At 36.7% G+C, this 288,358-nt stretch overlaps 1 pseudogene; it reads left to right on the forward strand.

The window, feature by feature from the left end:
* Nucleotides 1–156,567: 156,567 nt before the first annotated feature.
* Nucleotides 156,568–157,244, forward strand: LOC150001595 (peptidyl-prolyl cis-trans isomerase A pseudogene; annotated as a pseudogene).
* The last annotated feature ends 131,114 nt before the right edge of the window (nt 157,245–288,358 follow it).

The raw sequence follows: 288,358 nt of genomic DNA on the forward strand, positions 1-288,358 counted from the left end.
ACTATCAGCTGATTTCTCAGAGAAGACTTTTCATGCAGGAAGGCACTGGCAAGCAGTATTTAATGTGATGAAAGGTAACCTGCAACCAAGATTACTCTATCCAGCAAAGCTATCATTTGGAATGGAAGGGCAGATGAAGTGCTTCCCAGACAAGGTGAAGCTAAAGGAGCTCACAATCACCAAGCCATTATTCTATGAAATGTCAAAGGTACTTACTTAAGAAGCAGAAGATCAAAACTATGAACACTAAAATGACAACAAACTCACAACTGTCAACAACTAAATCTAAAAAATGAAAACAAAATGTAACTCAGCAAACCAGAATAGAAAGAGAATCATATGTATGGGGATCATTTGGAGGGTTATCAGCTGGGAGGGGGGAGGGGAGAAATGGAAAAATGGTGCAGGGGCTAAGAAGCATAATCGGTTGGTGCAAAATAGATACGGGGATGTTAAGAATAATGTAGAAAAGGGTGAAGCCAAAGAACTTACATGCACAACCCATGGACATGAACAAAGGGGGGTGGGATTGATGGAGGGAAGTGTGTTACTGGGCAAAGGGGAGCAAAGGGGAAAAAAATGGAACTACAGTAACAACATAGTCAATAAAATATACTTAAAGAAAAAAAAAAAAAAAAAGAAAGAGCTTTTCCCCAGTAGTATGGACAACTTCTGGGTTATGATTGATATAGGTTGATGGGAATTAAGAGGGATAAAAGAAAGAAAGAAAAGTTTAAGAGATGTCCAAAGGAAAGGGAAGTGAATTGAAATGATAGAGGGGGTAGGTGTACTAAGAATGAGCAGTGAAAAACAGTCTAAGAGAGGGAAAAAATTTTCAAATTTAAGCTGAAAGAATAGATACTAGTTATAGTAGGAGAGAAGATAGAATTTAAGACCAAAGTAAAAAGAGATTGGATATTAAGGTGGGGTAATACAAGGAAGGAGCAATGTATAATATTTGGAATAAAGTATAATATAACAACTAGTGGCTTAAAATGCATAAACTGGGAGGACAAGAAAATAATTCATGAAGAATTCCGCGGTGGAATTTGTCCTAGTAATATCTGTTTTTTTACCACTTTCTTCTCTTTCTGGATCTACACCTGGTCAAAGTTCCATGGGTTTCATTCAGATCCTCCTTTCTGCCTGGCTGTCTGTGAAGAGATCTAGTGCAGCTCTCTGCTGTGAGCTGCACTGAGTTGCGTCCCCTGGACTGGTCCTGTGGTACCCTCTAGCCCTCTTCGTTTTTGTTTAGCAGTGCTAGTATGCCAGCAAGTTGGTGTGCATACCCATAGTCCTTGCCAAGTTTCGGGTCTTGTTTCAGCTCTTCTTCCAAAAAAATCTCTGCATGTCTTCCAAACTGCAGAACCAGTTTACATTTTGTTTGGCAGCTCCCTTATGCATGCACACTGGGTTGCCAGCCTGGGGGACCCTACCAATTTCTGGGTCCAGACTCAGCTTTCCTGTGTGGGCCTCTAGAGCCCTCATGCACGTGCATGCAGGCTTGCTGGCCTGGGGGCCCTACCAAATCCAGGGTCCAGACTCACTTTCCCGTGTGGGCCTCTAGAGCCCTCATGCACGTGCATGCAGGCTTGCTGGCCTGGGGGCCCTACCAAATCCAGGGTCCAGACTCACTTTCCCGTGTGGGCCTCTAGAGCCCTTGTGCATGCATGCGCAGGCTTGCCAGCCCAGGGGTCTAAAGCAATTTAAATTGCTCAATACCAGAAACAATTTTGGAAACCGATATATGTACAAATTAAATTTTATGTGGCCACTTAAAATTAAGATTTCTAATCAATTTTTTATCTTATGTTCTTTACTAAACATTAATTTCTGTCATTTATGTGAGAAATATTTGATTAGATTTAAAGTTGGTAACTAAATAATGACATTTGGTGAATTTTTGCCTCTAAATTGCTTTGTCATGGTGCCAGTTTATCTTTATTTTTTGAGATTTGGGTTAAATGGATTGGATGGGAAGCTCAGAAATAAGTTAAACTTATTGTAATTGAAATAATGTTTAATCACTAATGTCTACCACAGCAAGAAGTGTACATCTAATGGAACCAAACGATTTAAGCAAGTAATTTACAGTACACAGCAAAAACATTTTACCCTAAAACACTGACTTGCTTACATACAGCAGGTATAGACCAGTTTGAACATAGCTTTTTATTCAGGGTCAAGGGCTATATACATCCTGCTAGTAAAATGGCTTTCTTGCTAATTGAGCTTCTTAAAAGCATCCTCATGAGATAGTAAATGAGTGCATACTTTGTTTTGATTAAGGACTTTTGCATATGGGTAACATTTTGTGAGACTGGTTTAATGTAGCAAAGATCTGAGTTGATATTTTAGATTATAGCAAAGAGAGAGTATGCCAAAGTAACTTACATGAATACTTTCATATTTTAAAGTCACTAAAATGCATCATACACTTTTGATCTAAATACTTCAGAGCAACTATTTTGTTTTAATACTTCTGATATCCAAAAACCTCCTTAGAAGGCAGTCAAAAATTAATACTGGTATTCATGAAAATTTTGTACTGGAATAGAGCCCAATGTGAGTTTTTGATAGGGTCATGCCAGATTTGAATATCTTTTTCTTTGGTTTTAAAGGGTGGTGTATAATGATGAATTTTGAAGGAAAATTCAGAGCACAGAGATTTTAAATAAGGATTTGGCACTGAAGATTCAGTAGTAGAATCTGGCACATAGTGTTTGATCAACAAATTTACTTACTTATAGTTTCTGGTTGAGGCATTGGAAGTTCTGCAGTGAACAATTTCCTGACTTCTTGAAACTTGCATTGTGGTGGGAAGAAACAGATGATACACCACAAAGCAAAGCATGTCCTATGCTAAATGATACTGGAAAGATTTGATCATGGATTGCATGTGAGATGTGAATGAAAGAGTCAAGCATGAATTACATGACTTGAGTCATTGAATGGTTGAAGGTACCACTTATTGAGATAGAAAAATTATAGTAGAAGATTTAGAGGGAAGTATAATACGTGAGAAAGCCTTGATGGGCATAGTGGAATTCACTAGGAGACAACAAGGGTGTGGAAGGAAAGATGTTCTAGCAAAGGGATTATTATATGCAATGGCATTGAACCTTGAAAATAATTATTTGGGAAGTGGTAGGATATTCAGTGTGGTGTAAGCAGAGTACACTAGAGGATGACAGAATACTGCCTATTTTTGTATGGCCTATGAGCTGTACAAAATTGTTGGAAGAAATCAAAAGAAGAATAATGTTTTGTGACATGTGAAAAACTAGATGAAATTCACATTTCAGTGCCACAAAGATTGATTGGAACATGGTCATACTCACTTATTTACTAATGCCTATGGCTGCTTTTGCACTAAAATCACAGATTTAAGTAGTTGGGATGGAGACTATATGGGTTGAAAAGGTGAAAATATTTACTATCTGGGCCTTTATGGAAAAAAATTCTGGAGTCAGAATAGAACATTTTTTTGGAAGCAAATTGTAATTGTGAAGTATCTTGTATGCCAGACTAAGGAGTTTGGACTTGATTTTGCAGGCAACAGAAAGCTATCAAGGGTGAGTATCTTCCTAAAGTATCATAAACAATACAGGAAAAAATCCCAGTTCCCAGATGGAGAAACAAAGAGACTATAAGTGATTTGCTCAAAACTCCCCAGCACTTTAGTGCAAAGACTAGACCAGTGTCTCAATTCCCAGCATTGTAGTTTTGCTCTTGTTCCTCATTATCTACTATGGAACTTTGTCATACAAGAAACTTTCTTCAAAAACCTCATAAAATTCTCATGTCAGCTGTAGAATGTCAGGATAAATAATTATATAGGATTTAATGTTTTATCCTAACCTACCTACATATTTATTTGTAATCAATAATTATTTAATTGAGGAAAGAACCTTCATAAACTTTTAATGAAATTAAAGTAAAAATTGTCATTATTTTAATAGAGTTTGAGCTTGTGCAAAGCTGAAGTAGGCTGAAATTTGGCACTTTATTCTATTCCTGCTGGAATATTTTCATTTGACTCATTATCCCCTTATCCTATCCTGTTTCTCTTAAACTATGAAAAGTAAAGTGTTAGTAAGAGATCTGTAATAGAGTCTCTCATTTATTGTCATGGAGTCTTAAAATTAATAATTGGGAGCATATCACTAATTCTGAATATTGTTGCATGGAGGAAATTTTATGGGTTGACAAGTTATTCCAGGGAGCAAGCCAAGAAGAAGCATTAGAAAAATTCTGTTACTACCTGTATACCTGAATTGGAAAACCCAACCATGAGGGAAAGGATGAGAGATGTTAATAGGTAGTAAATAGATACAAAGCAGATGTCTTGGCAAATAGAGGAGAGATGTGATCACAGGAAGAACTGCAGGAAGAGCAGGCCAGTGCATGCTGAAAGAAATTTCTTAAACTCATTTTTTCTTTTCTTTTTGTTTGTTTGTTTGTTTTTGCTACTTAATTTTTAATTAACATTATTTATGCTGTTACAATTGTCCCAATTTTTCCTCCTTCCCCCAACTCTGCCCAACCCACCCCCACTTCCATAGTCAATCCCTGCACTATTGTCCATACCCATGTGTCCTTCATATATGTTCTTTGACTAATCCCTTCATCCTGTTTCAAACTCCCTACCCCCATCCATCCCTTTAACTGTTGTCAGTCTGTTCCATGATTCTATGCCATTGGTTCTATTTTTCTCATTAGATTATTTTGTTCCTTAGATTCCTCGTATAAGTGAGATCGTATGGTATTTTTCTTTCACTGAGTGGCTTATTTCACTAAGCCTAAGAGTCTCCAGTTCCATCTGTACTGTTGTAAAAGGTAGGAATTCGTGCTTTTTTTCTGTTGTGTAGTATTCCATTGTGTAAATGTACCACAGTTTTTTATCCACTCATCTACTGCTGGGCACTTAGGCTGTTTCCAGCACTTGGTTATTATTAATAGTGCTGCTATGAACATAGGGATGCATAGGTTCTTTTGAATTGGTGTTTTGGGATTCTGAGAGTATATTCTGAGCACTGGCATTACTGGGTCAAAAGGTAGTTGCATTGTTAAAAACAGTATGGGGAAATCCCATACTTTTTTCCATAGTGGCTGCACCAGTCTGCATTCCCACCAACAGTGCATTAGGGTTCCATATTTCCCACATTTTTGCCAGCACTTGTTGTTTGTTGATTTATTAATGATAGACATTTTGACAAGTGTAAAGTGATATATCATTGTCATTTTAACTTGCATCTCTTTGATAGCTAGTGATGTTGAGCATCTTTTCATATGTCTATGGGCCATCTATATGTCCTCCTTGGAGGAAATCATTTGCCCATTTTTAATTGGATTGTTTGTCTTCCTGGTGTTGATTCGAATGAGTTCTTTATATATCTTGGAAATTAAATCCCTGTCCTATATATCATTGGCAAATATGTCCTCCCATATCATTGGTACCTTTTTCATTTTGATGGTTTCTTTAGCTGTGCAGTTTTTAAATTTGAGTTAGTCCACTTTTAAATATTTTTCTTTATTTCCCTTGTCCTAGAAGATATATTGGCAGAAATATTGCTACATGAGATATCAGAAATTTTACTGCCTATGTTTTCTGCTATGATTTATATATAAGTCTTTTATATATTTTGAGCTTATTTTGATGCATAGTGTGAAGTTGGTTGTCTAATTACATTTTTTTGCATGTACTAGTCTAGGTCTCCCAACATCATTTATTGAAGAGGCTATCTTTACTCCATTGTATGTTCTGTTCCTTTTGTCAAATATTAATTGACCATAAAGACATGGATTTGTTTCTGGGCTCTCTATTCTGTTCCATTCATCTATTTGTCTGTTCTTATGCCAGTATCAGATTGTATTGAGTACAGTGGCCTTGTGGTATAGTTTGATATCAGGTATAGTGATCCCTCCAACTTTGTTCCTCTTTCTCAGGATTGCTGAGGCTATTTGGGGTCTTCTGTTGTTGTTGTTGTTCCATTTAAATTGTTGGAGTATTTGTTCTAGATCTGTGAAATATGCAATTGCTATTTTAATACAAATTATGTTGAGTCTATAGATTGCTTTGGGTAGTATGAACATTTTAATTTTAATTCTTTCAATCCATGAACATGGTATATGCTTCCATTTATTTGTTATCTTCCTTAATTTCTTTCTTCAGTGCTCTATAGTTTTCCAAGCACTGGTCTTTTACCTCCTTGATTATATTTATTCCTAGGTACTTTATTTTTTGTTCCTATATAAATGGGATTTTTCCCCTTAGTTTCTCTTTGTGATCCTCAGTGTGAAAATAATGCCATCAGTTTCTGAATGCTGACTTTGTATCCTGCTACTTTGCTAAATTCACTCATTAGGTCAAGTTGCTTTTTGGTGGAATCTGAAAGTTTTTTTATATACACTATCATGTCATCTGCAAATAATGACAAGTTTACTTCTTTCCTTTCCTATTTCAATGCCTTTTATTTCTTCTTGTTTGATTGCTACTGTTAGAATTTCTTGTACTATGTTGGTTAAGAGTGGTGAAAGCAAACATCCTTGTCTTGTTCCTGACCTTAAGAAAAATGCTTTTTGTTTCTGCCCATTGAGTATAATGTTGGCTGTAGGTTTTTTTATATATAGCCTTTATTATGTTGAGGTATGTTTCCCTATTCCCACTTTGCTGAGTGTTTTTATCATAAATGGGTGCTGGATTTTATCAAATGCTTTTTCAACATCTGTTGATATAATCAGGTGATTTTTGTTTTTCATTTTGTTTATGTGATATATAGTAAATTTATTGATTTTTGAATATCATACCATCCTTGAATCCTAGAATAAATCCCACTTGACATGGTGTATGATATTTTTAATGTATTGCTGGATCCAGCTTGCTAATATTTTGTTGGAGATTTTAGCATCTATGTTCATCAGAGATATTGACCTGTAATTTTCTTTCTTTGTTGTGTCTTTTCCTGGTTTTGAATTAGGATAATACTGGCCTCATACAAAGAGTTTGGGAGCCTTCCCTCTTCTTGGGTTTTTTGGAATAGTTTGAGAAGGATAGGAGTTAGTTCTTTCCTAAATGTTTTGTAAAATTCACCTGTGAAGCCATCTGGTCCAGGGCTTCTGTGTGCTGGTAATTTTTTGATTACTGCTTCAATTTCACTAGTTGTTATCAGTGTATTCAGGTTTTATGCTTCTTCCTTATTCAGTTTTGGAAGATTATATATTTAAAGAAATGTATCCATTTTTCCCCAGGTTGTCCAATTTCTTGGCATATAGTTGTTCATAGTAATTTCTTACAATCCTTTGTATTTATGTGATAACAGTTGTCACTTCTCCTCTTTCATTTTTGATTTATTTGGGTACTCTCTCTTTTTTTCTTGAAGAGGCTGATTACAGTTTTGCCAAATTTGTTTATGTTTTCAAAGAACTAGCTCCTGGATTCATTAATCCTTTGAAATTTTTTATTTTTTTATTTTCATTTTTTAGTATCTATGACATTTAATTCTGCTCTGATCTTGATCATTTCCTTCCTTTTACTCGCTCTGAGCTTTGTTTATTGTTGTTCCTCTAGTTCTTATAGCACTAGGTTGCTTTTCTGAGATTTTTCTATCTTTTTTAAGGTAGGCCTGTATTATTATGAAATTCTCTCTCAGGACTACCTTCACTGTGTCCCATAGTTGTTGGGTTGTTGTGTGTTCATTTTCATTTATTTCCAAATACTTTTTGATTTCTTCTTTGATCTCAATGTTAATCCATTCATTATTTAATAACATTTTCTTCAGCCTCCATATATTTGAATGTTTTTCAGTTTTTTCTTGAGGTTGGTTTCTAGTTTCAAGCCATTGTGATCCAAATAGATGCTTGATATGACTACAATTTTCTTGAATTTGTTAAGGCTTTTTTTGTATCCTACCATGTGACCTATCTTTGAAAATGACCCATATGCATTTGAGAAAAGTGTGTATTTTGCTTCTTTGGGGTGATATATTTTGTAAATATCAATTAACTCCATTTGATCTAGAGTGTTGTTCAATGTTGCAGTATCCTTGCTGATTAGGAAGATCTATCCATGTTAACAGTGGGGTGTCAAAACCCCCTACAATGACTGCATTGCTGTCGCTCCATTCTAGGTGACTCTTTGTGTTTGTTTCTACATATTATATTGATCTGCTTTGACTCCCTGTCTTCATGTGTGGCCTTCTGTGTGGTAGGAAGCATGTGGGACTCAGTGGTGCAGTACCTTGATCTCCTGAGCTGGATGCTCCTTTATGCCCTTTATGTGAGCTCTTCTGTTTTACTTAGATTTTGATTGTTGTTGGCTCGTTTGTTGTGGGTTTTCCTCTCTGTCTGTCTTTCTGAGAGTCTCAACCCTCACTTTTCTTGTATGCTGCTTATAGGTCCTGAAAGAACAAAACAAAACAAACAAACAAAAAAAAACACAGAAAACAAATCCCACACCAGCAATAGTAGCCCCAACACAGCTGCGATATTAATTATAAATGAGCAAAGATTAATAAAGGTAGAAGGAGAATAAGAATGTTATAAGAAAGGAAAAAAGATTATGAGATGACTAAAAGAAAGAAGAATGATTTTGAGAGTTTAGAGGGAGGAGAAATAAGAACAGGGAATAGAATCAAGGTGAAGAAAGGGAAAACTTTAAAAATGAAAATAAGGGGAGGGAAGAATGCAAAATAGAGTAAAAAAGGGAGAGTAAAATATGAGATTTGAAATAAAAATAGTGGAAATAGAAACAAAATTGAAGAAAAAGAAAAAATGTTAAGAAGCTAAGCAAAAGGAAGAAGAATGCAAATAATAAAAAAGAACAAGGTGAGTTTGTCTCAGGAGTTTAGTGCTTGCCTGCTAGCTTCTTCTTCTGGACAGGTCTCTGGTAACGTCCGATGCTGTTCCTGTCTAGCCCTAGCCAGCCTATTCGAGGCTACAAGCATTCCATAGTCTGCAGCTGTCTCCTTCAGGCTTGGCTGTGTCCAGAGAGACTTTGCTGGTCTGCACTGATGGCTTTTTAGCAGCATAAGGCCCAGCGGTAGGTAGCTCATCTAATGTCCAAAAGCATCATGGGTACCACCTCCACCTGCCTTCGGATAGATGTGGTCTTGCTGTTAGTCTTATCCTCTCCACTGACTCGCCTGTTTTTGAGAGGGCTTTGGTGTGATCAGGAGGAGGGGCCCCTGGATCTCCTCTGGGAGGCGCTGTTCAGACTTCAGGGAAGATGGTGGATGTGTTCCCCTACACCTGTGCCACACATTTTGATCTGTCCCAGGTTATTTCCAGTAATGTATAGTTTCTGATGAGTTAGGTGTCCTTTTCATGTGAGGGACCAATCTGTGTAAAAGGGTCAGCTCTTTCCTGCTTGATGCTGATGGTAGCTCTGGATACGAGCCACCGCTTAGAAGGGCTCTAAATACCCCTGTTGCACCAGTCTCTGCTCTCTCTGCTCAACTGGTTTCAGTGGAATAGGACCTGGGGAACCAGCATGGCTTGTCAGGCTGAGAAAGGTTCAAAAAGGCCCGTTTTGGAGTTTTTCTTTCCCCTGTGGAAATGTACCTAGCAGGGGGATCCTGAGCCTGGCAGGACTGTTATGCAGAGTTTCCCCATTGGATGTGGTGTTTGCAGTTCTGAAGGAGGAGGATGGGCACACTTTTTCCTTCTCAGAGGTTTGTATTCTGCAGGAGGAGGGGTCTGCAAAGAATCTCAGGCACTCAACTCTTGCCAGTCTAATCCCAGCCCACTGCCTTTGTGGGAGACACAGTCCTGACTGCTCTGTTCTGCACAGCCCCTGGGTTGCCTGCTAGCTGAGCTGGGTGGGCCCAGCAAACCCCTTTTTGTGTAACTCTCTGATCTTGCCCAGCAGGATTCAGTGGGAATGGACTCAGAGGTCTAGTTGGGTTGGTGCAGCTGAGAAAATTTCAGAACAGGTGAAAAGCAATTTTCCCTTTCTGCACAGTTCCTCTCCCCTGCAGCATTAGCAGCAGCTGATTAGCTCATGCTGGGGGCAGAGGGCAGGGCGCCTCTTGCAGACTTGAGACTGGGGAAACCTGTTTTCTTCCCAAATCCACGCAACAAGGTAGATCTCCGTTTTGGCCTCCCCTCTGTGCTGTGCCAGTCTCTGGTCTCTTTGCCCAGCTGATCTCAGTGGGAAAGAACCCATAGATCCAGTGTGTCTTGGTGTGTCTGAGAGAGGTTCAAAATGGGCCCAAGAGAAGCACTTTTCCTGTTCTGCTACATTTCTCTTTGTAACTGCGCTTCCAATCTGGTCTCTCTGCTGGCAGAGCAGCTGTGTGCGGGGTCTTTGCCCAGCCACACTTCAGCTCCTCTTTAAAAAGTCTCCATGCGGTGCCTACACTGCAGCACTGAGTCACCGTCTGGTTTTCCGCACATACCACCTCCCCACAAAGCAACATGTCTCTCAGGGTCATGGCTGGCTGCAGCCTGCAGGTGCCTCTGGCAGACCCAGGTGTGGCAACCTGCTTATTTCAGGAGATTGAGTCCCTATCTGGAACCCTCCAGGAGGGCGCTGCAGCTGTGGTTGCGCTGCTTGCTGTCTGTGTGTAGCCTGGGTCTCTCAGACTCTGTGTATGTCCTCCCAAGTCACTCCTGACTGGGGCCCCTGCTCCGAGAGGGGAGGAAGCTCCAAAGCTGTGATTTCTGTCTGGTGCCTCTGCTGCTGTTGGCGCCTCATACACAGGGTATTTCCTCTTTAACTTATAAAATCTCCTGACTGAATGGTGCGAAGCAATTTCTATACTCCTTGGCTTCAAAACTTCCTATCAGCTAAGATTCCATTGATTGTTCAGGTTAATGGTCAGAAGAGCAGCTGAAAATCCGAGTTGGGGGCAAGAGCAAGTGGACTCAGCTTCCACCTACGTGGCCGTCATCTTCTCCACCCCCTTACCCCCCACCAAGCTCTTTTTTCTAAGGAAGGGGAATCGGACTCCACCTGGACAATTTGAGAGGTGATGCAGTATCCTCTCATGAATCAGCTTACTGTGCCCAACGACAGCTGTCATTCAGTTTATTGTTTACAAGCTGTAGTCTTTACCATTATTTGTCATTTGACTTGCGAGAAACACTGCCAATGAATCTTATTGGGTAGAGATGCCAAACAGCAGAGCTTCAGCATTCTGTGTGGGCATGAGTTATGGTGATGCATTGCTGCAGCAGCTGCCTGGATATGATGGAGTGCTTGGTTTGTCCCTTTGAGTATATCAAATGTAAATATGCATGGAATGCATTTAAAGAAAGCTGAAATGGAACCTGGTGACCCCCAAATTGCCAGTAAGTCTCTTCTGGAGGTGCACGAGGGAGGTTTATAAGAAGCATTATGGTGTACCCAGAACTAGCTTTACTTGAGGGTAAAATGAATCTTATTGACAGACTCATGTAGGACACAGTATTTTTTGAAAAATCATTTTAAATAGATTTTATTTATTTTTTAGGGAGAGGGGAAGGGAGGGAGAAAGATAGGGAGAGAAACATCAGTGGGTTGCCTCTCACATGCCTCAAATTGGGGACCTTGCCTGCAACCCAGGCATGTGCCCTGACTGAGACTCAAACCAGTGACCTTTTGGTTTGTGGGATAATGTTCAACCCAAGAGCCATACCAGTCAGAGTGAACCACAGTAATTTTCTTTGTAGATTGTATTTCCAAATTGCACAAATCCCATACATATTAAATGGCATTAATATAAGCAATGGCCTTGGCACTCCATATGTCCTGTGGAGACTTTAGGAGATGCCTTTAGGTATTGAGTCAAGTTTGAAATAATGTTCCTGTGTGATGGTGATTGTGAATGAGAAAGACTTGTTAACCCAAACAGTGACACTAGAGGGAGCTCTCTTTCAGAAATCCCTGAAGTGAGGCTAATCAAGCTCTCTATGTAAATAAACTATTCAATAATTAATAAATATTGTACTGGAGCACCATAATCACTGACAACACTAGGAGGAGTTTTCTGTCCTCACCAAAGAAGGACTATTAGATATTCTAGTCACGACTGAGTCTAATGCTTTTAAAAGCCAGTGTCCAGGAGTGTTGAAAGACTAGGCTGACAGGGTAAACTTATGGGAACAAAATGCTAATCCTGTATTATGGCAGGCTGTCACTGGAGAGTGAGACTTCTATTATTGTTTTCTAATGACTCAGGTATCATGGGTACAAAATGAATTTGTCTTCCCTTTGTGACTTGTTTGGGTAAGACCGATGATGAACAACAGCATGTTGTACCTGTGGGAACCAGAGGGGTGATGGCAGAACTTAATACATGGAAACCTGTGTCTGTAAATACCTGTACACTGATATCTGGAATATGGTTATATCAAAAAACACATGGAATCTAGAATGTCCCAAACAACACCTTCTAAGTCGTCATCCTAGTCATTGGGATATTGTGATACATGGGAACATGTCATTTCTGTTTGGAAAGAATGGAGAATGATACTATAATTAGAACTAGTTTATCCCATGTGTTAAATGTTACTTTAATCTTTCTTCCAAAGCTATATATTATAACAAATAGCTTGTTAATTGATAAGATTATACAATGATTAGAAAATATTTTGGGGGGTTGATTTGAAGCCCACAGATGATATGTATGAATACCAATTGGCCAGAAATATGTGTATGTAGTCATTTCTAAAATAATACCCAAATAATTTCATCAAAAGATATAAATGGTTCAAATAACTATAGGTGATAGAGGAGAAAAGAGTAATCTAACTTGTAAGAGAATATGATGACTCCTGAAAGAATATGGTCACAATTAACATGCTTTGTAGAAGATATTCCTATTTTCCATTGGATGTGCTCAGATCATGGTAGTTGTCAGGATGTTAGGTTTATTCTTCTGTATAAAATATTGAAAGACAAATAATAAAAAGATACCCCAGAAATATATGTCAAGGAGGTACATTACCTAATGTCAGAGTGTGGACTGGAAAGGAAAATGTTCATTATAGACCTGCAAGTCATTTTCTCCTTTTGCTGTGGGATGCACCTGGCAGGAAAGATACATACAAACCTCTTGTAAACTTTCTAAAGATAGAGTTCCTGGCAAACATAGTAGTGGTATTTACTAGAGGGAAAATTCGTATACTTGGAAAAATTTTAGCACATGTATCTGGTTTGTCTAGGATTGCTTGTATTAAACTTGGAAAAATATGAATTTATGGGCATAGCTACCTGGAAAATATCACATAAGTTACATAACCATCTGTGTAGAAAATGGAGATGTTTCACAACAGAACTACCTTTTTTTATGTAAGTAATGTTTCTGCAGGCAACCTGTAAAGCTCATACATCACAGCCAGGCCAGAGCCCTGCAAAGGCTGCACAGAAGGGCCTGGGGAGCACACTGGCTCTCCCAGATTCCTGCATTCTTCTCTTTCCTTAGGATTTCCTGTCTCCTTGAAATTGTTAGTATGGTTTAATTCTGGATAACATTTCTGGTCTTTGTGAATCTGATTTTACTATTCAACCTTTTCCATCATTTCAAGCTCTGTTTCTCAGTGCTCAGTATTTACCACAATAACCCTTTAAACTGGCCTACATTTTTTAAGATCCAAACTTTTCATCTCTACTTTAGAGCCATATTAAAACTTGCTGCCTGAAACTAATGTAACATTAAATGTCAACTGTAAATGAAGAAAAAGCTTTCTTGTTTCATGATCAACATTCTCTAGATCTTGCTCTCAAATCATAAATTAATTATTAAAAATTAATAGACCCTTTTTATTGTTGTTATTATTTTTGTTAGTGTTCCCTGGTTAAAGAAACCAATCTTAAGTCATGTCTTAACACAGAACTATAGTGACAGGATATGTTATTTTCTGGTTCTCTTGAAATGGAGGTGGCATTTTGCTTTTTGAATTGTCCTTGTGATTTTTTAATGCCTCTCTTACCACATTCAGACTTGAAATACATTTTGTTTGGTAAACATGGCTTAATTTCTACTATTAAAACAGAAATATATGATGCTATTTTCTATATTTCCCACAGTGTTTAGGAGAATATATTTTATCTAATGGCATTTCATGAATATTTGACAAATTAAATTGAGTGGACAGATGAGCTTTATATTTTCCTCAAAACAAGGAAAGTGTAATGATAACATTATTAACATAAATAAATAAATTCTACTCCAGTTTATTTTCTAAGTTCCCACCATTACAAGAAATGATGAACCATCTTTTTCTCCTTTACATTTTCTTCAGTGTGAAGAAAAAGGCAAAGGTTGGTTTTTCTTTTTATTGGGGGTGGGGAGAAACTTCAAGGAATTTTAGTCAGTATATCCAGCATGTTTCAGAAAATCCTCAAATTTGCCAAGAATCAAATATATGGGAGAAAGGAACTGGAGGTTTAGAGAAATTAGGAAGCCTATTATGCATTATTGATTTGATGATTTAGTATTGGAGGTTTAATGAAAAGTCATTGAAAAGGCAACAATGAGGAAAATTGGCATTTAGAGAAACTTGTAATTTGTTTATTCCTGAGAAACATTCACACTGAGGTCCAATTAAGATCAAAACAGTTTCTGACTTCCAGCCAAGATGGAGGCTTAGACGGACATGCTCGGCCTCCCTCTACAACTAGAGAGGAATACAACTACTTCAAAACAAAAGATAACTAGAAATTCCAGAAAATAAAACTACACAGAAGCCCAACGTACAAAGTTATAGACCAGCGGGGCTCTTTGGGCAGGTAAGAGCGAAAGGGGGCAGTGCTGTTTGAGGTCGCACCTGGGACAGCGGCAGGGAGAACAATCCCAGCGGCAGGGAGGACAATCCCAGCTGCAGTGAAACCCCCGCGGCTCACGACCCCAACGCTGGGAGAAGCAGCCACCACATCGCCTCGAACAGTGAGGCCCAGGGGGCAGGAGGATGGATCCCGGTCTCCTAGCGGAATAACTGCGTGAATCCATCTTGGACACCCACCCCCACACAAACCGCCACAGGGCTGTGAAATAGGTTGCGGATCACCACTGGTCACTGGGTTGTGACGAGTGCACAGCCACTGCCCCCTATAGCCGGCACAAGAAAACAAAATGCATCTGTCAAAATGAGGCAGACAACTATAGAAATCCCGGTGGCACAGCTCACCAGGCAACAGATGAAGAACCTGACAGATGAACAAATAAGAAACCTGTCAGAGGCTCAGTTCAGGGCCATTGTTATCAGGTGGCTTGCAGAATTAACAAAAGATCTGGAAAAAGATGAGAAAGAATCGAAAAACACTCATAATGAAAGGAACAAAACCACATACGAGACAGATTGTGAGGGAAAAAAATCCAGAGTTCAAATCAACAAACCAGAACACAGAGAAGGAACAAACAGTCAACCAGTGCAGAGAGAAAAAACGGGAAGCAAGGAAAATGATGAGAGGATCAGAAACCTCTGGGACAGCTATAAAAGGCCCAAAATAAGAATCATTGGTTTGCCAGAGGGCGAAGAAGATGAACTAGAAATTGAAAAATTAAGTGAAAATATAATAAAGCAGAACTTCCCAAACTTGGGGAAGGAAATAGACTTACAGGTCCAGGAAGCACAGAGAGTTCCAAAAAAACTGGACCCAGGGAGAACCACTCCAAGACACATTATAATCAAAATGTCAAAAGTTAAAGATAAAGAGAGAATCTTAAAAGCAGCAAGAGAGAAGAAAAGAATCATGTACAAAGGGGTCCCAATTAGACTATCAGCTGACTTCTCAAGGGAGACCCTGCAGGCAAGAAGGGACTGGCAAGAAATATTCAAAGTAATGAAAATCCAAAACCTACAACCACGAATACTCTATCCAGCGAAATTATCATTCAGAATAGAAGGGCAGAGAAAGTGCTTCCAGGACAAAATAAAACTGAAAGAGTTCATTAGATTCAAACCACTGTTATATGAGATGTTAAAGGGACTGGTTTAGAAAAAGGAGGATCAAAACTATGAACACTAAAATGAAAACTGCATCACAAGAAACAACAGCAGAAGCTAGGGAATTGAAACAAAGGCAAACTAAACAGGTAACGAGAGTGGAAAAAGAACTATAGGTATGGGGAGCATATTGGGGGGAGGTCAGCAGGGAGCGGGAACGGGGAGAGGGAGGGAGATGGTATAGGAATTAAGAAACATCGTAGGAGGGATGGAATAGACAGAGAGGTTGAGAAGAACTATATGCACAACTAATGGACATGGTCTAAAAGGGGGGGACAACTGGAGGGAGGGGGGGCCACCGGGTGGATGGGAGAAGAGGGAAGGGAAATTGGGACAAATGTAACATTATAATCAATAAAACACATTAAAAAAAAAGATCAAAACAGTTTCTATTGGTAGTTCATTAAAGCCAACAGATGGTCAGTGGCTTCTGTTGAGGGGGTTATACCTTACAAATAAAGATTTTAAAAAGAGTATTTAGGTACTTGAGTGCTTTGAGGGCATCTCCTTTTAATAGCTCTCCCTACTTCCCCCACATTGATGTGCAGAAAGGCCAATCTATTACCTGGACTTTGAGAAACAATGGATGTGGGAAGTTTGCAGGTTAGAACCTTTGCTGGTTAGGGCCGTCACATGAAGTGCTGAGAGAAAAGTCAATCTTCAGTACTTTGTTGCTTCAGTCACGTTTTCTTTGGCAATTAGGCCTAGGATGGGGAATCTTTTGGTAATTTATCTATTTATGCAAGCATATAGCCAACTAGGAGGAAAAAGGAAACGATTGTGTTAACAGAGTTTTATGCTCTTTCTCTTGAAACTTAATATAACTCTACAAGTGTAAAACCAACTTCACTAGAGAAATAATTTATTATATGTAGCCTTATGCATTTGAAATAAAAGAAACTTCTTCCTTTCCCCCCCTAAGAACTTAACAATATCTTTGTGAAATAGCTACATCTCAAATATTACACATTAAACAGGGGCATTGGTGTGGGCTGCTGTTTGAACAAGTCATCTTTATACCAACTATTTTACTGGCCACAGACAAAGGAAGTTGTCAGTATGCTTGTGTTTTCTCCATGTGATACAATATTGTTACTATTTAAAAAAATGTTTTTTGATTTATTTATTGTTTTTCTATTACAGTTGTCCCCCCTTTTCCCCCATTGCTCCCCCTCACCCCACCCACCCCTTCTCCCACAGTCAATCCCCACCCCATTGTCCATGTCCATGGGTCATTTATACATGTTCTTTGACTAGACCCTTCCCCTTCTTACCCCCTTCTCTCCCTCCGCCCCCCACCCCCGGGTAACTGTTAGTCTGTTCCTTGTTTACATGCCTCTGGTTCAATTTTGCTCATTTGTTTGTGTTGTTCATTAGTTTCCTGTATTAGGTGATATTATTACTATTTATGAAATGTTGTTTTCTTGATTTCCAGGAAAACATTTTAATATGAAGACTTCCTTTGTTAACATATCTGAGATCAGGATACATTCCTTCCTTTAAGGAATTATTTTCTATTAGAAGGAGGCTAATTAAAGTTTAATGTGATATGCTGGTTTTATTCTGGAAGTTGGTATTTTAATACTGTTTTGTAATACTCAAAAAAGCTCAGCATTTTGTCTCAGAGTCATGTGGTGATTAAAAAAAACTAAAGCCAAATAATAATTGCATAGGAATTCAAGTTTTTTCCTCATATTTCTCAAATGCCATGAAGGGCACTGCTTTTGTTCATGCTACTAATAACCCTTAAACACTTTTTCTTTCAGGTTTCTCTTACAGAGCACTTTGCTTCTGACCAGGCCAGCCCTTACTGACTCCCTCAGCTTGACCAGACTTTAGACAGGCCTCTTCCTGCCTCTGGGTCCCCAAGTCCTCTTTTCTCAGAGCATTTAGTTTAGAAACGTATACATTCTTTCTCTGCCCCTTTGAGATGTAAACCGGTTTTACAGTGACAGCCCAGGACTTTTTCTCAGGAACCAAGGAGCCATCTTTCTGAAGTGGAATCCTCGAGAATGATACCATCACTCCCTCCCATTCTCTGTGGGAGGGCCTTGGATTCTTTGCCTGTTTAGCTTTGTACAGTGTAATTTTTGCTTTTCCATTCTCATGCCTTATTCTCTAAATTCCCCTGAATTCCCACAAAGACCTCTTCCCTAGCTGCAGACTTTGCCTCTTCCTATTTTGTTTCAGTCGAAAAGCCCCTGAACAACCCTTCGGGACCCCACACCTACAACAGGGTAAGAGAGACATGGAGGGAGCTAAGCTAGAATTTTCTTTAGTGGGCACAGGAAGTGAAGGGCTGGGAATGATGCTACATCAGTAATTAAACCTTGTTCATTTATATACATTTTAATACTGTCTAGAGGATAAAACCCTTTCATAGGATTGCTTCATGTATTGGTGCACCTGAAGGAAGGAAGGGAGAAAATGAAAGAAAAAAGGAAGTAAGGAGGGAAGGAAAGAAGGAAGAAAGGAAGGATCATTTTTAGTTGTTTCAGAATTTTTAACTGGTTTTCTGATCTCCCGTCTTACTAATACAGTATCTTCTTAAAAACAGATGATGAAACAAATAAGCAGACAACACAAATAACAACAGCTTCGCTTAAATAATGCTTTTTATCAGATTGCTTCCAGCTCAGAAGCTTTCAGTTACTCTATTTCATGTTCTGTTAGAACCAAATTTCTCTTCATGGCTTTTAAGTTTCTTTCTATGTTCTGGCTACATTGTTAGATATTGTGGACAAAAAAGAGGCCACATACTAAGGCTGACAAGCTCAGCAGAGGCCTGCATGGGAGGCTCTGCAAACTCAGAGATTGACAGTAACCACATGGGATGGTCTGAACATAAAGACTCCTCACTAAGAGCAGGTAGAGGCAGGTGGTCCCGTGCTAGGCCTGTAGCTTTCTTGACAAAGGTCAAGAACTTATATGCACGACCCATGGACATGAAGTAAGGTGTGTGTGGGGGGGCACTGCTGGAGGGAATGGGGGGTACCATCTGGAAGGGGGCAAAGGGGAAGATTGGGACAACTGTAATAGCATAATCAATAAAATATATTTAAAAAACAAAACAAAACAAAAAAACCCCAGAAAAAACCCAAAGGTCAATCTTTACCTTAAGTGAGCCTGTCTGTTGTCTTTTTGCATCTAAGATAACACACCTTTGGAATGTGAGAGCAATCCCTTCCCAGGCCCCTCAGGACACCCCTACCACACCACAGCAGGAGACCACAGAGCCCCTCATTTTTATTTTGTCCCCACTCCATACCATCTCTGAGTGCTGTAAATGTTAACTATTAACTGTCCTGTACCCACTGATGTAAAAGAAGTCTGTGTTGCTTCATTTTATTTTTTATCCAAACCCAGATATTTTTCTGCTTTGCTTTCTCCTTCTCCCTTAAATCTGTCACCAGTGGATTTGATGTAATCCTCCTCTGTGTCCTCCTTTGATTCTAATGTATAAATAAGATACAAAACCGCTATTCTCTGGAGCATTTTCTCTTTTGAGATTGTGCTTCCTGGAAATTGTCAGTTTGGCTAAAAAAATTCATAAAAATTCCACATTTGGATGTTTCTTACCTTGACAGTATCAGAGTTATTTTCTCTAAGCTGGTCTCTTTATGGCTCAAGAACATACTATATATGTTCATTCCCCCACTTTTTAACAATGTTGTTCCTTTGTCCTGCAATTCCATCTCCTCTTCCTCTTATTCCCAATGAGTCCAACTAGAAAGCAGTCACTACCAGCTTCTTGAAATCTTCACTGACAACTCAGGAACTTTTTGAATGCTTTCTTTAAAATCCTAGTACACTTACATTGAATTAAATGAAATGTTATACTTAATTAATGCAATGTTTCATTTATCTGTTGTTATTGCAAATTCTATCATTTTTACAACAGTTTTCTAGATCAGGAAATTGCTGAAACATCATTTATATATAGTTTTGTATGAAATATTTCTGTCAAGTATTATAAGCATCTCTGGCTAATTAAACACTACAGAGAATACTTAAAGTTATTATGATCATTATTATGAATGCCATTTACGATATTATGCTATATAATACAGTACATACCAAAGTATATAAGATACTTGCTCTATGTAAACATTTTTCTGTCTCAGTTTACATTTTCTTCAGTTTCTTTTCTTGATAATAGACTTTCAAGTGTCATGTTTTTTTCTGTGATATTTCTGCCTTTATAATAAAACTACATTTTCTCCATCTATCTATTCTAATGATTTTCAATACAATGGACCCTCCTTGTTGGGTCGATTGCAGTACAGAACAATCAAGGCAGCATACCATCTTAATTTCTAAGGGTTTGAGATGCTTTATCTGAGCCTCTACATCAGAAGAATGATTTTTAATATCTCCCAACCCTAGGGTATTTTTCTGTGCCATTTTGCCATCCAGATAGAATGGGTAAATGGTGCAGTAACATTTAGTTTATTGACATCAACCAGCTATGCACCTTTTAGGTCTTTGTCCTTTTTGCCTGGTCTCTAATTGGATCTGGACTGACTACAGAGTTACTCTTGTTTTATAATATTTCATGTCTTCTTTTCTTCAATGTGATAAGAATAGAAAATATTATTTGAACATTTGCATTAAATAGGTACATTTTAAATGAAAAATAGTGATATATATATATTTCTTTATGCTTTGCTCGTAGAAGGGTTCTCATGCATTATCAATGTAAGCCTCATAATCATACTACATGATAATTTCTGATATATGCATTTTAGAGATGAATAAAGGGAAATTAGAGAGAGAAAGAGGTTAAGCAGGTAGTAAGTGGGTTTCAAATTCAAGTCTCCTAACTTGTATTCCAGTGCATTCTTAACTACTACTTTCCTCTCTGAGTGAGGCACTGTGCTAGCCTTCAAGAAGCTTCTTACCTACTCAGAACGGATAACATGAACCTGTAATAGCTACATAATTACAACACAAGTGCTCTGTAGAGGTGTGGCAGTGCAGAGGACATATAAAGAATGTAGCATCATGTCTGTGTCTGTGTCTGAGTGCTTGTGCAAAGCAAAACATGTAAGAAGGTTATTGACACGAGAAAAAAATGTATCTGAAGAAATAGGCCTTAGTATGTGTAGGATTTGAAAAAATAAATATCAAGTGGAATAAGATGACAGATAAAGCTATGGATTGGGAGAACAAAGATTTGTTCAGTTTGGCCGATACAAAGTACACATAAGGGAACTGTGGGGGATAAGTAGAGATTTATGGTGTAAATCCAGGAGGGCTGTGATTACCATGCTGAGGATTGTGTTGTGTCCTTAACTGTTCTCCTGTTTATGGGGACTTGGTTTAATTGTGAGGGATGTGATTAGATATGACCTTAAAATGCGTTTACTTTCTTTCTTGGTTGAAGAAAAGGTGGGATCTGTGTGTAAGCTTTCTGAATGAGTCAGATATTGATTAAGTTGCTCTGGATTATGATGTTCTAGGCAGCATTTGTTTATATGCTTGTGCATGGAGAGCTTAGGAATTCCTTGATATTTGTGTGATTCAGTGCTCTTGTTTTCACTTCAGATATAGATTCCTTAAAAGAGTCACTGAAGAAGAGAGCAGTGCTGACCCCTTACTGGGATTTTAATTAAAGATAATGTATGTATGCACGAAGGAAAGGTTATTAGAAATTATTAATAATACAATTTTAAACGTCGTCGTCGTCGTCGTCATCGTCTGTCCGTCGGCAGCCGTCCGTCTCGAGAGACGATGGTGTAGCTTCTTAAGAGTCTATCTGCACCGCCGAGAATGGCTGTGCAGTCCGACTCAGGAGTGACAATCCCTGCCGCACTTGGTACAGGTGAAGGCAGATGGCCGTTGTTGCTGCTGCTGACGCTGCTTCCGCCTCGATCTTTTCTGGACCGCCTCCTCGTTGCACGCAGCCTCTGCGCGTGACGTACCTTGCCTGACCGCGAGCCTCCAGGCTAGGCGGTCGTCTGCTTGAACTTCCCATGTGTTGAGATTGATGGAGCATTGTGTCATGTCCTTTTTGCAGATGTCTTTGAACCACAGTTTTGGGCGCCCTGTCATCCTCTTGCCTTCTGCTAGCTCGCCGTAGAGGAGGTCTTTGGGAATACGGCCTGCATCCATTCTTTTGACATGGCCGAGCCACCTGAGGCGTCTCTCACTAAGAACTGCATGCAAACTGCTCATGTTGGCTCGCTTCAGCACCTCGGTGTTGGGGACCTTATCCTGCCAGGCGACATGCAGGACGCGTCGCAGGCACCTCATGTGGAAGCTGTTGAGTTTCCTTTCGTGCCTTGCGTAGGTGGTCCACGTCTCGCTGCCATAGAGGAGAGTGCTGAGTACGCAGGCTTGGTAGATGCGCAGTCTGGTTTTCTCAGTGAGGCTGGAATTGTTCCACGCTCGCCGGTTCAGTCTGGCCATAACTGTGGCTGCCCTGGCGATTCTCCGGTTGACCTCCAAGTCGACTGACAGAGAGCTCGAGATGGTGGACCCGAGGTAAGTGAAGTCGTTGGCAACCTCCAGGGTGTACCCGTCGATGGTGATGCATGGGGGAGTCCCCGTGCCTTGAGCCATAACATTCGTCTTCGTCAGGCTGATGGCTAGTCCGAACTCCTTGCATGCGTGGGAAAGGCAAGTGACTAGCTGCTGGAGTCCCTCTTCGGAGTGTGATGTCAAAGCTGCGTCGTCAGCGAAGAGCATCTCACGGATGAGCACCTCTTTGACTTTGGTCTTGGCTCGTAGACGGGCCAGGTTGTAGAGCTTGCCATCGGATCTGGTGTGAATGAAGACACCCTCGCTGCAGTCCTTAAAGGCGTATTGGAGGAGCATGGAGAAGAAGATTCCAAACAGCGTAGGCGCGAGGACGCAGCCCTGCTTTACTCCGCTGCTGACTGGGAAGGCCTCAGAGGTTGCGCCGTTGTAGGACACCGTGCTGTGCATGTTGTCGTGAAAGGACATGACCACAGCAAGCAGATGTGGTGGACAGCCAATCTTCTGTAGCAAGCTGAAGAGACCGCTTCGACTGACCAGATCAAACGCCTTCGTGAGGTCGATAAAGGCGAGGTAGAGTGGTTTATGCTGCTCGTGACACTTCTCCTGCAGCTGGCGTAGGGAGAAGATCATGTCCACTGTTGATCGGCCAGCTCTGAAGCCACACTGGGACTCTGGGTAGACGCGGGAAGCAAGGGTCTGCAGGCGGGCAAGAGCGACCCGGGCGAATACTTTGCCGACGACGCTGAGGAGAGAGATGCCCCGGTAGTTGTTGCAGTCGCTGCGGTCTCCTTTGTTCTTGTACATGGTGATAATGTTGGCATCTCTCATATCCTGGGGGATGTAACCCTCCTTCCAGCAGCGACAGAGTAGATGGTGGAGCGGCTGTAGCAGGACTGGTTTCCCACTCTTTAGGATTTCTGGAGGGATTCCGTCGCTTCCTGGTGCTTTCCCGCAAGCGAGGCGGTCGATGGCTTTGCTGAGCTCTGCCGCAGTAGGTGGGGTGTCTAGCTCCTCCATGACTGGTAGGTCTGGGATGGCGTTAAGAGCAGTGTCTGTTACGGTGTTCTTCGTTGCGTACAGCTCGAGGTAGTGCTCGGTCCACCGCCGCATTTGCTGTTCCTGGTCAGTGATGACCTCACCTGTCTTGGACTTAAGGGGGGCGATCTTGGAGGGGATTGGGCCTGTTGCCTTCTTGATACCCTCATACATTCCTCGTGCGTTGCCTATATCGGTGGCTTCCTGAATGCTTCTGCACAGGTTTAGCCAATAGGTGTTGGCACAGTGGCGGGCGGTCTTCTGGACTTTGTTCCTGGCAGCCCGTAGAGCTTGAAGTGTACTGGGAGTGGGCGTGACCTTGTAAGCCAGTAGGGCCTTCCTCTTAGCCTCGATCACGGGTTCCATTTCTTCCCAGTGAGCCTCGTACCAGTCAGCGTTCTTCCGCTCTTTCTTCCCGTAAGCAATAATGGCGGAGTTGTATATGGCGTCGCGGAGACGTGGCCAATTGGATTCGATAATGTCATCTGCCGCCACTCCCTCGCCGAGTGCATCTTCCATCTTGTTGATGAATTTCTGGGTCTTAACTGGGTTGCTGGCACAACTGGTGTTGATGCGTGGGCGACCCTTCATCTTGGAGTGGTGCAACCTCTTCGGCATTATGCGCACCTTGTTTACCACGAGGGTATGGTCCGTGTCGCAGTCTGCACTGTGGTAGCTGCGGGTGAGGAGGGTGCTGCCAATATCCGTTCTTCTGGTGATGACGAGGTCAAGCTGGTGCCAATGGCGGGAGCGGGGGTGCCTCCATGACACCTGGTGGATCTCTTTGCACTTGAAGAATGTGTTTGTCACGCACAGGCCGTGGTGACACGAAAGCTCAAGCAGTCGCCGACCATTCTCATTGATCTTTCCTCTCCCAAAGTTTCCAAGGCAGGTGGGCCAGGCCATGTGGTCGGCTCCTACTCTTGCGTTGAAGTCTCCAAGGAGATAGAGAGCGTTACTTCTGGGGATCTTGGATAACGCTTCGTCCAGTGCATGGTAGAACTGTTCTTTCTCTTCGATGGTGGCGCAGAGGGTTGGGGCGTACGCGCTAAGAATGCTGACTGGGCCGAAAGTTGTTGACAATCGTAGGGTAAGTAATCTCTCTGTGCCTCCTGTGGGTGGCTCTATGGAGTTAACAAGCGTGTTCTTCACAGCGAACCCAACACCGTGCTGTCTTGGTTGGTCTGGAGACTTCCCTTGCCAGTAGAAGGTGTAGTTGGTTTCTCTGATAGTTCCGTTGTCGGCCAACCGGGTCTCCTGTAGAGCCGCAATGTCGATGTTTAGTCGTGCCAGTTCCCTATCGATGACAGCGGTTTTCCTGGCACCCTTGATCCACGGAAGGTCTGCAGTAAGTCCGGGGCACATGGTCCTGATGTTCCAGCTAGCGAGGCGAAGAGCCGGAGGCTTCTTTCTTGTTGTTTTCTTGGAATTAACTGGTGCGGATGTTTTGTGGCCCACTTTTCGAGAGGCGCCTCTCTGATCCCCACACACCCAGTGGGGCAGGCGAGCCATGGCGAGACGGCACCTAATTGGCTGGGGCTGCCCACCTTGAGGCGGGCGGTAGCTGTCCAGTGAGGTGCAATGACCTCTCCCACCGTCAGAGGAGACCCCTGGCGCTTGTTTCCTTCGCCAATCGGATGAGCTTATAACCGGTATCTGTCTCCTCCCGTGTTGAGTCGACATCTTGCGATGACGCTGGAGTGTCCTCTCCAGTGAAACTGAAGCTACAGAGCCTGGGCAGGATGATAATGGAGGGTCTGCTGTTGCCCATGCAGCAGACCCCCCCTCTCTTCGCAGCTGAAGGGTCCAAGGGAAAGAGAAAGTCAATACAGCTTGGCTTCAGGTGCGCCGCAGGAGTTGCCGGTGTTGATACAACGTCAAACCGCCTTAGGGACTCCGGCTCCGGATTTTCTGTCGGGGTTTACTCCCTTAGCCTTTCTCCTGAAGAGGTATGCCGCAAGGCAGCGGAGGTTTTTTGGAGTCAGAGTTTTCCTTCTCTGATTTTAGAGATGGTAAGGATGGTCAATGCACATTTCTTCTGCGCACTAAGAGTAAAAAAATTTTAAACAACATAAGAATAATTATATATTTTTCAATAACTCGTCTTTAATATGGGTAAAGTTTACACTATTTTCACTTTCTTTTTTTACGTAAAGCTTTGGTAATGTTCTTTTCTTTTTTTAAACAGTGATTGTATTGACCAACTACTGACTTTAAAAATTTGTTTCTTTAATAAAAATCATTAAAATCCGTTTCCTGAGTGGCTATTTGGTTGATCAGTTGACACAGGTAAAATGGGCTTGCTAGTCGCTTATCGAAAACAAAATCTACGGCATCTATAATAAAACTAAGCCTTCTTTTTCTTCCTTTCCATTTTAGTAGTTGCACTTGGTTTTTGCCTTTACCTTCTATTCACATAAGACTTGCAGGGTTAAGCAATTCCTAGCAAAGAAACGAAAGCAAAATCCCCCCATTCCTCAAAGAATACAAGTGAAAACTGGTAATAAGATGATGTATAACCCCAGGACCCTGGGGGAGAACCTAGCTGGGATTGAAAAAAACCACCCACATGACGGTGAACACTTTTGTGCTAGTGTTGAGTTCAAGCTAAAAAGATACTCTTAAAATATTTTGATGCAGCCTTTTTTTTTTTTTTTTAATAAAGAAGAATGTCAGATACTGAAGCTTTTAAACTCTTATTTGTGCATTGGGTAAAATAATTAGAAATATATATGGTGGCCATTTTTGAACTAAAAATAAAACCTGAAACATTTTATTGAATAGAGCACTTTTATAATGTAATCATTACATTGATGATCAAATAATTTTTTTGGCTGTGGTTGGGTCTAGTTCTATTACTATCTAACATATTTAGGCTTTAGTAGATAATATCAAGGATCTTGATTTTCAGCCATGGCTTTCAGTGTTTCTAAGAGCTAAGATCAGAAAATACATAATTTGCCTGTATAGTGCCATATATCTCTATATAATAAGATTTATAGAAAAGCTATTTTATGTTATTATTACAGCCAGAAGCACCATGTTTGTATTGTTTGCAAACAAGAAATTATATCCATATCCTGATGTAAATTCATAGTATGATTTATTAATTTATTCTTCTCCCAAACATAGTTTTGCTAGAAAGTGGAGAAATTTATTTACACTTTTATATTTTAAAATATTCACTAAAAGATATATCTGTGTTGTTTCCCTAGTTTCATACAAGTATTGCAAAATGACATTTCTTTGTAGTTCCTTACAAGTATTAAAACATAACATTTCTGAATTTTGCATTTTGTCTTTTCACTGGTGATCTCAAGTTTGTATCTCCAAACTGAGTTATTCTCCTGAGCTCCACATTCACATGTGCAACTTCTTATTTGATATATTCATTTGGAATGAATTCTAATAGTTATTTCAATCTTACTGTTTCCAAATAGAAGTATAGACTCCAATCTCTCCCTCATCAGTCCCAAATTTAATTTCCTTCAAGCCATTATCTTTCAATAAATTATGCCAATTTCCCAATCAAAAGGGTGAAAGAAGATGAAGGGATCAGACAAAGAACACATATGCATGACCCATGGACATGGACAAAGATATGGGGATTGACTGTGTGAATAGGGGGCAGACTATTGACTGGAGGAGAGCAAAGGGAGAAAAATTGGGACAACTGTAATAGATAAATAATAAAAAAAAGAAAAAAGAAGAAAAAAATTAATAATTCATTTCTGACTCTTCTTTCTTTCATACTTATATCCATCATGTAAATAAGCTCTACCCCCTCCGTCTAAAATAACTATATTCCAAACCTGATCACTTCTCTTTATTTACCTTGCCACAACCAGTTCAGACACCATAAATTCTTTTCCTGATTTGTATAATAGCCTCCTTTTGCTCTTCTAATTAAGATATTGGAAAGGTTTCACATTGTATATGGAAGTCCATTTTTTAAACTATGCGTGCAAAGCCAGTGCCAAAGAATGCTAGCACCCACCAATATTCTGGTTTCTTCTTTTCTTCTTGGAAACACAGCTAAGCTCTATTCCCCACCTCACTGGTGGAGATGGACTGAGTTTGGACAATTGAGTGTAGGCAGAGTTAGTGGATGTGACTCCTAGGCCTGGCCTGTGAAAGTTTTCTGTGTGGGATCCTCCACTCTCTTCCTATCATGTGGCAAAGCCCAGGCCCTGTGTTAAAGATGGCATTCCCATAAGCTGAAAGGAGGATGAGATCTTCAGTGTCTCCATGGTGCAAACCACCCACCCCAGCTGACTGTTACTGGAATGTGACATGTGTAAGAAATAAAGCTTCACTTTGTTAAGCCACAGTATTAGTCCCCATGTGGTTCAGCTCCTGTCCATCTCTTCAACCTCCTTTTTATTTATATTCTTTCCTTTCTCAATAGTTCCCAGTTACTCTGGATTTCTTTCTAACTCATGAATTCATACAATTCAGAACTTTTGCACTTGCTATCCTTCTACCTGGATTGAGCTTCCCTTCAGATAGAAGTATGATTAATTCCTTCTCTTTAATTAGATTATTAATTCAAATACCATTCCTTTAAAGAGGCATTTACTGATCACCTTATCCCAAACAGCCTTCCATACTGGTCATTTTCTATCATGTTACATTAACACATCTTCTCCATAATTATCAGTATCTTAAATTAACATATTGTGTTTATTTTTTGTTCCTCTCTTCCTAGAATGTCAGCTCATTAAGAGGAAGGATTCTTAATGTTCACCGTTACAGTCTAAAATAGTTCTTGGCATGCAGAAGGCACCTAGTAAATATGTGTTAGTTGATTGACTACTGTACATAGGTATGTTATTTAAAGATAGGAATTTTATTTTATAGCTCAAATGTATATAAAGAATATTTCATATAAACAAGAATATTTCATATAAACCATAGTATTTCTAGTAGTGTGTCTAATTTAATTGCACGCAAATAGGGTAATAATAGAATGGCAGGGGATTTGAAGGCAGAAATACCCAACTCAAGTTATGAACTTACTCTGTGATCCTAAAAACTCATTCTTTCTCAATTTCTATTTTCACTATTTAAACAAAGGAAATATTAGTACACACCTTATTCTGATGGCAGCTTCATGAGATATAGTATTTGTGCAGAAATTGTATAAACTATATAGAATTTATATAATGTAACAGTTAAGTCCACAAGACTATTTGTAAACATGCAAAAAATACTCTGTGGGTAGACAGTGTTGATAATTGATATGTATGTTAATTAGAATTATTATTACATATTATTAAAATACAAGGTTCTCTGCAGTGTCTAATTCTCTCCTATTCATGAAGTTTCTTGGGATTCCAAGACAAAGACATTGCTTTCCACTCATCATGTAGTTTAATAACTCAAATATTTCTTTAACCTGCTGTTATTTCTGTCTGGTGAGGTGAATTAAGAGTCAATATATAGGTGAAAACTTGAATTTTTGGTAGAAATGTGAGATTTTTCTCCAGTGGTTCTTTTTAGCATAGTTATGAGAGGCACATGTTCAAATATTTTTTATTGGTCTAAAATCTCCCTAAATGCACTAACCTGAGAACAAGCAGTGTTGTGGGAGCAAGTATTTATTGTTCAAAAACAAGTCTTACAATCAAGCTATTACTTGTATGTACTTTTCCTGGAAAACAATGTATATTATAACATATAGAACATGTAATACCTGTAAAAATCCTATGAGAAATGCTCTTTGGGAAATTAGCCTTGGTCACTGTTTAGTATTGCCTTTGGAAGAGAGGGAGACATGTCCCCTGAACCTGCCTCAGTGAGGAAGTGAGTTATGATTGGTTATGACCACTGTTCTCAGTTCTGCTCAAGAGCATACAATAAAGAGATCAGATATCTCTTGCATTCGAAGAAGTCCCCTGTTTGACCCTCAAATGAAGTTGAAGGTTGCACAGTCCTCTCTTGTCTGCCTCCCAGGACCAAGGGGCCAGCTCAGAGTTGGGACTGCAGAAGGCCCTAGATTGCTTAGAATTTTCCTTCTTCATGAGAGGGCTGAAATGTAATTCAAGATGCATCATAATTGTTTTTTTTAAAGCATTGCCCTAAGGGAAGTAATAAAGTTAAGAGTAGACTAATCCTCTGGCTGGTTTCAGCCTCCTGGTGTGCTAAAAGTCCTATCTTACTGCTTATTAAAAGAGAAAATAAGCCTAGTTCTGAGAAGAGATCATTTCTGATTTCAACAAGTCTGCCTCACAAAGATGTTTTTAATGCCATTATGCAAGTTTGCACAAAGCATGTGTTAAAAACTTTTTCCCACTCTGTAATACTGGCAAAAGAAAAATTTCTTGATTTTGTTAATGAAATCTGCAAATCAAGAAACATTTGAATAGAGACCCAGAAGAGCACTTTTATTAATGTTTTATGGTACTTATTTAAAAAATAAAAAACCATAAAGGAACCTGAGAGATTTCATGTAAGGATGGAAATGCATTATTGCTTACCAATGAGAATATACAGGAGGTTTTTAATAAATTGGATTCTAGCTAACCTAATACCTATCTATAAAAGGGCTTTTACCTTATGGGTGTATATTATTAGCAAAGTTATGGTGCTAAGTATATTGCATTTATATGCCTAGTGGGGCCTGATCCAGCTTTTGAAAATTGTGCTTAATTAAACACTCGTGCCTCATCGAACATGCTTATTCTGGAGTGAAGAAGAGAATGTGATCACATGAACCAGTATTAGGAATATGATCAGGGTTAGGTAGAAGTATTTGTTTATGTTTCATTTTGAGCAAAGAACCCTACCATGGCTAATGTGATGCTTTTCTTCCATACTTGAAAGTTCTTGCTGCCTTAAAAAATTACTTTTATGAGTAATAAACAAAAAAAATTCAAAGTGGTCTTCAATCCCAGTGGTTATGATAAATCCCATAGACATTTGGGAAATGTAAATGCACATGATCAGAAAATTTTGATGGCAGCGTAAATGTACAATGAAAACTAAAAAACATACTCCCATTCCCATTCAGGTCCTAAATGTAAAATTTGCCACTTTTCAAACTTTCTTGGTGCATATGTCTACAAAAACATTTTTGTGCCTGAATATATGTATAGATGAATCCATCCTTATATATCAATCAGAAAATATGCTTTAGAAATTATTTATGAAAGAAGATACTAGCACAGTATGCTAAACATGACTTTTAAAATTTAGTTCATCCTGGAGAGCTTTTCTTAGCAATGAATATAGATTGACTTCAGTCTTTTCAATCAGTGTATATTAATTTTAATATATACAGACAATTTATTTAACCACTCTCTTAGCTTTGTTTTTCTTTTACTTATTTTTTTTTTTTGCTAGTACAAATAATGCTTCCCCAAATACCAAAGGACATAAGTTTTAAGCAAGTATGACACAGAATAAGTCCCCAGACATTGAATTACTGGGTCAAAGGGCAGATACATTTTAAATTTTGGTGACTTTGCCAAATTGCACTATAAAAGGTTATAGATAGTTCACAGTTCTACAGTCATGTCAGAGAGTAACTTTTTCCCCACACTTTTACCAGAACTGACTTTTATTAGAATTAGTTTCTGGTGATGTATGATGGCAAACTTAGGGGTTTGTGCAAGTGTTACATGCGTGGTGAAATTTTTGCAAAGAAAATTAATAAAAAGTAAAGCAATATTCTTTCTTTTGCAAAACCATGGAAGATGTTGGAGGGTCTAGAGAATTTGAAAGCTGAATTACAGAATTTATCTCTGGAGTCATTCAAAACTAGTAAATGCATGCATATCTAAGCTACCTGTCATGATGTGTTCTTGGGAACATCAAGACAGACTTAAATGTGTCTTTAGTTAGTTTTAAGGGAAATTTTTCTGGATGTCTCTATGATTTTTGAAATATTTTCCAGCCAATTTATTTTTTAATTATTATTTTTAAACTTTTGCTACAATGGGAATTGCTTATTATAGTTAACAATGATTGATATACTTTCTATTCTTTTCTTGATAAAATAAGAATAACTCTCATTATACTTACAGCTATGAAATAAAGGAGAGATTTACAAAAATTTATTTTACAGCATGGTTTTTATTTATTTTATTATTTCAAATTAGCCATAAAAACTTTCCTTCAAAATTTGGTGGTCTTTGAATTGCTTTGTTATCTACACTTAGCTTAAGTGGAGAATCTGGTTCTCGATGATTGGGTAGTCATAATGTAGTTCTTCATTCCAGAGAGGTTTTCTTTGTTTTTATTATTATTATTTTTGTTTTTACTTACTGGAAAAAGAGGAGCAACTACCATTATGACTTCTTCTTTTCAAAGGTTTTCACTAAAACCAGAGATCTACTAGACAATCTCTCCTTAAGATAAAATAAGTTTCAGGGTCACTTTTTTTTCCCTCTAAAAATGGTGATATTATGAAAAGTTTCATTTTAGATTTTTTCTCTACTTGGAGAGGACTGCTTTTCTCTAAAACATTTGCATTTTAATCACTTGGAGGGTTGGCCTTGGAGAACAACCTTTTGTTCATAGTTAATTTTAGTAGGTTCTTTCATTTGCTGTTAACTAGACAGCCATTTTTACTTGGATGGTGCCTCTCTTTTCTCTCATCTAGTCTTTCATTAGGTCTCGTTGACTTGAATTGGCTCTGTTCTCTGTGTTTTATTTCACACATGCTCCTGTGACTCCCTCTGTCAGATGGTTTTGGCATGAGGAGTTGTGGTGCAGTGCTCCTATCTTCTGATGACAGTGCTTAATCTCTTTTATCTGTTCAGATCCCTTTCAGCCAGTCTTCACTTCAGTTCAACAAACCTTCTATTTGGTGGTGACTGGGTCGTTTTATAGCAGAAGGTGCTTTAAAAAAATGTAGTTCTGAAACTCACCTAGTGTTAAAATAATTAAAACAAGATAAAGCCTCAATTAGTTAAACTTTTATATTTTCTGACATCTTTTGCATGCATAAAATTTAGTACTAGACATAGTCTCTGACAAAATAAAATTAAGCTAGAAAATAACTCTATCCTCTTCTGGGGATAATATTTCTTTTAAATATCCAATTTTTTCTCTGTTTTATTGAGGTAAGATTGTCAAATAAGAATTGTATATGTTCAAAATGTAGAACTTGATGTTTTGATACATTATGAAATGACCACGACAACCAAGCTAATGAACATATCCTGCAACTTCATTGAATTATTTTATTAGTTCTAACAGTTTTTTGTTGAGTCTTTAGGACTGTCTACAAATATAATTCTGTCATCTGACTAGAGGTAATTTTACTTCTTCTTTTCTTATTTGAATGCCTTTTATTTTATTTTCTTGTCTAAATGCTCTGACTAGGATTTCCAATACTATACTGAATGGAAGTGATAAGAGTGACATCCTTACCTTGTACCACATCACAGAGAAAAAAAAAAAGCTTTGCTTTCTCATTGATTATGCTGTTAGTTGTAAACTTTTTATATATAGCCTTTATTGTGTTCAGATATGTTCCTTCTATAACCATTTTGTCAAGAGTTTTTAGATGAATAGATGTCAAATGCTTTTCTGCATGTATTGAGATGATCATGTAGTTGTATCTTTTATTCTATTATAGTGGTATATCATATGATTTTATTTGCATATGTTGAATCATCCTTTCATTGCAAGGATGAATCTCAGTCAGGGTGTATAATCATTTTAAAATGCTATTGATCAGAGTTCTGTTTTTAAACATTTACTTTAATTCTGCACTGGAGTCTCCTTATAAACTTTATCTATGTATTCATCTACTTAATCTATCATAATTCAACATATGATGACTCTTACTTTAATCCTTTTCCAAAGAATTTATTGAAACTTCCAAAAGATACTTGAAATCACTCTTTTATAAAGTGATTTAGTTTTACTTGAATGTGAGTACCAGTCATGTCATTTACTGAATCATTGGTTTTCATTAAGCCACTAAACCACGGGTTTTTCATTTTCTCACCCATAAAATGGGGATAATTCTTATCTCAAGTGCTTGTGAAACTGACAAATGAAGGAATACATGTGGAAGTGCTTTATAAATAGAAGTGCTATATAATGGTAAGTATTATTACTATTTTGTATTTTGGGGAAGATTATAGGCTTTAGAGCTTTATTCCTTTAAATATTTTCTAAAAATCCCTTGCAAAGTTGTTACAGGAAAAGCATTCACCTGTATAAATTCTTTAGGTTTTCTTAAAGCTCTTCTATTGTTTTAGGCTTTATTCAGGGAAAAACAATTAGATGTTGAGAGATTTTAAACAAGAGGGTGACACCGTTAGACCCACACTTTTGAGAAGCCCCTCAAGCTACAGTGTGAGAATAAAATGGGTGGTAATGGGGCATGGTGGCAGACCAAGTGAGGAGGTCCTGTAGGAGGCTGTGAGAGTGCCCACTCATACAACGGATAATGGCACTATGAAGTTAGCAGCAAAGACAAGTGGAAATGTCAGTTTTACAAAAGTTTGAGGAAGTAAGTCAACAGATAAGGAAGAAGAAAATTATTTAAAAACATAGATTTTTTTTTTTTTTGGCTTGATTAGCTAGTGGGAATTTTTTAGCTTTTTCCTGGGATGGAAATATAGGAAGGTTTTAGTTAGCAGGGTCATGCTTTTCACTGGGATAGGAAACACAGGAAAGAGAATATGTTTGTGGGATAAGTTATTGATTCATTTTTATACAGGTGGAGCTTGAGACATTTAAACAGATAAATGTGCTTGCAATTGCATAACATTTCTGGAGCTAAGGAGGATACTGAACTAGTGATGATAATTATGCTCATGAAAATGAATGAGGTAATTTAGGGAGAAAGTTTGTAGACTACTATCAACATTTAATTAATGACCAGGAAAGGCCCATCCTCTGCCTATTTCATCTGAAAAAATGTAGCTAATATTATTAGTAAATTGTGAAACCACCTATATCAAGGTAAGTTTCATGTAAAAGAATGCTCAACATATTACACACTGCGGATACATCAAATAAGAACTGCACAGTGTCTATTGGATTTACCAAAATACAGGTCATTGATCACAGTAGTTAGAGCTGTTAGTGAATGATGGTAGAAACCTGATATAAATGATCTGAGAAGTAAATAAGAGGTGATGAGGCAGAGACCATAAAAGGGGACAATTGAAAGAACTGTGTTTGCCCTGTAGTATGTGTCTATTTGTTGAATAAATGAAGGTAAATGTGAGAGAAGGAAGTTGTTCAGGGAGACATAGAATCTTTTCTTAAGGTAGCAGAAATATAAGCATGCTTACATTTTCTTTGGATGAATGACAGAACAAGAGAAAAAATATCACAGAAAAAGAAAGAGGCTCCCAAGGAGGCACCTGTGGATGGATCCAGAGCACTGGGAGGAGGCATTATACCTAAGAAGCTGACACCTCTTGTCTCTGAGCAGAAGAAAGGAAAAACAGCAGGCGTAGCTGCCAAGTACTGAGGTAGTTTCTCTCCACTGGATGAAAGGGCATTTATTGAATGATGAAGGATTCATTGGAGTTTGAAGGTAATGGAGAGATTTGAACTACATGCTTTGCAGAATAAATAATAAAGTAAAGAAAGAAAACATCAAAAAGTTTGACAAACAGCAAGTAGCACTATGTAAATATTAGAGATCTAAAATATGCTGTGATACCAATGTGGCTATTGGTATGATTTTGCTTGAAAGGGTTATCACTCTGGGTGTAGGCACAGAGAAGGTGAGAAGCTGGACTGATCATGTATTGGCATTTAGTTAGGAATGACTGATGAAAGAAAAACAGGAAATAAGTATTATAGATAATGGCAAGAGGTTGTTGATGTGATAAGCTGTGAAGTCTAGGGAAAATAAGGAAGTAAAGACTGAAGATAGGCCCCTATTGAAGGGATCAAGGACTAGTGATCTCAATAAGCCAAGAAAACAGATGCTGTGGAAATAATTGGGTGAAAGATCCTGAAGGAAAGAAGGTTGTGGTCAGAGAGGTTAATGCTTTAGTTTAGGTACCTACTTATTAAACCTGGACCAAGAAAAAGTCCAGTATATGGCTGTTGCAGTCGAGGTGAGGTAGATGTCACTGAAACTGGGATGTTAGGAAATGATGGGATTAAAGTGATGAATATGAAATTTATTCCTTATTGAAGCAACAAGAATGGCCATACTTGGGATATAAAGGAAGATTGTGATCTAAACTATGAACTTCTATTGTATAAGAGAGAATTACCAGGCAGTTAAAAGGTGCAAAGAATTGGGAAAGAAATGATCATATAATCCGAAGTGGGGAAACTAGCACTCTGTGGTCGAGTGGAGACTATAAATAGGTTTTATTTTATTACATTTTAAAAATCTGATTAAATTGTTATAATTTAAATACTTTTCATACACAGGCACACACATGTACACATAGGCACACGTGTACATACACAATGAATTTCTAGTTTTGCTTACAAATTAGAACAATCTGGAAAGAAGAGCACAAATATTCCGAGACGAGAATCATATGAGGCAGATGTTTGGTAAACATTTGAATAAATTAAAGAGCAATTTAGCATTTAAAGACTTTTTCCTTTTGTTTATTCTTTGTCAATAGGAATATACATTAAACTTAATATTTACACGGATGATCTAATTACAGAGATTTGCAAAAGATATGTCTGCTAAAACATAGTAAAAATTTTACAATATGTAATATTTTATTTTAATATTATAGTATATATTCCATATATTATATTGTTTAATGATTTCTTTTTTAAAATCCTCGCTTGAGGGTATGCTTATTGATTTTTTAGAGAGAGAAAGAAAGAGAGAAAGAGAGAGAAAAACATTGATGTGAGAGAAACATTGATTGGTTGCCTCCTGTATATGCCCAACTGAGGATCAAACCTACAATCTAGGTGTGTACCCTGACCAGGGATGGAACCCACAACCTTTTGGTGCATGGATTACATTCCAACCAACCAAACCACTCAGCCAGGGCTCATGACTTCTTAACAGATCATTATGGGGCTTAAATGAAAGGACTCTTCCTTCTATGCCTTTGATAATATTGTTCCAAATGTGATTTTGTGCTCTTAGCTAGATTATTTACTGTTCTATTTTTGAAAGGTCATAGATTTCTTAGCTGTTTCTGGCCTTGATGCTATGGACAAAGAATTGCAAGAAGTTGTTTTTTTTGCTTTTTTAACATAGGTCCTCTTCAATCAAGAAATTTACTATAAAAATAAATTTGGTAGATGACATTTGATGTAAGTTTTAAAGAGTCTTGTAGAATCTTTAGAATATGATTTAACTCATATGTGGAATATAATGAACAAACTGAACTAATGAGGAAAATGGGGACAGGCTCATAGATTGAGAGCAGGATGCCAGCTAGCATGGGGGGAGTGGAGAGGGTGGAGGAATTGAGCAAAAAGGAAAAGGACTCGTGGACGTGGACAGCAGTGTGGTGATTGCTGGGGGGAGGTGGGTGTAAGGGGACTAACTGGTAATGGAAAAATACAATAAAAATTAAATAAAAAATAAAAACAACATCTTAAAAATAAAATAAAACATGTGAGGATTTCTAAAAATATAAAGATTGTACTTTTGTTCTGAATTTTTTCAGAAACACATATTTCTGTACTCTTCCTCTGAATTTCAAAGGTAATAATTTTCTCTGCCTTTCTATTTTAACACCAGAAAAAGCGTTAATATTTAATACCACAACTGAAACATTAATTTATTCATGAAAATTAAAAAGTCATATGTATTTATTTTAAAAGATTCTGTTATGGTTAATTTTATGTGTCAACTTGACTGGGGTGCTCAGATATTTATTTGGTCAAATATTTCAAGTGTGTCTGCAGGGGTGTTTCTGGCAGAAATTAACATTTAATTGGAATAACCGTAATAGCATAAACATTAAAATATTCAAGTTAAAAAATACCAAGCTATAAAAAAAATGAAAAGTGATGCAGGTTGCTTTGTCTAGTGTGGGTTGATCTCATCCAATCAGTTGAATGCTTGAACTGAACAAAAAGGCTGACCCTTCTCTGAGTAAAGGAGAATGCCTGCTTGATTGCTTAAGCAGCCACACTGGTCTCTTCCTGCTTTCAGACTCCAGCTGAAAAATCGGTTTTGTATGGTCTGCAGCCTGCTGCATTTTACACTAGTACGTCCAACACTGGCTTTCCTGGTTCTCAGTCTTCACACCTGGACTGAAACTCCACCATTGATTCTCCTGAGACTCCAGCTTGCTGACTGCACATCTTGGGACTTCTCAGATTCCATATTATATAGAGCCTATCCTTGTAATAAATCTCTCTGTATAGATATATTGGCTTTGTTACTCTGAAGAACCCTGATTAATAAAGATGCCAAATGAATATAAGGTGCTTTAAAAAAATTTTTTAATGGAGGGCGAGGAAGGCAGCTATCTATGACAATAGAGCCTGAACATAGATGCTATTTTATGTTTTACGGAACCAGAGTTCAGCAGATGTCTTGAGTGGTCCACATTAAATGGAACTATATACTAGATACATTTTAAATTTGGCCTTTGACTTATTTATTTGATAGGGTAGAGATAACTCTCTTTTATGTTCTAATTCAGTGTGCTTTATTATAAATGATTGCTTCAAATAAATGAATAGAAAATTATTTTGATAAAAAATGTAATTTGTCTTTTCAAATCTATCAACTATTTATATTTCTTCTAAGAATCATGACAAACATGGAATTCAATATTCAGATTAAAGTGTTTTTTTCTTTTGAGATCAGATATCCCTGAGGCTATCGTGTCCTCCTTAAAGATTTTTTATCTTTTATGATCTCATATTATTTTCAATACGTTCAATAATGGCTTTGCAATATAACTTGTTGAGTAATGCAGGTATTCATTTAGTAAGTAAGTAGTCTGACAGGTCAGAAGTCTGATCTTAGAGATCTTAAGGTCGATCCTAAATATAAGCTTTTTCTCAGACTGATAATGCTCTCATTCAACTCTTCAACCAAAATCTTCTAGTTCTTGAACGACTCTGCAAATTTTCAAGTTGTCTGAATTTTTCAGGCCAAGGGGCTGTGTGAGTACACAAGGGGCTAAGTGAACTAATGATATCTCTTGCACTGGTTTAAGAAGTATCATGGGGCTTTTGAGAGCTTAGTTTTGTTTTATTTTTGTTTTTGGTCCTGCAGAAAGATATATACATCTGTTACTTGCTGAAAAGCATAATAAAGGGATACAGAAAATACATGTTCAAAGAATTTTAAACAAATTAATGACTAAAGATTTCTCGTTGGTTCTGCTGCTTTTTTCTATAACGTTTATTTTATTTAAAAAATTTTAGCTCCAATCATGAGAATTGCGTTGTGCATTTGATCCTATAGTTTCACTTCAGCATACGTTTGTGTTGAGTGTTTGCTCACACTTCAGAGTGCTAGTTGCTGAATTGTGGGTGGAGACAATTTTTAGCTTGCTGTTCAGATGGTCTTTTAACTTAGAAAATCTGTTTCTCTTTAAAATTTCTAGAAACATCCTAGAAATATCTCTACACCTGCAAAATTATTAGGTAATGGTGAGGTGATTTTATTTGATATGAAAGGAATGTTTTTAGCAAGGCTGTCCCTCGGCTATGCAGGGTCCTAGGTGTTATAGACTGAATTATATTCCCCAAAATTCATGGTTGAAAAACTAATCTCCACTGTGTCTGTTTTTGGAGATAGGGATTTTAAAGATGTAATTAAGGTTAAATGAAGTAATAAATGAAATAAGAAGAAAAATAGACATCAGGGGTGCATGCTCAAAAAGGAAAGGTCATCTACAGGCCAAGGAGGGAGGCCTCACCATAAACTGACACTGTTGGGAACTTGATCTTGGACTTGTAGCCTCCAGAACTCTGAAAAAAAAATTTTGTTGTTGTTTAAGCTGCCAGTCTGTGGTATTTTGTTAGGGCAGCCCCAGCAAACCCATGCACTAGGTAAGTATTTTTCATGGATCATCTCTTAGGTAAAATAGTCTTCCTGGCTAATTCCTTATCTTACTAGGAGAGAGAGGTAGTGAAGCTGTTGTTAAAATGTCATGGCTCTCTTAACAATACAGTTCTTGTTTCTGCAGTTTCCTGATGCCACTTATTTATTTAATGCTTCCTGGGGAAGTTAATTGGAAATGTAGCCAAAGCATGTGGGAGTCTTTAGCTAAGAAATGAAAAATATCTTTCAGTGTCTTGAAACTACAAAGAGAATCATATCATCAATATTGGTACCATAATGTGACATGATTAATAAAATGCCCTCAGCACTAGACAAGAAGTCAAGAGGTTTTGTCTTGATTCTATCACTAACATGTAAATAAAGAGTGTTATGAGCCTCCATTTGTTTTCTCCTATGTGTAAATGACACACTTGAGATAAGGTCTCATTCAGTTATTAAAATTGGTAATTCCCTACTTAAAAAAATTAATTGACTTGAACTATGCTTTACAATGATTACCATTTTAAAAGAATTAGTCCCAACTCAAAATTCACGTTCTTGTGTGTTACCACATCTACTTGCATATATATTTAGAACAACATTTGTATTGTGTAGCAATCGTACTTATGGGTATCACTTTCCCCTACTCCAGGCCCTCTTTCTCTGGGAAGGTACACTACTCATTATTCATCATGTCCCTGGAATTCAGAACAAGGGTTGTAACGTGGCAGGTCATTATTAAATACTTTTTGAATAAATGCATTAATTAACTAGTTCTCAAAATATGTTGTGTACGTAATACAGATTTACCTCATTTTATTGCATTTGCTTTATTACACTTTGCAGATATTGCACCCCTCCCCACTCTTTCTCCAAATAGATGGTTTGTGGCAAACTGGTAGCAAATCTATCAATGCCATGATTTTTCAACAGCATTTACTCAATTCATGTCTCCGTATCACATTTTGGCAATTCTCACAATACTTCAAAGTTTTTCTTATTACTTTATTTGTTATGGCTATCTGTGATCTTTGATGATACTGTAATTATTTTGGGGTTCTATGAACTACACCCATATAAGACAGTATACTTGATAGATGAATGTTACTTTATTTTATTTTCCCACATTTATTGAGGTATAGTTGACAAATAAAATTGTCAGATATTTAAAGTGTACATTGTGAGAGGATTCCTCCCATTGAGGTTATTGGCATATTCATCACCTCATCTTTTTTTTTTGTTTTTGTTTTTGTTTTTGTTTTTGGTGAGAGCATTTAAGTTCTAGTCTTTTAGCAAATTTCATTCTACAATACAGTGTTATCACCATGGTGCTATGCATTAGGTCCTCAGACCCCATGAGCCTCATAACAGAAAGTTTGTATCCTTTTACCAACCTCTCCTTACTTACCCCAATCCTTACCTCATGGTAACCATTTTTCTACTGTTTTTACAAGTTTGGATTTTTAAAATATTTTGTTTATTTATTTTTAAAGGTTCCACATATAAGTGATACCATGTGGTATTTTTCTTTGTCTGGCTTATTGTACTCAGCATAATGTCTTCCAGGTTCATCCATGTTGTTGCAAATGACAGATTTTCTTTTTTCTAAGGCTGATACTATTCTATTGTTTTATATGGACCATATTTTCTTTATCCTTTCATTTGTTGATAGACACTTAGGTTGCCTCTACCTTGACTGTTGTGAATAATGCTGCCATGAACGTGGGAGTACAGATACCTCTCTGAGATAATAGTTTTGCTTTCTTTTATATACCCAGAGTGGAATTGCTGGATCATGTGTAAGTTCTATTTTAAATTTCTAAAGGAACCTTCACACTGTTTTCCATAGTGGCTGTAGCAGTTCATATTGCAACCAACAGTGCACAAGAGTCCCCTTTTCTCTTCCTCCTAATCAATGTTTGTTATCTCTACCTGTGAATTTTAAATGATGAACTTTGATTATTTTTAACCAAAAGTGATGAAAGTTTGGTTATTTTTTTATCTGTAAATTATTTATGTATTAGGACATTCTAACTGATAGAATACTAGAATATAAGATTTTTAGGGAGTATGAGAGAAAAGAAAAATGAATAAAAACAAATTGGTTTATAGCTTTGTAGAATAACATTTTATCACTAAAACAGAATGTAAATGGAAATCCAAATTTTAGAAGCCTCTTCTAATACTATTTTCATGATCAGAAATTTCTATGTGAAGAATCTGCAAGAAGTAGAAAAGAATTCAGAACTGTGATAGTTATATTATTAAATCAAATATTTATTGAGATTAACAGGAATTTTACAGTATTTAGGTAGACTGGTTATTATATTAGTATGGGAATCAGAACTACAAAGCATCACTGTTTTTTCATTATTAACAGTGATAACAATAAAAACACTGAAGTATCAAGAGACTAACAAGTTTTTCATATGTATGCTTCAGAAATTTCACTGTCTCTGAGGCAACTGGGATGAAAATGAGTTATCTCCTTTAAGGAAGATGGAAAGCTTGGGCCCGGTGGAATTGTGACTTAGTTCTTAACAGCAGTGCTTCGTTCAACTGGAAATGGTTTTGCATTTGCTAATCTGTTCTTTTTCTGGCGTACTAATGAATTTCAATCTCTCCCCCTCCCCCACACCTCCACCAGCTTGGTACTACAGAAAATATTTTAGCCTAATTAAGCTCTTATTTCAAAATGTATTTCTTGGGGAAATATAAATGAAATCAGGGTGTTATATGTCTCTAGGAAAGTCCTGCTGAGGCAGCTGAGAGTTGGGGGTTAGGGCAGTGTCATGCAAAGTGCTTTAATGCAATCATTCCAAATCAATCCACTTTCATAATCATATGTTAAGTGGTTTCTAATATCAAAAGTGAGTGAATTACAAAGAATATACAAGGACAAGCAAAAGCAGGTTTGCAGTTGTGTGTATGCAAAGAGTTTGTTCTTGTATTATTATTTATTATTGTATTATTTATTATTATTGACCTACTTTTCCCAACCCTATGTGTAATATGTGAATATATGTATATGCAAGAAAGAGGTTAAAACCAATCTATTCCCTATTCCATGTATATATATGAGGTCTTTCCAGAAGGTATCCCGCCATGTAATATGAAAAATAGAGACATTTATTGAAGAAGATGCAAGATACAAGAAACATTGTACATAGGACAATGGCACCTTAGTCCCCTTCAAAGTAGGCACCTTGGGACCTCACACAATTGTCTCAATTACTATCAGTTGCCCTGCTGTATTTTCCTGAATCTCATCAACAGTCTAAAATCTCTTCCCTTTCAAAAGAGGCTGAGTCATCTGGGTGATTTGATGTTTTACAAAAAAACTCTGCATGAGACATGATGCATGATTGGGTGTGTTGTCACGATGAAGCTGCCGTCACTAGTTACCCATAGCTGCAGTCTTCAAATCATCCAAATAGTTTCCATGGAAGAATGTTTAAGCTTAATGCAAAGTTTGATGCAGATTTGTTGCTGTACTCACTTAGTCATTTTGAATGTGATGACCACATAGTACACATGCTCACTCAACAGTGTCTACTGACCCCACTGACAAAATACAGTGAAGTCATCATTGTTCATGCATGTGCATTCCAGTCCATTCTCCTTGGCTGCCAGGTTAATCAATGTTATGCAAATCATTCTCATTATATTAATAATGGTTGGACTTTTTCCAGAGTGACTATATTTATATATGTAAAGTTTCTGGAGGCTTTTAGATGCCTGGCAATTCTGAAAGCTCTAAATGCTTCTTTTTCTTTTTTCTTTTTTTCAGAGTGCCCCCAAAGTATCTTTTTTTGTTATGTTTTATTGATTATGCTATTACCATTATCCCAATTTTCCTTCCCTTTGCTCCCCTCCACCCAGCAAACACCCTCCCTCCAGCAGTCAACCCCCCCCACTTAGTCCATGTCCATGGGTTGTGTATAAAGCTCTTCTCAGCATCCCCCTGTCCATTCTGCACCCTCCTACTATGCTGCTTAATTCCTTCACCATTTCCCTCCTTCTCCCCCATCCTTCTTCCCCCTCCCAGTTGACCTCCCCCAACATGCTCCTCATACCTATGATTCTGTTCCTGCTCTGGTTGTTTGCTTAGTTTGCCTTTGTTTCTATTCCCTAGTTTCTGTTGTTGATAGTTGTGATATTGTTTTCACTTTAATGTTCATAGTTTTGATCTTTTTCTTAAATAAGTCCATTTAACATTTCATATAATAATGGCTTGGTGACGATGAACTCCTTCAGCTTTACCTTGTTTGAGAAGTACTTTCTCTGCCCTCCCATTCTGAATGATAGCTTTGTTCGATAGAGTAATCTTGGTTGTAGGTCCTTGCTTTTCATCACTTTGAATATTTCCCGCCAGTCCCTTCTTGCCTGCAAAGTGTCTTTTGAGAAATCAGCTGACAGTCTTATATGTACCCCTTTGTAGGTAATTCTCCCCTTCTCTCTTGCTGCTTTTAAGGTTCTCACTTTATCTGTAGCCTTTGGCATTTTGATGATGATGTATCTTGGTGTGGTCCTCCCTGGGTCTAGTTTGTTTGGGATTCTCTGTGTTCCCTAGACCCATATGGCCATTTTCTTCCTCAAATTAAGAAAGTTTTTCTTGATTATTTTTTCACATAATTTTTCAATTTCTTGCTCTCCCTCTTCACCTTCTGGAAATCCTATGATTCAGATGTTGGCATGTTTAAAGCTATCCCAGAGGTTTCTAAGCCTCTCCTCATTTTTTTCAATTCTTGTTTTCTCCTTCTGTACTGGTTGACTGTTTCTTCCTTGTGTTCCAATTTGTTTATTTGAACCCTGGTTTCCTTTCCTTCACCACTTGCTTTGTGTGGATTTTCCTTCATTTCAGCCAGGATAGCCTTCATTCTTTCCCCATCCTGTTTAACTTTTTCTGTCAGGTCTGTGAATATCTTTATCACCAATGCCTTAAACTGTGCATCAATTAAGTTCTGTCTCCTCATCTGTTAGGTGCACTATCTGCTCATTGCTTAGTTGTGTCACTGAGACCTTCATTTGTCCCCGCTTCTGGGCTGTACTTCTCTGTCTCCTCATCTTGACAGCTTTCTGCATTTGTCTCTGTGATTTGGGTAGGGCTGTCACACCTGTTGTGTTATAGGGGTCAGAGCCTTAGGTATTCATTAGTGCTGGTGACCTATTTCACTTCGTCGTGGTGCTGTATGTGGGGGAGGGGTCTGAGAGGGAATAGTGCCAACTGCTGCCACTTTTCCAGGCACTTCTCCCTCTTCCTGTACTAAGCAAGCTGCCTCCTTTTTGAGACTGATAGCTTCTTTCTCCACCCTAATCCCCACTGGCTTTCATACTCAGAAGGGATGTGGCTCTGTTTTCCTCAGCACTGGAACTGCAAGCTATGAAGTCTGGTCTGGGGCTGGGATCCATCTGGTTTGGGGCTAAGATCGCTTCTTGGGTTTAAACTGTATGACTGTGTTTTTTGCCACGGCTACTGCTAGCTATGCTCACTGCGCTCCTGCCAGTCATGCCATCTCTAGCCATGCTGCCTGCCAAGCATTGCCCCCCACAGCCACTGCTCTGTTCCTCTTTCTCTCCATCCTGGCTCCACCCCTCCTACCTTTCTGGCTGATTATTGCTTCTTTATTTATTTCCTGAACTTCCTTGTAGTTTTGATTTCCTGTTTTTGTTTTTGTTTTTTTAGTTTTGAAGTGGTTGTACATTCCTTCTTAGTTGTGAGGAGACACAGTGTATGTATTTATGCCAGAAGTCCCCTAAATGCTTCTTGAAAGAAGATACGACTTTTCTCTAGTGATTTCCTTTGTCTGAAGCATAAGCTGCAGAAAGGATATCACTATTTTGCTATAAATTGTGCCTTCTTATCTGGGTTACTTTCATTTAACTAATTTTCACATAGAATTTACTTAATGCTTATAGTCACAACTGATGTTCCATTATTGGCTGTTAGATGTGGACTCAAGACTCTTTAGCAGGATTTTCATTACTTGTAATATTCATTTATTAAATAAACATTTCTTCATTTTTGGCTATGTGATTGGTACTCCCTGTTCCATGAGTTGAGGCACTGCACTGAACATATAGTCAGAAAGCCCTGTCTTTGTGAAGCAAAATAAAGAAAGTATATTGAAAGTATATGTTGGCTAGCAATTATTGCTGAGAACGTCAATCAGGGAAGGGAGGCATAAAATGTCAGGATGACTAGTGAAGGGTCCCTGAGAAGTATACTTTTATGTAAAGACCTAATACAGTGAAGGGTTAGAAAAACAAGAAGTAAGAGCTTGTCTGTTATTTTCAAGGAACAGTGTGTCTGGGATGGTGTGAGTGAGGACATGTAGTAAGAAATGAAATCAGGGAGGTAATGTAGGCCTCACATGAGGCCTTAAGGGCATCATAAGTCTGTATATTACAATCACCTGGGGAGCTCAGGCCATACACCAGACCAATTAAATTAGAATCTCTGGGCAACGAATGCAAGCATTGGTAGTTTTCAAGTCACTCAATGTGCAAACAAAGACTAAGAAACATCACTATTAGGGGTGGAATGTATACTCTGAGAGACATGTTGAAATGTCCATTAAAAAATATTCACTTGAGCTATACTAGTTCAAGAATATTCTGAAGGGGAAAGAAGAGAGCAGATATTACCAGTTGCCAGGTTATTGTAAAATTGCAGGCATGAAGCAGTAGCAATGTGGGGTGGCAAGATGGGGTGGAGGTCTGGATATATTTTGAACTCAGTGATGTATAATTTATTTTCCTTAGGTTTGCCTGCTGGTCTGCAAGAAATAGTTTACATAATTCAAGTATATGAAATATTCTAGTCTGCAATAGTTTATGTAAATTAAGTATGTGAAATAGTTTGCCAGTGGCTAGTCTGCAATAAATAGTTTATATAACTCAAATCTGTGAAATATTCTGGCACTGGCTCCTTGGCAGTCAGCATAGCCCTGATGGTTCAAAATAAGGGGAAACTGGCATCGAAGGTTCTGGTAATGCTCTGTTTCTTGGTCTGGATAATGATCACAAGTATATTAGGACTTTGAGAATTCATCGTTGCATTTCTGTATGTATTTTATACTTCTATATATAACAAGGTGCACTTTTCTGTATGTATTTTATACTTCTATATACAACAAGGTGGAGAAACCTATTCTAGAACAAAAGAGACTTGAAAATTAAGTGCATTGGCAATACCTCTCTGGTTCAATACCTGCAGGATGGTGCTGGTGGTTATGAACATTTGGACATTTTTGCTTTCCAACCTTCTTGAACTATACCTTTCTGTATGACAAAGACCTTTGTTGACCTTTGCCATAATAATGAACCAGCAGATGTCTGTTCTGTTGTGATGAGGTTACTTAGATGAAAGTCTTTATCTTCTCATTAGTATTGGACCTGGTGGGGTTGAGGCTTTTATGGAAGTGAGATGGGTTTTTGATTTGGTGGGAGGGGAAAAGGGGTATATGTAAGGTCACCCAAAGAGCAGACAAATCAGTTAATTCAGGAATGTTGCACTTTTTAATATTGACTTTGCAATGTGATCTTGCACTTTACTAATCCTGCAGTCTTAAAATGTGACTCTACTTTGAGGGAATTCAATGAAAGTTATTTCTTGAAAAAGCTGAAAGGTCCCAAAAGACTAAATTAGTATAACTGGAATACACTGTGGAATGTACTAATGTCCCCCTTTTATTTTAAATAGACTCAAGCAAAGTTTGCATTTATAGCAAAAATGAATGGAGTAAAAGATTCCTGTTTTGTAGAAAAGAATTGACATAGCAGACATAATTCACTGGGACATTTGCTTGTTGCTGAATACAGTGCATTAAAAGAGCATTTACAAGGAGCCAAGTCACAGTGAATACACTGGCACTAGTTCATGGATCTGTACCTAGAAAGAGTGAGCTTAGAGGGACCTGCCAGCATTTGCTTGGCACTCGAGTAGGACACTTGACAGGATGACTTGGATGCTAGTGCCTTGTGTACCATTAGGGAGAGCATCATTCAGATAACCACACTCCTCTCTGTTCTCTATTGCGTACTTTAAGAGTTGGTTTTGAAGGTAGAGTTTTTCAGGACCTGAAAGGAATGCCTATATGTGCCTAATCACCTTTTAGTGCTATATCTGATAAAGATTACTTGTCAGCTAATCAGATTAAAAGCAATCTCGTAAGAGGATTTTTCTGCTGTGTGTGTTTAAAACTTTGCCTCTCAAAGCTGAAGAAGAAGAGGAAATCTTTTCTGTACTGATAGAGATGCAAAGATACCAACCATTGGCTTTTGCTGGCCGACTGTGCACTTAACTTCTGCTGCAAACGCATTTTATTGTAATAGGTGCATGTGAAAAAGGAAGTTTTGTCACACATACAGGCAAATACTACACCACAGGGCTGGTATTAATTGCCATCTAGACCATATGCTCTGCTTAATCAAATGCATTGCCTTGTGAAATTTGCTTTCCCTGATAAACCTAGTGTACCCATTTTTCATTTATTTTCTCTTTAGTATTTGGTCTAGGCTCTCAGGCTAATCAGTAAAACTAACATTTAATATATTGAAAACTGTCATTTTCTAGTTCTTTCTAAACTTGAAACATATAATAAAAAAACTTTGGAGCTTTTGAACATTGTTTATATTTTTGTTTAATTGAAAAGAATTATTGGCTTTAAGAATGTGTTCAACATCTATACTTTGTAGTTTAAATTAATTCTGTTTTTCAATCCTTTATCTGCTGAGTAAAATGGATTATTCTGAACAACATGTTAAATAGAAGCAGGATTTTCCCCTTTAATTCTCATTCAGTGGTGCCAAATGTGGCCTGTGTTTTGAGTTTCCATTTGGAACAGAACCTTGAGAATGGGGGTCTCTGTATTGGTTCTAGATTAGCTAAAAGTATTTTTCTGATTTGATAAAATTTAGCAGCATTAGGGACACTGTGGCCAATGATAAAGGAGATGTTGCTAGTCCATGACACCTTATAGCAAAATGCTGATGCTCAGTGCTGGAAAAGGCAGTTTGGTGCATGCAGTGCTATGACCCCCTACCACCCAGCCTTGTAGAAATGGACCTTGGTCCTGGGGCACTTTCTTTCCAGGAGACAAAGCACTCACACAGCCTGTGCCAGGCTTATCATCTTGTGTGGGAATATCTTTCATTATTATAAGCCCAATGTATGCACTTTTGTTCTGTTTAAAAGCAAAACACTTATGGAACCTGGCCAACTCCACTACTATATCTGTCTTTTGAGAGGAACAAATGGGACCCTTCCACTAAAGCATAAGAGGTGTCTGTGTGAGTGAATTGCCCTGTGTTGCCTTCCAGGAGAGACCCGCTGGTCATGGGGGACCAACGCTGACTATTGGAGCTGATCTTGCTCTGTCTCCTCTCTATGTGAGTAAAGCATTGTTCTATCTAGTAGCATGACTATGTTGTGTTTTCCATGGCTACTGCAATACCAAGATGCAATAATCAGAAGTGTTTGGAGTCCCCTAGATATTGGGCTATTTCTAAGTGTATGGGGTTACTGGAAGAAAGATTCAGGGAATGCACTAGAATGCATTGATGATAGCCCTAAAATAAACTTTTATTTACTAGAAGCACAGGGCTGAGGTTTCTGAAAACCAAACCTAAAGTCTAGTCCTGAAGTTGCCTGAATTTCAGTGCAAATGAATTTACAACTTTGCAAGATTTTTTTTTTTTTTTATGTTGATTACATTGATTTGGAAGAAGTGGAAACCAAAAAATTGGTGTGGGGGTCATATGGACAGATCTTGAGAAAGCTGAAGCTGTCGGACTCCTAAATTCTGCTGAACCTCTTTTGCTGGGAGAGAGGTGGCTCTTAATTCATTGTCTGTGGAGGATAGTCTCCACTTCTTTGAAGAACATAAAGCCTTCTTTGAGGTAAAAGCCTTGCAAAGCATTGCTGATCCCTCTCAGGACCTACCTCCACCCAATATCTTCTAGATCTATAACCAGACTAAAACCCTGGGGCCAACCCTGGGGATTAGGTACAAAATGTGACACAGGACATCATGCCATACATAGCAAGATAATTGGAAGATTTTACAAGCTTGTATTAACAGAACCCTGGGACACATGTATGGGAATAACTCTGAAGGTAGTTGGAAGGATGGAGGAGAAATATAATCTTGGAATGAAGTGAATTTGTTGATATGGGTGAAGTAGCAAAGAGTCTGTATTTGATGTTTTAGCTTAAGCAGCTAGGATGGTTCTAAGAATTTATTGTGTTAATTTACTGAATCATGGGTCCAAAGTTGACCCTAATTGAAGTTGAAATTTCAGAATTTCCTTGATGTTCTGTAGGGGAATATATCAAAGGCTTAGGGAGATGTAATGCAAGAGTGGATTTGTAATGTGAGACCTATACACTCAACCCTGAACTATATCCCACAAGAAGGTTCAGAGAACACTCCCTAAGAAATATATATTTAAAGGAGCCAGGTGTCCTTGGGAAGCTCTGTGGTGTCTATTCTCTATAGGTCAAGACTGACAGTGGGAACAGTGTCATCAAATTTGACTCCTTGAATTCAAAGGGGATGATGAGATTCCTGGGCAGCAGGGATGAAAAGGTGGCACTTAATTGCCAGAAGCAAGGTTGGTGTAGTTACTGTATTGGACAACAGAGCTAAAACAGTAATCAGAATTTGACCTTCAGAGAGACAGAAAGATCTTTGATGATCTTGGTGTTTGTAAAACTGATATATTTTTACAGCCTCCTATAGTCTAACTTGAGTTGTTTTAAGTGGCAAGCTGTAGGCCTGGGAGCAAATGTCTGACTTGGATAACAATAGAGTCACATTCTCTCCATCAATTCCCAAATATGTGCCAGTTTTTAGACCCAGAGTCCCTTGAATGAAGAGAGGCCTGTTCTCCCTGGAGAAGGATCCTTTGACATAGCCAACACTTTATGCTTAAAATCTCAACATTCTCAAAGGACCTATTACAACTGACCAGGGTGGCAAATTGAATAAGGGGAATAACCAGTGTTTATGGCAATTACTGGATACTGGTCTCATAACTGACACATTCCAAGGAACCCTGAATGCCATTGTGGCCCAGTCAGAAAAGGGGCTCATGAATATAGGGTACTCAATGGAATTTTGATTTGATTATGAATGGGCCAATGGGTCTTTGAATCCATCTTATATTATTTCCCAGTTTGGGAATGCATAGTTAGAATAGGCATACTCAGCAACCAGCAGTCTCCAAATTAGTTTGCTGAGTGATGCAATAGTGACTATTTTGATAAGAAAGGCCAAGTGGTAACCCCTAGAACTTTCATCTACCAAAATAGTAAATTAAAGACAATAGTACACATTTGAAGTGATTGTAGAGAATATGGCCACTATTATGCACTTGAAAAATGGTGACACACACCCTTGCAGAACTTGCATATTGGCTTGTGCAACAGAGAAATGGGTCTTGGAGAATGTCAGTGGGTTAATATACTCTTGATCAGCTGTTAACTACAGGTCTAGCTGCTGTGCCAGATGAGGTTTTGTTTTTGGAGCAAACTGACAGTCTCATAACTGTTATGTAGCTCTTTACCTGGAACATGCTTTCTTCTTTCTTTTTTTAACCCTTTATTATAACTAGTAGAGACAAGATAGAGTGGGGAAATGGTGTTTTCAAGACTTTATCATGGCACTAGCACATACTATAGAGTTGAGGCAGTATCCCCCAGGATATAATTTATGCTCTACATCAGTGTCCAATACACAGACTTATTTCTCCCAAAGCCAGGATTCATGGGTCCTGGAATCAAGGAGCAAAAAGGGGAGCGAGTGGGTCTTCTCACAGTTCTTTTAGTGATCCAATAGCAAAATGTTGGCTCCCTGACCCAGTGATTTTAGGCTCTCTTGGTTTAGAGGTCTCCATTTCCAAAGAATAATGTTTCCATCAGTGGACACAGTACTGGTTTCCTTAATCTGGAAATTGAGAATGTCACTTTAAGTTTCTCATACCAGTGAATCAACGGGCAAAGAAGGGGGTGCTTATACTGGCTGTGGCTGCTTATCTTGATTATCAAGAGAATAATTGAATTGATGCTATGCTGTTGGGGGTTGGAAGAGGTATGTCTGGAATGCAGGCATTCTTGGGTATCTATTAGTACTTCCATCACCTGTGATGAGGGTTAATGAAAAAAAGCTACAATAATCTAATACAAGTGGCCCAAACAATTCAAGAATGAAGGTTTGGTTACCTCACCAAGTATAGCAAAGGGAAGGTGTAGGGGAAAGTGGAAGATGGAAGGTATAAATACCAGCTAGAACTACACAGTCAGTTAGAAATGAGAACTGTAATAGTTATGCTAACTTTTTACTTATTTTGATATAAATTTATTTGTATATATATTATAAATTATAATATATATTTTAATCAAATCTTTCCCACGTCCTCCTCTTCATTCATTTCTAACATTAGATGTATTTGTACATGATTAATCTATACTACAGAACAACAAATAAGGAGTAGGATACTGATTTGCTAGCTCATCTTGTTGGTCAGGCATCATCTGTGCTGGCCATTTCTCCAGACTGCCTCTTTAAGCTTCTCTGCGTCCAAGTTCAGGCATCTGTAATGAATGGTACCAGCTTATCTGTAGGTCACCAGTATAATCAGGGTTAGATGTGTTGAGAGACAGATACACATTCCAGTGGCTTCATTGATTTAACTTTGTCTTTGCGAACTTCAGTCTATCTTGTACTACTCCCTCTCACATCCAGCTTTCCTTCCTCATTGTGGGCCCTGCTGACCTACAGGAACTTTGGGTTCACCAAGAAATGCAGAGTCAACAGTCATAAACATCCTCCTCAGGTCAACTACTGGTTCAATGGAACTGATCCACCCATCTTTGCCTTCTGGACTTATACTTCCCTATCTCCTACCACAGTTGGATAAAGTCTAATATCTATTATAAATACCTTAATTCATAATGCTCAGGTTGCTGGAACCCTAATACAGCAATCATTCTAATCATTAATGTTAATATTAACTATTTTGCCACTGTTGTTACAGTTTAATTTTTTTCTAGCTCTATATTTAAACTATAAAAATGGATGTTTTGAGTATTATATTAGAATTTTGGTTCAGCTGAATAAAATTTTATTGGCTTTAAGAAAATGTTCAACATTCTTAACTGTGAGGTTTTTACTGTTCTTTCATTCCTTACCTGCTGAACCAAAACAGACAATTCTAAACAAAATTCAAATAGGAACAGGATTTTTGTCTTTAATTCTCACTCCCTGGAACCTACTATGGATTGTCATTTACTTTTTTAGTTATATTGTTGACTTTTAGGTCACCCTATAACTCCTGTGATATATTTTTTGAGGGTTGACATTGAGTCCAATATTATAGGTTCATGGGGAGCAAGTGTCAGCTTTACCTGCAGTGGCTTTTTGTGCCTGAATTGTCATACATATTTAATGTTAGTAGCACTCCTAAGCATGTGCACTTCATTGTTCCTGGAGCCCAGTAATTTTGCTAGGCCATGGATCACATGTTAGTAAAAGAAATGAAGAATTTCTCCATGCTTTTATCTGCTCTAGATTTGATATGTTACATTACATGCTTCTGAAGTTTAACAGAGAGTAATGTCTCCTTCACTATATCTTTCACTGAGGAAGAAATCTAATAGATAGAACTATTTGGGTCCTGGAGAGAGAATCTAGGCAGATTTATTACAATAAAATCTGCTTTTGACTTAAGACTAGTATACCCACATTACTTGACAATAAAAAAATTAGGCTACATAGACGCTGTTGTTAAATGAATGTTATAATTCAGGGGTCCTATTGGTGACCAACGTTATATCAAGCTTATCATAATGATATATTTACATAACACCTCAATGCTTTGTGTTCTCTGAATATCATTATGAGTCATACCTGTTCATTTTAAATTGAATTACATTGCATGAAGCTTTATATAATATTTCTTTTCTGAAGAAAAAAATAAAAGGTTTCATATTTCTTAAAAGGTAAAAATGAAGACAATCTGAAGAGGCCATGGAATGCCTTATTCTTGCCACACTTACAGGAAAGAAAAATGTTTTCTTTTCACATTTGGAATGGAAGTCACTCAGAAGTCAGAAGTAAAGAGGAAAAGCGTTTCTTGAGCTTTGGCCTGATCACATGTAACCATCATTTTGTGTAGCACTCAACCATTCACCGTGTGAACCCAGCTGGGCTGTAACTCAACTAAAAAACAATAACAGCAAACCAAAACACAGTAATGGTTGTCTGTAATGTTTATTAACTTGGTCCAGGACTTAAAGGTAATATCTTTGATAGGTCAGGTTATAAATTTTCTAAATTTGACAGTTCACTCAAAAGGAAAATGCAGGCTTTCAGACAGTGGAGAATTTTTATCACTGACTAATCTTACCTTGTGATTTAGGAGATGCCAGGGATTACATGAGGATTAAGTCGGGCCAGGTTCCATTACTTTATCTCCTGCATCCTCTTTAGGATTTTGCTGCTGTCAAGACATTACATAAATATTCTCAGGGTGTAATCAGTCAGGCAGCCCGTCTTGTACTTCCAGCAAGCTGTCAGGTCATTCTGGGGAAAATTACGGCTTTAGAGGACAACATAAGGCTATGCATTGCAGGAAACATAAAAAGGTATCTCTTCATGTAATAAAATATACATTATAGAAATGATAGAAATCATTGTTCAAATTGCAAATGTTGGACTTTATCCTATCTGGACTTAATGCAAAAACCTGGTTGCATCCCTGGACAGATTCTTGCTTCCTGATTATCTTTTCATGCTCCAAAAATAATGAGAGGAAAATGAAAATCTTGTTCCATTTTCTTTCCATGTCAACCTTAATAGTATATGAATTAGTTTCCTGTAGCTGTATTTATATTCAAGCATTCTCTTTTTTCTATTTTAACAGGCCAACTGATTTTTGTACCATTTAACACCTAGATTCTTTTTATTTCACTCCTACACACACACACACACACACACACACACACACACACACACACTGTCTTCTTAAAAGCAAGCATTAAGAAATATTCATATGAGCTCTCTTTTTGAATATAGAATTAAATGTGCATGGAATAAAAGATAATGCTGCTGTTTGTTGCATCCTCTAAAAGATATGGATCACTACATAGTTGGAAGTATTAACCCAAGTAATGAGAATTTGTCCTATTTTCTGAAAAATGGGAAAAGAAAACATAGGACAGAAAGTGTTTTGTGGAAGGAAATGTAGAATTTCAGAGTTGGAAAGCCCCTTGCATGATAAGAATCACTGAAGTAAATACAATTGGGTGTTAGTGCACAATTTTTGCCATTTTTTGTACTAATACATTATGTTAAATATTGTTTTTCAATAACACTGTAGCTAGAATTGGATATTTTTTATATGCTTACAATAATGCCCCTTAACATTTGAAATCTAACATAGTGTTTGCTAAGAATTTAGACAACACTATAAACAGACATATCATCTACTATCCAGGCAGATGATATCCTGATGGACCCATGAAGATAGGACCTGTGTTTATTATGGTCTTAGTGCCTACACAAAGTACTCATTGAATGTGTGAATCCTTTTAGTTCAGGGGCCCTTATTTATACTCAGGGTCACTGTCATCTGCTGGCACGGGAGAGAGCTGAGGCCCACAGAAGTGACCTACTCAGAGTGACCCAGAAGAGTCAGGATTAGAATCTAGGTCTCCCGAAATAAATTTCTGAATACTCACTTAAGTTTCCTTTCTACTATAATCCTTGCCTTGCAAAAGCAAAATCACGACTAAAAAGTACATTAGACTATCAGTGGATTGAGCATCGACCAGCGAGCCAAGTGTCGCTGGTTCAATTCCCAGTCAGGGCACATGACTAGGTTGCACATCAGGTCCCCAGTTGGGGGCGCGAGTGAGAGGCAACCACACAGTGATGTTAACTCTCCCTCTCTTTCTCCTTTTCCCTCTCTAAAAATAAAGTAAATAAACAAACAAACAAATAAATTATTTTAAAAAGTACATTAGACTTTGTTACAAAGCTACAATTAAATTTCTTTAATTTATAACATTTTTTATTTTTTTAAATTTATTTTTATAACTTATTTATTTGTTTGTTTATTTATTTATTTTTAGAGAGAGGGGAAAGGAGAAAGAGAGGGAGAGAAGCATCACTGTGTGGTTGCCTCTCACTTACGCCCCCCAACTGGGGGCCTGATGTGCAACCTAGTAATGTGCCCTGACTGGGAATCGAACCAGCAACACTTGGCTCGGAGGCCAACGCTCAATCCACTGAGCCACAGCAGCCAGGGCTTAATTTATAACATAATATAAGGAGTAAATACCATGACACTTGTTATGGCCATCAGGAGGAAAAAAATGTAATGGTATTAGTCCATATGCTGTATATTTTTGTATGTCATAGTTATGTTAAACAGATGCTGTGCTCTATTTTGCAAGTTCTATTTTTCTTAGTCCTAAAAACTCCCTTGGATTTTATTGTAGTGACTGTATTGTTACCAGACAGGGGTCTGGGTCTGAGTGGGTCTGCCCAAGGCCAGCTGTAGTGTGTGGGCTCTTGACTTCATGTAGGAAAGATTTCACAACATGAGTCCAGGTGACTGTGAGGATACATTTATTAAGGCTGGGAACAATCAAACAAGGAAGGGCTTAGCATAAAAGAAGCAACAGGAGAACCTAGGCTGGGCTACCTTAGCTCACCGGGAAGTCAGAAAAAGGGAACTTTGGGGACAGATTCAGGGGATTAGCCTAGGATAAACTGCCAACTCTCATTGCCTTAGAGTTTAGGAGATGCCTGCCTGCGGGAAAAGAAGTGGGGAAGAAGGGAAAGGGAATGGCAGTGGCTACTCCCCAGGAGGAGAGTGAGGCTTATTCCTTTGTCTTGAGGCTTTTATCTCTTTTCTGCAGGCAGGAGTCATACAGGAGGTCTCAGGGGAGGGTTTCAGTTGAACATTCATCGGTTCTCTTTTGACACCATGGTCTCCAGTGACAGGTCAGTGTTAGGGCAGAAGGTCTTTTGTCACTGCAGTTGGTTCTGGCCCTGACCACCTGCTTTTGCTGCTTTTCTGGCCCTAGAGCTGAAGTACAACTGAGACCTAGATGTTATCTCCAGGATAGAAAAGATTACCCTGGGGGAGAGGTTCTTGTTTTCCCAGTTTTGCCCCCTACCAGGCACTGGGGGACCTTCTGCCCTGGTGACCATCTCCACCTGGCTGTAAATTGCTATACCATTGTGTTCAGCTGTCTCAGTTTCCCTGTTCAACTTGCCAAAAATTTTCCTAGCTTCTCACTCTCCATTCTTAGTATCACCAAGTAGTTTTCTTGGATTCAAAATTGTGATTTACCTTCCATTGCAAATAAGCCAAAATAAAAACTGGTAGTCTGAACCCTTATAGAAAGTATTGTTAAAAGAAATCTTTGTTTGTAATTGTCGAGACCTATAATTTTGGCAAAAATTGTATCGGGTGATAGTAAAAGTGTAGCCTAAAGTGGCTGTCTGTTTCCTATTTTCTGCATGCTTAAGCTAGGACTTTGTCATGGCCAGAGTACAAGGAGCACATTTGCTTTACATACCCCATAAGGAAACCAATCACTAATCCATAGATGTGTATGCAATTTTGAATTTATTTATGTTTCATCTTTTCAAAAGTGGCAATAATGTACATAGTGAAATGAGATAAATTAACAAGAGTAAGAAAAATGATACATCATAAAAATAAAGGAAGGGAAGTCAGGTGCCCACGGGTAGGTTAGTTCATGAAGGGAGCCCTCTGACATCCTGCACTCAGTATTTCTAACACTGAGCTAGACTCATCTTTAAGATTTCTAGCAGTGGGTGAAAAAAATATGGCAATAGTTCCAACCTTAGTTTCTGTGTCATAAACATTGACAAGAGGGACACAACTGTATATTGTACTGAGAAAAGAGACACGGTTGCACCAGAGTGAACAATGCCCTTGACAAAAACAATGAGCTTCATTGAGCTCTTTCTTATAACCTTTCTTAATAGAGGTCTTTAATATCAATTCGGTCACATCAATTTGTAGAGGCCACAGTGGTGTTGTGCAGGTAGGCTGCTCTCTTCAATGGTCTAAATTAACCTAGGGATAAATCTTAAGGAACCCAGAGGAGAGGTTAACTCATGCTTCACACAATCCTCCATAAATATTGTTTTCCATTCAAGCTTTTGATAGGCTTTGGGCGGCCATGAATTTAGGGGTATGCTCCTGACAGGTACTGGAATGATGTTATTTTTGGCATTGCCCCTCATGTGTATGAACACATCATCTACCACTCAGCCACACTCAGGGCAAGATTGAGATCTTATTGTAAAAAGTGACATGCTTACCTAGGGCATATTTCTGAATAGAAGGCCACACACTGTTTTGGGAATGTTGGCTAAGATAGAATTATGCCAGCCAAGGTTTTCCTCCATAGGAGTGCCTTGGGGAGTCTTCTAACTCACAAATAGTTGGGCAGTAGAAACTCTACATCTATAAAAAATGGCCAACAGAAGTTAACCATTTTATATATCTATATCTATATCTATATAAATTAAAATAGTTTTTTATCTTTATTTGTTTTTACTTTTTAAATATTTAGGTATAATTGACATACATTAGTTTCAGGTAGACAGTATGATTCAATATTTGTATACACTGTGAAGTGATCACCACAGTAAGTCTAGTTAACATCTATCACCTTACATAGTTAATAAATTTTTTTCTTGTGATGAGAACTTTGAATATTTACTCTTTTGGCTACTTCCAAATATCAGTACAATATTATTAACAACTGTCACCATGCTGTACATTATAATCCTGTCATTTTTTTTCTTTTATACCTGCAAGTTTGTACTATTTCACCCCTTTTACCCATTTTACCCCCTCTCCCCTCCTCCCGGCAACTGCCAATCTGTTTTCTGTATCTAGGCATGTTATGTTATGTGCTGTTGAGTCAGCTCAGACTCCTGGAGACCCTGTGACGGAGTGATGTCCACCATGTCCTATGCTCAGCAGCTCCTGCAGACTCAGGCCTAGGGCTTCTCTTATGCAGTCAATTCACTTCATATTTTGTCTTCCTCTTCCCTGCTGCCTTCTATTTTCCCAGCATTATTATCTTTTCCAAAGAACCCTGCATTCATATCATGTGCTCAAAGTAGGACAGCTTCAGTTTCATCATTGTCTCCAGCAATGTTTCAGGCTTAATTGCTTATTTAATAATGGTTTTACCATTGCCCTCTGCTGTGCAGTGTGTGGCTCCAAACCACATGGGTTTGGAGCCGTGGTGACACAATTAGAGAATCTGTATCTGTGAGCTTGGTTTTGTTTTGTTTTGTTTGTTTGTTCCACATATAAGTGAAATTATATGGTATTTGTCTTTCTCTGTCTTCTGACTTATCTCACTTAGCATAATGCTCTCCATGTTGTTGCAAATGGCAATGTATCATTTTTTAATCCTCACCTGAGGGCATTTTTCATTGCTTTCAGAGAGAGAGAGAGAGAGATGTGAAAGAGAAATATCTATTGGTTGTCTCCAGTGCATGCCCCAATGCCCCAACCGGGGATTAAATTCACAATTTAGATATAAGCCCTGGCCAGTAATCAAACCTACAGTCTTTTGGTGTATGGAATGTCACTACAACAACAAAGCCACATCGGCCAGGGCAATACACATTAGTTTTTATGACTGAGTAGTATTTTACTGTATTTGTGTGTGTGTGTTTATGACTTTTTTTAAAATCCATTCATCCATAAACATTTTTTTTCCTTATCTTGGTTACTGTGAATAATGTTGTAATGAACATGGGAGTCAAGATATCTTTTCCAGCACTAATTCCTGGTAGTTGAGCCCTGGCCCACTGTGCCCAGTTCTGGAGCTCTGTACCCAACAGAACAGCCTGATCTACTCTCTGCATGGAGAAGAGAGAGAGGCAAAAGGAGAGGGAAAGAACATTTATCTAGCTTCTTCTCTGTACAGGGTATTATGCCAGGTACTCTTCGTTCACCATCTCATTGAATTCTTAAAACCTCCCTTGTATGTGGATAATATCCCATTTTCTTAAGGTTTAGAGAAAGAAAGCAGTATGTAGACTATCACACAGCTAGTGAGTGGCCTGGCCTGGATCTGAACCACCCTGTCTGCTTTCAAAGCCCATCTGGAGTATAGAGTACTATGTGTTATGCCCTTTCTTTTCCAAATTGTTTCTTCTTGAACATCCCTGGTAATTGTTTACATCTCTGTGTCCTTAACAGGCTTTGAAGAATGCTTTCATTTATTTCTTATCTTAGGCACCTGCAATGATTAGGTCTAGGTCAATATCTGTGAACAAATTAGCTCAGATTACAGAAGAATCAGACCTGTGCTTAGAATTTCAAATTTAAAGCCTCAGGACCTGCTGAAAATAACACTACTGATTTCTCATAATGGGGTTACTCACAGAACATTCAAGTCAACTTGAAATCTTGAAATAAAAAAAAAAATATCAATGTAACAAGGGGTAGAGCAAATCTCTTAAATTTCAACTTCAGTTATTTCTGGTTTAGTTTTTTGAGTCCTAGGGGATGGTGTTTATTAATTCTTTGATATAACCTAAACCAGACATTCCATTTTGGGGAACAATTAATTAGTGTTTAACTTGCAAGCACAGAAATTCTTTGCTACTGTTAGCTTCACCTTCAATACTTTTTGGTCAGATTATGGCAACAGGTTGTGCTTACCATGGAAAACTGCTCAGAATTAGACACAACTAATCTACATTTGTTCTAGTTAGCTGTTCTTTCCACTGTAACTCAGTGTTCTAGAGTCTGAAGTAATTGCTTTGCCTTTCTGGAGAAGCTCAGAGTGTGACTGTAATCCACGGAGTCTCGTGTGACTGGGACTCTAAATACGTTGGAATGTTCACAAACACCTGTCTCAGCTTTATTATGCCAGCAGGGAGCTCAGCCAAGGAGCTTCTGCTTACAGCTGTAAAGTGGAAACTGCATTACTTTGGAAAAGAAGGAGAAATGAATTTTCTTAAAATGTCCAGTTGAGCCAAATGTTTTGACATTTCGTATAAAAGCATAGCTGTGGTGGACACTTTTTGTTTCCTACCAACAATCTCTCTTTGTTAATAATACCCTGATTCCATTCAGGCCACACAATTAACCAGCCCCAGGTGAAGCTGGTTTGTCTAATCCAGTGTGGCAGTTCCACTCTCTGGGCCATGGATTGGCCTAAGTGTGAGCATGTGGTTTACTTCTAACCAATGAGAAGTGATGGGAAATCTGCCGCAGAGGGTTTAAGGAAGACATTTTTCCCCTTTATAAGAAGGAGTGTTGCATGGGAAAGAGATCGTTTATGTTCTTCTCGCTTTTTGCTTTGGGCACCACAACCTGAAGCATGTTCTCTGCCCTTGTGCTCCCTTAGGGAGCCCATGTACTCACACCTCAGCTCTCTTGGGGATGGCAGCCAGCACCTTGAGGCTCGAAGAAGAAGGGTAAGCAAATCAACGTCGCAGAACCAGTGGCCCGGCACTGTTGAACCAATCCTAGGATTGCTACTTCAAACTTCTTGTCACATGAGGAAGTGAGATAACTTTGTTTTAAGCTTCAAGTGAACAAGTATTTTGCTACTTGCTGTGGAAAGCATTCTTACCACTGATTCATTGGTTAATACAGATCATTGGCTTCCTTCTCTCTTCCTCTAAAACAGAGTGCCAGTGTACAGCTGAGTTCAGTGAGTAGCTAAAGTGGCTGCATCTTTGCTCTTTGAAGGTTTTTAATAGTGTCCAGAGTCTAAAGAAGATGGAGTCAATACAAAGTAGTTATTTAATTATGGATTTCTTGGGTGTCTGTTATCACTCAGTAAAGATATATCAAAATGAATAGGACTTAAGCCATTGTCTACTTTCAGTGTTTACATTTTAACGTTGCTATTCATGTTCTTAGAGTCTAAAGTAACAAGGAAGAGCTAGAGAAGTGGGTAATTAGAATCTGGTGTTTCATTTGGTGTTGGCAAGAGTGCACCTGGGGGGGGGTGTTTTCCAATTCAGACAACCTTTACTATTCAGAATATACATTTACTTAGCCCCTATTTCATATAATACATGTTCAGGATTTCTTTATTTTATTTTTGAGGAAATACACTATTTTTCCAGAGCTTTGGAGACCACTGTAAATAATTTATACCCCCAAATTACCTGCCCAATGTACAGAGGCCAGAGAATGTGTAGGGTCCACCACCCATTCTCTGATTTGCTGGCAGCCCAGCGACACCCAGAGGTCCAGGTGAAAAGTTCCTCTTTCCTATTTTGTATGCCTAATATAGGGCATGTACCTTTTGAATATTCTGAAGACTTATTTATTTTGCTAGGTATAGATGACTCCCATTGACATTTTAAACCCTGATCTGAAAGATACTAGGCCCTTAGTATTTTATTAAGGTAAAGTTATTTATATTGAAATGCATTTTTTTTCTCTTTGGTATACATACCTTTACTTCAGGTAGCTGGAGTATTTCTGCAATATGCAATGTGTCTGTAAGTACTTCATTACTGCAAACAAAATATCCAGAGCTCTTTTTGTGGGTCAGAGAACCCATGCCTTTGTATGGATCCCCAAACCTCTCGATGACAGTTGGTGTATTAGGCGGTCAAAATAGAATTCACAGTGACATTGTTTTGCTGCTGCTTTGCTCAGGTTTTGTTTGAGGAGAGCACTCCCAGAATCATTAATGTGTATTTTAGTTCCAGTCCCTGAATACATGGAATTCTATACTCATTGTGATGTGGAGGCATGTGTTTATAGGTTGTACACAGATTAAAAATGCACAATATATTTTCCTGAGACAATTCTTTTTTACTCATTACACAGTACAGAGTGATTGATATTCCAGATAAACTTTAGATTACATTTTACTTTTAGTCCCTTATTACTAGAGAGTAACTTTATTATATTGGTTTTTAATTTGAACATCATATTAATATTTTAAAGCTTTCATGGACTTTACACCTGAATATTACTCCTTCGGGGTAAAATAGACTGATAGTCTTTATTTCTTATGTTTAAAAAATTCTAATAGTTTTTTTTTTTCTCTTGTAAAAGGGCCATCAATTTCCAGCTGATGTGGTAGTAGAGACTGAAATGAGGGGCAAGGATCTCTAGTAACCTAAACATGATAAATAATGTTGTTTGTAATGAAGTTGGAGAGGCTGTGCCAGTGGTTTTGGAAGGAAAATGGGGAGCTGGCGTTTATCAGAAAGGGCTAAAGAATATAGTAATATCAGAGAAGTTCAAAGGGAGGAGATGATAATGATTTAAGAATTTGTACATTTATCCTCATTCTTTTATATAAAAATACTTTAAACAACACCTTGTGGTGGACTTGGGATAGAAGCTATTTACTGAGTAGTATGAAGTATTTCAATATTTCAAAAGCAGGGAGGGTCACTACATGAATACCAACTAAATAGTTGCCCTGCCTTCTTGTAGTAGGTATCTACCTTCAGTGCTGAGAGCTCAGAACCTGGCGCATGACAGAATGCAGGGTGTTATGCCTCTGTTCTGCCTTTGTTTCTTTTGTTTCCTGAGCCAATATATGCATTGTTTTAGTTTCCATTATTGTTGTATGTTTCTGTTGGCTTTCTGGTCTACACAAAAGTTCATCTAGTTTTTTGTTATGGCTATAATTATTTTTGAATTATATGGCAGAATTGTGAAGATACTTAAAGTATAAATTAAATACTAAACTAAATGGAAATCTCCTTGATTATATTTTTTTATTGCAAAGTTAATGTGTTTCTTTCTTCTATCGGTGCTATGTGTTTTGGCAAAAAGGTTCCCCAACCCAGAGTCATCTTAACCTAAAGTCTCAGGCTCTCCTCAGACCACTCCGATTTTGCTTCCATTCTCAGCACTCCATTAAATGGCAAATCACTAAAGACTCCCTGTCTCCAAAGCCAACAATCACTTTTAAAATCCTCTTCCTTGCACTCCTGGCAGCATTCGACCAGCTGACCTTTCCTTTATCCTCAGAATGCTCTTTCCTGTTAGCTTATGAACCCCATGTTCACATTTTCTTTCTATTTCTCTTGTCATTTTTTCTTACTACTCATTGTCAGTTTTTCTGTTTTTTAATTTTAATTTTACTTCCTATTGTTTTTCTATTACAGTTGTCCCATTCTCCCCCCTTGCTCTCCCCTGTCCTGCCCACCTGCCCCCTCTCCCTCAGGCAATCCCCACCCTGTTGTCCGTGTCCATGGGTCATTTATACTTGTTCCCTGATTAGACCCTTCCCGTCTTTCTTCCCCTTTCCCCCTTCCTTCTGTTCTTGATCTTTACATTTTAGGAAGCCTCGTGACTACTCTTTTGCACTTTTTCCTACATGATTCTAATTACTTCCTTAACTTTCAACACTGTATTCTGATATCTCCTAAATTCATATAGAAGCCTTCTGAGCTTCATACTTTTATGCCTAACTCCCCTTTTGATATCTCTGTGTAAATGACACCAAATAATTTTGATCTTAACATATCTAAAACTAAATGTTTAATCTTTTAGTTTTGGATTAACTTTTCCTCCAGTCTTTTGCAGCTCAATGAATTCCATCAATATCCTTGCATTTACTTTGCTGGAAATCAAGGAATCAACCTTGATGTCAGTTTCTCCCATATCCTCACATAAATCCATCACTAAGTCTTACAATTTTTGCTGCCAAAGTATGTTTCGAATCTGACCACTGTATTCACTGCCACCACCATTGTACTGCAAGCCACAGTCTGTCTCCTTTAGCCACTACATTAGCTTCCTCCTTGGATTTTATATTCCAATTTTGCCAAATTTGAATCTATTCTCCAGAAACCAGGTAAAGAAATCAATTTGAAATGGAAATCAGATTTTGTAATTCCCTTCTAAATTATTCTGGTTCTCCAAGGGGTAGATACTAAGATACAATTAGTTGTATGCAGGTTTTATCAAGAAAACACTTATAAGAAAAAAAGTGGGAAGGGAGTTGGGGAAGATTCACGGACCACCAGACTATGATGGCTGATTTCATATAAGGCTGATTCCAAAAAGAAGAAAGAGAAAGAAGGTTGAGTGTCAGGGTGCCAGACTGTGGTTTGTTCAAGTACAGTATGACAAGGCTGTGGAAGAGTCTTTGAGTCAAAGACATTGGTTTACTTTGTATGTTTGCTGAGCTCAGTCACTGACTGGAGCACCCTGTTGAGAGTGTGGCCTTGCAGTAAATTCCACTATGAATATCAGAACACAGCAACTGGGATCTCTGGTCAGTTACGCTGCCTGTAGTTGGAGAACTGTAAGGCACATTCTCATGGCTACTTGTGTTTCCTAGGACTGCAGTAACAAATTACCACACACTAGGTGGCTTAAAACAACAGACATTTATTCTCTCATAGTTCAGGAGACTAGAAGTTCAAGCTCAAGAGGTTGACAAGGTTGGTTCCTTCTAGAAGCTCTGAAGGAAAAACCATGCCTCTCTCCTTGCTTTTGATGATTGCCGGCAACTTTTGCCTTTCTTGGCTTATAGATGTATACTACTAAATCTGGCCCTATCTTCACACTGACTTCCTCTTCGTGTTTGTCTCTGTGTGTCCTCTCATGCTCTTAGGAGGACCAAAATAATTTGATTTAGGACCCAACCTAATCCAATTTGACTTCATATTAACTAATAACATCTGCAAAGACCCTATTTCCAGCTAGGTCACAATTTGAGGTTTGGGGTGGTTGTGAATTTCTGGAGGAATCTATTTAATCCACTATACTGCCACACCTTAAATTTTAAATAAGCAGAATACAAATAGATTAAAATGAGTAAAGTTTAATGAAGAAGAGTATATAGAAGGTGCAATTGGGATGGTGTAGGAAGGAAAGGGAACACCAGAGTGCTTGATCCAATTGATAGACAACAGTGAAAGAGGAAATGATACAGAGGAAAAAAGCTGTTTTTACCAAATAAATGAGTTAAATTTTGGCCATTATGAATTTGTGAAGGTAAAATGATACTTAGGGGGAAATACCTAAAGGCAGATTCGTAACACAGATTAAGGTAAAGATAGTTAACTCATAATGAAGTGGCTCCCAAGTAAGGAAGGGCGGAGGACTACCATACAGTATCAGTCTTACAGAGTCCCTCTTCTTTAGACTTATGGACACATTTTTGAATGGTGAAAAGTCATCTTTGCCCTCTGTTTATAGCACATCTGTGAAACAAGGCAAAGCAGAAAACATGAACCAGTCACTAAATTGGGGATGAGGGTGCAGGGTTTCTATAAAAGATTGAAACGGTGTTTCCTCATTTGAAGAAAAAATTATCCTGGACACGGATCAGAGAAAGTAGAAACACAGGCACTTTAATTCCTTATATTTTGTGTTACAGAATAATTCAGATGCTGATGGGCAGTAGAAGGTCTTAAAATAGGCCTGCTCAGTAGATTTCAAGCAGTGCAAAGACCTGCTTCCTTTGATCTGTGTATTTTGCATAGATGAGCTGTTTTGCAGCATTTTCTTCCACGGTGCTTCTTATTCTTAACTAGGGCAAGGTCTAAATCAGAGCTTGTGAACACTATTGATATTTTGTTGTAGGGGCTGTCCTGTGCCTTGTAGGATGGATAGCAGCATGCCTGGACTCTGCCCACCAGGTGCTATCAGCACCCCCTCCACCCCCGAGTTGTGACAGCCAGCATTATCCTCAGGCATTGCCAAATGTCCCACGAGGACAGAATCAGCCCCAGTTGAGAACCACTGCTTTAAATCATGACTGTCACATGCAAGATATACTTGGTCTGCAGAGTAAGGACTCTTAACATGGTAACATAGTGAAGGACATGTGCTAAGTAAATTATATACCAGGTAAAGAGGGTTTGATTTGAAAGCTGCGAATATTGCCGGCTTTGCTGATTGTAGCTATATCACAGCCAGGCTGCTGCAGTTAAATACTTGACAAGTCTTTCAGTCCCAGCAAAAACTGGGAAGAAAGATAAAACAACAAATGGCCAATTCTTTCTCAACTCCAAGAATTTTTATCCCATTGAAAATCTTTCCATAGGAAGATCACGTGAGTACTCCTAACCATGGGTACTAATGAATGCCAAAGAATTGCCAAATTCAACTCTTTCATGTATCATCTTTGTTTGGAGTTTTGCTAAATGCCTTCAATAAAATCTTTGAAGGTTGGAAAAGCATAGGAAGGCTTTTTAATTTACTGGACTCTCTTAATGTTCAATCTCATTAATGTAAAATGTAATTGATGTTTTGACTTGTTACCAGTACAGAATGTCAGGTTTAGAGAGCTTTTCTGAGTTGCAGTTAGGACTTTTGGGGAGAGATTTGTTGTTTCTTTTCTCTGCGAGTCTCACGGCAGCAGGTCTTCTCTTCCTCCGCAATGAGTTCTGTGGAGTTAGCACCCTGGCAAAGCATGCTCTCCCCTTCCTAATTCTCTTCAGCTTTTATTTGTAGCTTGCTGCTGTGGGGATCCTAACCCTGCAGCTAATAAAGTGTGGCAGATATCAAAACTGCTGACACTTTTTCAAGGCAGATTGAGAGAGCAGCCAAATTTCAGGGTTGTGCTTAATTTGAAAAATTGGTTAGGAAGTCTCACATGCAGGGAAGCATCTGGGATGTTTGAAAAATGGCCTTGGCATTGCTGGCTGGAGAGAAGACAGTGCTCACCAGTGCAGAATGAAGCAGGCAAGCTGCTCAGTACTCAAGTCCCCCCCCCCCCACCATTTTACCCCTTTACAAAAATCTACATTTTCCCTTTTATCATTGAGGGGCTTTAAAACATCATCATGCACCTTCCCATCTGTCTGGACTTGATGGGAGGAGAGTAAGCAGAGTGGTCTGATGCTTGGGTACCTGGCCCAAGGTGCCTGTCGTACATCACACGTACCCCCTATGGCCATTACAAATGCTAAATGGCAGCCTCAGAAGAATTCTCCCTGTGATGTCTCCAGCCGGAGTTTCCTTGACTGTATAATAATCAGATCTGACCAGATGGTGATGAGTCCGGGAATGCTTTCTGAATGAATGCTTTTTAATCATTCCTGCTAGGCATCCTTATTCCATCAGCTTTAGACTGTGCAACTTATGAGAAATTTGACAATTTGGACTAAATGACTGTTACCAATTGTGTTTTCCCATAGTTCAATGGGAGGCCAATTTTTCCTGTCTGCAGTAATTTTATTTTAAGTGACTGAAGTGACAGATTGTGACAGATTGACAGCCACGGTCAAGAGACCTGATTACATGGGTTTGGACCCAGTCGATGCCTTTGTATATATTTAGCCTCTATTAGAAAGATCACCGCTAGGGTCCCAGGTCTGTATATTATTCTCATATGTGCTGAGGTGTGAACTTCTGAGTGTGTGTCTGAACTTCATAATCTTGGCTGCTGTGGAGCATCACCCAGATCCTTCCTTGAATGAGTCTGGTCATTCTCAGAGCTGTTGGCCATTCGGGGTTCACAGCTGGGTTCCTTTCCAGAAGGGAATGGCTTCCCCCGAGATCACTCCACTCCTTTTCTTTCCCTAAGGCAGCCCTTTTCCAGTGATTGGGCTGAGAGGGGGTATGAGGGTCCCTAGACAACTCTAAAGGACCATCCCTGCTCCAGAGTTCCTGTGGGGACCAGCTGAGGCCTCTGCGGCAGCAGCAATGCTGCTCAACCCCCTTCTGTGCAATCTGGCTGCCCTTACTCCGTCACGCTGGTTCTCTTAGAACACTCCCAAGCTGACTTCCTACATACAAGTATCCTTCTCAGGATCTGATTTTGGAACCCAAACTAAGGCAGCCACTTTAGAAAAAGAACAGCAGAGAATGTTGTGTCCTCTTAATTTCAAGGATCATTCTCAGTTGTAGCCAAATAATGGTTTATCAGAACATAATCATATCTTTCATGCTGGAGGCAATATGCTTTTTCTCCCCCATCAAGTAAAAGGTTGTATGAATCATGTAACAGGCATTGGTTGAGTATCTTACTCATGCTAGACACCAGATGTAAGTGACATAAAGGTGATCGAGTCTCTACTTCTGAGGAGCTCACAGTGTAGGGAGAAGACAGTACAACCCCTTCTTCCCAAAACCAATAATGGACTGTGCCAAGAGGCAATGGTGAGACAGGGAAGACAGTGGAGGAATACACACTTAGCTCAATGACTCTCCCTTGAAGTTTTCCCCCTTCCTTCCCTTCTCCTCCCCTCTCTTTCTTCTCTCTCTCTCCTCTCTCAAATTTTTCAGGGAAGTGGTGCTTTTCATATTCTTTTAATTATTTTGTTACTTAGAAATAGACTAACGTCATGTTTGTTGAGCCAAATTCTCCACTTTAGATTACAAAAATGCCATTATGTTCTACAACTGTTAAGAGATTCTGCTCTATACTGGAATGAGCATTGCATTTCATTTCAATGTAAGTGTTCCCTTTGTGTAGTTGGTAGAACAAAAGTTCTTATGCCTTCTTGATTATGCACCATGCTCAAGTTGTTATGAAAATAACTGTCTAAATCTGTGTTGAAGTTTTAAACTGAAGTTTGGACATTAGGAAGATAGAGTGTTTTGCAGAATTCTAGTTCTATTTACATGTGTTTATTATATTTTATATCATTAATTTGGGGATGTTTTCAGTGGAAGTGAAACTTAAAAATACTAGGGCCTATTTAGAATAAAAACTGTTGAGTTTAAGAAATTAACTCCCCTCAGATCCTACATAAGTCTTGTCCTAAGCTAGGAAATAGTATACATAGGTATACATTTGCAAGGAAATTGTGTGTATTTAGGATATTTAATGTAGGTGACACATATGGTCTAATGGATTTAGCAATAAATAAAATATTTTGTCAGAGATTAATGAGAAAAATACAAATGAAGTCCTTTAGATTAGCTAAACTTATTTATTTATTTATTTTATCTAGTGTTACTTGTCAACCACACATTACAAACAAGAATTGTTTTTGACCCCATATTAAAAGCAGTCAGGTGTGCAGAACTGTTGGGGTGGAAGATGATCAATCACTTTTTGGAACAGTAGAGGAAGCTAACATTTTATGCAAATGCATACTCATAGCAGAGTCTGCATAGTGATTTAAGGCTCTCAGCTTTTATGTGAAGTAAGCAGAATGGTGTGGAGTCATAGTTAAATTAAAGCCTCTGTATTTTTATTTTATTTTATTTTATTATCTCCTCCATGATTTTTCACTCCACTGTAATGTTTTATGCTGCCGGCCTTGCTTCTGGCTTCTAATGACTGGGAGCTGGCCTGGGCATGCAGCCCTTCTTGCAGGAGACACTTCTGTTGGTTGAAAAAATTTGGTCACTTGCAAATAGTCCCTGCAGGTAAGGGATCTTACACTGCACATGCACGGTGCATTCTTTACTGCAGCATTAGGCTCAGCAAGAAGATGGTGGGCTTGACACAGGGTATAGGGAAGATGGACCAGATATTGGAGGAGGAAATGCCTGGTCTGTGTTCACATTAGCTGCCTTATAGGCAGCCACAACTAGGGATCTTTTAGCTTCACTGAACTCCTTTAGCTATAGCTAGGGAGCAAATGACTCTGCTTCTTCCTTTAATTATAATCTGGACTCTTCAGAACCATTCTCAATGTGCCTCTGTAAAACCCAGAATTAACTTTTCTGTACTATTTGACACTATTCTGGATAATTTGACACTGTCTACTCTGTGGCCACTGATTCAGTTCTTTTCCTTTCCTACAGGTCACCTTGGAACATCCATTTGGCACCACTTTTTAGGTCTCTCTTGTAAAACAGAATTTTCCCAAATTGTGGGCCATGTTCTAAAGGTAGCATAAGAGATGACATCAGGTGTCTCATACACTGTGAATTAAATAATATCCCATCACATGATGATAATACAGTTGTATCTTTTAAATAATTTTAATTGTATTTTTGATAATGGCAAGTTTGTCTTCATAATGTTGCTAAGAAAGAACCACTCAGGAGTTGAAGCATATGCTGAAGTATTGCAGGTAATAGTATTGGAAAATAAATATAAACATTTAAAATTGTATTCATTTTATTTTATTTAAAGGCTATTTTCAGAGCAGTTTTAGGTTCTTAGCAAAATCAAGTGGCAAGTACAGAGATTTCCCATCTACCTCTTGCCTACCACATACATGCACAGCCTCCCCCATGAGAGTGGTACATTTGTTATAGTCTATGAACCTTCATAGACACATCATTAAATTTTATATTTATGGTCATTGTTTATATTTAGTATGCCAAATAATACTAGTTTTCTTATTATGGTAGTGATATAAAGTTCTGTTTTAAAAGAAGTAAAAGCTATTAAACAATAGTACATGTGATACCCTAATGTGATAAAAGCCCCGAAGGTTATACTTGAATAAGTTTGCAAAACACTGAACTTTTGTGGGTTTTTTTGTTTGTTTGTTTGTTTTTATTACTCTGTGTAGGAGTCTTGAGTGAATCTCATTTGTTTCTATGGCTTTGAGTACTCTTAGTATATTGAAGATTCCCAAATACATGTCTATTTTCTGAGATTCAGAGTCATTACATGAACATTATTGTGCACAGGCATGTCTGGTCCAACGTGAACTCATTTTCTTCATCACAAAGTCCTCCCTCCTCCGGTGTCCGAATCTCCATTATTGGCCTCCCTTACCAGCCCCCAAGTCAGCAACCTGAGAGACATTATTTTCTCTCCCTTCCCATCCCACTGCTTCCCATCTGGAATTGTTCTCCAAATTCCATGGCTTCGTCCTCTTGAATTTCTTTTGAATCTGTTCTTGTATTTATTTCTGTCAATAGTGCCCTAACGTTGGCCCTTGCAATCTAGCTTTTGAGCCAATACATTTGCTTTATAGCTGAATTCTTGGCCTCTGTTATTGATTCCCCTCCTGTCCATTCTGCTCTCCACAGCTAAGTTATTTTTATACTGTATCAATCAATACATGCCACTCCACTGTTTAAAACCCTTTGTTGGCTTGCTCTTTCTTACTTGAAAATGGCATAAACTCCCTCACTTGATATGTGAAGCCCTTCATGGTCTGTCTTTTAACTACCCATCCATCTTCTTTCATTTCCTGACATACCCTCCTGATTTTTTCCACCTCACTCCATATATTATAGCAACATTTATAGTTTCCTAGTGTACTGTTACATGTTATGCCTTTTTTGCCTCTGTACAGGTAAGTCTCCTGTACAGAAGAGGAAGTCTGTGTCACTTTTAAGTTTGTGATATTGGTCAGATTACTTAACCTTTTATGGCCCAATTACCTTATCTGTATAATGGGAATATGTCCTAAATTTAATACCTATCTCACAGGTTTGTTTTGAGGATGTAAGCTTTTAAATATGTGTAGTGCCTAGAACAGTGCTTAAAATATAGAAAGTACTATATAAACATGATTTATTATAGTCACTCCGGGTGCCTTTTCTTCCAGGTCAACTGAGTGAACTCCTGTAAATTCTTTAAGACAGATCTAGTATCATCTTTTCTGTGAAATCTTGACTCACCTCTCCAGGGACATGTCTTTTTCCTTTCAGCAATCCTCGCTGTAACTGTAATGTGCTTATTTAAGCAACTATCAGACTTCATTGCACTTTAGTTCCTATTTCTCACACTACTGGATTATGAGCTTCTTGGGAAAAAGGATTGTATTTTACTTATTTTGGTCTGCAAAGACTATGTGTTCGATTTATCAAGTAAATGAATAAATGCAGAAAGTTACATGATCTTAAAAAAACTTACTGTGGAGAATTTCAAACACACAAAAGTAGAGATGCTCATACAGTGATTCATATTACCAAAACCTAGCTTCAGTCAGCAATGTACTGCTATTTTGTTTCATCTATTCTCTGCTCCTTTTTTTTTTTGATAGAGTATTTTAAAGCAAATCCCTGACATTGTATTTTTATTCATAACTAAATTGGGTATCATTAAAAGATAAGGAATTAATTTAAACATAACTACAATGAAAAAATTGACAGTAGTTCCTTTATATCATGTAATCCCCATTCCATATTTTATTTTCCCAATTGTTTCCAAAATATCTTTGAATTATTGGCTAGGTTGAATTAGGATCCTTTCCACAAAAGTCTCTGTATTCCATTTAGGTAATGTGTTCCTAATCTCTTCATTTCAAAGAGCATTCCTTCTTACACCATTTAATTTTTATAGAAACTGCGTGATTTGTCCTTGAGCATTTCCCCCACTTTACATTTGGCTGATTGTGTCTTTATGCTGTTACTTAACATGTTCCCCTATTCCTAATTCTGTAAAGTTATGTCTAGAGGGTTGCATATATTCAGGTTCAATTTTTTAAATGGAAAGAATACTTCATAGATTCTAGTGTGAAGTTTTTATTAAAATATATAGGTAATAACATGATGTCTTACTGTTCAATTTTAGTGATGTTAAGCTTTGTCAGTGGGGTTTAGGTGGCGTTAGCCTCATTCATCTGTTTGAAAATCTCATCATCCTTTAACTTGATGTTTTAGCAGTCCATGAATAACCATTACCTTAAGCTATTATTTCATTAGGAGTTGCAAATTGGTGACTGTATAATTCTAGCATGTCTTTTTCCATTTATTACCTGGGATTTTTGTATAAAGAGAATCTTTCCCTCATTAATTATTTGGGTATCTTAAAATATAGTTCATAAAGAAAAAGATGAATATGAGTATTAACCATCCTTTTGTAAATTTTCACGATGATGGCATGGTGCCCTAACAATGTCTAAAGGTGATCAGTACAATTACTTTGACCTCATGGGATTTTATGTATTTAATGTGTTTTGTTCAATTGCAATCATTATTCTTTATGATATTCTAATTATTTTGGCTTTGGTCTGTGGGAGCTATTCAAGGTGCTCCTGAATCCTTTTGATGTGTTTTCAGAAGTCTTACTTACTTACTTACATCCTTACTTACATGTGTAGCAAAATAACTTCCCCCAAACCTGAAATCACTCATTTTTCCAAGGATCTATATTTTCCTTAAGTATAAGGTGTTATTAGAAATGATAATCTGGGTTCTAGGGTAGGATAGCATTGCTTCTAGATCCTTTAAGTGGACAGAACTAGGAAATACATTTCACTTTAAGATAACAAATTGTGAAATCATATTTATATTTCAAAATCAAATGAATTACGGCATTTTTATTTAACTGTTTTGATTTCTAATAAATCTTCTATTCTGAAAATCATGGTTCCTAACTACATTAATACAAGTTTGCATGTGCTTTAATATTTTATAGTGGTTTCACAATAAATTGTCCAGAAACTACCAATAATAAAATTAATACATTTTATTAACATTTCTGTCTGTGTGCATGAGTATATTTGGTCTGTAGGTTGTTCAATCAAAATTGTGTGTCTTAAAGTCATTTGCAATTATTCATATACTTGTGATTATGCCCTTAATATCATAAAGAACTAGATTAATAGATTTTTTAATCATATTATTTCCCCCCATTTTTGGTAACCATTGTTTTAATAAGTGTACTTAAAAAATCATGTAAATTATTTTCATGGTTTGAAATTTAATTCTGTAAAACAGGGAACATTTAGAGATACCTGATTTCTATCCTTGCCCTTCCTCCATTCTCTATCTCCCTCTAGTTGTAGTATGATTGAAAACATAGGCAAATCTGTTTGTGTATCCATGTCCCTTTTTACAAAATTGTATACTGTACTTTAAAAAAATTAAACCTCTTATTTTGAGATCATTGTTGATTATTTTTATTTGTAATAAAGCATGCAGAGGGATCCCATGTATCCTTTATTCAGTTTTCTCCCAGTGAAAACATTCAGTAAAACTGTGGGATGATATGACAACCAGAATAGTGACATTGATACCGAGTGTTACCATTAACACAAGAATTCTTCAAGTTGCACTTTTATAGCCACACTGACTTCCCTGCTGCCTCTAACTTCTCCTTAACCCCCTGCTACCAATCACTAATCTGTTCTCTATTTCTATAATTTTGTCAGTTTAAAATGTTATGTAAATGAAATCATATGGTATGTAATCTTTTGGGATTGGCTGTTTTCCCCACTCAGTATAATTCTCAGAGGTTGATCTAGATGGAGGGTATCAGTTGTTCATTCCTTTTTTATTGCTGAGTGATATTCCATGATATGGATATACCACATTCAATGGTTTAACCACTCATCCATTGGACATACTTGGGTTGTTTCTAATTTTGGCCATTGTAAATAAAGCTTCTAAAAAAACATTCCTGTTTTTCTGTGAAGATGATTTTTTATTTCTCTGGGATAAATTTGCAGGAGTATAATTGCTGGGTCATATTGTAATTGCATGTTTAGTTTTTAAAGAAATAAACTGTTTTCTGGAATGGTTGTACCTTTTGTATGTTTCCACCAGCAATATATGAGTGATCCAGTTTATCACCATCTTCGTTAGCATTTAAAATAGTCACTCTGTTTTTTTTGTTTGTTTTAGCCATTTTGATAGTTAAATAGTAATATTTTATTGTGGTGTCAATATGCATTTCCTTAATGGCCAATGATGTTCAACATTTTTTATGTGTTTACTTGCTGTCTTAGTCCATTCAGGCTGCTCTCATAAAATACCATGACTGGGCAGTGTATAAACAAAGAAATTTATTTCTCACAGGAGACTGGGAGTCCAAGATCAAGGTGCCAGCATGGTCACATTCTGGTAAGAGCCCTCTTCCTGGTTCGTAGATGGTAGCTTATTACATAGTAAAAGGGCTAGAGAGCTCTTCGAGATCTCTTTTATAACACTAATCCTATTCATGAGCATTCCAGCTCCCAAAGTCCTCATCTTCTAATGCACCACATTGGACATTAGGATTTCAACATATGAATTTTGGGGGACCAAACATTCAGACCATAGCACTTACCATCTGTATATACAACTATCTGTTTATGTGTTTTTAAAAATAGTGGTAAAATGTTTGTTTACATAGATACCATGTACTCATTAAATTTTGATCTTAGCCTCTTGTTTAATTGAATATGTTTTCTATAAAATACCTCTTGTCATTTAATAGAAATCAGTCAAAGAAATCTCATTGGGAAGTTTAAGCTCTAATCATTCAGGAAGTTTTACTGTTATTGCCAACTCTGTTTATGTCTTTTGCCCATTTTCTAATTGATTTTTTTTTTACTGTTAATTTTAAGTATTCTTTGTATATTGTAACCACTGTTTTTTTATGAGATGTGTATTTTGCAAATATTTTCTCACTCTGTAGTTTGTCTTTTCATTATCTTAACAGAGTATTTTGCAGAGTGAAAGTTAATTTTGATGAAGGAAAGTTTTCCTTTTATGGATTGTACTTTCACTGTCACATCTAAAAAAACAACTGTACCTAGCACTAGATCCCCCAATTGCTCTTCTATAGTTTTGCAAACATTTTTATGTTTATACATTTTAGATTTAAGCTTGTGATTCACTTTGAGTTAACTTTTTCATAAGATCTGAGACTTACGTTTTTTTCTTTTTCCCCTGTAGATGCCCACTTGCTCCAGAACCATTTGTTGAAAGGCTGTCTTTCCTCTACTGAATGACTGTTGCACTTTTATCAAAAGTCAGCTGTGCATATTTGTATGCATCTATTTCTGTGTTCTTTATTCTGTTCCATTGGTCTATGTATCTATTCTTTGCTCAATACCACATCATGTTTGTTTCTGTAGCTATATAATAAGTCTGGAAGTCAGTAGACTGGCTCCTATTACTTAATTCTTTTTTGAAATTGTTCTAGCTATTCTAATGCTTTTTTCTTTCCATATAAAATTCAAACTAATCTTGTATATATTTACAAAAATTCTTGCAGAGGTTTTGATAAAATTGCATTATACCTGCATATAAATTTGGGGGAGAATTTACATCTATGCTGTGTTCAGTCTTCTAATCCATGAACTCATATTCTTCTCCATTAATTTAGCTCTTCTTTGAATTCTTTTATCTAGTGTTTTGTAGTTTTCAGCATTCAAGTCCCACATATGTTTTCTCTTTAAATCTACTTTATTTGGGGAGGCAATTATAAATGCTGTTGTATTTTCATTTCAGTATTCAACATGTTCGTTGTTAGTTTATATAATTGATTTTTGTATATTTATCTTGTATTCTGTGACCTTACTGAATTCACCTATTAGCTCTAGGAGATTTTTTCCTGTTGATCTCTTGGGATTTTCTACATAGACATCCATGCCATTTGCAGAGAGACAGGCTTTTTTTCCTTTATCACTTACCTACTTTTTTTCCCTTGATTATTTGCACTGGCTAGAATTTCCAGTACTATGTTAAATAAGAGTGGTGAGAGTACACATCCTTGCCTTGTTTCCAGGGAAAACAAGGGAAAAAATAATCAGTCTATCACTATTTAGTAAATGTTCACAGTAGAATTTTGCATATATTCTTTTATCAAATTGTGGAAGCTGTCTTCTGTTTGTACTTTTCAGAGTTTTTAAATTTTTTTTATCATGAATAGAAGTTAAAATTTTCAAATGCTTTTTCTGCATTGATTGATATGATCACATGTGTTTTACTCTGTCCTGTGATTTGGTGAATTACATCAACTTTTCAAATATTGAACTTGCATACCTGGAAGAAATTCCAGTTGGTTATGGTGAATAATAATAATTTTCATATTTTGCTAAATCCCACACATTAATATCTTAAGGATTTATGCACATATATTCGAGTGATATTGGTCTACAGTTTTCTTTTTTAGTACTACTGTCTTTCTAGTTTTAGTTTCTGAGTCATGTTAACTCATAAAATTAATTGAAGAAGTGTCCCTTCTATTTTCTAAAAGAGATTGTATAAAATTGTGCTAATTCTTGAAATATTTGTTAGAATTCTAGGACAAAACACAAACAAATGTGGGCCTGAATATTTAGTTGGGGGTAGTATTTAAATTACAAATTCAACTTCCTTCAGCAATTTTTAGGGTAGTTATACTGGCCACAAACTCTTACTTTTCTTTCATACGAGAATGTTTTGATTTTTCCCTTAATTGCTAACTGCTCTTTTTATTGAATGTAGAATTCTGGGTTGACAATCTATTTCTTTCAAAATTTAAAAAATGTTGTGCCACTTCTTTCTGGACTCCAACTTTTCTTATAAAAAATACACAGTCATTTCAATATTTTTCTCCTCTGTCATTTCTCTCATGTAGCTTCTAAGATTTCCTCTTTGTTCTTATTTTTCAAAAGTTTCACCATGATGTTTCTTGGTGTGGTTTTCCTTGGGTTTCTTCTATTTTTAGACCACTTAACTTCTGGAATATGTAGATTTATGTGTTTTACTACTTTTGGAGAGTTTTAAGCCATTATTTTTTTGTAATTTAAAAGCCTTATTCTCTTTCTCCTCTATTTCTGGAACTATGATTTTTTGAAGGTTATTTTACTATAGTCTCACAGACCCCTGAATATAACCCCCCTTACCCCTTTCCTTTGTTTCTCTACTGGTCACTGTTAATAGTTGTAGACCCCAGAGTCTATTCCCATTTCTGAAAGGGAATTTTTCCCTTCTTTTTTCTTCTCTCACAGATTTATTGGGAGGAATAAGGATTAGACCTCTAGCTTAAGCTCCTAGAACCCCTCTCAGATCCACACTGGAGATTTGTCCCATTCATGGAGTTGTGGTTGTCCCTGACCTGAGAAACAAGCCTTTGCTGCCCCTCGGCTAGCAAGATAGATGGCCTCGTTCAGAATGTGTCCCCACATAGCTTACTTCTGAATCAGGGTCTCATACTGATGCATCTGGTTAGTAAACTCAGGCATATATCTGCCCCCAAGCAGCACGGGGGTAGGAGTGGGAAATATAGGCTTTCTTTTTTTCTTCCCAGGTTTACTGGGATATGATTGACAATGCATTGACTTATTAGACTTAAATATTGTGGAATGATTACCACAGTAGGATCAGTTAACACTTTCATAACTTCACCTTATTACAAGTTTTTATTTGTGTGTGGTGAGAACATTTAAGATCTAATCTCTTAGCATCATTTTAGTATATCATACAGTATTGTTGACTATAGTTACCATTGCTATAAATCAATCCCCAGAACTTATTATCTTGTAACTGGGAATTTGCACTCTACCCATCTCCACATTTCTTCCACTCCCAACCACTAGCAGCAAGCATTCTACTCTCTGTTTCTGAGTTCAGCCTTTTAAGATTCCACAGATAAGTGATATTATACAGTATTTGCCTTTCTCTGTCCGACTGATTTAGCACAATGCTGTCAAGTTCCATCCATATTGTTGCAAATAGCACAATTTCCTTCTTTCTCATGAGTGACTAATTTCCATTGTACCACATTTTAACACATCTTTTAAAAAAAATCCATTTATTCATAGAAAACAACACTTAGGCTGTTTTCATATCTTGGCTATTGTGAACAATGATGCAATGAATTTGCAAATGCAGATATCACTTGGAGGTTTTGATTTCCTTCGGATGGGCATCCAGAAGTGGGATTGCTGCATCATATGGTAGCTCTATTTTTAATTTTTTTTGATCCTCACCTGAGGATATATTTATTGATTTGAGAGAAAGAGAGAGAGACATCATTTGAGAGAAAAACACCAAACAGCTGCCTCCCATATACTCCCCGACTGGGGATTGAACCAGCAACCTTGGTTTGTGCCCTGGCTAGGAATCAAACTCACAACTTTTGGTGTATGGGACGACAGTCCATCCAACTGAACCACCCAGCCAGGGCTCTATTTTAAAATTTTTGAGGAACTTTTATTCTCTTTTCATAGTGACTACCAAATTACATTCCCATCTATGGTGCACAAGTGTTTCCTTTCTCCAAATCCTTCCCCACACTTACCTTTGGTCTTTTTTAATGATAGCCACTCCAACAGATGTAAGGTTATATTTCATGTGGCTTTGATTTGCATTTCAGTGATGATTAGTGATGTAACAGAATCCTTGGGCTGCTCCGATTGAAACAGAACCCACCGGCTGTTTAGTTAGGGGCCCCATTGCCCGCCGCCAGAATTATAACTCTTAATACCAGAGTTTGGTGAAAAGAAAAATAATTGTTTATTTACACATAGTCCTGCCTCCCCCTCCCAGACCGGGCCAGTCTTAGGAAATTCAGAAACACCGTTTCCCTATTTCCCAGGCACAGTTCAGCTTTACCAGTAGCTGCCAATCACTCAATTCTGATTGGGGAGGTCCTTTCTGTACTGTGGTGCCCTCCAGCTCTCCATGCAGAACCGCCTGGATTCTCAGCCTCCTTGTAAACTGCCTTCTTCCTGTAAACCACGTGGATCTCCTCTCCTTCTCAAAACTGCCTGGCAAGAGCTTCTTCTTTAAGCAGCCTGGAGACCCCTTCTACAAGCCACATGGAGGGAGCCCACAAGAGCCAGAGAGTGAGGGCGTGAGGGCCAGAGAGAGCCTGAGAGAAAGAGCCTCCTAGAGCCAGAGCCAGCCCGCCCAAAATGTCCGCAGCTCCTCTCTTCCTCCCTGCCTCCTCTCCCTCCCTCACTGCATCCTCTTACACAGTGGGTGTTGCAAACAGTCCTGACCATTCACAGAACCCTGCGTAGGCTCTGTCTGCTTCTTCCGTACTAGCCCACAGTCCAAGATCCCTCCCATCTTCCTGAGTCTTGGAAGTAAAGAGGATCTTTGCAACAATGTTTCCAGCCACTAGCTCCAGGAATACAAGGGCATCCTGAAAGCTGATTCCTGCTCCCTATCTCCCAACCTCAAACTCTGGGGTTTGTTTTTGGACTCCCCTGTTTCTGTAACAATGTTGAGCAGTTTTTTCATGCACTTGTTGACCATTTGTATGTCTTCTTTGAGGGAAAAAAAAAGTATTTTGTTCCTTTATTTTTAATTGAAAAAAATTTTTTTGTGCTATAGGAGTTCCCTCTATATTTGGAAATTAACTCCTTATTAGGTATATGATGCTGGAAATCAAGACTTCTGATTTGAGGTATGTTTACATGCCTCTCGGTCCAGGTGTTTAATGATCGGAGCAGCGAGCTGTACTAGCTGGTGCCTACAGTCTCTGACTGCTCAGGCCTCAGGATCTTAAAGACATCCTGTGACTTAAAAAGAATCTTGCTGAGTACTCCATCTTCCCTGATGTTGATAAGGAAATCAAACAAAACTAAGCACAAATGGTGTTTAACCTTGATTGCTTTCTGTTAGTGTTTAAGGAACAGTGCATCTGTTCCATAGCCTTAAAAGAATAAGTGATTGGATCTCTGTTTTTCTGTTTTTGAATCTGTAGAGGATATATAGACTTGTTTATCAGGAAGCGTTCTCTTCAGTTAACCCTTTAAGCTTCCTCTATTGTAAGTTTCAAGTACATTGTAATCATTCCTGGAAGGTGCCTGTGAGCTCATTCCTGGACCCTCCCTATTGGTTTGCATATCTGCAAAAACCAATAAAAGGAAGGTGCTTGCACTGCTTAGTGCTGATCCTGCCCGAGTGAGCGGCAGCCCTCTGACCGTCCCACATTCTGTCTGCTGGAATTACTTCCGCGCCCTCGACCACAAAGTACTGCAACAGATATATAGTTTACAAATAATTTTTTCCCATTCTTAGGTTGCCCTTTCATTTGTTGATTGTTTCTTTTTTTGTGTGCAGAACATTTTAGTTTGATATAGTTCCACTTTTGTTACTTATGATTATGCTTTTGGTATGATATAAAAAAAAAAACTGATTTCCAAAACTGGTTTCAAGGCATCCAAATCACAAAGGAAGAAGTAAAATCATCTCTCTCTCTTTTTTTTTAATTTTATTTTTTGGATTTCAAATTACAGTTGTCCCATTTTTTCCCCACTGCTTCACCCCTCCAGCCCACCCCTTCTCCCACAATCATATCCCTCCCCGATATCCATGTCCATAAGTCATTTATACATGTTCCTTGACTAAACTATTCCCTTACTTATCCCCATTCTCTCCCTCCCTCCTCCCCCCTATTGACTGTTATTCTGCTCCTTGTCCTATTTAGTTCATTTGTTTGTTATTCTTTAGTTTCCTGTGTTAGGTGATATCATATGGTATTTTTCTTCTTTGCCTGGCTTATTTCACTAAGCATAATTCTCTCTAGTTCCATCTATGTTGTCGCAAATGGCAAGAGTTCCTCCTTTCTTTCTGCTGCATAGTATTCCATTGTGTAAATGTACCACAGTTTTTTGATCCACTCATCTACAGATGGGCACATAGGCTGTTTCCAGCACTTAGCTATTGTAAACAGTGCTGCTATGAACATAGGGGTGCATAAGTTTTTTTGAGTTAGGGTTTTAGGATTTTTCAGGTATAATCCTAGCAGTGGAATTGTTGGTTCAAAAGGCTGTTCCATTTTTAGTTTTCTGAGGTAATTTCATACTGTTTTTTATAGTGGCTGCACCAGTCTGCATTCCCACCAACAGTGCAGTAGGGTTCCCATTTCTCCACATCCTCGCCAGCACTTGTTTGTTGATTTGTTGATGATGGCCATCCTGACTGGTGTAAAATGGTATCTCATTGTGGTTTTTATTTGCATCTCCCTGATGGCTAATGATATTGAGCATTTTTTCATGTGCCTATGGACCTTCTGTATGTCCTCTTTGGAGAAGTGTTTGTTCAGGTCCTTTGCCCATTTTTTAATTGGGTTGTTTGTTTTTTTAATGTTGAGTCATATCAGCTCTTTATATATTTTGGAAATCAGTCCCCTGTCTGTGATGTCATTGGCAAATATGTTTTCCCATATGGTTGGTTTCCTTTTCATCTTGCTGATGTTTTCTTTTGCTGAGCAGAAACTCTTTAGTTTGATGTAATCCCATTTATTTATTTTTTCCTTTATTTCTCTTGCCTTAGGAGATGTCGTCGGCAGCCGTCCGTCTCGAGAGACGATGATGTAGCTTCTTAAGAGTCTATCTGCACTGCCGAGAATGGCTGTGCAGTCCGACTCGGGAGTGACACAGTATCTGTCTCCTCCCGTGTTGAATCGACATCTTGCGATGACGCTGGAGTGTCCTCTCCAGTGAAGCTGAAGCTACAGAGCCTGGGCAGGGTGATATGGAGGGTCTGCTGTTGCCCATGCAGCAGACCCCCCCTCTCTTCGCAGCTGAAGGGTCCAAGGGAAAGACGGAGTAGATACAGCTTGGCTTCAGATGCGCCGCAGGAGTTGCCGGTGTTGACTACAACGTCAAACCGCCTTAGGGACTCTGGCTCCGGATTTTCTGTCGGGGTTTACTCCCTTAGCCTTTCCCCTGAAGAGGTATGCCGCAAGGCAGCGGAGGTTTTTTGGAGTCAGAGTTTTCCTTCTCTGATGTGCCCTGACTGGAAGATCGAACCAGCGACACTTAGCTCGCAGGCTGATGCTCAATCCACTGAGCCAAACCAGCCAGGGGTACTTAGGAGATGTATCCATGAAGATATTGTTACGTGTGATATCTGAAACTTTCCTGCCTATGTTTTCTTCTAGGACTTTTATGGTGTCACGGCTTACATTTAAGTCTTTGATCCATCTTGAGTTTATTCTCGTGTATGGTGTAAGTTGGTGGTCTAGTTTCATTTTTTTGCATGTCCCTGTCCAGTTCTCCCAGCACCATTTGTTGAAGAGGCTCTTCTCACTCCATTTTATGTTCCTACCTCCTTTATCAAATATTAGTTGACCATAGAGGCCTGGGTTTATTTCTGGACTCTCTATTCTGTTCCATTTATCTATATGTCTGTTCTTATGCCAGTACCAGACTGTTTTGATCACAGTGGCTTTGTAGTAATGTTTGATGTCTGGTATTGTGATTCTCCCTGCTGTGTTCTTCTGTCTCAAGATTGCTTGGGCTATTCGGGTTTTTTTTGGTTCCATATAAATTTTTGAAGTATTTGTTCTAGGTCTGTGAAATATGTCATTGGCATTTTAATAGGGATTGCATTGAATCTGTAAATTGCTTTGGGTAGTATGGGCATTTTGATGATGTTGATTCTTCCCATCCAAGAACATGGTATTTGCTTCCATTTATTTGTATCTTCCTTAATTTCTTTTTCCAATGTTACATAATTTTCAGAGTACAGGTCTTTTATCTCTTTGGTTAAGTTTATCCCTAGGTACTTTATTTTTCTTGTTGCTATAGTAAATGGTATTTTCTTTTTTGTTTCTTCTCTGATATTTTATTGTTGGTGTACAGAAATGCCTTAAATTTCTGTGTATTTATTTTGTACCCTGCTATTTTGCTGAATTCACTTATTTATTTGAGTAGTTTTTTAGTGGAGTTTATAGGATTTTCTATGTATACTATCATGTCATCTGCGTATAATGATAGTTTTATTTCTTCTTTCTCAATTTGGATGCCTTTTATTTCTTTTTCTTGTCTGATTGCTGTGGCTTAAATAATGAATGGGTTAACAATGACATTAAAGAAGAAATCAAGAAATTTCTGGAAACTAATGATAATGAACACACAACAGCCCCAAACCTATGGGACACAGCAAAAGCAGTCCTAAGAGGGAAGTGCATAGCAATACAGGCATATCTGAAAAGGATAGAAGAATCTCAAATAAAAAATCTAACCCTAAAGCTATGAGAACTAGAACAACAACAACAAACAAAGCCTAGGGCAAGAAGAAGTAAGGAAATCATCAAGATCAGAGCAGAATTAAATGACATAGAGACTGAACAAACAATTCAAAAGATCAACAAAACTAGGAGCTGGTTCTTTGAAAAAATAAAATCAACAATCCTTTAGCCAGGTTCATCAAGAAAAAAATAGAGAAGACCCAAATAAACAAAATCAGAAATGAAAAAGGAGAAATCATGACTGATACCACAGAAATACAAAGGATTTTAAGAAATTACTACAAACAACTGTATGGCAAGAAATTTGACAACCTAGAAGAAATGGACAAATTTCTAGAAACATATAATCTTCCAAAACGGAACCAAGAAGAAGTAGAAAGTCTCAACAGACAAGTAACAAAGAAAGAAATTGAAACAGTAATCCAAAATCTCCCTGCACACAAAAGCCCTGGACCAGATGGCTTCACAGGCGAATTTTACAAAACATTCAGGGAAGAACTAACTCCTACCCTCCTCAAACTATTCCAAAAAACTCGAAAAGAGGGAAAAATCCCAAACTCTTTCTATGAAGACAGTATTACCCTAATTCGAAAACCAGGTCAAGACACAACAAAGAAAGAAAACTACAGGCCAATATCACTGATGAACATAGATGCTAAAATCCTCAACAAAATATTGGCAAACAGGATCCAGCAACACATTAAAAAGATCATGCACCAAGATCAAGTAGGATTCATCCCAAGGATGCAAGGATGGTTTAATATTCGCAAATCAATAAATATAATACATCACCTAAACAGAATGAAAGACAAAAATCACATGATCGTATCAATAGATGCAGAAAAAGCATTTTATAAAGTACAACACCCATTTATGATGAAAACACTCAGCAAAATGGGAATAGAGGGAGCATACCTTAACATAATTAAGGCTATATATGAGAAACCTGAAAATCATCTCTTTTTGCTGATGACATAATCTGATATAAAAATCCCAAAGATCCCCACGCCCCCCCAAAAAAGAATTCTGCTAGAACTAATCAAGAAATTCAGTAAAGTTGCAGGATCCAACAGCAATACAAAAATCAATTGTGTTTCTATACACTAGCAGTAAAATATATGAAAGCAAATTTTTAAAAATTCCATTCAAAATATCATCAAGAACAATAAAATGCTTAAGAATACATTTAACCAAGTGAAACATCTGTACATTGAAATTTATTAAGACCTTGACTAAAGAAATTGAATAAGATACAAATAATCAGAAAAATATTCTGTATTCACAGATAAGAAGAATGAACATTGTTAACATCTTCATAATACTCAAAGCCATCTGTGAATTTAATGTAATCTTTATCAAAATTCCAAAGGCATTTTTCACAGAAGTAGAAAAAAATATATTAAAATTTGCCTGAAAGCACATAAAAGACCCTGAATAGCCTTATTTATCCCGAGAAAGAAGGACAAAGATAGATACCAGAGTTTCTGATTTTTACTATAGTACAGGACAACAGTAATCAAATCAATATGATACTGTCATTAAATATAGACACATAGGCCAATGGAACAGAATCAAGAGCCCAGAACTAACCCTCACATACATAGTCAACTAATATTTGACTAGATATCCATGAATGCGTAATGTGATAAAGATAGTCTCTTTAATAAGTGTTGTTGGGAAAACTGGATAATTACATGTATAATAATAAAGTCAGACTCCTATTTTAAAACTCTCACAAAAATTAGCTCAAAATGGGTTAAATACTTCAAATTCTCTCTATTGTTTAGATTGAATAATTTCTATTGTTTTACCTTTCAGTTTACTGATCCTTCCTCTATCCCCTTCATTCTGCTATAGAATCCATCGAGTTTTCTTAGTTTTCATTATTCTATCTTTCAGTTCTAAAATTTATATGTGACTCCTGTTGTATATTCTTTAAATTGCCAGTTCATTCAGCTTTTATTCCAGGACAGTTTTCTTGCATTACAGTTTTGAGTATTTGTTTCATTTCACTAATTTGTTTTTCTTTTAACAACTATATATCTATGTTGGATTGTTTTTGTCTGCCTTCTATATTTAAAACTTTCTCCAATTTTTAAAATTTATATTCTATTTTAAATTTTTCTTTTTTTTCCCAATGGTTCATTCTGTAGTATCTGTTCTTACTGTATTCTAGTTTAATCTTCATCTCATTTCTTTCATCTACATCTGCTGCTCAACCAGCCTTAAATGCATTAATATTTTTGATGTTTAAAAGTTTAGATTTATATTTTATTTGACAGCTTCTATATTTTATTTAGTTTTTTGGTAATATTAGGTTTTGAATTTTTGTTCTGTAGCCATATGTGTCTGATGTGACTATTTCCTTAAGTATATAATTTAGATTTTATATGTCATTGTTTATCTTATAATATTTTAATTGGGTTTAACTTCAATTATTTTAATTGTTCACTTTAAGTTAGAAAGAGTTTCCTATATTTCAAGAGAAAGTCCCTGTTTAGAAGAAGTTTCTAGGTTTCCTCTTTGGTGGCATCGTGATATGTTTTAAAACAGTTTTTTTTTTTTTTTTTTTTTGCATAGTTAGATCTCTCATACTTGTTGAGATCCATGTATTTTGCTTTCATCCTTCATTAAAATCTAAATCTCTTCTCTTTCATACCTAAGAGGTTTAACCTGATCAAGTGGTGTTCTATTTTGACCAAATTCTCTTTCATTATAGGGTTTTGACTATGTTTGAAATCCCAGAGGGCCCAGGCTGCCCCAACACCCACAGACTTTTCCGCAATTCCCTTGTTCTCATCTACAAATTGAAACCTGAGACGTCTCCCATTAGGTATGACTGTCCTAAATTTTGCTATTTGAGTCCTCTCCTCCAAGCAGAGATTTTCTTTTTTGCAAATAAATACTTGGCAGTTCTTAGCTTTCTTGGCTATTTGAGCCCACAAGAATTCCCTTTGTGTTCTCTTTGTTTATTCCTGCATATCTGCTCTTCTTCCTAGGACCTTGAGACTGTGTTTTAAATATACTTGTTCTTATTCTTAGATTTATGGATAATTTATCACCTTGTTTTGCAATCTATTCTGTTTATTGCTGCATAACAAATGTGCCCAGAGCTTATTGTCTTAAAACAACAATTCATTATTATTATATCTCATGATAGTTTTGGGTCATGGATTCAGGCATGGCACAGTATGGGTGTCTTGTCATTATGTCACAGTGTTGCAACCTCAGGTAAGATGACTTGAATAATTTAGAGTTGGAACATCACAGGCTTGCTAAGTATCTTATTTTTTCTTTGTCTCTCCACTTGGCTGACAGAGGCTTTCTCAGACTAGAGTGATCTCAAGGTATTTGAAATTCTTACATGGCAGATAAAATCTCTTGAAGACAAAGGTGGAAGCATCCAGTTTCGTAAGAACTAGGCCTGGAAATGGCCTAGTGTCACTTTTACCTAGTCTATTATTTAAAGTAGTCACAGGCCAGATTAGACTCAAGGGCAAGAAAAGTAGTCCCTGCCTCTTAATGGCAGGAATATCTATGAATTGTGGTCATCTTTAACTCACCATAATATCATACTTTGTAAGATATTTTAAAATAACAGCTTTATTGAGATATAATTGATATATACAATTTATCTAAAGTGCACAATTAAATGATTTTTAGCATATGACCCAGTTTTGTAACTTTTGTATAAACAATTTAGAACATTTTCATTACCCACAGAAGAAACCCTGAACCGATTAGTTTTTTTTTTTAAAGCTTCCTCCCATTTCTATTAGCTTTTTAAAGAGAACTGGGGAGATTTAAAAAACATGACACTAATACTACCAACGTAGAGCTTAAATTTGTGACTTGTGATACGATTTTTTATAAAGAGAATAATTCTGGTTTCTGAGATATGTATTATTAAGACTAAGGCAAAGATGCAATTTTAAACATGCATCATTAATCTTAGATTTTATCTTCCCTATTATCTACCAGATGCTGTAGGGAACAGATGAAATTATGAAAATAAAAACAGCTTTAAAATCTTGAACATCCATTCTGCATGTAGTATTTATTATTAGTTAAATATTTAACAAAAGAAATCAAAGTGTTTTGAGAACATATAACCATAGATTTTGTCTATTTCTCAATATAGTGTCAATCTTCCTGTATTAAGTTATAAACATAACATATTTCTCATAATTAAAGTAGTAAATTCTAAAATTTTAAAAATAAAGCAAGTGTTCACTTATACAGTTTTGTTTTCTCTTTTGAATGCATTTTAAAACTGTAAAGTTAACAAAGTCCAGAAGATCTAGAGAAACAGACTTGGAGAGTCTGGGTTGCATGCAGAGCCTTGGTAACGAGAACTTACCATCCAGTGCTGTTTCCTTCCTGATTTTCTCCTCCTGCACCTTCTCTTGCATTCTGGCCTGGATTTCCACAAGGCTCCCTGGGTCACAAGTGTGGTAGAGATGTGACTGACAACTTGCCAAAATGAGGGGTCTGTAAAGGGGAGAAACCAGACCTTTTCTCACATATGATTGAGGTGATTATATATATCTGACCTATTGTGATCCTTTTGAGCAATCAAGATGTGTGAATATGTGGTCCCTACCTGAGATATCTCTTGCTCTTCCTTCCTTTTAAATGGTGTCTGAAACTCTTGGTAACTAAAAAATTGGGCGATTTTCTCTCTGCATATATTTTCTCAAGAAAAAACCTAAAGTGTGGCAATGGCAGTTGGCATGGAAGATGGGTTTATGAGAGGTTATACTACCAACAATATGTGATGTAAATACAGCATATATTCAGATTCTTATTCACTTGAAGAGAAAGGATCAGTGATGTAGTCAATTAGATGGTACAATTATTTAGCTAATTTGGAAGGTGTATTTTGTTTGGATTCACATATAAGGTATTTGGTGTTCTGTAAAGTTATATTATTAAAGAATTACCCCCAAAAGATGAGTGAGTTTCCACTCTGAACAACCAGTTTAAGTTCTGTCTCCAAACTTGATTCTCTGGTTTTCTAATGCTGGAGATAATTTTGGGCTCAGTACTTCTCTTAACCTTAGATTTGCCCTGTAAAAAATGTGGGAATAATACTTAAGTTGTTTTAAGTCATACTAAGTGAGATATGCAAAATGCCATCTATAAACTTAGTCTTAATATAAATGCAAATCATATGGGAGGTATTATTGTCCACTAATAAAGTACTTGGGTTCTGGAATGAAGATTGGGCTTACATTGCTGTTTCATAACTTATTTAATGTGTATCTTACAAATCACTTAACCTTTCAAACCTCAGTTTTATCTGTAAAATAAGGATAAAACCAATACCTCACAGGATTGTTTTAAGAATTGAAGCAGATAACATGTAAATATTGTAAGGGCTCATAGATATTCACCGTTGTTGTTTAATAGGATCATTAGACAATGGGGAACCAGGTAAGAACCTTTATTAATTTTAAGAAGGTGTAATTGTAATTGTTCTTATTAATTTGGCATTTCACCCTGTAGAAATCTCACAAAGATTTGAGGGTTCCTTTTAGGGTTTATCTCTATTCTTTTCATGTATACATATCGTTTCCTTTGCTGTATTAAAAGCTTAAGTTCTTGAGTAGTAAAAGACCAGAAGATGAAAAACTGTTATCTATTTGTCTGTCACCCTGAACATGAAGCACTGCTCTCTCAGGGACACTGGGCTTGTTGGACGCACCAGCATAGAAAGCAATGGACCTGCTCTGTCTCCACCCTTATCCCCAGCACATTTTTAGCCATTGAACCTGTGAGAGCCTGGACCCTTGGCCCAGATAGGACCCAATTCACAGAAGAAGAGGTGGCCTTTTGCCACTGACCTAGAATTGCGGCATTGTACTATTATACCATTTGATCTTCTGAGTTTTCTCAGCAATGTCGTGATTACTTTATGTCTGATGCCCTTTGCTGCAATGTGGTTTAATCTGTTTCATATCACTGACCTAAATCCCCTTCAAAACGGACCATAATGTTAGAACTCAGTGTTGAATTCAACATTTGAGACTAATTTCATAGCTGGGTGGAAACTATGTGGACTCATCTATCTATAAAGGAATCTATAGCTATCTATAAAAATAGTGCTTTATTTTACTTTTATTTTTGCTTAAGCGCCCAGTGTATGTGTTATAAAGGTCTTTACATTCAGATATATAAAGAAACAGCTGTTCATTTCTTATAAATGATTTGGTCTTTATGACAAGGTATAGACTGGATTAGAAACATCCTTTTCATGTATATGTTCAATTTTTCAGAATTCTACTTCCTTTTTCATAGTCCTTCCCAAGATGGAGTTTGAGTGTACAAAGGAGCTCACCATCTCCCTTGGCTTCAGTGAAAGGGTCACAGTCTCTGTGTGTCCTTGTACTGCTATCTAGATCTTTCCTGAATTCTGTAGCAGTCATGTCCCTCATCAGCTTGTCATAACCTGATTTGTTGACACCTTCTCCTAAAGTTTGAGGCTGAAGAACATGGATCTCCCCGCTCTTGGCTGGGACAGGACCTATAGTCCTACATGCTGTCTTGACCCCAGCTCAGCCCTTCTAAGTACAGTGGCTGCGACTGAGGTCTGGCTGTGATTCCCTTTTTATCTCCATCCTCCATGGTCTGCAGTCTTCAGATACCGGTGTTGATCCCCCTGAGTCAATTACCAGACATTGCATCAGTTACCAGACAATGTCCACAGCTCTCTGTAGGACATGTGAGAATTTCTGGGTTGTTTCTATGCTACTTATAACCAAGCTGGAAAACTAAATGGGCCTTGCCATTAAGTTCACTTTGAAAGAACTTTCCTAGGTTATTTTGACTCATCCCCAAATGCCAAAGCAATAGCAGGGCAATAGCCCTCTTAAGCTTCTGAGAAGGCAGGAGTAGGGTTCTTCTCAGCTCCTCATTGATAAATATAGACTATTTTTCCTTCCTTCCTTTCCTTCCTTGGTTATTTTTTATAAGTCATCTACTGTCTATATTTCATCTCTCTTCATTTTTAGATAAGTTTAGCTCCTGTATCAATTTTCTTCCTTCAACACTGATACTGTCATAATAATTCCTTGTGATGTCAGCTTCTACAAGACCATCCATCCAATATCCTAGCTTCTCATATCCTTGGCCTTATATTCTGCAATAGTATTGGTCCCTTTCTGTCACTTTCATAGCTTAGCTTTTGTAATTATTACTAACTAAATCCCGTATAGTTTTCATTTCTAGCTCCCAATTTCTGATCACCACTTCCAATCTTTTCAGCTGACTCCCTTTAGTAATGAACCTCTGACAATCCTTTTACACACAGAAACTTGAAATTAGATGGTCTTCACCTTTTCCACATCCTTAACTTAGTACATGTCCTCACACCCTTTCTTATTCAGCAAAAATTCCATGTTTCATCATTATAATCATTTCTTTGCTATAAAACTGCAATTCCTTTGCAGCTCTCTTTTTTTTCAATATACTGCCTGGCAAAAACACACCAGTAGTTAATTCCAACTGTTTGCCTGACCTGAGTCCATGCATGAAAAGTTGAACAGAGCTGGAGAAGAACTTTCCAACATGTTGACTCGTCTCATCTTAAATTTATGACAACCAGCTTCAAGTGAGTCCTAATGATGCCCAAGATCCATATTTTATTCCCTTTGTATGTTTACTCTTCAGTCCTTAGATAACTTTTCAGACCTTTTTTCTTTCCTCTAATATTTCCTCATCCTTATACTCTGCTGCTGATGATAAAATGAATGCACTCAGAATAAAATTTGCCTCAGTTTACCAATTCTCACATTTCTACCTACATATATCAATGCTCATATGTTCTGCCTTAACTCTTTTATATGAATGAACTGTCTAAATTCCTGGCATAAACCCCCCCCACCAGTTGTACACAAAATCTCATTTTCTTATCCTCTTAAGAATATTCCTCTAGCAATTCTTTCTCTTTCTTACATCATCAATTCTCTCTCTCTATCAAACTTCTCCATTAGCATATAGTGATTTTTTTTTCTTAACAAACTGCCTCTACTTTTTAAAGCTACTGCTGCTATTTCTCTCCTTTCATTTATAGCAAAGCTCCTAAAAAGATCTGGCTCTGTGCATTGACTCCAAGCTGCCTTTTCTTTTTCGGACCAAAACTACTACAGTCAGATTTTATACCCATGATCTCCAGGTATCTCCAAGTGGCTAAATCCAGTGGCATTTCTCAGTCTTCATCTTACCTGACCTGCCTATAGTTTCCTCATTCTTGGATCATTTTCTTGCCTTGGTTCCCAAGATATTTTATATTTTGTTTACCTCAGATCTCAGTGGCTGCTCCTTTTGAGACTGTTTGCTGTTGTTAAATCTCTCCAGCTTCCAGAGCTAAGTCATTGACCTCTTCTCCATCAACAAATAGCCCCTTTATGATCTCATCCTATTTCCTGTTTTAAATGCCATCTGTATACTGACAACTCTCAAATTTGTATTGTGGGCTAAGACCTTCTTCTTTACTTCATAATCATATATTTAAAATATTGACTCATTATTTGTATGCTGTATGGACAATTCAAAATTAACATGGCTCAACCTGATCTCCTCCCCCATCTACATCTAAAAATCAATATTACTCTTTCACTTGCTTCTTTAAAATTACTTATGTTCACTCTTGACTCCTCTCTTTCCCTTTCAATGCACATCAATCTGGCTGAATATTAAGCAGGCTCAACTTTTAAAATTATCTATTAAACAATTATCAGGGGGGAGGGGGGAGGAAGAGAAGGGGGGTAAGTAGGGGAAGGGTTTAGTAAAGGAACTAGTATAAATAACCTTGACATGGACAATGGGGTGGGGAATGACTGTGGGAAAAGGGGTGGGCTGGATGGGAGGGGCAATGGGAGAAAAATGAGACAACTGTAATAGAAAAACAATAACATTAAAATAAATTATCTATTAAATGCAGAAAATTTAAACCACCTTTATAGCAGCCATCAAGGTCCAAGCCATATATCATCTCTTAGTATGCAAATGCCCCCAACCAACTTTGTTTTTATTTATTTCTATGGCATCATTTACTTTTGACTATTTAATCTGTCAAATACTGAGAAAGGGAATATTAAAATATTTCACAATAGGAAACACTAGCTAATATTATCACAACTGACATGATTCAATTAATCCAAATATAAGGCAAGGAAGAAAAAAAATAATTTTACATATTAAGCACCTTTAATTTTGGCTTAAAACATGGATATACATCTACTTGCTAATCTTTTGATGCAGTGCCAAAGTCTTTATTAGAGTATGGGCCCTAAATTGGAGTTTTATTATTTGGCTTAAATCATGCTTATTATATAAAGTCTATTATTGTTAATTGTGGATTTTAGAGTGGAGTAAGAGTTTAGATACATTCTTGAAAGGAATCTAAATGTGGAATAATATGTCTAGGCTTTTACAGTTAAAATTTTACGTCTCTCAGTACCTTACATTTTGTTCCTATACCTAATTTGACAGGACTTTTTTTCAGCACACTGTTTGAGGCTTTACAAACTTTAAGTCTAAACTCTATTTTCAGATGTATATTAAAGAGCATGCACTAAATAAATTATAATATCAGGTCCCATATCAATATCAAGTACAAAAGACGTAAACATGTTTGGGAACAAATATGATTGATTTGGTAAGAGTCCAACTCAATTTTTGGGAATTGAATGGCATGAGCATGCTGTGGGAGCAATCTATTAGTGGTTAGCATTCAGACTGCTATGGATATGTCAGCATATTTTGCAGAAAAATAGAAATTGTCAGTTAATCTAGAGAGTCAGTTAAGAGTTCTTACTGCATTGTTACGTTTTGTTAATGTCAACTTTTATTTTCAACATTTTTTTTTTTTTGCTTTATGTTTTACGCTTTATTTGGTACATAAAAGTTGATGACAGTTGTAACCTTTGAGCATTGTCCTTTTATCTATAAAAGTTAACATTCATTGTTCCTTTGAAGCTTTTACTTTACACTTGAATTTGTCTCTTAGTAATATTGAAAGTTTTTTTTATGTTCTTCATCTCTTAGTTTTCTAGCTGGAGTTTCTTTGATATTTTTCCCTTTTTGATTTTAGGACTTTAAAAAAGCTTTCTGGATTCTGTATTACTTTAAGATATCCACTTCAATAACTATCCACTTCTAAGATGAAGTGTTTATAAACTTCAACTTTCTTAAATTTCTTAAAACTTATATTTTGTAACATATTTTCCATATGATTCTCCAGATACACACATACACACATACATTACAAATCCACTAGGTAGTCAACAATTATTTTCTGCTTTGTAAGCATTTATTTGGTTTCTTTGTTTATTCCTACATGATAGCTAGACTAGTTATAAGAACAGAATAGATACTCAGGAGAACAATTCATTAATAAAGTGGGAATATTCTTGCCTTTTTAATTTTTGTCCTGTCATTACTTTTGGATTCTTAACCCTCCATGACATTAGTTTTTCTTCTGCTCTTTCTCCTGTCTTGGGGAGGTTGAGAAACTTACAAAACATTGAAAGTATTTTTTAATGGAAATCTCATGAAAAATGAACGTAATATATGTTTGATATTTTAGGGTTTCAGCTAAGGTTGCTTAAAATTTTTTTTTCAAATGTAAAATTTTTTCCTGCCATCTTTTAATTATGTGTGAAAAGGAAAGTACATTTATTCTTTAGAAAGTATTTTGAATCTTTAAAATGTCTATACAGAAGGCAAATAGAATTATGTTTCAAATTTGCTTCAGGAAGGAAAATTAATCTGGAGTCAAAGAGAAATGATGCATTATCTTATAAATGATTAAGTAATAATGTCTGGTGTGAGCAAAAAAAGATGCATATTAGTTCAACACAATCTCAATTCCCTAATTAATGCTAAGACCATTGAAAGAATGCAGAAGGCTTCACTTAGATCACAACAAATTAAATAGTGAGCCAGTAAAAGGATCCTGTTTTGCTAATGAGAAATTATGTACACAAAGAGTTCTGCCTTTCAAAAGTTTCAGTGTAGAAGATTATCTTTTCAATGATTTCTTTGCAATCTAAGCTACAGTTTTTCCTATACCATCGTAATTCTGTGGAACTGGAGACTTCATTTGACTGTAGCACAGGCTACATACTGTTTTCCCATTCAATGGATGTATTTAAAGGAACCTGAGAAGAATATTGCACAAAATGCCTTTCTGTAGGACTTTTATTCTTCTACTGTGGTAATTTATTTCTTCCTTTCAATACTCCCTCCCTCTTATTTTAAATTTGTATTTATTAACTTATTGATTTGAGAGAGAGAGAGAGAGAGAGAGAGAGAGAGAGAGAGAGAGAGAGATCCATTTGTTGTTCTACCCACTCATGCATTCATGCATTCATTGTTTGCTTTCTGCATGAGTCCTGACCAAGATCAAATCCATGGGGTGCTCTCCAGCTAACTGAGATACCCAGCCTGGGTCCTCCCTCTTATTTAAAATTTTTGTTTCTTATGCACTTGAGTACAGATGATCAAATATATCACATGGAAGAGTTCAGATTAACTAAAAGATAACTTTTGTCAGACATATGGACTTTGCAAAATCTTTATTGAACACTCATTATGATTTTCATTTATTCTGACGTTTGCCTTTAGTTTTTTCCCCAGAAAAGCATCTTCAAGAACATATTCTGTCCTTACATTACTAAGCATCTTAGAAAAATATAAGAAACTTATAAGATTCAAAAATTTAAAGCAAAAGCACTATAATTTTCACTAAAAAATATCCATGGCTCTAATTTTGGATATTTCAAACAATAGATATTGCAGGGTTTGGTGGTGACAGTGTAAGCAAACTAAGTTTCTATTTATTATGGTTATATGATCATAGGTAAAAATTTAAAAACATATTCTAGTTGAATGTTTATTTCTTCCTTATGTTCCAAATCACTGATTTGAATCCCAGTTTCTTTCTCTTCACTATTGGTTTCCTGTGAATTTTTCTTTATATCACTTAGAGTAAGCTTCATTTCTTCCTTTATGTTGTTGCTGTACTCAATGAGTTCTTTGAGCATCCTGATCACCAGTGTTTTGAACTCTGCATCTAACAGATTGACTGTCTCCATTTTGTTTCATTCTTTTTCTGGGGTTTTGTTCTGTTCTTTTATTTGGGCCATATTTCTTTGTCTCTTCAATTTGGAAGCCTTCCCATATTTGTTTCTGTGTATTGGGTAGAGCTGATTTGACTCCCTGTAAAAGGCATCCATGTGGATGAATGAAAGAAGAAACAAGAATTCAAAAAATAAAGATAGGCTTAGGAACCTCTTGGACATCTCCAAACATGCCAACATCCAAATCATAGGAATGTCAGAAGGAGAAGAGGAAGAGCAAGAACTTGAAAACTTATTTGAAAATATAATGAAAGAAAACCTCCTTAATTTGATGAAGGAAATAGACTTACAAGTCCAGGAAGCACAGAGAGTTCCAAACAAGTTGAACCCAAAGAGGACAACACCAAGACACATCATAATTAAATGCCAAAGGCTAAATATAAAGAGAGAGCCTTAAAAACAGCAAGAGAAAAGAAGAGAGTTACCTACAGAGGAGTTCCTATAACACTACCAAATGATTTCACAAAAGGAACTTTGCAGGCAAGGGTCTGGTAAGAAGTATTCAAAGTGATGAGAAGCGAGGACCTAAAACCAAGATTACTCTATCAAGCAAAGTTAGCATTTAGAATGGAAGGGCAGATAAAGTGCTTCCCAGATAAGGTAAAGTTAAAGGAGTTCATCATTACTGAGCCATCATTATATGAAATGTTAAATTTATATAAGTCAAAGAGCAAAACTTGAACATTAAAATGGTAATAAATTCACAACTATCAACCATTTATTCTGGAAAAACAAACTAAGCAAAAAGCAGAACAGGAACAGAATCATAGGTATGGAGATCATTTGGAGGGTTATCAGCTGGGTAGGGGGAGGAGGAGAATGGGGGAAAAGGTTCAGGGATTAAAAAGCATAATTGGTAGGTACAAAACAGACAGTGTGTTAAGAATAGTGTAGGAAAATGAAAAGTTAAAGAACTTATATGCAAAGCCCATGGACATAACTTAGAGTGGGGGGGTTGCTTGAGTGAAGGTGGGTACTGGGCAGAGGACAACAGAGGGGGAATAATTGGGACAACTGTAATACCAAAATCAAATATAGTTAAAAAAATAAAAAATATAAGTATGGTTTTAGTACAAATTATACTTGCAAATATTGAAATTGATGTATTCAGAAAGTATATTGTGTTGGCATGAAACATTTTTAATAATAGAGTATTATTTTAATAACAGAATAACTTAAGATAGCTTCTATGGTTGGTGCATCTGATGAAATATTTCTAATGAAAGAAACCTTTATCATATCATGCATGATCTCCCTGCCCAGCATCCTTTCCTATTCTTGTGGTAACATAATTTCTTTCATGAGAGAAACTTCATGTGATTGGGGTGTAGGTTACTGGCTTGCATATTTGCCCCAGGTCTAGCCCATCAGAGCATTTTATGGTCCTCCTTATAACCTACAATGATTCATGCAGAAATGAACACATGGTCCAAGCAGAGAGCTCTTCAGAGTACATTTTGGAATTATAAAAGAGGGATATTCCTTGCCTGAAACTACAGGTATAAAAAATAATTAAATGGAATTTCTGGAGCTATCTTTGCCACCCATTGAAAGAGGCAAGGAGAGTAGTCATTCCAGTGGCATTGTTTAAAACCTGGATCAAATCTATGGACCTCACGGTTACATATGACAATATACCCCTTACTGCTTTTCATAAAAGCAGTCATTGCATGTTTCTTTTTTTTTCTAGAATTAGTTGTTTATTTCTTTCACTTGAATTAACAAAGATCTGAGTAGTGCAAAATATGGTCAGTACAGGATCGAGATTAGAGAATTCAGACTCTGGAGCAGTTGGCCTTGATTTGAATTTCAGCTCTGCACTTGCAGCTGTGTGACCTTGACCAAGTCACTTAACCTCTCTTCCTCTGTTTCTTCACTCATGAAATACACACAATCGCAGTGTCCACTTCAGAGGGTTATTATGATTATTGATCAAGTTAATATGTATGAAATGTCTTCCAGAGCTTCTGGCACATAGTATATACTAGACAATATTTGATAAATAAATATAAATAATAAAATAAGTAGGCTTTTCATTATATAAGAAGTGTCAATATTAAATTAACTTTAGTTCTATAGTTCTTTTCAAAAGGGCAGAGAACATGCAAGGAGGCTGCATTTTTTTCTGTTGGTAACCAAATTAATGTTCATTATGATAAAACTTAAGTTCAGCACAATCTCGAATCCTCAAGTATTCTATTTTTAAAGTATCATTTTCATGTTACTTAAATGGGCTATTTGTATGTAAGACTTTGGGTACCAGCTTAAAAGAATGTTTAATTTTCATCAACATTAGATTTATTAATCTTTGAATTAAAGTAAGTTTCTTATAGACCTAAGATATGAAGCATATATGTTTAAAAATTAAAAGTCAGTTTCCCAACGCATGCCCTGCCCTAATACAAATAGACTCTGCCTCTGTTATTAATCCATTTGATCTGCTCTGCCATGAAGCATTCTCTGAAGCATTTTGAAGAGAGGCATGTTGTGGCAAAAACCTGAAATGAGAAACTCCCCCTCTTTCAACAAACTTTCTAGAGTTATAGCCATGCAGTCTTTATTTTCTATACATACTTTTATTTTTATACATTTTTAATAAAAAGAAAAATATGACTGCAAATCTACTTTTGAAATTGAGAAAAGTCTATTTTTGTTAATTTTTTAGCCTGCTTTATTTCTTTGACTCCTATTGAAGTATTTAAAATTTATTTAGTAAGGCTTGTGAAGTCACACTCCACATAGTTAAAAGAATTAACCATTTTATGTCCTTGGGTAGGAAACAATGTAGCCTTAAAGATATTAATCATTGAATTTCATATATGAATAATATATTTGTTTTTTGCTGCATTTTATCTGATATGTGTGCAGCATGTTTACCTTTTGCATGCATATTGTAACTCCTATGACATATTATGTATAGGCAGTCTGTTTATTCTTTTAGAGCCTATGATCAAATCATGCCATAGTGATAGTCATACTTAGGGGTCTTGGGGTTGTTATTAGAAGACAAGCCTTGTCCTGGTCCTAATTTTAGTTTTCTGGAGGTTCAATTGAAAGTAGTTTACATATATCTAATTTTTACATACAGGTGGGGCAAAAGTAGGTTTACAGTTAAAATGGAAAACAATAAAATAATAATAAATAATAATACAAGAATAAGCTGTTTTTCATACAACTGTAAACCTACCTTTGACCCACCCTGTATGTGAAATATACATATATTTACATATATGTGAAGATTTAAAAGTTATAAATCAAGCTAACAAAATTATAATAAAATATGTGCCATCTTCCTACTTTGATGAAAATGCCTTCATAATGAATTGCCAGATCAGTTGGTTTTGAAATTCTTGGAATCCTTGGAGTTTCCCAGGGAGGGCTGGATATGTGGCCTATGGCTCCTTACTTGCTTCAATGCCTTGTGTATACATTTGCATACTCCAGTCCCCATAGGTCAGCTGCCTCCTTGAACAAACATCTTTTGGGCCACTTTTCAGCTTTGCCATGGTGGCTTAACTCACCTTCTGGAGGATATAACAGGTGAGTCCTGTGTAAGCCCTAGGAGCATGTTAAGGTTGTTTAGGTAGCTAATGCCAGGGTCCCAAGTCCCTAGAGCCTTGACCCTGCAGATGTTTATATGTGTGGAGGGACAAACCTGGAGGAGGACAAGAGCATCCTGCTAACACACTGGCTCAGGGCAGTTCCCCTATTGTCTGGGGGGTCCTTCTGCAAATCCAACCCGGAGATTTAGTCTTCATTTACTTTACTTGATGGTTGCACTGCTGTGAAGGTTTAACTTCTGCACTTTCTGCAGTCCAAACTGAAAACAGAAGCTCTGCCTGTTTATTTACATATGGATATTTTAGAAGTAAGTGTGGGCTACCAAGGAAAGCATGAGTGGTGCTAATATACATTATAAATCATTGTATTTAGGGAACTTTTATTATGACAGTAAATAGACTTCTGTGATTTTATGCAGTGCAGGCTTTACTTAAAATTGAAAAGGCAAATTTCAGCCTGGCTTCCTATTATCTTTAAGTCATTTGGCATTTGCAATTTTTACAAAATGCAAGTTTTTATGCATGAGCATATCTAATATTTTACTTATGAAATATTTTTTTTCTAGTGGTTTAGGAATTAATCTGCTGAGAATATAGCCTTGATATATAATACAAAAGTCAATTCCATGAATGAGAATACATAACCAGAAGAATTGATAAAAAAAATTTATCAATTTCTCAACTGCCTGTGATTCTGAAATAGAAAATAGAACAATATTCCTTTTAGGATTACACCGTGGGGAGAGGCCACATCTTGCTGTTGTTGTTGTTTGTTTTGATTTTAACTTTGCCAGAATATTCTATCACCATTGTTGCCTAATCAGTCTGAGAAATATTTGCTCAGATCAACTTTGGAGTATTGTATTCCACATCAAACTGAAATTTTTATTACAAATGCATGGTCAAAGATTTAGTCTTCTTTCACTGTCGGTGTTTTATCAAACCACATTTAATATGCTCATTTGAAAGGCAGATCCCTTGTTAAACAACAAGTGTACTTTACAAGTAAAAAAGACAAAACCAGCTTTCCATCAGGTCGGTCAGTCTCTCTCTGCTGCTGAGCTTGGTAAGAAGGCAGAAGGGTAGATTCTGCAAGCAAAGACAGGTTGTAAGTTCACCTGTACAAATATGTAGGAAAATGTATGAAACTACATTGTATGAAGTGAGATCCTGAGGCATAGAACCCTTTGTAAAAACCATTCTGGGTGAAATATTAGGTCATTTTCCCTGTATCAGCTTTGCCATACAGTAGTGCTTATTGACTACAAGTCACTGTAGCATCTGCTCCAGGCATGCAGAAATCAGTTCCAAGAGAGTGCACTCCTCACTGCTGCGTTCTTGGTTTTAAAGAACCATTTGTGCAATTTGTGAAAGCATCACAGAGATCATGCTAGAGCAGGAATTTGGCTTCAGTAAAGTCCTGGCCTCATCTCTCTGGTCAGAGGTTCTTAATAATATTTGAGATCTGTCTGGAAAAAGTCCAACAATTGTTAATATAATGAGAATGGTTTGCACAACATCAGTGTAACCTGGCAGCCTAGGAGGGTGGAATGGAATGTGCATGTGTGAGCAATGTTGACTTTACTGTACTAGTCAGTGGGGGTGGTAGATACTGTTGAGTCAGCATGTGTACTGTGTGGTCATTGCATTCAAAATGACTGAGTGAGTAGAGCAATGAATCTGCATCAAATTTTGCACTAAGCTTGAACATTCCTCCATGGAAACTATTCTTATGATTCAGAAGGCTGCAGCTATGGGCAACTGGTGATTGGCAGCTTCATCACAACAGCACACGTCCTATGCATCATGTTTTGTGCAGAGTTTTTGGCAAAACATCAAATCACTCAGGTGACTCAATTCCACTAACAGCCCAGATTTGGTCTCCTGCAACTTCTGGCTTTTCCCCAAAACTAAAATCACCTTTGAAAGGGAAGAGATTTCAGGAAAATATGGCGGGGCAGCTGATGGAGATTGGAGAACTGTGTGAGCTCCCAAGGTACTTACTTTGAAGGGAACTGAGGTGTCATTGTCCTACGTACAATGTTTCTTGTATCTTCTTCAATAAAGATTTCTATTTTTCATATTACATGGATGGATACTTTCTGGACAGATCTCATATACTAATCGGTACCTCAGTCCAGGAATGTGCTGGAGAGAGAAATTTTGTATTTGGAAGATAAAATCCCCACTGACTAGAAGTCTTCAAAGAGTAAACTCAGTTGCCATTAACTGCATTGACAGTGCAGTGACATTTATGTGCACACATTTCCATCATAGAAAGTGAAATAAATTATATGAAGTAACTTAAATTACTTTATCAAACACATTTTCAGGATTTCATGACATTTAAATAATTACACACGGGCTATAATAAGGAACATGTGTCTGGAATGAGATTCAGTCCTAAGGGAGTAACATATTTTTCTTTTCCTCTGAAGAGTTTCTCTACTGAGAATGAAGATAAGTGTTAAGTCTTTTTGAATCTTGTTAAGTGCCATTGCATTTCAGAAATAAGCCCCAAATCATGGAGTATAGATTTTTCTTTTGCATAGGGTCTACCATAATTTGAATAATAGCAGCTCAAGAGGCAGTCCCTCTGATAGCAAGCTCATACTATGAAATGCATCAAATTTTTGATTTATGGGGCCAGAAATGGACACATTCTCCAGGTAATACTAATGGTGGGACGTGAGTCCCAGAGTCAGCCTTGAGGAGTTTGGGGCCTTCTTGCACTCCTTTTCTTGTGCTGAATTCAGGTTGAAATGGACAAAGAAAGTCTATGGCAGTGAAGCAAGCTGGTTGGAGGAACTGTTGAAAAGGAATGGTGGTAGTGGTAATGTGGTGTTAAAGCAGCCTCTGGCTTTCGAGCATCATCAGAGAGATTCCCCATTACTTCTTCCGACTTCAGGAGCTAAGAATCAAACCCAACCTAGGATAGAGCCCCAGGCTGCAATCTGCTGCACATAGTGGAAAGGCTGCTTGGTTGACTAATTTCTCTCTCTTCCCTTAATGGTTGTTTCCTTAGGATGTTCTTTATCTAAGTTTTAATGTTTCAAACAGCCTCCAAAAGAGACTCCAGCTGACATCCACAAATTCATTAATTTTAAACATGGATTTAGAATATCGAAAAAAGAAGTAATGATGTTATACATTTAAGTAATGGTGAGAAAAGGGGGTTGTAAAGATGACCTTAGGCAATCATTCATTTATGAGAGGTTGTATTATTGGGTTTTGGATTCCAGATGAGAAATTCCTGGCATATTCCTTCACAGTTTTTTAAAAAATGTATTTTATTTTATTGTTGTTCAATTACAGTTGTCTCAATTCCCCCCTCTCCCAATCCTTGTTACTGTCCCCTGCTCTCCCTCCAACCCCACTCCCACCATCAATTACCAACCTATTGTCCATGTCCATGGGTTCTTTATACTTGTTCCTTGACTAAACCCTTCCTCTTATTTCTACCATTATAATTGCTCCCCCCAACCCCAATCTAGTGACTGTCAGTGTGTTCCTTGTTTCCATGCCTCTGGTTCTTCTTTGCCTGTTTGTTTTCTTCATTAGGTTCCTCTTATAGGTGAGATCATATGGTATTTGTACTTTGCTGCCTGGCTTATTTGACTTAGCATAATATTCTCCAGTTCTATCCATGCTGTCACATGCTGCATAGTATTCCATTGTGTAAATGTACCACAGCCCTTTGATCCACTCATTTACTGATGGGCACTTAGGCTGTTTCCAGCACTTGGCTATTGTAAATAGTGCTGCTATGAACATAGGGGTGCATAGGTTCTTTCAAATTGGTGTTTCAGGATTCTTTGGTATAATCTCAACAGTGGGATTACTGGATCAAAAGGCAGTTACAGTTTTAGTTTTCTGTTTTTTTGTTTTTAAATATGTTTTATTGATTATGTTGTTACAGTTGTCCCAATTTCTTTTCCCTTTGTTACCCTCTACCCAGTGACACCCCTCCCTCCCTCCAGTTGCACCCTTCCCTTAGTCCATGCCCATTGGTTGTGCATATAGTTCTTCTCAACATCTTCCTGTCTACTCCATTCCCTCCTACTATGCTTCTTAATCTTGTACCATCTCCCTCCCTTTCCCCACTTCCCCCTCCCTGCTGACCTCCCCCCATAAGTTTTGCAATACCATAATTCTTTTCCCACTCTCATTGCCTACTTAGTTTGACTTTGTTTCGGTTCCCTAGCTTCTGTCATTGGTTGTTGTGATACAGTTTTCATTTTAATGATCATAGTTTTGATCCACTTCCTCCTAAACAAGTCCCTTTAACATTTCATATAATAGTGGTTTGGATCTGATGAACTCCTTCAGTTTTACTTTGTCCTGGAAGCACTTTCTCTGCCCTTCTATTCTGAATGACAGCTTTGCTGGATAGAGTAATTGTGGTTGTAGATTTTTGCTTTTCATTACTTTGAATATTTCTTGCCGGTCCCTTCTTGCCTGCAGAGTTTCTTTTGAGAAATCAGCTAAGAGTCTTATTGGGACCCCTTTATATGTAATTCTCTTCTTCTCTCTTGCTGCTTTTAAGATTCTCTCTTTACACTTAATTTTTGACATTTTGATTATAATGTAACTTGGTGTGGTCCTCCCTGGGTCCAGTGTTTTTGGAACTCTCTGTCCTTCCTGGACCTGTAAGTCTATTTCCTCCCCCAAGTTAGGGAAGTTCTCCTTCATTATTTTTTCACATAATTTTTCAATTTCTAGCTCTTCTTCTTCACCTCTGGAAACCCTATGATTTGGATGTTGGCCTGCTTATAGCTGTTCGATAAGTTTCTGAACCTCTCCTTATTTTCCTCACTTTTTGTATCCTCTTTCTACACTGGTTGACTGTTTGTTCCTTCCCTATGTTCCTACTTGTTGATTTGATCCCTGGTTTTCTTTCCATCACCACTAGTTTTGTCTGTGTTTTTGTTTATTTCAGCAGGACTGGCTTCCATTCCTTCCCGGTCTTGTTTAAGATCTGCTGTTAGGTCTGTAAGCATTTATATAACCAAAGCTCCGAACTGATCCTCAGAAAGATTATGTATCTGCTGGTCCATTAGGTTAGATATTTGCTCTTTGGTCAGGTGTTTACCAGGATCTCTATCATGATCTGTGCCATCCTGACAGTTTTGTGTTTATCTTTGCTTTTTTGGGCAGGGTTGTCACACATCCTATGCTATAGGGGGTCGAACCTTGTGCATTCATCACAACTGGGCGACCCTTCTCACCATGCTTTGGCATTTTCTGATGAGGTGGGGGTCCAAGATGGATTCCTGCCATTCACTCTCTGCTGAGAGAGCGGGAGCCTCCTTCTTCATGTCCACATTCTCTGGGCCTCACAGTCTAAGGCAATGGAGGTCTGCCTTCCCCGGTTTTGGAACCAGAAGCTGATGGGTCTGGTTTGCAGCTGGGGGTGCTCCCCAGGCGCTTCTCACCTCCCCTTAAATACAGGTGTCTGTGCTTACTGCTGTCCCGCCGCCATTGCCGCTGCTGCTGCCGACAGCACAGCTTGACTTCTCCACCCTGGCTTCACCCCTCCTACCCATCCAGACAAGCACCACTTCTGTATAACTTCATATGTTTGACTTTCATTTATTTTCTGGAACTCCTGGTTATTTCTGGTTTTGCGGTAGTTGTATTCCTTCTTAGTTGTGGAGGGAGATGGAGCATGTCCCAGTTTTAGTTTTTTGAGGAAATTCCCTACTGTTTTCCAATGTGGCTGCAACATTCTACATTCCTACCAACAATGCACTAGCGTTCCCTTTTCTCTGTATCCTTGCCAGCACTGGTTGTTTGTTGATTTGTTAATGATGGCCATTCTGACATGTGTGAGGTGATTTATCATTGTGGTTTTAAGTTGCATCTCTCTGATGGCTGGTGATTTTTAAATTAGGAAAATGCTTTCTTTGAACCTAAGTTCCCTGTAGTGTGGGGATAATGTCATCTATCAGAATTTTTATAGGTTTGTAAATAATATATGCCACACTACTAACACTTTTATGTGAACACTTAATTAATTGTATCTACTTTTATTATGTCAAAATTTTAAGTAAATAGAAGAGATTATTCAGATGAAAAATGCAGATATGGTACAACTCAAAGAAGAAATAAAGATTTTTTAATGAAAATGCAGATAGCTATTATATTTGGGAAGTCAAGGTAAAGGTAGGAGTGCTCAGATTTGGAAGAGAGTTATTGTAAGGAGGTAAGTAAGAATGTAGGTTTGGAAAAACAAACGCCTTGTCTTCAAATCCAGTTCTACCTTTTAACAATTGTGTTTCATTTGACAAATGACTTAAGTAGCATGTATTTCATTTTATTCATCTATAAAATGGGGATAATGATCATCATACCTACCTGATAGGATTATTCTAAGGATTGTATGAGTTGATATTTGTGAACCTAAGTCCTAGTACATAGCAAGCACTGAGTAAGCATTCATTTTCACTATGATTGCTTAGACTCCTGGGGCTATTTTACACCTTTCCTTTTTGCTGTTTCAGAAACAATGAAAAAGAAGATTGTCTTGCAAGTATTAAAAAATATATATCACTGATCGATTTCTAGTTTGGATGTGAAAAGTCACAGGAGACCACCAGTCTCAATTTAACAACAAAAACAACCCAGATGAACTATAAAAATAATAGTTCAAACATCATAAAATGGAGCCTATAAAGACACTGAAACAAACAAAACTTCACAGTATGAGGAGCTCTTCACAGGACAGTGACTTAACCACTTCTCTCATCACCACAGATAAAAGAGAAAAACCATTTAAACAGCTAAAGCATGTTTAATAGCTGTGCATGGATTCTTTTAATAGATAAGAGCTATGCATGATCCCCACCAAAGAACAAGACTCTACTTACCACTAATTGGAAAGTAACATTCAGAAAATTTACAAGAACATAAAAAAAAATTAGATAAGACAAAGTAAATCTAATAAAAGATAGCTCGTATCTCCACATTGAAAACAACAATATATTAATTAGAGAAATAAGACCTAAATAAATGGAGAGATAGAGCATGTTCCTGGATTGCAAAATGAAGTATTATTGAGATATCTATACTTCCTAAACTGATATATATATATAATATATATATGATACAATTTTTATCAAAGTATCAACAAGCTAGTCTGAAGAAATAGACAAGATGTTTCTAAATTATATATAGAAATGCAAAGAAAATAGTATAGCTAAAATTATTGAAAGAAATAATAAATTGGGAAAGTTAAATTACTGTAAATATACAGTAATCATGGTGGTGTGCTATCAGTATAAATATAGACAAAGAAGATAATGAAACAGACTAGAGTCTAGAAATAGACCCATATATATTCAGTTAACTGATTTTTAATGAAGTTGCCAAAACAATTTCTGGGGGAAATTCTTTTCAACAAATGTTATTGGAGCAATTGGGTATTTGTATGGAAGACAAACATATCTTGACTCTCATTTCATACTATATACAAAAATTAATTCCAGGTGGATCATAGGTCTAAACATGAAACCAGATTCAAATAGAAAAATAACTTTGTATCTCTGGTCAGACAAAGATTTAAAAAGTTTGCTCATCAAAAGACTCCATTAAAAATAAATAAACCTCCAACTTGAAAATACTTAAAGTATCTGACAAAGGGCTTATATACAAAATATATAAAGAAGTCCTACCAAGCAGCTATAAAAACACAAATAACCAGATTAAAATGTGTGCAGTGGACTTGAGCACATACTTCTCAAAGCATAAACATTGAGAAAGTGCTCAACGTCATTAGTTATCAGACTGTGCAAACTCAACAATGAGATGCTGCTGAACACTCCCTGGAATGGGTTAAAAAGACTGAAAAAATCAAATATTGGTGAAGATATGGAGTGACAGAACTCTCATACATTGGTTATGGGAAGTGTAAAGTAATAAAGCTGGCTTAGGAAAACTGACAATTTCTTATAAACATTCATCTCCCCCCTGACCCAGCAATACAACTTATGTTTATTTACCATGCATTGTAGAAAAATGTTTATAGCAGCCACATTTGTGATAGCCATATACTAAAATCAACTCCATTGTCTAACAATCGGAGAATTGATAGACAACTTATACTTATAAGACTGAATACTACTTAGTGATAAAACACTACTGATATACAGAATATAGATATAAACATTAACATTACATTAGCAAAAGAAGCTATGCACAGAAGAGTACATACTGTAAGATTTCATATGAAATCCAAGTACAGGCAAAAGTAATCTACGGTGATAGAAATCCCAAAATAATTGTGGGGGTGGGAGAGAATTGACTGGAAAAGAGTGTAAGGGGACATTTGTGCTATACATGTTTTAAATGATGTTACATGGCTGATATAATTGTCAAACCTCATCAAGCTAAACATTGAAAGCTTGTACATTTTATTTAATGTCAATTACATCTCAGTAAAAATGTGAAAATCAGTAGGGAAAAAAAAGAAAAGAAAGGCTCAAAAGTTAAAAACAACTGAATGGTGAAAAGAGTATTCAAAGAATAACACATAAAGAACAAAAAAAAGAATCGATTGCTCTAGTTGTTTGTTGGCAGAATAGAATCATCTTCCAGTACAAAAAACCTTTGTCCTGCAGTATTGCCGCCCTGCCTGAGGGCAGCCATCCTGGCCTGTGTCTCTAATCCCCAGTGTGATCTAATCTTTCCTGCAGCCAATTTCATGTCTAAATTACTAACATTTCTGCTCTTTGTTTTAAACAAAACAAATGCTGCAACAACCCAACATTTTATGCATCTTAGATTTGCATCAGAAAGTCATTACTTGCAAGGCAACCTGTCACGTTTTAATTATTTAATACCCTATTTTGCTAAATATGTGATAAGGACGTACATGGGAGTGTTCAGAAGGTAGAAAATGAGTTTATACTGGACTTCAGCAAGGTTGGATGAAGGATATTTGAGTCCCTGAATAAGGAAAAGCCTAATAGAAGGAAGTTCTTTACTTAATGAACACAATAAATTCCCTGAGTCTGTAAGTTTTCTATAATGGGTTGATAAACAATTTTTGTACCCCCCTAACTTAGAAACACAGTTTCTGCTGCATTTTAAAGAGCTAAAACCTACTACCTTCAAAATATGCACATCCTTAGTTGTCAGCTTTTCTTAAGAGCATACAGTTGTTCAAATGCTTCAGAATAATTTTTATTACTCTCTTTATTATAATTATGCCAAGTGCTGAAGTCAGAAGTGACAGCTACTGAGGCACCTCAGTAAGGTTTTTTATGCTGCTGTCACTCTAGCTCAGCCTGAAGTCTGATAAAAAGACATTCTCCCTCTCCTAGTTTGGCTGAAAAGCATCTAAATACATAATTTGTGGTGCTGTGCTTATTTTAATCAGATTGCTTTGGAATTCAAGTTACATATAGCTTTTAGCACAATTTTTCTTGCTAGAATTTTCGAGAAAAAAGCACAGTGAATTCTGATGCCGTGGTGGCTTGAGCTCCTACATGGACTTAGGATGCATCAGTTAGATACTTTGGGGACATATTCATTCTGAAGAAGAATTCCTGGTCTGCGAAAATGCTCTGCCCTGGGACAATGGCACTGGGTCAAAAATCTTGACAGCTGCCATTTTTTTTTTTTTTTTTTTTTTTTTTGTTCACTATACCCCAAAGTAGCTCTTTTCTGTTTTTTGAGTGCCTGTTGCTCAGCCCATTGAGAGTTAGTTATTGGGCATAAGTGGCTTTTTTCCTTAATTTATCTAACCATTGCTAAGTGGCTATATCTATATATATATATATATATATATATATATATATATATATATATATATATATAAAATAATATATATATGCTTAATCCCTTCACTTTTTCACTAAGTCCCCCAACCCCTTCATTCTGACAGCTGTTTAGAGATATATGACCAGTGCAACATTTTTGTAACATCAAAACTTTGGAAGCAACTTGAATATCCATCAATGAATTATCAAATATTGTGTGGTTACAAAATATGGTATGTAAGAAAGAGATATCATCGAGACATGTTGATACAAGGAGAGTGCAATTCACTGAGCAATATGTATAATTCCACTTATGATGAACAGAGAAAGCAAGTAACTATCCTTTATGCATGTCTGACAACCTCTGAAGGGAATTTTAACCTGTCATTTGAGAAAGAAATTGGTCAAGGAGTATTGAAGAAAAATAATTTTTTCCTCTGTACTTTTGTGTTGACGTTTAAGATATATAACAAAATAGGGGAAATTAGTAATTTTGCATGATTCCTTTTTTCAGTAATTGTGATCGATTTAAGTAGTGAATGCTCAAATTGGAACATGGCTAACAATAATGAAAATTACATGATAATGTAGAAGATATTGATAGATTGAAACAACTGCTATTTAGACTTGCAGCTTCACAAGGTATATGAAAACATTCTAAAACAAAGATTTTATTGAAATTCTATTCTTTGTAAACTATTGAGAAGTTTGATATTTTTCCCTTTCAGAGTGTAAAGTATCCATACCACCTATATTTTATAAGACAGTGATTGTTTACATAACCATCTCTAGTGGGTTTAGTGGCGGCTCCCTGAAAGACATATGCAAGTCCTACACCCCAGAACCTGTGTATGTGATCTTATTATTTAAGGACCTTGAGATGAGATCATTTTGGATTAGCTAGAATGAGCACTAAATACAAGGACAAATATCCCTAAAAGAGTTAGGTAGAGGCAGATTGTATAAACGGAAAAGAAGACATTAACTCAGAGGAAGAGGCCATATGAAGATGGATGCAGAGGCTGAAATGATGTAGACACAAGCCAAATAAAGGCTGAAGCCCCAAGAAAATGGAAAAGGCAAGGAATGATTCTCTTCTTGTGCCTTTAGAGGGAGTGCAGCCTTGTGTGGGGACACCTTGATTTCAGACTTTCGGCCTCTAGAGCTGTGAAAGAATAAATTTATGTTGTTTTAAGCTAGCAGGTCTGTGGTAATTTGTTACAGTGGACAGACACCTTGATTTTAGACTTTTGTCCTCCAGAGATGTGGAAGAATAAATTTCTGTTGTTTTAAGCTCCCAGGTTAGTGGTAATTTGTTACAGTGACTCCAGGAAACTAATATACCATATATCTGCTATATAAAAATGATAGTCCTAACATACACACGAGACCTGAGAATTTTAAATTTAGATGATCTCAAATTTCCTTTTAAATTTTTATAAAAAAAGAAAAACCCAGTAAGTCATTATAATTTTGACTACCAGAGGAATGAACATTATTCCATATGTTTCCCCAGAACCACCAAATGTTGGAAGATTCCTTGCGGATCATCTGGTTGAGGACCATACATGGAAGGGTCCACAGGGGTCAGGAAGGAGTCACGACGGTCGGAACTGGGTTCAGTCAGGGCAGAGGTGAATGGGAAATAGAAAAGTGAAGTGTCTGGTCTACCCAAAGATGCTAAAAAATCAAACAATTAACCCTGTGAAGCCAAAAGATATTTTGCTCTATCTGCCTACTCAGGGATCTACTACCGAAATGAAGAGGATAATGGAAATTGGAAAACAGTTATCAGTTCCTGCCACAATATCTAACTAGATACTGAGCTGGGAAATAATTCCTGGTTCCTCTCTCCTAATCTAGTATTGCTCGGCTCCTGTTCTCTCTGAAAGACAATAAGATGTATTGACCAACATGCATGGGCAGCATGCCAGCCAGGTTCTGTCAGATACGTAACCGTCTTTAATTTACACAAGAAGCCCGTGAGGTTGGTAGGTTTCCTGAAGTTCAGTAACTTGCCTAAGGTCACACGTCTCGTTATACAGGTCCTTCTGGCTGCAAAAAGTTATGCTGTTTCTAAAACATAATACTACTTTCAAAAGAGGACACAGATGTGAGTTTTTTTGGGAAATCCAGAAATGTTTGCTTTTGAACATAGGTCATAGCTCTTTTTAATAGTCATTAATTTTTAATATATTGTTATTAATAAATCATATGTTTTCTCTTATCTTTTTGGTTTCACAACAATTTCCTTTTGCTTAAAAAAATCTAAGACAATCCCTGGTTGGTGTGGCTCAGTGGATTGAGCACTGGCCTGTGAACTGAAAGGTTGCTCCTTCAATTCCTAGTCAGGGCACATGACTGGGTTGCGGGCCAGGTCCCTAGCTGGGGGCATGAGAGAGGCAACCAATCAATGTACCTCTCATTCATTGATGTTCCTCTCCCTCTCTTCCTCCCTCCCTTTCCCTCTCTCTAAAAATAAATAAGTAAAACCATTAAAAAAAATTAAGACAACAAATTGCTTACCTTTTTTTTCCCTTGAATTTTCCTTGAATTGTCAAAATTATCAAATTACTTTGGAAATGTGATCTGATTATCTCTGTACTTGCTAAATGAAATAATTATTTTGTATAGGTCTTTTGATTTAAACATTTGTACCTTTAAGAATTCTGTTTTGGATTTTACATGTGATTTTTTAGAATTTAATTTTAATTACAGTTTTTGTTCAGTGTTATTTTGTATTTCAGATGTTAACACATGCTTTGAGAGCTAAGTTTTAGTAAGCTAGAAGAAAGTCATTTTTTTTTCATTGACACCTGGGAAAAATGTGCTTTTAGATAATATGTTTTGGGAGGGTTTTTTTTGCCCGTAGTCATTCTGCCAAATGACATGAGAACTTTCTAGTTATTTTTCTTATTTGGTTTAGCAATAAATATTTATTCATGGCCCATTATGTTCTCAGCATGTTACTTGTAGATCATTTTAGGTGTTTGAAAAAATAAAAAAGAAATATAAAATACAACTCTAGTCTTTGGAAACTTGCAAGTTGGCTATGAATAGAAGTCTAACACACATTGCTCAGTTGAAAACTGGAAACTCAAAAATCAAACAGCCCAGTATGAACTAAAGCAGTTGGAGAAAATTTCATTGAGACTGTGGAATCTGAGCCAGGCTTACAAAAATTGATAGGATGGAGATGAATAAGAGCTTTCACTTTTTATCTTGTGGAGCGAATAGAATTAAAAAGGTCAATGAGGAAATTTGTGTATTTGGGGACAGTGATAGATTAACCTTTCTGTAGAGAAACGAGGGAAATGAGAGGAATAAGAAAATAAGTATGCTAACCAAATGGGAACACAAGGACTGCTTTAAAAGCCAGTTTTAGGAGTTTAGATTTGAAAGCAGTAGATGATAATAAACCCTCTTATGCTGGAAAATGAAAAGATAAAGTAAATTTCTGAGAGACTGAGCATCGATACATGACCATTGGATTCTAGTAGAGGCAGGAACAATGTTAGAGTAAAGCAGGTATAGCAGCTAAAATATTGCTGTGTTAACCTGATTGTGATGGGGGGGGGGCTTGGACGGCACTAATGGTTAGAAAAATGATATAAGGCAACTTCTTCTAAGAGGCATTGAATGGAGAAACAAGGAGCGTTGCTTACAGATTAGAGCATGGAGGTGCCTGCAGGCAGCTGGAGGGGACATGCTATGATAAAGTAGGGAAGGAAATGCAGATTCATTAGTGGCCAGATAATAGATGGCGCAGCTGAAGTAGTGAGTGTATGTCAGCCCAGTCACACCATAGCAAGAAAACCAGAAGGATGGGCTTAAAGAATGCTCCACACTTCAAAACAAGAGAGATGTGGCATCAAAGAGGTGGAGAAGCCCTTTAATAACATACTAAAGATGCCAGAGGACAAGAGAACTTCCTGAGCAAGTGGTTTGTAACACAACCATTATAAGCATTGAAGAATATGTCTGAGTAAAGGCCAAGGTCAACAAGTTAGCAGGAAGAGATCACTGGTAATCTTCAAGGAAATAGTTTCTGTGTAGTGGAATGCATTGAAGTTGATGGGAAAGGGAATGGGAAGGAATTAGTCAAGTTAAAAAAGAGGAGAGGAAAGATGTAGGTCAACTATTTGAAGTGTAGCAATAAAACTAGAGAAGGGCATTAGTAAAGTAGAATAGGTGGGAAGGAATGAAAAGAAGGATATTATAATAGCTAACGTCCAAGATGGCGCCCAGTGATTTTCACCTTCTGCAGTCCAAACCCTTGCTTAATTTCCCTCACGTGAAATGGTGCTGACTTGTGTAACCAATGGTATGTTGCAGAAATAAGTGTGTGACTTTTAAAGCAAGGTTATACAAAATATGATGGCTCTGCCATGTTCTCTCATAGATTGCTCATGTGGGGAGTGTAGTCACCATGTCGCCATGATACTCAAGCAGCTCCCCAGGAGGAACTGAGGCGTCCTTCAAAGGGTCAGCACCAGGTTAGTGAGCTGTCTTAGAAACAGATCTTCTAGGTCCAATCAAGTCTTCAGTTTTCTGCAGACATGGCTAATATCCTGACTACAACCTTCTGTCTCCCAGGTAAGCCACATCTGAATTCCTGACCCATAGAAACTGTGAAATAATGAATGTTTATTGTTTTAAGCTACTAAGTTTTAGAGTAATTTGTTATCTGATATTACATAACTAGTACAGATTTGTTTAAATATTTTCTCTTGTATGTGTTTTCTTGTTGTTGTTTGTTTTGGGCTGGTAGAAACCTAAATATGTTTTAAGGTTCTTATGGGTATTAGAATGATTCAAGATGAGAATATGAATGAGAAAATCACATGACTAAGCTCCGAGTAGCTGTAAAATTCAGGGTAATAAAATAAACCTAGGGAGATAATTTTCTGAAAGCAAAAGTGTCCTGTAGTTTCCATCTAATACTTTGGTACAATTTCTGCTATGAAATCCTGGTTCAAGCTGACCTTGCATGTCAATCTTAATGAAGATAGAATTTAGATGGAATCTTCTTAATCCAACATGTTTGATGTGATGAGAGACACAAATAAAGTGCTCAAATATTTAGATGTAGGTTGGGGTAAGAAATTGAATGCTGGACATTATTTCAAATTAATAAAGTATTAATTTGGTTGGAAAAAAAAGGCAAATTTTAGAGAAATATGTGAAATGAGTAATGTACATGTCCCCTAGTCTCGTCCCTAGTTCCACTTCTCAGATATAGCCATTTGTAACTGTTTTAACTCTTGTTATTATAATACTAAATGATATACGTACATTAATGTATCTTTACTTATCAACTCTTGGTATTATTTATTCACTATTTCCCATAAAAGTTAAGAAAATTAATGCATTTAAGTGCCTTCCTCTCCTCCCTAACACATTCTACTTCTGGTTCTTCCCTCTTCTCGTGGTAAATAAGCTCTTCTAGTGGTTACATTTTTCACTTAGAATGATATTTAAACCTCTGTGTTTTGATCCGACAAGTGCTAGTTAGTGGTTCTCAAACTTTAGCATGCATCGAAATCACCCAGAGGGCTTGTTAAAATGCAGGCTGCTGGGCCCTACCTTTAGAATGTGACTTTGTTATATTAACATTTTTTAAGCAGAGCTATGGACTGGGATATTGGGCTGTGGGGAGGTGGTTGAAGTACATGGTATACCTAGAGGGATCATGAGGGGAGGTCAAGGCAGGGTTCAGGCAGAGATTGCCCAGCAGGCCAATGGGCACATGGGTTTTATGAAGGTCCATGGATGGAATGCTTTTACGATTTCTGAGCTAAGGTGGGATTTGTTAATTCAAACCAACATTTTTGGTAAACTTTTTGGGGTCTTATCTAAGGGGTGATGGACAGGAAAAGGCCCAAGGAGGTGAGGGATAATACTTATCACAAGGACCAGTGGGAGATTTATATCAGTAACTTAACATTTACTTGGGACTCTATGGGCTGTTGCCTAGGGCATTTGCTCAGGGAGGTGCTGGTGTCAGTTGAAGGCCCCTACTGGGCCACAAAAAAGATGAATGTTGAAGCAGCAATGCCATGAAGCAGTTTAGTTAACAGGAGGTCCAAGGTGAGGCTTGAGAATTTGCATTTCTAAATTCCAGATGATGCTGATAGTACTTGTCCAGGGTCCACATTTTAAGAACCAGTGCTTTAGATACTATGTTGAATCAGCTATATAAAATGAAGACATCTGTGGAGCTGCACTTCCTTGTGCTCTTCATTCCTTTTCCACATCGACTTTTGTTAGCTATGTCATTTCTCTTACATCGTCAATATTTACAAAATTGCATTTTTTATTATAGTTATGCTTTCTGTTCTTTGTATATAGCTGATTCAAAATTTGAAAACCAATAAACAGTATTTACGATATAATGTTAGTGATATTTGATCAATAGAAGATAAAAAATTATATACTGAAATGTAGCTTCTTCTTAAAGACACTTCTCCCAGAGAACTCTGAGTCCTTTTTCTCATATTTTATTTTTAATGAAGGAATTCTTTTGAATTCATAGGAATATAGAGATTTTTCCTGATACTGCTCTTATGAAAGCATAAAATAGGAAATTATTAATGTAATATATTGGTTAATATAATAATTCTGTTTTTGGCCTCAGAGACCTTGTATATTTCCTAAAACTTATTGAGGATCCCAAAGAACTTTTGTTTTACATGAGTTACAGCTTTCAGTCTTTAGATATATTAAACATCACAACTAAGAATATGTAAAACTATTTCTATATTAATACATTAAAAGTATGAAAGCTATTATTTTTAACATAAACACTATTATGAAAGTTAACTATTTTTTCAAAAATTATTAGAGTACCATTGTTTTACATTTGTGCACATTGCTTTAATATCTGGCTTAATAGAAGTCAGCCGCCTTCTCATGTCTATTCTGCATCAGTATTCTGCTATATTTTGTTTCAGTAGAAATATATGAAAAATATCTGTTTTCAGGAGGAGTATTTTAATAGCCTTTCCAGATCATTGTGAATTTTAAAAAATATTACACTGAATCTCAATAAGTGGTAGTCTCTTAAAGGTCAGTTGAAACGCCGAATCCGAAACTGTATCACGTTAGTTTCCTATTGCTGCCACCACAAACTGAGTGGCTTACAGCAGAAACTTATTCCCTCACAGTTCTGGAGGCCAAAACCATGCAATCAAGGTGCCAGTTTGGCTATCTTCTCCCTAGAGACTCCAGGAGAGGTTGTGTTCTGTGCCTTTGTCTTCTGGTGGCTGGGGGCATTCCTTGACTTAAAACCTCATCACCCTAATCTCTGCCTCTGGAGTCACAGGGCCTTCTCTTCTGTCTCTGCCTAACCTGTATAAGGACAGTTGTCATTTGAATTAGCTCCCTCCCTCAGGATAATCCAGGATTAGCTTCTCTCAAAATCCTTAACTTGTGATTCACTATTTTATCACATAAAGTACAGGTTCTGGGGGTCAAGGGATGGACATATCTTATTTGCGACCACCACTCAACCCTCTACTCATATCAATCAATGACTTTGTCTTACTCGACAGCATTAAAACTCATTGGTTTATCATGCAATATGAAAGGTCTTTACCAAGCATGTTATTGGAACATCATGCATTACTCAATTAGAAAATATTCATTCACTGAGTTACAGGGATCTTCCAAATATTGATACATTTATTAGTATCAAAAATACTGCTTATTAATGTTGCTACAAAACTCATCAAAAAAGTTTTGAAGACTGGAAACATGTATGGTGGCAGATATAAGTTTTCTAAAACTAATTTTTCACTTGGAAGTTCCAACTTGATCATTGGTGACAAATGTAGTCAGTTCATTTCCTTGAAGTGACAGGCTCACTCTGTTCATTTTTAAGAAACATTCCACCAAATATCCCCAATCTGAATAACTATAATTTGTTTGTCATTTTTCAAATAAAAATAGTGTTCTGTGAAAAAGGAACTAATTCTGCTCACAACTCAAAAAATTGCAGGAGTGCTTTTCCTAAAGGTAATTGTCATACTTCAGTATGCAGCAAAGTACTTTATGTATAATTCCCCCTGTCAAACACAATATTTAATAGTTGTATACCAGGGTGTTGAGATTTAATAATATTAATAATTCTTACTGCTGCTTCAAGGATATTTTAAAGTGAAATTGGCCTTTTTCCCCTTATATTTTGGTAATCTGAGTGGGTGGTAGGACTACTGGTGCCACTTGGTACTGCTGTGAAGGTGCCAGCGAATTTACCAAGCATTACTCTGAACCATTAGTGCAAATGTCAATGTAGTAAAAGAAGGCAAATAATATAATAAAAATTATCAAAATAGTTTTGACCTGGAAGATTCCTAAAGGTCTTGGGGACTCCTTGAAAACTTCTGTGTTGAGGTGGTCTCAATTTTTTTTTTTTTTTTTTTTTGCATTTAGAGTCCATCTCTTTTAAATGTAGGATTTTTTTACACCTATCTTTTTCTATACAGACTTATAGTCTGTATTGTCAGTGATAAAGCATTTCTTTAAAGGATACTCTACTGTATACTCTGCAATTTTCTTCCAAGCTTATGATATCTATCCAGTATGTTTTGACATTGAACTTTTCATGTTATTTTAAGAAAATGTCAACAGAAGGATTTCAGACAATAAGCAGGATGCTATTCTTCAAATAATTCCCAAGTTGTTTATGATTGAATAATTAAGGGGTTGTAATTATCAAGTCATGCCCATAAGACTGTGCAAGCATTGATTAACATTCATGTGATATTGAATTATATATGCAAAAATGTAATGTACCTTCCTATTGTTGTAGATGCTTTTGTGCCTTTTAGGGACATTTTATGACTTCCCTCATATCAGTTTTGAATATTTCTAAGCTTGCAAATAAATATTTATTACTCTAATGGGGTCATATCTTTCATAATGTCCTCTAATTGACTTTATATTATATGTCTATATACCATATTCTTTCATAGAAAGATTTGACATCATATGGATATTAATAATTTCTAAATTAGTAAATTTAATGCAATCTCAATGGAATTACTTAGTTATTTTCCTCTGGGGATAAACATGTCAAGTAGTCATTTTATTTGAAAAAAAAAAATAAGCAAGAATAGCCATAATGAGAAGAGTAGTAGAATGTAGAGTGAACTACCTCTATTAGATATGAAAACATATAAAGATTAAAATAGTGTATTATTGGAAGCTAAACAGACATTAAGGCCAAGAGAAGAGAATAAGAAAATCTGTAAATAGATCCTAATACTTGTGAATTTTATTATAAAGCCAGAAAAATAAAATCAGTGGGGAAAAGATATATTTTTTAATGAGTGATGTTAGGTTAACTAGATAGATGTATAGAAAAAATAAAATTCCATTTGCATACCACACTTCAAGATAAATTGCAAGAGGATTAGAAATGCTAGTTTAAGAAACAATATTTACAAGTACTAGAAGGAAACCTATTTTCCTCTATAACCTGGGAGTAGAGAAAACTTTAACTATGATTAAAATACAGAAGCAGTAGGGATTGGTATATTTGACTACTTAAAAAAACTGAATAGCAACAGAATTATAAGCAAAATCAAAGATAAATGATAAATTAGAAAAATTACTAGCAATTTATTTCATAAGTAGTTATTATGATACAGAGCTTCTAAAAATAGGGGGAATTAATATAACTTCAGAGAAAAATGATCACTTCATAGAGAAAGAAGCAAATTACTTAAACATAGGAAAAGTTTCTCACCATCAGTTCCAAAAAAGGAAAAGGCAAATTGACACTATGAGATTTTATTTCTATTAGATTGGCAGAAGTTCAAATTTGACAACATACTTTGTGATCAAGATCAAGCCTTTGGGGAAACAGGTGCTCTAGCATATTGCTGGTAGGAATTTTTTTTTTAAAGGGTCAACTATTAAGAAAAGAAGCTTTGCAATGTCTAGTAAAATTATGCATGCCTTTCTATAATTTTTGACCTAGCAATTCCTCTATGTCAGATACATTGTCTGTGTCTCCTAATGTCTTCCATGTTTTTCATCTCTTTATCTGTCTCTTGTTTTATTCTAGATAAATTATTTGTATGTATCTTCTAGCTCACTAATTCTCTTCTCCACTGTATCTGTCCTACTGTTTTAGGCCTTCATTGAATATTTATTTTGTATCCTATAGTTTCTGTTTATTTTCAATTTTACATGTTTGATAACTTATTGATTTATGCTTGTTTTTGCCTTTGCCCAGTTTGTTCATTTAAACATTGTATGCATGCTTCTTCTGAATGCTGGGACTACCAATTTTGAAATCTTCAATGTTTGCAGGTATTAACTTTTTATTAATTTGTTATTTCTTGTTTTTGCTGGATTTGACTCAAAATGGCTTACTTTCTTTTATTTTACTTTTCAATTATTATTTACATTCAATATTATTTTGTATTGGTTTCAGGTGTGCAGCATAGTGGTTAGACAACCATATACTTTATGTACTGTTCTCCTCCCAATATTTCCAGTACCCACCTGGCACCATACATAGTTATTGCAATATTACTGGCTATATTTCCTATGCAGTACTTGACAAGTGGAGTAGCTTATTTTTTTTATGTGAGTGGCAGTCTTTTTAAGTTATGCATGATTTTTCTCTCTGGAAAATTTACAAGCCTACGCAATAGGACCTTTCTGCTTCTTAAGGATTTGGGGTTCAGAGCAGATAGTGAAGACTCAACTTCTCTTCAAGAGTCAGTATTCCGAAAGTGTTGCTAGAAAGCTTCCTTGCTTCTTCCTGCTGCCACATCCCTGGGCCAGTCCACTGTTTGTGATAAGGTGTTTCTCAGACTCTGAAGCACTGACTCAGTTTTTAACTCATTGTCCCCTGGGGTTAGCTGCTCTTAATGCCTAGCTGCCAGAGCCTTGGCTTTGGAATTTTAGGACATTAGAGTGCTCTATTTCTAATCTCTGCTTCGTCACTTACTTACTGTTGTTAGCCAATATTAATTACTTTATTTTTTAACTCCACAAATTAGACACTCTAATCATAATTGTTTTATCTAGACTGCTTTTTAATATTTTCATTTTGTTCCTCTTGTCTCTGTCCTGAATGGAAGAGTAATTAATTTGTGGTGTGCAAAATATTTAAAAGATTTTAAAGAACTCCAGGTTCTCCGGAGGTTATTGCTGCTTTAAATGTTACTGAAAATTTTGCTAGTGTTTTAGCAAGTAAACTCAGTAAAATTGTCTTGCAGTGGATAGAAAAATTGTGTGCTGAACGTAGGATTTTGTTTCATGCCAGGAGCCTCTCCCATAGACTTTATTTCAATGAGAAAATCATGGCCTATAGCTTGAGCCAGCAATTTACAGATTAGTAGACAAGAAGATTTATTGAACTAAACAGTAAAAGGAAAAAGCCATTTTATAATGTGTGATAGAATAGTCGAACCAAAAAATTGTTGTCTCCTCTAGTCTATACATAAATCAGTGCCTTAGCATTTCTGTGTAGTCTTGCTTAGCATTTTTCACCCTGGAATTATGAGTAAAATCTTTGTCATAGAGGCCTTAGAATACATTTTTTTAATGTCACACCTACTAGGCATTTTAAAAAATTCCACTTTCCTATTTTTTTTTCTCATTTTTATTCTGACCCCTTCCCAGTCTGGTAACTCTGTGTATCATGAACAGATCTAAGCAGCCCTGTGCAGGTGGCTGATGAGAAACATTACTTTGTATGTAAAAAACAGGAAATGCACAATAAACACTCCAGCCTTAATATTACCAGTGTTTACTTTTTGTTTTGGGAAATATGATTTTAAGTGGTTATTATCACAAAGGGTGTGTAAGATCTATTTGAGGCTGGCTTGGTCTTGTTATTCTAAATCTGATTCTTCAAGGGTAAATAGTTTTGTATTGCTCATATTCCATTTTTCATTTCCTTCTTTTTTCTTTCTGTATTCCTACTGCTGCTCCAGCTTCATTTCAGAAACTGTTGTTGACAAGAAGAGATGTGTGTACCATAAATAATCTGTCTAGGTCAGATTGCATCCTCATCATCAGTTAGGTTGTATAGAATCAGCTCTTAACATTGCTTTAGAATTGTGAAAAATAGTGGAAATTAGATTCAGATAATATCCAAGACTCTCATATCTTAGTTCCTATGTTTGGGACAACATTTCAAAATGAGGGGCTGTTTGAGGGAAGAAATAACTTTCCTGTTAATAAGGCAAATGATAAAGCAATTAATTTAAAAGTGAAAGCAAAGAAGCCTTATTTATACCCCAAGTTCGCAGAGTACTTCATATAAAAAAAGAAGCTTTTGTAAAATATAGAAGATAAGAAGTTTAAGAGGTACATGTGTACTTTGATGACTAAATAAATCCCTATTTTCCCATCACCAAGACTAAGAAATAGCATGCTGTTAGCACCATAGAAAGCCCCTGATGACTCTCCTAGTTTCCATTTTGCTTTTAGCTTCCATGTGGGCTCTGCCATTTTGAAATGCTAAATTTGTGTTATTCATTCTCTCACTTTTCTTTCTGATTTTATGAAAAACATGTCTCCCTAAGCAATGTACCATTTTGTCTTTAAAAAAAAATCACATAATGAAATTATATATCCTTCTGAGTTGCTTACTCTGTTCCTGTTAATGACAGTCCATTTTACTCTCATATGGTATTCCATTGTTTATATGTGTATACATATGACTATATTTATGTGTGTATAACTTCATATGCATACACATCATGATGGGTTATTTATCCATTCCACTAGTGATAAATATTTACAGTGTTTTCAGGCTTTTTGTTGTTATGATATATGCTACTCTAAATAATAACAACTTAAGCTACAATATTTACTATGTGCCAGGTACTCTCCCAAGTATTTTCTGTGTATCAACTCATTTAAATATTATATTTGCACTAGCCTATGAGCTAGGTACTACCATTATCAGCTTATGGATAAGGAGACTAAAGCATAGAAGTGATAATAAATTAACCAAATTAAAAAGTAGTAGAGATGAGATCTCAGTGCTGAGAGCCTGGCTACATAGTACGTGCTCTTAACCTTTTTACTCTGTTGCTCGATTCTTACAATGCTTCTCTGTGCTTGGCACACACACACGAAACTGCTGATGCTAAGCTTTCCTCATGCTCTACTTCATTAGGTAATGCCAGGCCTTCCCAAGGAGTCATTCTAACTTACCCTCCTACTAGAAGCAGATAAAAATGTTCATTAATGTACATCCTAGCCAGTACTTGGTATCGTCTCTCATCTTAAGTTTTACAACTCTTGAGGGTATGAGCAGGTATCGTGATTGTGATATTATAGCAATTTTATATTTTCTTCTCTGTAAAAACTCTTTTTTGCCATTTTTTTTCCTATTTAAATATTTGTCTCTTCCTAATCAATTGATACAATGTTTGTATATTTTGGTTTTATATATTACTAGAAAATGATATTTAAGACTTTTATTCTTGTTGCTTGTTGAGAAGTCAGCCATTGATGTAACTGCCTTCTCTTTGTTAGGTAATTTGATGTCTTTTTTCTCCTTAGTTTTCTTTTTCTGTTTTACTATTCTATTATGATATGTTATCTGTAGGCTTATTTACTTACTCTTCTTATAAACCATGGTCATTATAATATACAGTAGATTCCTAGAACTTATTCTTTTTGCATAACTGAAACTTCGTACCCTCTGGTTACTTCCCTGTTCCCTCTTTCCCTAAGCCCATGGAAACCACCTACTTTCTGCTTCTGTGAGTTTGACTATGTTGTATGTATAATATAAGTGGCATTATGTAGTATTTAGCCTTCTGTGTCTAGCTTAATTCACTTAGCATAATATCCTCTAGGTTTACCTTTGTTGTTGCAAATGGAGAATTTCTTTCTTCCTCATGGCTGAATAGCATTACATTGTATGTTATAGCACATTAAAAAAATGTATTCAGCCATTGATGGATATTTAGGTTGCTTCAATGTCTTGGCTATTATAAATAATTCTGCAATAAATTTAGGAGTGAAAGTCTTTCTTTTACATCCTGATTTCATTTCTTTTGGATATATTTCCAGAAGTGGGTTGCTGGATCACATGATAGTTCCATTTTTTACTTTCTGAGGAACTCTAGTGACTGCATTCCCATTAGCAGTGTAAAATAGTTCTCTTTTCCCCACATCCTCACCAATGTTAGTTACCTTTTGTTTCATTTAGGTTTTAATAGTTTTTACTTTAAGTTGAAGCTGACTAATACAATATTGTATTAGTTTTGGGAGTTTTGTGTTTTTAGATCTTGTGTTTAGATCTTTAATGGATTTTGAGCTAATTTTCGTGCATAATTGAGATAAGGGTCCAACTTTATTCTTTGAATGTGAATGTCCAGTTTCCCCAGCATCATTTATTGAAGAGATTATCCAATGTCAAGAACTTTTTTCCTTATTTATGGTTTCAACTCTTATCTTTAAGTCTTTAATTTAATTTTTGAAGTGTATTGTGGTAATTTTTTTTCTGGCTTTACTGAAATTTTATTGATATATGGCATTGTGTAAGTTTAAGGTATACAATGTGTTGATTTGATAACTTTTATGAGTATAATGCAAAATGATTATCACCAGAGCATTAGCTAACATCTTTTTACAAGTCACGTAATTCCCTTTCCTGTTCTGAGGGTATCCGTCATGTTTTGATGGGATCTTTCATGTTCTGAGGTGATCTCTTTTAGAATTGCTTTGCCTGATTGGAGGAGGGGTAATACAGGACAGATAAAATGAACTTTTGTTCTTAACCTTTGCAATGTCTTCTTTTCCCACCTCATTTCTGTGTTCTTTCAGGGCAGTGTAACTTCTCACCTAGATTCTGGAGCTCCTGTAAAGGTATTTTCATCCATGGGTGATTGTTAAAGTGGTGTTTCTATGGCAGAAAGAGTGCTGGAAATTCCTATGCTGCCATCTTGCTGATATCATTGCCCCATTTAATATTGATTACAATTATAATAGCTAATATTTGTTCACTATTTACTATTTGCAGAAACAAAGCATTATTTAGTCTTTGCTGCAAACACAATTACCTGTGATAACATTGAGACTCAAGATCACACACACAGCCTTATACGGTGGAACTATAACTCTGGCCCATGTGTGACTTTAGAGCCTATATTTGTAACCTACATATCAACTCTACCACTTCTGTAGTATCTACAAACCACCGTGAAAATGTGGTACATTGTTTTTGGGTAGGGAACTACTTCAAACCAATTATCTTTGAAAAACTAATAGGTAATCTACAGCTTTTTTATTTGGAATACATGTGCTCCTGAGTGATTGTTTATTTGTCAAAACAAAGTTGTTTTTGTCAGTTTTATGTATTAAAAATTTTTACAATACTACTTAAAAAAAAACGGGTGTTTCCTTTAAAAATGATTTCAGAGACCACAATGTGCAGAGATTTAGAAATAGGATACTTTGAATCTGGCATTGAGAATTTATGGTTGTAAAGTGCTTAATAGAACTACTCAGTGAATAGGACATGGGTTCAGTTTATAATTTTCATATTTCTTTGAGGGAAGCATTGTACAGGTGTAGGTAAAAGTAAGTTTACACAGAGGGTATTCTTGTATTATTATTTATTTATCATTGTATTATTTATTTGCACTACAACTGTAAACCTACTTTTGACCACCCCTGTATTCTAAAACAATTTAGAGATATTGTACAATAATTTCATTTTCTACTTTATTAATTCCTTTAAGTAAAAATCTTTTATTTTAGATTACTATCTTTATAGAATATAAAAAGATGTTAACTGTTGGGAGAAAACTTCCTGGCTAATGTGAAATATTTGTCTTTATTAAAGTATATATTATGAAGTATTTAACTGACTGAAATGTCATAAACACACCAATTTTCTGTACTGGTTATCCCAAATAAAGCTGATAAAGGTTGGTAATTAGTAATATCAGAGAACATAGAAGATGGGGATAATTAGTTTAAACCTTTTTTCTTAATTAACTCCTTCCATACAGAATCAACTAAGACATTATTCAAAGTATAAATTAGAGCTTTCCTCTTACTTAAAAAAGTCTTTATGTACTAAGGATTTTTGTTGCAGAAGCAAATGGGATTGTTTTCGTAGTTTCTTTTTCTGATACTTCATTATTGGTATATAAAAATGCCACTGATTTATGAATATTAATTTTGTATCCTGCTACTTTGATGAATTGACTTATTAGTTCTAGCAGTTATTTGGTGGAAGCTTTAGGCTTTTCTATGTACAGTATTATGCCATTTGCAAATAATGACAGTTTTACTTCCTCCTTTATAATTTTGATATCTTTTATTTTTTCTTCTTGTCTGATTGCTGTGGCTAGGACTGGCTTACTTCCTCCTTTCTAATTTTGATATCTTTTATTTCTTCTTCTTGTCTGATTGCTGTGGCTAGGACTGCCAGTACTATGTTGAATAATAGTAATGAAAGTAGACATCCCTTTCTAGTTCCTGATCTTAAGGAAAACACTTTTAGTTTCTGCCCATTGAGTATGATGTTGGTTGCAGGTTTTTGATAAAGGGACTCTATTATGTTGATGTATGATCCCTCTATTCACACTTTGCTGAGAGTTTTTATCATAGATGGGTGCTGGCTTTTATTAAATGTTTCTTTTGCATCCATTGATATGATCATATGGTTTTTGTCTTTCATTTTACTTGTGATGTATCACATTTATTGATTTTCAAATATTGTACCAACCTCGCATGACTAGAATAAATCCCACTCAATTATGATGTATGATCTTTTTAAGGTATTGCTAATATTTTGTTCTTATTCAAGCAAAATTTTAATTATTATGCATATCATGTTGTTTATTTTCCTTTATAAACTTTTTATCTGAAATGAAACAGATTGTTGGATTCTGATTTGTTTTCCAACCATCAGTCTAGCTAATTGAAGTGATCCTGGCAGTTCTAGATCAACTAATTAGCATCTGATGCTTGGGGTAAACATTATTTAACAAGTCTAGACTTCAAATACATTTCTTACATCCATAGTCAGACACAGTTAAATAATTGGTATCCAGTAATAGTGATTTTTATTCACTGTTGGCCTGATTTGAGTCCAAACTGCTGCCCTGAAAAGGGCATTGCTCTGTGTTTCATACTGTCCCTCCACTGTATTCATGTGGTTTCTGTGCCATCATATCTTTGTGGGCAACAGTGTCTATCTCTAGGAATTTCCTATGTAAATAATGTTGCCCCTAACATTGCCTTTTACCTGATGCTCTTCAAATGTTTTGGTTCCTATCCCTTCAAGTTTTAGAATTTAACAGTTATAAAGAAAACTTTTCACTCTTAATGTTTCAATTGGCTTCAATATGGGCTCACTTGGAAGGTGTATTATTATGTTGCTTTTTTATTGTAGAACCACTTATCATTTAGTCAAATTTAAGCTCTGAAACTGAGTGTGAAATGAGCATTTTAATTGTCTTCTCTAGGCTCTTTATATTACTTTATGAAGAAAATTTCCCTACTAATTTTATTAAATATATGTCCCTTTGCCTTGAAGTAAATAGTTGTTGGCACTGTCATGCTGTTCTGAGGAGAAACAATTGGTGCTCTTATGGAGAAAGTTACTTATAGGAAAACATTTGCGGAAAATAAAGACTGCTGAAGCAATAAGGTTTCAAACCTTTTAAATCTTGAGTCCTAAATTTTTGTATATATTTTATGTGTTGTACCCATGGAATGGGGTCTGTTTTATAGTATAATTAAGGAGGTAATTGCTGTTTTTGGAAAGAGATACTATCCATTGTAGGATTTCTGTGGGGCCATCCTTATTTGTGTGGCTTGAACTTGGTTGCCATGGTTTTTCTGTTAGTATTGGCCAAGAAGAGGCAAGTAACAACAGTTTTTTGGATTTAGTAAAATCTTTTTGATGAAAGAGAAGTACTTTTCTTGAGAGATTGCTCTTTTTTGTCTTTAACACTATTAATAGAGTTTATTAATTTAGGACAGTCATGGCACAAAAGGCAATGTTGATCTTTGACAGTAAAAATCGAACAGCCTAGTATATAACTTGATTTCTTTTTGAGTTGCAAAATCGCCATTTTTCATGTGCATAATTTCATTAGCAGAATATTCCTCTGTGCCACCAAAGAGACTGGTTTCTGCTGGGGAGAGGGAAGGCTCCTATGTATGGTGGAAATGGTGGCATGTGCCATTTGTTCCATTTCTGTCATTATATTTCCTTGAGTTGGTGGATAATGGAAAGAAACATCTCACAACATTTACATTGAAAGGGAAATAGGGACTAGAAAAAATTCCATCATTGTTTATGATCCCCCCCCCATAGCTGATGAAAGAAAGCTACCACTGATATTTTTTCCTTTTGGAAAGAATTAGGAAAGAGAATGCTCTTAAAATATGACATGAAACCCTGACTGGTACAGCTCAGTTGGGTGGGCATTATTCTTCAAAGCGAAAGATTGCCGGTTTGATTCCTGGTCAGGGCACATGACTTGGTTGTGGTTCAGCTTCCAGTCATGGCACATATGAGTGGCAACCATTTGATGTTTCTCTACCTCTGTTTCTCCCCCCTTCCTCCCTCTTTAAAATAAATAAATAAAATCTTAAAAGAAATATGACATGACACAAATATAGCTCTATCTTGTCTTACCACATTATCCTGGCCAAACATTTTACTACATTACAAGAATTGTTATTAGAACTTCTAAAGACTAGACAAACTAGAAGTATTGACTAAGAAGCAGAAACAGAAATAATAAAAATCTTGCAAAGTGAATGTATTAGATTTGTTACTGTTTTTTTTTTTTTTTTTTCCCAATCAAAACTTGTAAAAGTGAATGGATTTTGTGTTAATTTTGATTTTGGAAGAAAATCAAAGTAAAGACCAGAATTAGACTCCTGAATCAAAAAAAGTTAGGAGGGAGCAAATATTCAAGAACAAAGTGACAAAATGTAAATTTTAAAAATAGAGGCATGAAAATCATGCTGTGTACTTTGGCTTGTATTTCCTGGGTCTCCAACTTCTTTGTTTGTAATATAAAAAGAGCAGTAGTGATCCATGGGACAAGGGGTGTGATTGGAAGGTACCATTGGGCACGGAGTATAAGGGTGTCCATCATCTATACAGAATTTAAACTGACTAAAATTCATTAAAGAAAAAATCATCTTGCACAGGCAATTCTAAATAATGTTAGTGTTAAAATACCCCTTACTATGTGGAAGGTCACTCCCACTGGTATGCCATTCCTTTCTCTATATTTCATTTACATTGGTCTTGACAGTAGAAGTGGGGCTGAATATGCATAATTCACTTCTAAATTTAAAGAAATGGAAGCTAATGATTTCCTACATTACTGATTAAAAAAACATGACCAAAACAATAATGGGGAGTGTTTATTGTACAATTTTGACATCCCTGGCATTATACATAAATAATTTGCATTTCTTTTTCACCACAATCACAAAACTGTTATTACCACATTTTTCAGTTGAGAAATTTGAAAACTAAAGAACTTTTCCAAGATCACACTGATGTAGGAGCTGTCTGACTTCAAATCCAACATTCTTTTCCATTATAAATACACTGCTTCCTACCAACTTTACTTGGTCATCTTTAGAGAATGCTTTTTAATGAGACTTCAGTAATAATTCTTTTTCTTCTAGCTTCTATTCTCCTTTTGTTTTTCCATTCTTTTAGGGAGGGCTTTCATACTCTTTACCTCATTTGACTTCTTTGGAAAGTCCCTTCATCTTGCCCTAAATCAGGTGTGTCTTTCCTGACAGATCTTGTAAGACACCTGTGGCAGTCCGGGGAGTAGACATGCACTGCTTCACTTGCTAACCTGTCCGTTTGTGGGGGAAGCCAAAGATGAAAGTGGGCCTACAGATGGGATAATCTAGTCACTTTCTGTTAATTGTGACAGGTCTGCTCTTCAGTCACCAGGAGCACCTTATTGCTGAATTCTAATGCCACTTGTTATGAATTGCATGTTTGTATCCTCCCAAATTCATATGTTGAAAGCCTAATCCCTCAAAGATTGGACCTTTGGAAAGTAATTAGGTCATGAGAATGGAGCCCTTGGGATGGGAATAGTGCCCTTATAAGAAGAGACACGAGAGAGCTTGTACTCACTGTGTTCTCTGCCATGTGAGAATACAGCAAGGAGATAGCCATCTGAAAACCAGAAGAGACCTCTCTTTGGAAACTGACCATGCTGGCACCTTGATCTCAGACTTCCCAGTCTCTAGATCTGTCAGAAATAAATCACCCAAATCACCCAAAGTCCATTGTTTACCTTAGGGTTCACATTTGGTATTGTACATTCTATGTACAATGACACCTGTCCATCATTGTAATACATTGAGAGTATTTTCAGTGCCTTAAAAATCCTCTGTGCTTTACCTATTCATCTCTCCCCTGAAGCCCTGACAAACACTAATCTTTTGGTTGTCTTTATAGTTTTGCCTTTTTAAGAATGTCATATAGCTGGAATCAAACAGTATGTAGCCTTTTCAGATTGGCTTCTTTAAATTAGTAATGTGTATTCAAATTTCCCCCATGTCTTTTCATGGCTTGATAGCTAATTTCTTTTTAGCTCTGGATAATATTCCATTGTCTAGATATACCAGTTTCTTTATCCATTCACCCACTGAAGAACATCTGGCTGTTGTCGTGTTTTGGCAATTATGAATAAAGCCACCGTAGTCATCCATTCGCCAGTTTTTGTGTGGGCATAAATTTTCCTCTCCTTGGGTAAGTACCAAGAAGTCCAATTGCCAGATTTAGTAAGAATATGTTTAACTTTGTAAGAAACTGTCAAATTGTCTTCCCAAGTGATTGCATCCTTTTGCATTCCCACCAGCGATGAATGAGATTCCTGTTGTTGCACATCTTTGCTAGTTCAAGATTTCGCCCATTCTCATGGGTGTGTACTGCTATCTTGTTGCCATTTCAATTTGTATTTTTCTGATGACATGTGATATCGAGCATCTTCCAATATACCTATTTGGTGTCTATACATCTTCTTTGGTGATGGATGTATCTGTTAAGGTTTTGGCCCATTTTTTAATTGGGTTGTTTGTATTCTTATTGTTGAATTTTAAGAGACCTTCATATATGTTGGATATCAGTTCTTCATGACATTACCTGTTTAGGAATATTAAGGGCGGTAAACAGGAAAATTCTAGTATTAATTTTATTCCTTCTGACCATTTTCTTGGACTACAATATGATCATTTCCCCTGAAGAATGTATAGGCTAAACTGCAAGTCTAGGTCATTCTTTTAACTTCAATTTGAATTGAAAAGGATTAGTAACTATGAACAAGGATTAAATAGTGATTAAATAGTGAATATTTGATGTTAATGAGTAATTATTTAAAAGTTAATTTTGAATATTTAAAAAATACCCTTTACACAAGGAGCTTAGATAACTTATTTTGCATTTTCTAAAACTGTTAAAATAGAATGCTTCCCCATCAGAAAATGGTTATTTAAAATTAATTTTCATTTCTCTCAAATATCTAATCATAACTATTTTATATTTCAACAAGTGCAAAAATCCAATATCCCTGTGCTAGCAGTCTCATGTGAGCCCAATTATTCACAATGATGGCACAATCAAAATGCATGACCAGATGAAATAGGGAAGAAATAACAGATCCCAAAGGGTATAAAAAACTGCATTCTGCCTCCAAGGCTGGCTATAATGTGATGCATGAAGCAATATAAAGAGGGGAAATAACCAGTATAATTCAGGTGAGCAATTACTTCATAAGTAATTCTGTTTGTCTGTATTCTACAAGTGTAGCCCCTTTTATTAATTTATACTACAAAAGATGATGAGCACACATGCAATATTTTTTTTGAGCTGTGTTTTTGCTTATATCTATGTTTAGACATCCATGTTCCACAATGTATATTTCACATCTTTTAATACCTAGGCAGCATATGACAACCTTACTAGTGATTCTCATCTCATTAAATTTCTTTAATTTTATTTGAGTTATGTTTTTTTAACATTCTGGAAAAAATAAATTTTTACTTTTGTTGTCAAAGACTGAAAAAGTTGAGGAATAGGATTGACTTGCCTCTCAATTTTTTTTCCATATTCAACACTTCTAGCAAAGAAACATCATTAAATCCCAGATTTTTAAATTCTACTTACAGAATCACTTATGTATTATTGCAAATGAGATCTGCCAAAAAGAAATCCACAGTGAAAATACCAGAGGGAATTGAAGTGCTCTTTATAACAAGTCAGCTTGTTCCATTAATCTGAGTGGGACAGGATTGAGCCATTATGTTCCCAGATGGCATCAGGCAGTGAATGGACAAACCTTGCTAAACTGCTTTTAAGTTTTTTTTTGTTTTTTTTTTTTTCCCTGAAGGTTAGGTCTAAGAGCAACAAATTGATGCTGGTTAATTGAAGTCCCCGAGAAGCATTTAAACTCAAGTTTAAATCTTATGCCCCAAGTCAGTAGGTCTCTGTTAACCAACAAGAGAGGTTAAATATTTTAAAGAGGTTCATCCTAAATTGCCTTTGGTCATAAGGAATGAGAGTTAAACTAAGTCTAGTTATAAATTTGTTCTGCATATTTGTCAGCAGCATTAATTTTACCTGAGCTTTTAGGCTTTCAAATGTGTACTTTATAAGTATGTGATTGTGATAGATGTCAAATTCACAAAATAATAATATGGTTCCTGGCCGCTGAAAATTGTGATTATTATCATGCAATAGAAACTTTCTTCTGTTCATCCCTCTGAATTCTTTTAGTACTTACCTTTTTTTTTTTCCAGTGATATTTGACCCCTCTCATGTGTAGCAGAAAGCGTGAAAGCTTTGCAATCAAACAGACCTGGGTTATGTTTAGCACTAGGGAGCTATAGGATGGGGCTATTTCCTCTTAACTGCCCTGAATCTCGGTTTTCTTGGTTGTAAAGTAGAATAATAAACACATCATAGAAAATTTGCAAGGATTTAATAAATAATATGATGTCCTCAGGAAAGCACCTGGCATGAAGGAAGTGCTAAACACATTTAAAAATAATAAAAATCTTGAATTTCCCAGTAAGGCATCCCATGCTGGAGGGAGGGGAGTGTGCTGCTTTTTTTAGGATGGGAATAGCTAGTTGGTGGTGCTGTGTTCTCTTCCTGAAGATTTCTTCCCTGGTATAGGCAGGGCTCTTACAAAGGTTTTCCGTGACGGAGGAGACAGTGTACATTAGACTTGACAGCAAATCTGACTTGTGTTCTTATGTTTGGCTCCTTTGCATGGAAATAGAGAAGAGAGATGAGACAAAGTACAGCAAATTCCATTTTATGGGCATGCTGTGCAGCCTAGAGACCACAGTTCCAGGACTCCATTGCCTGCAGGATTCTGGTTACAGTCTGCCAACTGAAGGCTTTCATGAGGATCTGAAATGGGGAAGAACAGAAATCATTATTTCCCAGACGTATCAGGTCAGGTACATGAGCATCAGCAGATGGCTGAGGGGGGTTTGCCTGCAATTGCAGAGCATCGTTCTCAAGAATTCCTCTAATGATACAGGCTGATGAGATCACTGATAGCAGTTTCCTTGTGAACTTGAAACTCTGGGTTTCCTGGGAGAGCTCGAAATGTCTATCTAGTGTGACTTCTGTTTTATCTGATCAATCTTTAATGGCTTCATTCTATTTGAGAGTGGCTTTAGGACACATTTTATCCATTCTTATGACCCAACAAACTAAACCTAAGCCTGGTGTGTATAATCATTAGAAAGAAAAGGAAAGCTAGCAACTTATTACTTCAATTTTGAACAGATTATTTTGATAATAATATCCCATACATGGTATAATCTAGTGAATATTTGAATAAGTATTTGAAAATAATGTTTTAGATTTATAAGGCATTGGACATCAATATTCTCTACCCTCCCACAAACAAATTTTTAATGAAAAGGGCAAAGCCTAATAATTAATTTGAGAAACTTATTTTTGGTAAACAATGATACTTTGATGCATTTTTTTGGATGCCATGGCTTGTGAACACAAATAAAATATTATAGAATGTTTTCTGGGAAATACAGATACATAGGATTAAAAAAAAAAAGAGAAGTGATTTCAATAGTTTTATCTCTGAGGTCACCAGGTACAATTAGAAATTGGTTAATGTAGGAAAATCCATATAGATTGTACTTCTGAATTAGATATCCATAACCAGTAGCTGTGCCATTCATGCTGACTTTCTGCCAGAGCCCAAGGGTACAGAGATGAATTGTTTAAAATCTCTGATTCTGGAAACTACAGTCCTGTAGGGGGAAAAAAAATTAGTTGTAGATTTTAGTATATATATGAGAATTTGTGACTGTTTTGATGGTATCACAATTTCAAAAAATGCCTGTTTTTAAATACCATCTAATTTCCTAAAATTGTTTATATTATACAAGAATTTTTAGATCAGTTGTGACTAAGTATTTCAGTTGGTTGGAATATTGCCCTGTACACCAAAAAGACATTGCAGGTTCAGTTCCTGGTCAGGTGACATACCTAGATTGTGGGTTTGGTCTCTGGTGGTTGGGGTGCATAAGGGAGTCAACCAATCGATGTTGCTCTCTCCCTTCCTCTCTCTCTCCCCCACTTTCTCTCTAAATCAGTAAATATATCCCCAAGTGAGCATTAAAAGGATTTTTAGATCAATTCAAGATTAAAGCAGATTTTATAGGATTGTGGAATTAACATGGTTCTAAGGCAGTGGTTCTCAACCTTCCTAATGCTGTGACCCTTTAATACAGTTCCTCATATTGTGGTGACCATAAAATTATTTTCATTGTTACTTAATAACTGTAATTTTGCTACTGTTTTGAATTGTAATGTAAATATCTGATATGCAGGATGTATTTTCATTGTTACAAATTGAACATAATTAAAGCATAGTGATTAATCACAAAAACAATATGTAATTATATATGTGTTTTCTTTTTTTTTTTTTTAATATATATGTGTTTTCTGATGGTCTCAGGCGACCCCTGTGAAAGGGTCGTTCGACCCTCAAAGGGGTCACAACCCACATGTTGAGAACCGCTATTCTAAGGTGTGCTGCTGAGTAGTAAGTACATGCTGAAGAGAGTCACTAGTGTTGTGACGCCCACTGTCCTCCAGTCCGGGTCTCATTCTCACAGTGGCCATCCAGAGGGGTGAGAGCTTTTATCTGTGTAAACGCATGTTCATTCAAGAGTCAATATCTGCTTGTGGAGGGTCAGTATGACAGTCTTCATAACTGTTATAAATTCAGAACATTTTATAATACTACATAACACGTATAAATTCATTATTTTATGTTCCTCAAGATCCCGTTGCAAAAATCAAGAAAGCTATTTTCATCTCTGTTTTAAAAGATGCAGAATCTAAAGAGCAAAGCACATCAATTTCTTGGCGAAGATTACTCAGGAAGTTTAAAGGGAGAACTGAGGGTAGAATCTGGGGGCACTAACCTCCAGCCCAGGATTCTTTCCTGTCCTCTGAGCAGTATTAATGGGTCTGTTTTAATTTCAGGCATTATAAATCTTGAATGAAAGAATGACATAGCCCAAACACATTATATGCATAAGAAGAATATATTACTAGTAGGAAATAACTGTAGGCACTGCCAAAGATATGAAGCCCCATATTCCAAAATTTCTCTCATACTTTTACTTTTATATCGTTTTGGTCAGCCAAGGCTGAGCTATCAGCCATCCATGGTTGCCAGGATGGACATCTTCAAAGAAACCATCAGCCGTCTGGCAAGGCTCTCCCCCAACACTGATCCAGGGAACCTGTGCCAGGCTATTTGCACCATCTGTTGGGCAGGAACAAGTGGAGGGAAGAAGAATGGACAGCTGGAGCTGTCAGCTTTGCAATGTCACTTACTGGGGAAATATGAGAATTCATATCAGAAGGCATCAAAACAAAGTATCCTGCTAGTCCAAGAATGAGACTAGGTAAAAGTGGTGGCATCTCTAATGAAGATCTTCCCTTTCCAGACACTCAGACCCCTTTTAAATCCTGCCCAGCCTCCTTCTGAGGGGAGGCTTTGTTTTGCCCCATGGAAGAGACATAGGCAGAGACTCCTCATGTGAGAGTGTAGTAAGAAATTGAGTAGGAATAATAATCCATTGAACTCTGTCTTCCTCTCTAAGGGCCTAGAAGCAGAGCATTGTGTAACTTGTTTGATTTTGCATTAGAGGCCGAGTTATCCATTCATATGTGTATTCACTCATCTATTTAATCATTCACCCAGTCAATGTATGTTAACAGTATTCCAAGTGCTGGTAGATGAAGGAGAATAATAACAGCTACCACTTGTTGAGTGCCAACTCTATGAAATGTGCTTTAAATATGATATTTTACTTAGTATCGGCTATGATGCAGTGGTACAAGAATTATCGTCTCATTTTTCCATGAGGAAATTGAAGCACAGAGAGGAGGAGTAAAGTTGCCCCGAATTACCAGGTAAGAAGTGAAAATAGGATTATTGGGAATTGAATTCTGGTATATCCTTAAAATTGATTATAATCATATGTTATATAAATGTTTTTCTTTCTGCATGAAATATAAAGACAGATTTCTTATTTTAGGAACCTCTAGGCATGGCAAAGAAGTCAATGTTTATCAGAAGATCAGGAGAACCATTTAGTGCCAAGAATCATATGGGAAAAAAGATTTTGAGAAAGTTATTATTGGTTGGTGCTATTCATTCAAGTTTCAGAAATGTCCCTACTTGGAGAAAATTGGGTTGATTTGCATTTACAAGGGATTCTGTCCAATCATGGTGATCTCTTATATGAAAAAATCTTGCATTACAAGAATTAAGTTACATGAAAATAAATTGCCCAATTTTGTTAATTCCATTTGTCATACTTATATTAAAATAAAATCCAGTCAGCATGGAAGAGCAAACAGAAAGACTATACAGTCCTATTAATATTTTTGTATCTGTTAATATCATCGAGATGGAAATTGATGAGTTCAATTGGACAGGAAAATGAAACCGTAACAAAAATCTCTTGTTAAACTCTTTAAATATTGCTTGTAAAAAAAGAATTTCACTATGGTTTATATTCTAAGAAATACAGTAATTTAATTAAAAAATGCAGGAAATCAAAATATATACTAGATGAGAATATTTTTGTTGTAAATGTCTAGTCAGGCAGATTTAAACTACGTTCTGATAATCTCATTTGAATCAACTTTTTTTTTCTGTGACACTCAATGATATTGTTCCTTGTTAAGTATTTATTAAAAGTCAATACAATAGCCTTAATACAGTTGATAACATAGCTTATAGTTTATAGGTTATTATATTCTATGTGATTTAATATAGTGTAATGCCATTGTAAAAAATGTACAAACATATATTTGTCATTTAAAAATTTCTTAAGCCAAATCCCCTTAAGACAAAAATTCATGTAGTATAATGAAAAATTTTATTAAAATATTTAAGCCATATTAATTCAATCATTTCAAGTGGTATTTAAGTTAGTAAGGTTCTAGCTCAGACAAAAACTGCCTTCATATATGATTATACTGAAATAAAAATTTTTTCTTTTGGTTATAAAAGCTAAACAGTTTCAAATACAAAATAAGTTGCCATCATATCATTTTTAACCTCATCTTTACCTTTTTCATACACATCTTTTTATTTTATAGTTTCCCTTTTTGAATTTTAGTTTCTCCTTTATATTCACAGCATAAATTGCCTTGCATGTTGGTTCAAGGTATTTACAAACATAATTTTTAATTATTGCAAAAGTTTATTATGTGGTTAATACTAATCTTAGTCATAACAATTGTTGAACATTCATTTTGTATTAATTTTTACTCATAAATAATGTTGAGAAGGGGAATGCTCGTGTATATATTGTTTAAACCATTATAAATTATTTTCTTAGGACATATTCCTTGAAGTAAATATCTAGATGAAATGGAATGAACATAAAACACTTTACTTACCTATTTTATTTTAACAATAGAATATCAATGAAATGTAAAATTCAGAATAAGACAATCTATCACTGGGAATCAAACTACCATACCTATAAATATAAAATGTATGTGTATTTATGTGTGTATATTACATATGTATGCAAATATCTGATGTTAATTATATTATTTTAAATATCTTGAATACATGAGGTAATAAATTTAAATAGGAGATTCAGGATGCAGACTTGGATGTCATAGAATTAGTCAATCTTTCATGTATAAACATTTCACCATAAATAAACATTCCAAAGGACCAAGAACTTTGTAGTGCCTTGTGGCCCAACCCCCCAGAGTCTTATTCTTGTTACAAATCCTTCTCTAAGGCAAGTAATCCTGTTCTATAATTTCATGCCTGTTTACCAGTTATGTCCAAATATATTACTTTCACTGTAATAAGGGAAGTGAAACCAAATAGTTAAGGTTTCTAATAAATTTTTATGTTGACAAGATTAAATAACAGTGTAAATTTTCTTTCTGTCTCTCTGTGACTGAAGGTCTCCTGGTTACTCAAAAAATAATAACCAATAACCCTTGGCTGCTGTGGCTCAGTGGATTGAGCGTCGGCCTGTGAGCCAAGTGTCACTGGTTTGATTCCCAGTCAGGGCACATGACTAGGTTGCACATCAGGTCTCCAGTTGGGTGCACGAGTGAGAGGCAACCACACAGTGATGTTTCTCTTCCTCTCTTTCTCCTTTCCCCTCTATCTAAAAATAAAATAAACAAATAAATAAATTAAAAAAAAAAAGACAACAACCAAAACCCAAACAAATCAAGCACATCTATAAACCCATTCATGTAGGACCTAAAACACCTTCTAAGGCTAAACCAGCATCCAGCAGTAACTAAAGAAGAAAAGAGCACAGAGTGGTGAACTCATTATATGTTTCTTCTTTCCAGTTGGGTTTCAAACATTCCTGTTCACTTGTTAATTCATCCAGAGTTGCTACCCATCAGCAGGGTGTCAGCTCTAGCTCCTGTGATTAGGGTATGATTTCTAGCAATATATTTACAATAACAATTTAATTAAAGTAAAAGATCATAAGGCCAGTGGAGTTCATTATAATGGGTTCTTACCCATATTTGTATTCTATGGAGACTGTAACCCACCTGGTAGCAGTTCCTTTATCCTACCTCTTTGAAGCCACCTGCCAATTTAATTTACACATTCTGTTCTCATAAGAGGATACCTAGGAAAGGCAATTCTGTCCATGTGTATCAACATTGCATGACAGATACAGAGTGTTTGTAAGTCATTTGGTAAGGAAGGTATTCATCAATGAAGAGATACGTTGCTGTAATTTTTTCCTTATAATGCTGTATCACACTTCAAACTAGGAAAATACTTTCAAAGAGGCAAACTCTTATCATCATCATGAGTAGGATCCGCAAGGAGATGAGATGCAACTCTGGATAAGAAATAAAAAGTTATCAATGAATAAAGAGCCAGAAAGGCATCTGCTGACAAGGTGGCCTTTGTATCAGTGAAGGTTATTTTATACATGGGATCATTTTAACTTAGCAAAGGCTTCCCAGAAAGTGGGAAGTAAGGAGGTCACAGCCCAAGAACCAAGGAGCAGAGGCACACCAGTGAAGGGATGCAGGTTTAACATCATAGAGCTGAAAAGGAATTTCTGGGTCCTTTCAAGATTTATAGCAGCCTGAATATTTCTATGTCTTAAATTCTTTCTCAGGAAATGTAGAAGCATCAGTGGTTAACTTTTGAGATGAATGTTTGCCATTGGAAGTTTTCAAAGTTCTTATGTGTTTGGTTAGCTGCTTAGTGTTTGTGAAATGTGTTAGAGAGTTTTCTTATGTTAATTCTACTTAATGCTTTATGGCCAGAGTTCTTCTCTTTCCTTTCTACCCTCTCACCCTTCCTTCTTTTCAGAAACATGGAAAAACTATCATGTGCTAGTCTTCGCAAGTAGGTAGTGGGGATCATGGAGTCTGTGGTCTAAGAGGGAAATAAACACTAAACATGCAATGAATCAAATACCCTGTGAGTTAATTGCAATAGTGATCAAGTCCATGAAGGAGTTACTGGGGATGATGGTTGTGGTGCAAATCTGTGAAAGATTGTGCATCATTGCTTATGATGCTACATCTAGCACTGAGAAATCTCCATACCTAGAGAAAGTCAAATTGCCTTTATGGTATCTATCACATGATTATATTGAAAAGAGAAAATTCACAATAATTTTCATGGGTTTGAGATATTTCATTCTTGGACAAGAAAGTGAAGGGATGTCTAATGGGCTTATGGATGCTTATCCTAAATATTTTTCTTCCAAAATTATGTTACTTTTCTGTTGATTATATGACTTATATAGGCATGACTCTATTCCATTGTCTGTTTCAGGTTGTGAAATGACTGTAGGTCTGGGGACCAGAGCTATGCAATTTGTTTTCTTTGCACTGAGAGAGCTTCATACATGATTAGGTACTAAATGACTTTTTTATTCTAGGAATGATGGTTATTGAAGTTTTCCTATGAATTTGATTGATTGTCTAAATGATGCTTGGTTTTACAAAGATAATATTAATGACTATGTTTAATACAGTGTTAAGATTTTTCTTATGAGCTAAAGCTTCAAAAATTAGTAAGGAAGTCATAGATAGCATAACATTGTTTTTATGGTATGTCATAGGGCCATATGCTTATGTAGAGTTTATTATTTTAAGCTAAACTCCTGGGTGGTGGTGAGGTATGAGGGATAACCATGGAGTATAGCAAAATGTTAAATAGGTTATGTAAAAAGACATTAAAATTAAGCTTTAATAAATGTCACAAAGATAAGTAAAATCATGTTTTAAAGTGCTATAATTATCTGTATAGACAGTGAATCTTTTCTCATATAACTAGTAAGAAAATTGTAAAACATTTTTATGACCTCCTAGGCCTCGTATAAATATTATATGTTGATATATATTTTAATATATGTTATGTATTATTATGTATTAACATATATTAAGTACTATATATCGATAAATGTGCATTTATTAAAATCAGTAAAAATACAAACTTATTCTCTAAGAAAATAAGCAAAAGTACTCCTTTGACCAACAGTTAGATAAATAAAATATTTTGAAAACATTGGAGGTATTTTATAAATAGTAACCCTACTTAACTAATAGCTTTATATTTTGTGTTGCATATTATTTAAAATTCCAATGAAATTTTCTGGGACTTCTGAAACAGAGTTGAGTCTTGACTGTCACTGAAGTGTGATCTGACAGCAGCTTGGCATAAAGGGCGTAGGGCTGCTTCACCCTAGAGAGGCTGGCAGAGCTCTGCGCTTCCAGGTCTGCTGTTTCAGCCGCAAGCACTGTTTCGTTTAGCCATCCGAAAAAAGGTGTGAGAGCTGATCCATTCAGTATTCCTCTTTTTTCTCCCAGAGCTAAATCTTTTCTTATTTCCTTGTTCTGCCTCATAGCTAACACCCTTATCTGGGACTATTTGCTGTCAAAATTGGAAATCAATTTAGCTACTTTATTTAGAGTAGCATCTATAACACACATTTCCTTAGTTTAGGTTTTTTTTGTTTTGTTTTTTTCCTCGAGAGTGAATTCAGCTCAAATAAACCTAAACATTGTAGATAAACATTTTTCTCTTTTGAGGATTCTCTCCTCCAACTGTCAGAATTCACAATGGGGCTGTCTCATGTTTGCTGCTCATTTATTTGATTTAAAAAATTTTTTTATTTTTGCCTACTGAGAACACTAGCTTAAAGGAGGTCTTGATTTTTCTAGCTCTGTGGTGTTTACGTTTTCTTAATCAGGGTCTTTTTTTCAGCATTTGTTTGTACAGTAAATCTCCACAGCCTTTAGTTCTCTCATTTGTAAAAATATCATTTTTTATAGGTTGTAGAGATTAATTACCATGTAATCAGTGTTTAGCACAATGGTTGGCACATAGTATAAATACTCAGGAAAAAAGTTTTATAATTAAGTATGATGTTGAGTTTTTGATTTGAGAACCATAAAGGGAACATCCAAGTAAACACTACAGTCTATCTGATGGAGTAATTAAGAATCATTTGTGGATGTACTCAAATTTTAAGGAGCTCTGAGTTTTGGAATGTCAAGTAGAACAAGAAAGCATATAATAGCTTCAATAATAGTCTACCAGCAGATTCACAGCTAACATCATACTCAACAGTGAAAGCTGAAAGTTTTCCCTCTGAAATCAGAAACAAGACAACTATGCCCACTCTTGCCACTTTTAGTCAACTTTGTATTAGAAGTTCTACCCAGAGAAATTAGGCAAGGGAAGAAAATCAAAGGTGTCCAAATTGGAAAAGAAGAAGTAAGCTCTATTTGTGGATGACATATTATATATAAAAAGTCCTAAGGACTCCTCCAAAAAACAGTTAGAACTGATAGATTTAGTAAAGTTGCAAGATATAAAATCAATATGTAAAATCTATTGTGTTTCTATACACTAACAACAAACTATTGATTATGTATATGTGTGTGTATGTAAATGAATGAATTGAAAGTTTAATTAGAACGGGATATTTATATAGTTTTACATTAATGCCTCCCTGCCATTGAATACTTACTAACTAAAAAGGGAAAAGAGAGTACTTTGTAGAGAATCCTGGTAGACAGCACGTAATAATATGATCAAAGTTACCAGTACCACTAATAAAACAAATCAAAATGTATACAAACTTACAGGGTACAATGAGAACATAGTATCAGTTCTGTGATATTCCTGCCAAAGATTCATAACCTGAAATCTTATTGTGAGGCATATCAGACCAAGCCAAACTGAGGAACATTTTACAAAATAATTGGACTGCAATGTTCAAAAGTGTCAAAGCCATGAAAGTCAGGAGAAGACCAATGATCTCTTCCAGATTAAAAGAGAACTAAAAACAAATGCACATGTGATTCTGAAATAGCTGCTTTTGCTATAAAGGACACCACTGGGACAAATGCTGACACCTGAATGAGGTCTGAGGATTAGATGGCAGCAGTATATCCTTGTTACTTTTCTGATTTTGATGGTTGCATTGTAGTTTTAAAGGAGAATCTCTTTATTTTCAAGAAAATACACTAAAATAGTTAAAATCTTTAAGTGATTAAAGTACACTAAAGAATATACTGAAGTAGGGTAATAGAGCATCAGGATGGCAACTCATTCTCAGTGGGTTCAGAAAAAATAACATTTCTATCTCTTGCATCTTTTCTATAATTACTGATTATTTTATAATAAAATATATTTTAATTCTATTGTAGTCATATGTATTAAAGTTAAAGCTAATATCTGTTGAATACTCCTCTCATTCAGTCCTTACAGGAACCCTATGAGCTGGTGCTATTACCATCCCTACAGTACAGACTAGGAAATATAAGTGCAGAGAAGTCAGATAACTAACTCCCTCATATTTATATGGTGAGTAAGTGATGGAATTGTGTTTTGATCTAAGGCATTTTTTTTTAATGGCGAAACACTCGCTTGTAACTATTAAGCTTCCCTGACCCCTGGCATTTCAGACTTTGTTTATATAATCATATCAGTCATCCCCAAATACTTGCTATCATTTGGATCTGGGGACATTCTCTTTGATCGGTAGTTTTTATAACAGGTTTGTTTTCATCTATGAATCTCAGCATTTCCTAAGCCAGAGCTTCCCAATCTATATGCCATAAAATTGTAACTCATACACTGAATCAGTGACCCTTCAACCCTGGTTCAGAAGACACCTCAGGCCAGACCAGTAGGATCTGGGGCAACCACATCCTAAGGTCCAGGTTCTGTGGCCCCAAAGAAATAGTGCAGATATATCTTATTATTTTCTATGAATACCATGATCTGAAAAAGGGAAGCATTTTTAGGAAAGTATTCCCCTCTCCCTCAGCCTTTTCATATATTAGATGATGACCATATAATCACCTCTGTAATAAATTCATTGCTTTTTTTCTATAGGTACATATTCTTTAGAAAACCTACATCCAGTGGAATAGAAAATGAAAAGGAGAATCTATTTGGTTTTCCACTGGATATCCTGCTCTCTTCTCATTGCATAGACTCTATTTTGTTTAGGTTCTAAATATTTAGTTATTTTCACCCCTGGTGTTGCTGCATGCATTTATATATATGTACAACACATATACTTGTGTTGTCTTTTGTTTAATCAAGTTAAGATACAATTTTATAGATACAATTTTATAGTTGCAGCAGGTTGAAATATGATGCAATTGCCAGTTGACAAGTAGTAATGTGGTACTCTGTAGAACTATAAAAAGTACTGTAAAACACTTTTCCTGCACAACATTTTTTTTGTAGACTAGAAAATGTATTACTGCATTGCAGTGAAGAAATGATTGCCTTTCCAAAATATAATTTGGTAGATAATCATAATTTCTATTAAGCAAATGTTCAGACAATCCTGCATCTATCACCTTAAATCCACTTAAAATGCTTTCTACAGTTCCCAGATTGTATGAATAATTGTTATGTTTAATACAGAAACCAATGTTGATATCTCCCCTGATATTAAAATGGAAGTCTAATTTTAACTAATAATTCTGTCAGTGTTATAAAGTGACTAAAAGGGACCTAGTGCTGCTGGTTTATAATGAATGTATTACTCAGGGCTGCTTCTGAGTAGGAAAGTGATAATTAGAATAAAGAATCTTTTCTTCACAACTAAAATGTTAATGTCCTCCTTTTTTTCCCCCTGAAATTTCCAGTAAAGCGTTCTGTCTAAGAAGAGCAAGCCAACTTTAAAAGGGCTATGTTACAGAGATAAAGAAGACAAATGGTGCCGCGATTAGATACAAGCACCGAATAAAACAGTTTGTTGATGACTTTGTGTGGCCTTTATCTACTAATTGTGACTGGTATCTGGCAATGAATAAGGAATTGGTTACCTTTAATTTCTTGCCAGAAATATATTTTTCTTTTTCAGTAACTAAGAGAAGTAGGGGTTAAATTCATACAGATAGAGTCAATATATCTGTTCGAAGGCAACAGCTAACTCTTCAAAAATAATAAATTATGGAGAAATTAGTAAGCAATGTAAATGAATGGAGGCTAAGAAAGTTATAGACAATGTTGCAATTTCTTCTCCAAGCACTCTTATAGATTGACAGAAGTGTGTTTCTTGTAGTTTTGTTTTCCTCTATAAAGGCTATGTCTTTGTGACCTAGAGTGTAAAAAGAAAAAATAAATCAATTATCTGATTCATTTGTGAAATACTTCCTTAGCCCTGACTATGGGTCAGGTGCTAGGAAGTAATTATCAACAGGACAGCCACAGTCCCTGCGTTCAGGATGCTCAGATAACTTAGAGATTGATGGAAGATAAAGACATATTAACAGACAACCAATGCGGGGGGATAAGTGCCAGGCCAGAAGGGGCACGAAGAGCCCTGGGGAGCAACGTGATCGAGGTATTAAACACTGACTAGCAGTGTTGCAAGTGTCTGGTTGGAAGTCACAGAAATCTTTCCTTGGAAAGGGATGGTTGATCTCAGGGGGAAGGAGGAAGCAGTGTGCATGGTAGCCTGCAGGCCAGAAAGGGCACAGTCTGTTTAGGAAATTAAAGTAGCGTGGCCAAGCTGGATTTTCCATTTTTTTGACACTCTACTAGTGTACATGTTTTAAATTACTATAGGCTTCTTTCTGCATTGAATTTATTCTATGGCCTTTTCTTCTTATGGAAGCTGCTGGGATAGATTTCATGGCTCTTCAAGGTACCTCTGGTACCAAGAGGTGACAGGTTGGGGTTTTAAACTTCCAATTTGCCAGTACATATCAGAGTCCTTGAAGCTGCCACAAGATCACAGAGTTCACACTCACACTGGGAATATGCTCTGTTGTCAGGCTCACACTCCATCCCCCTCTCTCTTTGTGTGAACCACACCACTTCTTATAGGACATGTGTTATTAGGATGAAGGCAGGGAAAGATATTGTAACGTGAAACAAATAACCTACCTAAACTTCTATTGGAGTGTAATTCTTTGACCTGATTTGAGATGAGACACTCTTTTCCTTGTGTTCAGTGAGCCAGACTGATGATCACCACAGCAGTACATGTGAACTGCATTTCAGTGTCCCTTTAGTTTCATCCTGACCATTCCAGGGGTCTTCAAAGAGGGTCTCCCATCCTCACAGTCCCCTGGGTTTCCATATACATTTAAGACCTCCCTGAGTTCTGTTCCATCTTTTAGTAGCAGTTATTTCTAAATTCTGCTCTAATACCAATATGGTAACCATGCCATCAGTGTTTGCTGGGGACATTGCTATTGCTTCCAGCACCCATTGACATCAATGCCGAGGCTGAGGATGCCCAGCTATGCTACTGCTTATTGTGACCAAAGCTGTAAGAATGTTCTTCTGTTGTTTCCTAGGGAGGAATTACCACACTATTAGTCTTGAGATCACATTTGAATTTTTGGTCGTCCACATCCTACTCTTGACTAAGAAATGACATTGTTGATTTAAACTTTCCTTGTGATCATTTAGGTGCCACTACTAATCCATACCTCTGAGGTCTACTGTTATGACGCTTTTTAAAAAAATATTTTTAATTTTAATAATGTATCACATTTAAACCAAAATATAATCAATTCAACATGTAATCAATATTTAAAATGATTTTTGTTATACTTTTAAATCACTTTATTTAGGTATAACTGATATAACAAAAAGCTATACACATTTAATATATGCAATTTGAATTTGGAGTTATGTATATACCCATGAAACCACAGTCCAATGTATGAACATACCCTTTATCTCCAAAAGTTTCCTACTGTCCATTTTATTTATGAAGATGATGATAACATAAGACATACTTTGTTAGCAAATATTTAAGCATAACAATACAGTAATGTTAACCATAGGCAATAAGCTATATTGGTCCCTAGGTCTTATCTTGCATAACTAAAACTTTATACCCCTTGACTAATACCTTCCTATTAACCCCTCCCCTGATCCCTGGCAACTACCATTCTAGACTTTGCTTATATAAATTTGACTATTTTAGATTCCTCATATAAGTGATATTATGTGGTATTAGTCCTTCTATGTCTGGCTTATTTCACTTAGCATAATGTCCTCTAAGTTCATCTTTGTTGTTACAAATAGCAGGATTTTCTTCTTTATATCAGTATTCATTTTAGGTATACAGCATAGTGGTTAGATAATTATATACTTTAGAAAGTTTTCCCCCTGATATTTCCAGTACCCAATATTATTGTAAATAATTTACAATATTATTTACTATGTTTCCTGTGTTATATTTTACATCTCCATGACTGTTTTGTAACTACCAATATGTACTTATAGATCCCTTTATATGATGTTATTTTTCTATACATGCAGGACCTTCTTTTTAACATGTTAAGTTTATCTTGTTATATTTGGCTCAACATTCCAAGCTATTCTGAGCTTATTGAGTTCTGAACGTAAACCGGTTGTCTTTGGTACCCTTTCGTTTGTATCACCTAATAATTGGACATACATTCTTTTCTTTATCCAACTTATTATTTAATTCATTGAGCAGTGCAGAGCAATAGATGAACTCTTGACAGTGACACCAGCTCAGGTACAGTGACCTAGTTCAGCTTGAAGCCAGTGCTCATTATAGCAAGTGAAATAGCTAAGGGTTGACATGTAGATGAGGCTGGGTTTCTGGCTTTGGCTGGTGCTTAGTGAGCAACGATTGATTCTATATCCACCACTTCAAAAATCTCAAAACACTGTGCCCACTAGTTCTCTCCTCAACTTTTCTTGACATATGGATATTCTTGTTATGTCTCTTTCTATGGAAAATGGGGCAAATCAACAATTCACAACCTTTTAATAATAGTTGTCCTCAGTGATACAAGGTATCTCAAAGTGAGTTATTTGTTCATTTCCCCTCAATGAGTTCAGCTGAGTACAGTGGACCCCTCTCATGGAGCAAGGAGAAATATATCTATAAACTTAGTGTTTCATGAGCTGTTTTTCTGTGAGGTATGGTTTTTCTTGCTCAGTTGGGTGCACATAGTTTATTGTGGGTTCTCTCAGTAACATTCACTTAAACTTTGGCAACATGTGAGGCTTTGGACAGGGCCTGGCATAAAAACCTCACATTTAACCCTCCAAATGCTCACTTCTTAGAATTGTTCAAGGATCAATGTCATTGTGACCAAGTAGAGTCCAGGCCAGTGGCTATGAGCTGATAAGTTGGGATAGAATGTTTTCCAAGTATACCCTGATGATTTTTTCTAGAGATAATGCAAATTGCCAGACTCTTCTCTCCACTACTGTCTGTGGGGTAGGGAAATCAACTTAGCTCCCCTTTCCTAGGTCTTTTCTAGAAGGTGCTGAAGGATCCACAGCAATCTAGTGGAGAGGTTATCCTTAATACAATATGCATTTCATGGACCTCATACAAAAAAATGCTGATTCCAAAGAACTGAGGTGGAGACTGAGAATCTTTGTTTTTAAACAGCTCCCTTCTTGATTATGTGGCTCAATCATGCTTGTGAACTAATGACTGTATATCCAGTCAGGATACCATTTTTCTCAGATGGGCTATTTTTGCATTTCCAGGAGGCTCCATGTGTACTGAAGTACATTTCAGTGGCTCCTGTTCACACTGGGAACAGTTCCCTTGGTCGTAAATTCAATCACCCATCCATTGCTCTAGTTCCATTAATGCAAGGTAAGCCTCTAGAAATGGAACACCTTAACATCTCAGAACATACTCCTCAACTCAACTCTTTTCATATGATGAGTACTATTATTTTTCTGTTATATGTATATTTTATATCTCTCACTTTATTCTACAAAAATAATTGTGCAGATAAAGTGTTTATTAATTGTTTATTTAATTGAGTTTAATACCATTGAAGGTTATGGGGGTGAACAATGCTTACTTTCTGTTTCTTATTCTTTAGTATTATGATTATTGTTAATGTTATATTAATATAATGCTTCTCATTCTCTCTGCATAAATATTTTTTTGTGTTAGGTTTTTGCATAATACTGGCTCAGGCTTTGGTCTTTTCCAAGCAGAGATAGAGTTATTAAGGAGATTGTTTTGGGGAAGGGTAGGCAATCATCAAACTTATTTATGCTTTCTGCTTGTGTCAGGATGTAAATACAGATCTCCACAGGTGAAAGGATAGCTTCTACTGAGTTATCTAGTCCCCTTTTTTTATGCCAGATAATAAATCTTAAGTTAATTTAATTTTCAAACTTATGATTTTAGGTATACATTAAAGTGGGAACCTTTTGGAACACTTATTTTGTGGATCTTGGGAGGAGTACTAGAGGACACAGGATAGAGCTCTGACATTTTCTGTAGCTCTGTGGCTTATACATTTTGTCTTCTCCATATAAGGTCATACCATAGGCCCAAAACTCATCTTGAAGAACATTAGCTTTGCTTTAAAGACAAAGGTCTTAATTATCAGACATGCTGACAGTTTTTACTGGTTCTCTATTCACCATTAATAAAATCTTTATTGTGGCTGGGGAATATAATATTTTTGAACTTTTCTTAATGCTTTTGATCTAAGAAAACTATTTAACATAACAAAATATTCTCTCTTTTCTAAGTAGAATGATATTATTGTGAGATGTCCTATTTGGTTCATTTTTACAAACAAATAGAAAGTATTGTCTAATAAATTAAAATCTAGGCTAGTTCAATAACAGATAATCAGCACATAGAAGTAATTAAATTCAGTAAATGGCTCATATAGTCCAGAAATTAATACAAAACTTATAAAGCAGTGTTATTTCTGTCAGGAAAGTGCAGTCAATGTTTATAGCATATCCTCATAGTCAAGTAATATAATGGTCTCTGGGCTAGTAAAGAAAGAATTTCATAACAGCTTTAAGAAGTAATTCATAATTGTCCAAAACAATTTTAGCAAAAAGTGTCCTATGCCATGATAACATTTAGTGCATTCTGAACTGGCCTCATAAGATAATGTAAAACTCTCTGGAAGTAATGTTCTTTCATTGTCTGTTTCTACTGTCTATGTTTCTATTTGCAACAATCAATCACTTTTTCTTTTTTTGTGTTAAGAAATATCTTCTTGTTCCCAACCTTTAAGTCAATCTGTGGCAAGGCCCCTTTATGTAGTCCTTGAAAATATTACTTGCATATAACATTTGGATATTTCTGTTAACCTGAGACATGAAAACAAATTTAACTATTGAGAGTTAAATTCTGTAATGTAAAAGGACAGTGTCAATCTTATAAAACAATCAAGTGACATTGACTACATTAAGATATGATGTCTGTACAGAAGGTATCCAGCCACATAATCTGAAAAATAGAGACACTTATTGAAGAATATACAAGATACAAGAAACATTGTACACAGGACAATGATAACTTAGTCCCCTTCAAAGTAGGCACCTTGGCACCTCACACAGTTCTCTCAATTGCCATCGGCTGCCTCGTCATATTTTCCTGAATCTTATCAACTATTTGAAATCGCTTCCCTTTCAAAGGTGATTTCAGTTTTGGGAAAAGGCAGAAGTCACAGGGCACCAAATCTGGGCTATAGGAGGGCTGAGTCACCTGAGTGATCTGATGTTTCACAAAAAATCTGCACGGGACATGATGCATGAGCAGGTGTATTGTCATGGTGAAGTTGCCAATCACCAGTTGCCCATAGATACGGCCTTCTGAATCATCTGAGTAGTTTCTGTGGAGGAATGTTCAAGCTTCACACGAAATTTGATGCAGACTCATTGCTCTACTCGCTCAGTCATTTTGAATGCAACAGCCACACAGTACACATGCTCACTCAACACCCTCTACCACCTCCACTGACTAGTACAGTGAAGTTGTCAGTGTTCGTGCATGTGCATTCCAGTCCACCCTCCTTGGCTGCCAGGTTACACTGATGTTGTGAAAACTGTTCTCATTATATTAACTATTGCTGGACTTTTTTCAGACAGACCTCATATACCTCTCTTGAAACTAGCCCAATTGCTTTTCTATAGTTTGTATAGTAAACTATATTGGATATGTGTTAAATGACTTTTGTACAATTCACACACACACAAAGCAGATTTAAACTGATATGCTTATATTTGTTTCTTCTTTGATGCATCAGAAACATTAAAATGCCCTAATACCACATTAACTCAAAAATGACAAAATTGACTCTAATCATCTTTGCATCTGTGGAATTGATAATAATAACTAAATGCTGTACAGTTATTTACACTGCATTGACTTCCAAATGAGAATGGAAGGGATGAAAAAGATAATTATCCAAGTGGAAACAATGGCCTCATAGTATAATGTAATTTTCTATTAAAAATTGTAATATTTGCATCACCATAAAAATTCACTTCAGAGGTGCCATTATCTTTGAATCACCTGCCTGTGCCATCAGAGTTGATGAGAACAGAGGCAGCTTAATTGTCCTTTTTTTCCCCCTGCATAATGAGTTTAGAAAACAGTAGAACATAACCCTTTCCATTGTTCCTGCTGGAGGAGGCCCTGGCCTTGGCAGTAAAGCCTGCATGCTGAGGAGGGTGCTAACATGATGTACTGCATCCAACAGATGTGACGCACTTTGTGCTCCACTTTCCAGCCAAATCTGAAGGATTATTCATGGCAAATTAGATGGTAAATGCAGATAGGATTTTTAATATTCCTGCTGTCCACATTTTTCCAGTTGTATAAGGGGAGGATGATAACGAGGCTTGGGGAGGCTCGGTCCTTACTCATCATCATATGGACAACCTTGAAAATCAGAGAGGAAAAAAAAAATCATTTGTGCCCTCTGTGCATCCCTGAAGAGAGTAAGGCTGGTGCAAATGGATTTGCAAAAAGGCTCCTGCTACCTCATGCTGGCAGCGTAATTGCTTTGGTAGTACTTTTGCAGAATGACTTGTCTGCTGCAAGAATGATATCTCAAATTCCCGGTGTATATTTTAACTGTGTCACAATTCAGGAAGAAGTAATACAAGAGTATGATGGTGGCTGCAGCATCGACCATTCTCTTTGTTTTCTACTCTGCCAATCCTTCTTGCTCCAATCCTGCACGAGTCTCCCATCACAGCTTCTTGACTTAATGGGCAAACATCTTCCAGACTCAGCAAGACTGTGTAATTAACATGTTTATCATGTACTCTTTATCCATGTTATGTGTTTAGTTCTCATGAAGACATTGCCCTTTGGAGTCCCACTGTCTTTGCTATAGAGTGCAGAGAGGTACTCAGTTACAATGCTTTTAATGTCAAGTTTATTCTAACACAGTGTATTATATTTTATAAACATCTAAGGTATTCTAAATATGTTAAACATTTATGGATCTATTATCTGAATGATTGTATTCATGTGTTGACTATACCTCACTAGATAGGACAGTGCTACTTTTAAGATCCATTCTTGATATTTATTGTTACATTTTTCTTTTTCTTTTGCAATGCTCACAGTCTATTATTTTTGATAAATTAGAAAGTTAGAAATGTACCTTAAATTTCTTCTGTGACAACAGTGTCAGTTTGTCCGGCAATATCCATTTTTCTTTTCTTCCAAGGTAATAGAAACCCCTATTTTTAGGTAGGTACATAATTGATTGGCATTACAACTACATTTCCCCATCTCCCATACATCTAGGTATAACATGTAATTAGTCCTTATCAATGAAGTGTAAGCAGAAGTGCCATTTGATGGTTTTTAGGGCATTCCTTAAAAGAGAACAAGGGTATGTCTTTTTCTTATTCTATGTCCTTTCATTTATCCAGTTGCCTTGGAAGCAGATGTGAATAAAACCTGCCATTTGGAAGCAGATGTATGGGATCCTGAGGAATGGTTGGCCAGAGAGCTTAAAGGAGCTAGATTCCCTCAGGATTCAGTGAAGCATAGTATAAGGTCTAGACGGTCAATTTCCAGTAGATTCCATGTCAGTGACTGCTGCATGATTTCTAAGCTCTGTACGGCAGGTGCTGAAATTAGAACTGGAATTGGGATATATGCCACCCCCTCCTTCTAGATTCCAGAGAACATAGTATGGGAAGTAGGGAAACAGGGTAGATAAACAGAAATACAGAATGTGAAAACACCTCAGACATTTCCTGTGCCTTATGGGCTTTCAGGAGAAAGATGTTCTGGTCTTGTTTCAGAAGGTAGTATCAGAAGATAATTAATTACAAATAACTCATTTTGTGGTTTAATTACTTAGGCTACAAAGAGAGTAATGGCATTTGTGGCCTCCTAGCATATATTTATAAAATAAATGGCTAATTATCATTTAATGCAAGGGTGGGTCCACAACCTAGGGCTGTGAGCAAAACTCACCTGAGCTCCACCTCCTGTCACTGCCCCCTGCTCCCACTCATCTCCCACAAAACCAGTCCCTAGTGCCAAAACGGCAGGGGACTGGTGATTTAATGGAATGATTCTATTCCATATTTTCTTGATGACATCCTTGGAAACATCTATCATTCTAATTGCTTTCTAGATTATGCTGCACAACTGTAATCTTGATAATATTTTTTCAATGTACTACTCCATTTACATCATTGTTTATGGTATCCCATGTCTTTTTCTCCCTGTTTTCCCCTGTTTGTTTGTTTGTTTGCTTTTGGTTAGAGTAATTGTTTGAATAGTATCTTGACTTTTAAAATTATTTTTATTGTATTCTTCCATTAACATTTAAACTCCTTATACCCCTTCCCCCAATCACCACACTGTTGTCCATGTTAATGAGTCCTTTTTACTTTTTGCTCAATCCCTCCACCCTATAAGCTCCCTCCTACCAATAGCTGTCAGTCCTGTTCCCTTTGAGTCTGTCTCTATTTTGTTTGTTAGTTCAGTTTGTTCATTAGATTCCACATATGAGTGAAATCATATGGCATTTGTCTTTCTCTGACGGGCTTACTTCACTTAGCATAATGTTCTCCAGGTCCATCCATGCTGTTGCAAAGGGTAATATTTTCTTCTTTTTTATGGCTGAGTAGTATTTAATTGTGTAAATGTCCCATAGTTGTTTTATCCACTCATCTACTGATGGCCATTAGGACTGCCTTCGTATCTTGGTGACTGTAAAAAATGCTGCAATGAACATAGGGGTGCTTTTTAATTAGTGTTTTGAGTTTCTTTGGATATATTTCCAGAAGTGGGATCACTGGGTCGAAAGGCAGAGCCATTTTTAATTTTTGGAGGTATCTCCATACTGCTTTCCACAGTGGCTGCACCAGTCTGCATTCCCACCAACAGTGCAAGAGGGTTCCCCTTTCTCCACATTTTCACCAGCACTTGTTTGTTGATTTATTAATGATAACCATTCTGAAAGGTGTGAGGTAATATCTCATTGTACTTTTAATTTGCATTTCTCTGATTAGTGATGTTGAGCATCTCTTCATATGTCTATTGGCCCTCTGTTTGTTCTCTTTGGAGAGGTGTGTTCAGATCCTTTGCCCATTTTTTACTTGGATTGTTTGTCGAGTTTTATAAGTTCTTTATAAATTTTGGCTATTAATCCCTTATCAGATGCAGTGATTAATATGTTCTTGCATTCTGTGGATTGTCTTTTTATTTTGTTGATGGTCTCCTTTGCTGTGAAAAATGTTTTTAGTTAGATATAGTTCAATTTGTTTATTTATTTTTTTGTTTCCCTTGCCTGGGGAGATATATCAGATAAAACATTCCTATAAGCAATGTCTGAGATTTTACTGCCTATGTTTTCTTCTAGGATTTTTATTGTTTTGGATCTAATATTTAAGTCTTTAATCCATTTTTAATTTATTCTTATGTGTGGTGTAAGAAGGTGGTCTAGTTTCTTTTTTCTGCATGTATCTCTCCAATTTCCCCAAAACTATTTATTGAATAAACTATCTTTAGCCCATTGTGCTTGCTTCCTCTGTTGAATATTAATTGACTATAATGGTATGGGTTTGTTTCTGGGTTCTCTATTCCATTGATCTATGTGTCTGTTTTTATGCCATTACCATGCTGTATTGCTTACTATGTGCTTATATTATAATTTGATACCAGGTAGTGTTATTCCTCTAACTTTGTTATTTTTTCTCAGGATTGTGGTTGCTATGTGGTTTTTTTTTCTTCTTTTTTGTGGTTCCATATACACTTTTGAAATATTCCTCCTACTTCTATGAAATACAGCATTAGAATCTTGATAGGAATTGTGTTGAATCTATAGATTGTTTTGGGTAGTTTTAATAATATTAACTCTTTCTATCCATGAACATAGTATGTGCTTCTACTTATTTGTATCTTCTTCAATTTCTTTCTATAGTGTCTTATAATTTTCTGAGTACAGGTCTTTTATGTCCTTGGTTAGGTTTATTCCTAGGTATTTCATTCTTTTTGAATCAATTGTGAATGGAAATGTTTTCTTAATTTCCCTTTCTGATAGTTCATTATTGGCATATAAAAATGCAACTGATGGGACTTCCAGCCAAGATGGAGGTGTAGAGAGACACATTGCGTCTCCCTCCACAAATAAGAAGAAATGCAACTACCTCAAAACTAGAAACAACTAGAAGTTCCAGAAAATTAAACTGCATGAAAATCCAACAGACAAAGATATGAAGAAGAAATACTCATCCTGACAGGTAAGAGGGGTAGAGCCATGGCTGGAGAGGACGCGGTGTGGTGGTACCAGTAGTGGCGGCGGCAGAAAGCGCAGTCACACATTTTTAAATAGTCAGGAGGGACAACTTGGAAGCATTCTCAGCACCTCACTGGACCTCGAAGCTCACAGTCCCAGCACTGGGGAAAATCAAGCTTCATTGCTTCTGACTGTACAGACCAGTGGGGGTTGGGGTGGCCCAAAAGGGTGAACAGATCAAGGTTCCAGTGGGAGAACTAAGCGGCGACGAGATAGCCAACCTAACAGATGAGGAGATAGACAACATAACAGATGCAGAATTCAAAACACTGGTGATAAAGATGCTCACAGGCTTGACAGATATGCTGGAGTATGGCAAACACATAAGAGAAGAAGTGAAGGCTATGATAAGTGAAATGAAGGAAAATACACACAAAACCAATGGTGAAGGGAAGGAAACCAGTGTTCAAATCAATGATTTGGAACATAAGGAAGAAAAAAACAATCAACCAGTGATGAATGAGGAAGCAAGAATTGAGAAAAATGAGGAAAACTTCCCACATTTTGTGAAAGAGATGGACATACAGGTCCGGGAAGCACGGAGGGTCCCGGGTGAGCTGGACCCAGAGGGGGCCATACCAGGACACATCATGACTGAGATGCCAAAGGTGAAAGATAAAGACAGAGTCCTAGGAGCAGCAAGAGAGAGGTGGAGAGTTGCCTACAGTGGGTGCCTATCGGACTATCAGCTGATTTCTCAGAGGACACTTTGCAGGCAGGAAGGGAGCGGCAAGCAGTATTCAATGTGATGAAAGGCAATGTACAACCAAGATTACTCTATCCAGCAAAGCTATCATTTGGAATGGAAGGGCAGATAAAGTGCTTCCCAGACAAGGTGAAGCTAAAGGAGTTCATCATCACCAAGCTATTATTATATGAAATGTCAAAGGGACTAACTTAAGAAAAAGAAGATCAAAACTATGAACACTAAAATGACAAACTCATAACTATCAACAACTGAATCTAAAAAACAAAACAAAATTCAAATAAGCAAACCAGAATAGGAACAGAATCATAGCTATGGGGATCATTTGGAGGGTTATCAGCTGGGAGGGGAATGGGGGAGAAATGGGGAAATGGTGCAGGGACTAAGAAGTGTAATCAGTTAGTACAAAATAGACAGGGAGATGTTAAGAATAATATAGGAAAGGGTGAAGCCAAAGAACTTATATGCATGATCCATGGACATGAACTAAGGGGGGTGGGATTGCTGGAGTGAAGGGGGGTACTGGGCAGAGGGGAGCAAAGGGGAAAAAATTGGAACTACTGTAAGAACATAATCAATAAAATATACTTAAAAATGCAACTGATTTCTGTAGATTAATTTTGTATCCTGCTACTTTGCTGAATTCATTTATCGGTTCTAGTATTTTATTGGTGGAATCTTTGGGGTTCTCTATGCATAGTATCATGTCATCTGCAAATAAAGACAGAAAGACAGTTTTACTTCATTCTTTCCAATTGGGATGTCTTTTATTCTTGTATGATTGCTTTGGCTAGGACTTCTAGTACTATGTTGAATAAGAGAGGTGAAAGCAGGTATCCCTCTCTTAAATAATATCTTTAAGAAGAGCACTTGGGCCTTGCAGACGCCGCCGCCGCCGCCACCGCCCCGGATATTCCCGCATCCAGCCATGGTCAACCCCACCGTGTTCTTCGACATCGCTGCCGACGGCGAGCCCTTGGGCTGCGTCTCCTTCGAGCTGTTTGCAGACAAAGTCCCAAAGACGGCAGAAAACTTTCGTGTTCTGAGCACCGGGGAGAAAGGATTTGGTTATAAAGGTTCCTGCTTTCACAGAATTATTCCGGGATTTATGTGCCAGGGTGGGGACTTCACACGCCACAATGGCACAGGCGGCAAGTCCATCTACGGGGAGAAATTCGATGATGAGAATTTCATCCTGAAGCACACAGGTCCTGGCATCTTGTCCATGGCAAATGCTGGACCCAACACAAACGGTTCCCAGTTCTTCATCTGCACGGCCAAGACCGAGTGGCTGGATGGCAAGCATGTGGTCTTCGGCCAGGTGAAAGATGGCATGGGTGTTGTGACAGCCATGGAGCGCTATGGGTCCAGGAATGGCAAGACCAGCAAGAAGATTACCATTACTGACTGTGGACAACTCTAATACATTTGATGTGGGTTTTATTTTAACCACCAGACCATTCCTTCTGTAGCTCAGGAGAGCACCCCTTCACCCCTCTCTGCTTGGAAATGTTCTGTAATCTTCGTGCTCTCGCCGCAGTTCATTGGGTTTCATATTTTCCTTACCCCTTCCAAGTCTAGCTGGATTGCAGAGTTAAGTTTATGATTATGAAATAAAAACTAATCAACAACAACAAAAAAAAAAAAAAAAAAAAGAGCACTTGGCTGGTAAACTTTTGTGTTCCTTTCATGTCTGAAAATACCTTCATTTTTTTCCTTTATACTTGATTCATAGTTTTGCTAAATAGGGGACATATATTTGTATAATCAAAATAATTTTTCTTCAGAATTCTGATGATGCTGTCTCACTATCTTATAGTATTGAGAATAAGGTTGTTGCTGTTCTCACTTGTAATCATTTGTAAATATCTCTCTGTCCCATTTCCTTCTTCAGAACTCTTACTGTCTTCTTATCCCAAGTGTTCTTACATTTTATGATGAAGACTCTGGTTGGGTTCTTTTTCTTTCTTTTTCATTGGTTCTACTTAGTACTAGGTAGCAGCGTTCAGTTGAAAGATTAAGATTTCAGTTACTCTTCACCTTGGAGAAAATTTCTTCTCTTATTCTACTGATGATTGCGCCTCTGTTCTACCCTCCTTTTAAAATAGAAATTCTATTACTTTGATTTCCTGAATTACTCTTATAAAAATATGTGTCATTTTAATTTTCTCTTTTTACTCTGTGGCTTGCAAGATTTCTGAAACTTTATTATCTAGTTCAATAATTTCTTTCTTGATCATCATATATACTTTTAGGCTTTTATTTTAAAGTGGTTCTCTGGTGCTTAATTTGTCCCAGTTTCCTCTACTCTGGGTTAATTTTCTATTTATCATGGTCTATCACTTCATGGCACTGTTTTTCATAATTTATCCTGTGATCACATATAGTCTATGTTTTAGAATAAAAGCATTTATTAGTTATATCATATGGAAAGTGGTTTACCATGTCAACTGGCAGGCTTCTTTTATGGGTGAATAAAATGACAGTTAACCATTAATGTGAAAACCCCCTAGTGACCAAAAAAAAAAAAAAAAGGACCTTCCTCCCTAGGTTCCACAGACCACTCTAACCTAGTTTTATCTAAGCAGTTAGTTCAGTTTCTTTAAAGATAAGCCCTATGTTTACAGAGTTGAAATTAAATAACTGTTGCCCTTGGTTTATACTTACGGGAGCAGAGAGATGAGAACTTTTGGCTCCTGATTTCTGCCTGTCTTAAAAGTTATGAAAGAAAGCTCTGACTCACAAATTTTATTGACCCTATTATGTAATGTCTTTTAAAATAATCTGAAATCTTATTGCTATTCCCTTAAAATATCTTAAATTATCTTGTTTAGATTACTTCAACAACCAACTAGTATTTTCTCCTGATCTCAATATTGTAATTGTGTTATATTTCTAAAACCAAGTTTTAACCATTCATTCATTCAAAAAATATTTATTAAATGTTTACAATGTGAAAGCATTATTTTAGGCATTTGCTCTTGCCTTGAAGGAGCTTACATTCTAGTGAGGATGGTGAGTAATGGTCAGATAGATAATAAACAAGTAAAAAGTATTTGATCTTACATAAGATAACTTAATGTTGCATGAAAATCAATTATCCTTATTATACTTAAATAGTTCATGAAACTCTAAACAAAATCTTGAAGGTATTTTCTTACCTTAAGAAATTTATTTTTTAAGTTTATCTGTCATAATAAATGCTTCAGAAGGATTTAAAAATAAAGAATAAAATAACTGGTGACAAAATATCCATATAAATACATCTTCTAACAAAACCAACATACTGATCAATGAAAAGCTGGAAAGGGCACAAACATATTAAATACTTTGATTTATTATAAGATAAATTTGTTATTTTAAACCAGCAAGGCGAAGGTTTTTTTTTTCCCCTAAGGGAAACTCAAATAATTAACTTACTATTTAGGAAGAAGGTCATGCTTTTATTACAGTAAATAAAGTAGGAAGCAAATAAAGGGGTAAATGTATAATAAAATACTTCAAAATATATGAAATATATTGGACTTAAGAAAGAGTAATACCAAAAAAATGTATTTATTGGAAGTATTTTGGTGATTCAAGGGGAATGAGTGAGATTCTGTGTTATCAATAACTCTTATATCTGCACTCCTTTTTGTCTAGACTTGTAATAACTTAAACCTGGAATGAGCAACCTGTGTTATAAGAAAAACTTCTACTGGCCTAGAACAAAGCTCTGGTCTTCCTTTATAGAAGTTTCTCCAAATAACTGATCTGGCAAAAATTCACCCCTCCTATTGAAAAATTTATAATAAAAAAGAAACAGAGAGGCTGAATGAAAACATCCTAAAAGAAAAACAAAGAAGGAAAAGAAGCTATGGCAATTGCAAAACTTTAACCAGAGAAATAAATTTCCATGGAGTAAAATAATATTGTGACTCAATATTTCCAGAGTAATTTAAAAAAATTTAACTGTTTCTATAAAAGGAGAGCACAGTTTAGATCCATGGGGGTTTAGGAAAAAGATAGTAAGAAATATAGAAAGGATAAGAGAGGTGAGTTAATTCAAGGAAGAAAACAAAATATGGCATGTTACAGAAATAAACACCAAGTTGGAATAAGTACAGGGAGAAATAGATAACATTAAAAACATAGTAAGAGGAATGAGAAAAAAAACACAAGCAAATGAAAATAGAAGTGAGAAGTTAAAAGATATTAGAGATAAAATGGTAGGGTTGAAATAGAGGCAAAGAGATTCAATATATGTGTAAGTGTAAATCAAGGAAGGAGACAAATAACTAAGCTATAACTTAGAAAGAAACCTTTGTAGACATAAAATAAACCTGCATCTATAAAATTAAAATGTATATTATCTTTTAGAATGCAGTATAGCCAATACCAAGATATATTCTTATAAATTTTCTAGACTTCATGTATAAAAACATAGACATGAGTTTTATATATTTGCTTTTTAGACTTTCCAAGTTTTACATTAATTTTATATTATGTTTAAAGTAGAAAAATTATTATGACTATGGTAGACCAAGACATGAAGAAAAAGATCCAGGGGTACTGGTCACAGGTCCTATACCTTTCAAGACCTGATTCAGTAGAAAAAAATATCATTGACAATTGTCTTTAAAATGAAAACAATGTAGTCCCTTAGGAAAATGATGGTTTTAGAATGCATTTTCTTATAGAGTCTGAATACTGTGTGGTAGGGATACAGTCCTAGCAATATTTGCTTTGCAGTATAGTGATAGAAAGCAAAGTATTGTTCTGAAGCAGCATTGCTGTGAGCAGCTCTCTGATGATCTCTCTTAACCCAAGGACAAATAAGAGGACATAGAGAAAAGATATTTAAAAATTCTCAAATATTAACTCTTTATCTAACATTTTCCTATGTATTTGATAGTATGACCTGGCAGATATTTACTGACAAATATGTACACTGTATATATTCCTTATTTTTATTATACAATTACTTAACTGACTTTGCCAAATCACCTGGCATCAATGTATAAAAAAATGTTTGTCTGGCTGTGGTAGTAGTCCATTAGGACCATCAATCAGTATCCAATGATCTTTTCTCTCTAAAACATGAGGTTAGTGACATTGTCCTGTTTCTGTTTTTACAGAGTTTGATGATCCTTGGAATGTTTTGAATTCTTTGGGGAAAAACAGCATATAAATACAATTCAAGATAACTTTAATTTTTGCTCTTATGGAAATTTGGTAGCCTTGGTACAGTTTTTAAATATACCCAGTTCTCAAACGAGACTCATGTGTTTTATTTTACTTTGTAAAGATTCTAAGTCTTTGTCAATAACCTCTTAATGAAATTTGATTGTCTGGATATACTTCTTCAATAGGCTTTTCAGGATTTTCACTTATGCTTCCTAACAGACATTTTATACATCCCATGGCAGTTTCTAATAGTTTTCCAGGGGTAGCCAAGTGCTTTACTTATCATTAAAGGATAAGGCTGTATGGGAAGCCTACTGGCATGAACTGTGGTGAGTCAGCAGTTTTGGCTTCTGTAAGTAAAAGCTATGTTTGAGGGCACTAAGGAGACTAAATATTATATGTCTGAAGGTTCTGTGCAAGAGCATGCCTATCAGGAACATGCTGAATGCATAGTATTAGTAGGAGGGAAGCAATTCTAGCTGCATGTATCTCTGCCAAAGTTGGCCAGCATGCAGTAAGATACACTTGAAGCACACAGCAAACTTTTTTTTTTTTTTAAAAAAGGAAATCTAACTCTTCACCTACAGCTAAAAGCTAAAGACTGTGAATTCCATATCTTGAAATTTCCACTTCCTGCTCCTCCCCAAATTATAGGGTCAGGAACGTTTATGTATCCAAGTGATTCGATACACTAGCTATCTGAAATAAGTTTAAGTGCTTTGCAATAGCTGTGACTTCCAGGGAAAATCATATTTATTTTGAAGTTTAAAATATCACCTTTTTTTCTACCCACACGAAAACTTTGGTTTGAAAATTTAAATACTGTTATCTCTGCTATTAAACTACTGAAGAATTTGCCTGTAATATCTGAAAGTATATTAATAAGAAAATAATTATTCTTTTGTTCTTATACATTTGGAGACAAGTATTAATGTCTAAACTTTATGAAGGAGAAAGAAGAGCATTAAGAAAGTCTTCTAAAATAAATATTACCTCCTATGACCCTCTATGCCCCTCAGATTTTATTCTTAGGGTAGTTAGGATTTTATCTGTGAATTGACACCAGGGCTCAGGGCAACCTTAGCTGTACCTTGAGGTCACCTGCAGGCTATAAAATGTCCTGCCATCTGGATCCCAGACCCAGAGTCTATGCATTAATTGTTCTCTGGTATGTCCTGACCATCTGTTGAGCACTTATAAGAGGAACCTAAGATGCAGGTTCTAGGTAATTAACCCCGTCAGCTCACGTGATAATATTCCTACTGTTTGTCATGATGTAACAGAACCCCTGGGCTGCTCCGATTGAAACAGAACCCACCGGCTGTTTAGTTAGGGGCCCCATTGCCCGCCACCAGAATCATAACTCTGAATACCAGAGTTTGGTGAAAAGAAAAAGAATTGTTTATTTACACAAAGTCCTGCCTCCCCCTCCCAGACCGGGCCAGTCTTAGAAAAGTCAGAAACACAGTTTCCCTACTTCCTAGGCACAGTTCAGGTTTACCAGTAGCTGCCAATCACTCAGTTCTGATTGGGGAGGTCCTTTCTGTGCTGTGGTGCCCTCTAGCTCTCAATGCAGGACCGCCTGGATTCTCAGCCTCCTTGTAAACTGCCTTCTTCCTGCAAACCGCACGGATCTCCTCTCCTTCTCAAAGCAGCCTGGCGAGAGCCTCTTCTTAAAGCAGCCTGGAGATCCCTTCTCCAAGCCACATGGAGGGAGCCTACAAGAGTCAGAGAGTGAGGGTGTGAGGGCCAGAGAGAGCCTGAGAGAGAGAGCCTCCTAGAGCTAGAGCCAGCCCAAAATGTCCGCAGCTGCTTCCCTCTTCCTCCCTGCCTCCTCTCTCCCCCTGCGCCCTCTCACACAGTGGGTGTTGCAAACAGTTCTGACCATTCACAGAACCCTGCGTAGGCTCTGTCTGCTTCTTCCGTACCAGCCCACAGTCCAAGATCCCTCCCATCTTCCTGAGTCTTGGAAGTAAAGCGGATCTTTGCAACAATGTATCCAGCCACTAGCTCCAGGCATGCAAGGGCATCCTGAAAGCTGCTTCCTGCTCCCTATCTCCCAGCCGCAAACTTTGGGGTTTGTTTTTGGACTCCCCTGTTTCTGTAACAATGACATAAAAGACTTTAAGTTTTATGGGGTCAAGAGAGAAGGGAAAGCAAGAAGAATTCTTAACTGTTACAGTGGGAAGAAGATTTGTCACTTATATGAGATTTTTCTAAAATAGTCTTATTTAATCCATGCTACAGAATCATTGCCTTATATCTTATGACTAAATAAGCAACATTACATTAGTAAAATTTTATTGAATACCAGCAAAATTTTATTGACTGTGTACTGAGGATTCTGTATATCACTGACATTTGGTTGGCAGTATACATAACAAAGTAATATTGGGAGACAATTTTCTGTGAATCTTTTGTATATCTGTATGTCTTGAAAGCAGAGACACTGACTGTCTTTTGTTCTAGACTATGTTTTCCAGGATGTTTGTATAGTGAACACCCTTGGAAGACAGAGATAGTATCTCTCTCTGGAGTAAAGGGTGGACATGTTTATCACCCACTGTAAAAATATAGGTTCCCCAAGCTCAGGGTTTCTTTCCTATAATACAAACCATTTTGTATTCAGACATTTTTCTGGACCCCAGTGCATCATCCTATAGGACTTGGGACAGAAAAAGTGATACAAATATGCTAATGCTCAGGCTTCTTGCTGTGCCACAAGTAATAAAGTCCTTTGTCTCAGGCCCAGGAGTCTCGTGTCTTCTCTAAGCATTTATAGCAGAGTAGCTCTCTAGCTTTTTAGTTTTCTCATAGATAACATCTCAGATTTTTGCAGTTCTTTACAGGTAACAGTGGTGCAACATTTTTAAGAAATAAAAGAAAAAAGTTTCAGTTAATGATTATTGCCAGTCACGGTGTCTTTAATGTATGAAGGCTACCTAAAATGCTGTAACTATATAAAAACAACCAGGAAAATCTACACACATGAGTCCTTTTGAGGACTTATCTAGAGATGAAGTAGCTTCATTTACCAAGATACGGCTGGGGAACTTGAGCAAAAGGACTGGTGGTAATCACTTAGTATATTTAAGTAGGGATCTAGGGATGAAATTAAGGTGAGGAGAAGTGTTGAAGACCAGTATGTCAATGTCATTGTTTTAATAAGTAGAAAAACACAACTAAAATTTTTGAGGTAAATAAAAGGGAGAAAGGGAAATGTAGAATAGGCTCATTAGCTATATAGTTAATAAATAGTTATGAAAAGATATTATGTAAAGTTAGTTAACCCTAGCATCAGGTGCCTAATTAGGAAAAGAGAGGACCTACGACATTATGAAAAGTACTAGTATGATGATTAATAGAGCAATAGCACAAAATTTACTAAATATGAAAGGAATACAATAAAACATCAAAGAAAATAACATAAATTAGAAACAGTAAATATAACAAAGTTCACACATTTAATAAAACAAAGTAAGTTCCAAGTATCGGTTACATCAACAAATATAAATGGACTTAGCTCAGTTACTAAAAGGGAAGTATTTTCAGGTTGGATCACAAAATACAGTTAAACTCTAAAATAAAATGATACATGTGGCTAAAAATTAATTAATGGGCAAGGGTATAACAGGTAAATACAAACAATAAGAAAGCAGTGTTTCAGACGAAGTAGAAATCAGGCCAAAAGTAACAAATGAGAGGGAGAAGGAAACTTTATTAAATAAAGGCTAAAAGTCACATTCATGATAAAACAGTATAGATCTCCTTGTACCAAACAGCAAGAACTTCATAATGCAGAAAATAAAATAGACAAGCATAAAACAATAGTACATAGATTTAAAAATAACATTCTTAGTCTAATACAATTTAAGTAGATCAAAACAAATAAGTATATAGAAGGTTAAAACAACATCATGAATAAGGCAGATCTTGTAGACGTGCATCCAACTGATTAAGAGCACATGAAATATTTACAAAAATTGACCACAATAAATTCTATATAACAGAAAACATGTAAAAAGCATTCTGAGATCACACTGCAATAAATTAGAAATTAATAGTCAAAAACAAAAGTTTCTTAAACTTTAAAATTTATTAAACATAGATAAAAGGAAAATAAAAGCTAAATTTTCAGAATATCTAAGCAAAAATTATAAAACTTTATAGATTAGCATATCTGAGTTAAAACTTAAAGCGGCGATCAGCGGAAAATTGTTAGCATTTCTTTTAGCAATAAAAATGAAAGAATGACACACATAATATATACTCCTACCTCAAACATCTAGTAAATAAAGGAAAGGTAAAAAACCAAATAAATATAAGAATACAATGAGATAGAAAACCAAAAACTTTAGAACAATTAATAAATCAAAGTGTTGGCACTTTAAGAAAAAAAAAAATCAACTATACAAAGTCCTTACCTAGGCTAATTGAAAAATGAGGGGCACATATATACAAAATAAAGTATAGGGGAAACACCAATAGAAAGAGGAAATTTCAAACACCTCCTTCAAAATATATTTGAGATTCTATATAAATAGTACAATTAACTGGGAAAATTATAATCTCCAAACTAACCACAACTAAGGTTGAAAGTGTAACAGACCAAACTTCTATGAAAGAAAGAAAAAAATGTAGTAAAAAAACTATGTCACAAAAATCTTCACACTAAGGTAGTTTCATGGGGGAATTCAAGAAACCATCAAAAATTAGATCTATTTAAATTATTACAGTAAATAGAAAAAAGAAAACTTCCAAGTTATTTTTGAGGCAAGTAAAACACTTTCCTGAGCTGACAAAGGATGCACATTATATTAAAAGAGAGTATGTGAGAAGAGCACCTGAAGAGCACCTTTACAGTGGGGAAATCTGATAAACAACTCTTTCAGTGTCAAGGTTACTGTCAAAGGTGCTAAATCATGTTGATAATGTAGCCTTTACATGATGTGATATGGTATGAGAATGGCATTTATTTCTGAGGTCTTCCTCTCTAAAACCCATAATCCCAGACTAAGCATGAAAAAAACATCAGACAAACCCCAGTAAAGGGAAAATCTACTAAAAACAAAGACAGTCTGAGAGCTGAAAGTAAAAACAAAAACAAAATAAAAAGAAAAGTCAAAGAAACAAACCAAGAAGTACTTAAGAAGACATGACAACTAGCTGTAGTAACCTGATGGAATTCTATAGCAGAAAAAAAAGGACATTTGATTAAAAGTAAGGAAATCTGAATGAAGTATGGGGTTTTAGTTAATAATAATATACCGGTATTGCTTCATTAATTGTCACAAATGTACCATACTCACATAAATGGTAACGAGAAACACTGAGTAATTAAAACTGTAAAACTATATTATCTTTATGAATTTTCTGCATAGGCACACACTTTGTCAAGCAATTCTGTCTCCAGGAATTTACCTGATGGTCATCTCCACAAGTAATTAGCAACACAGGCAAAGCATTATTTACTGTACCATTATTTGTAAAATAAAAATATTGACCACAACTTAAATACCTCTCCTTTGCAATCCACATTTGTAAAACTAATTGTGATGCAGCAGTAACAAGAATGAAGATGCTATTTAAGAACTCATGGGAAATGATCTCCAGGATATAATAACTCAAAAAAGCAAGGTTCAAAGAGTATATATAATGTGTGTAATGTGCTATCTTTTTTCTATAAAAATGGGAATTAATATATACACATGTACTTATTTTTGCATAAAGAAACACAGGAATGCTAAACCAGAAACTAAAGAAAATGGTTACATATGGAGATGGGTGGGAATGTGCCAAAATGTATAAGGACAGAATTGAAGTATCTCTTAATATGCCTACAGTTTTACATATGAATCATGAGCATGTATCACATATTAAAAATTAGCTTAATAAAAAGGAATCAAAACAATTGAAGAAATACACAAAAACCAATTACTCATAATGATAATGAAAACCAAAATAAATAATTCAATGAACTTGAATATGATACTCTCGCTGTATGCGTCAAGGATGTACAAAACCTCTTAACAACTGTGAAGAATATGAAAGTTTACTTAGTATGTTTGTTGTTAGTAGTGGTATTTGTGTTGTATTTCTAAAACTATTTTGTATGTATTATAGAATAAAACAAATGTGTATATTGTTGGACTTTTACTATGGGTGAAAAGAGATGTAATTTTGAAATGGTAAAGGTAACATGAACCCTATATTGTTGAAAAAATATGTGTAAGAAGAGGGTATAGGAAGGATAAATGGTGATGGAAGGAGACTTGACTGAATGGTGAACAAACAATACAACATACAGATGACATGTTATAGAATTGGACACTTGAAACATGTAATTTTATTAACCAATGTCACCCCAATAAAGTCAATAAAAAGAGAAATATATATATGTAATTTTATATACATATTCCCATATAATGCTTCTATATATGATCCTATATATTTCAACAAATAAATATAATTCAATACGTAAAATTCAGCTATATATATGTATGTACATACATAATTCAACTCTGTGTGTGTGTTCTCCTATCTGTTCTGAAAGTGCCTAGAAGCAATGACCACTCAATTGCAATGGGTAATTACTAGTACAATCTGGGGATACATCTTGGTTTTAAAATAGTACTTGCTACTAGAAGGAATTTGGACTTTTTGGGAAAATGACTGATTTTATATCTGGGCAAAGGAAAGTATAAATTGAGTCTGGAATATCATGTTGTGACAAAGAGCATGAAAATGCCCAGACAGAGTCGCATCAAAAGGATGTAGAAGTCAGCTTGAAGCAGTCCATATTTGGCACAATTGAGCTTCAAAAAGAATAATGATGGTAATGGATTATAAAATATTAAACACATAAAAAAGTAACACAAGTCCACTGTGATTCTGAAACAAATTATAACAGGAATGATAGAAAAAAAAGAGAGAAAGTGACAAGCTCTTCTTTACAGAAGAATGCCAGCTGAAAAAAATAGAAAGGAAGACAGAATTTGAAAATCATGATTTTGATTGCGACGCTGGCCAAGATGGAGGCTTAGACAGACATGCTCGGTCTCCCTTTACAACTAGAAAGGAATACAACTACCTCAAAACAAAAGAAAATCAGAAATTCCTGAAAAGAAAACTACATGGAAGCCCAACGTATGAAGTTATAAACCAGCGGTGCTTGTCTGGACGGGTAGGAGGGGTGAAATTGGAACCAGAATGCAAAGGTTGGGCAGCGCTGTTTGTGGTAGCGGCAGGGAAAGCAATCCCAGCTGCAGTCGAGTCTCAGCAGCTCACGACCCCAACTCTGGAAAAGGTATCCCCCCCATTGCCTCAGACAGAATGACCCAGAGGGCGGGGGAAAGATCCCAGTCTCCCAGTGGAGAATAACGGCAGGAATCCATCTTGGACCCCTGCCCCCACACAAAGTGCCACAGTGCAGTGAAAAATATTGCAGATCACCAGTCGCCAGGTAGTGACAAGTACACGGGGCTCCGCCCCCTACAGCCTGCCCAGGAAGCAAAGCAAAACACAAATCTGTCAAAATGAAGCAGACAACGATTGAAATCCTAGTGACACAGCAAACCAGACAGCAGATGAGGAACATGACAGATAAACAAATAGGAAACCTTTCAGAGGCTCAGTTCAGAGCTATTGTTATAAGGTGGCTTACAGAATTAACAAAAGATTTGGAACAAGACAGGGAAGGAATGAAAGCCACTCATACTGAAACAAACAAAAACACATTCGAGACAAGTGATGAGGAAATAAAATCCAGAGTTCAAATCAACAAACTGGAACATAGGGAAGGAACAAACAGTCAACCAGTGCAGAAAGAGGAAACAAAAAGTAAAGAAAGTGAGGAGAGGATCAGAAACCTCTGGGACAGCTATAAGAGACCGAACATTCGGATTATAGGATTGCCAGAGGGCGAAGAAGAAGAACTAGAAATTGAAAAATTATGTGAAAAAATAATGAAGCAGAACTTCCTGAAGTTGGGGAAGGAAATAGACTTACAGGTCCAGGAAGCACAGAGAGTTCCAGAAAAACTGGACCCAGGGAGAACCACTCCAAGACACATTATAATTGAATTATCAAAAATTAAAGATAAAGAGAGAATCTTAAAAGCAGCAAGAGAGAAGAAAAGAATCATGTACAGAGGGGTCCCAATTAGACTATCAGCTGATTTCTCAAGGGAGACCCTGCAGGCAAGAAGGGACTGGCAAGAAATATTCAAAGTAATGAAAATCAAAAACCTACAGCCATGAATACTCTATCCAGTGAAACTGTCATGCAGAATAGAAGGACAGAGAAAGTGCTTCCAGGACAAAATAAAACTGAAGGAGTTCATTAGATCCAAACCACTATTATATGAGATGTTAAGGGAACTGGTTTAGAAGAAGGACGATCAAACTATGAACATTAAAATGAAAACTGCATCACAAGAACCAACAACAGAAGCTAGGGAATTGAGACAAAGGCAAACTAAAAGGCAATGAGAGTGGAAAAAGAACTATCAGTATGGGGAACATACTGGGGGAAGGTCAGCAGAGAGGGGGATTAGGGAGAGGGAGGGAGATGGTATAGGAATTAAGAAGCATAGTAGGAGGGAATGGAGTAGACAGGAAGATGTTGAGAAGAACTATATGCACAACCAATGGACATGGACTAAAATAGGGGAACAACTGGAGGGAGCGGGGCCACCAGGTGGAGGGGAGAAGGGAAGGGAAAATGGGACAACTATAACAGCAAAATCAATAAAACATATTAAGAAAAGAAAAGAAAAGAAAATCATAATTTTGTTGTAACTCTCAATCTGATTCACACATAGATGATCATTCACTTCCCTCACAAATTATCCTTGATTACAAGGGATAAATTTGCCTTTGTGGCAGAAACTTTAAGTAACCAGGCTTTCCATTGCCTATGGTGGGACAGCTTGACATGTGCCTTTTGCTGGGAGTCAGTGCTATGCAATGTCACCAATGTGGTGGTGTGTTGTCACTGGAAAACTCTGACCTGAATCTCAACACAAGATAAATCAGAAATATCAATTCTTCTGCAGAACAACTGACTTGCTCTCTTAAAAGAATTCAGTAGCATCAAGAACAGAGAGAGAAAGGGAAGTTTTTCTAGATTCAAGGAGACAAAGAAGACATGATGGCCAAATTCAGTGTAAATATTGATTGGATCCAACATGGGAAAAAATGAGATGTAATGGACATTTTTGAAATAATAGGGAAAAGTTATAGTATAATTTTTTTCATGGATGATATTGTATTGTTGATTTTCTAAGGTGTGAAAATAGTATTGTGGTTGTATAGCATAATGTCATTGTTCTTGAAGCTCATGCTTAAGTATTTTGGAATGATAGTCACACTGCCTATAACCTACTTTGGGATGGTTTAGAATAATGGAAGGATCTCTTTCTTTTTCTCTGTAGGTATATATGTGTGTATGTACATATATGTGTGTGTATGTGAATATATATGTATGTGTAGAGAGAGGTAGGAGGGAGAGAGAGACAGGAAGTGAGATGTTAACAGTTGGTCAAAAGTATATTAGGAATTCATTATGGTGTGTTTGAAGTTGTGAGTTTAAAATCTTTCCAAATAAAACAACAAATTAAAACAACAACAAAAACAAGATTCTTTAACCAACTTCCACATGCTTCTTTTCTGTTTTATTGAAGTTTCCATGGCAAGATCATAACTTCTGTCTCTGGTCATTTTGAAACTTATGTTCATAGAAAACTTTGACCTGCTAATATCTCTTATAATTTTAGTTTCTAGGGAATTTTGTGCCATGCCCCTGAAAGAAATAAGGTACTTGATAGATGAAAGCCCATTAAATGGTTTCTCATTGCAATATTTAACACATTCTGAAAAGTGAGAGAGAATCAATAAAGTGTGGCTTGCCATTCTCTGCATTTCTTTCATTCTGGATATTACCTAGGAATGCTGGGGAATTTGTAATTAGTTATATGGTAGTAAAGAGTCTAGAGTTGACATGTCTGATATATTTTCATTGTATTTCCTAATGCACTGGGTGGTTTTCAAATACTTTAAGTCAGATCATGGGATATGTTAATCTGTAATGTAATTTTCCTATGAAACAAAAATATTTTCAGAACCCCCAAATTGCATTATATTTTCAAACAAACTTACTATAAATAAGATAATTCCTTATTTCCTCTGTTGTATAAAATCACCTTTAGGTAAATTTAAGGAAATTTAACTTCTCATATAAAACAATGAATTTTGCAAAATTTTCTGCAAACATGTCTAAAAATACACGTTTGCAAATTACTAGATAGAGTAGGTTTGTTTTTAAAATAAAAAGAGGAAAATGAAATGTAATTTATATAGTTAATGTAATGAGAGATAGTTTATCTTAACTAGTCTTGAGATTTTTCAGTTAGAACCAGCTACACAGAACAGAATAAAATCCTGAATATTTAGTTTCTTGAGATCTGAAATGAATTATTTTTGCTGGTATGTTTCCTGATTTATCCTTTATACTTGCTAATGTCATTATTATAAGGCTCATTTAGAAGCAGAACTGTAGTATCTGAAGACACTTTAAAAGACAGTACTCATCAACTTAGTGGTGAAACCACTACGGAAGTTACTCCTAGGGCAGAGAGAAAAGCTTATTCTCTAAGAGATTGCTCTTCAGTCTAATGACTCCTGGTGAAAATGTCTATAAAATTTATGTCACTATTGGTTTTTTAGTGACAAACATCCCATGATCTCATATACCTGTGTGTCAGGGTGACCATAGCTAGGATCCCTGCCTCCATGCACATGTATTTTCATTCTCCTAGGTCAGCCTTATCTAAGAGAATTCCTTCTGTGTATTACACCGTTCCGGTTGGCTGCATGCCACCTTTGTTAACTTCATGTATATATACAAGACTCTGCTGTTAGGTGGCACGGATGATTTTGGCTCCTGTGATTCCCGTGTCTTCATCTGCTGCTGGGAGACTAGACTGCATGCAGATTCTGTTGCTTCTGTTCTCGCCCACTGCCAGGAGAAGGAACTTGGTATGAATTTCCTCTCCAATGCTCCGTTGTCATTTTTTGGTTTTGTGGAATCCAAACTAAACTTGCCTGGAGCTGGGCTACACTGTGAAACATTTGTATTTTTGTCAAAAAATACTGGCAATCATACAACTTTGGTAATTCAAAGATGCTTTAAGTATCTATCATCTATCTATCATCTGTCTAATCTTCTATCCTTCCATCCACCCACACACCCACCCATCTATCCATCTATCTATCATTAATCATCTATCATCTATCTATTCAGATATCTGGCCTCCATGAAAGCCAAGAGATCTTGAAGGTTAGAAGCCAGCATGTTAAATTAAACTTTAGAAAGAGAAGTATTACCATTTCTGAGTGTGCTTTTCATGATCAAATCTTTTCACATATCCATTGTATTGTTTAGCAAAAATATTGCAATTTCAGTGAAGAAATATCCTGTATTTAAATACCATTTACTTGATAAAACCTCTCTATATATTACAACCTGATAACAGAAAAAGACAGACAATAAACTAAATTTAAAGCCTGAACTGTTTTCCACAGTGTGGCATCCTTGGAAGTGCAAAAGAAATGTAACTTTGGGCCATTACGTACTTTGTGAGGACAAAATTCATGATTTGTTTGCTTTTGAGTATACTTCAAAAATGTTTTGCTCCCCCATTGCTGATCCCCTGTGGCACTTTTATGTTGGGTTTCAAGTTGTGTAGTCTTTTAATATTTCATTCATGTCAAATGTGTCTTTTAGAAATAGAGATTTGTTCTGTTGTAATAATCTTACCACATTAAACTAAAAAAAAATATTTATGTTGATGGCATTTTTAAAATTCCATTCAAGCTAGTGAAAATAGCTTATAATCAGAATCATGAAGACTGAATTTGTTAAAAAGTTGCATTTCTTCATTCAATGAACTCTTATTGTATCTACTATGTTCTAGGTACTAATCCAAATAGTAAAGTCTGAAAGACAAATGAAAGAATTTTCCTAATATTAAATGTAATTTTTACTGTACAGAAGTGTGTTTTAATAGTGTATACATTTCCATTAAGAATTAAAAAATATTTTTTGACAAGATAGGATCAAAATAATCACAGCTATTAATGTATAAGGGGGACATAAGAAACCTCAAAATTTATTTATAAAAAATTGTGTATTTGTTCTTACATGTTTAAACTTCAGTTACCTTCAAAGTACTCTCCATTTGATGCCATACACCTATCCAGATATTTTTCCCACTTCTCAAAACAAGTTTTTTTTTAAAAAAATAATTTATTTATTTGTTTGTTTATTTATTTTTAGAGCGAGGGGAAAGGAAAAAGGGAGAGAAACATCACAGTGTGGTTGTCTCTCACTTGCGCCCCCAACTGGGGACCTGACATGCAACCTACTCATGTGCCCTGACTGGGAATTGAACCAGCGACACTTGGTTTGCAGGCCGACACTCAATCCACTGAGCCACAGCATCAAGGATCAAAACAAGTTTTGTACTCATCAATTTTGATGCCTTTTAGTACTTCTGCCATTTTTTTGTTTCACCTCTTCCACATCAGCAAAACGTTTCCCTTTGAGGACATTTTTCATCCAGGGAAACAAAAATAAGTTGCTCAGGGCAAGATGGGGTGAATAAGAAGGGTGGGGCATGGAGGTTATGTCTTATTCAAAAACTGCTGAATAGTCAGCAGGTGTAAACAAGAGTACTTGTAAATCACCCATCGTGAAATAGGCAAGTACATAGAAAGAGTCTTCCAAAAAAAAAAAAAAATTCACTGAAGCCGAACGTAGCCTCTCACAACAACACCAGCTGGTGCACTGTTACAGATGGGTTTCTAGAACACTCACCTAGCAGTGGAAGCCTTACTAGAGGGGGCTTGCCATCCAGAAGATAATTCTGGTTTTGAGGGGAGGGTCTCCCCTTGTATACATACCATGCCTCTGAAAACCTGAGGTTTATTGTTGTTTTGTTGACTTTACTTATTTAAATAATCTGACTTAGCCACAAAGTAATTACTTGACCTGGAGTAAATTAATTAACTTTCTTGACTTAAATTCCTTATGTGTACAATAAATTGTTTGCTAAGGTCCCTGGATTTATATATTTTATTTACACATATGAGAACTTTTGAATGTAGAAATTGGAAAAGTTGCTTATTCTAAAAGTCAGGATGGGATTATTCTCCTAAATGTTTTAAAACTACAACAATAATGTTTTAAATGGATCATTTTTCTAAAACTTATAAAATTACATGAATGGTTAGCTGTATTTTACATATTTCAATTTTGCCATAGGCCTAAGACCTGATATTTCCATCAATCATTGCCTGACTGGCAGTCAGGCCTAGGAGGTGTTTATAAATGTGTTTGAATCTTCTGGTCAATCTCAAAATATGATGTAGGTCAGTGTATGAACATGGTTCAGAAGTGTTCTTCATTTTTATAGTTTGTCAATCTGGACATGAAAAAAACTTTTATCAATTTATAAACTAACAAAAGAAATATTTTAAAGTTTGATAGAGCTTTTTGAGGTAAGTACTTTTGAAAATGAAGAAGCAAATCTCAATGCATTTAGCGTCATGGCCAAAAGCAAAATTATTTACAAAATTATAGGGTCTAGGCTCTTTTGTCAGCACCATGATCCACTTGGTTATCTAGGGAAATGTTAACAGCTTTTTAATGGTTCTACTTGCTGGGCAAATCATATACATTTAAGGTAAATAAAAATGTCTTTTTTTTCCCCCTAGCAGTCATGTTTTCCTTTGGAAACTTCTTTTACGGGCATTTTGTATCTTTAGAGTCCAAATGCTAAGCAGAGGTTGAAAAATAATTTTGCTCTCAAGAAATTATCTAAAACTTTTTTGCCTCCAGCATGGGAAACTAAATAACAAAAGAACAGGAATGGGAGATTTTTTTCAATGTGTTCCTTTTGTGTCTTTTATGTAAAAGTTCTATAAATTTAAGTGTGTGTGTTTGTGAATATGAGAGAGAGAGTGTGTGTGTATATAAACTAATAATGAATCATGAATAATTTTATTGTGATGACTCATCCACCAAAAGTATATTAAGCTACATAGTTCTATTAAAAAGAGAGGAGAAAAATGTTTTTGTAGCCAAAAGGTAATTAAAGCCACTATCACTATTTTGTGTTTCTAGAATTAACTTCATGTTTTTTTAATATTCAGGCTACTACCAAAATCAATGATCTCATAAGATTTTAGATTAAAAAGTGATTGTCCTGAGACAATAAAAAATAGTCTCCTGAATGAGTAGAATGCCAAATTAAAAAGCAAAAATGGTATTCCTGAAGACCCGGCAGAGAAGAGTTAGTCTGCTGTAGCCCAGTGTTCAGAGCAGAGGAGGATGCTCTCAGTTAAAATACTTGAATCCCCTTATGATAGTGGCCCTTGGGATGCATTGCTCTGAATTCACTATTTATTCTCCTTACCAGCCTTCTTAGGAAAAATTACCTTCTCCAGAGTTGGCCAAAGTGGTCAACAAACTCAAACTTAGTGTCACCTGTTCCTTTAATTTGTTCTTCCTGGACCCTAAGTGACAGTTTTCTCTGGAAGTTAAAGCTCATTTTAAGTTTTTTAGTTTATTTTTTGACAGTTCAGTTTCTTTTTGTTTAATTTGTACAACCATCACCACTATCTAATTTCAGAACATTTTCATCATTCCAGAAAGAAACCCCATACCCATTAAGAGTTACTCCCCATTTTTCCCTTCCCCTAGTCCCTGATAAGTACTATTCTACTTCCAATGTCTATGATTTTGCCTATTTGGTCATTTCATTTAAATAAAATCATATAACATACAGGCCTTTGTGTCTGGCTTTTTTCATTTAGCACAATGTTTTCAAGGTTCACTCATATTTTAGCAAGTACTTCATTGCTTGTTATTGCCAAATGATATTCCATTCTATAGGTATATTGCATTTTGCATTCATCAATTCATGGACTTTTGGGTTGTTTCCACAGTGGAACTATGATGAATGATGCTGCTATGCACATTAACATATGGATTTTTCTTTAGACTTATGTTTTCAGTTCTCTTGGGTAATACTTATACATTCAATTGCTGGGTCATATAGTAATTCTGTTTTGAAACTGATAAAGTGTTTTCCAAAGTGGTTGCACAATTTTACATTCCCACCAGCAATGTGTGAGGGTTCTAATTGCTTTACATTCTCACCACGTATTGCTGATATCTCATTCTGATTTTGATTTGCCTTTCAATAATGGCTAATGATGTTGGACATTTTTTACATGCCTATTGGTCCCTTATCAGATAGATACTTTGCAGATATTTTACTTCAGTCTATGGATTGTCTTTTCATTTTCTTTATGAGGTTATTTGAAGCACAAAACGATTTAATTTTGATGAAATGTAGTTAAACTTTTTCTTTTGTTGCTTGTGATTTGGGTATTATTTCTAAGAAACAACAAATCCAAGGTAATTAAGATTTACCCATGTTTTTACCTGTTTTAGATCTTGCTTTTAAGTCTGTAATACATTTTGAGTTAATTTCTATTTGTGATATGAGGGAGGGATCTAACTTTATTTTTTGTGTATGGATTTTCCATAAAATATAAAAATATGGGTTTCCAGTATTGTTTATAAATATAGTCTTTCCCTGTTAAGTAGTCTTGACACCTTTGTCAAAAATCAATTAATTTTAAGTATAAGGGTTTATTTTTGAACTCTCAATTTATCTATACATCTATCTTTAATCCAGTACCACAGTATATTGATTACTATTGCTTTGTAGTAAGTTTTGAAATTGGAAAGTTTAAGTACTCCACATTTAGTATTATTTTTCTATATTGTTTTGCCTGTTCTGGGCTTCAAACTCCACATGAATTTTAGAATCAGTTTTTAATTTTTGCGAAAATAAAGGTACAATTTTGATAAGGATTAAATTGAATCTATAGATATATTTGGGTATTATTGCCACCTTAATGTTGTCTTTCAATCCATGAATACTAAGTAAATGTCTTTACATTTCTTTTTTTTTTCAATGATATATTGTAGTTTTCAGCATACAAGCCTTATATTTCATTGCTTAAGTTTATTTCTAAGTATTTTATTCTTTTTGCTGCTATTGTGAATAGAATTTCTTCTCAATTTTTAATTTAATGCTAGTGTATCAAAATACAGCTAAATTTTGTGTGTTGTTCTTGTGTCATTCAACCTTGCTGAACTTTTTTATTAGTTGTAACAGTGTTTTTGTTGAAGTCTAAGGTTTTGAATGTTCCTACAGGTGTAGCGTGTGTGTGTGCATTCACGTGTGCTTGCACAAATTAGAGCTCAATCCACTTATCTATCTAATTTTGGCTTTTTAGGTATAAAGATTAGATTGAATAGCATGTTATAGCCCTCACTTCTCTTTCCTAACTTATGATCCCATTTTCCTGGGTATGAGGAGTAACTACTGTTTGCCCATTGTCAAGGGCACTGCAGGCAATATTGCAGGGCCCTGTCATGGGTGGTGGTTGGCAATCTCAATGATAAGGTATGGAGTCTGATGGCAGTTTACAGACAAAGCATCTTAATAGAGTGTTCAAGTCAATCATGACTAAGATAGTCCTTTAATTTATCACACTGGGATACTTTTGAGATTTAGTGGGGGAGGGGGTGGGTGTACAAATTATGTTATTAATTATTTTGCCAGTACAACAGATATAAACTCCAAATATCCTGGAAAAATAGGAGGTATGATGACCCTTGTCATGACAGATTGTGAACAGATAGGGTTTCAAGGGTGAATCTGACAAAATGAAAAGGACAGGCCAGGGACAGTGGTTTGTTACCAGAAGGTGTCTATGAGATCCGTGGTGGGGAAAAAGGGTTAGAAAGGTCAGATCAGGAAGGACAATTATACACTGGTTAAGAGCATGGGCCCTAGAGCCAGCTTGTGTGGATTTAAATAAATGGCTTAACATTTCAGTGCTTTAGTCTCTTCAAGTACAAAATGGGCTTAATAGTAACCTTATCTCATAGTTATGAGGATCATATGAATTAACATATGTAAAGATTTAAAATGGTTCTCACCATACAGTGTGTGCTATGTATTCATTATCTCTTAATATTAGCTACATATCTGCAGTAATTAATTTTGTGACTTGTGTAGGGGTATGGGCTCAGTATACAGTCCAGGAACCCATTGGTTAGTGGCACTTTGACAAATCCATGTTGTTGACTATATTATAGCTGAGAGGAACCTGTAGTGAATTTGCTATAATCTACCTCTTCAGTGCTGCTCTGCACTGAGCCTCTGTGTTCCTTTCCTTTAATTATTCAGAAGCTACTTCCTATTTCCTTTTCAAAATACAGCCCTGGGAGAGAGAGTCTCAGAAAGGGACATGAGATTAGTAGGATTCATCATGGACTTTGTAGTATGAAATTATTATCTACCCAGAAACCAGTTCCATGCACTGACAAGTTAATTGATATTCTGAAGTGTAATTTCAAGCTATTAAGCTCTGAGAGACACTAAGCATGTTTCCTCTTCTTCAGTGGTATGTAACTGAAACATTGTGAGATTATTTTGGAGGACCAGCTACAAATTAACATTTCTTTTCAGGTAGGATAATTCTTAGTAATATTCTGGAACAGTCAAAGACAGTATTTTTTCTCTGTTTCAGCACTTTATTATCTTCCTTATAAAAGGAATACTAAAGATTTTTTAAAAATTATCTTTTAATTATAGTTGATTTACAATATTATATTAGTTTCACGTGTATTACTTAGTGATTAGACATTTATATAACTGATAAAGTGACCACATGTTAAGTAGTACCCATCTGATACCACAGATAGTTATTGGAATATTATTGACTATATTCCCTCTGCTGTACTATTTTAGATAATTATTTGTCTAAATTTTTATCTTTTTAAGATAAAGGAAATTGAATATTTACTATTATCTAGAAGTTATGAAGGTAATAGGATTATTATTACTTTTTTTTTAGAATACTAAGGACATTAGATTTAGGAAGAGCTTTATTGAAAGTATCTTTAGTTTACATTCAAAATTTACTTTTAAAATCAGTTTCTTTAAGATAACAATCAGAAGTTTGGGACACTCATTACTACCATATTAGCCATGACATGCTATGAACCCATTGTAATCGTTAGGCATTTGAGGGGTACAGATTCAAAATTTAAGGCAGGGCTTTGTCATCTTCCAGCTGGTGATGTATCTGAATTTAGAGAACTTGGATGCTGATCTCCATAATAGCCTTTAATTCTTTCTAAGAGCTCCTTTTATGATGGGAGATAACTTTTTTAACTTTATTTTTATTATTCACATTATTACAGATGCCCTCATCCCCACCCCTTTGTCCACCTCCACAACGCCCTTGCCCCTCCCTTCCCTCAGGCCATCACCACACTGTTGTTTACATCTGAGTTAAGCATCTGTGTTCTTTGGCTAATCCCTTCACCTTATTTCATCCACAGATAACCTGATTTGATTGATAAGATTTTGCATTTAGTTCTTTCCTTTTTTGATGACTACTGGTATGCCTTGCATTATAATTTAAAAAGAGGGTATATTTGGCTTTTATTGAATATAAAAATGAGTACGTAGTTCAACATTCAACATAGCATTTAAAAAAAATGGAACTAGTTTAAAGTGCTATTGCCACTTCCTCCTCAGATCAGAGTGTCTTAGTCCTGTGAAAGGTCCCTAGTGTGGTTTAATTGGTTGTGAAAATTTTCAGTTGCATACACATTTTTGGTCATGAGGAGAAGAGAGAATTGGACATTTATCTTATGGGGTTTGATAAGAGTTCTTCTCTCTTAAGTATGCATAAATCAGAAGAAAAGATCTCAAGTAACTTTGGCATCTTCTAAGAGGGAAGACACAAATATCTCACCTTCCTCTCCCCAGAGCTTGTGGCTAGGGTTGTGAGCCAGGGTACATCCAATGTTCCTAACATGCCCAGGGGTTAGGGTAGCAGCAGGTTCCCATAAGTAAAATCTCTTTGAAGAAAGAATTTCTATGCTGGTAACTTGGGATCACCCTAAGAGTTCATTAGGTCATTAGGAAACCTGATTTCAATTGTCGCTGATGCATAAGGTTTACAATTTACCTTTAAAAATATTAAGATTATAGCAGTTTAAAAATGACCATTGAGTTAGGTTTACTATGTTTAAAATAACTGAGTGCCCAAGAATATGGAATATGTCAAACATTTTATTTTACTTATGTAAATTAATAAAGGCAAATTATAGAGTCAAGACTATTGGAAATTATGATGAGAAAAACTCTATTGCTACAGCAAGTTGTATTAGAAGCTGGGAGCACAAGCTAGGTGACAAAGACTCTCAATGACCAAAGTTGGGCTCCTTTGACCTCTCTTTCCAACTAGACCTTCTTCTTTGGGCTTCTGTGCTTGTCTTTGCAACACTCAGTTCCAGCAAGAATCCTGCTAACTTAGTATAGCATGACTCTCCGCCCTTGATACTGTTCTGCCTCCATATCTGATCACACTTCTCAATTCCTGTCCTTGGTATCTGATCACTCTAGTGTGCCTTCAGCAAGAATCCCCCCTTACCCCTGATGTTTCCATTTAGGAACTTTCCATCTGCTGATCTTCACCTTGCTCCTTGCTTATAAATCCACACTTATCCATGCTATATAGGAATTGAGCCCAGTTCTAAAAGAAGGTATTTTTCTCTTTTGTAATAGTTCCTGATTAAAAAATATTTTTATAGATACACTGTCCAACTCTGGTTTTATTTTATGCATGTAAGCTTGAGAATAACCACATATTTGTCAACTATTATTATGTTCATAATCCACAAAATTAAATACTATTAATAAAAGATCTGAATCCTGGCCCTGTCACATTATACTTACAGGGCCATGTTTACTTCTGATGATGCCCATGGACCATGCATTAAATATTAGAGAAGGAAGGGATGTGAAAATGAGAAAGAAGATAATCTAGCTTTTTGAATAATCACAAGTTGGAAATTGGTTAATAAGACAATAGTTATTGTTAAATAAGGGATGTCAATGTTAGGATATCCTCCCCCTCCACCTACTTCTGTCCCTTGCATTTGACTCACACCAAGGGTCTTGCTCACCCCACAACTGCTTCAGCCTCAGTAGAAAACACAATAGCCAAGGGAGATCAGCAAGGGTGAGGAAACTGGGTAAAGAGATGGTCAAGACCCTGTTTCCATGGCGGAATATAGATTAGGGTCCACACAGAAACAACAGTGGGAATTCTCAGCACAAAATAGTGATTGACTAGTCAGGAGAGCTCAAAATCCAACTGTAGAAAATTCCCGCCAAGCCTCCTTTCCCCAGGCTGCCTCTGAAGGCTTTCTTGCTTAGAGGTGCTCTGGTTGAGCCAGAGGAGCAAAAGCTTTAGAGCAAGTAAATATGTGCTTCCCCCACCCCATACCAGTTCTGCTGCCCATTAACTATCAGACTAGGATACTACAGCAGTAGAGCCTACAATCTTGTTAAGAACAAACAAACAAAAACAAGAGGAAAAGCAAATAAGCAATGGCATTATAAATTGTTTCAATAGCAATGAAGAGAAAACAGAACTCAGGATGTGGCTCTACACAAACCTTGTATCAGATGGCATAATCAAGCTAAAGAACCTTTACATCAAAACCCAGCAGATTAAAAATAGCCTTTCACCCTTCACCTCATGTTCTTATTCTATTAGGGAGAGTGTCCCTGACCAGGGAAAAAGAATCTCCAAAGCCTCAGGTGTACCATGAAGTGAGAATGTCAGATCATGTTAGGTGTGGCCTGTGGGTTACGAAAAGGAATTTGGATTTGTATGTAAACTGGGTGGAAAATGGATTGCCACGGGGTTAACATCATACCTGGGGTGGTGGTGGTGATTATTCCAATCTGACCTTTATGGGATATCACGCATGTCTTATGGAAGTTACCAGGGAAAGTAGTACACTGTCGGCAAAAACAAAAACAAAAACAAAAAACACCTGAATGAAATTTCATCCAAGAGCAATAGTCCCATTAAGGATTTTTGGCAACAGTTTAGTTTGTAGCTGTTTTCCTCAATTAAAACATAAAGTGAAATGTAATAAAATAGTGCTTCCACAGAGATTATTTAAATTTTATTACACAGCTACCAGCTCTTCATCTACTTCTCTAAGACAAAAGGGACCCTTTAAAAATGTTGCTTATGTCTACTTGGGGAAATACAATGGTTATTGACGTTGAAGAGCTATTAGGGTAATTGCTCTTTAGATAATACATATCACTAAAAGTTTCCAGGCCTAAAGCAAAACTGCATATATTCATAATGTGACAAATACCAAAATTAGGTCTAAAGATTAAATTAAGTACACATAAAATGTACTGTGGATGTTCAGGATATTAGAGGAAGTAGATACACAGAACACAGGTTGCTAAGCTATAATTTTCTGTGTCCTCATTTTAATTGGCTACACGTACCTCTGTGACTCAAAATCTACAGTATAGAGGTAGAAGAAACAATCATGGTTCAAAGATTTAAGGGTAGCTTTATTCCTGAACTTCATTTCAGCCAGCTAATCTGAAATGAAGTACGAAAGAAATACTTTAACTTCAAACTCTTGAGATTTCTCTGTAGAAGTGATTTACATGACTGTGTGTGGGACGCATATGTGTGTGAATGACAGAGTGGGGAAGGGAGAGACAGGTGATGTACAAGGGAGAGAATCACAACATAACCACAGGTAACCAGTGTCGTTAAAGCCATATGTCGATAGCACATCGAACATGTGCATGTTTCTTTAGTAACAAGATCTTCTGAGCAACTTTCTGCAGGAGGACTGGAGAATTCATTAGCAAATTTGAATCATTAAGAAAAATTCTAGCAAGTACTTTTGCTTTGTGGAAGTATGTGAGTTGCCCATACTGTTTTTCACATTTCAAACAATGAATGTTGAAAAAAGCAGAACATGGAGGACTTCACAGATAAGACAACAGGGAACAACCTCCAAGGACCTCTACCTGTGTCCTCGGAGTGACAAATTTCCTGAAGACCTCAACTCTGAAAGGGCATTGTTGTTTTTTATAAAGATCCATTGTAAGGCAGATATATTGTAAAATTTTGGCCTTTCTACAAGATATTGTTTCATTTTCAAAGACTTGACTTTGAGATCAGAGTCATATAACAGAAATTTACAAAGCTTGGCATCACTGCTCTGAGAATGTGAAAAAAAAAAAAAGCTCTCTGTAGCTCTCTACCAGGAAAATTCATTCACATTTGACCCTTCCATGGTGTGCAGCAATCTTGGGATTTAATTGTGACCCTTTTGCTAATCACTAATGTCTCCTTGACTTTGTTTCTTTACTTTCCAACAACACTCTTTAAGTGTTGATGATGAGGAGTTACTAATGAAATGCCTACTAAACCAGAATATTCAACGGATATAAACAGCTTTCAAATAAAGAATCGCTTTCAACAAAAGTCTCTTAACTAGAAACCTGTAGCAATAAAGCTGCCTACAATGACCTCTCTAAACCTTAAACTTGATTATGTTACTTTCCTATTTAAAACTCACAGTTTTCCATTGCTCTTTAAGTGACAACCACACTTCTTAATACAATTTACAATGCCTCAAATGATCCTAGCTTCTCTTCCCAACTCATTTCTCTCTATGAATCCTGGATTTCTTTCTCCCAGATAACACCAGCTGTCTTTGTTTTCTAGTGTACCTTGGCCTCACCCCTCTATTCTCCTGTAAATTTGCTACCCAGAGACCTCTTTTCCCTTCTCCATGCCTCTATCTCCCCTACCTTTGTCCAGGTTAAAGGTTACATAATCCTTTTTATATGGTATTCTTCTTCACAAACACCTTTCCTATGTGCTTCAAGGCCTTGTATTTCCATTGTCCCAGCACCTTTTCCACTTCATCGTGTGCCTCTGTTTTGCCCTGTAACCTGTTAACCCCCCTGGGGTAAGGACTCTGTCTCTTTCATTTATTCTGGTATCACTATGCCTTGCCCAGTGCCTAGTACAAATTAATGCCCTATGAACATTGTTTCAATGAATGACTACATAAGTGGAGTGATCCATCCTTGTGCAATTGTACCAAGTTTAAAATATATATATATATATATATACTTTAAAAAAAGTTAATCCAATAATCATTTCTTTTCTATTTTTCTGATATTTTTAACTTTCCTTCTCTATCAACCACTTGCTGTTTGTCACCCAAAGACATAGATAAATACTAATTTTAATTTAGAAAAATTTTCCTGTGAGTTCCTGTTAACCAATAAATGTGTCTTTTTGTCTTTGCCAATTTTTTTGAAAAAATATAATTTGCTAGCTCCATTTTCTCAGCAATCTGATTTTTTATTGCTTGATCTAACAGTCCATCAATAGGACTCCCTCAATTTTGAACAAGTGAGATTCTCTTTGACAAATCCAATGGCCTGTTCTCAGCCCTGACCCAACTTCATTACACTCTGGGACAACCTTCTCTGTGTATCACACATAAAGCAGACTATTATTTATTTTTTTGAAGGGCTGAGTTGTGGTAATGCAAATTCCCATTGCCTGATTGTCAGAAAGTCAGCTTCAGATTGTTCCCAATTATTTATTCCCAAGTGATTGTCCAGGGATAAACTTAGAAATCCAGAATTCATATGTTTTTGCCTCTTTTTTGGTCCTTCTCACTTGTTCTGTTTCTCGCTCATCAAAGTGAAACCTCAGCAAAGTCTCTCTTTGCTCCCTTCTGCCTGGAGAAAACTAATGTTCATTCCAAGGTGCTGATTCCAGATGCTGCTAAACATCCAGTCCTCAGGGTGCAGAAGTGCTGTTTAGTTCAGCATGAATAACCAGAACAGGGAAAATGGCCTCTTTCCCAATGCAACACTAATTGTGCCACCTGGCTTTGCACCCACAGTCTCACAAAATTTCTCTGGAAAACATCTCTCTGCTTTTGGCCATCACTCTATGCCCAATACGTTACATTTCATAGTCTTTCCCAGAAAATGCTATTGCCATTCCTCCCAGAATACCCTCATTTCTATACAAAGGAAGCCAAACATATCCCCTATATAAAATCAACATTATACAATTTAAGGACTCTCTTTTCACTCTCCCTTCTGCTCCACTCATCGAACTGAAATTTCTTCTTTTTCAGGAGACGTAGCAAACACTGCTGTGCATATCAGGATCAGAACCCACATGCTACGTGAAGGGGAGAGGGTGGTGTGGTTTACAGTAACAATATCCAGGTTCTCTTCCACTCACCTGTTGCACACTAACAGTAGTGAACATGTTTTGAAAGTGAAGCAAAATCACATCAGGCATAAAAAAATTCAGTATCTACAGTTAATCCTCGGTTATGGATTCTGTATTTGAGAATTTGCCTATTCACTAACATTTCTTTGACACCCTGAAATCTTTCATGGTCATTCTTAGACATGCACAGAGTGGGAAAAAAATTGAGTTGCCCAATGCACACATTCCCAGCTGAGCTCAAACAAGGTGATTCTTCCTCATGTTGTATGCAAGTTGGGTTTTTTTTCTTCCAATCCATTGAGTGCCAAGTTTTTTTACATTTTTGCTGGTTATTTCACTATTTAAAATGGCACCCACAATTAGTGATGAGATGGTATCTAGTGATCCTAAGCACAAAAAGGCTATGATTCACTTATGGAGAAAAATAATGTGGTTACATAAGCTTCATTCAAGCAAGAGTTATAATGCTGTTGGCTGTGAGGTCAGTGTTACTGAATCCATATGCTTTAGGGCCTTTAAACAGACATACACATAGAACAAGGTTATGTATTAATTGGTTGATAAAAATGTTGTGACCAGAGGCTTCTAGAAACCTAACCCTGTGTTTTTCCTAGGAGCAATGGCTCAGTATTTGCTAACTCTGTGTTCATGGTGAGGAATATCAGGAATTGACTGTACATGAGATCATAAAGTACATTAAGTTTTGAAAGATGTACAAAGGCTGCCATTTTTCCTTGGTCTGTGTGCTCAGGAGTTGGAGGTTGCCTGTGATGCCTGTGTTCAGCCAGTCGGCATTTGATGACATATTGAAGCCTATGTGTATCTGATTAAATGGATTTATATATCATTTTATAGCACTTTAAATTAACCCTTACAGATATGAAAAATAGCTTAAAAGATAGTTCCACACAGAAACAAAGTACAGAATGATGTTTGTGATAAAAAAAATATAAGTGATAAAAAACAATGAAAAACAGAGCTCACAGATTCAGTTGAGTGGGCCTTTGGTCAGCTCCTTATTAAAAGGTGTTTGAATAGCAGTCTCATAAAATTTGACACATTTGCTCTTTTTTAATTAAAATTAACAAGATATATTATTTTATATAGAGTGATTTAAAATCATTCTATATGATGACTCTCATCCTAAATTGATATTTTGCCTCTGGACATTTGTAAAAGATAAGTGTGCATGTTAATCATTTATAAATTTATAAATCATTTATATTATGAAAAGCTTTTTACTGATGGCATAAGAGACAATTGGAATAATACAATTGAAACATTGTTGCTATATAATATTTAATATATACTCACATATAATATTCAATGCCAATATATCAGTGTATACTATACTATTATAGACTATCCAATATATTGAAGTATTATAGTTGGAAAGATAAGACCACAAGAAGCACTGCTTTTTGTAAATGGAATCATGATTTATAATTTTAATTTTAAGTGTATATTTGAAATTAAAACTCTTACTGTTACCAAGCAAAGGGGGACTCATTCACATGAGGCCTTGGTGTAAGACCCAACAATTAGTGTTGAGAAAAACAGGTCTTTATAATATTCCAACCTGGGGGGACTGGTAGCACTCCTGCTCAGAGCCCTGTGCTCCCATGATACCCAGCACTTCCCTTGCTCCCCAACAGGCTATAAGCCAAACATTTGCCCAGAAGTTCCCCATTCCTTATCTGTCAGCTCTCTCCTTCAGGACCTGGGGTATAGTTATCAGCCTCCATATAACAGTCCAGGAAAGCAAGTGCTGTGTTACACTGGATCATGGTGAAGCCCAAGAAGGTTACAAGTCGTAAGAGAGTGTCCTCTCTGTATGTTTCAAGTTCTAAGAGGCCAGATAGAGTCTGGGTCTGCAAGGAAGAATCCTGGGTGACTTCCGAGTCAGCTAGAACTGGCATGATCAAAGCAGCAGCATGCCTGCTTCCTTACTAAGCCAGGATGCATGGCCAAATCATCCCTACAAACTGCATAGCTGCTTGCTGCTGCTTCTTTCTCACAATGGAACAGCTTTACTATAAACTGCATAGATGCTACATCATGGCTCTCTCTCTCTTACACACCAGACCTCATAGCTGACTCCTGTCTATACCCTTTCAGATCATGTGGCTTCTTCTTTCACACCAGACTTCACAGCTGATGGTGGGGCCCTTCTTCATCCTTTCAAATAGCATGGCCCCCTTCTTATGGCTAGCTCCTTTCCTTCTGGCTCTCTCCTTCAGGAAAAGCTCCACTGTCCCCTTGTCATTGATATGCAAAGTACATATCTTAAACAGTATCATCTGCCCTTTTACTGGCCCTTGATACCAGCCTGCCATAGATATGCAAAGTACCTTAAAGGCTGTATTATTTCCTTCCTCTATCCACAAAATCATGAGCTGTGGGGACCTTTGGGACCCCTCTGTTACATTACAACCATTCAAGGACATTACTTCTTAAAATTGTGGGAAATTTAGTCCTGGTATTAGTGACAGCTCTTGGAAATTCTTTCTCTTTTACTCATTCCTAATATGAAATTCAGCACTTTAGTCTCAAAGTCCACTTACACTTACACCATAATACCTCACTTCTGTGTATATGTCTATAGAGAAAAAGGTAAGGAAAGAAAAAAAACCTTTCAAAATTATTTGGATAGGAGTTTGATGCTTTTCAAAATACTAGTCCAAACCAATTTATTGAAAGGTAAAACACCTAAAATGGTAGGTTGTTACATACCCTGTACAGAAATGTTGATCAACAAGACAGAACTCTCTGTATCTGAGAGTTGTGTGAGATGGATTTTTATATTTTAACACTTTAGGAAGCTCCTGGAGAATGTGTATTGTGCAATCATTTCTCTTGGTTCAGTCAGCTTCTTGCCTGGTGCTAGGTTCATCTGTTTACCCTTATGTGAATAGAACTCTCAGCAAATCCTCCTTGGCAAGACAATTTTAACATACTGAGAAATACCAGTTTGACTTATTCTCACTTCAGTGGGGGAATATGATTTAATTTACCTTTCAATACAATTCAAACACCCTCAAATTTACATACTCAATAGGATAAAAGAACAGGTATTTCAATTCCAAGATTCCTTATACCTTGGGAACTAACAATTTATTGTTTTAGGAGACATCATGGAGATAACCCTAAGAAAGACAAAAGTCCTTGTGGGAGAGACTAACTTTGCCCTGTAAAGGTGAAGAATGGGACTGACGAATCCCTAAGGCTCTGCCCCTTAAAACATAACAGGAGCGACTGCTCTACCTAAGACTCAGAGGCAAACAAACACAGGAGCCTGACAAGATGAGAAGACAGAGAAGTATGGCTCAAAATGGGGAACAGGTCAAGGTTCCAGTGGGAGAACTAAGTGACAAGGAGATAGCTAACCTAACAGATGCAGAGTTCAAAAACACTGATGATGAAGATGCTCACAGGCTTGACAGATATGCTTGATTACAGCAAATGCATAAGGGAAGAGGTGAAGGCTATGCTAAGTGAAATGAAGGAAAATCCACACAGAACCATTGGTGAAGGGAAGGAAACCAGGGTTCAAGTCAATGATTTGGAACATAAGGAAGAAAAAAACAGTCGACCAGTACAGAATGAGGAAACAAGAATTGAAAAAAATGAGCAGAGGATTAGGAACCTCTGGGACAACTTTAAACATGCCAACATTTAAATCATAGGAGTGCCAGAAGGAGAAGAGGAAGAGCAAGAAATTGAAAGCTTATGTAAAACAATAATGAAGGAAAACTTCCCAAATTTTGCCAAGGAAATAGAAATACAAGTCCAGGAAGCACACAGAGTTCCAAACAAGCTAGACCCAAGGAGGACCACAACAAGACACATCATAATTAAAATGCCAAAGTTGAAAGATAAAGAGAGAATCTTAAAAGCAACAAGAAAAAAGCAGAGAGTTACCTACAAAGGGGTACCTATAAGACTGTCAGCTGATTTCTCAAAAGAAACTTTGCAGGCAAGAAGGGACTGGCAAGAAATATTCAATGTGATAAAAAGCAAGGACCTACAACCAAGATTACTCTATCCAGCTAAGTTATCATTTAGAATGGAAGGGCAGATAAAGTGCTTCCCAGACAAGGTAAAGCTAAAGTTCATCATCACCAGGCCATTATTATATGAAATGTTAAAGGGACTTATTTAAGAAAAAGAAGATCAAAACTATGAACACTAAAATGACAACAAATTCACGACTATCAACAACTGAATCTAAAAAATAAAAACAAAATCCAACTAAGCAAACCAGAATAAGAACAGAATCATAGGTATGGGGATCATTTGGAGGGTTATTAGCTGGGAAGCAGAAGGTGGAGAAATGGGGAAACGGTGCAGAAATGAAGAAACATAATTGGTTGGTACAAAATAGACAGGGGGAAGTTAAGAATAATATAAGAAAGGGTGAAGCCAAAGAAGTTATATGCATGACCCATGAACATGAACTAAGGGTGTGGCATTGCTGGAGGGAAGTGGGGTACTGGGTGGAGAGGAGCAAAGGGGAAAAAATTGGGACTATTGTAACAACATAATTAATGAAATATACTTTTTAAAAAAAGGTGAAGGATGGAATTTTCAGGCTGGGGTTGAAGACCAATATGGAGGGACTAGAAGGACAGGATGCAGGTTGAGAGGGGTCTAAGCACCAGGTCCTGTGGAAGCATCCTGAGAATGGTGGAAACTCAAAAGGGAGCTACACTTGTCACTCTCTGTCAGTTGCCTTCCTCTACATTTTGTGTTCTTCTTGGACTCCTGTACCAGCTGGCTTGTTATTAAACTAAGGGAGGCAGTGGCAGATGAGAAGACTAGAGGAGAGAGATGTCCAAATATTCTTCCCTGATCCTTTCCTCTTTAGGTGTTGAGTGCATGGCTATAGCTGTGTCCTCCTACCAGTCTGGCTGTGGGGCCTTCCTCCACACCAGTTCTCACTGGGCTTCTGCAAAACTGTCTCCTACTCTTGCTCCTTTAGGCCTAGGGTTCATATTGCCTTCCTTCTGCTGCTAGCCTCTGGAGCTTCAACCTCTCTTGTGGGTTCCTTTAATCTTGACCACACCTCTATAAATATTTCTTTCAGTGAGCTGTTTTTAACTCAGTCATTTGCATGGTGTTCTGACTCCTTTTGGAGCCCTGACTGCAAAAGGGCCTGAAGAGGTTGGGCACTAGCATTGTGGGTGTATGGCATCTTGGATTGGATGTCTTGCTGCTCTTTTGCTGAAGCTTGGCACACTCCTAGCCAGTCCATGAACAAGGAGCCGTACCAGAGACTGGTGGACAATATCAGCACATCTGATTTTATGAGACCCTTTATAATCTCCAGGAGTAGAAAAGCCACAAAAATGATCAAAATTGAATTGAATCATTTTACTTTGATTTGTGACATCTTTTTTTGCTCAGGTGCCAAGGAGCAAGTGCATGCCTGTGTAACTCATTTCTAAAGCACACTTTTGACTCTGATGTAGAAGTGGCAATTTGAACAATATGACCGTCCTTTTCTATGAGTAACTGAAAGTTTGTCATTAAGAGTTTCATTAATAAAATAAAATAAAAGAAAATAATATAATATAAAAAAGTTTCATTTACATCATTGTTTGTGGCTACTCTGGGTTTTTGAAAGAGGTGTTGTGTTGTAGAGCTGCAGAGAGTCTGATTGTTAGACTCAGATTGGCCTAGGTTTCTATGGACCTTTGCTCCCTGAGTTGTAAGGTAGGGAAAATTGTACCAAAATGGCAAGGTCAGTTTATCTAAAGCTCTCAAAAAGCATTTAAATTGTTACTTCCCCTCTATTGATTGACATGTTTCCCTTTGTGCCCCATGAGAGTCATAAAGATAAATTATGGGCCATGGCCAGATTCTCCTGAGCACCGAGCTTGGATATTGCCAGAAGTGGGGCATAATTACAATGTACAGGTTTCTGAGGTTGAGTGTGTCCTCTGTTCCCAGAGTATATGGTGTAAATCGAGCTCCAACTCATATTAACAATGTGATACTTGGTAAGTTATGCCTTTGTTCCTTGTTTTTCTTATCTGTAAAGTGGGAATAATAATACTATGTATCTATTTCATGGGATTATAGAAAGGATTGAAAAAGTTCATATATGTAAAGAGCTTAGAACAATGTCTCAGTTAATAGATGCTTAATAAATATTAGCCCTGATTATCATTTTACATTATAATAGTCTGCCTAGTTGTGCAGTTCAAGACACATGTCATGTCACATTATATCTTTGTCTTCACATACTTAGTACAGTACCTGGCATCTGGTAGACAGATGGTAAACAGATGTGAAAACCATAATGTCTTGTTCAGAGATTTCCAGAGAAACTTCCTGAGAGCTGTTACATGAGCAAGGAAGTAGTTGATACAGTTCTATGGACTCATACTTAACTGTAGGGAGCATTCTCATTTGCTGCTCCCTAAATATTTGAATAGAAAGCCAGAAATACCAGAATATACAGAGAAAGCAGAATGATGGGTGCTCTATAATCAAGCTGATATAAACAGCTCTCTGAAAACTTTCTCCCCCAGCATTCAGCAGCCTATTACAGACCAATATTTTGTTCAGAGCTCCAATTTATTTTAACTTGTCTGGTACTCATCTTCCTACACATAAAAGAATAGAACTATAAATTGGGTGAATACCAAGAAAGGATTCATCTTAAACTCCAATTGCAGCCCTGAGTTACATGAGACTTTGCAACTCCATTACTACATGGAATTATAAATCAAGCCTCTAGGTATTCAAGTGTTTTAGGGTACAATGAAAGCAACTGTACAATCTCTACTGAATTTAGAAAAAAGGAGAAAAAGATGCTTACAATCTATCAAAAAAAATTCTGTCTAATAATAGATCTTTGCTTGTGACAAGTCACATTTGTTCTCATTTAGGGGCTGGATGAAGATTTATACTCATTTCCAGTTGTCATTGCATGTTGCAGGTGACTGTGTCCTACCTATAGCAAACATGATTTCACTTATGTCACAATGGTCCTATAAAATAGGTAAGGCGGGCATTGACCTTACTTTACAGATAATAAAATGGAGGATTATGGGAAACTAAGTGACTTGCATAGTATATATAGTAATTGGGAAAAAACATAAAAACTTACATTTTGGGACTTCACCCAGTGTTCTTTCTACCCCCCGCTCCCACGTTTACCTCATTGAGGTGCAACTGTTTGAAGAAACAGTTAAATTTTATGTTTATCAGCTCAATAATGAGGAGGGTCCTTAGTTGTATAAATTAAAAATAAAAAACTTACAAAAACAAGTGATCATTCTATTTATCAATGAATATTGAACACCTTCTATTTACAAGGTATTGTGCTTATAGAGCAATGAGCAGTAGATGACAAGGCTACCCTCAGTAAACTTGCAGTCCTTCGAAGAAAAGAGCATTAACCATAAGAGCAGGATAAGAGGCTGTGAATATTTAGTTCTGTTATTTCTTTTACTCATCAGGTTCTGTGGATTTGGAAGAATTTCTGGTAGCTTATAGATGAGTTTTAACATGTTATGCAATACATCTTAGGGGCAAAAAAGAGAATTTATGAAAGCATATAACAATCAGGTGGCCAAAATATTTTTTCAGGAAAACATTTTGGTTTTATTATAGAAGCATTTATTATAATGATGCTTGATATAGTGTGATAAATAAAATAATCCTCAGCTAATATACCCTTTATTTTTGCCTACATATTTTACTTAAAAAACTATATATAAAACTAAAAATATTCATTTTATGACTACAAAAGGAGAAAAAAGGCATTATAAGGAGTGATAATACTCAAATTCAAATGAAAATGAAATATATAGGGAATAGCAAATATACATGTACATTATATTTTTAATGTAGTATATTCTCACCTATTCCTAAAGAAGATTATCAGTGATGTTATGGGAAATCCTGACCAGTGGATTTCCTGAGGGAAGACAGACCACACAACTTGTGGAGCAAGGTACATAAGACAATAAAAATTTTGAGACTAACCTCCCTACTGATGACTTCTCTCTTACATATGTATAAGCAAGGAATTATCACTACCATTGGAATACTTGGCATACTAAATATCTTCTCACATATACTCTTTCTCTCTTTCTCTCTCTCTCTCTTAATGTGATTTCCTCAGCAACCTTGTGAGTTTCTCTGGGTAAGCATTATCTTCCCATTTTACAGAGAAGAAAAGTGAGGCTTTGAGAATTTTAATTACTTCTCCAAAGTTACGGAACTTATAGGTGAAAAGACATAACTTTTAATCAAGTTACTAACTTCCAGGCTAGTTTTGTTCATCACATTTTACTACTTGTTTGTGTAATGTTTTATTTTGAAGTCTCAATTAAAAATGGTCTGTTTAGCTATTGTCATAATCATACCATAAAATAAAGCAGATTGAGCATGGGAGCTAATGTACTGAAACTTTGAAATCCCAGGATGTTGATGATTTTTTTTAGCAATTATTGTGTATGTCCCTTGATTCAAGATGCAAGCTCTGGAAGAATATGCCACTGAATGCATAGAGTGTTAATTGCCAGACTAAGATAAATTAACAGCAATAATGTTTGCCTGACTAACGACACCAGTCCTGATTTTACAGGAAATTTAAGTGATGAAAATATCAATTATCATATATATAAAACTGTAGAAAATTGAGATGAACCTATAATCTACAATATTCCTTGGAAACTTTTTGAAAAATAAAGAGTACAGAGCTAATGGTACTGATGCAGTCTGAAAAATATGTTTCTTTATATATTTTTATGTCATAATTTATATATGAATTATCATATTTATTGTATTTAAGATATTATATTTTAAATAGTATCAAATTAAGAATATATATTTTTAAAAGCATAAAGTGATGAAATAGAGAAATCTGGAATGCATTTAATAAAAGAATACAGATAAAGTCTTCTTTAGCGACCTTGATGTTATTAATTTTTAAAGTCTAGCTTAGGTTAATGATACTGATAGTTTTCTGAAATCTCTTGTTTATGGCTGATCTCTGCTTTGAAGAGTTATAGTTGGGAGGAGTAAGGGGGAGAGTGGGGAAAAAGGTTCAGGGATTAAGAAGCACAAATTGGTAGGTACAAAATAGACAGGAGGATGTTAAGAACAGCACAGGTAATGGAATAGCCAATTAACTTATATACAAACTTATATGCATAACCCATGTACATGAACTAAGCAAGGACTGCTGGAGGGAATGGAGTACTGAGTGGAGGGGGAGCAAAGGGGAAAAATTGGGACAACTGTACTATCATGATTAATAAAATATAATTAAAAGAAAAAGTATATAAAATTATATACAAAAAAATAATGTGTTTTCTTTATCTGTGTATTCCCCAAATTTATCATGGTACCTCATAATGAGTAGGTGCTTGATAAATGTTTAATGATAAAAGATTTCATATTAATTTCTCTCTTTATGTCTTTTCTGAAGCTTGGTTACATTTAAGCTCTAACAAAATTAAACTTTTATGATTTGACAGTTTGGAGTAACAGAACCAATAGGATGTGTGTGTATAGCTCTAGATCAAATGTTTGCGCCCCTCCCCTGGCTCACAAATTGAAGTCCTAATCTCCAATGTGATAGTTTTTGGAGGACAGCCCTTTGGGAGGTAGTAAGGTTTAGATGAGGTCATGAGGGTGAGGGCTTCATTATGGGATGAGTGCCCTTATAAGAAGAAAAAGGACATAGTTCTCTCTGTTCAATTTATGAGCATACAGCAAGAAAGTGACCATCTGCAAACTAGGAAGTGGGTCTTCACCAGGAACCAAGTCCACCATTACCTTGATCTTGGACTTCTAAGATTCCAGAACTGTGAGAAATAAATTTCTGTTGTTTAAGCTGCCTATTCTACAGTATTTTTGTTATGAAAGCCCAACTGACTAAAACATATAGAAAGATTTATTATAAGAAATTGACTTACATGATTATGGAAGCTGGCAAGTATAAATTTATAGTGCGGGCTGGCAGGTTCAGAGTTTAGGATAGTGAATGGTTGCATTCCAGTCTGAAGGTCATCAACCTGGAGACCCCAAATTGCTGCTGGTGGACATGAAGTCTAAAGGATGACAGGCAAATACCTGGGAAAGCTAATGGAGTTCAAAGGCCATCTGCTGAAGAATTGTCTCTTGCTTAGGGAAGCTGGTCTTTTTGTTCTATTGAAACTTTCACCTGATTTTATGAAGCCCAGCTGCATTGTGGAGAGCAGCCTGTTTACTCACAATTCACTGATTCGAATGTTAATCTCATTCAATATTACCCCCTTCAAACTGACACTTCAAATTAACCATCACACAATTGATGAGGGATCCTTATAGTCTGTAACATGTGGCAATTTACACCTTGACAAACAACTTTGAGTTACACACTGTGAAGTCAATGTGTTATTCTGAGACTTTTAATGAGCAAAAGAGTCAGGCATACTACTTACTGTTCCTGCCATAAAAATGTCTGAGACTTTGGGAATATTAAAGTTCTGGAGATGTATTTATCTTAAAAAAAATCTAAGGAAATACTAGATTAAATATGTTCTTATGTAAAATCTAATTGTTCTTACAACTAATGGTTTATAGTTAAGTAATTGTTTTCTGATTATTTTCATTTTTAAAAGTTACTCTGAACTGAAAGCAGAAATTATTTATATATTTTAGGTTTCTTTATATCACTAATTGCTGAATATAGTAGATGTTTATAGTAATATATAACAATAAAGAAAATATGTTGATGTGATATTTGCATGCAATTGATTAGGATCTAAATGTATGGACAAGAAAGAAGGTAATGATCTCTCAAGAAAAATGAAAGGGCTAAGTTTTATGACCTGGCATTGGGTGGACAGAGAAATAATAGGAGAGAAAAGAGTCTCAACTCTACTTGGGACTTGGAGCTTGAGGCCCAGGCTTCTCACAGGGATTGCATGGTAAACAGCCAAAGAAAGAAACAGATACCTGGCTGTATGGAGGGGAAAAAAAGAAAGCCTGTAGGCTTGCTAAGAGAAAGTGGGTGGTGTCTTGGCTGATGGTGGTGAGAGCAGGTCAGCCAAGAGAGCACATGTGGAGAAGAGCCTGGAGTGCCTGGTGAGATGCCTTCATCTTCCCAGACTCCCAGCACACCAGGTCCTTATATGCTTTATATACTCAGCACCCAGCTCCCAGCCAGGGTGCACTTTACTGTGGAGGAGCCTTATTCTGGGCATAGAAGCACAAGTAGCAGTGATGTGACCAGGCTCCAGTCCTCCTGGGAGTGCGGGGAGCACTGAGGGTCTGTCATCGCAGTGATGTGGGAGCAGGTGAGAATCAGGGAAAGGACAAAGAGAAATCTTTCCAGGATTTTTCTCCCTTGCTATCTTTCTGAGTAAGAGTAAGGAATTTGGAGATAATGATCCATTAGGGAACTGTTATGGTATTGTAGCATAACAGGTAGCAATCATTTGTTCATTAATTAAATTGTTGACCATGTTAGGGTTATCCAGATGGGCATGCATATTAAACAGATTCTTGGTTGCATGCTGCAGAAATACAACTCAAACCAAAGTTGCCTCTTTCAAAAATGGGATTTATTGTACCTGAAAATTCAGGGGTTCTTCTATCTTCAGACATGGCCGAATCCAGGGGCTCAAGCAAGTCAGTTCTCTCTCCACACTGCCCATCCCACGTTTTCATACTGCATTCCTCTGTGCATTGATTTCATTCTGAAGAAAGCTTTTCTAGTTCGAAAAGATGACTGTTCAGTGCTCCAAGTCTTTCCACCCACAATTAGGACAGAGGTAGGCAAGCAGGAGATAACTGAGGAGACTTATGGAAAGCCTCCCTGCAAAGACCCAGAAGGAGCCTGCTTGAAAAGCCTTGTGTCATATACCCTATTCTGAATGTATCTCTGTGCCTGGTCAGTACTGGGTCACATGCTCACCCCAAATAAGACATTCTGAATGAACAACAGCTTATGGACAATGGGCAGTGAATATATGATTTGTAGACATGTCATGTATATTAAATCAGAGAGATACTCTAATAATCATATTCTATACTTCTAATGCTAATTCTCCAATAGGATGAGTTGACTCTAGAAGTAGCTTTGTGAAATAAATTGCTATTTCTTTTGTCTTTTAAAATTGATAGTTTTATCTTTAAAGAATTGGTTAATGTAAATTACATAAGACTGAGACTCAAGAGTCTTTCTGTGGGACTGAGTAACACCAAGAGTTCACCCTCCAGACTGAAGTTCTAGGCCAGGGAGAAGGGAAAGAAGGAACAGTGTCTCTGTAGAAGCTGAAGCTAGTGACTATGACTATTTAATCAAGTAAGACTGTATATATAGTACTCAAAAAGTGCCCGGCTCTATTCTAAGTGTTTAATCTATGTTAATTCATTGAATCCTCACAACAAGCCTTTGAGATAAGTATTTTTTTAAATCCCATTAAAAGATGGAGAAACTAAAGCACTGAGAAGTTGAGAAACTTGCCCAAGATCACATGTCTAATAAGAGACAGAACTGAGACTTAAAGCAAGGCCTTTTGTCTTCAGAATCATGTTTGTAATCACTAACCTCTTTGGTTTCTACAAATCAAAGAGAAAGGAGGGGAACATTCCTGTAATATTCCTCACTGCTCCCTATCCCAAAGTTGTTTTCAAATTCTGGGTTTTGAAAATCCACGTTTGAGGGGCTCTACAAAACTATTCAATTTAATTGTAAAAAGCAATTCAATTGTCTCAAAAATGATTTTAAAATAAGAACACTTAAAATTATATATTGTATTTTAACATGTTGAAAACCATCAAAGTGTTAGCCAGTTCTCACAGATTACCTTGACATTGTCCAGACCTTGGAATGAAATTTCTCCTGCTATTTGTGAGCATTTAATTAAGCTTCTTATAAATATGACATAAATCATTAAGCTTCTCAGTTTGCACTGGTCTTTCAAAATATTTAATCTTTGTACATTTGAGTATATTAGTATATGTTCACAATACTCAATTAAATGCATGGCAAGGCTTGGCATATTTGCATATGTTCGTATCTATTAGTCTTTTATAACCAGTTTCTTTTAATAAAAGTCAAAATTTTATAACAGCATAACATTGGAAAGTCATTGACTATCTTCTCTCTCTCTGAGATACCACACAAGAAACCAATAAACTAGGAGCATAAGTGAGCAATTTAGAATCACCTGATGATGAGATGGAAAAGCAGGAGAGGGTTTATACTGTATATCCCATAGAAAATGGCTGGAATCCCTATTTAATCTTTTTCTTTTCAAAATCTCATTTGTCCCATCCTCCTCCACTATGTATGATGTATACTGGAGACTGGAGAGATGAGGTAGCCTATGTGGGAGGATGGTGAACCAGCACCCTGGACTTCAGTATTTACCTCTCGGCTTTTCTCTGGGCCTTGGTAATTCCTCTTTCTCTCTCATGATAGAGAACTGTTCAGCTCCTCACTAGCTCCTTTTTCCAAATATTTATCTTCAACCCTGTGTTCAGCAAATAGAAAACCTTTCACTTACTAAGGTCCGTTCTCCTTAGAACGCTATATGGGTTTATATATATATTTAAAAAATAAACATTTTCTCTTGTACATTTTCCTCTTAATTTTTATCCAGTACTCTTCTCATACCAGAAAAATATTTGGTCATGATTGTGCCTTAAACTTTTAATTATGATTCTCTCTCCCAAAATATATACTTTGTAATGCAACTTAAGAAAAATAATTAAAAAGTAAAAAACAAGTTATTTTAAAATAAGAATTAAATTAGTTCCATTAAAATGCTGTAGACACATTATATCTATATCAAAGTGTGCGAAGGACAACAAATAATACTTAAATTTTCTTTTAAGTAAGGAAGAATTCCCAGGCCCTGTTCATTTCACCTGTAGAAGAGTAACATGCTGATTATGTGGCCACCAACACTTCCCTGTATGCCTGAGCACCAGAATGTAACCGACCAGACACACACCAAGATACGAAGTGAGACAGACTCTCTGGGCTAGATAGCTACCAAATCCTTAGTAAATGCCAATTAACATTTCTTTATACCAGCTAATATTCTAATATTTTATTAATATTTCACTATACTTAGTAAATAATAAAATACAAGACAAATCTAAATTGTTTATCTCTGTAACTACTTGGAGATATTTATTTCAAATATACATAGCAGTAAGAAGCAAAATAAATAAATAGATCTCAGATGTACCAACTAAGAGACTTAGTTGGGGTCAGACCAAGAGAATACTTCTTAATATTGTTTTTGACCTTCATAACAATCTTAGAAACACAAGTCTAGAGTTGTTTTTAATTATAGACTACCCCAGTGAACACTTATAATGCATTTTATTATGGGTATCCAATTATATAGCTCCATGTTTATTTTTTTGAAATGTATTATAAACCCTGGAGATTAAAATATTTTTAGTTATTATTATTGACCTAAAATTTGTAATAATGGTAACTTTCTTTTTGATAATCTTTGAATATTTTCTAGTTTTAAAAATCCCATTTGCTGGTTTCTTTCCATTCCGTTTTCCCTTTAATGCTTGTTTCTTTCTCTCTCATATGCAAGTGTGTGTGTGTGCATGCACACAAAGAAATCTGATTTTTTTAAGGGGAGTGAATTTGACAATCCCAACAGGGACAGTTAAAAGATATTTTTGGGTTCAGGATAGGTAAAAAGTGTATGGCACACCTACTTTAAGATGGTTCCACAGAGATGTCTGGGATTAAGGATGTTTCCAAGGAATTAAGAAAACTTTTGTTACCTTCCAGTTGCATATGAATTCCTACTTCCCTTTTCTTTCTCCCTGGTTTAGGACTGCTGTTAAAGGGGCCTCACACTGATGATAATAATAATAATAATCAGTGACTAGAGAACTTATCGTATCTTCTTCCGGGGTTCTGGATCTTATATTTTAAACCATATTGGAAAATCCTGCTCCTGAAATACTTCAATTTTATTTCATATACATAAGTTATTTTTCTCATTCTCATTTATTCAATATTTTATGTATCTATTTACTCATGCTTTAAATAATTACTGACCACTACTTCTGTGCCAAGTACTCCTAGGCCCTTTAAGTAGATGAATGAAATACAGGCCCAAACTCCAAGGAGTTGTGCCTGGTGGGGAAGCTCACATTTTGAGTGTGTGCAAGGACAGCCCCTTCAACTGCAGCTACAAAAGGACTTGAAAAACTGTGTCGTCTTAGCAAGTAGCGTTGAATATGACCACCAGGGTGTATGTAGCTTAGTTTTCGTGAGAGGGATTTTTCAGATAAAAAAAAAAGGAACTCATCTCTGCTTTGGATTAAAATCTGGGACATCTGTGTAGCTCAAAGCAGTGGGATAATTACTAAATCCTGATCCCTTCCCTTTTTGTTCCATATTATAGCCAAAGACAGTTTGCGGGCTGATCAGAGACCTGTGTTAAAGGTTTGTGCTAATACTCTCAGGCTCTATTGCACTTCAAAGTTGGGTCAGAGTGTTCAATAAACTGATTGTGCTAGAACTCTGCCATAACTGGATACATGCGGCTTCTGTCCTGCAGTGGGAAAACCTGTACCCTGAGTGACAGTGGCGGGCCTTTGAAGTTTCATGAAATGCTTGTATTTTTTCCTCTTTGTTCAGTGTAGAGGGTAGGTGCATCTGGCTCATCTAATTTAGACCCTTAAAAGTCAGATCCCAGTTCTACTTTTCAAAACCATCTGAGCTGCTTTTATTCTCTAAACCCAGGAGCCCTCAGTGAAATCAGTGGGGTTGGCAGGAAATATCTGAAGAAGTGAGGTTAGCTTGTTGTTGGCAAGATATTTTTTCTGAGACCTGGGCAAGAGAAAGGCAGCTTCCTCAGGAGATGTTTTTACAGATATTAAAAAAGACATTTTGAAGTGTCGGGGAGGGGAAAAATTTCCCCTTCCCTCCTTTGGTTCTGGTTTGTTGAATAATCAAAGCTACACGAAACAGATTGGCAAGAGAAAATGAAATTTAATTTTGTGTGCCTGAGAACGCATGCATACTCACATGAGAGAGTCAGAGACCCCACACCCATGAAAGGTTCAGAGACAAGAAGGGAAAATGAAGTATATATGCTCTTCCAAGCTGAGGATGAAGTAAGGCACCTTGGAGTTTCAGAGGGTCATTGCAAATGTTCAGTTATTGGTAGTTTGCCCCGCCTTACAGATAAATAAAAAACAGCTGTCTCTGATGTATTATTATGAACAGGTTCCCTCATTCAAATTTCTCTAGGTAGTTAGGATGTGGGGGTGCTGAAGCTTCTCTTGAGTCCACAGGGTCTCATTTGCCTTTAGCGCAAAATAATCTTCAGACTAGAGACACATTTTCGGTGACTCATTCTGAAGTCCCACAGCCTTTTGTGGAATTTTTGGGATTTGTCAGAAGATATGACGTGTTAAATATTCTTTTCAAAATGATATAAAAAACAGTGTGTATTTAAATACATTTTTTTCAGTTTTAATTGATCCCTATAATTTAAAAACATAAATGACTTAAGACACAATTTCTTTTCTTTTTTTCTTGTATACAGGAGATTGTTTTGGGACAAAATTTAATGTACAATTTTTTTTCATCTTTCAGTTTCGGAAAATAGGAATATGTGAGAGGCTCATGCTGGTAAATTGCAAGCTCAAACACTGTTTGAATAGTACTGTTATTCTAAAATAGGATTTGAGCCTGGGTGTAGTGAAAAGAAATAAAGCTTTATACAGGACCAATAAGATTGGGCAAGGTGATACTAGGAATAAACTTCAAATGCCCTCACATGAACCACTAGTTCTGACAGTTCTTTCATGCCACTGTAACAACTTTCCACCCAATAGCATATAAATATGTTTAGACACTGCAGAGTCAGATAAGTTTTATTGACCACAGATAAAGGTCTGTTTGCCATTAGTTTGTGAAGAAGAAGATAATTTTTTAGTCATTAAAAAATTCTCCAACTAAATAAGTAGTTATTTCATGCAGGTAATTATTTTATATTTATGATGTCAAAATAAATCCCAGGTGTATCTATACAGTTGCTATAATGTAGAGAACTATTAACTCTCTATCATATTTGATCACTGTCAGGAGATTTATGTACAGTACTGTGAAGTAATGAATTCCATGCCCATTCCAGTCCCTACATCTAATCTTGCATTTATACAAACTGGGGCTCTTAAGTTTTTATACGTTCCAGGCTTCATAAAATCCAAAGCCACTGATGATGAATGTAACTCAGTGATTTTCAAAGCGTGGTCCATGATCAACAGCATCAGCATGACCTAGGAACTTGTTAGAAATGTAAGTTATCAGGCTCTAACTCTAAATGACTAAATCAGAAATTCTTGAAGTGAGGGAACTAGCAATCTGAGTTTTAAGAACCCTCCAGGTGATTCTGATGCATTCTAGGAGTAATAAGTGATAAGGAAATAAAACTTGCCTGCAAAACACACTAGCATTCCCAGATGTGGACATTTATGCAATATAGATACTCCTCAGTTCATGATGGGGCTGCATCTCAATAAACCCACCATAAGTTGAAAATATTGTAAGGTGAAATGCATTTAATACACCCAACCTACTGAACACTATAGCTTAGCCTAGCCTACCTTAAATGTGCTTAGAACACTTACATTAGCCTTCAGTTGGGTAATTATCTTGCATTTCATTTCAAGAATATTTGTCTTCCTCTTTTCATTAGAAGCAAAAGACACAGGTAGGCATTATATAGACATGATGGGATATAAAAGCCCAAAACACAATCTCCAAAAGGCACAACAAAGTACACTATAGGCTGTTTGGTTGTTTGTTCTTTTGATCACAGAGCCGACTGGAAACTGCAGTTCTCTGCAGTTGCCCAGAATCATGGGAGAGTATTGTACTATGTATTACTAGCCTGGGCAAAGATCAAAATTCAAAATTTGAAATCCTAATCTCCTCTGAATGTGTATCACTTTCACATCATTGTAAAGTCAAAAAAAAAAAAAAAAAAAAGTATGTCAAACCATCTATATAAAGATAGGGAGTATCCAATTTTATTTCCCTCAGAATTGTTTCATTCTTTACGTATACCATAAAGAATTAGATCTATAGCCATTAGTCTAGTAGAATGGTGAGATGTCAAAGAATAGTGAAACTTGCATATCTTCCCAAGGGCTAAATGATCGCAGCCTGAAGCAGGTCCCTGGGTTAAGTCCTAGGGTACTGAGAATACTGGAGGGCTATCTCCCAAGTATTTACATTTCAGCCCCATCATTTTTACAGATGATTTGTAACTGAGACACAAGAAATTAAGCAGCTTTCCAAAAATCTTGGAGTAGTATCTATACAGTTAGTTCTAGTTCCAGTTTTCTTGACTCTTCTTTATAATCTGTTTTTCAGCATGACATAGTATCTGTATAGATGAAAAATCTCTTGTGAATTCTATCTGTTAAGATATATTTCAACTTATTTGAAGTTACCTGGTATGAAGTTGTTAAATAAGGGATATTCTTAACAAGTGCTTTGAGCAAACAGTGACAGAACCAGGAGATATTAGCAGATGTTGATACAGTCATTTATACCTTTATGATACCTCTAACCACGCCATCTTTTGGAGGCTTGTTCTAGAAGTTCTAATTTTAAGTGTCACTGTTTCTTAAGATTTCTAAGCCTCAAAATATCTTTTTAAAAAAAATAGGAACAATATTTCTCAAGGTTAAGTAATGACTCATGAGGGAATGCATATTAAACCAAAATAGGATTTAGTAAATTAGAATTCTCCAAGCTTTCTAAGAAGACATTGTAGAACTGTGAGCACAGAAACAAATAAACATGATTTTATAATTGTCTTAAATCTTAAATGACTACTGTGGTTCTGCAGAGCACAGAGAACCCCCGCCCTGCACCACCCCCCGAAGATAAAGATTGAATAAGGCAGGTACATAATTGAATAAGAATTATGGAAAGTAACTGACTGAAAATAAACTATTTAGGACCCATTTTTATGTCCTTTTATGAACTTTAACCCTTAAGATAGCTTGCCATGTTTTAAAATAATTTTATATCTCAATATATTAGTCATATGAACAAGTAGGGAAGATAACAGGGACCCCAGGTTCCCAAATAGTCCAAATATAAAAATAATATAAAAATATAAAAGTAAAAGTTGTATGCAGGCTCTAACACCTAGGAAATATTATTCCCTTTGCTATGGAGTTTAGAAAGTAAACAGGGGCAGGCTTTTAAACCAAGCGATAAAAATTTAATGTGATTCAGCAACTATACTGTACATGAAATCAGATATAAAGGCAGTGGAGGAAGGAGCCACTCATTTTTCTCTACTCTAATTATTTTTGTTTCAGTGGATTAGAAAATGGTAAATGTAGAAGTCAAGTTGGAGATGGTCCTGAGCTCAATCGCCGCCAAGTTAAGTCTGATAAATGGCAACTGTGTATAATTAATACTGTCATTTTTCCCCTAGACCAAAGGGCGACCGCAGTAACTATAGATTGTAATTGTCATCGTTGTCACATAAAATGTGCTATTATTAAGTTCAGGCTGAATTTTATTGCTGGGAATGCCTATAAATTGAGCGGTCAGTCATTTAAATTACCAAGTAGAGAGCTTTGTGGCTTGCTCTAATACTATTTTCTAAGACAATGTATTTGACTTTGGACCTCCAGAAACTAATTACATTTTTTGAACAGACATTAGACAGGCTGTAACCTATAAGTGCAGATATTCTGACAGATGTGCCCTGTACACTTATGAATGTTTGTAGAACTCTTACATTTTTATTTCCATTATTTCTGATTATAAAAGCAAGAGAGGAATGAGGAGTGGATGTGAAGTGACATATGAATGGGAGAGATCATTTTGAAAACCCACTTATTGCTTTCTTGCAAGACGTCTACCTTCCAGAGGTGATGTTGATAAAAAAATTAAAGAGGCCAGGATAAAAATTACGATGGATTTGTTGTTTGTGTCTTAGAAAATGATTGTGGGAAAGATTTGAATGGAGTAGCAAGGGCAGAGAAGCCAGCTAGCAGTATGTTTAGTAAAAGATTAATAATGAGTAAAAAGATGTTTGATAATTCCGTTTATTATTATTATTATTTCAGTTTCTCTGTATAATAATCACTAATTAAAAGAGCATGTAATAAGCATGTTTGTCTAAAATACTATGCTAGGTACTCTGATATGAAAAGCATTAATGAGACACATGATCTTGTCTCTGTTATGTTTACTTCTATTTATATTTTTCCATTTTAAGCATAAAAATAATATTAAACTAAAAGATACAAATGGAAAATAACACTCATACCCCTTTCATATTGGTACCACTACTATTGCCACTTTAATGCATTTTTTCTATATAATAATGAATTTTTAGTTGTATTGAGGGCTTATGCAACTGTACTTTATGTTCTCTGTATTTTTTATGATTTTCTGTAATTACATTATATTCTACAGATGTTCGTATAGCTGTCTGGTTCACTCTTATCATTCAAGTCTCAAGTCAAATATCACCTTCCCAGATCATTCAATCTGTATTACTCACTTTCTCTCCCAACTTTCAATCATATTATGCTTCACAAGATTATTATTTTCATAGCAGTTATTCCTGCTATGGAAATAATTTTGCATATTCAGTAAATAATTTTGCATATTTATTTGCATATTTAATTTCTATCTTTCCTCTATTAAAATATAGTCCATGCCATTGACAGCAAGAGCGTATCTGTCTTATTCACCACTGTATGCCCAGCCTATAAAACAGGGCCGGCATCTGTAAGTAAATATATATTGAATGAGTAAAGAAAACTGCACTGTAGCATTCTTTCTTTGTTGGACATAATTTATTCCACTTTTGTGTTATTGCAATTTATGCATTCAGGGATATCTTCATGAATATAAAAGTTTTCACACTTCAGAAATAACACTTTAGAAAAAGCTTAGAAAATAATTCTAAATATTAGATAATAGCTCTTATTTTTTTAGAAGGCATAACCAAATGTCAACAGCCTATGTTTGTATCCATTTTTTGTCATAGTTTCACTTTCTGTGCATTGTAATTTAGAAAATTTCCTACTAAATCAACGGTTAAAACTATTATACGCAAACTTGTTTAATGTACTTTTCTTTGATTTTTAGCAAGTTTGTATTTTAATTTTTTAGTATCATTGGTCAGTAGTATTTTCTCTTTTGTATATTTGTGTTCATTTCTCTATTCTTTTTGAAGATATTTCTTCTTAACGTGAGCTCTCTGCATTTTAACTCTATGGGCTGAGTACCTGTTAAATTCCTCAATGACCACAGTATGTCAAATACTGTGATCATTGAGAAAACCACTTAATTCTCACAACAAATCTTCAAAGTTGGTAGTGTGTCCCTGTTTAAAGATGTGAAACTGAGGCTCAATGAGATCAAATAACATGCTCCTGGTAACACAGTTACTAAGTGTGTTGGAACCATCATTTAATTCAGATCTGTTTTCTCCCACAGTCTGTAAACTGTCTGCTGTCTAGAATATCATGTCTGAGATGGATGTGTAGATGACTAGCAAGGCAAAGGAACACAAATGTCACTGAGAAAGATATTAGAAATGAAACCATCTGAAAACCTTGATGATATTAAAATGTACATTATTCAATTTACTTGAATTAAGTCACATCTTATATAAGTGAACAAAGACCTTAACCTCTTCCTTTGTTTAAACTTGTAATAATGCAGCTTAAATGACGTGAAATACAGTCATGCACTGCTTCACAATGGGCATACTTTCTGAGAAACGTGTTGTTGGGCGATTTGGTCATTGTGTGAATGTCACAGAGTGCACTTACACAAACCTACATGGTATAGCCTGCTACTGTAATTGTACCTGCTATGCTTTCATGGGACTGGCAGCTCAGTAGATTTGTTTACACCAGCATCACTGCAAACAGAGGAGTAAGTGCTGTGCCCCAACAGTTGGCTTTTCTTTTTGTAATTCAAGTGCCCAAGTTAAGCTTTGATTCTGGAGGCATCCAATTCGAGGAAGGCTATCACAAATAAACACACTGAGCCAGGACTAGGTAAGGAGCCAAAACCCTCCCTCAGGAAGCTCCTTTGTTTTCGAGATCTTGGTCAATTTTAGTAACTGACCATGAAGCTACTTGTTTCCTTCTTGCAGTTTAATTTCTTGCTCTTCTGTTTTAAATTCACCAATAAAGAGTGAGCCTGCAAAGCCCTAGGACTCATCCTCGACCCCAATAAAAGTAGAATCCCAGGCCCTGTACTTTACTTCTACCAGAGACCTCAGTGTTTGCCTCCTGGAATACCTTGTTATGCCTTAAGACCTGTAAGCCACGAACTTGATTCTCCAAGTTTCATAATGGTTATCTCTGAAGGGCATCTTGCAATCATAGTAAGAACCATAAAGATCATTTCCAACTGTAACACTGGTTTGGAAAGTGGGAATGTCTGTGGAAAACTCAAAAGCCCAGGTGAGTGCCCCCAGACCTTTCTAGACAACAGCGTTTACTATTAATAGATTGAGACCTTCACAAAACAGTAATGCATTGTCATGCATTCTCAATTCCACTTGATTTTGCATCCTGTGTTGGTCTATTCTTGACTGAAATGTCATCATGCAGTGCATGACTATACTTTAGTCTGGCTTGTAATACAAAATATTAAAGAATGCTTTAAAGATCTACAAAAATATGCTTTGCTTTTATTGTTTGGACATATGTAAGCTGCACAATATTTATTGTCGCTACAGTTTACATGATACTTTAATAGATGATGTGAAAACTTTTTTTCTAGGATGTATTGATAGTCAAGATTTCGGCTTCAGAACTCCCAGTGGGATTTACTTATATTTTCACATTCTGTTCCTGACTAAATCAATTTAGAGAGTATGTGATTTCCTGTGCTTATATTGGCAGCATGGAATTGTTTGAACATCTCCGGCCTGAGTATTAATAGCAATATTGTGACAAACAGAAATAATTAAAGACTCACATGGCATAATCCCTACTTTTTAAGACATAAAATCAAATTGTTGTACAGAAGGTATGATGTGGGGAACAGAGAAAGTGAGAAAGTAACTTTTAAAAAAAATAATATTAATCAGAAGCCACCAAAGAAAAAAATGTCTTCAATAAGACAAACTTTTTCTGTAAGTTGCTCTATATATTTTTTTCTTGGTAAATGGCCACCCTAGAATTTTATGTTTTACCTACTGCTGGAGAAACAGAAGGGTGAATTTCTCAGGATAGCTGAACTGAAATTTTCTTTTCATTTTCTTTGTCTATCCCTATACTCCTATGTGTGTATGGAGGGTGGTAAGTTTCTGGGCAGAGACTTACAGAATTAAGAGGGTGATCATTGCCTTCCTCATATCCAGTAGGGATCTCTCTTTTTGTAACCTAAATTAATAAATTGTTATCATAGGAAAGGAAATTGTACAAGTTATCTGTTGGCTACAACTCATCTTTTATGCTGCATTTCTGAAAATTGATGCAATAATGCTTCTGTTACAGTAGAATGAGTAGCAGAGGGGAAAGAAAGCCAGGACCTTCACCATTGCCATCTAACAAAGAGCATAACAGAGGAGGCTAGAAGCAGAGGGAGACATGTCTCACTCACTAACTCAGCAGTCCTGGGTCTGGTCTGATAATATTGCCAGGTGTTCCAACATCACAAGAAAACACCATGCGAGCATGGAAGGAGGAAAGTCCTTGAAATTCTATGTATCCTTTCCCCTATCTGGGAAGGGAAGCCTTTGAAACTGTGCTTTCATCCCAAGGCAGGAAAGGCAGGAGAGGGTCCACAGTGCCCAAAGGGAAGAGCCCATAAAACAACTTTGGTTAATTGCCTACCTCAGGTCACTGTCTGTTTTACAGGGAGTCCCTAATGCTTACAGAGAGAGCCCATAAATAACTTCAGGTAACTGCCCCAACTTTAATTAACTGCCTCCCTTCACTTATGTGTTTTATAACAAAATGAACAAATGGAGTCTGAAGCAAGATAAGGATTCAGGCTAACAGACCCCAACACATACCTAATTTTGGGTAGTCATGTTCCCCCTAGAATAGCTGGTACCACCTTTATCTGTCAATCAATATGTAACTTCTTCACCCCATCCCACCAATTATATAGTCCCCGGAACAAAGGACTCATGTTCTTGGGTCTCTTGGTTCTCTGGCCACTGAGCCACTGGCCCACACTAGGGAAAGCTTGCCACCCCGGCCTTTGGCCACCTTTGCTTTTGCTCTCCCATTCACTAATAAACTTTGTGTGTATGCTAATAGGCTCACTGATCTGTAATTCTTTGCTGCATCGGTGAGAAGAACCATGGTTTCTCTGATAATACTTCTATTTTGATAAATTTTTAAATCACCCTTTTCACCTTTTTTCTTTGGTGTCTAAACATTATAATTCCAATAAAATGTGCTGGGATGCTGAAATGAGCTATCTTATTCAAGCATTAATCTGAGAAATCATATTTATATAATTTGATACCAGTTATACCACTGTATGTTAGATAAAGAATTTAACCTTTCTGAGTCTTCATTTCTTTATCTATGAAAGATGTGTGTTAAACTAGATGATACAAGGTCATCACAGAATCCTCAAGTTCTGTGACTCTATTGCTTCCCTTTGAGAGGTAAATGTGGAAACTAGACCCTGTATTATGTAGGGAACAATCATCTCATGTTTGCGTAACACAATTGCTTTGACCTTTCAGAGAAGTGTTACCTACATTAGTTAATTGAGTCAATACCATAGTGCTGCAAGCAAGGTGAGGAAGGATTATTATTCATAGGAAAAAAAGGTATAGAAACTGAGATCAATTACATAACCTGTCTAAGGCCACACAACAATTCCAACCAGAACTGGATGCCCTGGGTATTTAATAAAGGCTTGATAAATTATAATACCTTGATGTGTCAGAATGCTTTTGGCTTCCCACTGAATTTGCTTCTGCTTAAGGCAAAAAGTGCAATTTCTCCTTAATCTGATTTGCATCTAGAATTTACTCACTAACTCCATATAGAGGATATAGAGAGCTGTCAGTGCTGAGAAAGTGTTAAGAACCAAACAGTGCCTTTGTGAACTGGATCTGCCTAGATTCAGGTGATTGGTTCATGGTTAGCTCCAGGTTTCAGGCACAGCATCAGCTTGTAAGAAGTCCTTAATGCAGTGGTTCTCAACCTTCCTAATGCCGCTACCCTTCAATACAGTTCCTCATGTTGTGGTGACCCCCAACAACCCCCAACCATAACTAAAGCATAGTGATTAACCACAAAAACAGCATGTAATTATATATGTGTTTTCCGATGGTCTTAGGCAACCCCTGTGAAAGGGTCGTTTGACCCCCAAAGGGGTCATGACCCACAGGTTGAGAACTGCTGTCTTAATGGCCGATAGCCCCCATGGATATTTTTTCTATTAAGGCATATTTCTTAATTAATACTGATGATTTTCAAGTGCACTTTTGTAGCTAGCATTTCTGAAGAATCTTTAATTGAAAAAGAAATGAAATAAGGTAGAGTGAGGCAGAATACTAAGAGGTCCTTTTGAAGTTTTCATAGCTGAAATGAGATATATTCCTAGAGATAGGAGTATGGCAATTAACAAGCTATTGTGAAAGGGATTGCAGGTTCCCAAAATGCATGTAAACCTTCTCTTAGTAAATAAAGCATTTATAAGAGACTGAATTGTTAATATATAAAATGCAGTTTTAATATGTAGTTTCTGAAAACATGCCAATATACCATTCTGAAAATTTTATTTTGCTTTTCTGAAACTAGACTAAGGTTGTGAAAAAACCTGGATATTTGTTAACCCTGGACAATGTCAGGAAACACATGGTTCAAAAGAGTGTTTGGGTTATCTTTTATGTCATATGTTTCCTGCTCACAGGAATTAATTATATGTTTATGGTTCTCTTTGCCATGGTATCTGTACCATTATATTTAATATTTCTATCTCACTTATAAAAAGCAAAGCTCTATGCATAATAAAAATATTAGTATTAATTGATTATTATGTATTTCTCTTTCCTAAGCAGGGTCATGTAAACTCATACAAGAGATAATCTTTTAAAAAAAAATTTATTGTTATTCAATTTTATCCCTTTGCCCTCCTCTGCCCAGCCCACGCCCTGCTCCCACAGTCTATCTCTATGTGTAGTATTCCATTGTGTAAATGTACCACAGTTTTTTGTTCCACCCATTTACTGGTGGGCACTTAGGCTGTTTCCAGCATTTGGCTATTGTAAATACCACTGCTATGAACATAGGGGTGCATAAGTTCTTTTGAATTGGTGATTTGGGATTCTTAAGGTATATTCCCAATAGTGGAATTGCTGGGTCAAAGGCAGTTCCAGTTTTAGTTTTTTGAGGAAATTCCATACTATTTTCCACAGTGGCTGCACCAGTCTGCATTCCCACCAACAGTGCACTAGGGTTCCCTTTTCTCCACAGCCTTACCATTTATTAATGGTAACCATTTTGGAGGTGTGAGATGATATCTCATTGTAGTTTTAATTTGCTTTTCTCTGATGGCTAGTGATGAGAATCTTTTCATATGTCAATGAACCATCTGTATGTACTCCTTGAAGAAGTATCTGTTCATGTCCTTTGCCATTTTTAAATTGGACTGTTTGTCATTCTGGTGTTGAGTCATATAAGTTCTTTATATATTTTGGATATCAAACTCTTGTTCAAGGTATCACTGGCAAATGCGTTTTTTCATACAGTTGGCTCCCTTTTCATTTTGATGAAATTTTCTTTAGTCATGCAGAAGTTTTTTTTAAAAATTTGATATAGTTCCATTTGTTTATTTTTTCATTTATTTCCCTTTCCCTAGGAGACATATCAGCAAAAATATTGTTATGGGATATCTAAAAATTTACTGCCTATGTTTTCCCTCTAGAACTTTTATGGGGCCATGACTCATATTTAAGTCTTTTATCCATTTTGAGTTTATTCTGGTGTGTGGTGTAAGTTGGTAGTTTATTTCTCTCTCTCCCTCTCTCTTTTTTTTGCATGTATCAGTCCAGTTCTTCCAACACCATTTATTGGAGAGGCTATTTTTACTCCATTATATGCTCATGTGCTCTTTGTCAAATATTAATTGACCACAGAGACATGGGTTTATTTCTGGGCTCTCAATTCTGTCCCATTGATCTGTGTATCTGTTCTTATGCCAGTACCAGACTGTTTTGATTGCAGTGGCCTTGTAGTATAGTTTAATATTAGGTATTGTGACACTTCCCCCCCCTTTATTCTTCTTTCTCAAGATTACTGAGGCTATTTGTGGTAATTTTCAGTTCCATATACATTTTTCAAATATTTATTCTAGATCTGTGAAATATGCCATTGGCATTTTCATAGGAATTGCATTGAACCTATAGATTGCTTTGGGTAGTATGGATATTTTAATGATGTTAATGCTTCCAATCCATGAATATGGTATATACTTTCATTTATTTGTAACTTCCTTAATTTCTTTCTTCAGTGTTCTATAGTTTTCCAAGTACAGGTCTTGTATCCCTTTGGTTAAATTTATTCCTAGGTACTTTATTTTTCTTGCTGCTATAGTAAATGGGGTTTTCCCCCTAGTTTCTATTTCTGGTATTTTATTGTTGATGTACAAAAATTCCCTCAATTTCTGAATATTGACTTGGTATTCTGCTATTTTGCCAAATTCACTTATTAAGTCTAGTATTTTTTTGGTGGGGACTACAGGGTTTCCTATGTACATGTCATCTGTGAATAATAACAGTTTTACTCCCTCCTTTAACCCTGGCTGGTTTGGCTCAGTGGATTGAGCGTCGGCCTGCGAGCTAAGTGTCGCTGGTTCGATCTTCCAGTCAGGGCACATCAGAGAAGGAAAACTCTGATTTCAAAAACCTCCGCTGCCTTGCGGCATACCTCTTCAGGGGAAAGGCTAAGGGAGTAAACCCCGACAGAAAATCCGGAGCCGGAGTCCCTAAGGCGGTTTGATGTTGTAGTCAACACCGGCAACTTCTGCGGCGCACCTGAAGCCAAGCTGTATTGACTCCGTCTTTCCCTTGGACCCTTCAGCTGCGAAGAGAGGGGGGGTCTGCTGCATGGGCAACAGCAGACCCTCCATATCACCCTGCGCAGGCTCTGTAGCTTCAGCTTCACTGGAGAGGACACTCCAGCGTCATCGCAAGATGTCGATTCAACACGGGAGGAGACAGATACCGTGTCACTCCCGAGTCGGACTGCACAGCCATTCTCGGCGGTGCAGATAGACTCTTAAGAAAGCTACACCATCGTCTCTCGAGACGGACAGCTGCCGACGACTCCCTCCTTTCTAATTTGGATGACTTTTGTTCCTTTTCCTTGTCTGATCACTGTTGCTAGAACTTCCAGTACTATGTTGAATAAGATGGTGAAAGCAGACACTCTTGTCTTGTTTATGATCTTAAGGGGAAATCTTTTAGTTTTTACCCACTGAGTATGATCTTGGCTATAGGTTTCTCGTATATGGCCTTTTTTATGTTGACTTATGCTCCCTTTAGTCCCACTTTCCTGAGTGTTTTTTATCATAAATGGGTGCTGGATTTTATCAAATGCTTTTTCAGCATCTATTGATATTATTATGTGATGTTTATCCTTCATTTTGTTTATGTGATATATTGCATTTATTAATTTGCAAATATTGTACCATCCTTGCCTCCCTGGGATGAATCCCACTTGATTGTGGTGTATGATCTTTTTAATGTTTTGCTGAATTTGAGTTGCCAATATTTTGTTCAGGATTTTAGCATCTATGTTCATCAGAGATATTGGTCTATAGTTTTCTTTCTTTGTTATGTCTTGACCTGGTTTGGGATTTAAGATAATACTAGCTTTGTAAAAAGAGTTTGGCAGTCTTCCCCCTTTTAGAATTTTTTGGAGTAGTTTGAGAAGGAGAGGAGTTAGTTCTTCTTTAAATGCTTGGTATAATTCACTTGTGAAGCCATCTGGCCAAGGGCTTTTGTGCGACTGTAGGTTTTTTATTACTGCTTAAATTTACTAGTTGTTATTGGTCTATTCACGCTTTTTGCTTCTTCTTGATTCAATTTTGGAAGACATTGTCTTTCTAGAAATTCTTTCATTTGAGCCAGGCTGTCCAGTTTCTTTGTATATATTTGTTTATAGTAATTTCTTACAAACCTTTGTGTTTCTGTAGTATCAATTGTAACTTCTCTTTAATTTCTGATTTTATTTATTTGAGTCTTGTTTCTTTTTTTCTTGATGAGTCTGGTTAAAGGTTTGGCAATTTTTTATATCTTTTCAAAGAACAGCTCCTGGATTCATTGATTCTTTGATTTTTCTTTAGACTCCATGTCATTTAATTCTGCTCTGATCTTGATTATTTCTTTCTTTCTACTTGATCTGGGCTTTCTTTGTTGTTGTTCCCCTAGTTCTTGTAGATGTAGGGTTAGATTGTTTATTTGAGATTTTAATTTTAACTTTTTTGGTTTATATGACCTTCCTTCTCAGACAACCTTCTCTGTATCCCATAGGTTTTGGGTGTTGTGTGTTCATTTTCATTTGTTTCCAGATACTTTTTGACTTCTTCTTTGATGTCATTGTTAACCCATTCATTATTTAATAAAGTGTTATTCAGTTCCATGTATTTGACTATTTTTTAGTTTTTTCATGAAGTGAGTTTCTAGTTTCAACCCATTATAATCTCAGAAGATGCTTGATATGATTTCAATTTTCTTGAATTTGTTGAGGCTTGTTTTGTGTCCTACCATGTGGTCTATCTTTGAAAATGTTCCATGTGCATTGAAAAAATGTATATTTGCTTCTTTGGTGTACAAGATTCTGTTTGATCTAAAGTGTTGTTCAAAGTCACAATATCCTTGTTGATTCTTTGTTAGAAGATCTATCCATTGTTGTCAGTGTGGGGTTAAGAATCACCTATGATGACTACATTGCTGGCTTGGAGTCCTCCAAGATTTTTCTTATGTGTCTTAATGTTGGGAGCATATGTTTACAAGGGTTATATCTTCTTATTGGACTGCTCCCTTAAGTATTATGTAGTGGCCTTCTTTGTCTCTTGTTATTGCCTTTGCTTTGAAGTCTATTTTGTCTGAAATAAGTATTGCTATCCCAGCTTTTTTATTCATGTTTGTTTTCTTGGAATATTTTTATATCCCTTCACTTTCAGTCTGTGTAGATCATTTGTTCTGAGGTGTGTCTCTTGTAGACAGCATACATGGTGGTTGTGTTTTCTTACCTATTCAGCTACCCTGTGCCTTTTGTTTGGAGACTTTAATCCATTTATATTCAAGGGTATTAATAATAGGAACTTATTCATTGCCTTTTTTTCCCCTTTGTACCTATGTTCCACTCTCCTTATCTCTCACCCCCTCTTTTTCTTCATCTTCTTAAATCAATTTCTTTAGCATCTCTTGCAATGCTTGTTTGATGGAGGTGTACTTTTAGCCTTCCTTTTTTCTGGTCTTGGAGCTCCTTATTTTGCCTTCCATTTTAAGTTAGAGCCTTTCTGGATATAGTATCTTGGTTGTAGGCCTTTGCTTTTCATTGCTTGGAACATTTTGTATCATGCCCTTCTGGCTTGTAGCATTTCTGTTGAGAAATCTGCTGATAGCTTTATTAAAGCTCCTTTATATGTTACTAGCTGTTTCTCCCTTGTGCCATTTTAATTATGATGTGTCTTGGAGTGGGATTCTTTAGTTCATCATGATTGGAACTTTCTATGCTTCCTGGACTTGCATGACTTTTTCCATCACCAAGTTAGGGAAGTTTTCTGTCATTACTCATTCAAACAGATTTTCTATCCCTTGCTCCTTTCTTCTCCTCTTTATAATAAGAATATTATCATGTTTCATGTTCTCCTGCAGCTCCCTTAAACTATCTTTGTTCTTTTGTCTTGTTTTGTTGCTCCCTCTGGGTATTTTTTCCTATCTTGTACTTCAACTCACTAATTCAATCCTTTGCTTTATCTAGCTGCTTTTAATTTCTTCTAGTATATTCTTATTTCAGATATTGTATTCTTCATTTTCTCCTGGTTCTAATTCATAGTCTCTATGTCATTTTCCATGCTGATGTATGACAGTTCGCAGTACATTCTTTGTAGTTTCCATAGAGTTCCTTGTAGTTCTCACTGAGCTCCTTGAGCATCCTTAATAATAATTATTTTCAACTCTATATCTGATATATCTGATAGTTTACTTGCCTCACGTTCATTTAGCACTTTTTCTGAGGATTCCTCCTTTCCTTTTGGTTGGGGGTTGTTTCTTTGTCTTTTTGTTTGTTTCTGATTTTTAGATTGATCTTCTTTGACTCCCTGTCTTTGTAGGGTGGGCTTCTGTGGTAGGATACCTGTGAGACTCAGTGGTGCCATCTCCTTGATCTCCTGAGCTGGGTGCTCATGGAATGACCTTTATGCCATTTATGTGGGGTCCCTTGTGATTGGATTTTAGTTGTTTTGGGATAATTCTTTGGTGGGTTCTTCCTTCTTGCTAGCTGATTGAGAGTCACACCACCCACCATGTCTTGTATTCTGTTGTACAGGTGCCAGAGCAAAACAAAATAACCGTGGAAACAAAACCCACACCCACAACTCCCCCAGAACAATGCTATCAACAAAATGAGCAAATATTAATAAAGGTGGCAAGAGACTAAGACAATAATAGAAAGAAGAAAATGAATATGAGATAACTAACATAAGAAAAATGCTTTTGAGAAGAAAGATGGAGGAGAAATAGTAAGAGTAGAGAATATAAAAAAGGTAAAGAATAAAAGAAAACAAAATTTACATCCAAAATGAAAAGGGAGGGAATAAGACAAACTGGAATATGAAAAGGGAAGAGTATAATATGAGATTTTTAAAAATGAAAAAATAATTTAAAAAAATAGGAACAAAATTGAAAAAAGAAATCCACCACAGCACAATCAACAAATGAGCAATGATTAATGAAAGTAGAAAGGCATTAATATTTAAAAAAATAAAGGAAAACAGGTTATGAGATTTCTAAAGGAAAGAAAAATGATTTTGAGAGGATAGAGGGAGAAGAAAGAATAGGAGAGAAATGAAAGCCAGACAAAGAGATTGAAAAAATGAAATTTAAAATGAAAAAAAGAAAGGACAGAAGGGTGGCAAAATGGAGTGGAAGAGTGGAACAGTGAAATTTGAGATTTGAAATAAAAAAACATAGTGAACATCTAGGAATAAAATTCAAGAAATGCAACAACAGCCCTGGCTAGTGTGTCTCAATGGATTGAGTGCTGGCCTGCAAACCAAAGAGTCACTGGTTTAGTTCCCAGTCAGGGCACATGCTTGAGCTGCAGGCCAAGTCCTCAGTTGGAGGCATGTGAGAGGCAACTGCACATTGTTGTTTCTCTTCCTCACTTTCTCCCTCCCTTCCACTCTCTCTCTAAAAAAAAAAAAAAAAAAAAAAAAACCAACACATGCAACTACCACCGCCATATCAACAACAAACAAGCAAAGATTAATAAAACCAGAGAGAGAACAAGGATATTATAAGAAACAGAAAAAGAATGTGAGATGACTAATGGCAAGAAAAATGGTTTTGAGAGGCTTGAGGGAGGAGAAATTTAAAAAGTGAAGAATAGAAACACGTTGTAGAAAGGGAAAAAAATAAAACTTGAAACAAAAATAAGACGAGGAAAGAAGAAGGCAAAATAGAGTAAGAGAAGGAAGGAGTAAAATATGAGATTTGAAATAAACTAAAATAAAAATAGTGAAATAATAAGAACAAACTTGAAGAAAAAATAAAAAAATGTTAAAATATAGACTTCTGGTTAGATGGAGGCATAGGTAAGCATGTTTTTCATTCTTGCACAACTACAGAAAAAATTACAACTTGACTATAAGACAAATATTACCCAGATTTGTCAGAAAATTGAGCTGTATGGAAGTCTGACAACCAAGGATTTAAAGAATCTACATTCATCCATATTGGTGTGTTATTTTACTATAGGCCATGCTAAGACTGGGAGTCAAAGCAGCTCTACCTAATACAGAGAAACAAACACAGGAAAGCCGACAAATTGAGGAGACAAAGAAATATGGCACAAATGAAAGAACAACAAATTTCAGAAAAAAGAGCTAAACAAAATGGAGAGAAGCAACCTATCAGATGCAGAGTTCAAAAAACTGGTTATCAGGATACTCAAAGAATTCATTAGGTACTTCAACAGCATAAAAAAGATCCAGGCAGAAATGAAGGTTACATTAAGTGAAATAAAAAAAATAATCTACAGGGAACTGATAGTGGAGGGGATGAAGCTGAGAATCAAATCAGTAGTTTGGAACATAAGGAAGACAAAAGCATTCAATAAGAATGGTGAGAAGAAAAAACAATTCCAAAAAAACAAGGATAAACTGGAAGCCTCTGGGACATCTCCAAACAGACCGACATCTGAATCATAGGAGTGTTAGAAAGAAAAGAGGAAGAACAAGGAATTGAAAACTTGTGTGGAAAAATAATGAAAGAAAACTTGCCCAACTTAGTGAAAAAAATAGACATGCAAGTCCAGGAAGCACAGAGAGTTCCCAACAAATTGAATCCAAGTTATAGCTTTGCAGGCAAGAAGGGACTGGCAAGAAGTATTCAAGGTGATGAAAAGCAAAGACCTACAACCTAGATTACTCTAACCAACAAAGCTATCATTTAGAATGGAAGGGCAGATAAAGTGTTTCCTAGACAAGGTAAAACTGAAGGGGTTCATCATTACCAAGCCATTATTATAGGAAATGTTAAAGAGAATTATACAAGAAAAAGAAGAAGATCAAACCTTGAATATTAAAATGGCAATACATTCACAACTATCAACAACCAATTCTAAAAAACAAACTAAGCAAACAAGCAGAACAAGAACAGAATCATAGATATGGAAGTCATTTGGAGGGTTATCAGATGGGAGGGGGAAGAGAGAGAATGTGAGGGAAAGGTGCAAGGGTTTAGTATAAGTTGGTAGGTACAAAATAGACAGTGGAATGTTAAGAACAGTTTAGGAAGTGGAGTAGCCAAAGAACTTGTATACATGACCCATGGATATGAACTAAGGGAGGGGATTGCTGGAGACAATGTGGGTATTGGGCAGAGGGAGCAATGGGGGAAAACTGGGACAACTGTAACAACATAATCAATAAAATATATCTTTAAAAAGTCATTCGGGAGAAAAAATAATGCAAATAATGAAGAAGACCACAGTGGAATTTGTCTCAGCCGAGCCTAGTGTTTGCCACTGTTTTCTCTTTATGGATCTGCCCCTGGCAATGTCAGATAGTGTCTTAGTCTAGCCCTAGGTAGCCTGTTTGAGACTACATGCAACCTGTATCTGTGCTGTCTCTGTGCTGCCCTGTTGGCTTTCCATCAGCACAAGGCCCAGGAGTGGTTCATCTAGTGTTCAAGAGTACTGGCAGTACCACTTCCACCTTCCTCCAGAGGGGGCCTCTGGCATGATCAGGACGGTGGAATCGCTGGCTTACCCTTGGGGGGCACTGTTCAGTCTTCAGGGAAGAGTGGTGGGTGTGTTTCCCCACCCTACCATCACAGGTCTTTGTCTGTCCCAGATTATTTCCAATAGTGGATAGTTTCTGGTGAATTAGCTGTCAGTTTCCTTTGAAGGGCCAATCTATATAAAAGGTGCAGCTCTTTCCTCCTTGGTGCTGACAACAGCTTTGTATAAGGGCCTTGGCTGGGTGGGGCCCTGAACACCCCCTGTTGCACCTATTTCTCACCTCTCTGCTCTGCTGGTTTGAGTGGATCAGGGACCAAGGAACCAGCATAGCTCATAGTGTCTGATAAAAGTTCAGAAAGGGTCCTATCAGAGCTTCTCCCTTTTTCCTCATACAGGGCTCCTGAGCCTGGCCTCACTGATCTGTAGAGCCTGCAGTCTTGCTGGTGGGTGTCGGACATGCTTGCCTATGGGGGAACCTGCCTGGCTGCAACCAGTCTCAGGCATTCAGCTCCTGACTATCTAGTCCCCAGACTGCTGCTCTCACAGGAGACTCAGGCCCCCTGCTTGCCAGCTGTGCTGATTCAGGTCCCACAGTCCCTTCAGAGTACCATTTTCTGTTCTTGGGCAGCTGAACTCAGGCGACTAAACTGGGCTTTCACTCTTTTTTCTTTGTTGGGAGAGCAGCTGCACATGCATGAGCACAGGGTCTTGTCTCAGCTCCTCTTTTAAAAGAGTCTCTATGTGGCCTTCACACTGCAGCACTGAGTCCTGGGCCAGTTCTCTTGGCGCGCCACCTCCCACAAAAGCTCAAAGTCTCTCTGTCAGGGCTGTCCACAGCCTGCCAGTGCCTCCAATGATTTCAGGAGATAGAGTTCCTCTCTGGAACTCTCCTGGTTGGTGCTGCAGCTATGGGCACGATGCTCGATGTGTATGTGTAGCCTAAGTCTCCCAGACTTTGTATATCCTCCCAAGTGTCTCCCATTTAGGGTTGGTGGTTTCCCTGTGTGGGACCAGGGCCTGGCTCCAGGAGGGGAGGAGCCACTAAGCGGCATTTTCCGCCTGTTCTCTCCTCTGCTGCAGGTGCCTCCCATAGGGCATTTCCCCATCAACTTATAAAATCTCTTCCTGGATGGTGCAAAGCATTCTCTGTACTCCTTGGCTTCAAAAATTCATATCAGCTGAGATTCCATTGTTTGTTCAGGTCACTTGTTGGAAGATGAGCCAAAAATCCGTGCTGGGGGCACAAGCAAGTGAGCAAGTGGGCTCAGCTTCTACCTACTGGGCTACCATCTTCTGAATCGAGATAATCTTCTTATACAAAATGAATAGTTGGTGTAAACTGATTGTTCTGGCCTATGATTTTTACATTTTAAAGACAAATAAGAATAATACTCTCAATTAAAAATACTGAGAGATTGAGAATAATTTTGAGATTTGAAGTAATTGAAAGCATCCATGTGTAATAGTTCAACTTATATACTTAATTTTTTAATAAAAATCACTCTTAGTTCAGGCATTTATGGTTCTAGAAAAATCAGAAAAAGACTTCTGTTGTTTTCAAAGTAGGATGAAGCATTGAACTGAAAGCCTGGGCATCCAAGTTCCAATGCCATTTTGTTTGTCCTTGGGCAAATTTTATTCCATCCTATGCTATCGAAGCTTTATAAGAAGAAAACCAAAAACCAATAAGGTAAAACCTATGATATATTCAAGGAACTTGGAAGAAAATTAAAATAGAAATTAGATACTCTTTTACAGGCATGAAAATAAGCACATTTATTATGCCTTAAGAAATTTAATGATCTAACTTTTTCATATTTCCTTTAATAACTTTGTGATATTGATAAGGAACATAGACTTAAGGGGAATACACAGAAGTGTTGGGCATGATCTGGAATGTCCTGAATCAATCTCTATTAAAAAAAAAAACAAAAACAGGCACATTAGATCTAAACATTCTGTCTGACTTTATTAGGGGGAAAAATCAATCCAGTTAACTAGACATTTCAGTCAAGTCATGCATTAGTTAAATAGTTCTGATTTGTCTAAATAGATTAACTACAATGTTTATTTGTTCAGCCAGCAAATATGTGTATTTTTTTGTTTTGTTTTGTTTTTTTTTAAGCATCAATTATATGTCAAGTTGTTATTGGTGGAAAACAAGTTCTTGTGTCTTGAGGAAAATAATTTCCTGAGACATACAGGGGAGGATGGGACTCTGTGATAACCTTTATTGATGATGTAAAATTAAGGGGATTCCTCTCCTGACTTCCCAGTGTCCCATATCTGTCTGTCCTGCCATGGAAAACACAAAGTCTTATCTTCAGTAGAGCCAACATGGAAGCCAGTGTTCAGAGTTTCTGCTTCATATTAAGGTCCAGTTCAGTCCAGTATCTAGCTAGCTTTAGCTTGCATGTATTTCCAGCTGCAGTGCATTGCTGTGCTGTGTTATTCAGGCCCCCTCTTGAAGCCTATATGTGGATTTTATATAGCCATGGGCCACACGGCTGCTAGGACCATATGGCCACGGAAAGAGGACATGCAAATTCACGGTGTGAGTGCACGTCATGAGCAAGAGACAGCGAGCTTAGTCCCTTTGGATCCCATGCCATCTGCTGCAGGCTCTGGTAGCTGCTAGACCCACATGGTTCTGTGCTCCTGGGCAAGAGAGCACACAAGTGAACAGAGCAAGTGCATCACCAGGTGGATGGGGTTGGGGAGGGGAGAGGGGGAGAGAGAGAGAGAGAGAGTGTGTGTATGAGTGTCTTTGTTCCCCTGGGATTGTATTAGCTTGATCTTGGAAAGTACTAGAAGCTTTTTCAAATTGGCCAATGAACTTCCCAAGTCTTTGCGGGCTTTGGATGGATTTACACCCCGTAACCAGACTGACAGTTCTCTGTGATCCAGCACCTTCGCTGCACCTCCCAACAGTCCGATGCTGGAGGGGGAAAGGGAAGAGTGTTAATCCCTAGTTGGAGCATGATGCTGTAATCCCCTGGAATGTGAAGCTGTAGCTTCCTGGCTAGCAAGCTGGTTTGTGCTCCCAATTTTATTAAGTTCAATGTCTAAATTCTTTTCCTCCCCTTCCCTTCTAAATAGCTAAATACTGATGGTAACAAGCAATATGCCATGGACATAAAGATGAAGCAGATAGTGCTTGCTGCCTTTAAGGATTTCACAGATTAGATTATTGTTGATTCAGCTATAATCCAAGGTATTGAGTTAAATGCCATCTGAATTGAACCTGCTGTAGGCAGATGCTTGGCTAATTTAGCGGGGCGAGCTGAGGAACAGCAAGCATGTCTCTAGAGGATAAGACACTTCTGTTTGAAATAAAGGAATTTCAGAGAAAACGGGTGCAAATGGGGTTTGGGATTTGGATTTTGTTGGCCCATATATTGTTTCAGTCCCTTAATCTCAACCCAGATGGCATTTAGCCAGGGCTGAGAATAATAGATTTTGTTTCTACTTTATTTTTTTTTTTACATTTAATGGGTCAAATTTACTGGCTTCCTTTCTGCCTAGTATCATGCAGTGACTCCTCCTTTCTTTGCTCTTTGATTAGACAGAAGGACAGAAAGTCAGGTGAGTATAGAAAATTGTTTACAGGGAAGTAACATGACTAGAAAAAGGGAATGAGGAACTAATACTTTATACGTTAAGTGATGTTCTTAATAGAAACATCACATAATATCTTAGAATGTCAGTAATAATAATTAAAATTGAATACTATTTATAGTCAAAGATAGGTAAATAAGGTCCCAATAAGAGATGGAACAGTGATTTCAATTTAAGTCTTGGTTGTAGTCCATGACATTAAAAGTTATGGAAAGGAGATTTTTAAATGCCTTTTAAAAGTTCTTCTTGGTAGTTCCCTATTCATATCGTATAGAAATGTAAAGAAGGAGACATTTGTGCATTTGTGATAATTCTGCACCGAGGCCTTATTATTCAGTATGAGACCACATTGAAATATTTATAGCTAACAAAATCCAGCTATTTCAGAGGTATAAAATCACCCAGGCTTTTGGTCCTTCAATGGTGGCTCTGAGGATTTGCAGGTACCACACTTTAATCAAAAGACCAGCTAATGGATTGTAATGGCAGGGTGAAATGAACAACACAATGCTCCTTGGAAGGCAAGGGATTCTGTCAGATTGTTCATACGACAGTGAAGGCTTTGTCTTTCCTCCAAAGCAAGAGGAAATGCTGAGATTCAATATAAAATTTTGACTAGTTCCACAGTTTATTTTTTAAAATGTATGTCATATCTGGTTTGTTAAGATTTTTCTGTATTTTTTCTGCCACAAATTAATTATAATCTTCTGTATACTCATATGTTCAAGTGTTTCAGACATGCCTGCATCCTATATTAACTTAATTATTATTTACCTAGATATTAGAATTATCTAAATAGTTATTTAGGTATTAGATTAATGCTAGCCAAATGCTGCTCTAGGAACCATTCGTCATGTTAATGTTCTATTGCTCTTTCTGTCCAGATCCCAGTATGGGTTGCAGAGTAGAACTGAATTAATTCATAAACTTTTAATTCACTTTTGCTGGTTTCACCAGTAAGTCTTGCCAGCAGATTCTGCTTTTATTGCCTTGTTTAGAATTTAATAGAAAAATCTTTGAAATGCGTGGGGCATATTGCTCAATCAATAAGCCTGAAGCCAGCATATTTGAGTTTGAGTGGGTTATGCAGATTTAGTCTCTAATAGCACTCCTTTTTAAAGGACATTTTGGATTAACTGAAGGGGAGAGCAATATAAGGAAGAGAAAGTGAGTGACAAGGTTACACAGGTCATCACGACACAGTATTGATTTTGGATCTGGATTTTCGCATACTAGAAAAAGAGGCCTGTAGCAGTGGGAAGAGAACAGGATAGATCTGAGAAGAGGGAATTAACAAAGCTAAAGGTGTTCAGATAGGGTGTAAATGGCTTCGAAGGATATAAAACCAAGGCATGATAAGGGATTCCATTTTACTTTCTTCTTAGACAAGCATTAAGATATTGAAGCGGAGACCTAGGAAATTATGTTGTATTAACCAAATCAATAGTTACTAAGTAGCTTTTCTATTTAAAGTTCTGTTAGGCAGTTGTGCTGTATGAAAGCTCTGAAACCTTGTAATTATAGGTGGGGGTCCACAAACGGTGGTACCCTGGCCAAGTCTGGCCACTACCTGTTTTTGCACAACTTGGGGTGGCTAATAAGAGTTTTTGTATTATTTAATGCTTAACATAAAGTCCAAGAAATATTTAGTGATATATGAAAATGATAAAAAATTGAAATTTCACTGTCCACTCAAGGATTTTTACTGGAACATAGCTACACCCATTTTATTTTCCATTTGTTAGTGAATGTTTTCCTGCTTCGAGAGCATAGTTGAGTCGTTGAAACAGACTGTGTGTTCTACAGAGCCTAATAAGTTTATTCTTAGGACCTTGATAGAAAAGTTTCTGAGCCCTGATCTAACATAAACCACAGTTCTGCTATTGCTTAATGTGGGATTCAGTGACCTCACAAGCTAAGATGGATTGAGCATCCTTCTGCATCTAGCATTTTTCTCAGAGCTCTACTCATCTTATCTTGCCCTCACGAGATTTTCATGAGATAGCTGCCATTTTATGCATATTTTAAAAGAGGAGAGTGAAGCATAGTAATGTTGAAAGCTTGCCCCTAAATCACATAGCTATTAAGTAATCAAGTTGAGATATGAACACTGGTGTCTGACTTAAAAAATATGCTCTACACCAGCAATTTCCAACTGGTACGCCATAAGAATTTTTAAAATATGCAATACCTGACTAGTCATGGGGACTGACCTCTTTTCCTTTAGACTGTCAAGTAAAAAAATGACAACAGCCAACACAGTACTAGCCATTTGGTGTGTGAATGCCTTGTCTCAAACCATAAATATATAGGTCATATAATAGAGTTGAATCTTATTGGCCACATTGCATAATAAGGTTACATCTGACTGGTTAATTCCTGGTACCAGAAATCCTTATTACAAGTATAGGTACCTCATTTTTAAAAAAAATAATTTTATTTGTTTTTTATTTTTTAGAGAGAGGGGGAAGGAGAAAGGGAGGGAGAGAAACATCACTGTGTGGTTGCCTCTTACTCGTGCCCCCAACTGGGGACCTGACGTACAACCTAGTAATGTGCCTTGACTGAGAATTGAACCAGCGACACTTGGCTCACAGGCCGACGCTCAATCCACTGAGCCATAGCAGCCAGAGCTGGTACCTCATATTTTTAAAAAGATATCAAAGGGGGAGAAAATGAGGGATATATATAATAGTGTCAACAATAAAAAAAATGAATTAAATAAATAAATAAATGAAGACATTTTGGAGCAAAAAACATAGGTAATTATTATTATTATATACTTTTTTGTAAATAATCAAAGTTATACCTATTTTTTGGTCATATTGTCAAAAAATATTTTTTTGGTGTCCTGGAGAATTTCAGTAATTAATTTATGTGTACCATGAGATGAAAAAGGTTTAAAATTGTTGCTCTATACTTTCTAATTCTTAATTTCTTCTCTATAAAATAAAGGTAGTAATACTTTTTATAATAGAATTATTAGGATTGAATTTGTTAAAATATGCAAAGCCCTTGGCAAAAAAAATAATACTTTATGTTAGTTCCTCATTTTTTTTTTTTACCCTGTGTGCCATTTTTTCCCCTAAGAATCTTCTAGTTTACTTGTTAACATACAAATATAAGATCCTGAACCTAGTGATTTCATTATGGATTGAAGGGGAAAAAGAGAAAGTTCTGTCCTTCAAAAAGATTACTTGTGTACGTAAAGACATAACCATTATAATGAACACCCAGATCCAAGATTATGAACATGCTCTATAGAAATTTAGAGGAGGGGAGAGGTTATTATAGAAATTAGAGTCTAAATTATGGAATAAGAATTAGGAAAAACCCCACCCCCTCCCAGACACACTCAAACACATAAAGAAAGAACAGGGAGAACTGGCCAAAGCCTAGTAATCTGCCCTAAGTATATGATTAAACTAATGTGAAAATTAACTTAATGTGGGATTCACAAGATATTTCTTAAAATTCAGACTGTCTGGGTGTCTTCCTGAAGTAGACACAGAGACCCTGCGAAAGAAGGAGTCGTGGTTCTTATTCTCAGGGAGTTTATGTTAGTTGAGGAAGCAAGGATGCAAACAATGGTTACACTACAATATTGCAAGTTTAGTATCAAATATATAACCAACCTTGCATTTCATTCAGGAAGAGGCATCAATCCACCCCACCTTGGGAAAGCAAGTAGGTTTCACTGAAGGGTCAACATTACTGGCGGAAGGACAAATGAATCATAAAGACCATGAGATGCCGAATAGCAAGAATGGCCAAAGAACATTATGATTATGTCAGAGAACAATGCACAACTCTGCTGCCAAAATGTGACCCAAAGGCAGAAGATTTAGGCAAAAGTACCAATGAACAAACTCTTCTGATTTTAATAGGTGTGCTAATTGCAAAGTATTGTTTCCCTCCCTCTCGCTCTGTTCCTCTCTCAGAATGGCAAGCTTAGTTTGCAAAGTCATTGATTTTTAGAAACTTGGTGGTTTAGGATGAAAAGAGCCACAAAATGTCCACTCTCAGGGCATTGTTCAATGACTTACTATGGTTCTTCACTCAGAATGAGGGCAAAATCAAGTGTGAAATTTTTAAGTAATGCAGATATATTAAAAAATAAAATTAAACCAATTTTATGTCCAACTTTTGTGGTGTAAGTACCCTCTGTCTTTGGCCTAATTTCCAAAGATTAGCCTCCTTCAAATTGTTTCCCTCCATTTCCCTCACTTCTCTGCTCTTCTGCCTTTTGAAATATTTCAAGTATAAAATATAACATCACTACCCAGTTTAATTAAATGTCAACATTTTGACACCTTTGCATCCTTTTAATTTTGGCTTTATCATTTAAAAGGAATAGTAGAGATAAGAACCTTCTTTATGTCCCTCCCAATCTTTTCTCCTTACTCTTTCTTCAGAATTACACTGTTCTACTCTACCATCTTGATGTTTTTCATTCCCAAAAATTTTATAATTTTTGCTATATTTTAAGTAGGTATAAAAATATAGAGTACTGACTACATACTTTAAAATTTCTAGTATTATTACACATGTAATTCAGAAGTATGCATTTTTACTTAAAAGTGTGTTTGGGGGGTTCATATTGAATTTTGCAGCTCTAGCTTGTTAATTTTAACTTCTCTCTAATATCTATTGTATGACTATGCCACAAGCTATTAATTCATTTTCTTAGTAAAGACTATTTGGTTTGTTTCTAGTTGTTAGCTATGTTTGTTTGTACTGCAGTGAACATCTTTATAGGTACCACCTTGTTCACCTGTGTGAAATTTTATCTGTGGCAGTGGTCTTAACATTGGCTGGAGACTGCAATCCCTCCATACTTGAGTGACCCTTAACCCTTAGAGATTCTTATTAATTTGTTTTGGGGCAGGACTTAAGTACTAGCATTAAAATAAAAGAAACGAATAAATTCTTAGACAATTTTAGCAGAATATACCTATTTTCAAATTTGTTATTTTTATTGAAAACTTTTTTCCCTTTAACAATGTATGTGTGTTTCAGTTAAACTGTATCTTCACTAATACTTGGATTTCTCTCTCTCTATTTTTGTTTAGTTGTAATCTAATTTGGAATGGCATACCATGTGGTTTTGAATTTTGTACTTCCTAGATTAGTAGTGAGATTTTTCTTTTCGTTTATCATGCACTTAAGTTCCCACTACTGTCAACTTTCCATTTATTTGTTTAGCTGGGTTTTTATCTTCTTGTTACATATTCGCATGATTTTTAATATCACCCAAATGTTGTTATTTTATCAATACATATGTTAATGATATTTTTCTTAACTATGTGATTATTTTTTCACTTTGTTTATGGTAAATTTTTAATACTGAAATATTTGACTTTATGATTTTTATTTTTTGTGTTATTTGTGACTTAATTTAGAAATTTTTCTCTATACTGACGTGATAAAATATATTCTATGTTTCTTCTAAATGTTTAAAATTTTAGCTTTTCACATTTGGATTGTTAATCCACATGAAATTTATATTTGTGTATGTTGCAGATACATGATAGTGGCTGGAGTTGAAGTGGAGAACAGATAGTACCAAAGCGGGCTGGTTCCCTAGTGTTCCTGGTGTAGAGAACATCGCAGGAGATGCAGATCGCGAAGTTAAGTTGTGCTGTTTAGGGTTGGTTGGCAAGGTTTGGGATATATATTTGTTTTCTAAAGCGACTGCAACAAAATACTACAGACTGGGTAACTTAAACAACAGAAATTTATTTTCTCACAGTTTTACAGGCTAGAGGTCTAAGATCAAGATATTGGCAGGTATGGATTCTTCTGACACCTCTCTCCTTGGCTTGCAGATGGCCATCTTTTCCCTGTATCCTCACATGGTCCTTTCTCTGTGTATGTACACCCTTGGTGTCTCTGTGTATGTCCAAATTTCCTCTTCTTATAAGGACACCGGTCAGATTGGATTAAGCCCTCGCCAACACCCATTTGAACTTAATCACCTTTTTAAAGGTTATATCTCCAAATACAATCACATGCTGTATGGGCTTCAACATATGACTATCAGGCTGGGGTGGTGGTAGGGAGCGGAACGGAGAGACACTTTCAGCCCATAACAGGGTATATTGAGTTTGCTTTATTTTTAGGGCATTGTGACATGTAAGTATCCCTTGGCAGCAGTCATGGTAGCTCTGGGCTCTCAGAGAGTAAGAGTGGAAGCTGCCAGGCCTCTGAAGTCCTGGGCCTGGAAATGGCACATTCTGCTTTGTTCCATTGGTCAACACAAATCACAGGGCTAGCACAAATTCAAGGAAGGGGAAATAGATTCCACATAAAATCCGATTCCAAGGAAGGACAGTAATTTGAGAAGCAAACAATTCAAACTTTTAGAGATGGCAAAGTGATCAAGCAGGATATGGAACAGAGGGAAGTCTCTGGATTTGGTGAACTTTGAGATCTTTGGGGCACAGAAGGTCATGGATATACATTTAAGGATTAAAATGCGATGGAAACAGGAGGAATAAAGCAGAGAGCAAAGCACTGTCACTGCACACCACTGATGAGAGAGAGGAAATGGAAGATACAAGTAGGGAGGCTTCTTTAGTGTGGAGGAAATGGTAATGGGAAAGGGGTAATTCTAGACATCTCCACCTCAGGGGCACATCTTACCTGCTGCCAGACCCAGGACCTTCATTCATATATACTGTCATCTTATTGGACCCCTCTCCTGTGATGATGTGACTATAATATAAGATTAAGTCTGACCCTGTTTTGGAAGATATAGAGGAGCAATTCCTCAGTGAAGTTTTCTTTTGATAAACAGTAGATAACTTGCAGAGAGAGCTGATGTTTCTTTGGTGTCTTTTGGCTGGGTTGATCATTTTCAGATGAAGAACTCAACTCATTGAATATGCTAGAAGAGTCAATGAAAGGGATCAGTAAATGTGTGCTCATGTCCCAAATATGGCATGCTGTCTGTTTTTGTAAATAAAATTTTATTGGAACATAGCCATATTCATTTGTTTATGAACTGTCTGTCGTTGTGCAGTAGAATTGAATAGTTGAGTCAGAGATTGTATGACCTACAATGCCTAAAATATTTATTATCTGACCCTTTTCAGAAAAAGTTTACTGATTCTTGATTTATAATGTTGAGAACTTTCTCTAAGGCACTGTCATTGAGCAGGCAGCTAAGACAACTTGCAGTGATGACTTAGGAGAAAACCTTGATAATCACCAGGCTACTGCTGAAGGTCATGAAGACCTTGCAAGAAAATAGGCATTATTCTGAAAAGTCAGGCTAAGTGACAGTCCCCAGAAGGGTTGTCAAATTTGCTAAATAAAAAATATATGGGACTCAGTTACATCAGGTAAAAAAAGCAAATAATTTCTTAGTACTTATACTAAAAAAAGCTTGATAGTTTATCTGGTACTAAATATTAACTAGGTGTCCCATATTATCCCTGGCTATCCGAGCCCCGAGGGAGCACAGTAATGCTTAGAAGTTGAATCTGACCACAGATTGCCTAATTTCAAACACTGATTTTACCTCTCCCTGGCTGAGTGACTTCTGGAAGCATATCTAGCCCCCTATGCTTTAATTTCCTCATCTGTAATAGTTTTTACCTCAAAAGATTAAGTGAGGATTAAGTGACTTCCAAATAGTGCCTGTAATGAAATAAATATTCTATATGTCTTTACTCTTATTAATCATGCAGCAAAAAAATTAGAACTTTGAATCTTTCTGAATACAAATGCTATGAAGGAATGCATAAACAGAGGTGGTACACGGAAAGGCAGATACGTCAGAAACAGATGAACTTGGCTGGCATCTGCTTAGAAGTAATCAGAATGGACAGCAGTTTCTTCTTGGGAGGGGGTGTATTTTTATTAAACATGCACTTTATCTGAGGTGCAGAGTCCTTTATTCTTAGTTTTCATTTTTGTTTTTTAAATTGTACATGTTTTTTGAAAGTGTGCATGAAGGTGATCAATACAGAGAATTTATATTATGACATTATGACATTTTGTCATTCTGCAATTTTTTTCATTTTTTAAAAGTTGTTGTTTTATTTCAGTTTTCCCATTTTTCCCCCCATTGTTCTTCTCTGTCCCACCCACCTCCCCCCTCTCCCACAGTCAATACCTACCCAAGCATCCTGGGATGCCAAGTGACATTATCATTTCAAATCAGTAAGCAGAAGTTGCATATTGTCACACAGTAAGACAATGGATTAAAAACACTTTCTTAGCCAACAGATATTTGGACAGCATTAGTTTCTCTTATTGGAATGGTTCTATTTACCATCATGGACCTTATACCAAAAGAGACCATCTTTTAAATTCTTGAAAATGGAATGTGCTTTAGAAAAGCAATAAACCACTAGTCATACTCTTAATACAAATAATACCTACTAACTAATGAAAGAGACTTTATAATTGCAAAAGTTATCTTCTATTTTATGCTTATGACTAATTTTTCATAATACTAGGGCATGATGTGATAACTCAGAAAGTGACAACAATGTGGGAATTGAGGCCAGTGGTACACCTGCCCAGATAAAATCATTTTGGAACTTGGCGAGGTTCTTGTATCAGTCAGCTATGACAGTTAAAAATAGGTTTTACAACTTGGGGCTTGCCTTCTTGGAATGCAAAAAGTGTTCTAAAGCTAACGTATTCTTTAGGATAGGTCTTCTCCTGTGATTGCAACTTACATTCTCTTGTAAGCCAAGGATTTTATTTAAAAATCACATTAAAAAATTACTTGTTTTCTTATTTATTAGTTCTCTACCTTTAACACCCATTCATCTTTCTAACAATGTGCTATTCACCTAAATAGAGTTCATTGTATGATGTTACCTCTACCCATGCTATTGCCATGTTTAAGTCTTAAATAGCCATAACCAGTAACCATGTGCCGGGAATAGAGGCACTAGCTTTCTGTTAACATAGATTCCTTGTACTTATACCAGTATAAATAGCTTTTATTTGTGCCCTAACAATAACAAATGAACTTATGTAAATACTGGGTTTTGTTCAATAGACACCCCGAATAAATAGTTCAAGACTGATGCAGCACACTCTAAATTTAAAAAATATATTTCAGAAATCATGATAATGAGTAAAAATATTTTACAGTTATTTTCAGAGCTCATTACATATTTTAAGTGATTAGGAATTTATATTTATTTTCTATTGAGTCAGCACCAACAAATGTCTATTCATTTATCTACCTATCTGTCCTAGGAGGAGAGATGTTATGGGAGGAATAGTTAAAAGTAAATGAATAAATATGAATAATATTATAGGAAATTAAAATCATACAAAGATGTAGTACAACTCTAAACCAACACAATTTGGGTTGATGCATCATCCTTTTATTTTACAGTTTTAAAAGGCATCTTATAGCTAAAACCATTCTCTGCTCCTCGCCTTGGGGAAATATGCAAACACATGCAGTTCCACACAGGTCCACCCCACTGGAAGGTTTTTATTTCAATGCTATCAACTTCTATTCTCTCCAATCACTTTTCTTTTGTTCTCAATATCCATTGTCTCCAGTAACTCACTTGAGTGATCTGAGCACTGCTGAGAACAACTGTGAGAAATCTCGCTGCCTGCCAGCTTCATTGAGTTTGGCATTTTGTGCTGGAGGTTATTGCTGAGTCTATCGACAATTTAAAAGTAAATAGACTAAAATTACATTATTGTCTCACACAATCACACTGATAAGAAAATACAATTTTATTTTTTGCTGTAAAGAAGGGCCTTTAAATCTTATCTGGTAACCTTGACCCCAATTCTCTGTGGGGTAACGGTGTTTACCATTGTGCGATGTGGAGGAGCAGAGGAGGCAGCAGGACAAGCCCTCATCTCCCCTCACTCACAGCCTGACTTCTTGGTCAGCTGTCCTGTGATGACCTCATTTTTAATTTCTTGTCAGTGGCCATTGTACTGTATGAGGTAATGCATTAATTACAATGTGTGTATTAGTTCATAGGCAAAATGTCCACCAAGTTGTAAGGTTAACTTAGTTATATAAGCAGTTACACCTCAGATATATTAATGCCAACCCTCAGATTACTATTGTCATGATTGTGATCATTAACAGCATGATCATCATTGATCATATTTTATTACTTTTAAAGTTTTTTATTTCTTTTATCAGTGCAAATGGAGGAAAAGTGCATGATTAGCTCAGTATAATTAAAGAAGTCAATTGTTTAATAAAAATTATAGTAGATATATTTATTAGCAGTTCATGTATGACAGATAGTTATTTACACATACCACCTCATCTGATCCTTCAACAACTCTATTTCATTATTTTCCCTGTTCTACAGAAATGTTGATGAGACAGAAGATTTTGTAAGTGGCACAAGGCACAAAGCTAACAGTAAAGGCAGAAATTGAACTCAGCCTGTCTTGTACCAAAGTTTATGCTCATATACGTTGCACTACACCTGGCTGGTTTGGCTCAGTGGATTGAGCGTCGGCCTGCGAGCTAAGTGTCGCTGGTTCGATCTTCCAGTCAGGGCACATCAGAGAAGGAAAACTCTGATTCCAAAAAACCTCCGCTGCCTTGCGGCATACCTCTTCAGGGGAAAGGCTAAGGGAGTAAACCCCGACAGAAAATCCGGAGCCGGAGTCCCTAAGGCGGTTTGACGTTGTAGTCAACACCGGCAACTCCTGCGGCGCACCTGAAGCCAAGCTGTATTGACTCCGTCTTTCCCTTGGATCCTTCAGCTGCGAAGAGAGGGGGGGGTCTGCTGCTTGGGCAACAGCAGACCCTCCATATCACCCTGCGCAGGCTCTGTAGCTTCAGCTTTACTGGAGAGGACACTCCAGCGTCATCGCAAGATGTCGATTCAACACGGGAGGAGACAGATACCGTGTCACTCCCGAGTCGGACTGCACAGCCATTCTTGGCGGTGCAGATAGACTCTTAAGAAGCTACACCATCGTCTCTCGAGACGGACGGCTGCCGACGACGACACCTGCCTCTACCCTGTCCCTCTTTAAAAATCTGCTCAAATGCAGTGAGATTTTTGTCTCATGTAGGAAGAGATTTGCATTTGTATCTTGCTTATAACTCCAGCATTGGAAGGCTGGGGATTTGCATGAGGTGGATGATATAAAGGGAAATATTAACAGGAGGAGAATTTACTGCCCCCGCTTTACCTTACAGAGTCTGTCCTGAGGGGAATTGGAAAAGAAAGCAATTAAGCCTGGGTTTTCTTTGTGCAAGAAAAATGATAAATATATAACACGGGTTGAACAGGGAACTCCAGGGACAGTTAAGGTATGTAAGATATGGAGAGGGCAAGGAGCAATTTTAAATTTTCTATTTATTTTTCATTATAAATGTGATCTTGTTAGTGTTTTTTTGAGACTACATTAAAGATTTAAATAATTTTAAATTCTTTTTAGGAACCAGACTGAGGTTTCCTGGGTTGTAATTGATCCTAAAGTTAAAAAAAAAAAAAAAGAAAAAAAGGCATAACTAATACGGTTTATAAATATTTTGCAATATTACTATGACTGCTAATAATAAATATAATCACAGAAACATTCTTTTTACCTAAATTATAGTTTATAGCTCATATTTTGACATGCCTTAATTTCTTTAGTCTTCACAGAAGCTGTAATGTTAGTATTATCACATTCACCACTGTCTTTTTTCAAACTGGTTCATTCAATAACTGTTTTAGCCAGTTACAACATTATAATTATTGCTGTCAAAATTGAAAACACTGATGCTCTTACTGTGTAATAATAATAGCTGCCTTTTCAAAAAAATTTTTAACTAAAATGTGCCATGCTCTGGACTTTTTCTTTAAATAATATACAAATTCATTTGTGCAACTAGTACTCTCAGAAACATCTTCTATCCATATGTCTTTAGAGAGTAGGTCATGCAGCCCAGATTGGTCAAACACGGAGTTACACGGAACCAACACTGCCCTGATTCATTCACGCAAGTAGCACTCTTAGAAACAACTTTTATACAATTGGCTTTAGAGAGTGTATAACATGCCAGGATAACTTAAAAATACCTTATCTGTAATTACATCCACAACTCTGCAAGGTCAATATAGTTACTGTCATTGTAGCAGTGAGAAAACAGACTCAAGGAGGTTAAACATCTAACATAAAACAAATCCTACTTCTACTTCTGGTAATATGTGCTATTTCCTACCACTAAATAAACTAAAATCTCTGGACATCAAACAATGTAAGATGACTCTGCCAACTTTGGAAGCCAAGAACCAACTTGGTGGTGAGCTTCTAGGTTTTTGGTTGACTCATATATCTCAAACATGGTATTGATATATAGGCAACTGGTATATGCCAACGGGTGCAGATAAAAATAGTCCAAACTAAAGCTTGTGCTTTAGGGGCAGCCTGAAAGACAAAAAATTTAGACAATAGCCTCTTTACTACATCAAAACACCATAGGAAAAAAACAAGAGTGGCCCCATCCTTATTGCAGCAGGCAAAAGCCAAGTGAGGAGCCTAGATTTCAACCCTTGCCCAGCTGTAATGAGGAACTGCCATCTCCACACCTGGGTGTTTAGAGAATGCTGACTACAGAAATAGACTTTGATCCCCATCTGGTGAGAATGAGGCGACCCTTCCTCTCACCACTGGGATGGTATAGAGACAGAGTGGAGGTCAGGGCTTTTACTACCACACAGTGATCACAAAGCTGCCCTCTGCCCCTCTGGTGTCAGTAAAGGCCAGTTGGAGAGTAGTAACCAGGCACTCCTACCTGTTCCAACCAGGGAGGTGAATGGACACCTTGTGGGGAGATGGAACTTCGATGTCCACCCAGCAGTAATGAGGAGCCCCACCTTGTGTGTCAACAGAAGCTAAAGGGAGAAGGTGGGTAGTAATGAGGTGGTGCCCCAACTACCTTATCATGGCTTTTACCAAGTTACATCTTCCACTCTTTTTGGATTTTAAAGTTCTGTATGTACCATATACCTTAAGCAATGGTCTCTAAATCAGGGCATGTTCACCCTGGGGTATGTATAAAATGATTCATTAGGATGTAGAATTAAGATGTTAGTACTTCTATTAATATTTGGTCATCTCATCTTTTCAAATGTCTGTTATCTATATTTAAATTAAGTAACAATAGTACATTTATATTATTAGTATGCTTAGTTTTTTTACTGATTGGATACATAATGTTAATGTTTGGAGACAACTGTTTTAAACTATTACTATATAAAATCCTGTCCGACCTGAGAATTGAGGCAAGTACAGATGGGTTGGTGTCTTTGGATTCATACTAAGAAGAGTGAGAAGGCCATGGCCAGAGGAAGAGTTGGGAAGTTCAAGAGACAAATATGGTTTTGGCTATGATTAGTCTGATTGGACCCAGTGACATAGCTGGGTGATTATTCTATTATCTAATGGCACATTTCCAATGATGACTGTAAAATATAAGTATTTTAAACCTTCACGTAAAGGGAGAAAAGCAATGCAAGGATACATGCAAAGTGCCAGAAACTGCCTATTTCCAGTGAAGTCGGGTGGGCTAAGGGGATATGGAGCAGGGCAAGGACAGGGTTTGCTGTAGCCATTAACCCCAACATCTAATAGGATTTGATGTGGACTGTACCAGTGCTTCTAAAACCCTGACAGTTGGATTAATTCAATCAATGTATAAAGTCTCTAAGCCCCAACGAAATCATGTTTGAATGACATTTAATCAGCGATAACAACACATGTAAAGATGGAATGATTTTGATGGAGAAATGTGGAAAGCCTAAAAAATTGAGATTCAGAAACTGAAGATCTGCCTGATTTTTTTTTTTTTTTTAAGTGAGTACTGCTCCACTAAGGAAGACACTACATTTGGGAGATAAAAGGCAAACTTGTTAATTTAGTTTCCCTAGAAATTAAATGTTATACTACCACTACCACCATCTCACTACTCTGAATCTTCCACTTCACACTTACCAAGCAACCATCTGTTGAAAAAATGTGGGTTCCTAATAATCTTGCTAATAACATCTCAATGTAGTTGATCATTACTTTGTGCCAGACACTGTTCTGGGTGCTTTATATGTATTTGCTCATTTAATTCTTATAAAGATGTTCTGAAGTGGAAGCCATTATTAGCCCTGTTGTACAAAAGAACAAATTGATAGTAAGTGGCAAAGCTGGGATTCACAGTGGGGCAATTATGATACAACTCCAAGTCTGAGTTCTCCAATATTCTGAAACACTGCTTTGTTGAAACTGGGACAAAGGAAGCATTACAAGGGAGTATAAGGTACTTAATCAGTCTAATGATGTGACTGCTGTTTTAAATGAATTAGTGGTCTTTGAGTTATTGTGGTTGGAAGTACACAGATCAGTCTTGTGCAAAGTCAGCTAACAGGATTTTATCCCAGAGACTGATTTCTCTAGGTTACTGAGAACATTTGTTCTTTGAACTGGAAGCCTGAGAACTGACTGTGTAACTGTGGGGGTGGGTGGGGGAGGGGTGTTACCTTTTGCAATAAGGGGATTACCTTTACAAGCTCCTATGGATAATCTCACCATCAAGATCATTTCATCAGTCATCTAGTATTTACTCAGGAAACTTCATTCAAAATGATGGTGCAAGTAGTTTTAGAAATGTGGTTTCTATAAGACATCATTTGGGACTTTTCAGAGACTGGAGTATGAAGTCCTCTTTTAGGTGAACTCCTTTGTCTTCTCATTCATGCTGACTTCTTTCCCAATCTTATTTGTGGTCTCTGAGAATTAAAAGTTACCTCTTAAATAAGTTATTAATAGAACAATAACTCTATTGTAAAGAATTACACGGTTTTTGTTTTGTCCATCTGGAGAACACAAAAATGTTTTATAAAATGAAGTTGAGTGTTTGGTAAACTCCCATTTGTAGTGGGCCAGCACTTCTCCCTGGGAAATTAGTTCTCAAAGTTGGTTTCTGTCAATTCCTATAGGCAGGCAGGAACAGCTGTTAAGCTCTTTTCTTCTTGGCATTTACAAAAATAGCTCTCAAATTCTTGTTTTAGTTGTTTTAAAAGATCATATTTTTTCTCCATTCTCTTCTCTCTCCAACATCTGTCTCAGGTGATTTTAGAACCATGGGCCATGGCAATGTTTCCTTGTCGCCCTTCAGCTTCCTTCTGGTTGGAATGATCATCTGGAGGCCTGGGGTCATCCATAGGCCTATTCATTAAAGCAGCTAAATCTAACTAATTAGGGATGAAACCTCATTACTTCCCCTCACTCGCCCATCTAGTACTTCAATTGTTTCCCATTTCACACTCACCTAGAAAAATCTCACATCGGACATAGTTCATCCCAGCCAGCTTTCCTTGAGACTTTCTTGTGTTTATTTTTAATCTTTTCTCAGCTGACTACTCTGGTAATTGACTTTTGCCTTTCTATATTGCCTTTTCTATTCCATCAAACCAAGCAAGCTGCTCTCCTAGTTCTGGCTACTTCCACTAATTGCTTTCAGGACACCAAAATGACTGATTTTCTTCCTCTTGTGTTATTAAAGAATTAATTTCCCACTGTCTTCCTGTACCCAATTCAGTCAACACAGTGAAACTTTATAAAACAAGGAAGGAAGGAAGATGGGAGAATTGGAGGGAAAGAGACAACAATCAATCAATACCTTAACAATAATTCAGCTGCTTTTCAAATGTTTCTTTCTTTATCTTTACAGAATATGGTGTAAGGCCAGTTACTAATGTCTACCAAGGAGAATATAAATAATCAAGTAAATAATTTGTTTAGTTTTCTAATTAATTTTTAACAATTATGGATAATTGTTAAGAGCTAATAAGTTGATTGCAGGTATATATTGTCTCTGAAAATATTGACCATATCTGCATCAACACTACAAGGAAATAAAATATACTTATAGAGGCTAAAATACGTATAAGGACTTAAACACAATAGGGACTTAAATTAGTGGGAGCATCTTATTTAAAATACAGTATCCACTCACTTATCATGGGTATTATTTCTAGACCCCCCATGAAGTAGGAACCTTACATTTATTCTACACTCTTAAACCTACATAACTTTAACAACAAATGCATACAGTACTGCAAAATCCCATGATATAGCAAAAAATCCGTGATAAATAATTAAATATAATATTTTTTAAAATCCCGCAATACAGCGAGGCTGCGATAAGTGAACTGCGATATAGAGAGGGACTACTGTAAATGTTATGCCTCAATATTAGAAGGTTAGCCTGACCTTAATTTATACATTTGCTATTTGGTTCCTTGTGTTGGGTCATGATTTTATTCATATTAATATTTAGAAATACAGGTAGAATGATGTGATCATGCAATATCACCTTCTTCAGAAGCTTGAGGCAATTTTAGAATATTGTAAGTTTACCCTCATAGCTTTTACATGAGAATGGTTAGAACTTATTTTATTTTTCTAGGAATGAGGTTGTAAAGAAATATTCTGTGGGTTTACAAAGTCTGAATACCACTGTTAGAAATTGTTCTTTTTTTAGAATGTATTTCTCATCATTAAAAGTTGTCATCATTTGAAAGCTCAAATGTGACAAGGAATAGCATTTTTGTTCAGAGAAAATGTATTAAGGTATATATGATGGCAAGTTTATAAGAGTGAGTTAAAGGTAAGGTTGCTGAAGGATTGTCATTATCTGCATTCAAACTTTGGCTCTGGGATTCACTGAAACATAAATAAAATAGGTCTTCAAAGCTTGCTTCCTTCCCTTGTACCCTATTGACTTTCCAGGGACTTCTAAAATGTTGTTGAACTGAGATCCACCTTCTCAGAATAGCAGTATTATGTATAAAATAATTGTTCTCCACCCTTTCCTTAAATAAAGCAAAAGTCCTTATTTATTCCAATATAGTTGATGGAGGCCAGCAATCCCACTGGAAGTTTTCTGATAAATTTATGTGGAATAATTTCATAGAGATCTATGTCATCTTATACGGAACAGATTCTTAACACAAATGATTCACAATATAATGCTGAAAATTCAGACATCTGTAGTAGATTGTTAGGGTTTCAGAAAAATTAGGGATGTGAGAGATTTGGGGGATTTTAAATCAAAACATGCTTTAAATGAAAACTAGGCATGCTTCCTAAATTTTGACCAAATGAAGCTTTGTGTACTGGTTCTGGAAAGTGATGGTCTGCTGAATCATTGGTGAATTAATTAGTACATTAATAATTACAAATGAATCATGCCTCTTGTTATCCATGTTCATGTATAGTCTTCTTCCATTTTTGCTATAAGCTTGATCATGTGACTTGATTTGTCCACTGGGTCATCAGCAATATGAACACAAATAGAAACCTGTGCTTGTGCATTGTATTTTCCCTCTTGAACCCCAAGAGGCCTGTTTCGTAGGTTAGATAGAAAAAAACCAAGGCACTCTGGTCAACACCTACCTGGTAGCCATTAGAGTGTGACTACTGGGTGTCAACAAGCCTCCAGCTGACCTGCCAACTGACTGCATCTGCATAAATGGGTGAAGCAAAGACAACTTTCCCTCATTGAACTCTGCCTAAATTGCCAACTCAAACAATTATATGTAGATAAAGGGCTTTTGTTTTTAAGCCGCAAATTTTTGGAGTTGTTCATTTTCTCAACTCTAGATAGCCAACAAGTGTCTGCTAGAAAGTACATTTGCAGTTACCCAAAACGGGAAAATTTTTGTCATTATCCACAGAATGATTTTGGGTAAATTATACTTTCTGAGACTCAATTGGCTAATTTGTAAAATAGAAATAACAATAATATCTTTACATATTTTTTAAAAATTAGGTCATTTAGTTTATTTGTTTCTTTTTTAGCTCCAGAAACAGATATGTAGGACTAAATGACTTGCTCAAAATTATAAAAATAGTAGTTTGCAGAAATTGGGTTAGCTTTCCTTTGTGTAATAGTTTTATTTATTTTTTAATGCACTATTTATTTTTATTTTAAATTATATTTTATTGATTACGCTATTACAGTTGTCCCAATTTTCCCCTATTGCAACCCCCGCCCCCCAGCATCCCCCACTCCCTCAGGCAATCCCCACACCAATGTTCATGTCCATGGGTCATGTATAGGTTCTTTGGCTACTCCATTTCCTATACAGTACTAGATAGCCCCCACCTGTGCTTTGCCAGGGTCACCCTGCCTGAGCTATAAAACAAACCGAGGTGGCTGCTAGTTGTGCTGGGCTTAGAGATTCCCAGGTGAAGCCAAGCTGTGAATCTAGGTTGGTTGCTGCTAGTGCCTGGCCTGGGGTCACTTAGCAAGAGGTGTGGGGCTGGAAGCTCACTGAGGCCAGTTGTTGCTTGTTTGAGAGGATTTAGAAAGTTGTGAAGCATGAGCCAAGACTAGCCATTCATATGAAAAAAGCAGCTTGGGTGGGCCCATAAGGTGGGTGGGATGGGATCTCTGGGGATCTCAAAGGCAGGGCAAACAGTCTTAACCATTTTGATGGAGTCTTAAATATGGCAGCAGCTAGCTGGTTCTGTGCCTCTGCAGTGGGAGAGCTCAGAAAAGGTACAATGACCTCTACCCACCTTTCTGCCTGAGGGAAAACTGTGCCCAGCTCTTGCCTTGATGCCAGATACTTCAGTTTCTCCCTGTATGCCACTGGTGCTTTGCAAGCTGCTACCACAGTTCTGGGGCTCAGAGGGAGTGAGTTTGCATATGCCCATTTATGGGTTCTTTAAGAGGAAATGCTTGGGACTCCAGAAGTTTCTTACACCAACCCAATCCCTGCTGGTTTTTGCAGCCAGAAGTTGTGGGGACTTATCTTCCTGTCACTGGAACCCTGGGCTGGGGTCTGGGTGTGGGTCTGGGACTTTTCACTCCTGAGATATCTTCCTGAATTTTTATCCACCACATATAGATGTGGGACCAGACCATTGCATGCCTCCTACCAGTCTGGATGGATGTGGTTTCTTTAATTCTGTAGTTGTTTGACTTCTATTCATCATGATTTCTGACTGTACTGAGTGATGGTTGTTCTACATTTTAGTTGTAATTTTGATGTTGTGCAAGAAGGCGAGCCAGTTTACCTATGCTGACATCTTGACTGGAAGCTTCAATAAACAGTTTTAAATGTGATAAGATGGTATAAGAGGAGGGTAGTGCATATTCAGAACAAGAAGAAGAAAAAAAGAAAGAACAAAGATCCCCCCCCCAAAAAATAATAATAAAAACCAATAAAATACCCAGGGTTGAACTTGAAAACAAAAAAACAAGACTAATAACAGTTCATCAGAGAATATAAAAGAAGACTGGAATAAATGAAACCTGCCAGTTTCCTGGAAAGACATGATATCATTAAGATCCCAGTGATGTCCAAATTCACATATTTAATTCCAATTTCAGTTGACATTCTTTTTTTGTTGTTAGAACCTGAGAAGCTGATACTACAGCTCATCTGAAAGAATAATGTATTAAAATAGCCAAGAACTGTGGTTAGAAAATAAAACAAGAAATTTTTTGAAAAGATAAAAAGATTGGGGAAATAGAAAGTGCAGCTATCGTAATTGACTAAGTATGGTTCTGGCTTCCTCACTCTTAGAAAACATTCTTGTTTCTTATTTCCTTGAAAAAAACAAAAGCGGAAGAGAATTTTCAGATGCTCTTATCACTGCATAAGTCAACCTATTGACATCTGTATCCAGATTCTTTTTCTTCTCTCCTATCACTATTGATAAACAGTTCATGTTCTTATTCAATGCCAATCCCCTTTTTTAAATAATGGATCTTATCTCCTTTTGCCTATTCAAAGACTGCTTTAATGATGATCTCTTCTCTCTCTTGCAGCATTTTTTCCTCTCCACTGGATTATCTATCAGCATACAATCATGTTGTTATTTTTATTGGTTTAAGAAAAGGAAAAAAAAAGGAGTCTCCCTTGACTACTTATTCTCCTCCAGTTTCTATCCTGTTTTTCTTTCAGAAAAACTTCTTGAAGAAATTTCTGTAATCATTCACTTCACTGCTCATTTTCTCTAGAAATCACTGCAGTGTTTGCTACCAACTACTCCTTCATAATAGCTCTCACCAAACACAGGAAGGACTATTCTGTTGGGAAAGGCAATGTTCAATTCTAGGCCTTCAAGTTACTCAATGTATTAGCAATCTTGAACACAGATAATCACTCTTACTTTTTTTTTTGAAACAGTATTCCTCAGGATTTTAGAAAATCAAGTTATCTTCATAACCTTATCCAGTGCTGTTGCTTTAAATCATATGTATACATCTATGAATCTCAAAGCACATCTCCAGCCCAGACATCTCACCCAAACTTTAAACTAATCCACCCATCCATCTATTTAATATACTCAGTTGGATGTCTAACAGACATCTCAGACTTACCAAGCTTAAAGCTAAGCTCTTGAATATTAACACCCAGAACAATTTCTTCTCACTGTGCTCTCCATCTGAACAAGTAGCAGCTGCACTTTTCTAGTTCTTAGACATTATGTTGTTATCATGTCTTCTTTTTTCTCGTAGCAGCAAATCCTGTTAGCTCTAATTTACAAATATTTATAGAAACTTCTCCATCATTATCACTCTCTTTCAAATAATTGTTTCTCTACTGGATAATAGCAATAACCTCTTGTCTTCCTTCTTAAGCCAGAAGAGCTATACCTCAACTGAATTAAAATATCCACATGAAAAAAGTCGCCTAATCAGTATGGTTTATGTCATTTTTCTGGAGGAAGTAGCAGCGGATGTGGGTTCAAATTCAGATTCCACCATTAACTGTCTGTGTAACTGTGGGTAATAATGAAAAATTTTAGCCACTATTCCTTTTATGAAATATGTATGTCATTTGCCCTCTTTACCCCACAGAGATTTTGAGAGGATTAAACCAATATAAAACACATCGGTGTGTGTGAAATTTATAAAGTACTGCTCAAATATAAATGAATTGATAGTATAATTACTATGACAATTGGATAAATGAGTGTACATTGTATAATATTTCTTCAAGTGTCATAAAATATTAAGTGATCACAGATTAACAAAAACTATAATATAATAACCACTTCAGAGAACTGCACAAAGTGAATGGGGGAATGGGGAGAAGAGGGTAGCATAGCCACTTTAGATGGGTTTGTAAAGATTTATTGAGCCCAGGGAGCAATCTGCAGTCTAGCAAAATGGGCATTTGAGGGGTGTCACAAATAATAATGTACTACATCTTGCACTACAATGCACAGGTGTCCAAAGGCTATTACAATCTAAGCACTGCCCTAAAATTGTATGAAGGTAATAGCATTTCTACTATGAGAAGAGCTTTTTGAAAAAATCTATTTAGTACAACCACTGCTACCTTTAGTCCAATAAAACTACAGCAACTTGAGAAATTAAATTCTCTGCTTCCAATACAGCCACTACTTCTTTGAGTGATAACTGCAGGGTAAGATAATTGTATGTCAAAAAGGGTGGCTGAAATTTTAGACTTATTAGATTCAACTCATGTATAAGGGATTGTTGAAACCTAACTGAGTATCTAGAAAACACCGGGCCTCTTCTTATCAGGTCACTTTTAGAATGAGATAAAGGAGTCCTTTCCAAGAAGAATTTTGATATGAAATATATATTTTTTGAATATTTGGTTTGAACTATGCATTAGGTCTACAGCAAAGGTGTGGTATATTTGATTCACCTTTTTTTGTAGACTGTGTCTTTGCATTAGTCCTAGAATGAAATTTTTCTCTATTATGTTTAACTGATTAATTATTTACTTGAAACTTCATATAAACACAGGCTCGGTTCTGAATACAAAGGAAATAATAAAGCCGTAATGCTTTTTCTGTGAAATGCTCAGTTATATTGGAATCGTATCTTTTACCTTATAAAAATATATTGTACAAGTTTAGCAATGTTACTCATATATTGAGATAGAAACTTTCTTTTAAGGGCAGAAGTTAAGGGAGCCAAAGTACATCAAATATGATAAAATGACATCATAGTTATCATTCTTACAAAATATTTTAGTTTTTATATCACCTTCCTTATCTGCTAGGTGTTGGAGCCATGAGAATGAGCAGGAAAGATATGGTCCCTGATCAGTTGTTTTGTTTATTGTTCAGCTATATGGCCTCTTGTGACTCTATTTTCCTCTACTTTTTTGACCTCTTTTTCCCCTTTACCCATACTTTTGAGGTAATGCTTTATTTGAATTTTATTTGAGGCTGAGTCTCTTTAATGTGAGGATTTAGTCTAGAGAGGATTTTCAAGCTGTCAGCTTTCAAAGCTGAAGGCATTCTGATGGTTCGAACCCCTTAGAGCCTTCAATGGCCCCCTTGCATTATTCCTTAACTGGAGTTTTCAACTGAGCTTCTCACACCAACTTGTCCTTTCCCCTGAGTGCCAATGGGCTGTGAGTTCCTCTCACTCCTGCACAGCTCTTGAGAGAACACAGGTCTGTTAGTTGTCATGGTGTGGCCATACCTGCTCATATCTGCGGCTGTGGGGTGACATACATGTTTACTTGTGTTTCTTGTTGATATTATCTGTAGATTTTGATTTTCCCATTCTAGTTATTTTTTCTCTTTTTGTGGTGCATGTGGGGTGATTCATATACACTGCCATCATTGCCATCTTCCCACAATTCAAAACATGTATTTTTAAACTTATCTGGACAAGTAGAGAATTTCTGGGGATGGAATAAAGCTAAGATTTATACACATGACAGAAGTTATAACTGACAGCACAGCTGGTCTGCACACGGGACTGGAAACTGTGAATCAGGCAGTTGTTTATCAATATCAGAATGTTTTTATTCTGGAAAAGCTTGCTTTCAGGCTGTTATATTTATAGTCACTAGCATATTATGAATATGTATATGTACATACAGTTTGAAGACAACAAACACATACTATTTTGGAACTAGGAACCAAAGAAAAGATGCTGTATCACCACCTGTGACTAATTAAATATTTGTGGTAATTTAATGTAATTAAAAATTAAACAACCATTTGGTACAGGGTAATATATCAATTTTCCTACATTTGTTCTGTGCTTCAATATGCTCTTTGGTTGATTGTTTTAATTTGGATTTGATGTTAACAGCTTTTACTATTGTTTGTTCTATTTTGTTGAATTTTACATTTAATATGCCCTCTGCTTATATCTCTCTTTCCTCCACTCTTGGTCCAGTTAATTACTCCCCATTCTCAGATCTTAGTTTGAATGTCATTTTATCAAAATGGCCTTTTCGTATCACTGCACACCCCAACCCCAGTTAAAATCTGGTTCTCCTTTTATTCCTTATAATAATGATTAGTTCTTTTGTGGCTCCAAGGAAGTGTCAGTGCTTGGATAAACAAATGAACACCAAAGCACCATCTGTCTCCCTAGGATATTCATACTATTTTTCAAATGTATGATTTTAAAAAATAACTTAAAGTCAGAATCATGTCTAAAGAAGGTAGAATCATACACCACAGAGCTTCAACCATGTCTTCAGTGTCTGAAGCTCTGTGCTATATAACTTAATTGATGAGTTATTTAAGTAGAAATCATGGCCTATATCTTTTCTTTTTGCAGGCCCATCCAGAACAGTGTCATGTAATTTTTGGTGCTATTATTATCATCATCATCATCATTCTTTTGTCTGCATGATTGCTCTACTGCCATACTAGAAATTACTCCTCCCAAATAGTTATATTTATATAACCTCATTCTGCCCAAGGCTTAGGGTTGGGCAACTAAACCAATTGGCTCAATCACAATTTCTTTATGTGGAATCTAATGAACAAACTAAACTAACAACAAAATAGAGACAGACTCATAGATGGAGAGCAGGCTGGCAGCCTCTGGGGGTGTTTAGGGGGTGGAAGGGTCAAGCAGAAAAGAAAAAGGATTCATGGACGTGGACAATAGTGTGGTGATTGCCGTGGGGAGTGCAGTGCGTGGAGGTGGAAGAGGGGATAAGGGGGACAAGGGGTAATGAAAAAAATACACACACACACACACACAAAAAGGATTTCCTTACAGGGACTTGACGTCTGGTTAAGCATCGCTCGTCTTTACAACAGAGGATCTATAAACCGCAGAGATGTGGTCAGCCGTATGGCCTTGCAGTAAGGAAAGGTAGCATTCTGTGAGCTAGCATTTGATACAGTCTTGTAGAAAGGCAGAGACGAGGGGTGGGGAGTGTCCTCCTGTCATCTGTGGCCTAGGTTACAAGTTTACTTCTGAGGCCTGATTGTATCTGGAGCCTGTAGACTCCATAAGACATTTTTATATTTAGAAAATATTGTATCTTTTTAGTATAATCTAATTGAGTAAATTTTTGCTAGTTGCAATCTACAGAGACCTAATAAAATGCAAATTATTTGCTATTGAATGAGCTCATGACACAACATTTAAGAGTTACAAACTCATACGGTTTTTAATTGAGGAAATAAGCAGTCACTATGATGAGAGAATTTTCATTCTCTCTTTATTCATACAACACTTGATTATGTTGTATAGGGCATACAAAATTATTCAGAATTTGCTGCTCACTTGGCAATTAATATCAGAAGTGAACTTGAGACCTACCGAAGCCATTTATTTATTTAACATTTCTAGTGATCAATCCACTTTATTATTAATACTGAAGTAAAATTTTTGCCATTACTATATAATTATATAACCCTTAGAATTTGTAGTTTATTCTAAATTCTGTCTTAAAAGAACAAAATAAAAACTGAGTTACTCAGTACTCTGAACATACTCATAAATAATGTAAAAATACAGAAACATTAAGTATTAAGTATACATTTTCCTTTAAATATATCCCCTACTTCAGTAGTACAGCTAATTTCTTTCAAGCAATAAATACTTTATCTTTGTTTAGTACCTTTAAATAATAAAATGTAGGCACTTATTATAGAAATGATTTTATGTGCAAATAATGTTAGACATTCTACCCAAATATTTAATTTTCCCAAAAATAATTAGACATTTAACCATGTCATAAGCATCTTCCAAATATGTTATTCTTCTTAAATAGAGCTCAGCTAAGTTCCTCAATAATAGTGATAGCTGTCAGAGCTCATGTTGAACAGTGGCATTAATAAAACCTAGACTATCTGGGGTCCATCTTTAAATAATTAATGCAGTTGTTTAACTTCCTCCTGGCCTATCATGGCATATGTTAGAGTTGGGAGTATGAGGAAAGCATTGGGTTTAAGTATCAAATAGTTATCTCTGCCTCTGGCATAGAAACAAGCTGAGGCAGGAGATAAATCTAACTCTATGCAGCTTCAAGGAGCTCTTTTACTCTTGCTGTTTTCACAGAAGCTCAGTGTGGATACTTTCTGAAGCCAAAGTCACTGATAGAATGTTTGAGTCCGACTCTGTTATTGGTTCTGTGATCCAATACTTCCAAAGGTTGATTTTCATACTACGTACCTAGAACATGTTGAATCCGAGTCTAAGACAGAAAAAAATGTTAAACAAACTGTAGTTTACGAAACTAAGGAATAACTATTTAATGGCCCACTCTGGATCAACTCAGAAAGGGAGATACACACAAATATTAGAGCTTTGGTAGGTAGAGGCCACTTAGATAAGCCAGACCCAGGCCAGCAATATGGGAGATAATTCTTCTGCCTATTAAAAAGGTTGACGGAGAGGTGCCATTTGAACAGATATTTTCAATGTAATTGCTACCTATTTATTTCTGCTGATCCAGAATAATTCTCAACTTTCCAACACTGAGTCCTACTTTTTATTTGATTTATTTGATAATCTAAGCAATACCTTCTTTTTCTCTTTTTGCATGCTTATGCTATTATGACATCAATACTAAATGAAAGTAAGGCAAACATTCAGGTTATAAATATATTAACGAACTAATTGCAAACATCTAATTTGTATTTAAGTCAGGCTCTTGGGAAGCATCCCATAGCAATCTGTATTGGGACATTTATAGTTAAGTACCTAAAATATTCCAAATTCAGCTGTTCCAACAGTCCTTAGTATTTCATGATTTGTGTTTGTATGTTTATATGTACGAGCAGTCAAATGCCTTTATGCTATTATGTTCATTATTGTTTTTATTCATATATTTTGTATTACACACCTTCCTTGTTGTGTTCATAGTTATTAAGCAAGAAGCTTACATGGTTTAAACTGGAATTGCTCTAAGTTTTCAAGTGCTGTTCCTAATTGCTGTTAGCGTGGCAAAGCACTCGGTGTCTATATATCATGGCAATCAGTGTATTGTTGGAGTGAAGAGAATCTTTGTCATAATGAAATGTCATTTCTTTCTAAGTCTTGCATATTTGAATCTGTGGAGGTAATGAAGCTGCTATCATCAAAATATTTCTGACTCCTGAAAGTTAAATGTTTTTATTGATTTTTCAAGTATGCCAAAGTCAGCATTTTATCATAATTTCTTATGGATTTTCCTCTAAATAGGGAAATAAAGCTATTAACTCTAAATATGAGCTTTAGCTTTATTTGTAACTTTGCTGAAATTTGTTGGCTTCTTGCAAGTTATACATTTTAAACCCTTTTAAATACTTCATTACTGTACTCTTTTAATTCAGGTGCCAGCTGTTAGGGCAAGATGAGAATTATCATGGTACGTGTAGGATGGGTAAACCTCATTTTTAGAGATCTTTGTTTCAGTGCATGAGGCAGAGGTCAACATGGTAACCATGTTGTTTAACATGCAGTAGGCAGTTACATAGTATCAAAACTGTCTCATCGGCTCTAGTGGCTGTGAACCGTGTAACTATGAGAAGTAACTCTCCTGAGCTTCTGCTTGTTCATATAGAAAATGTGGGAAATAAAAAGCCCTGCAAAACCTATTACTCAAAGAGTATAAGGGGAAAATAGAACAGTCCATATAAAAGAGCTTTGTCAAGTGTGTCAAATTAAAGGTCAGCGGCTATTGGCATTTCCAAACCAGAAATAATTATCAGAAAGTTTAACTTTCCTGTGACTCTGGTAAGTATTTTTATTTATCTGAAATACATAGCAGGCTCTGGCTCATCCAGGAGCATTCTAAGGCCCCACCCACCTGGGAAACTTTGTCTCAGATTTTCAGGAAAGGAGGATGACTACACATTGTATACTAAATGCCTCATGAGCACCCAAGAGGGAAAATAAAAAGGTTATAGAAGTAGGGGCCTTGTATGCAAATCCTTTGCAATACGTACTATTATTTTTATAACCAAGCTTTTTGGGTTATTGGAGTTATTGTAAGGATAAAGCTTAATTAAAATTTTTCTGAATATAGGTAGAATAACTAATGATAGGAAACAGTATATCTCACAAATCATGGTAAATAAAAATGTCATGTGTTTTCACTTTTTATCATTCAAATCTCTGAATTTTATACAGAAATTCTGGAATTAAAACAGATGTACATTATAGAAGTTAAATAGATGTAACTTGAATTGTAAAATTTAAGGACAAATAGTTTACATACATATGTAGAATATCAGCACTCATATTTATACAGTAAGTATTTGAGATGAGCTTAAGCTAATTCAGTGGACTCCGCACATGAAATTTAGTAGAAGAAAGTTGAAATCTGATGTCACCCTAGAGATAGGTTGTTTGACTAGCAATGCCCTTGAATAAAATAACAGGTTTTAAAAATTTATAATGATAATTTCCTTCTACGTATCTAAGTTATTGTACTTGTTTTTTCCTTTTAGCTGAAATGCTTTTTTGCAGACCTTAAAGCTTTTGGGTCTATAATCAAATGAAGAGATTAACTCTTGAATGTTAAATAGTAGATACAGTCTAAAAATAAAATTCATAATTATTATAAAGTTGAATATGGCATATTATACTATGAAATATTAAATAGAATTTATTATCTAATAATTCAGTTTCAAGTGCCTTCTCTAGCTCATCGACTCTCTTAAGGCACCATGGGAGGGACTGTTGTGGGAGCCAACCAGTCATGTGTAGTTCCTCATGGCCTCTCTGTCACACACCTGTACAATGCACATGTTTGAACCTTTTCCACCTGTCATCTTTAGATCAGACCTGTAGGCACAGTTCAGGATGTGGACCTACTTCAGAGAGTAGCTTATTGTACCCCTTCTGCCTTGAGGGTATGTTTACAAGTCTTGCCAGATGATGGCATTCAAAGGACTAGCAGAGGATTCTTTATCAAAAATGTATTTCTGGCAAATATGACATTGAGTCAGACTGTTGGCATTTACTTGCAGAAGTCTCTTGGTGCCAGCAGCTTCGCGTGTATGAAAAAGGGACTGTGGTGTCAGCCTCATACTCTCATTTTAAAATTTAGTTCAACATGAACTCTGCAAATGATTATTAGACATCTAAACTGACAGATACAAGCAGGATTTGCAGACAAGTGCTGAAAATTAAAAAGCAGTTACCCCCAGCAGGACAAGAAAACAGCGTCTTTAGTTTTGTAAACACGACTAGAAAAGACAAGCTCATTATATCACAGAACTCATAGATTTTTCTGCAGAGTAGAGACTTCCTTTAACAGAGGATATGCTGACTAGAAAGGGAATGCACTGAGGCATAGGAGGAATTTAATATGAAAGATTCTGTGACTGTTTTAGTGTTTGTGTGATTACCTATAAAGGAAGTAAATATAACATAAACTGTTATATTAATTTGTTATACTCTAAGTTTCCTTGTTATCCAAAAGTCCACTTTTGTACCTACATGTTCAGTAGAGATTTTTTTTTAGGTTTTTTTTTTAAAATATGTTTTATTGAGTATGCTGTTATAATTGTCCCAATTTCTTTTCCCTTTGTTCCTCTCCACCCATCAGTAAAGATTTATAATCCTAAAATGCTATAAAAATAAAGACACAGTTTTGAATTCAATACTTTGAATAGATGTTTGTGCACGGAGCATCTTTCATCTGTGAAAATGAGGCTCTGTTAATTCTCAGTCATCAGCGGTCATGACTAACCCTAGCCCGGTTTCCCCTGCACATCTATGGCATATGTGGGATTCTGTTTTCCAGTAGCTGTTTTCTATTCTGAGCCTGAAAGCAGAACCATGTTTTAATAAGCATTACTGAAATATCAACATTTCTATCTTATCCAAATCAGAGAAATATCAAATTCCACAGAGTTTTAAACATAAACTTTAGATTTTCTGCATTTCTAAATCATCTTTGGCAGTATAGTCAGGAAATCTTTCCTTAGTGTTCTATATTGCTAGCTTCTTAGGTAGCATTCTTCATTTTTTTTGGCTTTCATTTTTTAGGCTTTCATTTTTTAGGGATAGAAAAACACTAACAACAATAAAATCAAAACTTGCTTTGACTTCTTAATGACTCAAGTAAAACTTGAGAAAAAATAACCCACATCTGACCTAAATGTTTGTTTCTGAACTTTACTCAGGTAAAGGGTTGATGTTTCTGCCCCAAGTGCAACCATTGAATGAATCTGCATGTGTGTGCACAGAACTAAACAGAAATGACTCATATCCATTAGAGCAGAAGCAGCAACATCCTCCAGAGTTCGAGAGGGAACCTCTCTTCATTTCTTCTCCTGCTGCCCCCCCCTAATTTGAAAGAGTTAATTCCCTAACTACTCATGAGATATGGTACTACCTGTACATTATATACACTTTTATAGAAAAAAATAACGAGGCAAAATGTACAAGAAAATTGGGTGCATCATTACTCACACTCTGAATACCTAATGTCAGCAGTTTTCTCTTTCGAATCTTGCTTTTAGTACTGTCTACAAGCATATGTTTTTTTTTTTTTAAACAAAAAAACAAATACATATTTTTGCACCATTTGGTGTTTTGCCTTTTATTTTTAGCATAACCTTAGAGCGTATACATTTTCCTAATGTTATGCATTTCATACTAGTTTAGTGGCTGTACAATTAATTGTTCATTTTATTATTGCATAAATGAATTATTTCTGGCTGATTTAACCTTAAGGTTAAATCTAATTTCCTGTTATGGATGATGCCACAATGAAGACCCATTGCCTGCAAAGGACCGTTGTAATTACTATACAGTAATGGGATGTGCTTCTACATGTTTTGCCATCTCCGGCGTTCTGGGTACCTATTCCTGTGTGACAGATCACTCTGTACTCGGTGACATAAAACCACAGCAATTTAATTATGATTATGAATTTGGTGGCCAGAAATTTAGATAGTGCACTGGGAAGATAGAATGATGTTTATGGTTTCTGCTGGGAAGACAAATGTCTGGAGTGACTTGAATGAATGGAAGCGAGAATCATCTGGAGGTTTCTTCCCTCACATATTTGGCTGCTGGCCTGGGATGACTCAAAGGCTGGGCTCAGCTAGGATGACCTATCAAAGTGCTTACTCAGGCTGTATGGTCTCTGGGCTCTGAGAAGGAATTTTTAGCAAGAGAACAATTGTCACTGAGTGTTTCCAAGTGTCCAAGCAGACCAAGGTGATGTCTGGTGAGCTAAGTCATGCAGGGGTGTGGGGGGAAGGCTTCTTTGGACATATCCTCAGAAGTTACTGGAGTGGCTTCCATCCCATTCTATTGGCTACAAGTGAGTCAGTAGGACCAGTTACGATTCAAGGAAATGAGACCCTCTCTCTTAATGGGGAACTTGCGAAGTCACATTACAGAAAAGCACAGTGAATAGATGTTTTTGCAGCTGTCTTTGCCAGACATAGATTGCTAGAGTATTATATCTGGTGGAATGAGATTTTAAGTGGATATATTAATTGTTAGTTGAACTGTGGGAACAGAGCTCCATTTGGGTCAGAGGGTTCCTACAATTACTTTCCCAACCTAGAGAGATACACGGCTTTAGCTCTGCTCAATACCATCAGCAGAATGCAGATTTTTTCAGCCCTTGTTACTCAGACTCAGGAAATTCTGGGCAGGCCCTAGTGTTTCTGATTCAACTCTCTTGTTTTGACTTGGAGCCAGATCTCTTCTCGATGTTCAGTTCTTTTATCCAATTATAAAAGTCAACATGCCCTGAGACATGTTTATCATCTCTTTCTATCAGAAACATGATGGCTAGGATTATGCAAAGTGCCTGATTTAGTTGATTAAGTAAATAATCCACTTAGTTTTTCATTTTTGCATGAATGCATGGATACGTACATTTATTTTTTTAACAAAGGTTTATTGAGTACTTTTTTTTTGCTAAGTTAAGTACATTGTGAATAAAGGTATGATCCCCAATCTCATGGAGCTTAATGGATTTTAGTGTAGAGTGAGAAGACATTAAAAATGCGTATTATACTATACATATAATAGCATATTATGGTAAATGCTGTGAAAGGTAAGTAATGAGAGCGATGTGTGAAGAATGAGAAGGAACCAGGCTGGTAAGAGCCAAAATAATGCATTAAAAATAGGAGACAGCATCTAAAAAGGAAACTTATGGCTTTTGAATGGAAGGAAGAAAGGCTCACTAGTATAATGATTAAAGGCAAGACAGTAGAAGAGCCTAGTGAGGTAGACAGTGGTCTTGTCTAGCAGGGTCCTTGTCTCAATTCTATTCTCAGCATAGAGTGAAATCATTAAATGGTAAGAGAGGTGACATAACTTGATATATTCTTTAAAGAGAAGTCTTTAGGTGAAGAATAGTTGGAGGAAGGCCAGAGACATTCCATAGAAATCAGTGAGTCACCAACTCAGCAATTCAGTTGAGAGAGAATCAGGTTGGTAGGGAAGTAAAGAATTGGAAAGCTATCAGATACCTTAAAGTTTAAGTAAAAACATTGGTGATAAATGATTTGGGGGGAATATGAAGAACTTGCCCAGTGTGCTTCCTTTGGTGTACTTGTCAATTCTTAAGGTAAGACAAAGCCATAGAATAATGAGTCACACTGGCCACATCAGTCAAATGTCTGGTGGCAGTGTACTGGCTTGAGAGGCAGCTTAGGTTGGGAAAAAAGAGGCCCTGTGGGTTCAAGTTTACAAAATTATTGCCAATCCCTTCCATGGTCCCCAAAGCCTTAAGGCTGGAGTGGTGGAAAGTGAGGTGAGAAGACTAATAGGGAATTACACTGTGTCAGACCTTGTAAATCACAGTAAGGACTTTGAATTTCACTAGAAGTAAGATGGGAAGCTGTTTAAGGGTTTGGTACAGAAAATAGATACGCTCATGTAATGTATTAATAGAATTACTGCATGGAAGTCAAATTGCAGGAGAGCAAGGTCAGACTTAAGGAGACGGATTAGAAAAAAAATGCAGTAATCATGCAAACAGATGTGGTAATTTGCACCAAGATGTTAGCTTTGGAGGTAGAAGGCAGTTGTTAAAGTCTAGAAAATCTTTTTAAGGCATTTGCTTCAGAAATAAAAAATCATAATTCCTTGCACTCTTCCAGGAAGTATAGGTTAAAATAACATTCTACAATTTACTGGAACAGCTTACTCAGCTGAAATAATTAGCATACTTTGTGTTAACACATCAAAGGATGATGTTACCACATGCATTTTGGGTGTGAAAATTAGTTGTTTTGTGAAAGCACCGAAAACCCCAAGTTGCAAGCAACACTCAGTCAGTGCTTATTTTTTAAATGCAAATATTCTGTGTGTACCTGTTTTAAAGGCGAGTCAATGGGGTATTGGAGACATGCGCTCATAAGCAGTGCCCTCCTTTAAGGGAAAGCATAGATCTCATAGTCTTCTAGCCTGTGATGCTCAGAAGTTCTGCATGCAATGTTGGTATCTTGTTGGACCCTGATTCAAACAAACTTAAAAAAAGAAAAAGTCAGATTGAGAAATATGACCACCTAATAAATATTTGGTCATTTTAAGGAATCATGGTCATTATTTTAGGTATAATAGTGATATTAGGGTTATGTTCTTACAATGTCCTTACCTTCTAGTGTGATATACTGAAACATTGCCTACTGAGACTGTGGAATGTCTATGATTTGTTTCAAAGCAAGCCTTTGTGTATGCATGAGCATGTGAGTGTGTGTGTGTATGTGTACTGGGGATGATGCATTGGGTTGGGGTTGTCGACTGAAGAAATATCCAAACCTGTAGAGGATTTTTATAAGATTATTTGAGCAAAGCTGATAACAATTGCTGTGAAGTAAATCTCAATGGATTGAGAAAATGCTTCAAATGCTCCAGAGAATAGCAGTTTTGCAGTTTATTTTATACATTACAATGAAAAGGAGGCATAAGGAAGGTATACGATATGTGTTGGTGGTAGATGAGGGAGGTGAGAGAAAGCAAACCAGGGAAAGCTTTGAGATTGGATAAAGAATAAAATGAAGAAATGAATACTTCTTTTACATTGGTGCGTACAGGATAGTTAACCAAGAACATTGACAGCACATAGAAATTATATTTGAGCAACAGGATAACAATGAGGGGTTCTATGGTCTCCTGCTCTGGAGGGAGATTGTGCCCTGAAGGGCCTGGAAGAGGGGATTACTGTGACTTCCAAAGACATGTTATTGTAGATGCAAAAAGACAACAGACAGGCTCAGATAAGCTAGAGAGTGACCTTTGTTGAGGAAGATACTGGCCGAAGATATGACTGCCTGTCATGACTTTCTTTTAGTTAAGACATCTTAATTCAGAACATTCTATGTGGTTACTTCCAGTCTCTGAGTTTGTAAGACCCACCATGCAGGCCTCTGCTGAGCTTGTCAGGTTTAGTATGTGGCATATTTTTCATTCACAGATATATATAAAATAAGACTGACCGTGAGTTTAGAACTGACAATACTGGAAAATGTGTTCATAAGGCTTTATTATGCTTTTTGGTCTACTCTTGGTATTTTGCATACTAAAAAATCTTAAAAACAAGATGTTACATTTACAACACAAGTGATGTGATAAAGAAATTATATGAGAGTCTGGCTGGCTGCCCAGGGGCATCTTTTAGTATAATAATAATCAAAGATGATCAGCTTAGTCCAGAGTGTGGCCCTAGGTTGAGAAATTCAATTTTCTAAGGCACCCAGAATTAGTGGAACTCATGTGACTGATTCATATTAGTCAAGTGTTAACCTAAAAATAAAAGGCCAAAGTGAGAGGTGAGAAGTGTTTATTTGCAATTCAAAGAATAGCAATTCTGGAAGCACTGATTCAGGCAGAAACCCAACTAGTGTTCTGATGAGGACAGGAAAGCAAGAGGTACTGGTGAGAAAGGGAAGAGAATGATTGAATGAATAGAATGATGGAATTTCTATGGGTGTCAATAAGCTAAAGAAAGAATTTTAATTTCCACAGATGCAAATAAGCTACAATAGTCATGCTAATTCTAATGTCTTTAGTTTTCAGATTGGTAATCATAATGGGTGCATTGCTATTATAATAGCTTTGCTAACAGTTGTTTGGGAGGCAGTGCTTCTTTAAATAGAGTCCAAAGGTTATTTGTCCCAGTTTTCACATTACAAAGGTTTAAGGAGTAGATGCATAAGGCAGGTCCTCTGATATAGCGGCTCCGAATCCATTGTGAAGTGGCTCTGTTTATTTTTTTATACAAGTTCAGAATATTAATTTAAAATGGGAATACTTATTTCCACTGATCAGAATTCTTGGGACTTTCAATATTTGCACCCTTTCACATACCAGAGTGGAAGGTTATACATGTGCAAGGGACTAGAGGAAAATGAGGTGTACCATTTTGGAGGGTGTTATCCATGCCCAGGTAAAACCTAGTGAGTCTTCTCTGAGCCTCAATAAAGGTCAGGCACCTCTCTAGAGATGGGAAGGCCAGGTTTGTTCCCCCAAATCCACTTAATCTTGCTTGGCATATATGTACTGTCACCATTCTATGTGCCTGTATCTCATTCTTTTAGGCTCTTGTGAACATATGCTATGATAAAGTTACTGAATGATAGTTTTAGACAGATATTCTAATTCACTCACTGACCAAGGGTCAGGAAGCATGCCAACCATATGTTCCTTCTCACATTTTTGCACCATAGATGTCATTCATTAATTGTTAGATTTTTGTAATATCATCACAAGATAGTTATGACATTGGTCATACCTTGCTATATATAGAAATTCAGTGTACAGATGCCTTTTCCATTGCAAATGAATTAGCGACACTGTTGGCAGAGAGGTAGAGTTAGGCACATGATAGTGGTGGAAACATTTTCTGTGTTTCCATGGGTTTCATAGATGTGGACAAGACCTTTTTGGGAGACCATCTCTCTACCAAGTTAATCCTAGTTCTCAGCTCAGCATCTGCATTTAAAATGCTGTTTTTGAATTAAGTATGCAGTTATGTTATTGAATTTATAAAATCTCTCTATAGTTTTGAAAAAAACACTCCCCAGTAGAAAAGTGAATTTAATGGTATTTGTTAATCTGGGTCTTTGGTTACAAACCTCAAGAATGTTAAGGTAATACTATTATGATTTTCAAGAAAACACATGGTTTTCTATATATACATTTTACTATAAAATTTACTGTATATATAATTTTACTGCATAATTAGAAGTAAATGTATACAAACGCCATTTGATATACAGGTATTCTAGATATAGGGTCATAACTTTTATACTCACTTCTAGTTTTTCTTTCTACTTCACTTTTGTTATAAACTCAGTCTAAGATCAAATATATTACTCTCAAGAACCTCAATAAATTTTGCACATTTAAGCAACAGTAACAACTGTTCTACCTAATATATCTCTTAGTCCAATATTAAAATGTGTGTATCATCACTATATATGAGTTTTGAGGGTGGGTGACAAAAGTAATATATGTTCTTTATAAAATTACTGAAATAGTAATTGAAAAAGAGAAAACAAAAAGCCATAATTCCAAATCCAGTGATAACCATTGTTAAAATCTTGCATAAATTTCTCTGGGTGTTTTTTCTCATGCATACATTAACATATAGATTTACATATAGATACAGTTAAATATTTTGAACAAGATTTACATTTTTGTTTATCAAGGTGAAATTTACATGACATAAAATTAACCATTTTGAGCTGAGCAATTTCAATGGCATTTAGTACATTCACAATGTTGTACAAAAACCACTTCCATCTAGTTCCAAGACCTCAGAGTTTCCATCTCAAAAATAAAACCCTGTATACATTAAGCTCATTTTCCCCAATTCCCTCTTCCCCCAGCTCCTGGCAAACATTAATATGCATCCTCTCATTATGGGTTTATTTCTTTTAGATAGTATTTATCAATGGAATTGTATAATACCTACTTTGTGTATCTGGCTTCTTTCACTCAGCATAATGTTTTAAAAGTTAAGCCACAGTATAGCATCTATCAGTATTTCATTGCTTTTGAAGGGTAAATTAATATTTCATTACATGGATATAGCGCAATTATTTATCCATTCATCAATTGATGGCTGTTTGGGCTGTTTCTGCTTTTTTGGGAAACATACGTACATATCTTTGCTTAGTACATATTTTTAATTCTTTAGGGCATATAACTAGGATTGGAATTGCTGGGTCATATGTTTAACTTTTTGATGAACAAGAATAGCTTATTTTACAGTAGTCCCTCTCTACATCGCAGTTCACTTATCGCAGCCTTACTGTATCGCAGGATTTAAAAAAAATATTATATTTAATTATTTATCACGGATTTTTCACTATAAGGTTAATAAGGGACTGGGAACAGCTTATAAGTGTGTGGGAAGGGTTTATAAAGCCTTAAATATATATAAATACTAAAATAAATGTAAGGTTCCTACTTCGCGGATTTTTACCTATGGGGGGGAGGGTCTAGAATGTAATACCTGTGATAAGTGAGGGAATACTGTATACGCATAGTTGTGCAATATACTTTATCAATTTAATATATATTAAACATCTTTTGGTACCATTCTGTGATTACTTAAGAAAATCCTCAATTTTGGCCACAAGTGGTATATAGTTTTTATCATGATTACACAAGGGGAAAATTTTGTTTTTATTTTTTTTGTAAGCCTGTGTTGCAGAGTAAATTATATGGAATTTAACTGATATCTGTCATAGAAAAAAAATCTTTAAAACAACCATTCAAAGAAGTATGACTTATCTATTTAGATAGACAAAAGAAAAAAAGCTGTTAAATGTCATTTCATGAATTTGTCAATTTTCAAGTAACAACTTGAAAGAATGAATACCAAGTTTTTTGACAGCTACAACCTTTTATTTCTCCTTTAGAAAAAGCAATGTGTCCAAGGTTATAACACTGTATAAAAAATACAAGTTTTTCAGAGATAAAAAGTCAGTTGAAAAAACTCCATCTTATCCTCTCAATTACCATATTAAAGCAATACTGTAGATCAACTCAAAGAATTACAACACTATATATATTTGTATATGAGAAAATATTTACAAAATTCATTCATTTAAACCATCCAAACATTATTCATTGGGTTTCAACTCTATGCCAGATACTTTTTTAGACATTTGCAGCACATCAGTGATCAAAAGAGACAAGTGTCATTTCCCTCAGAGACTGCATTTAACATTTTTACAATTTCCATTCTTTACATTGTATGAATATATTATTATAATACTGAATATTGATATATGCTAAGGACATGGAGTTGGAATTTTCTTAGAAATTAATTTTCTTCACTAATCCAAAAATTTAACCTAACAACAAATGTATAACCCGAGAATCAACCAACTTTTTGCCTCACTTGAGATACCAGCAGCAAATCTGAATAATTTACATAAAGGACAATTATATAATATGCTTCATATCTAATTGTCCATTACTTCTTGAAACCTTTAGTGTTTGTTTTCTTATATCAGAGAATGGCTGGCTCTTCTTTATGTCAGTTTCTCTCTTATTTGGTACATCCCTTGACTACATTTCCTTGCCTTCTTGCAGTTAGGTTTTGCCATGTGAGTGACTAAGTGAATAAGTGGGACTTCGGTAAATGTGATGTGCACCAATTCAAGCCATGGTCCATGTAAATCTTCACTGGGAGCTCCTCTGTGTTCTCTGCCATCATATCGTCTTGATGCAAATGTGCACAGTAACCCTGGAAGTCAGATGTTGAATATAGTGAAACCAAAATATGGAAGGTGCTGTTGGCTTTCCACTGGGAAAAGAGCCATCTTCTGAACAGAAAAAAAAAAAAAAACATTTTGGACTGTTTTTATTGAGACATTTTGTGAATTATAGCAGCTAGATTTACCTTAACTATTACACTTCCCTTGCTAAATAGCAAAGAGATTGGGAAGAAAAGCTATTTAACAGTTGTGAATTGAATATAAACAAAGAGTTGGTTTTGCTAAAAATCTTTTTCTTTTCTTTTTTAAAAAAATATACATTTATAGGAAGCAAACTTATTTAACTCATTCTGTCAGAGTAAAAGCTTTAAAAGAGCCAGAAGAATTTAGGAATTAACTTTTTAAATTTTACTTTTACTTACTTTTATTTTCTTTTTCAATTCTTTTAAAATGAACCAAATCCTATTGAAGGATGAAAATGAGGACACAATGAATAGAAAATGAAACACTTAAATTTTCTATTGTATTTTCCCCAATTGTACAAAACTCCGTCAGAAATATATAAAGGAATGAAATACTGTAGTCAGTGTAATCAAGAACTAGACTATGATTTGAACCCATTCACAAGAAGATGTAGGAAAGTCTTAAAATAATCAACAAACTAATTTAAAAAAGGAGCAATGGATGATAAACTTTAGTTTGTTTGTTTTAATTTTAGTGTCAAATAGGGTGTGAGGCTGTAGAAAGTTAAGAATCAAGTAACAGAATGAATTTATAATGTTTTTAGGACTGGCTCATATTCAGAAAAAAGAAAAACCTTGAAAATTGATTTTTGAAGTTTTGGATTTTGAAGAGTAGCAATTGATATAAATAGATAACAGTGGAATTTATAAGCAAAAAAAAAAAAAAAAAAAAAAAATACCCAGGGCATTTTTCATTACTGGTTTGAAGCCTGGTTAAAATGGGCATTGTATATTTTATTGAAAATGTCTGAAAAGATACTATATGGATGGAGATGGATAAATATAAGTATAAAGATTTTCCAAATGGGAGTAAATTAGATTTCAGAAGCTGAGAACTAAAGAGCTTGGTGTTGATTTATGTTAACACTTTAGAATGAATTATTAAATAAATGGTTTGAGTTTACTTAGAAAAGGAAATACTAACCATTAGCAAACATCTTTAGTAAGTTCAAATTTTGCCAGATTAACTGGCTATTCTTTTTAAAGGGTAATTAGGCTGACAGACGTGGTAATTTGCAGAGTCTTTATACATCTTAATGTAAAGCAGGCATCTCACAAATATTGCTTATAGACAAGAAAGAATCATATGCTGTAAAATGTTACTTTTAAGTGAAGGTTTGGTCAATTTGTAAATGGATGTAGAAGGAACTAGTGTAAAGCTAATTACACTTTTTTTTTTTTTTACTTAAACTCACTTAACCAGGAAAAATATTCCCTAATTATCTCATATTTAGTAGAAAAATACAGCAGTATCTATTTCTATTTAGTTTGTAAGAGAACATGACTCTATACCCATATTTAATATTAAAAAGTACTATCTTATAAAATTAACACTTACGTGTTTTAATAGTACATTGTAATTCATTTAAATGGCAAAATGCACAAGCAGCATACCACAAGTAAAGTTCTACTGTGGAAGTTAAATTGGTAGAATTATATACATACCAACATCAGCAATAAAAGAATGTATGAATCAAAAATAAGCCATGATACATTCATGTCTTATTATCTAATTGGAAAACAAGGGGGTAAAATATGCATGAGATTCTACTACACATTGTAAGAATACAAAAAGTCCCATACAGTAATATAATTAAACAAAATTAACACTGATTTAAAGTGAGAAAGAAAGTATTACCACAGCAAATGAAAATTCTAATGATGAATAACTCAGGACAACAGTAATAATGCATAGTTAACTGTGTTCTTTTTGAGCATATCAGGATTTTCACATATCTACACATGAATTGATCTTGTTATCTATTACTGTTAATAGATAAACCTATTGACATAAAACAATGATCTTTTTATTATTTTCATGGATTCTGTGTTAGGAATTTGGATAGGACCTGCATTAAATTTCCTAAGGTTGCTGTAACCAGTTACCACAAACCTGGCCATATAAAACAACTCAAGTTACTTTCTTGCAGTTTTGGAGGCCACAAGTCCAATATCAAGGTGCCTGTTGGATGGTGGTCACTAAGAAAACTCTAGAATAGATTCTGTTACCTCGCTTCAATTTCCAGATGAATCATTTAGATTGAATAGGATAATAAACTGAAAATGTTAGTAGATGCATTTGTTATGCATAGATGCATCAAGACCCAATCAAACATGAATAGAGTTTGCAACAAAGAAATAAAGGTTTATTTAAGGAAATGGTGCCAAACCTGAGGTCACAGGTGGGCTATTGTCTAAGACTTGGTTCCTCAATAGTTTCTAGGGAACAGCTTACATAGGGGAAAAATCATCAATCATGGTGACTAAGAGAGTTAGGGTTGTTGTCCCTATTAATTGGTTGATCACTGCATCTGGTCCTTATATCAGCCATGGCATTACTCTGTTGTTGACTTTTCAAGGGTATGGTCAGTGGGATTGTTCTGCTTTTTTGGATCTGGAGCTGAAACACAACTGAGACTTAGATGTTATCTTTAGTTTGACCTGAAACTCTGTAGCTGTGATCAACAGATCTGAAGTTTTGTTTCTAAGATTTTTTGATGCTGACCAGAACCCTATTGTCTTGAGGCTGTAATAATTAAGGGAGTGGATGCCCAAGGAAAGAGTTATCCAGGTGAGACTTGGTTTTGAATGAGGCCAGTTTGAATAAAAAGGAAAGAAAGGAGAAAAAGTCGTGTTAAAGAAATGGATTTTCTGCATAGTTACAGATTCAACATTAAGTGTGAGTTGGCAGACAAAAGAATACTTAACCTTGAAGACAGATGAATAGAAATTATCTGGACTAAAGAACAGAGAAAAAAGACAAAAGGAAAATGAATAGGACCTCCTATATTCAGAGGATATGTGGGGCAATGTTCAATATTCATCTTTGTTAAAGATAGTTATAGCAGCAGAAAAGGAGAAAGGAACAGAAAAATATATTTGAAATAATAGTGGTTTCAATGGTACAAAATTGAATGAAAATCATTAAATCATAGAGGTAAGAAGGTAAATTAATCCTGGGTAGAATAAATATGAATATAGCATCATATAATCTTCTAGATATTAACTTATTCCTTATGTTTTTTTAAATTATATTTTATTGATTATACTGTTACAACAGTTACAATTTTTTCCCCTTTGCTCCCCTCCACCCAGCAACCCCTCTCCCCCAGCAATCCCCCTCAAGTCCATGCCCATGGTTCATACATATAAGCTTTCCCACTTCACCCTTTCATATATTCTTCTTCTTTTTTTATTTTATTTTTTTAAATTTATTTTTATTTTTGTTTTTATTTTGGTTTTTCAATTACAGTTGTCCCATTTTTCCCCCATTTCTCTCCTCCACCCAGCCCACCCCTTCTCCCGCAATCATATCCCTCCCCGTTGTCCTTATCCATGAGTCATTTATACATGTTCTTTGACTAAACCCTTCCCTTACTTATCCCCCTTCTCTCCCTCCCCCTCCCCCCTACTGACTACTATTCTGCTCTTTGTTCTATTTAGTTCTTTTGTTTTTGTTGTTCTTTAGTTTCCTGCATTAGGTGATATCATATGGTATTTTTCTTTTTTGCCTGGCTTATTTCACTAAGCATAATTCTCTCTAGTTCCATCCATGTTGTCGCAAATGGCAGGAGTTTCTTCTTTCTTTCTGCTACATAGTATTCCATTGTGTAAATGTACCACAGTTTTTGATCCATTCATCTACAGATGGGCACTTAGGTTGTTTCCAGCACTTAGCTATTGTAAACAGTGCTGCTATGAACATAGGGGTGCACAAGTTCTTTTGAATTGGTGTTTCAAGATTCTTCAGGCATAATCCTAGTAGTGGAGTCGCTGGTTCAAAAGGCGGTTCCATTTTTAATCTTTTGAGGTAATTCCATACTGTTCTCCATAGTGACTGTACCAGTCTGCATTCCCACCAACAGTGCAGTAGGGTTCCCGTTTCTCCACATCCTCGCCAGCACTTGTTGTTTGTTGATTTGTTGATGATGGCCATTCTGACTGGTGTAAAATGGTATCTCATTGTGGTTTTTATTTGCATCTCCCTGATGGCTAATGATGTTGAGCATTTTTTCATGTGTCTATGGATCTTCTGTATGTCCTCTTCGGAGAAGTGTTTGTTCAGGTCCTTCACCCATTTTTTAATTGGGTTGTTTGTTTTCTTGATGTTGAGTCGTATAAGCTCCTTATATATTTTGGAGATCAGTCCCCTGTCTGTGATGTCATTGGCAAATATGTTTTCCAACATGGTTGGTCTCCTTTTCATCTTGCTAATGTTTTCTTTTGCTGAGCAGAAACTCTTTAGTTTGATGTAATCCCATTTGTTTATTTTTTCCTTTATTTCTCTTACTTTAGGAGATGTATCCATGAAGAAATTGTTATGTGAGATATCTGAAATTTTCTTGTCTATGTTTTCCTCTAGGACTTTTATGGTGTCACGGCTTATATTTAAGTCTTTGATCCATCTTGAGTTTATTCTTGTGTGTGGTGTAAGTTGGTGGTCTAGTTTCATTTCTTTGCAGGTCCCTATCCAGTTCTCCCAGCACCATTTGTTAAAGAGGCTCTTCTCACTCCATTTTATGTTCCTTCCTCCTTTATCAAATATTAGTTGACCATAGAGGCCTGGGTTTATTTCTGGACTCTATTCTGTTCCACTGATCTATATGTCTGTTCTTATGCCAGTACCAGACTGTTTTGATCATAGTGGCTTTGTATTATTGTTTGATATCTGGTGTTGTGATTCCTCCTGCTGTGTTCTTCTGTCTCAAGATTGCTTTTGCTATTCGGGGTCTTTTTTGGTTCCATATGAATTTATGGAGTATTTGTTCTAGGTCTGTGAAATATGTCATTGGCATTTTAATAGGGATTGCATTGAATCTGTCAATTGCTTTGGGTAGTATGGCCATTTTGATGATGTTGATTCTTCCCATCCAAGAACATGGTATTTGCTTCCATTTATTTGTATCTTCCTTAATTTCTTTCTTCAATGTTATGTAATTTTCAGAGTACAGGTCTTTTATCACTTTGGTTAAGTTTACTCCTAGGTACTTTATTTTTCTTGTTGCTATAGTAAATGGTATTTTCTTTTTTGTCTCTGTCTCTGCTATTTTATTGTTGGTGTACAGAAATGCCTTAGATTTCTGTATATTTATTTTGTACCCTGCTATTTTGCCAAATTCACTTATTATATCGAGTAGTCTTTTAGTGGAGTTTATAGGATTTTCTAGGTATACTATCATGTCATCTGCATATAATGATAGTTTTACTTCCTCTTTCCCAATTTGGATGCCTTTTATTCCTTTTTCTTGTCTGATAGCTGTGGCTAGGACTTCCAAGACTATGTTGAATAGGAGTGGAGAGAGTGGACAACCTTGTCTAGTTCCTGAATTCAGGGGGAATGCTTTTAGTTTTTGTCCATTGAGTATGATGTTGGCCTCAGGCTTCTCATATATAGCCTTGATTATGTTAAAGTATGCTCCCTCTATTCCCATTTTGCTGAGTGTTTTCATCATAAATGGGTGTTGTACTTTATCAAATGGTTTTTCTGCATCTATTGATATGATCATGTGATTTTTGTCTTTCATTTTGTTTAGGTGATGTATTATATTTATTGATTTGCGAATATTAAACCATCCTTTCATCCCTGGGATGAATCCCACTTGATCATGATGTATGGTCTTTTTTATGTATTGCTGGATCCTGTTTGCCAATATTTTATTGAGGATTTTAGCATCTATGTTCATCAGTGATATTGCCCTGTAGTTTTCTTTCTTTGTTGTGTCTTGACCTGGTTTGGGGATTAGGATAATACTGGCTTCATAGAAAGAGTTTGAGATTTTCCCCTCTTCTTGGATTTTTTGGAACAGTTTGAGGAGGATAGGAGTTAGTTCTTCCCTGAATGTTTTGTAGAATTTGCCTGTGAAGCCATCTGGTCCAGGGCTTTTGTTTATTTTTTTGAAGAACCAGATCCTAGTTTTGTTGATCTTTTGGATTGTTTGTTTAGTCTCTATGTCATTTAGTTCTGCCCTGATCTTGATGATTTCATTCCTTCTTCTTGCCCTAGGCTTTGTTTGTTGTTGTTCTAGTTCTTCTAGCTTTATGGTTAGGTTTTTTATTTGAGATTCTTCTATCCTTTTCAGATATGCCTGTATTGCTATGAACTTCCCTCTCAGGACTGCTTTTGCTGTGTCCCACAGGTTTTGGGCTGTTGTGTGCTCATTATCATTAGTTTCTAGAAATTTCTTGATTTCTTCTTTGGTGTCATTGTTAATCCATTCATTATTTAACAGCATGTTATTCAATCTCCATGAGTTTGGGTGTCTTTGATTATTTTCTCTGAGGTTGATTTTTAGTTTCAAGGCATTGTGGTCTGAAAAGATGCTTGATATGATTTCAATTTTCTTGAATTTGTTGAGGCTTGTTTTGTGTCCTATCATGTGGTCTATCTTTGAAAATGTCCCATGTGCATTTGAAAAGAATGTATATTTTGCTTCTTTGGGGTGGAAGGTTCTATATATATCAGTTAAGTCCATGTGGTTTAGTTACTTTGCTTGGATGATCTGTCTATTGTTGATAATGGAGTGTTGAAGTCCCCTACTATGAGTGTGGTGTTGTTGATATCCTTCTTGTGGTCTTCTAGTATTTGCTTTATGTATTTGGGTGCTCCTATGTTGGGTGCATATATGTTTATCAATGTTATATCTTCTTGATGGATTGTTCCTTTAAGTATTATGAAATGTCCTTCTTTATCTCTTTTTATTGCCCTTGCTTTGAAATCTGTTCTGTCTGATATGAGGACTGCTACCCTGGCTTTTTTTTTCTGGTGCATTTGCTTGGAATATTTTTTTTATATCCCTTTACTTTCAGTCTGTGTAAATCTTTTGTTTTGAGGTGTGTTTCTTGTAGACAGCAAATATGTGGGTCCTGTTTTCTTATCCATTCCGTTACCCTATGTCTTTTAATTGGAGCATTTAACCCATTTACATTTAAGGCTATTATTGACATGTATTTATTCATTTCCCTTTTGTATCTCTGTTCCTTTTCCCCCTTTTTTTTTTCGTCGTCTTCTTTTTTCTTAGAACACTCCCTTTAGCATCTCTTGCAATGCTGGTTTGGTGGAGATGTATTCTTTTAGTCTTCCTTTGTCTGAGAAACTCCTTATTTCACCTTCTATTTTGAATGAGAGCCTTGCTGGGTAGAGTATTCTTGGTTGTAGGCCTTTGTTTTTCATTGCTTGAAATATTTTTGACCATTCCCTTCTGGCTTGTAATGTTTCTGTTGAGAAATCAGTTGATAGCCTTATTGGAGCTCCCTTGTATGTTATTTGCTGTTTTCTCTTGCTGCTTTTAGGATTCTCTCTTTGTCTTGGAATATTGCCATTTTAACTATGATATGCCTTCGAGTGGGTTTTTTGGGGTTCCTCTTCATTGGAACTCTCTGTGCTTCCTGAACTTGTTTGTATAACTTTTTCTCTCATCAGGTTCGGAAAATTTTCTGTCACTATTTCTCCTATCAGTTTTTCAATTCCATGGTCCTTTTCTTCTCCCTCTCTAATTCCAATGATCCTGATATTATTTCTTCTCATGCTATCCTGTAATTCCCTTACATCTTGTTCATATTTTTTTAATCTTTTTTCATTTTGCTGTATTGTCTGGAACTTTTTCTCTACATTGTCTTCTAACTCACTAATCTGATCCTCTGCTTCGTTTAGTCTGCTTTTGACTGATTCTACTGTGTTTTTCAGTTCAGAGATTGAATTCTTCAATTCTTCCTGGTTCTTGTTAATAGTTTCTATGTCTTTTTTTATGCTGGTGTAGTTCTCTGCAAGTTCCCTGTAATTTTCTTGGAGCTGCTGGTAACTTCCTTGGAGGTTGTCATAGTTGTTTTTAAGGATGTCGAGTATATTGAGCTTCTTTACCACCATTGTTTTGAATTCCATGTCTGACATTTGGGCAATGTCTATTTCATCTACCTGTCTTTCTGAGGATTTCTCTTTTCTTTTCATTGAGGGGTTATTTTTGCATCTTACCTAATGTTGGATTCTTCTTGTTTTTATTTATTTATTTACTTATTTATTTATTTATTTATTTATTGGGGGGATGGTCTGCTTTGACTTCCCACCTTTGTGGTGTGAGATTCCTTATGGGAGATCTGGGGGTTTCAGTGGTGAAATCTCTTTGATATCCTGAGCCTGATGTTCTTGAGTTACCCTTTATGTCGTTTGTTTATGCTGTTTGGTTATATTTCAGATGTTCTTTGGTAGGATCTCCCTCTGGCTAGTTGATTGAGAGTCACTCTACCCACTTTGTCTTGAGTTCTTTTGTGGAGATGCTGTTAAAAACATAAACACACAGCCCAGGCAGGAGACCCACACCCTCAAAAATATCCCCCACCCTCTTTCCCGCTATCGTCAGCCAACGAGCCAGTATTAATATAAATGTAAAGAGATTAGAGCTTTTATACTCTAAGAAGAATAGATAAGAGTTGTTTTTAGGGAGGAAAAATATGATTTTTGATAGAGGGGATGATAGATTAATAATAGTTGAGACTATGCAAGCCAGTAGGTAATATTTAGATTGTATGTTAATAAAAATAGAAGAAAAGGATAGAAAAATGCATAATATAGTAAGAAAGTTGGATTGTATTGTATTGGGTTTATATAGTAATTATATTCTATTATTTAGAGTGATAGAGGGGCTAAACTAGACACACAAACAAATAAACAACGATTAAAGAGAAAGGATGAGGAGAGGTTATATGAAACGCATTAGAGATATAGTTTGTTTTTCTTTTCCTTTTTTCTTCCCCTCCTCTCCTTCTCTTTCCTTTTTTTAAAGAAGGGAAAAAAAGAAAAATAAAGAAAAAAAAAGATGAAAGAAAGAAAGAAAAGAAAGAAGGAGGAAGAAAGAAAGAAAGAAGAAAGAATTTTTTAAAAAAAGAGAAAAAAAAAAAGGAATGTTTTTACTCAGTTCAGCCTTGGTGTGTCGTCTTCTTTTTCTGCGTCCACAGCTGGTCTAGTGTGGCAGTTCAGAGGTTCTTGTTCCTTGCAGCAATGTTGTGCGCCTGCGGTGGCCGGTAAGGTGCGTTCCCTTGCTGCCTGCCGGAGCCAGCTGACGTGTCCTTGTGCGTGCGCCCCTGCACGTGCGGTGCAGCCTAAGAGCTTGCCCTGAGATTAGCGCCTATTGTCCCCAGGCCGAGGTGATTTCGCATTCGCGTGCCCGTGCCCTTAGTCCCACTGAGCGGAGCTCCGGGAGTTGGTCTCTCGCCTCTTAGGGCGGGGTCCCGGACACTTGTGCTCAGTGGAAGTGAGCGTCTGTGAGTCGCTGCTGCCCGCTGTTCCCGTGCTGCAGCCGCCCGCCTTCCCTCACCCATCTGGGCGGACACGAACAGAGCCTGCGCTAGTGGTCTGCTTTCTGGCCTGGGCCCCGGCGCCCACGGGAGCTGGCTAGGGGTGTCTGCACACGGTCTTCTGCGTGTTCAGTGGGCCCTCCCTGTGCCCATTGGGGCACTGATCTTATGTCTGTTGGGGAGTGTCCAAGGGGCACCTGGACTCATGGCCCCGTGCACCTGGGCCAGTGAATGAGGTCACTTCCCTATGCGCGCCCCACAACCCAAGGGTAGGGTTGGGGAGTGGACGAGCATACCTCTGTGCCTGTGCTCCTCAAGAATGGCCTACCATCCCCAAACTTTCCTCCCCTCTCCACCGTCCACTAGAGAAAAATATAAAGGAGAATTATGTTCTCACTTGCCTGGCAGCACGCTGTCTCCTGTCCTTCAGTGCCAATGCCACTTGGTCGAGTCCCGTCTCTGCCAGCGGGCAGAGATCCGCTCTCCTCCCGACTCCTCTCTGGGGTAGCCTGTGGTCGCCAAAAAGCCTTTGTGTACTTCCAGCTGCAGCTCAGGCAGCCACCCCAATCAGGAATCCCGTTTTGTCCCCTTTTCCTCCGCTATCTTCACTAAACAGGTCGCTCCCAGATGGTTTTCTCTAATCCAGCAGTGCCGCTCGACTCCTGCCAGTGTCCAGCTGCTCACTGAGATGTTCTGTCTGCAATTACCCCAAACTGCAGATAGGTCTCGGGAGCCTGAATGTGCAGCCTCCCCTCACTCCTCTGCAATCTTCAGAATCCCTTCTTCTTTTTTTAAAGAAATAAATAATTAATTATTTTAACAATAAAAAATAACAATCCCTCCCTCTCAGATATTAAGACCCTTTATAATCTTATAAAGGACAATGGGCAAAGGTCTCAAGCTCCTCTAGCTGATTCAAGCTGGACATGGTTGTCGTCCTACCTACCCTTGGGTCCAGAAGTCCCTAATAAGAGTGGGGGTGTGGAGGGGAGGGTGGAATTCCCACATGGGGAAGGATCTTGCAGACTCCAGGTCAGTTGGCTGTCCCCGGACAACGGCGTGCTTGGTTTAACAGGCTGGAATCCTTGTTGTATTCTGGGGGCAACAGATTTGGCAAAAGGGTTAAAAGACATCATTCAATCCATAACTACTAGATGACAAAAGGCAGGGATTAATTTTTCAATGTCCCACATTAGGAAAAAAAAGGCTTCTTTGGAGGAAGGTGTGCCAGGCACAGCTCACCTGTCCAAAACCCTTTTGTCTATTATACTTAGTTTGGGCTGAGGGAAATATTTCAGGGCCCCCCCCCCTCAGACCTCTGGGCCCTTTCTGTCCAAGCCATTAGGATAGAAAAGAGAAACAAGTTTTAAAGTGAAGCCCACAGACCACCCCATTCTTCAACAACTCAGCCACTTTGCTCAGCCAAACCGTTGAGTCTCGGAGGCAGCAATGCAGACAGGATTAAGTGAGGCATATACATACAGACAATCACTCAGATAATGAGATCATAAGCTTATGCCCTTTGAAAACAGAAAACACATGTTGATTTATGTAACATAACCCACAAACAAGTCTCTAAGTTTGTAAGACTGTCTTATTGGAAAGACATCCAGCTGCAAGGCATTTGACATACTTCTCTCCTGTAACTTAAATATCTTTGATGATACCACAGACATAGTTTAACTTTCAAGTGAAAACATATTTTAAATGAAAAGAAACTTTAAAGACAGTTAGCTGCACTACTTTATAGTCTATCACTGATAATTATGATTTTCCTTGAATCACGATTTTTCTCCCTAAGATTACCCTCCTTGTCATTAAAGGGACTGCATTAAGTCCATTTTTAATTTATCCTGTTCATTTGCATAAACACAACAAGAGCAGCAAATGATCACGTATGCTCTTTAGTTCTGCTTTGCTGGAACTTACACAAGGAACATTTAGGGTGACCTTGAGTCTGCCCTTCAGGGTACAGAAGCTGAGCCACATACCTGGCATTCAGCCTTGCCTGTAAACACCTGTCTTTTCCAAGTCCTTCTGGTTTTCCATTGTGCCTTAAGGTTCCTTCTTGCCATCTTTCAGGAAAACAGCCTTCATTCCTTCCCTGGAAAAATAGCTGTGTACTGCACAACCAACCATGGTACCAGGCCTTTTATCTCATGGGCTTTTATTACCTTCGAAAGTCATTCCCAGTTCCTCAGGGCTTTTTGGTAACAACCAGAGCCCAAGCATGTCTCCTTTAGGCATGACATTCCAGTCAAAGTCTTGGTCAAAAAAAACCCTCTATTATTAGTTTTATGCAAAGAAACATATCATTACTTACTTCTTTAGAATGCCAAACTCTGGAGGGATTAGATAGGGAGAAAAATATACAGTGCGAAGGAAAATCCTTGTCCTTCTAATATTCACTGAACTGACATTTCCATTCTTCATATTTTCTTTTTTCCCCCACTAAAAATTTTTTGTTTTTCCATTACAGTTGTCCTACTTTTTTTCCCCCTCTTGCTTCCTTGCACCCTGTCCCCTCCTTCTCCAACATTTAGTCCCCACTCAGTTGTCCATGTCCATGGGTCATTTATACATGCTCTTTGACTAGACCCTTCCCCTTCTTACCCCCTTCTCTCCCTCCCACCTCCCCCATTGTTACTATTAGTCTACTCCTTGTTTACATACCTCTGGTTCAATTTTGTTCATTTGTTTGTGTTGCTCATTAGTTTCCTGTAATAGGTGACAGCATAAGGTATTTTTCTTTCATTGCCTGGCTTATTTTGCTAAGCATAATTCTCTCTAGTTCCATCCGTCTTGTCGCAAATGGCAGGAGTTCCTTCTTTCTTTCTGCTGCATAGTACTCCATTGTGTAAATGTACCACAGTTTTTTGATCCACTCATCTACAGATGGGCACTTAGGTTGTTTCCAGCACTTGGCTATTGTAAATAGTGCTGCTATGAACATTGAGGTGCATAGGTTCTTTTGAATTGGTGTTTCAGGATTTTTTGGATATAATCCTAGCAATGGAATTGCTGGTTCAAAAGGCAGTTCCATTTTTAGTTTTTTGAGGAAATTCCAAACTGTTTTCCATAGTGGCTGCACCAGTCTGCATTCCCACCAGCAATGCACCAGGGTTCCCATTTCTCCGCATCCTCTCCAGCACTATTCCTTATGTTTTAAGTGCTTCACTGATCTGAGTTTGACTTGCATTTGCCATCAAGCCTCATCATGACTCTAGTTTTCTATTAGTTACTTTTATTGAAACCTCATACCATGATGATACTTTTGTTCTTCACCTGCAATAAAATTATTACTTGCTCATTAAGTCTATTATTGTTTTGGTTTTTTTTTTTGTTCTCAATTGCATATGGCAGGATTGGGCAAATTTTTTCTGTAATAAGTTGCCAGAGAATAAATACTATCAGTTCTGCAGGCTGAACAATGTCTGTCATAACTACTGAACTCTGTCATCTTAGTGTGAAAACCACCATACACAATACATAAGCTGTTGAGTGTGGCTTATTTCCACAAAACATTATTTCAAAAATAGGAAGTGTGCTAGATTTGGTGTGCAGGCTGTATGCAGTTGCCAAGCCCTATCTGAGATCAATGAAGATGTACTACTTGGGTTATAAAAAGTAGGAAATTTTAGTCCTGAAATGACATGCTCTTATCAGAAAAAGATTGTGATCCACATAATTTTGAAAATGCTTATGTTATGTTTTTGTATTGTTAGAAAAAATATACTTTTAAAAAACATCAAATTTGAGAACCAATGAGCAAGAAGATCTCTATTCCTGAATAGAGCTCAACTATAATACAAACATAACTACTTAGTTTTAAACAATTTTTTATTAATAATTTGGATGAAGTTACAAATACCATCTTTGAAAATGGCAGAAAGAACAAAAGCAGTAAGGATATTTAATATTTTAAAGAAAAGTAATTCACAACAATAAAGCCATTAGAAAACCATTTAAGACAATGGGATATATGCATAATATAACATGAAGTGAAAACAATAGGATTGCATTATATTTATCATTCTTTTATAATAAATACTTGTCACAGCATAGTTAAAGTGTTCTTTTCCTGATCTCTCCTGAAAGCAAACGGCATGTGTAATGTTTTCCTTTCCCATCGGAAGTGGGAAGTTCCACTTGAATGGAAAATACTTCTTCCCTTGCATTTTGGTACTCACTGTGACATTAAAACTGTGAATGTTCATTGAGCCATTGCCATATTGAGGCATTTTGCTAAACATACTAATTACATGTCAACTTTCATCCTTAGTTGTGGCTTTTCTCTTCTTCTAATATGGATAAACTTGCTGATTACTTAGACTTGGTATTATACTGAGATGAAAAGTTTTTAGTTCATATGTGCCAGGATAAGGAATTTGGAATATTTTGATTTGCCCTTGGGGAACCATGTATACAGGAGTCATCTGTGTATATGTCTTATAACTTTAACCTCCTACAAGACAATGATTGTGTCATATCATTATATAAGACTAAAGCTCCATTACACAAGGATAGCTCAATAAATTTTAATTTTCTCATTTGTTAATTTTATCGTGATGTATAATATAAAAATAGATGGGTTGTATAAGATCATCCAAGCCTAGTAGGGAGTTACGTTAGAGAGAACCTAACACTCCACAGGTAAATTACAAAGCACAGCCAGGGATATGGAGTTGCGATGGCCATTTTAAAGAGTGGACTGTTAGTAAATAAACTATGAATGAGACTGGTAATTTTAGTAAATAATCCCGGGGCTGATGCAGGAATTAAACTCAGCAATCAGTCTCCTGCTGTCCTGAAACTAATGCCAATGTAGAGCACAGGCTTTGGACTCAGACATGCTTGTGTTTCTACTCTATTTTAGCCACTTAAATTAAGTGACAATAGGCAACTAATGTAATTTATCTGTGCCCCAGTTTCCTCACTGATAAAATAAAAACAATAATACCTTTGCTTCTGGAATTTTGCCTAGAGGGTGGTGGCAGGCAGCAGGACCCCAAATTGCTTTTCGGTAGCATAACTACTATTGAATCAAGATTAAAGCATTTCCATCTCCCTAAAAATTATCCTGTGTCTTGTTGTATCATCCTTTCCTCTAGCCCCATAGCCCAAGGCAACCAGTGATCTACTTTCTGTCTCTATAATTTTGCATTTTCTAGAACTTCATGTAGACTTTTATGCTTTGCTTCTTTCACTTAGCGTAATGCTTTTTGAGATTCATTTGTGTTGTTTTGTGTATCAGTATTTTGATCTTTTTTATTGCTGTGGATGTCTGTGACGTGATATTCTAGCGTCCGCATCGTTTAGAGCTGCGACTCAGAACATGGCGCGTTCCTAGAAGCCGCTTTCGGCATCAGTGGGCGGCGGCGCGTGGACTTGCAAGCGTGGGGCGCGGGACCAACCGACGCCACTTCGTGTTGGACAGTGGAAGCTGGAGAGCCGGGCTATTCGGACTGAGCCAATTGGTTTCCATGGATCTCAATAGTGCCAGCACTGTTGTTCTTCAAGTCTTAACTCAGGCCACCAGTCAGGATACTGCTGTGTTAAAGCCAGCTGAGGAGCAGTTGAAACAGTGGGAAACACAGCCAGGTTTTTATTCAGTGTTGCTGGTAAGTTGCTTAAAAATAGTTATTATTTTTAATAAAATGAGACACTATTCTATTGTTTTAAAAACCTACTTGTGTTGGTGGTTTACTTAGTGAAACTGATCCAAATGTTTGGCTGCCATTGCACTGCCATTTACTAATTCGAGGCATGGCACTTGGAGGACATTTAAGAGATGTTTATTGTTGGGTGAGTATACCCAAGCAGGGTATTGGTAGTATCTGCTTAGAAGGTTACACTGCCAGTTTTCTATTTTAGCCTATAAATGCTGCCCTCAAGACTGTAAAGGAGGAAAGAGGAAGGACATCTCTAAAATCAGAGAAGGAAAACTCTGACCCCAAAAAACCTCCGCTGCCTTGCGGCATACCTCTTCAGGGGAAAGGCTAAGGGAGTAAACCCCGACAGAAAATCCGGAGCCGGAGTCCCTAAGGCGGTTTGACATTGTAGTCAACACCGGCAACTCCTGCGGCGCACCTGAAGCCAAGCTGTATTGACTTTGTCTTTCCCTTGGACCCTTCAGCTGCGAAGAGAGGGGGGGTCTGCTGCATGGGCAACAGCAGACCCTCCATATCACCCTGCCCAGGCTCTGTAGCTTCAGTTTCACTTGAGAGGACACTCCAGCGTCATCGCAAGATGTCGACTCAACACGGGAGGAGACAGATACCGGTTATAAGCTCATCCGATTGGCGAAGGAAACGAGCACCAGGGGTCTCCTCTGACGGTGGGAGAGGTCATCGCACCTCACTGGACAGCTACCGTCTCGCCATGGCTCGCCTGCCCCACTGGGTGCGTGGGGATCAGAGAGGCGCCTCTCGAAAAGTGGGCCACAAAACACCCGCACCAGTTAATTCCAAGCAAACAACAAGAAAGAAGCCTCCGGCTCTTCGCCTCGCTAGCTGGAACATCAGGACCATGTGCCCCGGACTTACTGCAGACCTTCCGTGGATCAAGGGTGCCAGGAAAACCGCTGTCATCGATAGGGAACTGGCACGACTAAACATCGACATTGCGGCTCTACAGGAGACCCGGTTGGCCGACAACGGAACTATCAGAGAAACCAACTACACCTTCTACTGGCAAGGGAAGTCTCCGGACCAACCAAGACAGCATGGTGTTGGGTTCGCTGTGAAGAACACGCTTGTTAACTCCATAGAGCCACCCACAGGAGGCACAGAGAGATTACTTACCCTCCGATTGTCAACAACTTTCGGCCCAGTCAGCATTCTTAGCGCGTATGCCCCAACCCTCTGCGCCACCACCGAAGAGAAAGAACAGTTCTACCATGCACTGGACGAAGCGTTATCCAAGATTCCCAGAAGTAACGCTCTCTATCTCCTTGGAGACTTCAACGCAAGAGTAGGAGCCGACCACATGGCCTGGCCCACCTGCCTTGGAAACTTTGGGAGAGGAAAGATCAATGAGAATGGTCAGCGACTGCTTGAGCTTTTGTGTCACCACGGCCTGTGCGTGACAAACACATTCTTCAAGTGCAAAGAGATCCACCAGGTGTCATGGAGGCACCCCCGCTCCCGTCATTGGCACCAGCTTGACCTCGTCATCACCAGAAGAACGGATATTGGCAGCACCCTCCTCACCCGCAGCTACCACAGTGCAGACTGCGACACGGACCATGCCCTCGTGGTAAGCAAGGTGCGCATAATGCCAAAGAGGTTGCACCACTCCAAGATGAAGGGTCGCCCACGCATCAACACCAGTTGTGCCAGCAACCCAGTTAAGACCCAGCAATTCATCAAGAAGATGGAAGATGCACTCGGCGAGGGAGTGGCGGCAGATGACATTATCGAATCCAATTGGCCACGTCTCCGCGACGCCATATACAACTCCGCCATTATTGCTTACGGGAAGAAAGAGCGGAAGAACGCTGACTGGTACGAGGCTCACTGGGAAGAAATGGAACCCGTGATCGAGGCTAAGAGGAAGGCCCTACTGGCTTACAAGGTCACGCCCACTCCCAGTACACTTCAAGCTCTACGGGCTGCCAGGAACAAAGTCCAGAAGACCGCCCGCCACTGTGCCAACACCTATTGGCTAAACCTGTGCAGAAGCATTCAGGAAGCCGCCGATATAGGCAACGCACGAGGAATGTATGAGGGTATCAAGAAGGCAACAGGCCCAATCCCCTCCAAGATCGCCCCCCTTAAGTCCAAGACAGGTGAGGTCATCACTGACCAGGAACAGCAAATGCGGCGGTGGACCGAGCACTACCTCGAGCTGTACGCAACGAAGAACACCGTAACAGACACTGCTCTTAACGCCATCCCAGACCTACCAGTCATGGAGGAGCTAGACACCCCACCTACTGCGGCAGAGCTCGGCAAAGCCATCGACCGCCTCGCTTGCGGGAAAGCACCAGGAAGCGACGGAATCCCTCCAGAAATCCTAAAGAGCGGGAAACCAGTCCTGCTACAGCCGCTCCACCATCTACTCTGTCTCTGCTGGAAGGAGGGTTACATCCCCCAGGATATGAGAGACGCCAACATTATCACCATGTACAAGAACAAAGGAGACCGCAGCGACTGCAACAACTACCGGGGCATCTCTCTCCTCAGCGTCGTCGGCAAAGTATTCGCCCGGGTCGCTCTTGCCCGCCTGCAGACCCTTGCTTCCCGCGTCTACCCAGAGTCCCAGTGTGGCTTCAGAGCTGGCCGCTCAACAGTGGACATGATCTTCTCCCTACGCCAGCTGCAGGAGAAGTGTCACGAGCAGCATAAACCACTCTACCTCGCCTTTATTGACCTCACGAAGGCGTTTGATCTGGTCAGTCGAAGCGGACTCTTCAGCTTGCTACGGAAGATTGGCTGTCCACCACATCTGCTTGCTGTGGTCATGTCCTTTCACGACAACATGCACAGCACGGTGTCCTACAACGGCGCAACCTCTGAGGCCTTCCCAGTCAGCAGCGGAGTAAAGCAGGGCTGCGTCCTCGCGCCTACGCTGTTCGGAATCTTCTTCTCCATGCTCCTCCAATATGCCTTTAAGGACTGCAGCGAGGGTGTCTTCATTCACACCAGATCCGATGGCAAGCTCTACAACCTGGCCCGTCTACGAGCCAAGACCAAAGTCAAAGAGGTGCTCATCCGTGAGATGCTCTTCGCCGACGACGCAGCTTTGACATCACACTCCGAAGAGGGACTCCAGCAGCTAGTCACTTGCCTTTCCCATGCATGCAAGGAGTTCGGACTAGCCATCAGCCTGACGAAGACGAATGTTATGGCTCAAGGCACGGGGACTCCCCCATGCATCACCATCGACGGATACACCCTGGAGGTTGTCAACGACTTCACTTACCTCGGGTCCACCATCTCGAGCTCTCTGTCAGTCGACTTGGAGGTCAACCGGAGAATCGCCAGGGCAGCCACAGTTATGGCCAGACTGAACCGGCGAGCGTGGAACAATTCCAGCCTCACTGAGAAAACCAGACTGCGCATCTACCAAGCCTGCGTACTCAGCACTCTCCTCTATGGCAGCGAGACGTGGACCACCTACGCAAGGCACGAAAGGAAACTCAACAGCTTCCACATGAGGTGCCTGCGACGCGTCCTGCATGTCGCCTGGCAGGATAAGGTCCCCAACACCGAGGTGCTGAAGCGAGCCAATATGAGCAGTTTGCATGCAGTTCTTAGCGAGAGACGCCTCAGGTGGCTTGGCCATGTCAAAAGAATGGATGCAGGCCGTATCCCCAAAGACCTCCTCTACGGCGAGCTAGCAGAAGGCAAGAGGATGACAGGGCGCCCAAAACTGCGGTTCAAAGACATCTGCAAAAAGGACATGACACAATGCTCCATCAATCTCAACACATGGGAAGTTCAAGCAGACGACCGCCTAGCCTGGAGGCTCGCGGTCAGGCAAGGTTCGTCACGCGCGGAGGCTGTGCGCAACGAGGAGGCGGTCCAGAAAAGATCGAGGCGGAAGCAGCGTCAGCAGCAGCAACAACAGCCATCTGCCTTCACCTGTACCAAGTGCGGCAGGGATTGTCACTCCCGAATCGGACTGCACAGCCATTCTCGGCGGTGCAGATAGACTCTCAGGAAGCTACGCCATCGTCTCTCCAGACGGACGGCTGCCGACGAATACCTACTTCACAAGGTTGTGGTGAGGATTCAATGAGGTAATCTAGGTTAAGCAGAAACAAATTATCTAGCACGTCGTGGATGCTCAGCAAATTATAGTTTTTTTTCTTGCTTCACAACTGACTGTGGAATATATATTTAGTGCTGGCTCATTGCTCACTCATATTACTGTGTAAATAAATGCTAATTCTAACATGTATATTTTTTATTTTTGACCATATTCTAACTTCTAGAATTTACCTGCATTTTCCCTTGACATTTTTTTTTTCCTTCCTTTTCTTTTTTTTTGGCTTGGGGCACTCAGCTTCATAGCTACCCACTTCTCACAACTGAATCTCACACACTCCTCTCAGGAACAGAGAAAACATAAAGAAACATTAATGCAAACATAATAAAAAAAGTCAAATCTGTCTTTTGATAGAAAATAGTTTTTAACCACTTGAGTATCTGATGAAATCTGCTTTCCATATGTATAAATAATATTTTTACAAGCCTTATGACAGCTTCATAAAAGTTTCTCTGTGTGTGCATATATACACATTAGAACGCTCTCATATATTTGTAAGGATGTTTTGCTGATCAGGGAATATGAATGTGAACTGAATATGTTGCAGTATCTTTACATTTAGGTTGTTGTATCTCAACATTTTTCTGTTGCATAAGAGCAGTAATGACTTAGCCAGGAACAACGTGTCAGTATGTGAACCTTGGATTTAATATAAATCAATGTCCTAGTTTGTGTAACTATGTAATCATTGTAACCTGGAATTACAGTTTTGTAGATTTGAATTTTGCTTTAGAGCAATATTATATTTTATAAATGAATAAATGTGTAACATATTCAGTAAAATACCAAGTTAAGGAAGTTGAATTTTAAGTAGATTTTCTTTAAGAAAGAGGGTATTTACAAAGTGCAATAAAAATTTATTAATTAAGCTCATACTTTATTCTGGGTTTTCAATGATTTTATGCATAGTCAAAGACTTTCTGGATTGAGAAATTGCTAATTCTTGTAGTTATTAGTTTGCTTATTCTAAGCACAAATATTACATATACCCTCAAAAATTCAAGAATATTAAACCTTCAAATGTACCATGCATTTGAAATCTGAAAATAAAAAAGTACACTGAATTAAATAATCAGTGCTTATATTTCTGTACAGTAAGTATTCATATGAGATTGTAGGAAATGAAGTATATGATATCTGTATTTTTTAGTAAGAAGTATTTACCAAAGAATATCATAATAGAGATATTTTACTGTTCAGAATTTACCTTATTTGGAAGTTCAATATTAGTGAAGAACTTCCAGTATAAAATCAATAGAAGTGTTGACCTTTATTGTCTTTAGCCCTTCATTACTTTGCTTAAACATTCATAGTTCATATATTACTGCTAAAGTTTATGTTTACTATAAATGCATTAGTACAATTTGTCTCTGGGTGGGTCATGTGATTACTCAAAAGTTGCAAATATTATGGGATGAAACTACCAGAATAAGTTACTCAATTATTAGTTATTAATTAGGCTGGACTTGGCCAAACGGTTCTGGTCTTACCTAGGCTTCTTCGCGCATTTCCAGCCAACTGGGAGCTCTTGGTGAGATGACCTCAACTCAGCGGCTTACTCCTGCGGCCTAGCTCAGGCTTGTTCACATGGAGACTCATTTCAATGGCAGCTGGCACACAGGCACCAAGGTACCAGCATTTTTCAGATCTCTGCTTGCATCATGTATTATCTCATTATAGCATATTGTACCCCATTAGCCAAATCAAGACATATGACCAAGCCCATTGTTGGTGTGATAAGTCTTTAAACAAAGGTGAGGGTACAGGTTGGCGTGAATAAGTTTTGGACCATAATTGCAATCATCTACCACAGTGAGGTTTTATAAGGTCATTTACTTTAAGTCATCTCTTACTTAACAATAAAATAGTTAAAACACAAAGTCTCAACACAGCCTATTCTATTTTGGATTTTGTTAGTTTGATGCCACAAGAATTGATCTGCCTGGTAACTTTCTGCTGCAGCAATTTCTTTGTGACTCATATGTCCATATTATTTGTAATTAGCTTGAATCTTCTTCCCTCCCTACACCCTTCTTTATTAACCCCTTAAAAACTTAAATCATATCTGATGTGTTTCTTTTGACATAAAATGAACTACATAAAATTACAAATTAAACTAAACAAACAATAAAATCAAACCTTCAAACTTCCATAAAAAAGTAGATCAAGTGTTTTTGGAGGTTTACATGAAACACACATTTTGCATACCTATACTTCAAAATTAAGTTATCTAACATGAAATTAAGATATATAAAAACAAACTTCAGAACTTGAAAATTTTAGGTAAATGTTCATATATGATGAGTGATCTTTGAATTGCAACAACTTGTTCTTAATGCCTGGGGTCTGGTGAGGAAGTACAGATTATTAAATAACATAGAAGTCTTTAAAGAAGTATGTTTTATTGCCTTTTAGCAGCACGTCTTTTTTCATAGTCGTAAATCAACTTCTCAGTATCTCCTCCTCTTTCTGTTGCTCATTTATTTACGAAGAATTTTAATTGTTTACCTTTCTGCAGATTTACCAATCTGTGAGTGAAAAGAGAAAGAAAATTATGTTTCAAGGAAATAATGTGGTCTCAAGACTTTTAGACTAAGTAAACAGAGTGTGTTTGTAGGCAAAAGAAATGTATCAGGAGAAGAGTGTGGGTTTGCAAGAGAAAGGGTATGATTATTAATGAGCTCACAGGGAGCTCAGGTATCCTTGGAAAATAGGACAAGCTTGTTCCTCTATGATAGAGAAAGAGGGTAGAATCAGTATAGACTGAGGAACAAACCTTTCCAAGAGAGCAGAATGTGATGTAAAGGCGACACACAGCATTGCAGCAAAAAACGTTGTTCTTTCTCAGGCGTCTTAGTAAGATCAGAGTTAGGATCACTTACTTAAATTGAAAATCCAGCTTATTTCAGTTCATCTGACATTATTTGGGCATATCTTATATGACAACAATCTTTTCAGGTACCTATCATCCAAAGAGGAATAATGTACAACCACTGTATTGAAGGACTTTACAATCTAAGTGGGAGACAGTCACGTAAGTCCAGTCTTATGTTCATAGGGGTGGCTTGATTTTAAAGGGTGCATAGATATTGCCCATAAGAAGACAGAGACAGAAATTTCAAGTAGAAAGGATGGTTGTTGCCAAATCAGCCAAGTTGGACAGAAAAGTGCTCAGTATTGATAGAGTTGTTTCTTAAATGTTTAAACCTATTATTCCTTTTGTGAATATAAAAAAATGTTCACATTCCTCTTCCTGAGATGCTTAATTGCCTCTCACCACTGAAGACTCAGTTTTCCAGTGTAAAACTGGAAACTGGTGTTTCTTACTGATGAAAAGCCTCTGCCTGAGCAAATTGAACTGGCAATGGGAATTATGTACAGGTCTTTTCATTAGCAATCCTGCAGGAAGTAAATGCTGAGGAGATTAGAGGTAGTAGAATATAAATAGAAAGTGAGTGAAAGCTAAGATTAGCAAGACTCCTACTTTTTACCCAGAGGATCCATAGATGACTAGAAATGGTTCTGACATAGTAAAACAAGCTACTTAAAATTTTCTACCAATACAATTCAAATAGAACTTCTAATGAAATATCAACTGATTAAAATAAACCAATACATAGGAACTGCATTCCTTAGTCCTACATGTTTTGCAAAACTGTTAATACTGATATTATTTTTATCTGCATTTGAGTAAAATTGAACAATTGTGTTGACTTGATCCTTTGGCAGTCAGACAAATTAAAAAAAACAAAACAAAACAGATTTCCAAGTTCATGTTAATTAAATGACCTTAGAAGCTATTTGGGCAATTCTCTTAGGTTTCTCTAAAAACTACCCTTCTAATGACAATTTAAATAGAGGGATAATGTCATTAAGCCAACTTTGCTTAAAGACATTTTTAAGGACCTTGATTAAAAGCATTCTTATGATTTAAATACTCCATAGTTTTTGTTTTTTTACATTTAACAATTTATTTTTAATGCCTATGGGTATATTTTATGGAAGGAGCAGATAATTGAACTAAATGGCTCATGGAACTTGTATGTCAAACATATGAGATGCCAGAAGCTTCAAGATTGAAATTGGCAGCCTGGCTAGGTTGAAAAGTTATTTTCTGATAGTTTTAATATTTCTATTTTATACTCTCTGATAATAGAATCAGCAAATCAAATTTGAATTATGATAATTTATCTTAATTTTTCTTACCCAGTAACAGTCTCCTGTCCCTGGATATTTGTTGAGGGAATATAAAAAGTAATTAAGACCTTTAACTTATATATCAGACAATATCTAGATTTTGACTGTGTGACTTTAGGCTAATTTTAAACACCTTAATTTTGGCATACTGTCCTTCTATCTGTTCATCCATCCCTTCTGTTTTACCATTTATTCATCCATCTATCTATACTTATCTATAAAACTGATACAATAGTATATTTCAGGGAGTTGCCATCATGTTTTGTGAAATCAAATACAATGCTGATGTGTTTTTTTGTTTTGGCAAGAGTAGACTTTCAATGAATACTAACTATTAATAATAAAAGAGTAATGAACTTTTTCATTGTTAAAATAATTAATTAATCATTTATTAAAAAAAGAAGAATATATGAAAGGGTGAAGTGGGAGAGCTTGTATGTATGAACCATGGGCATGGACTTGGGGGGGTTATTGGGGGAAGGGGTTTTGGGTGGGGGGGAGTAAAGGGGAAAAAATTGGAAATATTGTAACAATATAATCAATAAAATATACTTAAAAAAGAAATATGTCTTTGATATCAAAATTAAGTATTAGCCAATAAAATGTTACTCCAAGTGAAGGTGAAAATTTTGTTGGTACAATTCAATTATCCCATCAAGAATCCCACAGCCTTAGCTTGATGGCCCTTTCATAGAAAAAAGAAAAAAAAAAATCAGGTAAACAAAAAAATTCAATTTTTCCACTGATGACAATATGGTTCAAAATTCTTACTATTGCATTTAAGAATTTCTATGATACGAACTAAATCTACTTACTCTAATTTCTCAATAATCTCTCATTGAAGGCTCCATGTTCTGAGCAATGCTGTCCAATAAAATTTTCTGTGATGATGGAAATGTTCAAATCTGTTCTGTGCAATATAGTAGCCATTGACTCCATGTGCCTGCTGAGCACTTGAAGTATGGCTAATGCAACAGAGGAATTGAAATCCTGATTTTTTTAAATTAAAATTAAATTATATAGTAACTGGTGGCTAGTGGCCACCATACTGAACAGCTCAGCTCTAGAGTATAGGTTCTCAAATTTTATCATGCATCAGTCACCTGGAGGGCTAGTGAAAACATATGACTGGACTCCATTCCAGAGTTTCTGAGTTTTCAGTCTGGGATGAGGCTCAAGGATTCACAATTCTAAAACATTCACAAATGATACTGATACTTCTTGTTGGTCCAGAGTACTAGTGTGAAAATTAGTGTCCCAGATAAGTTTAAAACCTATTTTCTCTTGAACAGATCTAGTACATGTGTTTCCATCTGCACAGGTTGCTCTTTATAACTACATCGTCTTGCTTTATATTCACTTGCATGTCTAGTATCTCATTCATAAATCTTAAATTAGTTGAAAAAAGAGAATGTCTTATTCATATTTGCAAGACATAAAATGTCTCAGTCATATAAACATAATAAACATACAGTAGGGGTTGTTAGATTGAATTAGAGATCAGTTGTCCTTTTCAAATATTAAACATTTCAAGATGATTTTACTCATTGTACTTTAAATTTTGGTTAGGTGGAAGAGTTAGTTATAAAACTACATAGAATCCTGGCTGGTATGGATCAGTGGACTGAGTGCTGGCCTGCAAACCAAAGTGTCACCAGATCAATTCCCAATCAGGGCACATGCCCGGTTGCAGGCCAGGTCCCCAGTTGGGGATGTGTGACAGGCAACCACACATTGATGTTTCTCTCCCTGTCTTTCTCCCTCCCTTCCTCTCTCTCTAAAAATAAAAAATATCTTTTTTAAAAAGGTTTTATAAAAACTACATAGAGCACTTTAAAGTTAATTTTAGAATTTGATTACATAAATTTGAGATTCTCACGGTTTTTCATCAATACAATTATACTCCAATGGCATTGATAATTGTATTTCTGAAGTAAAAATAATAAATATCACAGAGATATTAGAGAGTGGTTAATGTTACAAAGTGTTATTAAATGTTTAAAAATAACAATATAAATCTACCTCTCTGAGCAGATTTTTTTATAACAAATGAGAAACTCTTTTGAGCAGCTTTAAACTTTTTATAACCATATACTCTTCTTTTTTAAAAAAAGCAAAAATAGCTCACAATGTCTGTTGAAATGATGCGCTATAAAAAAAAAAAAAAAAAAAAAGCAAGCGATCATTAAAATGAAGCCCAAGGTGATACAAACACTAGGAGAAGAAATTTTTCGAAGATTTCTTACAGCAGTGAGCCTAGTTAAGACTGGGCAATTAGTCCCTAACTGTGATTAGCCACCTTTAAACCCACAATTTGAAAGAAGCCAACTATAGAGAAATCACTTTCACTTCTTTTTAAATTATAGCGATTCACTGCCAAATTATGTTTCTTCAAATTATCAAAGAAGTTGACTCAGATATTTTTAAAACAAACTCACTCTATATTAAAGGCTTAATAACATGTGCCTGTTTTGTTAGCCAAATCATTTTTTTTTTATTTTCCACACTAATACAAGTCTTTATGTGAACATCAAAGAAGTATGGTTAATGAACAATTACTCAAAATAATAGCGCAGAGAAGAGCTTAGATGACATCATCTGGCGTTAGCTCAACATTGTTGCTCGGTAAGCAAAGATAATAAAAGGAGCTCTGAAGCAAGCCAGGAAAGAAGATTAGCCTTGGCCACTCTTCAATGTCATTTCTTCTGCCACCATTAAATTTGTAAGTGTCCTAAAATCAAAATACAGCACCAAATTGGGGGTGGGGGGGATAAAGTTGCCTTTACCACGTGACCTAATGCCCACCGTTATTATTTTTATTTTTATTTTATTAAAGAGAGAGAGAGAAAAACATGGATTTGTTGTTCCACTTATTTATGCATGCATTGGCTGACTCTTGTATGCGCCCTGACAGGGGATTGAACCCACAACCTTGGCATATTGGGATGACATTCTAACCAAATGAGCAACCCAGGCAGGGCTGCCTACCTTTCTACATCAATAAAAAGTTTGGCTGACAAAAAATTCTCTAAGGAAGAAAAGTAGTCCAGTTTCATTATAGTCAAAGCCCCTTTAAATTTGAGAGTCATTTCTAATATTCTAAGACAGTCATTCAAATATTTATTCAGTAAATATCTGAAAGCTTGAAATACATTCTGGAAGTGTCTTTGAGGTGGTCATTTTGGTTGATAGTATTTTTATTTTATTTTGTCGATTTTTGTTGTTGGTGGTCTTGTTGATGTAATTTATGGTTTCTCTAAAAATTCAAAATCACTTTAGGAAAAAAAATATGCATGAGCAAAGCAACAAACAATAATGGGCCATGACTCCAATTAAAGACCAACGATTACACACAAAAGTTATATCTCTGTTCAGAACAGTTTTGCGCTGCATTGGTGGGACAATGCCTTAGAAAAGGTGGGTTTTCAATGAGTCTCAAGTAAAGGATTATAATTTAAATAGAAAGAAGCAGCAGCTATGCACAAGGAAGTGGGAGTCAAAAGAACGTGATGTGTTTAGCACAAAGTGAGGACATACTGAAACTTACCCAAGGAACATTTAGGGTGACCTTGAGTCTGCCCTTCAGGGTACAGAAGCTGAGCCACATACCTGGCATTCAGCCTTGCCTGCAAACACCTGTCTTTTCCAAATCCTTCTGGTTTTCCATTGTGCCTTAAGGTCCCTTCTAGCCATCTTTCAGGAAACAACTTTCATTCCTTCCCTGGAAAGATAGCTGTGGACCGCACAACCAACCATGGTACCAGGTCTTTTATCTCGTGGGCTTTTATTACCTCGAAAGTTATTCCCAGTTCCTCAGT

Source organism: Furipterus horrens, unplaced genomic scaffold (genome assembly GCF_987537825.1).
Source record: "Furipterus horrens unplaced genomic scaffold, mFurHor1.1.pri manual_scaffold_9, whole genome shotgun sequence".
In the NCBI taxonomy this organism is placed as follows: domain Eukaryota; kingdom Metazoa; phylum Chordata; class Mammalia; order Chiroptera; family Furipteridae; genus Furipterus; species Furipterus horrens.